Below are 209,667 nucleotides of genomic sequence, written 5' to 3' on the forward strand. Positions count from 1 at the left end.
AGAGGGTACAGGGAAGGAAGGTGGGACAGGATATAGAGCCTGGCAGGGAGAGGGGGGTCAGTGTTCAGAGCCTGGCAGGGAAAGGGGCTTGGTTCAGACCCTGGTAGGCAATGGGACTGAGTGCAGAGCCTTGCAGGGCAGGGAGGGAAGGGGGCTGGGTGTAGAACTTGGCAGGGGAGGGCGTGAGGGAGGGGGACACTGGGTGCAGATCCTGGCAGGGCATGGCACTTGAATATTAAGCCCCCGTCTTATATGAAAGTCAACTATTTTCCTCCTTTTGGTGGGAAAAATGGGGGTCTCGACTTATATTCGGATCAACTTATATTCAAGTATATACGGTAGATATGCTAGTAGAGCATAGCTCTTAAATGAGCTCACTTTGGTGTAGTGAACACAGTTGTGCTCACAAGGACAGCAGTGGGAACCTAAAGACAGTACCAGGTGATCTTATATAGTCTATTGCCCAGAAATATTAAAGAAAAGGCAATTTAATCATGAATGTATAATGAATGTGACTATCGGGCAGACTGGATTGACCATTCAGGTCTTTATCTGCTGTCATTTACTATGTAATTATGTTCCTTCACATTTTGTATCCACATACAATTAAGGAGTGGTATGTGATAAGCTTTGGCAATTGTCAGAGGTATATTTTACGCATATTCATAAGAGATCTCCTGGAAATCTGGCCCGTTTGCATCCTTCAAAGATTGAATTTGGACAAACCTGATGTAGCATCTGTCAACAGCCTATGAATGTGATAAAACAGAGCAACTAGTTTATTGGGTCAACAGTATGCCAGGGTTTTTTGAAACAACAAACCACTGTGACAAAGTTGAAATTCAGAATCTTAATATTGATGATACAAGTCAATGATTATTTCTGTTAACAAAACAATGGACTTACAATGCACCTTAGTGTAAAGCTTAGAACACTGCAGAGGTATCATTATCTTTACAGAGAATCCAAGCTTGTCTAATAATAGATCAGACCTGATAATTGACATTACAAAATAGAAGAAAGTATTACAACTTCTTACAAAATTGAATTAAACAGAAAAGCCCTGAAAAGGTTAAAGGAACAGCCATTTTTTTAAATTAATGTTAATAACCCAGAAGTCCTTATTTGTTTTATACCTATGAAGGTCAAACAAAACCTTACAGAAACAAAATGCTTCAAAGGTCATATATTTGTACAACATTATTAAATCCAATTGATGCAAATCAATGTTCCTTTATAAATTAACCTGCCTAATTTATATTTGTTTCCTTTAATTATGCTTCTGGAGATGGACAGTACTAAGGAGGGAAATTATCAATGTGAATTACTGTTAAATTAGGTTATTTTAACACAAGGATTATATTAGCACAGGATCTCATTACATAAAATGGAAACCTGTGCTAAAATCACCAGACTTAACAGCGTCCCATGTAGATAACATCACCCCCTTTAAATACGCAACCTCTATTGCTGAAACAGGCCAGCCATAAATACTGTATATTTATCTTATTACCCAACCCTGATCTGAATTTCTGCAGTAAGAAAAAAACAGTTGGAATTTCATCTGAAACATCTTGCATTTCAGGCAAAGACAGTGGTGACATTTTGTGTACATTTGAATGCTAGATTTGACTTTTATATAAATCTGAGAGATTTTGAAGCAGGATTGGATTGTACTGTACCATCCATTATGCTGGATTTTACCACATATTTTATAGGTCATCACTGACACCTTTCAAACGAACTTTGGCCACCTGTGTTCTGAGAATAATTTTTTCAACTCCATGTAGTTTGTATCAAGCAAGCTCCATGAGTAGTTTTTATTATTGGTTAGATTTTACAAATTATTATATTAGAGAAGACTTCAATCTGAAAATTCTAAAACAACAAAGCAACCAACAAAAGGTTTAGGACTATTCAAAGTAACAAACTCTTAACAATTTTGCTCTGGTCATAAATATACAGAGAGAAAATGGACATATCCAAGGTACGTAGATAAGACAGTATATAAGGCACATGGCAGTCTTTGAAAATACAGACGCTTTTGTCAACTTAAATTAATGGTTTTTTTCCCTTGCTCAGTCCTCAAAACTGTACAGTTAACACAAATGTTGTGTTGTGGTTAGATCTTCCAAGTTCTTCTTGAGTCAATAATCTTAATACCAGAACACCAAGTTTTCCTTCCATCATCAGGACAGGTACTAAATGAAGTTAGTCTGTTGAACAGAGCCTCTATTGAAATACACTTGGAATTCAACTAGGAATAATTTCTTATTTTTAAAAGAAATCATTGAGAAGGGGGTCATCAGAAAAGATTTGTGAGAGTTGTTTGTGAGGGACTTCTGGATTCATGAACATCAAGGCCTCCAGTCACTGATGTCAAAACAGATGTCACAGTTGGCATAGTAGGGTTAGTCAAGTCTGTTAAGGTCGTAGGAGTACTGGAGGGGCTCATGGAGGCATTGGAAATTTCTGATGCCGGACCTGAAGGAGTTCCTGCTTGAAGTGCTGCATCGGATGCCTTGTCAACTCCCGAATTTTCCTGACGTAAAAGATTCCGTCTGAATTTGGCTCTTGCATTTTGAAACCAGACCTGAAATAATTTTAAAAAGAACATGGTAGTTAGGGTGGCATCATTTTCCTCTATTAAATTTTAAAACAAGTCAAATAATATTAATCCAAGATATATATATATGTATATATATATATATATACAGTCAGGTCAATATTCAAAGCGTTTGTGGCCTGTTACTGGTTAGTGCCAAACTGTGAATCAGTTATTTGGGGGGGGCATTCCAGAGGCAGAGTCAGTGACTTCCCAGTTAAGTACCAATTTTCAGCACTTAAGGTCAGGTTAACTACATAAATGGATCTGCATAAAAGATTATTCTATCTTTATGTGGTAATCCAAAGTTAGTTAAATGGTGAATATCAGACTTAGTAGCCACTCTGCATTTAACGTATCAAAATGTCAATCAAAGATATCAATGTATTTGACAATTAGTCATCCACTTATATCCCAGATCAACTTAGGCAATATATATATATATACCATCAGAGGTTTGCTTCTCAGAATAAAGATTCTAATGAGAGCTAAGTCGTCATCAGTCCTTTCATTTTTCACAGTTTTGGGGTTTTTTTTTTTTTTAACTTCATTAGTTCAATGTTCGTAGACTTTGTGGGGAACTTCCTCCAAGTTCCCCTTTGTGATGTTTCATAAGATAAGTAGTATTAAATAATTTGAATATATATATAACACTGAATTAAAGAAGTCTAAGAACATTGAACTAATAAAGTTTTTAAAAAACAGTGAAAAATGAAAGGACTGATGATGATTTAGTTCTCATGAGAATCTTTAGTGAGAAGAAAGCCTCTGATGGTCCATATATACAGTATATATATATGTATATAAAAAAAAAAAAAAAAAAAAATTTGCCTAAGTTGATCTGGAATATATGTGGGTATTTGAATATCAGATTTAATCAGTTACGTATTAGCTAGTTCCACCAAACTGGATATTCAATTCCAAAGCCAAGACAAGGCTCGGAATTGAATATCCAGGAATATCGCTGGCAGCGTCATCTGCTGATTATCCACCCCAGTATGTATAAGCATTTAGTTGGGGGCTCATAGCCCACAGTGAAATCAGAAAATCATCATTGTAAAAGTCCAAATGTTTACATTAAGATCAGGAGATTAATTATTAAGGGATTCTTTTACTAAGCTGTGCTAAAAAAAAAATAAAAAAAAAAGGGCTTCGTGTGCCCTTACTTGGGCCTTTCCTGCATACTAAGTCCATTTCTAGTGCAGCCATTAACAGGGGCTCTTTTCAATATGATTCACTAATGGCCATGTGTTAATGTTAGCTTTAGCAGGCAGCCATTTTAAAAAATTAACGCAGGAGCACTTACCGCCTCCTAATTAGGTGGCATTAAGGGCTTTTGTGTTATGGATGCTCTAACCCAGGGGTGTCAAAGTCCCTCCTCGAGGGCCGCAATCCAGTCGGGTTTTCAGGATTTCCCCAATGAATATGCATGAGTTCTATTTGCATGCACTGCTTTCAATGCATATTCATTGGGGAAATCCTGAAAACCCGACTGGAGTGCGGCCCTCGAGGAGGGACTTTGACACCCCTGCTCTAACCAGTTAGAACAGTGATAATGTGCACACACTAGCTGATTAGTGCATCCATATCCATCCTCTGCTTCTGATATGCCCCCAAAGAAGACAGTGAGAATGGACAATGAACAATCCACCAGAACCAGGAGGATAAAATCAAGCCTTCTTTATTTCAATCCAGGACATACAGTTTCGGTGGACACAAACACCTGCATCAGGGGTCATCAAACTGAAGCAAATATGGGACATACACACACACAAAAATTATCACGCAGTTAGGCCTGGATTCTCAAAACGGCACCTAAGTGTTTTAATTGGCTATTAACAGTATGGTAATTGCGCTATTAAAAAACAATGAAAAACTAATTAAGAAAAAAAAGTAGGTACCATGAGGTACATACAAAGAAAGGCACCTGAATTGCATCTAAGCAGGTGCTTACTGGGTAGGATTGACATGTGGCGTTGCTAAGTATGATTCTACGTCAAAGACAGGTGCCGGAAATGTAGGCCTGTAAAACCCTGGTCTACATTTACAGTGCCTCTCTTCGACGCACACCACAATTCTCAAAATGATGCAATACTTTGACGTATGACCAGCACCATTTTATCAGGCACTGGCTTATTCCAGCGCCATATCGACAATCCGGGGCCTTAGTGCTCACAGATGGCACAATTAACGTGGAACATGTTAATGCAACAAAAGTGGCCTAATGTAGGATGTGCTAAGTGTGTATTGGCACTTGACCACAACTTAGCAAAAGGGTCCTGAGATCATAAGCATCAGAATAGGGGAGGCCACAGGGGCCATGGCATCCCCCCAAATTGGCGAAGACTCATTATGGCTTTACTCCCCCATCTACCTCCTCCCGGCCACTGTAATATTGAACAAACTCTTTGACTATGTCCAGGGAGAGGTAATTTATACTGGGTTTAGCACCCTCAATCATTTTGAAAAGTTGGCTCACTCTGGATCCGAGTTGTGGTGAGGAAGCAGGAATCCCACTGTTTCTGTTGCAGTTGAAGCCGGATGAGAGGAAAGAGACTGGGTGAAGGCTGGAAGGCAGAGTATTTGAGAGAGAGGAAGACTGGATGATGGCTGAAGCCATATTTTGTGACTATTTGACAAAACATGTGGCAAAATAGGACTGTGCATGTATAGGCCCTCCAAAATGTTACAAAATATAAAATGTGGGCCCTGGCAGAAAAAGGTTGGACAAAGCTGACTCAAGGTTGGACAAAGCTGACTACATTATCATCTGGACCGGGGGTGTCAAAGTCCCTCCTCGAGGGCCGCAATCCAGTTGGGCTTTTTAGGATTTCCCCAATGAATATGCATGAGATCTATTTGCATGCACTGCTTTCAATGTATGCTAATGGATCTCATGCATATTCATTGGGGAAATCCTGAAAACCTGACTGGATTGCGGCCTCAAGGAGGGACTTTGACACCCCTGATCTAGGCCCTAATCCTCTCCTGCCTCCTTACCAGCACACACACATACACGGTATCGCTTTATATTCCTTTTGAAGGTTGTTTTTTTTCCAATGACAAATCCTTTGGCACTGATTTTTTTAGGCAGCATATTTGTATATTTATATTGCACTCCAATTACAGTTGTCAAGTGCTTGCAAAGAAATCTAATATAAAAAAAAGTATCTCCCAATGCAAGGACCTTAGATTTCAATTCAAGAAGCTTTGGCTTCTTAATTATGTAGCTTTTGCTACATCTGAAAATATTTGGATCTTTTGCCCACAGCACATCATCTCTTTTTTTTCTTAAAGTAACTTGGGGAAAATATCGCAGCCTATTTTATGAAGACATATAGGTATCAATGAGTCTTTATAAATTACCCCACAAAAACTGCAGAAATCATGGCTAAAATGAAGTTGCAGGTGTTTTCATCTGCTCTACAGTGAATGGAAATGTTCACACATAATTCCAAAGGTAAATTATCACTTCACTCACGCTCTGTCCAAAACCCACTTCCAAACATACCAACACCTGAGCCAAAATAAAAGTATGGGGGGCTGATGCTATAAACGGCGCCTAAATTGCCAGCCATATCATCGAGCTCCAACGTCAGCTCTGGTGCTCTCCATTTTTGCTGGTAGGGATCGGGACAGTAGAGCTGATCGCAGATGAGGCCTGTTCCAAGGATGAGCCAGAGATGGGGTGCAGCAGAGGCCCTTCAGCCATAGCAGCACTTGGCCAGAGATCCCGGCGAATCGGCGCGTTGGGAGCAGCTGACCGTTAAAGATCTGATGTTTCAGCTGCTATCTGCCGTTGAATAAAGACATGGACTGAACTAAATTTTTACTTATTGACAATCTTATTTCATTTTTTTAATTCATTTTGAGTTTATTAATTTTTGCTGATTCATGTCGAATACTTGCTTAATTATTTTACCTGTTATTTATCATATCTTTCCTTCCTAAATAGCTCTAGCTTTCCTATCTTCAATGGAGTTCCTTTCATAAATTATTTGCATTGTAAACCGTCTGTGATATGCTAGAACGGTTTAACAAGTCTTCATAAAACATAAACATAAATTCACTGGCACCTAAAAAAAATGGTGCCGGCTGCGTGTCAATCGCACTTAGGTGCCATTTACTGAATCGCAGCTAGCGGCACCTACATACAAACTTAGGCTCCTGAAATGTAGGTGAGGGTTTTAAAGGCCTACATTACAGGCACCTAAGTTCTTGTAGAATTGTGCACAGTGGCTTTTCCTGTAATTATTGTATTTCACCAAATTTACCTATTGTTTTTGTTTTAAGTCCTTAATTTGTCTTGTTGATATGTCCTTGTAAGTCTCCCCCCTTGTTTTTAACATTGTAAAATGCTTAGAATTCACGACAAGCGTTTCAACGAATTTTAATAAAACTTGAAACTAGAAACACACACTTAGGCATTAGACACTGCTAACTACCATGCGCTAGGCGCCTATCTTTTATAGAATCAGATAGGCACCTATCGCCCAAGTAATTAATTTGGCATTTTTTTTAGCAATTATTGAGCTTATTAAGGGTATTTTGCCAATTAAGTTACTAGGCGCCCTTTAGAACAGTGTTCTTCAACTACCGGTCCATGGACCAATGACGGTCCACAGAAATTTCCTGCCGGTCCACAGGGCCAGCACGTGCATCGGGCCCAAAACAGTGTTCTTCAACCGCCGGTCCACGGTGCAATCGATGCGGCGTTATCTTCGAGCCAGCTCCCTCTTCCTAACTGATTCAGTGCACAAAGCCACGGGCAGTGGCTCCCACGGGCATCCTGTGCCTGAACCGGAAGCCTTCTCTCTGACGTTGCAACGTCAGAGGGAAGGCTTCCAGATGAGGCTCAGGATGTGCAAGGTGCAATTAGTACTATTATGGGGGCGGGGTCTGGGGCGGAGATTGGATAGAGATGGGCGGGGTCTGGCCCACGACTTAGCCCAGTGTTCTTCAACCGCCGGTCCACGGACTGATGCCGGTACACAAAATAATTATTTTATTTCTGCCGGTCCATAGGTGGAAAAAGGTTGAAAAACACTGCTTTAGAACATCTGGCCCGGTGTGTATTCTTGTAATTGTACATACTTCTACACACAAGGAAATTTGATAAGCTTTACACTGCCATGAGTGAATTCCTTCAAAAAGGGCGCCAATAAATCCTAATAAATAAACAAATAAGTGGCATTTTACTTGCATATACTGTCATACTGTATATGTGCAAAAATACCTTTATAAAATGATCTAATCTAACCTAACCTAAGATTTATAAGAACATAACATAAGAACACAAAAATTGCCGCTGCTGGGTCAAAGACCAGTGCCCTATTTGAGTCTAGCCTTACCTGCCTACGTTCTGGTTCAGCAGGAACTTATCTAACCTTGTCTTGAATCCCTGAATCCCCCCTATAACAGCCTCCAGAAGAGCGTTCCAGATTTCTACCACTCTCTGGGTAAAGAAGAACTTCCTTACGTTTGTACGGAATCTATTCGCTTTTAACTTTAATGAGTGCCCTCTCATTCTCTCCACCTTGGAGAGGGTGAACAATCTCTCTCTCTCTACTAAGTAAATTCCCTTCAATATCTTGAATGTTTCAATCATGTCCCCTCTCAGTCTCCTCTTTTCAAGGAAGAAGAGGCCCAGATTCTCTAGTCTCTCATTGTACAGCAACGCCTCCAGTCCCTTAACCATTTTTGTCGCTCTTCTCTGGACCTTTTCGAATAGTACTATGTCCTTTTTCATGTACGGCGACCAGTGTTGGATGCAGTATTCCAGGTGTGCTATGCCTAAAAAGGTTCAAGGTGGCTTACAGGGCAATTTAAAAAGGTACAGGACGATGGAGGTGAGCTAGTACTGATGGGAGCGGGTGCTAAGCGGTAGAGTTCGTCTTACAGTGTAGGTCTCATATGGCAATGATTAACAAATAAAAAAACGGAGGAAGAAGGGTTGTATAACAAATACATAACTTCAGCACTCAAGTTAATTTTTCAAAATAGATTCCATACTAATTGTTAGATGAAAAAAATAAGTAAAGATAAAGGATTTGCTGAACTCAAGAGCAGTAAAGCCATGATTCATGAACCAAGTACTGAATCTCCTCTTTAAGAAGAATATATCCTAAATCCAATAAACAATCATTAGCGTAGTAGGGGGCAGGGGATAGACCAACCTGAGCATCATCCTGGTGGGGGCATCGGCACCCATCCTCCTTTACACTCCCCCCGCTCCTTCCCACTTCCGCTGAATATGCGCCTTCACTCCCCCTCCCTCTCCCCGTACCTCTAGCTCTTCCCCGGCACAAGCAGCAACTCCAACCTGCTGCTTGCGTCAGCTCTCCCTCCAACGTCCCGCGGCAGCAAGTTTGGTGATGCTGCTCACGCCGGAAAAGTTAAAGAGCTGCGGGGAAGGGAAGGGGCGTATGCATGGCAGGGGGAGCAGGGAAGGCAGGGGGGAGAAGACAGTAGGGGATGGACACCATCGCCCCGGGCGCCTCTCATCCTCGCTACGCCACTGTAAACAGTCATTATTTGCTCTATGAAGGTCCTTCAAAAAGTTTCCGCACTCTCATATTTTCGCAGGAAATGGTTGGGGGCGGGAGAAGTGGTAAGAGGGCACGTCATAAAATGTCATGTGACGGAATGGGAGGTCAAGATGGCGGCGATGTGAGGAGCTGTGAGAGACGCGTTAAGATCTCTCCACGTTTAGCTTTAGCTTTTGCCTGAATTATTTACCTCATTTTCTTTATGCCTCCGAAGAGAAAAGGGGTGGTCAGGGGACCTTCCTCGCCGGCCCTGGCGTCTACCCCCCGGCAGCTAATGATGGAAAGCTTCTTTTCGGCTCCTCCGGCACCAGCAATATCCGTAGTGGAGAGCCCGGCGTTGGGCGGCGAAGAGAGGGAGTCGCTTGCCCTTTCGGGCATAGAAACATCGCTGTCTCCTCCGGTTTCCCACACTCCTCCGTGTCCAGCAACTGCCGGAACGATGTGGCGAGAGACACCCGATCCCGGAAGTGGAAGCGCGGGGTCTCCCGACGAGGGCACAGCGTCTGGAGACAGTTTGCTGATGGAAGCCAACAAGAGAGAGGGGGATTTGTCCTCTCCGACGGAGGTCTCTCTTCAAAGCATCTGGTCTTTGCTTCAGCGGATGGAGTCAAAAATGGAAAAATCATCTGAAAAGGTAACAAAAATAGTGGAAAAATTGGACTCGCTGACTGAAACTGTGGAAATAATGAAAAGGGATTCTAGTGCTCAAACTAAGCAGATGCAGGAGGATATATTGCATTTACAACAATTCAAGGTGGCTTCAATTAAAGATAGTTTCCTTATAAATAAGAAATTGGAGCAATTTGAAAATTTCAACAGGCGTTTGAACCTCCGTATTTTAAATTTTCCTCAAATTCCGGGTTTATTGCCTTTGGACTTATTAAAAAGATACCTGATTGAAAATTTAAAGATTTCGTCAAATTGTATTCCCCCTATAAATAAAATCTACTATTTACCAAATAAGAAGATACCCGGAAGACAAGAAGGAGAAAACGAGATTGAGAAAGAGATAAGGAGGGAAAATAATGAAATAGAATTTGCTAATGTGACTGCTCTTCTTGAACAAACAATTACTACTGATACTGTTAGAGCTACGCTCTTAGTATCATTCGTTTTTGAGCAAGATGTGAACATGATTATGAAACTATTCTTTAAAAATTCACAGAAATTATTTGGGGAGCAAAAAGTTTGGATATATCCTGATGTCGCAAAGACTACACAAGAACGGAGGAAAGAATTTCTTTCTATGCGTCAAGATACTATAAAATTGGGAGCAACTTTCTTGTTAGCATACCCCTGTAAATGCTTAGTTAGGTATTTGGGAGTTAAATATACATTTTTTTCTCCTAATCACCTGAAGGAATTCTTGGAGGTAAAGAAAATCATCAAGGACTGAGGGAAAATAGAAATTAATAGCTGGTGTTTAGAACATAAAGCCTAATCGTTTAATTAAGTTCCTCGTTAAATTTCTCTCAAAAAGTTCCAATTGACCATCCCACTATTATGGTGGTCTAAGAAAGGAAAAATTATTTTTATAAGTATGAATCTGTAATACTTCTGTATTGTTTTTTCTTTCCTGTATTTAATGTAACAAGATGTATTCTTGTAAAATTTTGTTGAATAATAGAAATATTAAAAAAATTAAAAAAAATGTCATGCGACTAGTCAGTCAGACAAGCCAGCTCACCTTGCAGGTAGTGATATAATTTGCTTTTGAGATATTTAATATACAGTGTTTAAAAAAATAAAAGTGCAGAAACTTTTTGAAGGTCCCTTGTATTTATTACAATTTATTAAACTAAATATCTTAACAGAAAGCTTAACAGAAAAACCAAATTAAAAAAACAATTATTCATACTAATTGATCCTAACTAACAATATGCACATTAAGAGATGTGGGATGCTGTTAAGATGTGTTATTTAACTACTAACTTGAGCTATTTCAGCACAGGCCCATTTATATAACGTGGCCTAGTTACTAATAACTGGGGTTAACAGTAGCCCACTTTGATAACTCTCCCCTAAGCTCTGGACAATTAACCCAGATAATACTGTACAAACAAGCAGATCTCTGTAGACTTTGAAACTGAAAATCACACTACAGTATTTGGTGATCCTTCTCAAGAAGAGAATTCCAGAGGATATGAACTATTATTGACTAAAGAATGATCTCTAGTGCAAGCCAGCCCAGCCTGCAGTTTATCTCAAATTACCAGTAGCCCATTAGCTGTGAACCTCAAGATACTAGTAGGAACATAAGGGTCAAGGTTCTGACAAAGATCCTCAAGATCCATCTCCTTTAGTGCTTCAGAAGCCAAGATAATAATTTTAAATTTAACCCTGGCTTTCACTGAGTGACAGAGGACTTTTTCCATTTGTGAAATACTTTTATAAGATTTTAAACGTGCCAAAGATCTCACAGTGGTATTTTACATTAGCTGTAGAGTAGCCTTTTAAATGTTTTCTTTGTCAAAACAATAAGAAGAATACAGGTGGCTAAGTAAGGATGAGCGATGTCTCTCCCAATATTGCTGTCCTTGCTTGATTTTAACTGCCAAGTACCTTTGCGGCCATTAGCCGTTACAAAAAGAGCTGACTCTGTAGTGTCAAATCACATCTCAATAAATGGAGATGATCTCACTGCATTACAATTACAGAGAACAGTTTAGACCAGGGATCTCAAAGTCCCTCCTTGAGGGCCGCATCCAGTCGGGTTTTCAGAATTTCCCCAATGAATATGCATTGAAAGCAGTGCATGCACATAGATCTCATGCATATTCATTGGGGAAATCCTGAAAACCCTACTGGATTGCGGCCCTCAAGTAGGGACTTTGAGACCCCTGGTTTAGATGATAAGTTATCAAGATGCAGTAAAAGGCAACCTTTTTTTCCTGCAAGGCTAGCACCACCTCCAAAATGGTGCCCCTAGTGGTAGTCTTGCATTACCACTACTAAAGGTCATATTTCCATCTATGGAATATGACCTCTAGCAAAAGTAGCAAGAGATTATTACTAGGGGTGTCATTTCAGAGGCAGCACCATTTAGGCAGGAGTGAAAGAGGATGGCTCCTGCCCATCACCCACTGCACCATGAGGTAAGGGCTCTAAAATGCTGATAGGAAATAGAATTTGATATCAAATTGCTAAAATATTTTTCCCAAGCAGCAGCTTGAAAAGACAATAATCTGTGAAAATATCTTTTATATAAACAATTTTTTAACAGAAGAAAAAGCAAACAAACCCCCTCCTTTACAAAGCCACGCTAGCATTTTTAGCGCCGGCCGCAGTGGTAACAGGAATTCTATGGACATTGGAGCTGTTACCGCTAAAAACACTAGGAGGGGAAAGTACGCTCGGAGGGGGAAAGTACGTTTTTTTGGGGGGGGGGTTTAATGTTCAATAACGTTTTATTGTGTTTTTCAATCATAAAAAACCATAAACATAAGATGCATAATAGGTTAACAAATTGTAAAAATAGTATATTATGAGCTTAATAAAACAATAATTGTAACAAATAGTAGTCTCAATTGCCTCAAATGTAACTTAAAATACAAAAACTAAGTAAAACAATCAGGACAAAAACATAAAGGGTCTAGGATAAGTACAAAAACTACGAAACCAACATAAAAGGAGAATTTGTCCATGTATTCTTGTATACAAATAGAATAAGAGGTATTGGAAAAACTGGCAGCAAAAAGGTCTATGGCAAACAGGGCATTTACGTGATGAATCTGGCTGGATAGCCTATAACACACTTTGCGAAAGACATAGGGCTCCTTTTACAAAGGTGCGCTAGCGTTTTTAGTGCGCGCTATCCAAAAAACTACCGCCTGCTCAAGACGAGGCAGTAGCGGCTAGCACGTGCGGCATTTTAGCGCGCGCTATTCCGCGCTTTAAGGCCCTAACGCGCCTTTGTAAAAGGAGCCCATAATCTATCGCCAAATTGTTATTATCAATGGCTGCAACTTAAACATTCAATTGAGGCTTTCTTGCGTAATAATACTATTGTGGATAAGATACCGGATATTATTGACATAAGTACTGCCATATCTAATAAGAAAAAAGAAGCATCACAATGGTACAAAATACTCCGGAACAAATGAACTTGCAGACCTTGTGAAGTGGAACGTAAATGGAACAATGAGCTAAATCATGATATCACAGAAGATAGTTGGCAAAACATATGGTCTCGCACCTCTAAATCAGTGGTTCCCAACCCTGCCCTGGAGGACCACCAGGCCAATTGGGTTTTCAGGATCGCCCTAATGAATATGCATGGAGCAGATTTGTATATCTGTCACTTCCATTATATGCAAATCTTTCTCATGCATATTCATTAGGGTTAGCCTGAAAACCCGATTGGCCTGGTGGTCCTCCAGGACAGGGTTGGGAACCACTGCTCTAAGTTATATCAGTCAGCCTCTTTCCTTCAAACATCCTTCTTTTTTTACTTCACAGAGCTTACTGGAAAGTAAGTTTTTGTTGTGAGCGTCTGGAATCTGCAAACTCAAAACGGTCCATAAGATAGCCCGGTAAAAGACCAAGTGCCACGTTATAACGTAAACATCCAAATTTAAATAACAATCTTGCCTCTACTAGAAGCCAATGAAGCTTCTGGTAAGGAGGTGGCACATGGTCTGTCAAGTAAATAAGGCAGTTTACAATAAAAATATTTTAAAAATCTAAATAAAATAGAAAAAAAACTCCATCATAAAAAGAAAAGCCCCAAAAGACACCATCATAACCATACAAAACCCCCATACACACAAACACTATGTGCTCCTTTTACGAAGGTGCGCTAGCGTTTTTGGCACATGTACCGGATTAGCGCACGCTAGCCGAAAACTACCGCCTGCTCAAGAGGAGGCGGTAGCAGCTAGCGCGCGCTATTCCACGCATTAAGGCCCTAACGCGCCTTCGTAAAAGGAGCCCTATAACTCACATCCAAAATCCTGTTGAAATAAATAGGCTTTAAGGGACTTTTAAAATCTAGATAAAGAGTTTTCAATTTTTAATGAAAAAGGAAATTTCATTCTATATACTGTTCTCCCAGGAGAGCTCAGAATGGTTTACATTAATTTATTCAGGTGCGCAAGCATTTTTCCCTGTCTGTCCTGGCGGGCTCACAATCTATCTAATGTACCTGGGGCAATGGGGGGATTAGGTGACTTGCCCAGGTTCACAAGGAGCAGTGTGGATTTGAACCCATAAACTCAAGGTGCTGAGAATGTAGCTTTAACCACTGTACCACACTCTCCCCCTTCCATAAAACTGGTCCCACATAAAAAAGCTGTCTTTCTTGTACATTCTAGTCTTGCATCATGTAAATTTGGAACTTCCAAACAATGCGCTTGACTGGAATGCAAAGATCTAGATGGCCAATATGGCTTCAAAACTTTTAAAACAATTAAAATAAACTTGAACTGAACCCAATAATATTTTGGCAACCAATGTTCATCTATTAAAAGTATCTTGTTTACACCTTCCAGTAATAAAGTTTATTGCCACATTCTGTAGAGCTTGTAATTTTTTCAAATTTCTTTTAGTTGTACCTATCAATAATGAATTTGCATGATCAGTTTTGTCATAAATAGTGAATGAACTTGAATAGATTAAAAAAGAAGCTCTGTCCACTGACCCCTTTATTGCTTGTAACATCTATAACACCCTAAAACCCTGTTTAGTGATATTGGTCACGTTATGGTTTGTGCATAGTAATAAGCTATTTTACATGCATTTGGATGTTACATCTCATTCCTATGTAACCCGCACCAACCTAAATATCACCGTAATAAAACGTCAAGCTGAGGGCTAAAGCCCTAATAGCTTGATAACTTCTTCCTTTAAAGTTTAATTCTGCAGTGCTCTCTGAAAGGGTGCTAAATGCTTCCTGGTAGTATATTTAGGAGGTAGCTGTCTAGATCAGGGGTGCCGAAATGGTCGATTGCAATCGACCAGTAGATCGCAAAGGCAATGTGAGTCAATCTCGTTGCCTTTGCGATCTTGTTCTTCCTGCCTCCCCGAGCCAGGCCAGACACGTACAATCGCCAGACCCACAAGTCTTCACCTCCGAAGTCAATTCTGACATCAGAGAGGAAGTTCTGGGCCAGCCAATCGCTGTCTGGCTGGCCTGGAACTTTCTCTCTGACGGCAGAATTGACATTGGGGGGTGGGAAGGCTTGTGGGCCTGGTGCTCATACGTGCCAGGCCTGGCTCGGGCAAGCAGGGAGAAATCGGAGAATTCAGGATGGTGATTTGGGAGGGCAGGGAGAGAGAACGAAATGGGGACGTGGAGAAATCAGCGCGATGGCTTGGGGGGGCAGGGGGAGAGAGAAAGACAAACAGTCAGGCAGTGGGAGAGAGAAAGCAAGACAGGCAGGCAGGGGGAGAGCGAAAGAAAGACAGAAATAAAGAGGGGGGGAGAGAGACAGGCAGGGGGAGAGAGAAAGAAAGGGGAGGGGGCAGAAAGAAAGAAATATTGGATGCACAGTTAGAAGGAAGTGCAACCAGAGACTCATGAAATCACCAGACAAAAAGGTAGGAAAAATTATTTTAATTTTCAATTTAGTGATCAAAATGTGTCTGTTTTGAGAATTTATATCTGCTGTCTATATTTTGCACTATGGCCCCCTTTAACTAAACTGCGATAGTAGTTTTTAGGGCAGGGAGCCTATGAGTGTTGGGAGCTGCGAGAGACATTCAGCACAGCTCCCTGCGCTAAAAACCTCTATCGAGGTTTAGTAAAAGGGGAGAGGGTATATTAGTCTATTTTTGTATAGTTGTTATTGAGGTGACATTGCATATTTTAAAGCCATCTGCCTTGACCTCTGAAAAAACCCAAATACAAATGCGTACAGTATGCTTTGTGTTTTTTAAAATTTTATTGTTGGTAGATCATGTTGACATGGTCATTTTACAAGTAGCTCGCAAGCCAAAAAAGTGTGGACACCCCTAGTCTAGATGCAACATGCAGGGGTAATTTTGTATCTGCATTCTTTGCAGCTAATTTGAAAAAATTAACAATACTGTGGGCCAATAATATACATGTTTACATTTGAAAATTAAGTATACATGCATATTTTTCTCCCCATCCCAATCTCCCCTCCCAGTATATCCATTGTTTGTGGCTATATTTAACTTCGATACATCGGGTAATGTTCTAACCCAGGGATTTAGGTGCCAGTGATCAGACAAGAGCCCTTTGAAAACTGGTCTCTTAAGGACTGTGCAAACAAAAACTGTGTCTACATATGTGACACTTATTCTGTATATATAATATTTGTTTATATAAAAATGACTGAGGAAATGAAATGAACAACAAAGTTCAGCCACTTTCTTTCCACATGCTCAGTTCTGTTTTCCAAATGTGTTAAACATGCAATCCTGGCTGTGAAATATCTTCAAAATTATGTCTTCCTCATTCCCACCAGAAAGTCTCTGTGTTTTGACTATACAGTCATTTTATAAGTATACATACTGAAAAAGAATAATTATCATACAGTGAAAAAAAATTGTCTAACCCTTGCTTACAACAGAACTGGAACACAGAACATTGTCTATGCCAGGGGTAGGGAACTCTGGTCCTCGAGAGCCGTATTCCAGTCGGGTTTTCAGGATTTCACCAATGAATATGCATGAGATCTATTTGCATGCACTGCTTTCAATGCATATTCATTGGGGAAATCCTGAAAACCCGACTGGAATATGGCTCTCGAGGACCGGAGTTCCCTACCCCTGGTCTATGCATACATACTTCCAAAGCCAATAGACAAAGACTAGAACATCCATATCTTGACTAACAAAATTAAGTTGTAAAAGTCTTGTTTGTTATATTTTATGCATGTTATTATTGTAATGCCGCCTAGATATAGGCGGTTGATACTTTTTTTTAAATAAATAAATAATAAATATATTATTTTTACATTAATGAAATAATAGGCCTAGAGAAAAATAACATGTGGGGAGTGTGTGGTACAGTGGTTAGAGCTACGTCAGTACCCTGAGGTTCACGTGGGTTCAAATCCCATACTGCTCCTTGTGACCCTGAGCAAGTCACTCAATCCCCCATTGCCCCAGGCACATTAGGTAGAGTGTGAGCCCCATTGGAGCAAACATTGGGGTCCTTTTCCTAAGGCACGCTAGCCATTTTAGCGCGCGCTAAATGCTAATGCATCCATAAAATATAATGGACGCATTAGCGTTCAGCGCACTAATATTTAGCATGCACTAAAATGTCTAGCGTCTGGGCTAGCTAACTCATACTTGATTGATAAAGAAAAATGCTTGAGCCTGAATGTAAACCACGTGGCTATAAGTGGTATATAAATACTATCTAATATAATAAAAGGCTACTCGCGCATGCGCACTCCCATCTGCGTGTTCCATTTTCCGTGCGCTGTAGGGCACTGCAGGTAGTAGTGCGCATGAGTCAGAATCCCCCCCCAAGGCGGATGTCGGCCGCGGCGGCTGTCGGCGGCAGATGTCGACCATGGCCGCGGCTGTCAGCGGCGGCTGTCGGCCACAGCGGCTGCAGGTCGCGACGGACAAGAGCTACAGTAAATGTGAGGGTTCCGCCAAAAGAATTAAGTGCCAACTTCTAAGACCTCAAACCCGAGACTCACAGGATAAAACTAAAAAAAAGGGAGACACAATCCCACCACGTGTTAGCTTGAATAGAAACCTCCAACACCTGCCCCCAAAATGCCAAACAACTTAGCCAGAGATTAATTCTACAAAAAGTATTATGTTTAGAAGAATGATAAGTGAAGTCCTTAAGATCTGGATGTAACACATGCTACAGAATGACCAATCCCTACTGATTCAAAAAACTATGCAACTTAACCCGATCAGCCTGTCCATTACTTACCGCCTGTGCACATGCACACACACAGAGAAGTGGTGGGAGAGAAATGGTGCTGCATAGGAGGGGGAGAGACAAATAGATAGAAGGAAAAAAGAAAGCCACAGGGGCAGGGAGAGACACAGAAAGACAGACAGACAAAGGGGGCCAGGGAGAGAGACAGACAGCAGGAGGGGGAGAGAGACAGAAATAAAGACACACAGACATATATTCTAGCACCCGTTAATGTAATGGGCTAAAATACTAGTAAATAAATAAAAGATGTAGATTTTCAACGAGAAATCAGTTATTTTATATACAGTGGTGCCTCACACAACGAACTTAATTCGTTCCAGGAGCAAGTTTGTTATGCGAAAAGTTCGTTATGTGAAACGCGTTTTCCCATAACAATACATGTTAAAAAAAATAATTCGTTCTGTAGCATAAAATATGCTAAGGTGACATAAAAAAAGATAAATTTTTGGTTACTATTTTTATTTAGATACATCTAAAAACATAATTGTTTTTTAAAACAACACACATTTTTTAAATTTAAAGACAGACTAAGTAGAGTCTAATTTTACAGTGAGAGAGGGCAGAGTCTCAGCGGCAAAAACTGGGACTTAACTGTTCATTTTTTTTTTTTTTCTACCGTGTTTCCCCGATGATAAGGCAGGGCCATCAAATAAGACAGCCCCCCCTTTTTAGAAAAAAATGTAAAATAAGGCACCCCCCCGCAAATAAGCCACCCACCGATACCTGCGCTTACCCGAATCGGGTGGTACGGTGGGTGACTCCGTGTGGTCCCTGGCACCCCCGACACGATCGGGGCAAGAGGGAGCTCAAGCCCTCTTGCCCCCCCGACTCCCCGACACGATCGGGGCAAGAGGGAGCTCAAGCCCTCTTGCCCCCCCGACTCCCCGACACGATCGGGGCAAAAGGGAGCTCAAGCCCTCTTGCCCCCCCCACTCCCCGACACGATCGGGGCAAAAGGGAGCCCAAGCCCTCTTGCCCCGCCGATTCCCCAACTCCCCGACAATATCGGGCCAGGAGGGAGCCCAAGTCCTCCTGGCCACGGCGACCCCCTAACCCCACCCTGCACTACATTACGGGCAGGAGGGATCCCAGGCCCTCCTGCCCTCGACGCAAACCCCCCCTCCCCCCAACGACCGCCCCCCCCAAGAACCTCCGACCGCCCCCCCAGCCGACCCGCGACCCCCCTGGCCGACCCCCACGACACCCCCAACCCCCTTCCCCGTATCTTTCTGTAGTTCGCCAGACAGACGGGAGCCAAACCCGCCTGTCCGGCAGGCAGCCAACGACGGAATGAGGCCGGATTGGCCCATCCGTCCCAAAGCTCCGCCTACTGGTGGGGCCTAAGGCGCCTGGGCCAATCAGAATAGGCCCGGGAGCCTTAGGTCCCTCCTGGGGGCAGGGCCTGAGGCACATGGGCCCAACCCGACCATGTGCCTCAGGCCCTGCCCCCAGGAGGGACCTAAGGCTCCCGGGCCTATTCTGATTGGCCCAGGCGCCTTAGGCCCCACCAGTAGGCGGAGCTTTGGGACGGATGGGCCAATCCGGCCTCATTCCGTCGTTGGCTGCCTGCCGGACAGGCGGGTTTGGCTCCCGTCTGTCCGGCCAACTACAGAAAGGTACGGGGAAGGGGGTTGGGGGTGTCGTGGGGGTCGGCCAGGGGGGTCGCGGGTCGGCTGGGGGGGCGGTCGGAGGTTCTTGGGGGGGGGGCGGTCGTTGGGGGGAGGGGGGGTTTGCGTCGAGGGCAGGAGGGCCTGGGATCCCTCCTGCCCGTAATGTAGTGCAGGGTGGGGTTAGGGGGTCGCCGTGGCCAGGAGGACTTGGGCTCCCTCCTGGCCCGATATTGTCGGGGAGTTGGGGAATCGGCGGGGCAAGAGGGCTTGGGCTCCTTTTTGCCCCGATCGTGTCGGGGAGTCGGGGGGGCAAGAGGGAGCCAGGCGGAGAGAGGGCAGTTAAGCGCAGTGCCTGCGCGGAAGGATGCAGCTCGGGCGACTTCGTTGTGTGAAACGAAGTTCGTTGTAGGGAGCAAGACATAAAGTTCGTTGTGCGCAGCGTTCGCTGTGCGAGGCGTTCGTTATGCGAGGCACCACTGTACTAAATGCAAGCCTATTGTTTCATTAATGAAATATGAGGCTACCATATAAAGACAGTATTTAACACAATGGTGTCAGTAAACAATAACTACAGTTACCCTGTCTAAAATATCTGATAATATTTTGAAGTTTGAAGCACTCAGTAAGAATCATGGATTTAAACTCAGCAGGGAGAAGACAACATTACTGTAGTTAGATCACTCTGTAAAATACGCTCCTGAGAGATTAACGTTGCCATATGGGAGGGTTTTTTTTCCTTCCAGTGGAGCTGATCTCCAAAGTGTTGGACTTTTTGTGGGATACGATGCTATCTCTTGAGCCACAGTTAACAATATCATCAGTACTGTCTTTCTAAAATTCCTTTCACTTCATAAGATTCAGTCTTCATTTACAAAGGATCATTTTTCTCTCTTAGCTCAGGCACTCATTTTATCCCATTTCGGACCATAAAACGCACTTTTTCTACCCCCAAAAAGGAGGTGGAAAAGGGGATGCGTCTTATGGACCGAATACACCGCACACACATCCCTACCTGCTACCCTTTTTAAGTGGTGGTGGTCCAGCGCGGTCTCCTGCTGGATGATTGCCTTTCTCTCTGCAGAGCGACGCACAACACAGGAGCGCGCCCTTTACACTTCCTGCCTGGTCCCACGCTGCTCTGTGATTGGCTGCAGTCAATGTCATCTGCAAATTTAATCAACTCACTCGTTCCAATTTCTAGATCATTTATAAATAAGTTAAATAGCACCGGTACCAGAACAGACCCCTGCAGCACTCTACTGTTTACTCTCCTCCATTGAGAAAAATGACCATTTAATCCTTCCCTGTGTTTTTGTCTAATAATCAGTTCCTATTCCACAACAAAACATTGCCCTTATCCATGACTCTAATTTTCTAAGGAGCTTCTCATGAGGAACTTTATCAAAAGCTTTCTGAAAATCTAGATACACTACTTCAACTGGCTCACCTTTATCCACATGTTTATTCACACCTTCAAAGAAGTCAAACAAATTGGTGTGGCAAGATTTCCCTCAGCTGAACACATGATGACTTTGTCTCATTAAATCATGTTTGTCTACATGTTTCCACCATTTTGCCTGGCACTGAAGTGAGGCTTACCGGTCTAATAACTTTCCCCAAAAAATGTTATATTCTGTTGTACCTTATCGTAATAGTAGTAGTATGTATAACGTACATTATTTGGCCAATCAGGGACTTCCCTAGACTCCTCCTATGGAAGTCCCTGATTGGCTGAGGTGTCCCGGCCACTCCAAAGGGAGGAGCCTGAGGTGCCTCAGCCAATCAGTACCTTAGGCCTCTCCCCGTGCATCAGATGATGCGCTGGGGCAGGGCCTAATGCCGCTATTGGGGCAGCGGCTGGCTGGAGAGCAGGAGCAGGAGGACTTTCCTTCTGCTCCCGAAGATTTTGAGCGGCATAGTAGCAGGAGGAGGGTCCGGGCACCCCTCCTGCTCCCAACAATTGTAAAGGTACCAAGGGGGTGGGCCAGGCCTGGGCCCGACCGCCTGGGCTGACCAGGGGTGGGCTAGGAGCAGGAGAGACTGAGCACCCCTCCTGCTCCCAACGCTGGTGTCGGGTTGAGCTGTACCGTGTCGGGGGTGGGTCGTGCCATGTCGGGGGGTGGGCCGTGCTGGGAGGGGGGCAAGGGCCATGCCGCTCGAGGGGGGGGGGGGAGTGCTGTGCTGCTTTTTTATTTCTTTCTTTTTCTTTTTAACGCTGATGGCAGGAGGGAGTTGGCATCCCTCCTGCTTTTTTCTCTTGGGGGGAGGCACGTTTGTTTGTGGGGGGCACATTTTTTTGACAGGCCTGCCTGTCTTTTATTAATTTTTTTTATGGGCGGATATTTTGCATGTGTAACATCACGCAAAATATCTGTGCCATGGAAAAAAATGAATTAAAGAAATAAGCAGGCCTGTCAAAAAGCCCGAAGACCTGACGGTAACTCAGTTACTGACAAGTCTGCAGCAGTCGGGTTTGTCAGTAGTAAAACCCGACTCAAAATAGCCAAGCAATTGCTAGTGAATCAATCGCTTGGCTATTTTGCAGGGGGTTTTACTAATTTGCATGGGACGATCGGGATCGGATCGCTACAGGCGTTAGTGAATACTGCAGGAGGGAAATCTGGTCGTAAAGGGCTCGTAAACTGATCGGTACACGATCGGTTTGCTTAGTGAATCTAGCCCTATGTGCATTAGGCAGAGGAGTGGGGTTTGGGCAGACTAGAGTGGAACCAAAAACTAAACATGTATTGCCCACCTCAGAAGGGAAATGCATGTCTATAATTACAGAGATCAACATTAGCACCCAGTAACTCCTGTAGGGGGGCGGTCCACCCCGGGGGCCGGCACCCCTCCTCCTCTCCGCTCTGCCTCTTCCCACTCCTCCCCTCGCCACGCGCATGCCCCACTTCCCTTCCCCTGTATCTCCTGTGTTCACTATCGCAAGCAACAACTTTAACATGCTCTTTGTGACTGTGTAATCTCTCCTGCTGACATCACTTCCGGGTGCTGCACACAGGAAGTGACATCAGTGGGACAGACAACAGGGTCGTGAGGAGCACATTGAAGCTTTTGGTGCTTGCAGCAGTGAACTAGAGGTATGGGGGAAGGGAAGGGGGCAGGGAGGAACGGGGAAGGAGCAGGGGAACCAGAGATGAGGGCAGAGGAGGGGCGCTACCGCCCCGGGTGCCTCTCACCCTCACTATGCCACTGGCTCCGGTGTACATATAGGTTTGGTTAAGAGCTTGTTTAGACAGTGCTTGACAAGAGCAATTAAGGGAAGTCTCTCCTTTATACTTCTACAGGGGCAGTAGTGAAGTGAGGGAGTTTGGTGCCCGGGGCGGTTGCGCCTCGCATCGCTGTGCCCTGTGCCTCCCCACCCTTTTCCATTGTTTAAGCAACCCCCCACTCTTTCCACTACTGGAATGCCCCCACTCCTCGGCGTACCTTTTAAAACGTTCACTTGCATGAGCAGCATATGTCACCTGCTGCTCGCATCAGCCATGGCACCCTTTTGACGACATCCTGGTCCCATGACCAGGAAGTAACATCAGAAGACAGTCGAGCCTGGCGCAAGCAGCAAGTGGAAGATGCTGCTTGCTCTGAGGAACTTTAAGAAGGTACGCAGGGGGCGGAGAGGAGGAGAGTTGCCAGCGGCAGCACCTGCCCCCCATGAACACAGCACCCTGGGCGCCCCCCTCCCCTTACTCTGCACTGTATAGGGGAATTCTATATAAGGCATCAAACTTTAGGCACTAATCCATGCTGAATTTTCAGTGTGGAAAATTTGTCAAAAGAATGCAAGGAGCTGAAATGGGGCAGAAATGAAAGACCCACATGAAAATACACATGCATCCAATTATAGAATGGTGCCTAAGTGTTTCCGTGAATCTGTGAAGGGGCATAATCATGGAATGATCAAGGGTGGTGTAACGGCCAAACCTAGTGTGGCAGTCTATTCTGGTTTGTCAGGAGAGGTTAGCACATATACAGTCAAGACACAATTGCACATACATAGAAACATAGAAACATAGAAATTGACGGCAGAAAAGGGCCATAGCCCATCGAGTCTGCCCATACCAATGACCCACTCCCTGATTCTTACTCCCCTATAGATCCCACATGAATATCCCATTTTCTCTTAAAATCTGACACACTGTTGGCCTCAATCAACTGCTGAGGCAGCTCATTCCAATGATCGACCACCCTTTCGGTGAAGAAGTACTTCCTAGCATCACCTTGAAATTTCCCTCCCCTGATTTTCAGCGAGTGTCCTCTGGTTACCGAGGGCCCTGTAAGACTGAAGATATCATCTTTCACCTCTATACGCCCCGTGATATACTTAAAGGTCTCAATCATGCCCCGCTCTCTCTTCGCTCCTCCAGTGAGTACATCTGCAGTTTTTTTAACCTTTCTTCATACGTGAGATTATTATTGGTTATCGTTTGCCTCACACTTTAGTTCACACAAGTTTGGCTTACCTCAGCCAAGCTGAATGCACTATCAGTCAAGGCATGTATTGGGGAGCACTTCCTTCTCCTGGGTTCTTTTGTAACTCACACCTTGGGAAGGTCTCCCCTCCTGGGTCCTCTTCCCTTAGAGGTCTCTGTTTCGGGACCTCTTCCTCTCTCTCTGGGACCCCCCAATTTACAGATGTCAAATTCCCACAATCCAGTTGGGTTTTTATGATTCCCCAATGAATATGAATGAGGTCTATTTGCATGCACTGCTTTCATTATATGCTAATAGATCTCATGCATATTCATTGGGGAAATCATGAAAACCCGACTGGATTGCGGCCCTCGAGGACCAACTTTGACACCTATGGTTAAAGTCTGAGCAGAAATACTCCTCCCTAAGTCCCCACCCCCTCTATCTCAGCACTGCTGCAATCTCAGGACATTCTGTGACATGTAGTTATATTTTAACTGTCTAATGCCCCCTACTGCCCAGAAGCCTAACTGCAGTCTTAGAGAGTGAAAACCCCTGAATCTGTTACAGGTGGGTCAGCCACGCTCCCTTACAATGTGTTTAGTATTGCAGAATAGTGCAGATCCATGCCCAACTTGTGTACCAGGATTTACACCTGGTTTCAATTGGTGTAACTCCTTGCACCCAAAGTTGAGCATGGATCCTGGTGCCATATGCTATTCTATAATGGGCGGCAATCCCAGAAAGCCTGTTATGTAATCCCACTGCATATAGCTCGTACACACATGTGCATTCCTGGCAGTGGAACTGGTGGATGGATTTACACGCATGGGTCAATTCTTTAAGAAGGTGCTTCCATTTAGGCACCCATATCATGTGGGTCATGAGCATATTCTATAACAGGGGTCTCAAAGTCCCTCCATGAAGGACGCAATCCAGTCGGGTTTTCAGGATTTCCCCAATGAATATGCATGAGATCTATATGCATGCACTGTTTTCAATGCATATTCATTGGGGAAATCCTGAAAACCCAACTGGATTGCGGCCCTCAAGGAGGGACTTTGAGATCCCTGTTCTATAAGGACACTAACACAATCAAGTGCTTTTATAAAAAATTAGCATAAAAATGCATCATGACAGGTATGCGGCAGGTACAAATGGGCTGCCTATGTGCACCAATCAATGCAAGCAACCTACAGTATTCTATAAGCCACATACTTTAATGGGAGACACACCCATGTCCTACTCATGCTATGCCCACATGTGCACCTCCCATCCACTTATACACTATGAGGTTCATTTTCAAAAAAAGATAAACATCCAAAAGATGTCTTACTAGTCAAAATATTCATGTGTATATTTTTGAAACTGACTTTCTAGACATCTTTCTGGCCGTTTTGGCCTCCACTGTGTCTAAATCTTAAGGGAGCGTGTTTTAGGCATGCTTACTATTTCAGATGTTTTACAGCAATAATCAAATATTTTACAAAATATCCAGGGCACAGCCTAAATGTTTGGGGCTAAACCTGTTTTTAAAACAAATAAGGGCCAAAAAGGTACCCAAACTGACCAAATAACCACTGAAGGGATGACAATATGGCTCTCACATACTCCCCCAGTGGTCACTGACCCCCTATCCCCCAAAAAGATTTCTGCTTGAAACAGTACATATCTGTCTCTATGACAGCTGCAGATGCTATGGCCAGTCCAAATAAGAGTTGCAAGCGGGTCTCTGGAGTAGCCTGGTGGACAGTGCAATGGACTGCAGAGAAGTAGACACAGGCCCATTATGCCACCATAACTAGTACACTTGTGGCGGAAAGTGTGAGCCCATCAAAAATCCACATAAGGGCTATTGGGGTGGTACAAAGATAGGTACAGTAGGTTTTAGGGGGGAGTTTTGGACGGGTTATGGTGAGATGCGTACCTTGTATTCTTAATGTGAAGTTCACAGCAATACCTCCTAGGGTGCCCCATTGCTCTACTGGCATTGTCTATGTGGACAGTCATTAGAAATGCTGGCCCCCTCCTATATGCAAATGGCTTGTTTTGGACTTTTTTCAATAATGGCAAAAAATGCATATGTCTAGCTGGGCCATTCATGCCCCCTCCCTCCTTCCTTCCATCCTTTGTCCGAAGTTTGTGCTCCCTCCCACGTCCCAAATGCACCCGTCTCCCTCCCTCCTGTGTGCTCAATGTGCCCCTCTCTCTCCCTTCCTCCATTTTGTGCCCTAGGTATGTGCCTCTCTCCAGCGCTTGTTTACCTTCTACTGGCCGGCTCCCTCCTCCTTCTAGCCACACTAATTTCTCTGCACAAAGCCATGGGCAGCGGCTCCTACACGCATCCCACAGCTGAGCCACAAGCCTTTCCAGTGACATTGGAGGAAGCTCTTACGGCTCAGCCGTGGGATACACATAGGAGCCACTGCCCATGGCTTTGTGCATAGAAATGAGTGCGGTTAGAAGGAGGAGAGAGCCGGACGGAGAGAGGCACGTACTTGGGGCACAGAATGGAGGGAGGAAGAGAGAAGGACATGTTGGGACATGGGAGGGAGGGAGAGGGGTGTGTTGGAACACCGAAGGTAGAAAAGGACCCCCGTTTGTAAGTATGAGTCGACGTAAGTTGGATGTTCGTAAAATGGGGACTGCCTGTAATTATAAAATTCTAATCTAATCTTCATCCTTGTATACTGCGTCTTCCCTAAAACTACAGCTTGATGCAGTTCACAAATGAGAAAGAGCAGCATATAACAAAACAACTAGAAAATCACACCTCAAAAGATTTCTGAACAAATGGTCTTCAAATATTTGCAAAATGAGTGATAAGAATTAGCCTTACGAATGGAAAGAGGCAACATAATGGAATGGAAGTTGCAACATAAGAAAATGAGCATTCAATGGAAATCTATAGATGGACACCCTTAAAAGAGGGAAACATCAACATATACAGTATATGTAGCTAGATCTATATGTTAAACTTCCTGACAAAAGCTGAGCCAAAGAGGTAATACACTCTGAAGAGAAACCATAAAATATTTTGAAAACTAGCATTTAAAATGTATTGCAGCCTACAGTGGCGTACCTAGGGTATGTGACACCCGGGGCCCATTGTTTTTTGATACCCCTGCCATCATTTTTGACACCCCCTCCCCCCCTCCACCAATGTAAAAAAAATATTTTTAGTAATGTTCCCCCAGGTGCAAGCCATGAGGGGGGTGTCCGGGAACTTCACTTCTCACGGCCCGGTGCCAAGGCTCTGAGTAGTCCCCTTGGCCCAGCATGTTCCCAGCCTTCTCTCCTGTCCGATGGCCCTTTACTTTCCATGAAGCTGAAAAAACTGCCAGCCTCAGCAGTAATTCAGCTACGTCGCCCGTGGCTCCCCTTCCTGCTTTCCATGTCTGCCTCTGCCGCAATCCACCCGGGTGGAAACAGGAAATTGCATCATTGGCAGATGCGGAAAGTAGGAAGGGGAGCTGTGGGTGACATAGCTGAATCACCGCCGAGGCCGGCGGTTTTTTCAGCTTCATGGAAGGAAAAGGGCCATCAGACCAGACAGGCGAGAAGGCTGGGAATATGCTGAGCCAAGGGGACTACCCAGAGCCTTGAGATCGAGCCGTGAGAAGGGAAGTTCCTGGACCATGACTCCAAGGCCGGGAACATCTCCATTATGGCTTGCACCCGGGACGGACCGCCCCCGTCCCCCCGCCCTCCCCTTGGTGCGCCACTGCCGGCCTGAAGTGACAGCCAATGAAGGCTTTTGAAAAGAAAAGTAACCTGTGCATACTTAGAATTGTGAAAGATTAAGCGAGCAGCCATATTTTGAATGAACTGCAAACATTTGAAAGTACCTATACCCACGCCACAATATACTGAATTGCCCTCTAAGCCAATACATTTGAATATTCAAAAGTATGTGCATACATATATATATATTCTCTGCAAAGCTATCTGAACATGTTAGTAGGTATAATTGAGAAATAAGTATGTCTCCTGGGCTATGAGGTGGTGCTGGAAATTTCTCAGCCCAACCAAAAAGAGAATAATGTGGATATGGTTCAATCAATGATCTGAAACAATGTCAAAACAAAGAATTTTGTTTCTGCAAATTGACACTTAACAAAATAAGATAACACTCTTTTCAGCTACATTGGCAAAATAACGCTCAGAATTTAGGAAGTTGGTTGGTTGGGGTGATAACTTTTCAGCACTCCCTTGTACTTTTCCATTTGAACGTGCATGAACATTCACTTTGAAAATCCATCAAAATCTGCACCATAACACACATACGTGTAATATTCACTAATACAAGCAGTCATAAAACCTTTCTTGTGTTTAAAACCGTTTGGGGTAAATTCTTTAAACGGCTCTGAAAAATCAACACTGGAAAAGAGAATAGTGCTCCATGTTAAAAAAGTAACGATCTGAATATCATTTATAGAATAGCATTTCGAGCCAATTCCCGTACCCAAAATTGTGTGCCTGTATTTATGACAGCAAAAACCTGGTGTAAATGTACCTGCAAATTCCAATTACATAACATAAAATTGTATTTATAGCTCACAATACCTTAAAGTTCAATGCAGCTAACAACAATGCAGCGAATTAAGTATCATTATTCAATCAAATATTTAACATATAAAAAAAAATTTCAATAATTTCCTAAAATGAGAATAAGAACTTGCACTAAAGGTTCCAAATCACTTTTGCAAATTGCAGCTTGAAAAGAAAACTATCGGTGAAGATATGTTTTATAAAGGCTACCTTTAATAGAGGGAAACTAAACACAGTTGGCTTCCGCAAAGAACGTCTTGAATTAGCGAACTGAAATTAGTCAACTAGATACCCTGGCGTTAGGCCATGCAACACCTTATAGCAAATACATCCAAATTTGAAGACTACCCTGGTTTCCACAAGGAGCCAGTATAGTTTACAGTATTAAGATGTGACATTGTCAGATTTTTTTAAAATGTAAAATGAAGCATACAGCCATGTTTTGAACAATATGGAGTATGCACAAATGCTTTCACTGCCTGCAAAATAAACTATATTACAGTAATCCAAAATACTCATAATTAATGATTGAACTAACAACTGAAATGAAGCAACATTATAATATGATCTAATTGATCAAGCTTCCAAAGGGTAAAAAAAAAAAAAAAAAAATCAATCTTATCTCAGTCTAGACACATATTGTTAACTTTCTGTCTCAATGCACTACTATAATTTTAATTGTTTGATCTATAGGATATATGATAACATTCAATTTTAAATTATCTTCAATGTGCTTAGTGGGAGTGGCAAAAAAGAATTTGGTTTTCTCTGGATTAAGTTTCATCTTACATTTTCATCCATTATTCGGAGAGAGCGAGACCAGAAGGCTTTGAGCATGCGCAAATGCTCAAAGCCTAGTCCAGCCCAGCGCAGGAAGGAGGATCTCTCTCGCACCGCACCGCCCAGCCCAGCCCAGCCCAACTCAACGAGGGAGGATCTTCGGGCACTGGCACTGGCACATCCTGTGCTTTGGTGCTGGTGCCGGTGCCCAATCAGGTAAAAGATGTTTTGCGGTGCTGGGGAGGGATGTAGGATCGCGGGGGAGGGGGGGTGACGCGAGTGGGGGGGAGGATGCCGGGTCGCAGGGGGGATGCCGGATCGGATTGAAAAAAAAAAGTTGTTAAACGCGCTCACACGTATAACGCGCACGGTTATGCACGGTTTGTAAAAATCGTGTATAACGCGCGCGTTATATGCGTGAAAATACGGTAGATTAGAGAATGGCACGGGGACAAATTTTTCCCCATCCCCGCTGGAACTCATTTCCCTGTCCAGTCCCCGCGAGTTCTTTTCTTGTTCCTGCCCCATTCCTGTCAGCTCCATCCTCATCTGTACAAGCCTCAAACACTTTAAAATCATACGTGTTCAAGGTTTGTGCCGTTAAGGCAGAGCTTATAGGAATGGGGCAAGGACAGGGACAGTGACAAAACTCACAGGGACGGGACGAGGAAATTGAATTCCTGCGGGGATGGGGACAAGTTTGTCCCCGTGCCATTCTCTAATCTACCGTATTTTCACGCATATAACGCGCGCGTTATACACGATTTTTACAAACCGTGCATAACCGGCATCCCCCCTGCGACCCGGCATCCTCCCCCCCACTCGCGTCACCCCCCCTCCCCCGCGATCCTACAAGTTTGTCCCCGTGTCATTCTCTAACCTAGATAAACTTTGAATAGTAATACTGCCAATTAACTGCAATGGCTTATGAACTTATTAAAATCCGCATACATCTTCGATCCATGTCCAAATTTTGGTGTACATTTTCAGCACCATATATAGAATCCAGGGGTTTGTGACTTGTAAGTGTGGATTCAGTGTGGGTATCTAAAGAATTTTTTATGTGCACTTGTATGCCTGTATACTTATGATTTAATGTGTAAACAGTTGATTTACATAATAACCTAGTAAATGATAGCAAATAAAGATCTTCCTGACAATCACATTCATTATCAAGACAATGTCGAAATCAACAATACAGTACATTATTACATTTTACTTGCCAAGTTCCACTATAAGATGTTTTCTCTGGCTCCTAATCCATCCTTGCCATCTTCAAGGCTGACTGCAAATAAGGTTGCCCCTCCCTGCACTGGTCCAACTTCCCAGCTACCGAGGTGCCATCAAAACCTACTCCAGCCCATCCTGATCCATCTTCCACATATGGGACACAGACTGTAGAAGGCCTCCCGGCATCAACTTCATTTCCCCACTGCTGGAGTTGCCGTCACAGCTAACTCCAGCCCAGTGGTCTCAAACACGCGGCCCTCCTGATTCATCTTGCTATATACACAGACCATAGAAGTCTGTTCAGCATTGGCTTCACTTCCCCACGACTGGAGCTGCCATTTAAGCACCATTCCTGTGCATCAAACAAAATTATAACTGTTAATCTGTCAAGTTTTGTTTTGATTCTATCCTCTTTCTATTTAGGGATCCTTTGTGTCTATCCCATGTATTTTTGAATTCCGTCATTGTTTTTGTCTTCACAAACTCTACAGAGAGGACATTTCAGGCATCTATCACCCTGTTCGTGAAAAAGTATTTCCTGATGGTATTCCTAAGTCTACCACCCCACAACTTCATATTATGTCCTCTGGTTTTACCACTTCTCCTTCTCTGAAAAATATTTGTTTGCAGATTAATACCATTCAAGTATTTAAACATCTGTATCATATCTCCTCTATCCCTTCTTTCCTCTAGGATATACATATTACTTTTAAAGTTCTGCCGCACATACGGTGCACATGCAAAGAAATGAATAGTTGAAACAAACAACTTGGAAAAATTCATTTAAAATAAGCATGAACTCAAATTTTGTTTCAGTAGTACACACCCTTAATGATCCAGGTTTCCAAGTTTATTATGAGATCTGCTATCCCGCTTATCAAAGCAAAGATGTCTAAGAGGCTTACATTCTAAATTTAGGGAGGATATGAGTAAAACAGACATGACAGTGACGATGCAAGGGAGAACTATATAGTAATAAAAGAAAAGAGGAGGAATTTCCTCTTTCCCTTCATAGGAATAAGGGCAATAGTCCCACCAACCCCAGGGACCACTATTCATATATAGAGACCCATATAATCAGGACTACTCAAATCAAGTCACTTCACAACCAATCAAGATGACCTTTATTCTATGCAATCACTGTGGTGCTTTAATTCCAAGACACACTATTTGGAGGCTTAAGGCTTGCCCCATCTGTCTTCAACTTGCTAGTATTAAGGAGGAGCTCTGCAAACTTAAACAGGAATTGAATACAATTAAAGCAGCTTCCATCACTCCACAAAATCATACCAACTTACCACCTCTACCTCAAAGAATAAAACAGCCCAGGAATAAATGGGTCACAGTAGGCTCAGGAAGACTGCGACATGTAACAGAAACATCCACCTTCACAAATATTACCTCTACAGAATTCCTTCGCTCCACTAGTGCACTGCGATACTCAAGAAAACAGAAGGGAGGTGGGACTGGAACCAATGAAGGTAACTCAAGAGAACAAGCACACCCTAAGCACAAATAAAAAGGCCAAAAACAGAAAACTATTACTTTTGGGGGATTCCATCATCAGAGGCATTAACCTTGGAACACAAGGCGAGAAGACCAAAATAGTGAAATGTCTTCCAGGATCCTCAGCTACCAGGAGTTCCAGGCAAATACAGACTATAATTAAGGAAGAAACTAAGGATTTTAACACTGATGTTGTTATCCATCTGGGAACAAATGACCTGGCCAACAACTCCACACTTGCAGCACAGAAAGCTTTTCGAGAACTTGATGAGGGCTTGAAACCTTTTGTAAAGACTTTAGCTTTTTCTGAAATACTGCCTGCATATGTAAAGGGAGAGCAGAGAGTGAAAAACACAGAGGACTTTAATAGATGGCTCAAAGCCTGGTGGCATCAAGAAGGCTTCAGGTACATAGGAGGATGGGGAAATACATGGAAGGACAAGAAGCTATATTGCACTGATGGGCTACATATTATTACAGCTGGAAAAAGAAACCTTGCAGAGAAATTTAGACAATTTGTTTCTAGGCATTTAAACTAGAAGGTAGGGGTGGTGTATTTATGAAGGACAATTATAGAGACCACCCCCGGCAAAAGAAAAGATGTGATAGTAGTAAAGATTGCAACATAAACAATATCAGCAACTCATTTCTTAGTATTGCAACAGAAAGTGAAATGAAACAAAAATCCATACGAAAAAGGAGATTACTGCTGAAAAATAGCTGGAAAGCGATTATCACAAATGCTCGCAGTCTAAGCAACAAAGTTCATGGTCTGCAAGCCCTGATGTTAGAGCCAGATCTAGATATTGTCGCTATCACAGAGACATGGTTCAGTGAATCACATGGATGGGATGCAAACATACTGGGATATAATCTTTTTAAGAAGGACAGAGATGGTCAAAAAAGTGGAGGAGTAGGTCTCTATGTAAAGATCAATATCCAAGCGACTAAAATGCAAGGTACCTGGGGAGAGGAAGAAGCGATATGGATCACTCTGAAAAGAAAAGATGGAACTTCTATCTACGTGGGTGTAGTCTACAGACCTCCGACTCAATCGCAGCAAATTGATAAGGATCTGATTGTGGATATCCAAAAGTTTAGAAGGAAAGAGGAGGTTCTGCTGTTGGGAGATTTCAACCTGCCGGATGCGGACTGGAATGTTCCATCTGCGGAATCGGAAAGAAGTAGGGAGATTGTGGATGACTTTCAAGAGGCTCTGCTCAGACAAATGGTGACGGAACCCACAAGGGAAAAAGCGATATTGGATCTGGTCCTCACAAATGGAGAGAGTATCTCTAATGTTCAAGTGGGTGCTCACCTGGAGAGGAGCCGCACGATACTTAAAGTCCTAGATTTCAAATGTACGGACTTTAATGCAATGGGAGAATACCTGAAAAAAGAGCTGTTAGGATGGGAGGACATAAGAGAAGTGAAAAGACAGTGGTCTAAGCTGAAAGGAGTGATAAAAATGGCTACGGACCTTTATGTGAAGAAAATCAATAAAAACAAGGGAAAAAGGAAGTCGATATGGTTCTCCAAACTAGTGGCGGAGAAAATAAAGGTGAAAGAGTTGGCGTTCGTGAAATATAAAAAAAACCAAGAAGAGTGCAGAAAGGACTACAGGGTGAAACTGAAAGAAGCCAAGAGAGAGATACGTCTGGCGAAAGCACAAGCAGAAGAACAAATGGTTAAAAATGTAAAAAAGGGAGACAAACATTTTTTCAGATATATTAGTGAAAGGAGGAAGATGAAAAATGGAATTGCTAAACTAAAAGATGCTGGGAACCAATATGTGGAGAGTGATGAGGAAAAAGCAAATGTGCTAAACAAATACTTCTGTTCTGTGTTCACAGAAGAAAATCATGGAGAAGGACCGAGATTGTTTGGCAAAGTTACATGAGAAAATGGAGTAGATTCTGCGCCGTTCACGGAGGAGAGTGTTTATGAGCAACTTGAAAAACTGAAGGTGGACAAAGCGATAGGACCAGACAGGATCCATCCCAGGATACTAAGGGAGCTCAGAGAGGTTCTGGCGAGTCCTATTAAAGACTTGTTCAACAAATCTCTGGAGACGGGAGTAATTCCTGGGGATTGGAGGAGAGCGGATGTGGTCCCTATTCATAAAAGTGGTCACAGGGATGAAGCAGGAAACTACATGCCAGTAAGCCTCACTTCAGTTGTTGGAAAAATAATGGAAGTGTTGCTGAAAGAAAGGATAGTGTACTTCCTTGAATCTAATGGGTTACAGGATCCGAGGCAACATGGCTTTACAAAAGGTAAATCGTGCCAAAGAAACCTGATTGAATTTTTTGATTGGGTGACCAGAGAGCTGGATCGAGGACATATGCAAGATGTAATTTACTTAGATTTCAGCAAAGCCTTTGATACAGTTCCTCATAGGAGGCTATTGAACAAACTTGAAGGGCTGAAGTTAGGACCCAAAGTGGTGAACTGGGTTAGAAACTGGCTGTCGGACAGATGCCAAAGGGTGGTGGTTAATGGAAGTCGCTAGGAGGAAGGAAAGGTGAGTAGTGGAGTCCCTCAGGGTTCGGTGCTGGGGCCAGTCCTGTTCAATATGTTAGTGAGTGACATTGCTGAAGGGTTAGAAGGAAAAGTGTGCATTTTTGCAGATGATAGCAAGATTTGTAACAGAGTAGACACCGAAGAGGGAGTGGAAAATATGAAAAAGGATCTGCAAAAGTTAGAGGAATGGTCTACTGCCTGGCATCTAAAATTCAATGCAAATAAATGCAGAGTAATACATTTGGGGATTAATAATCAGAAGGGATGCTGGGATTAATAATAATGCTGGGATGAGAGAAGCTGATATGCACGGATGGGGAGAGGGACCTTGGGGTGATAGTGTCCGAAGATCTAAAGGCGAAAAAACATTATGACAAGGCAGTGGCTTCTGCCAGAAAGATGCTGGGCTGTATAAACAGAGGCATAGCCAGAAGGAAGAAGGTGTTGATGCCCCTGTACAGGTCATTGGTAAGGCCCCACTTGGAGTATTGTGTTCAGTTTTGGAGACCGTATTTGGCGAAGGACGTAAGAAGACTTGAAGCGGTCCAGAGGAGGGCGACGAAAATGATAGGAGGTTAGCACCAGAAGACGTATGAGGAGAGACTGGAAGCCCTGAATATGTATACCCTAGAGGAAAAGAGAGACAGGGGAGATATGATTCAGACGTTCAAATACTTGAAGGGTATTAACGTAGAACAAAATCTTTTCCAGAGAAAGGAAAATGGTAAAACCAGAGGACATAATTTGAGGTTGAGGGGTGGTAGATTCAAAGGCAATGTTAGGAAATTCTACTTTACGGAGAGGATGGTGGATGCCTGGAGTGAGCTCCCGAGAGAGGTGGTGGAGAGTAAAACTGTGACTGAGTTCAAAGAAGCATGGGATGAACACAGAGGGTCTAGAATCAGAAAATAATATTAAAAATTGACTAAGGCCAGTACTGGGCAGACTTGCATGGTCTGTGTCTGTATATGGCCATTTGGTGGAGGAAGGGCTGGGGAGGGATTCAATGGCTGGGAGAGTGTAGATGGGCTGGAGTAGGTTTTAACGGAGATTTCGGCAGTTGGAACCCAAGCACAGTACCGGGTAGAGCTTTGGATTCTTGCCCAGAAATAGCTAAGAAGAAAAAAAAAATTTTTTAAAATTTAAATTGAATCAGGTTGGGCAGGCTGGATGGACCATTCGGGTCTTTATCTGCCGTCATCTACTATGTTACTAAAGAAAGGGAGATAGATCAGCCTTAGGCATCTGCAAAAAGCCATGCCCTAAATCCTGATTTGAAATTTGTCAAGGATGTCTGAAGATGGACAGAGGATCGGAGCTGATTCCATAATTCTGGACCCTGGACTGAAAAGATAGAACCACAGGTGATGTTGAGGATTATTTCCTGAAAAGAGGGAATGATGAGATGATTTTAGTGTAATGATCTAAGGTCTGACAAGGAGAATCGAAGGAGCAGATTTTGAATACAAGACGTAGGATTTTATAAACAATATGGTAAGTAACAGGGAGCCAGTGAGATGATTTAAGTAGGAAGGTTACATGATCATATTTTTGATGCCCAGTGATATGTTTAATGGCAGTACTTTGAATAACTTGGAGTCATTTGCAATCTTTGACCTTTATTACCCTGTAGAGTGTTGATAACTAGGGAATGGATGAATACATTAAGAGCTGTAGGTCGTAGTAGAGAACGGATGGAGCAAATGAGGCATAGTTTTCAGATTGATCACTGAAAGGCAGAGGAGATCTGGGCTGTAAAGGATAAGGATGAGTCAAGCGTGACACCTAAAACTTTGGTGGAGGTGACCAAGGGAAAAGGTGTGGATGATAGCTTGATAGGGGAAACTGGTGGAGTAATTTGATATCTAGAAAAAAACAGAGCCTTGGATTTATGTTAGTAGTTAACCAGTCTGATTGCACAGTCTGTAATTGGAGAGTCTGTAATTAATGGAATTGATATCTGTATGACTAGTGGAATCTATGGTGAATAAGATCTAGATACTCTCTGCTCATACATATGGCGTGAATTCCATAGATTGGAATAAGGTAGAGGTACCAAGTAAATATTGAATATTGTGGGAGCCAAGATAGAACCTTGGGGAACACCAGAAACAGGGGTGAACAGCGAAAAAGATCTATGATGTCTATTAAGAACATAAGAATTGCCGCTGCTGGGTCAAGTTTCAAGTTTATTAGATGACTTGATAAATCGCTTAATCAAATATTCTAAGCGATGTACACTTTAAATTTAACAATTAGTAAATATAAAAAACAAAAACAAACAATACAGTACATACAATTATTAAATAATGGGTAAGAACTCATGATTATTAACATTGATAAACGGGAAAGAAGGGATGAACTACAATTCATAAAGTAAAGAAGAAACATTGATGGGAAACACAAAAGGAATAATTAACACAGGTTTCATATTGAAAACATAATACTAGAACTAAAATTATAATATAAAAGCATCTTTAAAAAGGAAGGTTTTAAGTTCAGTTTTAAATTTTCCAAGTTCTTTTTCCTCTCGTAAGAAAATAGGAAGAGCGTTCCATGTCTGTGGTGCAGTACAAGAAAAAATAAATTGTCTCCTTGTATTGATAATTTTTAACGAAGGGACAGATAACAGATTTTGTTCGCTTGAACGTAATATTCTTTTCGTAGAATAGGGAACAAGAAATCGATATAAAAATGCTGGGGTCTTGTTGATCAGAGTCTTGAAGATAATTAAACATAATTTATAAGTAATTCTGTAATTGACAGGGAGCCAATGAGCCTCTTTGAGGAGTGGTGTTACATGATCATATTTTTTTGCATTGGTTATTAATTTTATGGCTGTATTTTGTATGATTTGTAATCTTTTAATTTCATATAGTGCAATTCCTTTAAATAAGGAATTGCAATAATCAATTTTAGACATCACCAAGGAGTGAATAAGTATTGTAATTGATTTAGGACAAAGAAATTTTGAAATGGACCGAATTTTGCGTAACCTATAAAAGGTGATTTTTACAATGTTACTAATGTGGTCATGGTAGGAGAGTTTAGTATCAAAAATTACTCCCAAAATTTTTGCATTTTTTACTAACTGTAGGGGTACATTAAGGATAGAAATAGGAGCAACAAGAGGAAAACTCGCGCGACAGCCTCCAGATCAAAGACCAGTGCTCTAAATGAGTCCAGCCTCACCTGGGTACATTCCAGTTTAGCAGGAACTTGTCCAACTTTGTCTTGAATCCCTGGATGGTGTTTTCCCCTATAACAGACTCCGGAAGAGCGTTCCAGTTTTCCACTTCTCTCTGGGTGAAGAAGAACTTCCTTCTATTTGTATGGAATCTATCCCCTTTTAACTTTAGACAGTGCCCTCTCGTTCTCCCTACCTTGGAGAGGGTGAACAACCTGTCTTTATCTATTCCCTTCAGTATCTTGAATGTTTCAATCATGTCCCCTCTCAGTCTCCTCTTTTCAAGGGAGAAGAGGCCCAGTTTCTCCAATCTCTCACTGTACGGCAACTCCTCCAGCCCCTTAACCATTTTAGTCGCTCTTCTCTGGCCCTTTCAAGTAGTACCATGTCCTTCTTCATGTACGGTGACCAGTGCTGGATGCAATACTCCAGATGAGGGCGCACCATGGCCTGGTCAGCGGCATGATAACTTTCTCCGATCTGTTTGCGATCACCTTCTTTATCATTCCTAGCACTGACAGTATATGTATAATTTGTAAGGTATGAAATAAACCATGTTAGGGCTGAATCTTTGATTCCCATGGATTGCAATTTGGATGATCAACTAGATCGAAAGCTACTGAGAGATAGATGCAGAGAAGAAGAACTGATATAGCTTGATCAACGTAATTGTGAACATAGGTGGTGATACCCAGAAGAGCTGTTTTCAAACTGTGATAGGTTTGATTTGGGTTGAGAATTAGTATTTTCTATATAGGCCTGAAGTTGGGTGTGTACAAGTGTTTTGGATATCTTTGAGACAAACTGCTATTGATCTAAAGTTGGAGCAGGTGGAAAGAGCGGCAGTAGTGTCTTCTATTTTAGGGTGAACAATAGTACGGTAATACTGTTCCTGATATAGTGGTCCAAAAATATATTTTTTTTAAATCTTGCATGATATGCCTGTTCGCCACCTTGGAAGTTTAATCAAACTAGAAAAGTTATTTATTAAAGATTTACAGCTATTAAACTATCATTCAGTAAGTTAAACTTTCAACTTCAGCTGTATTGTATTTCATATAAAATTAAATTTTAAAAAATTGCATTGGGCTCTCTGTTAATCTTTTTCAATAAAACAACACAATGACACAGCTAGAAATAGAGAGGCACCTCTGAGCCTGAACTGATTTCTGTCATGAAAACACATTTTCTCTATTAGGATGAAAAATATTTATCTAGAAAGAAGTATCTGTCTAAAACATTTACAAGCTATGATTGACACATGCAGGCCACAGGGAATAAAGAAAAGCACATGAATGTCTTATAGACCATTACTGAGATGGCTTGGGGAAATCCACTGCTTATTCCTAAAATAAGCAGCATAAAATCTGTTTTACTACTTGGGATCTAGCTAGGTACGTGGGACCTGGGTTGGCCACTGTTGGAAACAGGATGCTGGACTTGGTGGACCATCAGTCTGTCCCAGTATGGCAATTCTTATATTATTATGTTCTATACCACCCATATTCTTAACTGTTGACTTTTTTCTATTATTTATTATATATCCATTCTAACATGTTTTCCATCTTCAAGTATTTAGTAATAATTTAAGAGGCGATACAAAAATCTGAGAGGCAGTTTCCTTACCAACTAGGTTTTTTTCATGGAAAGCATTCCAGAAGCCCAAATCTTATATTGATATTAAGAAATTAGTTCTCTCTGTTTTTACAGAGGAAACATTAAGGCCCTTTAATAAAACTGTTAGATTTTGCACTTAATGTGCTTTAATGCAGGAAATTAACTTGTGCCAAGTGCAAAACTAACATGATACCTACTACGTAGTGGGGGATGTGCTTAGCAGTTAATCTGCAAATAGAGGATTAAAATTTATTTACCGTATTTTTCGCTCCATAAGACGCACTTTTTTTCCCCCAAAAAAGTAGGTGGAAAAAAGGGTGCATCCTATGGAGCGAATAACCAAACCCCCCCCCCCCCCCACACACACACACATTACCTTATGTAGACCGCCGCCCGGCCCCTCACCCGCTGCCGCTGCTGCTACTGGTCACTCGCTGCTGCCGCAAGTAGAGGAAAGGAAAGGCCAGGCACATGCAGCGATTGCACGCCACCAGCCCAGTAGCCTTACCTCCAATGTCAGAATTGGCATCGGGATTAAGGCTTCTGGGCCAGTGGCATGCAATCGCTGCATCCGCATAGCTTTTCCCAGCAGTTCGTTCTGAGCCACAGCAAGGCCATGGCTTACAGTGCCGCACTGATGAGTTCAACCTGCTGCTAAGCCAGGAATCCGTCCCCCCTCCCCCACTGCTGCTGCTTCATCAGCTTGTCCTCACAGCGGCAGCAGCGGGAAATAATTAAATCCAGTGGGCAGGCAGGCAAGCTTGGGGGGGCGTAAGAGAACAGAGGCTGGAAGGCAGTGAGGGGAACATAGGAGGGAGGGAGGAAGGGACAATTGTTGGGCCTGAGGAAAGGGCGGAGGGGACAAAGGCTGGAAGGCAATGAGGGGAACATAGGAGGGAGGGAAGGAGGGAGGAAGGGACAATTGTTGGGCCTGAGGAAGGAAAGAAAAAAATGGATATCACCAGACAATGGGGGGAGGAAGAAGACAAAGGCTGGAAGGCATTGAGGGGGACATAGGAAGGAGGGAGAGAGGAAGGGACAATTGTTGGGCCTGAGGACGGGGGGGGGGAGAGAACAAAGGCTGGAAGGCAGTGAGGGGAACATAGGAGGGAGGGAAGGAGGGAGGAAGGAACAATTGTTGGGCCTGAGGAAGGAAAGAAAGAAATCACCAGACAACAAAGGTAGGAAAAATGATTTTATTTTCAATTTAGTGATCAAAATGTGTCAGTTTTAAGAATTTATATCTGCAGTCTATATTTTGCACTATATTTGTCTATTTTTCTATAGTTGTTACTGAGGTGACATTGCATATTTTAAAAAGTCATCTGCCTTGACATCTGTGCCCTGTTCCTGCCTGCCCTGGGCCCTGACCCAGCCTACCACTAGACCACCAGAGGGGGGACAGGGTACAGAGCCTGGCAGGGAGGGGGATCAGGGTGCAGAGCCTGGCAAGGAGTGTAGGGTTGGGTGCAGAGCCTGGCAGGGAGAATTTGGTTCAGAATGGGTTTTTTTTTTTTGTTTCCGCATCTAAATCTAGGGTGCATCTTATGGTCAGGTGCATCTTATGGCGCGAAAAATATGGTATTTTATTTTATTTATTTATTAGCTGATCACCCAGCATTGCCCGAATATTTATTTATCCCAATCTTCTGGTATCGATAGACTTGTATTCAGTGATTACACCTGGTAAAACGGGAAATATTTAATTGTTTATTTCATGGATATCTTCATTTTTAGCAGCAAGAAAGGCCCTGTCTATGGGGCTGAACTTAGATTTGGGAGTGTCAGTATTCATCTCAGCGAGCCTGAAAACTATGGGTTAGACACTAATATCTGTCGTTTCCAATAATTTTTACATGTCACCCCTTCCCACCCCCACAGTATTTTTTCCCAGATAGTAAATCATATGTAAACTAAGTTTGGTTGAAATCACTCCATGCGTTTCAGAGTTATGCTGGAACATACATACACACACAGATACATCCGATTATATATATATATGGATTTAAAATATTTCTAATCCGCTTAATAAACTAAGCAGCTCACAATATGACATTCATAATATCATTAAATAAAACTCCATTTATCAGATTTTACAAAGCCACACTTAAAACTCTAGCCCTGCTACAAAGAATCAGAATTCTACACTAACTTTTCTTCTAGATCAATGGTTCCCAACCCTGTCCTGATGGACCCCTAGCCAGTCAGGTTTTCAAGATATCACTAATGAATATGCATGAGAGAGATTTGCATATAATGGAAGTAGCAGGTATGCAAATCTCTCTCATGCATATTCATTAGGGATATCTTGAAAATTCAACTGGCTGGGGGTCCCGCAGGATAGGGTTGTACACAACTTTCAGTCGGCATAGGCAGCGGAATGCTGTTTTGTTTGGGGGGGCCCAGAGGCTCCACTCTAGGCCCAAGCAGAGTCCTGCAACACAACCTATCACCAGCTCCCGACTCCCCCACCCAACTCCTCCTGGCACTGTACTTTTAAATCTTTGGGCAACTTCCATGCAGCGTCAAACAGGCCTACCCCCGGAAGTAGAATGAAGGGTTCCACGGCAGGCCTCCTCATTGGCGCTGTGTAGTGGCTGCCCGAAAATTTAAAAGTACAGCACTGGGAGGAGGTGGGTGGGGGAATAGAGGCATAACCACCTAGCAACTGCCAATTTTGGGGAAGTTCGTGGCTTCAGTGGACTTCACTATTCCGAAGTTGGCACAGAAGCACCTAGCACCTCCTATTTAGGAAGCAGTAAGGGTCCGAGATACCAAGTAGTCAATTGAGGCTAAATTCAGTAAATACTGCTCAAAAGTCAGCGCTGAAAAAAATGGTGCTTAAAGCTAATTATATAACAAGCACTCAAAGATGAGTGCCGATTATAGAATAGCATTGAATGTTGATTTTGGTTCCCAAGACCCAGATCCTAGGATCCAATTTGGGTGCACATCCTCAGTATTCAATAGCATTGTGTGCAAAGTTTAGGAATACCCCATACCCATCCATGCACCTCCCATGGCCATGCTCCCTTTTTGTTTGTGCAATATGGGATTTACAAAGACTAGAGGACACTCGATGAAGTTACAGAGTAATACTTTTAAAACCAATAGGAGGAAATATTTTTTTTCACTCAGACAATAGTTAAGCTCTGGAATGTGTTGCCAGAGGATGTGGTAAAAGCGGTTAATGTAGCTGGTTTTAAAAATGGTTTAGACAAGTTCCTGGAGGAAAAGTCCATAAACTGTTGTAGAGACAGAAACGGGGAAAGCCACTGCTTGTCCTGGATCGGTGGCATGGAATGCTGCTACTATTTGGGGCTTTGCCATGTACATGTGACTTGGATTGGCCTCCGTGAAGATGGGATACTGGGCTAGATGGACCACTGGTCTGACCCAGTAAGGCTATTCTTATGTTCTTATTATTATAGACTTGCATGTAGCAAGAAATGCACCCAAATTCAACTTGGTGCCAGTTACTATCAATTAGCACACTATTATTGGCACTAATTTGCTCATTAGCCAATCTAGTTCGGGACACATTTTGGATCAGTGCCCAATCATGGGCACTATATATAGAATCAAGGAGTTAGTATGCAGTAAGTACAGCATGTTCAATGCCAAACACTTTCCATGTCCATTCTCCACCCAGTTCTGCCCTTCCAAATAAATGGCCTTAATGCGATGTGCAAACTGTAAATACATTGTGTTGGCTGTTAATGTGTGCCAAACTTCCCATTAAGAGCCTTATGTTCTGTAGTAAAAGGGTCCTATAGAATAAGATGGCAGCAGTGATGTAGTAATGGGGGCGAGGGGGGAGGGTCCACCCCAGGCGCCATTTATTTAAAAATGTATATACTGCATAAAAACTATGCGGCTTACAAAATGACGGTTCATAGACAACCCCGCGAAAGACAAAGGCGCGCGCCGACAACTGAGCGCAAGACGGAGGGGCGCGCCGAAGAAAATTACAGTTTTTAGGGGCTCCGATGGGGGGTTTTGTTGGGGAGCCCCCCCCCCAGTTTACTTAATAGAGATCGCGCCGGCGTTGTGGGGGGTTTGGGGGGTTGTAACCCTCCACATTTTACTGGAAACTTAACCTTTTCTCTAAAAACAGGGAAAAAGTTAAGTTTTCAGTAAAATGTGGGGGGTTACAACGCCCCAAACCCCCCCCAACACCCCCACAACGCGGCGCAATCTCTATTAAATAAAGTGGGGGGGTTCCCCCACACACACACCCTCGTCGGAGCCCTAAAAACAGTAATTTTCTGCGGCGCGCACCTCCGCGCTGCGCTCAATTGTCTGCGCGCACCTTTGTCCCGGCGCGCTTTTGACCTGACACCCAAAATGACATGCACACATATTTAAAATACTAAACATGTTTCGACAAGACGAGCACAATAAAACATTACATTACATTAGTGCTTTCTATTCCGCCAATATCATTATTAAAACCTTCTTTTAAATTCATCCTACAAGATGGAAAGACAAAATCCCATAAATACATCTACAGGACAGGAGAACATTAGCAGCAAATAGCATTAGCACATGAAGGCATTGACAAATAATTGCGTTTTCAACATTTTCTTAAAGTTCAGTCTAAAACCAAAAAAACTCTGTGGAGTGACGATGTTCCCAAATGGACTTTATTTGAAAGTATCAAAGTTCCAAAGGTACACTAAAATCATCCACATAAAATAATTCCATCCACATAAAAGTAAATCATCCACATAAGAGCCTTAAAGGACCTAGTCCGCTAGGGATACAGGACCCAACACAGTCTGCGTTTTGACAAAAAGTCTTCTTCAGGGGTTCCTGGGGGTCCTATAAAGGTGAGTACGTGGGAAACAATTGTGTGGTGAACCGGAAGTGAGACACTGCTTATAGGACCCCCAGGGATCCCTGAAGAAGACTTTTTGTCGAAACGCGGACCGTGTTGGGTCCTGTATCCCTAGCGGACTAGGTCCTTTAAGGCTCTTATGTGGATGATTTACTTTTATATGGATGGAATTATTTTATGTGGATGATTTTAGTGTACCTTTGGAACTTTGATACTTTCAAATAAAGTCCATTTGGGAACATCGTCACTCCACAGAGATTTTTTGGTTTTCTCTGGATTTTCTTCTTTGTGGATATTTTGGGGTCAATTCCTTTTGTTTTTTGTTTAAAGTTCAGTATCCCATCACAAAATCGCAGAATACCAGGCAGCGCATTTCAGAGCGTGGCACCTGCTACAGAGAGCAATCTTAACATGAGAGACTAACATCTTACCCTCCAAACTCAACTTCATACTGTTTTCCAATCTCAAACATGTTGGTGGAGGCGCCAGCTACCCTCTTCCTCTCCACCCACCCCCTTCCCAATCCTCCCCTTGCCACATGCGTGCCCCTCTTCCCTTCCCCCGTAACTCTAGTTCAAGCTGTTGCTCACGGCAGTCAACCTCCATGCGACCCCATCGGCTCTCCCGCTGACATCACTTCTGGGTGCCGCACATAGAAAGTGATGTCAGAGAGAGAACCGACGGGGTCGCGAGGAGTGGTTGACCGCCACAAGCAACAACTTCAACTAGAGGGAACGGGGGTGCACACAGCAGAGGGGATCAGGGAAGGAGCAGGGGACACACACACAAGGGTGGAGGAGGTGCACCAAAGCCTCAGACGCCTCTTACCCTCGCTACGCCACTAGGTGGTAGATACCTACCTTTGCACCCATTTTCTCTGCTTAGTGTCCCTTCCTATTCTAACTCTGTAGACCCTTTGCTTTTATTCCCAGTTCTCAAGAACCATCAACAGAATGGATTTTCAGAATACTCCTAATGAGGTTTATGTACCATGGAAGTACTAGGTATGCAAATCTCTCTCATGCATATTCATTAGGGATATCCTGAAAACATGACCTGTTGATTGTCCTTGAGGACTGGGAGTGAAGACCAAGGCATCAAGACCAAGGCATCAAGTAGGCTGCTTCAGTCTACTTGATGATTTGTATTACCGTATATACTCGAATATAAACCAATCCGATTATAAACCGAGGTAACCTTTTACACCCCCCCAAATGGAGGAAAAAGATTCACTCAAATATAATCCGGGGGGGTTATATTCAGTTGCCCTGCCTTGCACCCATACCACCTTCCTTCCTTCCTTCCCTTCCTCCTTCCCTTCCTGCCCAGCTCTGCACCCAGCCTCCAATGACCATTGCAGGCCTCCCTTAAGCCCTGGTGGTCCAGTGGTGAGCTTACACAGAAGCGATCCTTCCCACGTCCTGCCCCACTTCACTGCTAGACCACAAGGGTTCGGAAATGAAAACCTGGACCCATGGCCCAGCCCCCAGGCTTGCCCCGTTCTGCCCTGTTCCACCCCAGCCCCGCCCCCAGCCCCACCCCTTCAACCTGGTCGCTTGTCAGAAGGGCATCTGCGCATGCCCTGGTCTAACATGATGATGTCACACGCATGCGCGTGATGTCACCACATTGCATCCGGGCATGTGCAGATGCCACCCCGACGCTAGCTATAAGCTATAAGTGCTGGGTTTTGAAAAGCTGTCCGGACCCCCAAACATGTCCTCGAAAAGAAGGACATGTCCAGGGAAATTCAGACGTTTGGTAACCCTATTCAAAAGGTATCTTGGAGAGGGGTCTGGGAGGCAGAAGGGAAGCGGGATGATTTACAGTTGGCCAGGACAGGACGCGGGAGGAAGCACTCCTGTCCAGGCTCAACATTGGACCACCAGGGCTTAAGGCAGGCCTGCGGAAGGCCTGCAAAAGGCCCGGAAGGCAGGGTGCTTGACAGCTGGCCGGTACAGGACACAGGAAGTATCCCCTGTGGGAGGCCTGCAATGTGTCTGGGTAGGAGGAGGGGGAGCGCACAGACTTGAGGACCCGAATATTAACCGAGACCTCCATTTTGGGTCATTTTTGGGCACCAAAATCTCGGTTTATATTCGAGCAGCTTTGCTTTCCCACAACTATCCCACAACTAAAGATCTTCCATGCTTATCCTACTATTTCTTGAATTCCAGGACTGATTGTATCTCTCCCTCCGGGACATTCTTTCATGCGTCTCCCATTTTGCTGCTCATTTGTCTAAACCTCTTCCAGAGCCATATGGCAATTATTCCTTGTTCTAGACCTTTATTCTATTGCTTGGCTATGCTTGTCAGGAAACAGACAACACAGGGGCATTTCTGAATGTCATGACATAAATCCATACAAATGATCTGTCTGCTTAAAGAGTGTGTTGGTTTCATACAAAACCTACCTGACAATATAGGAGGGCATTTTATTATTTGACTTACAAATATACTCTAAGTCAGTACATACCCAGCCAGTCAGTTTTTCTGGATATCTACAATAAATATACATATGAGATTTGTATATACAATGTTCCCCGCGAATTCGCGGTTCACGGACCCAGTCTTTCACAATCTTCTCCGACTACCTCTTCCTGTAGTAAAGTCAGGCTACACCAATCAGGAGCTGCGTGTCAAAGCAGCTCCTGATTGGTGTAGCCCGACTTTACTACAGGAAGAGGCGGTTGGAGCAAACCGCGAGTGATTTCCTTCACCCGCCAGCACTCCAGCTGCCCTCTCCTGCCTCTCCAGCTGCCCTCTCCTGCCTTCCCTGCCTAAAAACTGCATTCATGGTTTTTCAAAATTTGCAGGGGGTCCTGGATTTCGGGGGAGTACTGTATTTCCTCCACTGTATACAAACGTCGCTCGTGCATATTCATTGTGGATGTTTTGAAAGCCAGATCGACTGTACCTGGATCAAGAAATCCTGTGCTAAGGAAATAGGATTTCAAGAGATACTCTCTTTATCTGGAATTTCACCGCCACAGTGTTTTGGTGAAAACCTAAACCTTCTTGTTTATGAATAGCTACGAAATGAATTTCATTGTCTTACCTGTAGGACTCTTTTGGTCAGGCCAGTCTTCTGAGCTAACTGTTTCAAGTCCTTGGCATCAGGATTGTGGTTAATAGCAAAATAAGACTTCATTGTCCGCAACTGATGGTGTTTGAATGAAGTTCTCATGCGCTTTGTTTTTTGACTACTGCTGTACTGCTGTTCCCTGTCCAAGTGGTCACCATCATTTTCATTGCAACTTAACGCTAAAGGGAAAAAGAGAAGAAATTACGATAGAATGTTTGAACCTCACTACACTTCATCACTGAGAATTACCTTAGCTGATCTCTGGTCACCATATAAAGAAATTTATCACCCTGGAATCCAAGAGAAATCTGTTAAGTTTGCTTATCATGCTGAAGACGACGATGGTGTACAATAATGAGACTTTGAGTGGCTATTCTTGTGCTTATGTTCATTCTGGAAACTTCTAGGGTCTTCCTATTACTGGTCTTTTTTTAAGATATTCATTTATCCCCCCCCCCCTTTTACAAAACCGTAGCGCAGTTTTTAGCGCCAGCCATGGTGGTAACAGCTCCGATGCTTATAGGAATTCTATGAGCGTGGGAGCTGTTACCACCGCTGCCAGTGCTAAAAACTGCGCTACGATTTTGTAAAAGGGGAAGTTAGTTTGATGTTAGTAAAGGCTCTTGATGTTGTTCTAACAATTTAACCCCTCCCCCCCCTTTTACAAAACTGTAGCGCGGTTTTTAGCACCTGCCATGGCAGTAATAGCTTCAACGCTCATAGAATTTCTATGAGCATCAGCGCTGTTACCGCCACAGCCAGAAAAAATAATGCCTTGATTGATACTTGTGGAATAACAGATTGATGTTTCAGAAAGTTACTAATGTCTATTTCATAAAATTCCTGAATAATTTTATTTTTCTTAATATTGTGGAAACCCTGTATTAGAGAGATTTCTCTTTTAAATGAGTTATGTTAATGACTTTGGAGCCCTTTTACTAAATTGTAGTAAAAATTTGCAGGTATTAGAGCTTAACACAGGACTTAACATATCCTGTGGGTGTTTCCTATCTATTCTACGTTGTGTTAGCATTCCTATTAAGAGTGCCCTGCCAGTCTTGTCGGGCAGGGTCATAACATTAGCTGAACCAAGGAACAGAAGGAAAGGTGGGGGGGATTGAGGAGGGTGAAGGGATAGGGAAGATAGGAAGATAGAAGAGGTGCTGGATTGGTTGAAACAGTTGTTAGGAAAGGGAAGATAGTTGGATGAAGTATAGGGATTGGTTAAAAGGGACAGAGGTTGGAACACTGAGGGAAAAACTTTTGGCGGTATAATTCATTTTGGATTTGGTGTGGCAGAGGGTGGATGTGAGGGAGGAGGGGTGGAAGGAGTGTTTCCCTCCCTCCCTCTCTCCCTGTTGGTGTTGTTGGGGTTGGTTAATGGTTTTCAGCTAGAGCAAGGAGAGGGGTGATGGGGGGGCCCAAAAAACATGGGGGATATTATTTGATGTGGCTGGAATTGGAATTAAATACATGTGATGGGGAAATAAATGAATTACTCATGGGCGTCAATGCCATGAGTTGGGGTGTGTGTGATCTGGCAATACTGTGGGTCATGCTATGGGGTGAAGTGGCAAGGAGTTGCTTGAGGGGATGAGCTAGTTTCGTCACCGAATGGCTCATAGGGGGAGGGGCGGGGAAAGAGGGGGGTTTGTGGTCCAGCCGCATTTACTGTGGTGGAATGTTACGGATAAAAGAATTAATTGTTGAAATGTTTAAAGTTCGGGGTTATAAATAAAGCTGCGGCCAAACATTTATTCCAGTTAACCAGTGTCTGTGGTTTATTAGAACAAATGTATTGAGGTTGACTGAAGGTGACGAAGTGTGAATGCTAATGTTATGTATTGTACCTGCTCTTAGTCCTATTTAGGAGGCAGTAAGTGGTCTTATGTTAACTACACATTAGCCAGTAAGCACACAATAAGTCCAGTGCATTAATTTCCAAATGCCTGCTATGCCCACTCTCCACCCTGACACAAAAAAGCACTAAAAGAGTCATTTCCTTGCAGTAACTGCTAAATTTCTACAAAGCCCCTTAATACAAGCAGTTACTATGGGTGTGGTAAACTGCAAGTTAACCCCTTAATTCTACAAACTTAGATGCACCTATTATAATTGTTAAGTGGACACTAATTGTCTTTAACTACCAATAATGAACCTTAAGTAGCATTGATTGGTGCTGATTGCATGTAACTCCATTTAGGCAAAGTTCTATAGGGGTATGGATAAAGGTCATGCATTTGATTCACCACCTTTCTCTGGTACAATCAAACTCAGTGCCTAAGTTCTATAGCACATAACTGCAAAGGGGATGTTAATATGGAAGGGGCATGTGCTCTTTATCCAGTTACACATGGAACTGACAGTAGTAAGGTGCGAGCATTTACACCAGCCTTTGACATGTAATAAAGGCTACCACCTAAAGATAGGCACTCAAATACCAATTTACCCTAGTATTCTACAATGCCTTCGGGCCTGGATTCTGTAAATGGCGTCGTTATCAGCAGCCGTCGATCTTGTGTCAACCACACAACAGCGCCATTTAAAGAATCACAGCTATGTGGAAAATAGGTGCCAGAAATGAAGGCCGGGGTTTTAAAGGCCTAAATTTCCAGTCCTTATATTCCATGAGAATCGCACCACATAGGTGCTTAACGACACCTAATGCCATTTCTGGCATTAACCACACCTACAATGGCATTGGGCATTGTAAAGCACCTATGTGGACAGGATATCGGTGGCCTTTTAGGAGGTGACTTTAAGCACCTCCGTTTTTTTAAACTGGCTTTTAATCGGTACAACCAATTAGTGTGTTGATTAAGCCAATTAAGCTAGGCAATGGTAGGGTACCTACCACCACCTACCTTAAGGCACACTATTGAGAATTTGAGCCTCGGTGCCCAACTTTTTTATATAGAATATTTCCTCAGCACTCAATTTTTTAACACCTACCTTTTGGCGCCCTTTCTTAAATCTACCCCTAAGTGCTTAACACAGTTTAGTAAAAGGGTCTATTTATTTTCCAATGGAGACAAACTACTGTGTTTATCCTTAAGAGAGCTGATGCAACATTCACAAGTTTGCTACACATGAACACAGAGCCATGATCCTAGTAACTAGGCCCCACTGCATAAAATGGGTCATGTTAAAATAGCCCATTAACGGAATCTATGTGCACTAACCCAATGGTAGACATTAATTACTTTTCCTCTACTCTGTGTCTACGAACTAGTGGGGAAGCTTACCGAATTCGACCCTTGATGCCATCAGGGAACGGAAGCTTGGTAAGGCTACACCACACTAATCCAAGTCTCATATAGTTTATGACCCTCTGTGCATGTTGTATTTTTCCCAGTGAAAAACTGGTAAACACTTTTTTGTTTGTAGCTATAATAATAATAATAATAACAGTTTATATACCGCAGGACCGTGAAGTTCTATGCGGTTTACAATGATTAAAAATGTTACAAATTGAGTAGAACTAACAAGTTAAAAACTAGTGACTAATAGCTCTAGAGATCATTTATTGTGGGAGAGATTGTACAAGTCAGCTGCCTAAGTACTTCTGGAACAGATATGTTTTTAGGTGTCTCCTAAATTCCCCATAAGTATTAGCAAGCATAACTAATTGTTCCAGATCTTTACCCTATAATACTGCTTGATATGAGAAAAGTTGTTGATGATGACTTTTACATTTACATCCTCTAACTGGTGGAGAAACAAAATTCAAGTGTGAGCTTCTTTTATGTCTATTGGTTGAGAAAGAGAAAGGGTCAGTTATATATTTAGGGGCTAAACCGAATATTACCTAAAAGCAAAAACATCCAAACTTAAACTTCACACGTGCCTCCATCGGCAACCAATGCAGGAGTCGGTAGGAAGGAGTTACATGATCGAACTTCTTCAACCCAAAAATCAGCCTGATCGCCGCTATATGCCATGCAGGGTAGTCTTGATATTCTACCCTGGCAGACTTCTATGGGCTACCTATGTCCCAGAAGTATCAAAGAAAGACAATTTAATCATGAATTATTAAAGCATGCGACTATTGGGCAGACTGAATGGATCGTTCAAGTCTTTATCTGCTATCATTTCCTATGTTACTATTTAATGATTAGTTGTTACTTTTCCTTTAATTCTTAAAGTTCATTTTTCAAGGAGGGGGGGTTTAAGTATAACATATTATAAAAAGTAATTTTATTACTTGTTATGATTATGAAGGGGTGGGAAGGGAGGGAGATAAGATTTTATGACTGGTATTATTGCTGACTATTAAGTGATATTCTCAATGTACAAATGTGTTTATGTATTATCACACTTATTGTACGTATAAAAATGAATAAAGATTTACAAAAATAATAATAATTTTTTTTATTTCATGTCAGTCTGTTAAACCTAACACTGGAAAAATATGTCACATTCATGTACTAGCTGATGGATGGGCTAGAAATGGAAAAAAAAAAAAAATCCAACAAATAAATAACTGACTGGGCATAAATTTTTTTCAACATTTGGTTTACTTTGGAAGAGTTTTGTAGCCATATTAGCTGCATGCTATCTGAGAGGGATAAAACTTTATTCACACTGAGCACTAAGCAGCATGCTTGAGGACTATGCTGGCGTTATTTATAACATTGGCAGCAAACCCAGCTATTTCTTTAAATAATGCTATATCACTTATTATCTTGTGGCTAGATTGTAAATACTTATGGCAGTAAAGTTTGCAACCCAGCACAAGGCAGGTTAATCCTAATATGACAGAAACAGTGCTGTGATTTCGTAAATGAGCCCCAATTGGCTTGTGTTGTGTTGTATGGCAGTGACTTTGCTGACGTCATGAAGTATAACAAAAAGCAAATTTCTCAGGGCAGGCCTAACCATTAGGCAAGACTAGACAATGGTGTAAGGCAACAGCTTCTGGAGGAGCAACCAAGATCAGTTGCAGTCAAAGCAAAGTAAGAAACATCTTGACAGCAAACCCAAAGAACAACACTGTGTATTTTTACCTGCAGTTATAGGGGTATATTTAAAAGTACAGCACTCAATTCGGTAAATAGAAACAAAATTTGGATGCCTAAAAAAATGTAGACAGCAAAACAACAAAAAGATTGTGGAACCGAAGATCGGATGTACCAGTTTGTAGTTTAATAAGCATCCAAATAGCATAAGAAAAATAATCTTAAAAACAATTCACGAAGGGTGGATACACAAGCGACCCACATGATAAAAAATCAATTAATGTATAAAATACAAATGACCCAACACGGACTGTGTTTCGGCAAAGTTAAAATGGCTTCCTCAGGGGTCTTATGGGGGTCCTAAAAGATGGAAAGAGAAAAGATTTAATCTAATCTAATATTTATGAGCCGCTCTATACCTAACTAGGTTCAAGGCAACAAATTTAGAAAAAATATATTTATTTATTTAAAATAACCAAGAATAAGTGGTGGTGCACATGTAATAAAAATGAATGTGTGAATGATGAATTAGTGTGTGAGGTGGAATAAAATGATGAAAAGCCAATGATGGTAAAGCAGGACAAATGGTAATTAATCCCAAAAAATATGTGTGGTAATGGAAACTCTAAAAGAGGTGAAACATGATGTCAACATTGTTGAAAATCCTCAGTGGAAAATCTTCATTGAAAATAATCCACTTGTGCAGCCTTATATTGGTCACACTGTCAGAAGAGAAAGATCATTGGAGAAGGACATTATGTTTAGGAAGATCAAAGAAACCAGGCAAAGAGAGAGACCTGCAATCAGATGGCCGGACATGTTGAAAACAACCGTGGGGAGGAACTTCTTGGACTAGCACAAAACAGATCTCTTTTTAGATCTGTAATTCATCAAGTTGCTAAGACTCTAGCACGAGTCGATGGCACCTAACTAAATCATTGCTATTTTTTAGGGGGGTGTCAGGGGTGGAGAGTGGGCATTTCTGCACTAACCAGTTAGTGCATCTACATTACCACACAAAAGGACTTTATTTGTGCCGGTATGTACCAGTACAGTGTACCAGTACTCTTTTTACTTGCTCCCCCCTCCCCCCAACAGCACCTATGGCCTGACATCTTCCCTCTTCCATCCTCAACTCCCTTTCCCAAATCTAATCTTCCATTTGGTTTTCCAAAAGTCAGCAGTGGCAGCGATTCCTAAAAACTGCCCTGCTGCCGGCCCAGCCTCTTCTCTCTATCATGTCCTACCTCGGAGGAGGAGGGGTGCCAGACTGTAGCTGGGGGTGGAGGAGTGGGAAGGAGAGAGAGCGTCTGTGTGTATGTGAGTGAGCAAGAACAGGAAGCAGAAGGAAGAGACTGAACTCTGTGGGAAACGGCTAGACAGAAGGGAGGGAGGGCGACTTAAAGCTGAAGATTCATCTACTGCATCCAGTATTCTTACACCAGCCCTGATGTCCCCTCAAAATAAAATTATAACAGGTAGCACCTTCTCATGATCTCTCTCTCTCTCTCTCTCTGAAATGGTAACAGATGTCACAGTGTCTGTAGCTAGCCCAAAATAATTGCAACCCATATTTTCTCAGAGAAGAAAAGAGTTAGGCATTTGGTTTAATGACATATAAAAAGTCCGTATGATCTTCTTGTGAATCAAAACTGATCCAATGACCTGTCTATTTTCTGAGACCAATAAGGAAAATCAAAACATATGCCACCGATATTCAGCTGCCGCCTGTGGTGAACTCAGTGTTCAATGCTAGGCCATATCCGGTCACTGACACTGAATATTCAGGGTTTTTTTTAAGTTGGCAAGTACATGCCCAATTAACTCGATATTCAGAGCTAATGCCATTTATTGATACATAAAGATGGATTGGTATTTATGATGTCTTATTTAAGCACTAATATTGGCCAGTTAGCTCTGAATATTGGGAGTAGAGAATGACACATTTGTCCCTGTCCCCGCAGGAACTCAATTTCTCCGCCCCATCCCCGTGAGTTTTGTTGCCATCCCTGTCGCTGCCCCATTCCCGTAAGCTCTGATTTAACCGCACAAACCTCGAACACTTATGATTTTAAAGTGTTTGAGGCTTGTGCAGATGAGAACGGAGCGTGCAGGAATGGGGCAGGGACAGGAAAAGAACTCTCTGGAATGGGCCAGAAAAATGAGTTCCCGCGTCATTCTCTAATTGGGAGCTAACCAGACTCCACCCTTGAAATGTCCCTGGAACATCACCAACATAGCTGGCTTGCGCTTTGGCACTACAGTCATTTTCAGCTAAGATAACTGATTAAGTGCTGCTGAAAATGACGGGAGAGCCGTTGATAATAAGCAAGTTAACTGGTCAGAGGCCATTCCTGGCTGATTAACTCGCTTTGAATATCGGCTGGAAGGATTTCAAAAGACTTCCTCCAGTAGAATTTTGGAAAACATCAAGAACAATCCAACAAAAAAGCTAACAGCCCACAAGCGACAATTACATATTTGCAAATCCTACACCTCATTTTTGAAAGCAGATGAGTAAGTAGTTTGTTAGGCCACACCAAAAAATAAAAACTGTTCAAATACAGTAAAGCCAAAAAATAGAAGCAACCATAACTAGATCAATGAATGTGTTAACATGCAAACTTTTGGAGACACTCAGGCCCAGATTCTGAAAAGTGCCGTCCTGATTTTAGGCAGCTGTAGGCGTCCTACAGCTGTCTAATCAACCAATCGAGATGCACGTTTTTTAAAAATAATGTTCCCCAGGCAGGCCGCCTATATTGAAGGTGCCTCCGGGAGCCTAGGGAGGCCCACAAGACGCCTAAGCTCGCCTAAGTAGAGGAAGAGACGCTTAAATGCTGGCCTACATTGTAAGTAGGCGCGGCCGCTATACTTATCACAGCAAGGGATCTCTCTGCCGTGATAAGTATAGCGGCCGCGGCCGCCTGTCCGATTGCCGGCAGAAGGGTGCCCAACCCTTCCTGCCGGAAGATGCCCACCCCCCCGACACTACCGATCAATGGCAGGAGGGTGCCCAATCCCTCCTGCTGGAAGATGCCCACCCAACACTACTGATCACCGGCAGGAGGGTGCCCAATCCTTCCAGCTGGAAGACGCCCCCCCTCCGGACGCCCACCCCCTCGCTAACAGCCCTCCGCCCGCACTAACAGCTACCAATGACCACCCCTAACTTCCCCCCCAACTAACCTCCCCCCCAAACTAAACTTTAATTGTTGGCCGGCCGGACGAGTCTTGGTACCATCCAGCCGGCAGGCCCGCCTCGTCGAAATGAGGCAGGCCCGCCCCTTCCCGGCCCATCCCGCGAAGCCTAAGGCCTGATTGGCCCAGGCTCTAGAAGCCTGGACCAATCAGGCCTTAAGCATAGCGGGTCTGCCCATCCCCACTAAGTCTAAGGTAGTGTCGGGGGGGGAGGGCGTCCGGAGGGCGGCGTTCTGGCAGGAGGGGTTGGGCGCCCTCCTGCCGGCAATCGGACAGGTGGCCACTATACTTATCGCATCAGGGAGATTCCTTGCCACGATAAGTGTAGGGGCTGCGTCTATTCTAACCCAATTCTGTAACCGGCGTCTGTAACATGGACGCCGGTTACAGAATCGGGGTTAGAGTAGGCCCAATTCTGTATTGGTCGCCCCTCCTGGGCCATCCTATACAGAATCTGGGCCTCAGTTCTCTTTAAGGCAACCTTATTTTTTCTTAGTTTCATTCTGAAATATCGATAAAATTCATCAAACAACCATTTTGGATCCAATTAAACTGGAATATCATGAAAGAGAATAGAAAGTGTGAACAATGGTTCTTAGGGTACAAAATTCAAACTGGTATTGAAGTTGCTCTGGTTGTATTCATAAAGTGAAAAACAACCCAGAAGGCATTTAGCTAATCAACCCTCCCCCCCCCTCCCCTTTTACAAAACCACAAAAGCGGTTTTTAGTGCTGGCCGGTTTGCTGAACGCTCCACACTACTCCCGATGCTCATAGAGTTTCTATGAGCGTCAGGAGCAGCGCAGAGCATTCAGCGCATCGGCCTGTGCTAAAAAAAATGCTATCGCAGTTTTGTAAAAGGGGGGGGGAAATGTCTGCCTATGGTGTCCCACTAATGTTTTAAGAAATGTATGTGAGCTCCACTGACTTGTGATCCGAGACTGAGAAAATATGAAATACAAATGAATATGTCATGTCCTAGGAGTTCAAACCTGCCAGTGATATGGGACTTCTGTGTGGGTCTCATAAGGCAACCACAAAAAGCATCTTCGGTCTATCGCAAAGTTAAATTTAAGAGAATAAATGCATGTGCTGTGCTGCAACAATTGTGAGAACATGATTTTGGAGTAAAAATTGATGATGACTTAGGAAAGGTCTTTTGGGGGGAATGTATGCAGGCCCGTCTTGTCAGCTTTTATAATTCAGTCTTTATTTTATGTTGCCCATCGAGCATTCCAGACTGTCTCACCAAAGATCTAGTCTATGTTGGACCTGCAAATCCAATGTGGGTACCTTTTATCATGTGTTGTTTGGGTGCATTGCTATCAAACTATTTGGGGATGTAGTTTGGCAACGTATACAAGATGTGTTAGGAATTCATACTGGGCTGATTTATGAAATTGTTATTCTGCGTTCAGCAGTCCTATCCCTCATAGTTTGTAAGTACACGGCCAAACTATTTGTCAGTCTAATGCAGGGGTAGGGAACTCCGGTCCTCGAGTATTCCAGTCGGGTTTTCAGGATTTCCCCAATGAATATGCATTGAAAGCAGTGCATGCAAATAGATCTCATGCATATTCATTGGGGAAATCCTGAAAACCCAACTGGAATACGGCTCTCGAGGACCGGAGTGCCCTACCCCTGGTCTAATGGGTTTAGCAATTCAACATGTTTTATCAGAATGGAAAGATAGCACAGCCTTTTCTTTTTCAGCATGGTGGAATGAAATTTGCCTAATACGTAAATATAAGGAAGAAGTTGCTATTAGGTGATGTAAGATACACTATTTTAAGAGGGTCTGGGCTCTTTTGGATAACTATTGTAAATTACATACTATCTGACTTCCTTTTATCTCTTTATCTTTCACTCCTAATTTGTCGGCTGGTATATTTTTGCTGGGGGGAATGTTAAGTTGTTGTTGGGTGACTTTTGTAATGACTTGTACTGTAATTTTAAAATTAATAAATACATTTAACAACAAAAAAAAAAAACTATGCTCATTCTCCATTCACCACCATATTTACTTGTTATGTGATAAATAAGTTAATTGGTTCCAATATTGTCAGGAAGAACTACATGGAAATGGTGCTCAAAGTTCAGCACTGATAAAACTTGACAATGAAGAGTGGTAATTTATAACAGGTATTCTGGGATAAACTTTGGGTGTGAGAAGTTATACCAACTGAAACTGAGTATAAATTTAAGTGTGCAGGTTGGATGTGGATCCCCTAAATTTTATAACACTGCATTTTTAGGGCATGCTCTCCCCTACCTCCATGGTCATACTCCTTATTCTATAAATTATATATGTTTTCATGTGGATCTGCCATTTCTGTCCCATTTCTGCAACTTGCATCCATTAGAACACTTTTTTATGCTGAAATTTTGGCACAGTAGTGCCTAAAACTTATCTGTAATAACCCGCCTAAAGCCTAAATGGCTTACAGGGAAACAGAGAACAGTTAAGCTCTGGAACGCGTAGCCAGAGGTTGTGGAATGAGTGGATAGCGTAGCTGGTTTTAAGAAAGGTTTGGACAAGTTCCTGGAGGAAATGTCCATAGGCTGTTATTGAAAAAGGAATGGGGGAAACCACTGCTTACCCTGCATCAGTAGTATGGAATATTGCTACTCCTTTGGTTTTGGCCAGGCACTAGTGACTTGGATTGGCCACCATGAGAATGGGCTACTGGGCTTGATGGACCATTGGGTCTGACACAGTAAGGCTCTTCTTATGTTCTTATGGGTTACAGAATAACATCCAGTGCCAATTTAGTCAGTTAGGCCAAGATTCTATAAATGACGCCTAAAATTAGGCACTTAGATGACACCTAGTCGATCTAGGCACCTAACTTCATTTGCTTAATTGGCACTGTCAATTGAAAGCACCATAGAAAAAACAAAACCATTTAAAAAAAATTAATTACCTGGTAGGCATGGCTAGAGGTGGATTCTGAGCGGATTTTGGGTGTGGTTTGACTTAAGCATTGATAGGCGCCTAACTTATATGCACTCATTTTAGGCCAAGAAAGCCCTGGCCTAAATGGGAGTATGCCTAAGGTATTAAAGCCTACCACTAGGCACAATTCTATAAACAGCATCTAGTAGATGACTGACAATCATGCTCAACGGCACCTAGGAGTTAGACGCTGTTTATAGAATCAGAACCTTAGGGCTCCTTTTACTAAGCTGCGCTAGTGGTTTTACCCCGCGCGCTAGGCGCTAACACCTCCATTGAGCTGGCGTTAGTTTTTACGCTTAGCGCAGGGGGCATCCGCTAATCTGAAGAGCACTAAAAACGCTACCGCAGCTTAGTAAAAGGAGCCCTAAGAGTTTGGTAAGTGCAACACATTCAGTGCCAAACATATCCCTTGCCTATTTTCTACCTAGGCTCCACCCAGTTCCACTACCTTCCAAAAAAATGGCCTTAATTCATGACTTGTATCCAACACCCTTCAGAATGACCCTTAACATGATATATTTACAGCTAATGCATGGTAATTGTTCACATATTAGTGCATGTAAGTGTGTGTAAGAATGAATACCACAAATATTAAATTGGAAAAAAGAAGAATATTAATGAATTTATGTTAATCTTTATGGAAATGAATTTTGGTTCATTTTTATTTTTGTAATTCTTTTATGCATCGCTCTTGGTTTTGGAAATTATCTGCTCTTTAAAAACTGTTTTGGTAGCACAAATGTTTGCTTTGCTTCTATAGGACAGATAACAAAAATAATAACTGATGCTGTAAAAGCAGACTTTTATGCCCAGAAGTAATTTAGCACTATAGGGCAAAACTATTTTATTTAAAAAAAAGTGGGCCAGTAATAATTGCCTTTAACAGTTATGATGAACAACCTTACAATAATTTGGAAAGATATTTTTAAACAGCTGCAATCTACTATGGGTTCACCTCATCCTGGATGTTTCATAATTCTAAAAATATGTGAAATAAAATTCAAAAGGTGAAAAGCAAAACTTGCTAATAGGAGGGGGTGCTGAAATGTTCTCAGCCCAACCAAGAAGAGAATGACATGGATATGGTTCAATCAATGATCTGAAACACTGTCAAAAACACAGAATTTTGTTTCTGCAAATTGGCACTTAACCAAATAAGTAGCAAAATAACACCTAGAATTTAGGAAGTTGGTTGATTGGGCTGAGAACCTTTCAGCACCCCCTTATATCTCTTCTTTAATCTATGTCAGTTTTCCTCACTGCTACAAATGCATAAATCCATAACTTCATTTCCATATGTAAATACATAAAATTGTTAGAAAGCCAAGCAGAGAATGAGCATGAGCTATTAGGCATTGGACCTTATTCACCAATTAAAATATTTGCTAATTAAAAGCAGATTGAATGGTAACAGGTGGACTCAGATCTTAAACACTGGTTTCCAGCTAGGTATGTTTCCTTTTTGGATAGGTTAAAAATTAACATGAATCACTACTGTTTCATAGTTTAGCAAGTCTACTTTTGATAGGACATGCATTACCGATGTTAAAAATTTATGTATGGATTTAAATGCCTTTTAAAGTGTAGGCGGTGTTTTTCTTTCTTTCTTTTTTTTTTTTTTTTAACAAACCCTGATACCCGATATAAAAGCTGGTAGGTGGATCGCAAGACTGAACAACGCACATGGAGTTCCTTTTATATTTCCTTGTCACACATCTCCATTGCTACATTTTGTTCTGCTATGTATTTGTGTCTATGTCTTTGCTGTCTGATATTGCCTTTATAAATAGGGTCAGTCCTTAAGCGTCGGCAACTGAAAGATTGAAGTATGAAAAAGTTTATCAATGATACAGCGTTATCGCTGTCAATCACAGAAACATAAAATTTCAATAAAGTAATATCTAAAAGAACAAAGTCCAACACAGCACATTGAAACTCATGTTCCATGCTTTTTCTGTGATGAGTTTCTAAGACACTATCCAATGCATAGAGATCCTAATTAGCAGTAATGAATTTTGGAAGACCAAACAGAAAAGGGGAAGAAAGTGTCTTCATGAAATTAGTTTTAAAAAAATAACAAGCAGGGACAGTTTTACTCCTCCATGAAGGGCAAAGGATAGACAATAATTATATTTAATTATTTCATGTCAGATCTTCTGTTTTCAGAAATCAAAATGTTCTGCAATATGTGAAAACCCTACATTGAGCTTCTTAGCTAGCTTTCTTATTACTTATCATCATCTTTCATTGAATTAGTCAAAGAGGAATTAAAAAAAAAAAAAGTAGGTGGTATAAGAAGCAGATAGGGGTTTAGTTTTCTGTTCCTTTTTCAGAATTTGGGACAAGAAATGTGAACGAGCTGGAAAACAAGTGTTCACCTAGAGCTACCATCCTCAAATTTCCTCTAGGGGGAGATAGCGGACTAAAATTCTCTTCTAACCTCTGTTGTCAGATCAGAGTGCTGAAAAGGGACAGCTTTTTACCAAGCAAAAGCGAGCAAATGGGATAATGCATTTTCAAATAACCCTAGTTAAATACAATTTCTGTAATGCAGTGAAAGCTATACCAGGCGTACTTTTTTTTTTATTCTGTAAATAAATTGAATTCCTGGGCAATTATTGATTTGATCATATTAAGCAATGCTTCATTTCCTAAAGCTGCTGGTGTTAGTAGGATCTTGCTGTTAGTTTGTTAATGCAAGAATCATTCGGATCTAGAGGTTTTCCTTTCCTCTTAATTAAGTCAATTCAATAGAGCTAAAGAGCTTGTAAAAAAAATCATGAATAATTTACTCGGGATCGGCGATTAACCCATCGGGTTTTAAACCCCATCGTTGTCAGTGAACCTGTAATAAAAATTAACTTAGCTTAGTTTTAATAACTAGAATATTGCAGCTTCCATTGTCTAAGTAATAGACTTTCAAGGGGAGAAAAAAAGCCAGTAATTAACCCAACAGATAAAAGTAGCCTTGAATCCCTGGTGCAAGTAGATTTTGAAGCATTGGTTTTTATTTTGGCTTCCCCAGCTTCTCTCTCTCTCTCTCACACACACACACACACACAAATACACCTCACCTCTTTCCCTTTTGTATTTTCCACTTATTTTTCTTACTATCTTTATGTGCAGTTCTCATTCTTTATTTTTTATTTTAGTATTTTTGAATATACATGCCTACCAACCTCTCTAGACTGATCATATGTTCTCATCCTTTCTTTTAAATGCCCCACCCCCTTAATATACATGTATGCTAGGGTTTGTCTTTTTTTCTTGTATAACTGTTCAAATCAACAAAAATATGTATGAAAAGGAAACTGGCTGCAAAATTTCAGAGAATAAGGGATATACAAAGGTGCGTTAGACATTTCAGCGCATTAGCATGTAGCGTGTGGTTAGCGTGCACTAGTAAATGTTCTAATTACAAAAATCTGTATTCATTATTTTGATATAAGCTTAAGATTTTGTTTATTCAGATCATGTTTGTACTATCTTGATATAACCAATTTATTTTATTAAGTAGTTTTTAAAACATGTATTTTTGATGTTGTGCATGAGTAGCCAAAGAAAGAAGGGGATATTCCATGGGTGAGAGGTATTAGAATAATGCCTATAACAACCAGTTTTGGGAATGGAATGGAACATATCAGAGAATTCTGAAAACATTATATAGGTAATTTTGTGATTAATATGAAGTGATTCTTTCTAGAAAATCTGCTAACAGAGAAATAAGTCTAAATAGCCACTTTTTTCATGCTAATTAAGTAGTTTAAAAATTAGATTGTTTAATGTGTTTGTTAAAGTTGGCAGATTCTGTTTTAAGATTAACGATTTTCTTCTGAATATTAATTTTAGAAGTCTGCCTATTTTTGTTTCATATGGGTAGAACCCGGTATAACGTAGAAACTGTTATTTTAAGGAAACTTGGTCATCAAAGATAACATCCTATCGCCAACAAATAAATTATCTCAAAAGGATCAGCATTTTCTTTTTCTTGAAGCAGCTTTTTTTTTTCCTGTTTTTCACGATCTAGTTACTAAGAGATAGAAGCATTAAACTATTTTTCCAATTTTTCTGTCCATTTAAAGGGGAAAAAATAGTAGTGCCTCTGGTTCCACAAGAATTCAAAGGGGATGCAAGACTAAGGGAAAGCAAAGTCCAATAATCACGTCTTCTGTTCTATAGTGCCTAACTGAAGCTTAGGTATGACTCAATGCGAAGAATTCATAGACCAACGTAATGAAAACCTAAAATTCAAACTAGATTCCAGGGTTGTTGAACTAGTAAGGGTAATAATAAGGGTAATGCATTTGCTATATTACCTATATACAGGTACATACTAGTAACCCAGATCTTAGTGCCAGCACATTCCCTAAAGTCTAGAAATAATTTTTGGATCACATCTTAAATTTCATCCTAAAGTCAATAGTCGAGATCATCGAATACCTGGCATTCTAAGCTAGAACCTTTAAAAAAAATGTTTTTTTTTAAATGCAGCCAAAACAATAAGAACGATTTGTAGCTTACTCATCAATGACATTAAGTCTAGCAACAGAGCAGCTTTATATCACATATATCAGGAAATTTCAATTTCTGACAATAGGATGCAAATAATTAATTTTAAAATGTGGATGAAATATATAGAACATTTCTAAATTTATATATTTTGTAGGTTTATCGGTACTGCATTAAATGTGTTTATTTTCATGTTGGGGGGGGGGCAGAAAATATTTCCAACATAGGACCTGACTTTTCTGATATCTTTTTTTAGATACATTTAACTGTTTTGATATTCATGAAAGACTAAACCTAAATGAATAAAATACTCCAGGCTGTGGGAGGTTTTGGCCAAAATCATAGAGGAACTATTTTTATTCAGAACGCTTTTCAGGTGCTCCCATGTTCACTAAGCTTTCAGACATTGATTCACTGAGCTACAAAACCATCAAACTCCAATCCAACAAAGTGAAAGAAGAAATTATGGTCACAGAGGCACTCTAAAGAGAGAGAGCGGTGGGGCGGGGGGGGGATGGGAATCTTTTTGAAGTTCCGGCTTCCTTCTGAGCTATTTTCCACTTGTCAGGATCCATCCACATCTAAACTCCATCAACCTAAATTTACCAGTCCACTACAAACTAAGACTTGTTGAAGTACAAAAAAAAAACCCAACCAGTTCCATTTGTTCTACGAATCAAAAATATCATTGATTTCTCAATATTTCGTTAGGTTCTCTCCAATAATGCACAAGTTCTACAAATCCTAGCTAGGATAACAGCAAGTGAACATTTAAAATTCTCATCCTATGTGCTAAATGTTGTCCATAAGAAGTTGTTTTATCTTATTTTAATTTGCTTATAGATATCTTGAAATACATGTTGAAAACAAATAATAAAATGGTACAAATAATTAATATTCTTAACGTCCACAGACCTACTTTCAATTTTGTGAAAAACTTGATGATATAAGAGGGAAGAAAGGAGTAAGCAACTGGAACTGGAGAATGGTTCTCCAGATTGTTTCCTTTAAGTAGGTAAAATCGTGTTATTTCTTTCTTGACTGGAAAGAAAATGGACGGACTTTAAACACAGAGCCATTTTAGATGAAAACAAATCAAGGACTAATTCTATTTGATATGTATAAGTCCCACACTGCCGAAGAGTAGAACTAGTAGGTCCAATCTGGAAGGGATCTACTTTTAACCAATTATAACAAGAGTTACTGCAACCTGAATCTTACTGAAAGTTTTATGATCGTTCCACAAAAAATATATATATATATATCTCAAATTCTTAATTCATATTGCGTTTTACATATTCCAAATCAGTACTATATGCGAAATCTTCCTGTATGCCTTTTATTGACAGTCTGTTGTGTGCTTGTATTGCTCATACCCTCCCCTATATTTTGTAATTGTATTTCAAAAATATTTATTAGCTGATAATTTTAACAGTTTCATCAGACCTGACTATTCTAAAACAGGGTGCTATTAAAAATAAAAGCTTAATTTTCATCTTTCGGTGTACTCTCATACAGATTCGTATGATTTGGGGAGCAAAATATCCACAAGGTTTTAAAGTTTGCAAGCATGAAATCAGAACAGAAGCAAATTAACTCTTTGCTCTATTAACCCTTTCAGGACCATAAGGATCGTAGGCCAATTTTTGTGGTTTTGACGACATTTTTATGGTAAAAAGGGCTTGCAGATGCCAAAAAATTGATTTTTTTGGTGAAATATCATTATTTTTTTTTAAAAAAAATCAAACTTCTGGCTTATGGACAGTGTGGCAAGTGAATCTTCTCGTCAATCTGGCAACGACGCTAATGAATGAATGTCGGAACCAGTTTGTTTACATAAAGGCAGTATCATATGGAATCCGTACATATCAAATTTAGAACTGTAGACTATCCCAATCAAAATTTATAGGATTTTAAAGTTATGGGACAAATATGTCCCTTGGTCCTGAAATGGCTACACCCTCTTTCAGACGGCTAAGTTCTGATGCTTAGCAAAACCTGTGGTATATGGCAGGAGATTTTCCTACCTGCACCTTAAGTCTTGATTAAATTGAAATATTAACTGCTAGAAAAGTATGATTTCTCTTTACTAAGCAGGCAAAAAATTCAAATTGAACTGATTTATGTATATTTCCCAAATCACAATTACGGTATCATGCATTAAACTGCATTATACGATGGCAGATGTTTTAAGTAGAAACAGTTTACCATAAACATGATTCTGACAAATTTCTGCTCACTACGGGTAGCGAGTTACGATCTAATATGACTAAAGTCATTTTAAACTCTTGGGGAAAAAAACATACCTTAAAGCCACTACTACTGCTACTAGCATTTATTATTTCTATAGCGCTACCACAGAGTTTTACTAGGTAGGTACTATTAGTCCACGTGTTTTACTTTTGGAACGCGACTGACAATTTCACCTAAACCTCAAGACAAAATACCTTAGGACATGACTGTAAACACTTGCTTTTACAGACTGTAATAACGGTTCAATAAGGCAGTCAAATTAAATAGTCACTAACCCCACCCCCCGCAGGAAAACACAGACACACACACAAGGGGGGGGGGGGTTAATCCTAAACGACCAGTGGTAGACACCTTTTTTTATGCCACCTAAGTGTCTGGTTAAAGAACTGAAAGCCCTGTAAAAATCGTTCAGATTTTTGTCTTTGGATACAAATTTGTCCAACAGAAACTTGGCTGTTGACTTGAATTCACAGCTCACTGAACTCCCGTTTTCTCTCCTAAACTGGTGAGGCTTAGGAAGGGAGGGTGGGAGGAAGGAGACTACTTCAAAACATGCCATTGCCACCTAAAGAGAAAAGTACTAGTTTACAAGCATCTGTAATTACCAGTTTGACAGCACTTGAACTAAATAATTATGCGCTGCTAAACTATGATTATCAGTCTAGCTTTAATAAATGGCAAACTATTGCGTGTAATCAGGGAGGGAACCCTGCATTACAAACACAAGATGGATCGTTTTTACAGAGAATTTGGCTTGGCCTACCTGCATTGTACGCTGCCAGGTCGGCCCCAGGCCCAGGGCTTTTTCTTTTCCTGGGTCTTCCTTTCTGAACAGTCCCCACACCGTTATAATAAGGCAGTCCCAAAGAATTAGAGCCAGCTCCGAGTCCCGAGCCCTTCCCGGAAGCTACATCCGAATGATTGAAATGAACTTGATATTCTCCCTGAAGTAAAGTCTCAAAGTGGAGGCGACAGTACACTAAGTTGTCCTTCATCCCGAAGTGGTCGCCTGTGGTCAGCATTTTGTTGCAAGTGGTGCAAGTGAAACAGTTTAAATGATAGACCAGATCCCTAGCTCTCATGACCATTTCTGACGCCGAGATTCCTAGGTGACATCTGGCACATCTTTGTACTGAAAATCTCCTGAAAATAAATAATTAATTCATTAATAAACAAAATACCTACAAGTAAACACCAAAGCAGTGCTGGTATACATAGCATATAGTATGCATTGCATGCAATGTGTTTAGACTGAAATATTTCTATTTTCACATAGTCTGAAGACATCCTCTGTCACCGAAGCTTGTATGACATATTATAAATATACCGTTTGTAAACTCAAGTTTGTTATGTAGCTGTTCACTAGTTTATACACTGAAGAAAAGTTTGGCTAGATGTTGTTCCAAAAATTTCAAAACGTACTAGAGGTGAATTTAGTATTATGTAGGAGGAATCAACTATTCTTTCCAAGAATTAAGGGCCTTGAATGTGCAGAACCATGTTGTACCCTTAATTAACACCCCCCCCTCACCCCACCCCACCCCACCCCACCCCCCCACCCCCGCACTGATAGAGATTCACCTCATGTCTGCATCATTCTCAACTAGGCTTCAGAACCACCAACTTCATCTCCTTTCACTTTTTTTTTTTTTAACCTCCTTTATCCTTCCCTTGGCTTCTGGTAAATGCAATTAAGATTTACACATGAATTCAGCAGGAGCTTTTTGTGATGCTTCTCCCTTGGAAGATTAAACCAACGTTTTTTTAAATTTTCAGTTAACTTCAGGCTTGCTGAAGGTTTCTCTACACTTAACCTTTAGTCTTCTGTTTATTCAGCATATTTTATTTGCCAGGTTGTTTTAACGCCTTCTAAATTAGTTACCTTTTATATATCAAAGAGCAGAAGCATGTTTCCTAGAAGGATGAGATAATCTGCACCAAGCATCGTGGTTAAAGCCCATACATCAATGGTCCAGGCCTAGTCAGATGTTTTTTAACACCTAGTCTTGGTAGCTATGCCGATTATTGTAAAATGTGGTTTTAAGATCTGGAGGAAACCTGGGTATTGGCTTGCTCATTAGAAGAGGGCAGAGGCTGAAACAGGCTGCCAGTTGAGATGGGGTACGCCAGAACTTTTACAAGCATGGGACAGAGAATGGAGGACAGTGGTTAGAATACATTGAAAGGGCAGGAAAGAGGCAGGTGAACATATCTAGCTCAAACGATAATCAGAGAGGAAGAATTTCACCTAGGAGACTGGATAGGCCAGTTGTTTTTTATATGCCACAATTTACTCTGTTGCCTTGTAAAATAAATAGATAAATTTCAGGGATTGGTAGCCAGCCAGCACACAGTAGGTAAGTCCTGGTTTAATACTCTTAGCTGTGCCTTTTAACAAGTCATCAATCTCTTTCTATGTAGACTTGCCAACTGGCTCTAAATTTCAGGACAGATTGCTCCAGTCCTAGTTTTATTCCCACTACATTCAGGGATTTGTGGGTCTATTTCGTTTCCAAAGAAAAACAAGACTCCAAGTCCCAGCATCCAGCGGGTCTACTCTAGGATTAGATCCATCTGTCCTAAAAAATCTTGAGCCAGTTGGCAACCATAGTTATATTCAGGCTAAGGGCCACATCATTCTCTTCTTGGTTGGGCTGAGAATTTTTCAGCAGCCCCTAGTAAGACTCAAAGCATTTGGGCAGGGACATTTGAAAATGGGTGAATGAGTCTAGAGTTGCCATATGGCTCCAGAACTAAGAGGATGGATTAAGATATCCAGGTTTTACTTCCAATGGAAGTAAGGAGGACAGATAGAGACATCTGGGTTTTACTTCCATAGAAAGCAATGGCAGTGAAACCCAGATGTCTCAATCCATCTTCCTTTTTCTGGAGCCATATGGTAACCCTATGAATGACTATCTGCAAACTACAATTATTTTACTCACATTTATCAATGGTATCAAATATAAATCCATACCAAATAATTTTGAAACTCTGATTAGTATTTTTTTTTTTAAACTAGCAGATGCAGATCACTTAAATGTTAGAATCTGTTAAATATCTATATTTTTAAATCCCGGAAAACAAAGGATAAAAAGTATAAAATTGGAGTTCAGTGAGCACAGTTTCAAATTGTAATTTCTAAAATCTTGGTCTATGGCTTCTAACATTATAAACACAGCGCTGTACTATATAATCCACCTGGTTATCTATAACTTGTCAGCTTGACCTTTTATCACATACCGCAAAACTGCCATTAACCCCTTTTGATCAGCACAAAACCCGGAGGTCTGCAGGTCACTTATATTCTTTGATCATCATAATGGAGCAGATTTTTTTCCCATTCCCATTGTCAAGGGAAAAGTCTTAGAAACTCTGAGTTATATTGTTAAAGTGTTATCCAGCCTAACCTCTGAGAGCCACCTGTGTCTTTTCAGGTCCTTCAGTCCTCATGTTTATTGCATATATTCTGACAGAAAGATCCAAACAGAACTAATGTTTCATTATTTTTTTTTTTTGTATTAAATGCTTGAATGTGATTTTGAGGCCCTAATCAAATAATTCCTTGTCTATTAATCTTAATATTATTTTGACTTTTGATAAGCCACATCAAAAATACACATGTAAGGTATTTTAGCTGGATGGTGACATTATATTCCACCCCCCCCCCCAACAAAAAAAAAGAAGAAGAAGATTTAGACAAATTCAAAAAGGACAAGCTAAAGTTCTGTAGGAGAAAAATCCTAAAGCTTTCTCCCTAACAATGGCTTTCCTCCCATTTTGGAAAATAAGTCAATAAGGCCTTTAGTAAATGGAGCAGAAGAGCGGTATAAAGCAATGAGCAACAAATTAAGTAAGCAAAGCTAACCACAAATGCAAGTTAGTTTACACATTTTTAAACTTCCTTGTGTCTCGTGTTATCGACGAGACGGTTCGGATAAACTGATAAGACAAAAGGCTGCGCTTATACCTGTAGTAGTCTTCTTTGCAGTAAATGCTGCCATCTTTGCTGAAGCAGGTGAGCTCCGACTCCAGGTTCAATTTGCATTCACAGCACTTCAGACAGCGCATGTGCCATTGTTTATCCACAGCGAGGAGGTAATACCGGTCTGAGATCTTCCCTCCGCAGCCAGCGCACAGGGCAGCCCGGTCACTGCTGATTGAAGGCATGGTCTGGCCAGAAAAAAAAGCACAAAAACACTATTAGCTCTCCGTGCCAGAGAAAACTAAAGGTGTGCGCTTAAAAATCCGGGGGATGCGCCTTAGACTTTACAGCACCAAAATTCAGAAAAGGGTTAAAACGTGAATGACAGCTTAGAAGACTTCAAATAACCAGTATGGTATATTTACTTTTGGGTTGTTGTTCTTTTTACACTTTTAAAATTGGCTTTCTTCTTATGCCTCATTCTACTGTTTAAAAATAATGTGCTGAAACCGATTTCCTGTTGTATAAAAAAAAAAAAAATAAAAGAGGCAAGCACCGACCCTCAAAGGTCTAGAGACACAACTCTCAACTTTCCCACAGAGAAGCAAGAGGTAAATCCTTAGCAGATTCTGGGACAGTTTGCAAAATCAAGGACGTTCTCTGGAAAAAAAAAATGTGAGCAAGGGAGGAGGGGGTATATAAGCCCCTTTTCATCGTCTTTAGCACAAATCATAATACTTTCTTCTGTTTTAATTTGGAATTTTTAGATAAGAGAACGAAACTTCAGATCAAAAACTTTATTTGGTTTTTTTTATTATACTGATCTAATATCAAGAATATTCCTGAAAATCAGGAACAAAAAGTGTTGGGAGAAGGGGTACTTTTCGGACTCCTTGTTTCCAGGACAATAAAATGAAACTATAAGACATACAAAAAACCCCAAAATGAAAGCAAAATTTGCCAGGTTCCTCTGATTAGCTTGCCCTATCCAATAAAACCCCAAATATCCTTTCCCCCCCCCCTTGAATGCTAGAACTACGAAGTAATCTCAGGGTCTGGATGTTAAAATATTCAGGCCATTCGCACTAAGCAACATGTTCAACGCACATTTGAAGACAAGAAACATTTAAACCTGATTTGTTGAATCTAATTCAAAAGAAAGCGGGATTTTTTTTTAAACTGTGCTGCTGCAGTACATCTAACAATGATGAAATATATTTTCGTTTCTCTGTTAATTTTTTTAAATTATGGATAAATTGCTCAGAGTGACATATGTTAGAGGAAAATATACAACTGTTATAATCAGATTGTTACAGACCAAAAAAGACTCCCTCCTCCACTAAACAACACGCATACACACACACACACACACACACACACACGTCCTATTTTCTTGGTGTAGTGCAGGTCAACAAACAGAGACATTAAAATCGAAATAGGTGGAAAATATGGGGAAAGAAATGAGCATGCTGTAAAAAATTAAAACTAGTTCGGTACCGACCTGGAACAAACTTAAAAGTGCTGTATAATGTAACACGTTAGTGTCAAATCTCAGGCCAAATAAACAGCACTTGAATGGGAGAATTTACAAATAACTTTCACTGTCCTTCATTACTGAGGCTAAAGAAATCCCTATGAACCAGCCCAAAAAATGAAAATATGCTAAGTCTAATGACAAGGCCACTAAAATAAATAATTTATATTTCAATCTAATTATGGCATTGAGTTGAGACGCTACACCTGCAAGTACAACCTAACGACTGTGTTGTACAAAGCATCCAGCTCATTCCTGACTGGTTGATGAATCCTATACAGTATAACTTTTTTTTTTTAAACACCTCATGTAAAAGGCTTTTTTTGCAATGTTTTGTCCATAGATAAAACCTTTGAAAGAAATACAGCAGACTAAAATCTTCCTAAATTACACAGAATATAAAAACCAATAACATGTCAAAGATAGCAGCCAATTTACCTAAGAAGTTTCATATCTAAAATTGAAATAATTTCAAGAATTTTAAACATTAATAGCCCGTGTTTGTTCATTTATGAAGGCAACCATACATGGCTGCAATTAACAACGAATGCATATTTCTCTATTCAAATAAAAACTTTTTTTAAAGGAAATTAGTTCTTAAAATGTTGTTGTTGGGTTTTTTTCTAAACACAGTTCATTTTAAAATATGTAATTATACGGCAAATTTTGAATTATACTTCCATTGCCTAAGGATGTAGCATAACACCAAATCTTAGGTTATGCTTGTAAGACCCAATTCCCCCTAAGGGAAATTGTCACTTAATGGGTTTTATTGGAACTGCATTAAATAGTTTTGCCAGCTAACATGCATTTACATTAAAATTGACTTTTCACACCTTTTTATAAACATTGAATTAAATGTTTTCTTTCCATATACAATTGAGTTAAAATGCAATGATATTCAAAAATATGTCCAAATGCAAAAGCAGAAAACCTAAGACATTTTCTGAATATCTATAAAATTTCCCCCCTTATTTTGAAATAAAAGAGAGATTTCACTATGGAAGTATTCAATCTGAAAAACAACCACAGTATACCCTGATTTTGTAGACACTATGAAGATTTTAAAGGTCGTGAAATGTCATTTTTCAGGTTACAGGTGATTCCAATTGCCTCAAACAGATTGGTCTCATTGTGGTATAAGCAGAGCCCTTCTTGAAGGTGGAAAAAGCTTGGTGAAGCTTCCTCTGATCTGTGATTTGCACACTTTTAGCCAACAAGTTCCACTGCTTGAGCCTAGCCATCAAAAGCTGGGCATTGGACTTCACGAGATAAGATCTCCGATCAAGTCCTGGAAGTCTTTTCGGTTTTGGGTTTCTCTCATCAACTGCAACACTGATCTTGTAAATTGGATCTAAGTCACCCTCACTCTCTGACTCTCTCTTTTGAAGATAATGTATTATGGGAGTGCTTCTCACTGTATTCTTGCATACATAATACTATCCAAAAGTAGCCTGCAATGAATTTTGTTCAGAAAAATGGCAAATTGGGACTCAGTTTTACTAAATGCGATTTTTAAAATATTTTGAGGGGGGGGAGGGTTCCGGTTGTTTAGAGAAGAAATTGAAGTCTAAAGCTGGCAGTCAATGCACTTACAGAGTTTTATTGTTCAAAGAAAACTATACCTATATCGGTACACTTGAAGTGTTATTCTGCTTTATTACCCTGTAGAAAACTAAGGCATCTCATTTCACCTAACAATTCTATTTCCATTTCAAAATAACAGACACACATCCCGCTTACAGTTCCCTAGAAGGCCTCGTTATGTGAACTCTTTAATTACCTATCAGCGTTTCCTTATTTTCGGTAGCATGTCTTCCTGCACTTCTGTACCCGATCTCTCCCTTTCCTATTTGTTTTACACAAATCTATTCTTCAAACCCCCTATTATCCCCCCCCCTCCCCATCCTTCACCATACTCCATCTGCCTACCGTTTCCGTTTCACCCCGGTCTATGGCGGAGCTGATGGCGGGGGCTTCGCTTTTGGATCTGCGGTCCATCTCGTCTATGACTCCGTGCATCTCTGCTCCCGACAGGCTGTGGAAAAGCATCGCGGAAGCGCGGAAATTATAGACGTCTGATTCTTTGGAAATGGCTTTGGAGTTGGCCCCCAGAACTTCCATAAGTCGGAGTCCTAATCCATTCATTTAGCGTCGTTCTCCTCTCCTCCCTCTGATCTTCGTTTTCCTCTTTCTTTTCTTACCACCAGTTTTCCAGATGAAAATTTTCTCCAAACCTAAATGCCCGATTCGCCTCCCACTCTGCCTTATTGCTTCTGATGGCTTTCACACAGTGGCGAGAAGCATCTTGTCAAAGTTTTTGAGTATGTCTGCCCTCCCCCCCATCCCCACCCCCACAAAAAGTCTCCAACGTTTTCTTTTGAGTAATGTAGTGAACAACTTCGAGCAGTATTTTTTTTTTTTTTTCAAAAAGCTGAATTTTAAAAAATCGTAAAGACAGTTAAAATTGACTCCCACCCTTTAAAAAAAAAACAACAAAAAAAAAAAACAGCATAAGTTAAGCACGTTCAAATCTTCTGCTAGAGCATAAAAAAAGAAATCCATCAAATTGGGAAAACTTGGCAAAATATCTGACTCAAGACCAAAACGAATAGCTAAGAAAACAGAGGCCAGTGTATTCGAGGTTAGAGAAGAGGTTCAAACCGCTATCTGAAGTGGTCACAGTCTAGGATCAGCTTTCTGCAAACAGACATCTCAGAGGTACATTTGTTTTGTGGGGGAGGTTGGTGTATTTTTTTTTCCCAGGAACCTTGGTCAAATTTGTAAAGAGAGGTGAAAGGTTGGGATAGATACAAAAACAGAAAAATGTAAAAAAGACATGCATAAAGAAAAATGCAAAAAAAAATAAAAATAAATTAAAAACAACAACAAAAACGAGGGGCTTAAGATCTTGAAGCAAAGAACGCTGCTCTTAAAGGTGGCGATGTTTTCCTTTTTTTTTTTTTTTTTCGTCCCGCCTGTAAAGCAGAACTGCGTGTGAGTAATTGGGAAGGAGGAGTCCGCTCTGCATTGACTTGGTGTAATCCCTTAAAGTGAGAGCTTCCTCGCTTTATTTCTGCTCCGCAGTCTCAGGCCCTTCCGGCCTCCGTGCCTTTTCTACAGGGCCTCTGACGTCACCACCTGCCTCTTCTCCATTGGCCGCCGCCGATCCCTGGGATTCTTATTGTAGCGGCGCGAGTTGAAAAGGAGGAGTGGTGGATTGTAGTTTTCCTCTTGCAATCCTTCTTTCGGTTTCTTCTCCACCTCCCGAAAGCTGCACTTCCAAAGACATTTTGGTCGCTTTATTTACTTTTACCTCCGTTAATATTATTAAAATAATCTCGTAGTAGACGACCATTTCGTTGGGGAATCACTTAGTCCCAGCTGAATCAAAAACTACGATGTAGACTAGAGAAAGGAAAAGAAAGGGAGGGACAGGAGGAAAGTCGTAAGATATGATTTTGGCAACAATACCACGATTGTTCCGTCAGTTCGCAGTAGACTGTAAACCCTGAATGTAATACATAGAAGCAAACTGTTCCTGGTAGGGATAGTCCAAAAACTATACCCCAAAGAGGAGTAATCTGATACTATATGTTTTATTTGACTGTTACAAAAACCGGTGTGTTTTCTGCTCTTTTCTCTTTTTTTACGAAGAAAAAACGATGACTTCCTTTTAATCGTGACTTATTTGGTGACTACATTCTTATGGTACAGTTTATTTTACCTAGAGCTTTTCCCCTCCCCCACCAACCCCTAGCCACAAGATTTTAACTAGCATTACACCACTACTCTCCAGGAAAAAAAATACTTTCATTGCAATAGTTCTCACAGCGGGTTTAGAAACCCGAACTGCTTTGACATATAAGGTTCATAAATGCACATGAATCCAGACTGCCGCTGGAGAAATGGAGCAAAAAAAAAAAAGGCGATCTGAGATTTGGTCTTCACATTTGAAGGCTTTTGTTCTCGAGGTTTATTTTAAATGTCTCCTTGAAAACTACCATTCCCAACCTCTAACCTCACTACATTTTCAAGAGAAGTACAGAATATTTTCAGCTTAATATCAGCGTGTACTGCAGATTTGCAAAGCTTTCAGAAACCAGTACAAAGAGGGCTATCTCGATCCTATGGGACATATTCAGATGCTCTGCCTGAGCTATAAACCTTTTGAGACTGCAATTGCATATGATTGTCTTTGCTATGGAATAACGAAAACTGATATTTTAACTTTTGTTAAAGGGCCAGCTAAATATTTAAGGCGCATGAAATGATGTACACATGAAATTAACTAGAATCCAAAGCCTTGATAGTAAGTTGGTGAATTCTTTCGAAAATCTGCAGATCCAAAGAGGGGAAAAAAAATGTTGCAAATATGACCTAAATTATCGAGGTCTGCTTCTGTGCTGTCCATCTATGCATATGTACAAAAGAAATACCTGGGAAAGAAGCTCTGAAATTATCTGTAGTGGATAAGGACCTCAGGTGGCTTACAGAGGTGTGGACTAAGAGTTGGTACAAAAACCAGCCAATAACACAGTTCCTCTTCTAAACCTCTTATTTAATCATTCTTCATTCAGCACCAACCTCTGTCCTTCAGGCTCTAATTAAGATACAGCAGGAAAAGATTTGGTTTGCTTAATTGCTCCTAAAGGTTTTCGGATGGCATTTTGATACACCCACTTTGATAACGCCCGATAACATAAAAATTAAATTAACAACAAAAACGCTGGAATGCTGCACTGCAAATGGGCATGCAGAGGGCGCAGGAAAACTTGAAATGGTTTCTTTAGCAAACGGGGGTATTGGCGATGCAAATAACCTCTGGTACATATCTTGGCACAGGGGAGACATAAATACTGTTCATAATATGTAGTGACAACCGAGAGAAAAAAAAAATATTAATCATTCTAGTGTAATTCCAACTCATCCCTTTCTCCAATATAAACTCTAGGTTTATTTGAAGAGGGGGGACAAAAACGTTCATTGAAGCTCATATACAATTCTCAACTGTGGAAGAGGGTGACAGGTGAACAAATCGTAGATCTTGAGTTTCTCTACCCTGCCTCTCTCTGGCAACGTCATCATCCCCTATACCATCTGCTACCTACCGAGCAAACAGAGCAGAGACATAATGAGGTACCAGCTTCCACCCGGCTACCGTGACTAACCCCTAACAAAAGAACTCAACGCCTTCTACAACAAAAGAGACACAAGTCTGAGCTGTGTTTGCTAATTGCTGGGTTTCAGGTTGTCTGTTACACATTTTCGGGGAGCTGGGGAAACTTCCGGGAAGGTTTCTAGCTATTGGGAGAGAGGTGAGAATAAACCTTATACGGGATTCTAAAGGTAAGGAAGAGGGAGAATCCAAAAATTAAAAGGAGTTATCTATGGCTAATTTCAGTGCTGTGAGATCCCTCTGCATAATCACAGTGGGGTGAGGGGGTGGAGAGTAAAGTGATTGATCTCTCATATTTTTCCATGCCTCATGGCGTTATTAGATTGCAATATATATGAAGAACATACAATAAACTATGAATTAAAATGTAATTGTAGCTCCAGGCGCCTTTTCATTTTCTACACTGGTGTTATGTCTTCATACATGGTGACTGACACGGGATAATTAATCATTTTACACGCTTTGAAATATGGGCACACGTCAAAGCAGGCCTAAGTAACAATGCACTGGCAAACCAGCAACAGATTAGAGTTAAATTTATTAAATCAAATGTAAAAAAAAACAAACAAACCCCAACAACCTCCCAAAAAACATAGCTGATGCATTCAAAATGGGGTCTGGCGTGATGGCAATGTTAAGAATAGCAACTTAGATGTTTACATTAACTACGACATGATTTGTTTTATTTATTGTGTTTTTTCTTCACTTTTATAGGCAATGATGTGGCTTTGATGCATGGTGCAGTTTGATGCTTGACAGCAAGAGCGGAACTGCAGCTATCCGAGTCTCTGGAGAAAGGGCAATAAGGCGCCTCAGATTTAAGAGCTTTCCGGCTCTTACTTGAAACGATTCTGTGGAATTATCGGGCTATCCATCTCTAACACTTTATGCCCAAACAAGTGAAACATTTCATTCTCCTGCATCCTGGTCATTTAGATTCACTGGGGGGAGGAGGGAGGGGGGTGGAGAGAGGTGGAGGCAAATTCAATTAAAAAGCCACTAAGGTAACACAATATCACTATAACAAACAAAAATATGCTTAGGTGAAAAGAACAAATTCTGAAATATGTTTAATTATAAATTGTTCGCTTGTCCTCTTTCCCAGATCATCATACTTCCATATAACAAAAGTGTGATGAAAATATACATCTATGTTAATGTGTTCATCTTCATCACTGGGTGGGGGGGGGGCTTTTGTGTGAAATACAGACGTTGTTAACAGTGCTGGCACCCTAGTTTAATTGGGTATTTTCCTTATTTTCTAATGATTTTTCTCACATTTGTATCATTTGTTTTACCTATGAATTGAAGATACATATTGGCACTGTCGTATGCTATAAATTGGAATAAACAAATAGGGGGGTGCTGAAAATTGCTGTAATTCCACTTTGTTGTAAAAGAATACGGACAGAAATATTACATGTAGCGTAATAAGACACAGGTGGGTATCTAATGATTGCCTCTGTAGGGTTAATGAATGCAGAACGCTACATGTATGTATGGAAAAAGTAGCTGACAGTTAAGACTATGGGCTCCTTTTACAAAGGTGCGCTAGCGTTTTTAGCGCACACACACACACGATTAGCGCGCGCTTAAAATTACCTGCTTAAAAGGAGGCGGTAATGGCTAGTGCGTGCGGCATTTTAGCGTGCGCTAAGCACGCACTAAAACCGCTAGCGCACCTGTGTAAAAGGAGCCCTATATTTCTCTCTGTTTCACACACGCGATTTAATCTTATAGCCCAATATTATTGAGGAGTAATATACTTGTGACCTGAAACAAATGAAAGTCTCATGTATTCATTTTTAAGAAGATGGCAAAAAGAAAAAAATATTATTCCTATTTGAAAGAAAAACTGTCTACTGAGCAACAATATCATATTATATTACCTTATAAAACTGATTGAATTTAATTTGCTTGACAACACAAATATGACTGAATTTGCTAAAGTGCCACCAGTAGATTCTGCAGTCACCCACAAATTCGATCCGATTACTGTACAGAGAAACAAACGTGATACCCCCCTATTTACGTCAAGTCACGTTGTCATTACCGTTAGATAGGGATATGAAGTTTTATTTATCCATCCGCCTATCTATCTTGCCAACTAGCAAGGTTAATATCAACAATGCTTTCAAAGAAGACAGCCACAGAATGCACACCATAGTGTTATTTTCTTAGTTTTTCTACGTTAGAGTAATTCTGTAAACGCCTAATGGATACAGAGAAGAATGGGCCGGAGGAGGGGGTGTTCTAACCACCTGATTCTCTCTAGGGTCCTGTTAAATCGCTGAACTTAAAAGGAGACAAGAAGTGTAAGGTATAGGTTGGAACATGATATGTTAGATATGTAAAGGTTGGAAGCCTTTCAGTAACTGATATTAATATTGTATTACATGTTAGCAGAAAAGATAGATGTTGGATAGAAAGCTGAGCTCCTATACAACATCGTCAATTTTTTTTTTAATCTGTGGTTAGGATTTCAGATGTATCAAGTCCCGTCTGAATACAGTGAAGGGGAGTTGGCATATTCTACGTGTTTTAAGGTGTTTGGCACACACAGCTTTCCAAAGTGAGGCCAATTGAATAAATTTAGAAAAAATAGAACCAGTTGTGTACTTTACAGAAATCACCATTACTAGAAGGTGTAATATTTTTTTTTTTCTATTTTTATTGTGCAAGTATCATGTTTTGAATTGCAGGACTGTCTGGTGTGAATACTGACATTTCTAAACAGCTAACAATATACATTTACAGAGTTCCCCTGCAAATGTTATGACTATAATGTAACAATTATTTATTTTTTAATCTAGACCAGAATATTAGTGATTTCATTCATGGGTAGGTTTTTAACCTGGTTGCTTTGCAATATTTTATAATATGAAACCAAATAACCCTAATAAAATAAGCTTGCTTTAAAATATAGATTTACTCATCATATATGTATTTATAAACACTATTTTGACTCACTGAAAACTCATATCTAAATAGATGGAGAGGGGATTTGAGATGCTAAAGGTCTCTCCCCTCTTACCTGGTTCACCATTAGCAGTCCTTACTGACAACAGGGACCCTACCAAGTCCCAGTTTCGGCAGGGGAACATACACTGGAAAACATTTTACAAGGTCAAAATCGACCAATCCTAGCAATTTTGGATTGTTGTGATTGGATACAAAGCAGATTTGATAAACATTACCCGATAAGGTTTGCTGTACTGAGATCCTATAAAGATCATAGCGTTTGTTACTAATTCAGTGCATGCACACACCCCAACACACACAGATCCAAATATGAGGGAGGGCGTGCTGAAAAGTTCTCAGCCCAACCAACCAAATTCCTAAATTCTGAGCTTTATTTTGCTGCTGTAGCTGACCCGCCACTTAATTAATCTGCTCGTTAAGTGCCAATTTGCAGAAACGAAATTCTGTTTTCATTGTGTCAGATCATTGACTGAACCAATAGCCACGTCATTCTCTTCTTGGTTGAGCTGAGAACTTTTCAGCACCCAACTCTATTTTGGAGAAACGTCTTTCTAAATGACTGGATATTTCAACCTATCACCCAGATGCACTATCCTGGAAAAAAAAACTTCAGGAAGAACTGGAATTCCTAACAGTAAATATTGGCCTCAGTTAACATAAGTGAGCCTCCTTTATTGGACATGAGGGAGAATATTTTGTATTTTATAGCTATATTTATGAGGTTATCTGTAGAGGGGAATACCAGAAATCTGTCTACAGTTGGCATTTTTAGAAATGGAAGTGTTGCTGAAAACCCTAATACAACGCATCCGCAGTTACCTTCCAGACAGAACATTCACAAGGCATTTCAAAGTGGGTTAAAAATAAACCAAACCCCTTCTCTTTTTCCTTCCTTTTCTGAACCTGCACTTTTTATTATACTGTATATAAGTAAGTGTTCATGCAAGTGAAACTGTTATGTTCAAACTGAAAAAAAAATAGGGGGGACCGCTGAAAAGTTCTCAGCCCAACCAAGAAGAGAATGACGTGGAGTCATGAAACTTCCAAGCTATTTCCACACTTTTCTTGACACTTTTCGTTTCATTTCAAATCACTGAAACGAAATGTGTCACGCAAAGTGTGGAATATCTTGTAAGTTTCATGACTCCACATCATTCTCTTCTTGGTTGGGCTGAGAACTTTTCAGCGACCCCCCTCCTATTTAACATAAGGCCTTGAATAAGTTTGGCTATGTTTCACACTTGGTAAGTTCAAAATTAATGTTTGCATTTGTCAAATGCTTATATTTGCAAATGGGATTTCTGGGAAATTGGGTTTTTCAAAGCGGCATAGATTTTACATATACAAGACTACTAAACACTCTGACAAACCCTCAGCATCGTTCAGTAAGTATCTAATACCAATGGAATTCTTTTAGGACCCAAATTCAATTTCAGATAATAGATTTCCAAATCAGAAATGCAAACACGTGCTTAGAATAAGCTACCGGATGCTGGTTTGATTTGCCTACGAATATGATATCCGGCCACTGAATATTTATTATTCCTATGAGCTAGTGTAATTACAGCTATCTATTTTGCATTTATTTTTCTTTGAAAACACTACATTATTCACTTTTTTTCTGTGCTTATTAAACATTGCCACCTGCACCCAATAAAATAAAGGTTCTCCATAGGGCCTACCCCCCTGCTAAAGAAACCCAGTGCTATGCTATCTCTAAATGAAGGCTTCCATGAACACTTGTCAGAAGCAGATATAGTAATTGCAAGAAAAAATAAATAAATACACAGATTTTCAGGCGTTATTTACAGATTTCAGTTTTTGTAAACGTTTTCCTTTAAAGGAAAAAAATAGAACCTACCTTCCACCAAACATTTCACCAGCTCTGTTCAGTAACTCAAGTAGCAATTAGCAGGTCCTTTAATTAATTAACTATTCCCGGTACATCAGGGAGATCTCTATGGCACTAATGCCATTCTTTCATAAGTGAATACCAGTTCAGTCAATATTTTGGCACTGAAACCTTTTATGCAAACTGTTTGAACAGCTATACCTTTCACAACCAAAGATCGAGACCACAACCGAACGCTGCTGCAGGTAGGGAAGGAGATGGGAAGTCCCCCCAATGGGACAAGCTGACATCCAAAAAGTCCCTCTCAGATAAGACAGTATTAGCATAATTTAGTTAGGAATTAGGAACAGAGCTGCCTTCAAAATGTCTTAAAAAAGCACTCGGAGTAAGGATTTGCTGCCAGGCCTGTTAGAAAACAAAGTACTATGTATTTTATTAAAAAGTAGCCGGCGCATAGACCGTGTAATGTTTATCTTGAACTTTGTCAAAAAGCTCTCGGCCTAGAGCAGATTAATTAAGTGGCAGGTCAAACAGTAGGAGGTGAAAGGGAAATTTCAACCAATCAGAAATTCTGCCACAATTCTCTGCTTGAACTTTCATTTCATCCTACATAATTGTGTTTGAGCTTTTTATAATTACAAACTTTTAACACGTGTAAAGGATACAAATGTTATCTTACATATGTCTTTATCATGCACAAATCTATGTCGCTATTAGAGCTTTTAAGCAAGGTGCTTATGAAGGAATGAGGCGCATGTGGATATAATCTTACAGGGCCAAACAGTAAGTGAAATAAAACTAAGGCCGGTTCAACCTTTAGACAGGATTCGGTAGCCTTAGGCAGCAACTTCTTGAGGGACAACCAAGCAGCTGCTGTCAAAGCATAAACAATAGGTCCTGAAAGCCTTACAAATTCAAAGAGCAGTCAGCACATACTTTAACTTTAAACTAGCATTTTATAGGATGATTGTATGATGATGTGATTGCTGGATTTAATTGTCAAAATCTTAGGGGGGGGAGAGGGGGTTGAGGCCTGCAGGTTAAGGGCCTGAAAGTTGAGTGGGGGGATATAAGGCTAAACTTACCAACTTACCAAGTAGCACCTTAGCACCTGCTCTGAATAAACCAACAAATAGCAGTGATGTGTTTTTAAAATTAATATTATCTGTTTAAAACCTTGGTAATTAATGAAATTGATTAGCACAGACAAGAAGGTTGTGTTGACGTCTTTAAGAAAGATCTATAACGGAAGATGTTCATATCAAGATCAGTTCAGTTGGAAGATTGCATTATCGCAATTCCAATATGTTGTTGCAAGAACATTAAAAGTACTTGGAGGAATATGTCCGTGCTTTGTTATTAAGAGAGCTAAGCTATATTATCTAAGAAGGCCATTGCCGTTTTCACTGCCTTCGTAAGGGTATTAATTACACCTTCGTTAAACAATGGCACCGGGTTAATATGTATAATAATTAAAGTAGTTTTGTGGATTTTTTTTTTTAATATATCTTTATTGATTTTTCAAGCTACAATTGTGCAATAAATGAATCACAAATATGGGTCTTACAAACCAAGCACAACAAATGTATAACACTAATGCTCTATTATTTTTATTCCCTCCCTCCCACCCAATACAAACATATTAAAATCTTCATGAAACTATTCATAAATTCCTATATTAATACCGTTTCCATTCCCATCCCCCCATCCCCCAAGGATGTGTACGTTTACATATCCACAAAATGAAAAATTATTCCTCTTTACAATATTTAGCCAATGGCTCCCAAACATCCATAAAATTCTTAAATCGTCCTTGTTGTATGGCCAAACATCGTTCCATTTTATAAGTTAAACATAGGGTTTCCCACCAAAATGAATAGCTTAACCTAGCCCAGTTTTTCCAGTTTCTCAAAATAAGCTGCATAAGGGCAAATAAATGGATTTATTAATAGGCACAAATATGTAATAATGCATTTTTAAAACACTTTTTTTAATCTCTCCTGGCAAATGCACGTTAAGGAAACTTCGGGCTGTTTCTCAGACGCCGCTTCTTTCCCATTAGTGTTTGACTCTCCGGGAGAATAACGAATCCTGTGCAAACGCTTAGTTTTCTACACCAGGAATAAGGCTCCTTAAGGCTGCCTTCTCATCTCTCTTTGTCCTCTTTCTAGGCTGAGCATGCACATGGCTTTAGAGAATCCCTCGCATTGTCCGATATATATCCCATGCTATGTAACAACAATGCTACAACAAAATCACATCTTATTGCATAAAACATCTGTGTCTTTGGTTGGAAACGCAGGACCTTCAAGCATATGTGATATACTCTCGGAGCACGTCGAAAGCTCTTTGAATTAGGCAGATTGTATCTCTGGATAGCTCAAAATCAATTGAATAACAATGAAATTCCAAATTGCTATTAGTAAAATATGCTAATGAATTAGCGTTTCCAGATCTGAGTGTACTAGTATTTGTTTAACTTCCTGGGCTTATTAGCTTGACACATATCCGTTTAATTATCTACTGTATAAATAACAGTTGTCTGTTCATCGAGACGAAGGTTTCTTAACTCTCCATAGTGAATATTCTGTGCATTCTAAAATAAATGGGAAAATAATACTCAGATAAAGTTTGCATTTCAATATTTCTACTCGGCCAAGTCCCTACAAAAATCTTCACAAATTAAGCTGCCTTTTATATATGCACAGCATCTGCTGGGTTCAGACACCTTCCTTTCTGCGCAGCATCGTTTTCATATGATAATACATGTAATATGATATAGAATGACAGAATGCATGACAGTTGCCCATAATACATGGAAAGTCAGTCAAAGGCAGAAGCGACATTTGGATAATTAGCATCCATTGGGCAGTCAATCATGCGAACAGGGGGAAAAAAAAAAAAACTGCACAAAACCCACAGTGGAGTTAGGAAACAAAAGGAACCCCAGCCAGTCTCAGGATTAACTGGTCTAAAGCGATCTAAATGCTTTTGTATCTTAAGAAGTAAGGGTTCCTAAAGCTGCCCTGCTCCCCTTTAGATACCCAGGGAACTAATTGTGGCTTGATCAAGGTTAAAATTCTCTTGGGGTTTTATTTCTTCCCGTCACTTTTCCTTTTATCAAGGACGCTAAAGAGAGAGGGAGAGAGTTCCCTCCAAATAATTAAAATTTCCAACTCTTTCAAAGTTCAGGACCGGCCTCTTCCACCCCTCGAAAGTCAAATTCGTACCGCCCTCCTTTCACCTGACGCCAACGATTTAATACTGAATTTATGGCTTTTGGGTAGGATATTGGTTGGTGTCGATATTGTCTTAACGTGTATGTTTAATAATCGACATATAACATGACAGGCAGTTCTGGATAAGGGGACAGGTTCTGGAAAAGGCTAAACCCCCGAGAAAGCGACAGAAAGGATTCTTTGCTTTCCGGAAGTGGCTGAACCATCATCTCTGAAAGCAACAAAACATGTGGGGGAGGGGGAGGGGTCCCCAGGGGTCCCCTCACAGTTCACTGTAATAATCCATTTATCACACAGGCACCGAGCTACGCTTTTAACTTGGGAGGAATCCGGCTACACCGTGAGCCCGACGCCAGAAGTCAGCTAAAAAAAGAATTTATGGCGACTCTGCCCTCCGTAGAGAAATCACTAGTCACTTAAAGAGCGTTAATTAATAATCACGGCGCCGGGCTTTGGAGCCGGCCCGTCCCCGGAACACTTGTCTAGGTCGCGATCCGACTTACAGACGAGGAGGGGCTGGAATACGATCCGAACGCTATAGTGAGGCAGCCGGACGTCCGCCGGCTAAAGGGAGGCACCTGAGCAATGGCCGGTCATGCTACGGGGGCAGAAGGAGGGGGGGGGGCTTGGGATTTTCTTACCTTGCCTCGGCTTTTGCTCGAAGTATCGGGAGATGCCGCAGTGTCCTTCCGCGGTGCAAATGGGCGGAGTGACTGCGCGAGGCAGGGTGTGTGCAGTGTGACTCCACTCTCGTGTGTGGACCCGCTTCATGAGTGTTTGATGGAGTGTGTGCATGATATGGGGTGGGGGGGGGGGTAAGGTATTCTAGGAGCGAGTGTGTTACACGACGGGCCGCTGAAAAGTTCTCAGCCCCCAACCAACAAAGTTGGGGCCGTCTCCATGAGGGCGACGCAGGTGTAGTGATTTATTTTTTTTTCACTTGTTTTCGTTCCGTCAGAAGAATAGAGAACGGAAAAAAAAAAAAAAAGTGGGAAATCGCTGGCCTAAGGGTTCCTTATACAAAGCTACTTTTCATCACGCGCTCACCCCCCCCCCCTCCCTCCCCACGCTGGCCAAAAAACTACCACCTGCGCTAGCGGATAGCGGTTTGCGCACGCTATTACGTGCATTAAACTGTTAGCGCGGCTTCGTAAAAGGAGCCCTAAGTATAGCCCACTATGGAGACTGCCCCAACTTGTTGGTTGGGCTGAGAACTTTTCAGCCGCCCTCCTCTATAAAGCTGTATTTTCTTCTTGAGATATCCATGTAAATGTGTGGTTAGATATTTATCATTGAAGTATATTTTTACAGAGCCATCTCAATTGATTAGTTTTCTCTCAGTGAAACGTCTTGAAAAAGGAATAACAGCATCCATGGAAAGTTAGCTCCCTGCACTTTAGTAAGACATGGATTTTCTTTTAATTAATTTGAATTATACCTATTCTACTCTTTAATATTGGATCCAATAACATTGAGGACTAGTGTGAGATTAGCTAGATTATTATTATTTTATTTATCTATTTTTATTTTTTAATTAAATGGAATTATGATCGTGGTATATCTTAACTTTTGAATCTTAGTTTAGTATATTGTTTGATCTCACTTTACTGTACAAGATGTATATGCTTGGTAATATTGTAAAATTCTATAAATAAATAAATAAATAAAAAAAACAACAACTGTACATCGCTTAGTTAATTGAATAAGCAATTTATCAAATATTAATAAAAACTTGAAAACTTGACGCTTGTATTTTAGGACTAAGTGAGTTCATGATATGTCTTCATGTGTGTGTGTTTGTGTCATTCTAACGGGGTGGCATGAAAAGTCTGGTATAAAAAAAAAAAAACAAGTTAAACAATATAGTCTCCATGGAGGGCTATACACTTAGGGCTCCTTTTACAAAGGTGCGTTAGCGCTTTTAGCGTGCACTAGCCGCTACCGCCTCTTTTTAAGCAGGCGGTAATGTTTCAGCTAGCGCACGCTAAAAACGCTAGCGCACCTTAGTAAAAAGAGCCCTTAGTCCGGCCAGTTTCCATTTTTCTCATAAGCTATTTTTCCTACAGTATGAAAATCTAAGTGGAGACTACATTATTTAACTTGCTTTTTTCACTAAACTTCTCAAACTACCCTCCTAAGTGAGAATATACATGATGGAGTATCTGAAACACTGTACATTTTAGAGAGAGAGTATATAATATCACACACGTGTTGTAAATGTGTATGTGTAGTATTTTAGTTGACATTGTATGTCTGTGTGACATAGTATAGGGGTGGGGGGGTGGACTGTCCTGGATGCCATCTTCACATGGGCATCTGCGCCTCTGCCTTTCCTCCTCTGCCCTCCTACATACCTCTTTAAATGTTCGCCAATGTGGGCAGCATCTTTCACTTCCTGCTCGTGCCACCCTTGGCTCCCTTCTGACATCACTTCCTGGACACACGGGACCAGGACATGACATCAGAAGGGAGCCAAAGCAAGTGTGAGCAGCAGGTAGAAGATGCTGCTTGTGCCAGCAAATATTTCAAGAGGTTTGCGGGGGCGGTGGGTGCTCAAGTGGCGGGGGGGGAGAGTGGGGGATGCATGGTGCAGCAATGCCAGGCACCAATGCCCTGGGTGCCAACCTTCCTCACTACTCCACTGTGTGTGATATGATTATATGTAGGGAAGTGGCAGTGTGTACAGTATACTCTGTGTGAATGAATATAGAGCATTGGTAGGTATGGGAGTGTGCAAGAATGTTGTCCATTAATCCATTTGTTGTATGTGCATATCCTCTATAATAAAACCCTAAATGCGCATGCGTACTTACAATGCCATGATCCCTGACTTCGTGTTGTGTGACTCCGTGGCCGTGTTCGATTTGCGTTGCATGCGGCGTGCATGCAGCTTGTGGCGTGCGTCGGCTTGCGGCATGTGCGACGGTTTGAACGGTGCCAAGAGCAATGGCAAGAGGGTGTCCGGCCTGAACGAAGCGGACAGGGTGTGGGTGCTGCGAGGCATCCGGCTGCTACTGCTGCACAGGAAAGTGGAGGGGGAGAGAGAAAGGGGGCTGCTTTGGGAGGAGGGGTGTGCTGGGGGGCAGGCAGCAATTTTGGTTTGCTTGGGGGGGAGGGAGACAGAAGGGGGTCACGGAAAGACAGGCAGGCATGGTGCAACAGAGAGAGATAGGCAGGCAGGGGGCCAGGGAGAGACACAGACAGAAAGAATGGCAAACAGACAGGGGGCCAGACAGACAGATAGACAGCGGCCAAGAGAGAGAGACAAAGAAAAAAAGGCAGACAGCGGCCAAGGAGAGAGAGAGACAGAAAGAAAGACAGACAGACAGAAAGCAGCCAAGGAAAGGGAGAGACAGAAAGAAAGATAGACAGATAGAAAATGGCCAAGGAGAGAGAGAGAGAGAGAAAGAAAGAAAGACACATCTATTCTAGCACCCGTTAATGTAATGGGCTTAAAGACTAGTATATATATATATACACTTCTCACTCCGTATTCGCAGGGGTTAGGGGCGGAGTGGACCCATGAATACGGAAAAACTGTGAATTGCTTTTTCATAAGTTATTCATGGTTTTCTATTTAAAAAAACTCTTGGGAAAATGATGAAACCATGAATAACTTCCAACACATCTTCCTTGTGCACACCGGGAGGGAACCTCCGCAGAGCCGGGGTCAGACTTCCCCAGCATTCAGACTTCCCCAACGACCAGCCATGCTGAAAAGACCAGGGCTCTGGAGTAGAGGTCTGCATGGGAATGGGGATCGCGGGAATCCCCCCTAACCCACGGGACTCCTACGGGGACCCTCCTCTGGCCCATGGGACTCCCACGGGGACCCCCCTCTAGCCAACGGGACTCCCACGGGGATGGAAGGCTTTGGAAGCAGGGTTCATCCATATAATATAATGGACACGTCAGCCTTAGTAAAAGAGGGGGTTTATAAGTTAATTACCTGAACATAAAAAAAAAAAAAAAGGGTTCCACCAAAGAGATTCCACAAGGAAAACAGCAGTGCAAACACAAAAGAAACTGTGGAATTGATGATCCTGTCAGAAGTAATTGCTGCTTTTTATGGGGATGGGTGGGGACAGAGAGGATCCTAACGGGGACGGGTGTGGATGGGTGGGATTTCTGTCCCCGTGCAACTCTCTACTCTGGAGCAGGACCAAGCTCCATGTTTGTGTGCCAGGCTCGGCCTCACCCACCCATCCTTTCAGGCGGCAGCTCAAGCTCTGGCTCAGCTCCCCCCCCCCTCTCATTTTTTGACAAACCAAGATGGATGAGGCAGCAGCACTGAGCTCCAGGTCCGCTCCGCCCATTCGCACCATGCCTGGCTTATAGGAGAGCAGCAGCAGCAGCCACCACAGCGTCCAGCTCTTCCCGTGAGAACTGGATAAGGGGAAGGTTCCCTGCGCGTTCCCTGTCCCCCGGTTCAGCTCTCAGTCCCCGTTCGCTTGGTATTCCAGCCCTTTCCCTTGCGCTCTTTCTCTGCCTCGCGCTCCCCCTGCACTCATGGATGATGTAATTTGTGGGAGGAGTCAGCATGAGAAAAATCACAAATAAATGAAACCGTGCGTGCAGAAACCATGAATACAGGGGGAGAAGTGTAGTTTACTATTGTATGTGTTTGAGAGGGTGCACAACTTAGTGCATGATAACTCAGAATAGGTTGCCAAATAAACATTCGTGTTTGTTTATTTTTATTTTTTTTTAAACATAGTATTTTACAAAACACTCTCTGGCTGTAAAGGTGAGCCCAAAAACCAGTGGCGTACCTAGGGTATGTGGCACCTGGGGCCCATAATTTTTTGACACCCCCCCCCCCAAGTAAAAAAATAAATTTTGTAATAACCATGAAACTGAATAAATGGTCATAATAGAAACAGGCAGTGAAAATTTTCTTTTATTGAACCTCATATATGTAACCATTATTCCAAACATACCAAACATAACATAAATTATGTCTGAATTGTCATGACATCAGAAGTACATATGGATAAGTTGCAGGTGATGCTTGGGACAGTTCTGATTGTGTTAGTTCGGTTTTATGTGTTTTTTGAATAGAAGGGTTTTTATTTCTTTTTTGAAGGTTTTGTAGTTTGTGGTCGAGGTCAATAGATTGTAGAGTGGGATTTGGGCAAGTTTTGGAGGCATCACCATATGCTATAAGGGGGTTATGGTGAGCTGTGTTTCTGGGACTTTTATGTGATATTCACTGCAGTGCCCCTTAGGGTGCCCCACTGCTCTGTTAGGATGCCTGTGTGGCCAGTGTACTATAAATGCCAACTCCCCCCCCCCCCCACCACCACCACCACCACCTACATCCTAATGGCTTGTTCTGTATGGGGGGGTGCTGAAAATGGTTCAAAAAGAAAGACGCACAGAGCACAAATACATCCATTTTTGGAAAAAAAAAAACACAACAAAAACCCAAGATAAATGCCTTGCCGTTTTGAAAATGGGCACGTTTGGTACTGGTTTCTTGTGCATCCTCCGCAAAACGTCTAACTCAGATTTAGATGCCATATTGAAAATGCCCCCTATGTGTTAATGGTGCCGCACTCTTCTAAACTGACCTGCTAAGTAATGTTCATGTGTAAGGATATGTATAAGTCTTAACATTTATAAGGTTATCTACACGTATTCTGGTTGCTACATGCAAGGGGCAGCAGAACACCTTTTTCTTGCTGGGGGCAAAAAAGCCAACTTCTGTCCTCCCCTTCCTACCTTCTTAGTTGCTCATGTTTGTAGGAAGCAAAGCTGATCTGGCCAGGATGCCCCCCCCTCCCCCTCCCCCCACACCTATTTTGTTCCTTATGCCCACATTTGTTTAAAGAACTATGAAAGGGAATGAGCATAGATTGGCTTGTGTGTGCATGTATATTGATTGTGTGGATCAGGGGTCCCCCAAAGTCCCTCCTTGAGGGCCGCAATCCAGTTGGGTTTTCAGGATTTCCCCAATGAATATGCATGAGATCTATGTGCATGCACTGCTTTCGAAGCATATTCATTGGGGAAATCCTAAAAACCCGACTGGATTCGGCCCTCGAGGAGGGACTTTGGGGACTCCTGGTGTGGATGATCTGTATGAGAAATTATATGTTGTATCAGCCTATGCATCATCAGTCTATGCTCTGTGTAAGTGCATCTCAGGGAGAATGTGTGTTGATCAGTCTGTGTACTGTGTATGAGGCAGTACAATATTTGGGTCCGCGTAACGTGTTTGTGTCTGTGAGAAAGTGCGTATGATACAGGTCCCTGGTGACAGATCTTTTACTGCTGGTGTAGACCAATGATTCTGTCAAGTCTCCAGCCTGCCAATTTCCCCTGTCTCCACTGCCACATTCCCCATCCCTCTCATGCAAACATTGCAGTCCTACATCCACACAGACACATCTCCTCCCCAAGGTCTGCTCTTCTAGTGCCTGACACCAGATCTGGCAAAAGGATTCTTCTGTAAGCCTAGGGAGACTTCGCTTGCTCCTTGTCATCAACCTCGCTTCTCTGGGGTTCTTTCCCTTCATGCCTGTATTTAAATAGAAATCCTCAGACTCTAATAGGAACTGTGCAATGTCTCAGCTGGAAAACACACTGATACAAACTAAAAACAGATGGGGATATTAGTCACCCATATCACAGTATCTCATGATGTAAAACATTTATTTCTGAAAATCTGTTGAGGAAATACCTATTTCTATAATACAGAGTTAAGGTATCTCTGTAATGACTGATGACATCTGTTAATACTTTTTTTTAAATTGTCTTCCCTAGGGCTTCTTAGCCCTCTCCTGGAGGTACATCTTGCCAGGACTACCATAATACAGTACTTCTCATCCCACGCCTACCTAATCAGGTTTTCAGGATACCCATACAAATTTGCATACAGTGGAAGTATTACATATATTATCTCATGCATACTTGTTGTAGATATCCAGAAAGCTTGACTGGATGGGTGTGTCTTGAGGATTGGTTTGAGAGTCCTTGCTGTAATGAATATGCATACGAAAGATTTGCAAATATAATGGTCTACAACAGGGATCTCAAAGTCTCTCCTTGAGGGCCGCAATCCAGTCGGGTTTTCAGGATTTCCCCAATGAATATGCATTGAAAGCAGTGCATGCACATAGATCTCATGCATATTCATTGGGGAAATCCTGAAAACCCGACTGGATTGCAGCCCTCAAGGAGGGACTTTGAGAGACTACGGGAACTCCCCACAGCCATTTCCTAATGGCTATCTGCATGGGGCAGGAGCGTAGGAAGATCGTTCCTACCCTAAAAACCAGCTAGACCACCAGGTAAGGCCGGGATGCCAGGGGAAGGCGGAAGGGAGGCGGGGGTGGGTCAGAGCAGTATATTTGCTGTTTTTTGCCATTCGCGGTCCGGCTCTGCCCCTATCCCCCGCGAATAACGAGGGAGAAGTGTAAAGCACTCTAGTATCAGCAGTTGATGCCTATAAATGCAGAGGTTATCATGTATACAAGGGCTTATTTTCTGGGGAGAAAGTACTTATGTACTTTCCTTCAAATTCTATTTATGGCATCTAAAGTGTGCTTACTTCAGTGCAATGTACGCACACAACTTAATTGATTAACTGAGTTATTTGATGCCAATGAATGGCAATTAACACTTCATAATTGACACCAATTAGGACTAATTAAAAGTTACATGCACAACTCAGAAAGTACGATTCTATAAAAAGTATGCACCAGTTGCAGTGCATGAATTTGAGAAGAGGGGCATGACCAAGGCTGGATCGGGTGCGTTCCTGAAAGTTATGCATAGTGTTATAGAATATGCCCAATGTGCGCATAGCTTAGGTGCTGGCATTTAGGCCTGGTTTTAGCTGGCCTAAATGCCTGCGCCTAAGTTATGCGTCATACACAGGCGCCAAGACATAAATTCACTATGCAAACCAATCACGTACTGATCAGTTTGCGACCCCCGACCCGATTCACGAACCTTCAGGCCACACCCGATGCAATCCACGCATGCAGATGAGGGAAATGGCATGCAAATCTATCAAGGCGGTGATTCACCAACATTTTTCAGGCACACCGACTGGGCTGGACGATCCGAAACCAAGCGACTGGTGAGGACCAGTCACTCACTCCTTTCCTGCTTTCCCCCGCGCTGAAATACCAGCCCTGCAGCCTTGAAACTCCCTGCAGCTGACCATGGATATGAGAAACTCCACTGTGGGGGGAAAAAAATGCCACCTCGATTCTCCTGCTCTCTGCCGCCCTTCCCGCTTTAAAACCACGGGCTCACACTGTGGAAAAGGGCAGCAGAGAACAGGAGAGTCAGGGCGGGTTTCCTGTTCAGTTCCGTAGTCTGGCAGTTCCCCCTCCCCCCCCCCCCCTCTGCTTCTAGGCTGCAGCGAGTACCAATTGGCCGTCCCCACAGCTCGCAGCCCGGCACCCCTGGATCTTCGGGAGTTCGGCTGGCTAATTTTCTTTTTTTGCCCTGCCTGCTCTTCCGTCCTGCAGTTGTGACATGGCGCCATGGGTGGAAGATTGCTGGCTGCTTTCACTGCTCAGCTGCCTGTTTAAAAAAGGAAAAAAAACCCACTCTGCCGAGCCCGGAGGTCTGAGTGCATGCGCAGACCATCTACAGATGCATGTGCTAGGATTGCTCTATAGCAGGGATCTCAAAGTCCCTCCTTGAGGGCCGCAATCCAGTCGGGTTTTCAGGATTTCCCCAATGAATATGCATGAGATCTATGCGCATGCACTGCTTTCAATGCCTATTCATTGGGGAAATCCTGAAAACCCGACTAGATTGCGGCCCTCAAGGAGGGACTTTGAGATCCCTGCTGTAGAGCAATCCAGGCAGGCAGATGGTGGCGTCCCTCCGATCGCCCCCATCTGCACATTCTACTTTGAAGAATTCATCGAACCTGCCTGGATCGGGCCCAAATCGGGTCCGATCGGGCAGGTTCGTGAATCTAGCCCTAAGTGCAGTTCTTTAAAAGGTACAAGCCTGATAAGCACTGTTCTAGTTGATGCTGATTTTTTTAGGCACCATATATGGAATTTATCCCTTTCCCTACAGCCAGTAAACCCCTCCCCCCTAAAAAAAAACAACTTAGCTATATCATGTAGTTAATATTTTTGAGCTGACAAGTCCATGAAGCAGTTTGTGTGCACTATGTCACTATGTCACTGCACCAGTAGGTAAAGATCTACTATAAATAGTTTTGCATTTCATTAAAACATATTTAACATTTTAATGATCATAAGCTAATTTATACACATCAAAGGTGCTGTTTAAGCACACAGAAGCCCTTATGCTACAGTGCATTAGATTAAGCAGTTAGGGTAAAATTCTATTATGTCACCTAAAAATCAGTCAAAAATATGAGAGAGAAAAAAATCAATACAAAAAGAAGGGCAAAAATCAAACTCAGAACCCCTCACATTCAATAGCAGCAATAATATAAATATAATAGATGTTGAAAAGCAAAAAAGTATAATTATCTAAATGCACTTATAAACAATACTCAAAACTTTATTCATTTCAAAAGAATCACAATATGAAAATAATCACAATATCAAAAATATCACTATCTAATTAGGCTTAATATAAAATCAATGTATAAATATGTAAAAAAACAAGCCCCACAAACAAAGGACGTAAGCTTCGTGATCATGAAAGGCAAAAAAAGGGAGCCCAAGAGAAAAAATCCTCCCCCAAAAGCATAGAACAGCAAAAGCTGAATCAGAGATAAACACACCAACACTCTACCAATCCTAGAAACAATCTTACAAACAATTCAAAAAGAATATTCAGAAACAGTGAAGTGAATAAAGGCAGATACTCAAAAATATTTATTTATATTATTGCTGCTATTGAATGTGAGGGGTTCTGAGTTTGATTTGACCTAAAAATCTGTGCTTAGTGCTATGCTATAAACTGCATCCGGACCTGGAATACCCCCTTGCCAGTCAGGTTTTCAGGATATCCACAATGAATATGCATAAAAGAAATCTGTATATAATGGAGACAATGTATGCAAATCAAGTTTATGCATGCTCATTGCGGATATCCTGAAATCAATTTTATAATTTTGTAATAAAAAGTCCGAGAGCCTGTCTCGACGGACGGCTCTAACGCGGAGCTGGGAGGCCTGCGGGGCCGTCCGTCGGGTAAGCTTTAGAAAAAAGGGGGGGGGGGGTTAGGTAAGGAAGAAAGGGTATGGGTAGAGGCTTTCCCGACGAGGGATAAGTTTTATTGGTTAGTGTCGCGGCCGTTGGTGGGGGCGGGGGGTGGAGGGTTGTTTAAGGAGGGTCTCGGAGGACCTTAACGGTTTCCGGTCCTCCGAGACAACTTTCCCGCCCTCCCGCCCGTTAGTTCCTGGGGTGAGAGTTTGCTTTGGTTGGCGGTATCCCGAGCTACTGGCGGCTGGTCTCATCATGGAGATGAGCGGTGGGCCGGTTGGGAGCCGTGCCTGGTTGGTCTGATGATCTTGGACAATGGGGCATGTGGGGACATGCCACCCCTCGGACCCTTGCTTAGATGGCAGGGTCGGGGGCCATTTACATCTGTGTCAGTAGCTCAGGATCTGGGTCGCAATGGTGATACCATTGTGAAGGTTAATAGAAAATGGTTATTTAAAGTTGTTTTGTAATGTTATTTATATTTAAATGTTATTTAAATATGTTAATTTACAATAAACAGGGCTGCGGCCAGGTTTTCTCCACGCAAGTTTACGTGTCTTCTTTGGGGGATGTGTTTAAGGGTTTGATGGGCAGAATGATGTTAACATTCAGAAAGCGGGCCTTTCCAGCTTCCGCTGTTATAGTTCATATGTTATTTCCTATTTAGTATCATATTGTTTTTATTTACTGTATAAATTGTTAATTTTATATTATTTTATGTTATTTACTATTTTAATATCATGTTTACTCATACATTGTAATTCGCTTAGAAATAATTTTAATTAAGCGATTAATCAAATATTAATAAAACTTAAACTTAAACTTAAATCCTGACTGGCAGGGAGGGTACTCCAGGACCGAGTTGAGAAACACTGGTTTATAGAATAAGCATAGCACCCATCCATAGAATTGAAATTTAGGCTTGGCCATATGCTAACCTGGCATAAATGCCTGAGCCTAAATTGTGCATGGATCAGGCTTATTCTATAACAGCGTGCTTAACTGTTAAGAATGCCCTTGACCCACCCATGCTCCTCCTCTAGCTATGCCTCTTTTTCAGATCTGCATTGCACCCTATTTATATGTAATCCAACACTCAGCAACAAAGTAATCACCAAGGATAATGTGATACAAAGTAACAAAAAAGAAACAATCCCTGATTTTCAAACAATTATAAACAATGTGTCATCTTCAGGAGTGCTAAGAAAAAAAAGTTTTTAATGAGAGACCAGACTTAGAGCAGCAGCCCCAGCAGTAAACGTTTGTCCTTTTTTCAATCACAGCACTGTTTGAATAACTTTTATCATAGCAAAACATAGTAACATAGTAACATAGTAGATGACGGCAGATAAAGACCCGAATGGTCCATCCAGTCTGCCCAACCTGATTCAATTTAAAAAATTTTTTTTTTTTTTTCTTCTTAGCTATTTCTGGGCGAGAATCCAAAGCTTTTCCCGGTACTGTGCTTGGGTTCCAACTGCCGAAATCTCTGTTAAGACTTACTCCAGCCCATCTACACCCTCCCAGCCATTGAAGCCCTCCCCTGCCCATCCTCCTCCAAACGGCCATGCACAGACACAGACCGTACAAGTCTGCCCAGTAACTGGCCTAGTTCAATCTTTAATATTATTTTCTGATTCTAAATCTTCTGTGTTCATCCCATGTTTCTTTGAACTCAGTCACCGTTTTCCTCTCCACCACCTCTCTCGGGAGCGCATTCCAGGCATCCACCACCCTCTCCGTAAAGTAGAATTTCCTAACATTGCTCTTGAATCTACCACCCCTCAACCTCATATTTTGTCCTCTATTTTTACCATTTTCCTTTCTCTGGAAAAGATTTTGTTCTACGTTAATATCCTTCAAGTATTTGAACATTTGAATCATATCTCCCCTGTCCCTCCTTTCCTCTAGGGTATACATATTCAGGGCTTCCAGTCTCTCCTCATATGTCTTCTGGCGCAAGCCTCATCGTTTTCATCGCCCTCCTCTGGACCGCTTCAAGTCTTCTTACATTGTTTGCCAGATACGGTCTCCAAAACTGAACACAATACTCCAAGTGGGGCCTCAACACCTTCTTCCTTCTACTGGCTGCGCCTCTATACAGCCCAGCATCCTTCTGGCAGCAGCCACCACCTTGTCACACTGTTTTTTCATCTTTAGATCTTGGGACACTATCATGAACAATGAGGGAACTACCCGGCCAGGATCAGCTCCCTTACTTGTGCAAAAACGCTCACCATTACACCTCCTTGTTCAAACCTTGAGGCTGCACCGTTTGACTTTTAAAAATCCACTCTTGTCCCTTTTTCCATAACATGGCTGGGAGGTTATCTCCCCGGGGGAGCTTGGGTGCTTCCAACACAAGGAACTTAAGATCCATGACATCATGCGACTGATCAAGCCAAAGCTGTATTAGGGGAGCCATTAGATCCGCCCGACAGATATTGCTCAGGTGTTCAATGATTCTCATTGTGAAGCTAATGTACAAAAACTGACAAGGGCATATAATCAGATATACCACCCCAACAGTGTCACAAGAGGTGCGAGATTTCAACCGATATTCTATCCCCGATTGGGGATGAGTAAAAGATTTGGTAACAATAACATGCGCGCACACCGAGCAGTGTCCATGGGCAAAGTGGCCTGCCGCAGCTTGCTCCATCTCCGTCATTGGGTTCAGAAAATATGAACTAGTGACTAGGTCTGTAATGTTTCACCCCCCATGAGAAAGAAAAATGTAGTGGCTGCTGGAAATTCTGGTGGCACTGTAAAACTTGCCAAAAAATTGTCTAAATGCTTTTAATTTTAAATGCATCATGCAAATATGGCAACACCCACACAACAGGATTTGATTCTTGCCTCCTGCTTTGCTGCTCATTTTGCATATAGGCTCTCATAATCACCCCCACTGGGTAGCCCCTCACTGCAAATCTTGCATGCATGTCTCTGACTTGCTCCTTGTATTCAGCTAATGAAGAGCACAATCTGCGCAAGCGCAGGAACTGGCCCACAGGTAAGTTTTGTCTCAGGTGTCTGGGATAGTGGCTGGTGAAATGTAGCAAGTTATTGCGATCTGTTTCTTTGCAATATATTGTGGTGTGACATGCAGACTGTTCCATGGTAATGTAAATATCCAAAAATGAAATAGATCTTACTTGAATATTTGCCGAGAACTGTAAATGCTGGTCACAGGAACTGAGCCAATCCACAAACATCATGAACCTCTCTCCCGAATGAGTCCATACCACAAAAGAAAGAGACTTGGGAGTATTGGTCAACAAATTGATGAAGCTGCCTGCTCAATGCGCAGCGGCGGTGAAAAGGGCGAACAGAATGCTTGGAATGATTAAGAAGGGGATCACAAACAGATCGGAGAAGGTTATCATGCCGCTGTACCGGGCCATGGTGCGACCCCCACCTGGAATACTGCATCCAGCACTGGTCGTCGTACTTGAAGGACACGGTACTACTCGAAAGGGTCCAGAGAAGAGTGACTAAAATGGTTAAGGGGTTGGAGGAGTTGCCGTACAACGAGAGATTAGATAAACTGGGCCTCTTCTTCCTTGAAAAGAGGAGACTAAGAGGGGACATGATAGAAACGTTCATGATAACGAAGGGAATAGACTTAGTAATTAAGGACAGGTTGTTCACTCTCTCCAAGGCAGGGAGAACGAGAGGACACTCTCTAAAGTTAAAAGGGGATAGATTCCGTACGAACGTAAGGAAGTTCTTCTTCACCCAGAGAGTGGTGGAAAACTGGAATGCTCTTCCGGAGGCTGTTATAGGGGAAAACACCCTGAAGAGATTCAAGATAAAGTTAGACAAGTTCCTGCTAGACCAGAACGTGCGCAGGTAAGGCTAGACTCTGTTAGGGCTCTGGTCCTTGACCTAAGGGCCACCACGGGAGCGGACTGCTGGGCATGACGGACCACTGCTCTGACCCAGCAGCGGCAATTCTTATGCTCTATGAACCGCTTCCATTGGTGCACACGTTCAAAGTGCAGGGATGGATACAAAAACTCCTCCTCCAAAAGCCGTGACATAGAGGCAAGCGACTGTGGGGACCATTGTGGCACCCGTAGCCTGTGCCACACACCTGCAAACAGAATTTCTGGTCAAACGTGAAGTAGGTGCATTCTAAAGCTGATCAAGAACTCCACACGTGCTCCAGGAAGAGCGTTGAAGAGGCTGATGAATAATTTCAATGGCCCAATCCTGAGGAACATTGGTGGACAGTGCTGCAATATCCAAGGTAGCGAAGATCGCACCTGAATGTGGCTCTGCCTGTGACAGCAGGTTCAACATGCAGGTGTCTTTAATGTGCAAGCATGTTTTAGAAACCTCAGATTTTAAATGGAAATCCACAAAGTCTGACAATGGCTCCAGAACCGAGCTAATGCCCGATACTATCGGGCGTCCTGGTAGATTTCCTAAGCTTATGTGCACTTTAAGGACAAAATTAATTACTGGAATAGTCGGATGATCTTGCTTCGAAAGCCAATACTTGCGGTCTGTGATCACTTCAGATTCCAATGCATGAAATAAAACATGCTGAACCAGCTCAACGAGGCCAACAGTGGGGTCCCCATCCGAAGGCCGATAATACGTGGTGTCCGCATCATCTGTAAAAATCAATATTGGGTTTTCTGAAGCAGCTTGTGTCAAAACCCGCACAAGTGTTGCTCAGCTCCCGCAAAGACAAGTTCTTTTCAATCTTTGACAAAGCATTTTTTTTCAATAGCTGAAGTTTTGCAATGATAAAAGTCATTCAAACAGTGTTGTGATTGAAAAAAGGAAAGAAGTATACTGCTGGGGCTGCTGCTCTAAGCCTGGTCGCTCATACTTTTTTTTCTGAGCACTACTGAAGATGACACATTGTTTATAATTGTATGAAAATCAGGGATTGTTTCTTTTTTTGCACATTAAAGATGAGAACTAGGCAGTAGAGGATGACACGGTGACAAAATTCATCACCGTTCCCGTCCCCGCGGATAACTGCGGGAAATAATCCCATGTCATTTTCTAGTGTCTCTTTCAACCTCGGTCCTTCTACACCAGCATTCTTCAATGCAAAGCTTAAGGGTCAGTGGTTGTGGCCATTCAAACTCTGATTCTTATGTGAGCCAAGGATAATGAAGCCATTGTGACATCACTGATGTGATTGGCTCTTAGGCACTGGTGGAATGAGGCATTATGACATCACAATATCTGCTCTGGATACCAGAGACTGTCATTCTGTAGTGTCTATCTCAACCTCAGTCCTTCTACACCAGCATTCTTCAAAGCAAAGCTTGCGAATCAGTGGTTGTGGCCATTCATACTCTGATTCTTCCCTCTCTCCTTAAAGAATGACATGAAGATGGTTTCCCGCGGTTATCCGCGGGGACGTGAATGGTGATGAATTTTGTCACCGTGTCATTCTCTACTAGACAGACTAAGGGCAAGATTCACTAACCTGCCAGATCGGGCCCGATCCGGGCAGGTCTGACTAATTCAGTAAACTTTAACATGCAGATGAGGGCGGTCGGAGGAACGCCCCCATCTGCAGGCACGGATCGTAATATAGCGATCCCCGCGCATGCGCAGACCATCTGTAGATGGTCTGAGCATGCGCGGGACCTCTGTGCCATCGGAGTTGGGGTTTTTTTTTCCTTCTTCTTTTTCTTAGCACAGCCAGGGCACAAGAAAGCCTACAAAAATGCTATTGCCCGACCTCAGGGCTGGCGATAAATTTTTTTTTTTTTTTGCAATCAAAGAACTTTTGAGAGCCCATGGTTTTAACCTGCTTAAGCCCGCGAGTTAAAACCACGGGCTTGCAGTGCGGAGAAGGGTGGGAGAGTTGGGGCAGGCAGGCATGTTCGGGGTTGCAGGAGGCATTCGAGGCAGCAAGAGATCAGGGCTGACAGGGCAGAGTGCAGGGCTGCAGAAGGCAGGGCAGTCACAAAGGTCCTGAGCAGTCGCTTTTTGCGAGCACAGTCAGATAGGAAAAAAAAAGTTTAGTGAATCGCGTCCCTGCCTACATTTGCATGGCCTTGCCCTCATTTGCATGCGTGGATCGGAGGATGGTCAGAAGACAGGTAAATGAATTGGGCTGGGGTTGCAAACCGATCGGTACACGATTGGTTTGCTTTGTGAATCTTGCCCTATGAGTGGAAATGGGTGTGTACTCCACACTGTTGTGCACAGTCATTTGTGCAGTTAGCACACATGCCTCTGTCATCTCTTCAAGCACCCATGCATTGGGAATACAATTAGAACTAGCTTGGTTAACACTTTCTGACATGGAACTGCAGGGTCACTGCAACTTTCACACATTTTTTTACCTGGTTTTTATAGAACAGTATTTTCTTTTTTTTTCAATGTTCACATCTCACTTTATTTTTCATCTTTCTCTATTCACCTTGTCTTCTTTTTCATTATTAATAATTCACATAAAAAATTAGAGCAAATGAAGCTGCTTATTTTCCTTTTAGATTATTTTGTTGCGTTGCTACGTTGACAAGTTGCAAAACGTTCTTAAAAGCTTTGCCTCCTTAGCCAATAACATTATTAATTACTTTTTCAAAATGGAATGCTGCTGTTCTGATCATCAGCCGGGCTCTCAGATACTATCACCTCACTAACTAATCAAAGGCAGCTGCGAAATGATCTGAGCTAAAGTTCTGTCTCTATTAAATAAAAATCTGGTGGATTCTAATATTATTCCTGGGCTAACTTTAATAACTGCTCATACTTCCACCAGCTTTAGCATCTCTTTCTCAACAGATACTAGCCACACTCAGCAAAATAGGCATTGTAGGAACCGACCTGAACTGGTTCAAAGACTTCCTACAAAAGAAACAATATCTTGTCTACAAAGAAAAAGCATTTTCAAAAAACTGACAAGTGCTCTGTGGCATACTACAAGGATCTCCATTATTACCGATCCTCTATAACCTCTTCATGAACTCACTAGGCCTTATCAAATTTGACAACAATGAATGTATTCTCGAACACAGATGACATTCTTCTACTCATCCCAATTAATCGTGGCTCTAGTGATACAACGCTGTTAATATCAAACGGAATAGCGCCGCATCCAAGAAATGTGAACTAAATGCAGACAAAACCAAAGTTCTATGGTTTTATAATGCTCCAACCTCAGGATCCACATTGGGATATCAAGACATCCAAGGTCCTCAGAGTCATACTCGACTACACCCTATCATTCAAATCTCAAGTATATGAGAAGAGTAAGACATATCAGACCCTTCTTTCAAGAATGCCACTTTACCATACTAATGCAAATACTTATTCTATCCCAGCTGGATTACTGCAACTCCCTCTATGTGGGCCTAAATTCTACTCTCCTGAATAAATTACAGATGATTCAAAACACGGCTATCAGACTAATATTCAAACTAAAAAAAAAATTTGACTCCGTCTCACCTTTCTATACGTACTTACATTGGCTACCTGTCAAAACTCATATCACCAATCAGGAGCTGCATGTCAAAGCAGCTCCTGATTGGTGAGGCCCGACTTTAGTACAGGAAGAGGCGGTCAGAGCATACAGCGAGTGATTTCCTTCACTCACCGGCGCTCCGGCTGCCCTCTCCTGCCTCTCTAGCTGTCCTCTCCTAGTCGGCGGTTCACGGTCAGAAAATACCGTGAATGACCGGGACCGTGAACCATCAACCACGAATTCGCAGGGGAGCACTGTATGTGTGGCCATAAGTATAAGGGCACACTGCAGAAGACAGATGTTGGGGTAAAAATGAGATTAGCATCAAAGCCAAATATAGGCAGGAACACAGCCAAGAAAACATTCATACAATATTTTAAGGAAGCTAGTTAGCCTGTTGCATCAGAGTGAAAATTGTTCATTTCGTTCCACTCAGGTTTTCTCATTACCTGCACCCTTTCTTTGTAATTGTATAAGCAACAAAGACTGGTGTCTTTCCATGGCTGGTTCTGTGTGCTTAATGATAGAATATACTGTACACTCTTTAGCTAATTTTAAAAGCTAGAATTTAAAATCAATTGCCAAAAATCCAAAACTTCAACGGTGGGATAAAATGCTTAATTTTTATATATCCTGGTAATGTTTTATAAAGGTAAAAATAAAAAAAAACATTAAAAAAGAATATGATGTAGTACATGCAGTGAGAAAGTAACATAGACAAAGGAGGAAAGGAAAGAAAAAGCTGTAGAGAATTGTCTTAAAGATTTTATAGGAGTCATTTTATAAAGTCATTTTCACATAAATGACCTCCTATAAATTACCAACTGGAGTAAAATTATGTGCTTTGACATGATGTTGTGTACTCTGCCAGTAGGCATGTGCAGATGTGAAGTTTGGTTGTAGCATAGGCAGTGTTTGCAAATACATGCATAGATTTAAATAACAGGAGAGGAGAATGGCTTAGTGGTTAGATCTGCTTCCTCAGCACCATAAGGTTGCGAGTTCAATCCCAGCCTGCTACTTTGACCCTGGGCAGGTCAATTATCTCACCATTGTCCCAGGTTCCATTGTTAGATTGTGATTCTGCCACTAATAGGGAAAATATTCAAGCGTACCTACTTACTAATCAATGTATTATAAAAATTAAAAAAAACACATTTTGGGTGAATCTCTTTATGAAAAAGCAGTTGATAAAAATCTAAATAAATAGGAAAGACAAGAAGCAAACCACATTAAGAAAAGTGCATAAGAACATAAGAATAGTGATATTCAGAAATTTTAAAAGGTGCTGAAAACAACTCTATTTGTTGAGGCTTTTTTTAAATGAAAGATATCTTGTGCTACTTTTTTAGAGTGCTTTTTAAAGTACATGTGATCTAATTATTGTTGTAATGTCTAAAAATTATGGATGTGCTATATGGGCCGCTTAGGTGTAAGCAGGGTCCAAGTTTTTAAAGAAATAAATAGCCTTATTGGGTCAAACCAATGGTCCATCAAGCCCAGTAGTCTGTCTTCATGGTGACCAATCCAGGTTACTAGTACCTGGCAAAACCCCAAATAGTAGCAACATTCCATGCTACCAATTCAGGGCTATCAGTGGCTTCTCCTATTTCTGTCTCAATAACAGACCATTGACTTTTCCTCCAGGAAATTGTTTAAACCAGGGGCGTCCAATGTCGGTCCTCGAGGGCCGCAATCCAGTCGGGTTTTCAGGATTTCCCCAATGAATATGTATGAGATCTATTAGCATACAATGAAAGCAGTGCATGCAAATAGATCTCATGCATATTCATTGGGGAAATCCTGAAAACCCGACTGGATTGCGGCCCTCGAGGACCGACATTGGACACCCCTGGTTTAAACTTTTCTTAAAACCAGCTACATTAATCACTCATGCCACAGCTTCTGGCAACACATTCCAGAGCATAACTATTCTCTGAGGGAAAAAAAATTTCATCTTATTGGTTTTAAAGGCATTTCCCTGTAACTTCATTGAGTGTCCCCTAGTCTTAGTATTTTTGACAAGAGTCAAAAGATCCATTTGTACCCGTTCTATACCACTCAGAATTCTGTAGACTTCAATCATATTTCCCCTCAGCCATCTCTTTTCCAAGCTGAAAAGCCCAAACCTTTCTTCATATGAGAGGAGTTCCATCCCCCTTATCATCTTGGTTGCTCTTCTTTGAACCTTTTCTAATTCTGCTATATTGTTTTTGAGATAAGGTGACCAGAACTGAATGCAGTACTCAAGGTAAGGTCACACCATGGAATCATTATAACATTCTTAGTCTTGTTAACCATTCCTTTATTAATAATTCCTAGAATTTTGTTTGCTCTTTTTTTGCCGCTACCACACATTGGGCAGAGGTTTTCATTCTTTTGTCTACAATGACACCCAGATCTCTTTCTTGTGTGCAGACCCCCAAGGTGGACCCTGGCATCTTTCCAATGTGCATCAATTTGCATTTGTCCACATTAAATTTCATCTGCCATTTGGGTGCCCAGTCTTTTTTGAAAGCAAAGTACAGCATTTCAAAATCTTTATATTTATGGCTACTTAGTGCAGCAGATGTGCAATGGTGGTGGATTTGTTTTGCCTCCATGAGTAGTTTTAAGCTTGCACAATTATAGGCATGATTGATATACTTCACTGAGCATATCAGAATAAGATAAGAACATTTTATATGCATCTAATCTGGGCATTCCTCCTGCCGGTGATCTTCAGGTTGGGGGGTGGGGGGGTTTCCAGCAGGAGGGTTTGGGCATCCCTCCTGCCGGTGCTCTTCAGGAAGTGGAGACAGGAGGAATTGGGCACTTCTCCTGCTGTGGACATTCAGGGGAGGGGGGGTTGGGGGTTCTGGCAGGGTTCCCTGCCGCAGCCACTAAACTGATTGCAGCAGGGAGATTCCCTTGCCACGATCGGCTTAGCGACCGCATCTATTTGAAATGTAGACCTTGCTGGCCTACTTTTCAGGTGCCTATCACAGCCCTAGGGAGATACCTAAGCTTGCCTAAGGTCACATCCAGGTGAAACCAAACCCACGCAGCCCTACGCATCTCCCTAGGCTCACGAAAATGCCTACAATGTAGGCTGCCTGCCTTGGGATGTTGTTTTTTTTAATGTGCATTCCGATTGGCTGGTTAGACAGCAGTAGGATGACAACTGCCGCCTACAATGAGGACTAAATAAAAAAGGTCTCAAATGAAATATTACCCACAATAACTTAATCAAAAAAAGGGGGTAATAATCAACCAAGTAATATCAAATGTCAATTTAAATATAACTGCAAAAAATTGCCACTTAAATATAATAATAATAAAGGAGGAGAAGGACATCATAGTGACATAAGGATTAGATCATAGAATCTCTTATGACCCAAGCCATTCCAGAACCCTATCCTGACAACCAGGTTCTAATCATCTGTCCGAATCCTCCAACCACCTACAGGTGAAGTCAATGTGCAAATACTGTGAACCCAAAGTGCTCTACTTTTTATTTAAAAACCCCAATCAGGTCAGTCATAAAAATGAAATTATTAAACCACTGGCACCACTTATCTTAATGTTCTTCTCAGACTCCAGCGTTGACTAGTTTTGATAATCTCCCTTACAGTCGGGACGCCATTTATAGAATTTCCCCCTTAGTGTCTACAGATTCTGAGGAAAATGTTTATTCTTCATAGTCTTAGTCCTTTAAATGATTCAAACATTTTCTTTTTTGACTGGGGCATTTGGACAAGGAAGAAACATTTTACTATCTTCGCTGAAAACTCACACAGTGTCCTTCTCAAAAACTTTTTCCTGGTTACAAGAATTCCTTGTCTTTGTGAAAAGAGCAGCAAGAGAACCCTCTGTGACTTTTTCTAATATCAAAATGACCTTATTATGAAACAAACATTTAATTTTTGTTTACAGCAACAAAAGCATGATGTACAGTTTAATTATTGTAGTTTTTTTTATTTATTACTAATACAATCCTCTCAACTGTGATTTATTTGTTAACCAAAGAGCCATAATCCGTCACTTATTCATCTTAATTTCAAACGAAATTAAAGAAGTCACTGTTATATTACACCTAATTGCATTTGCAATGAAAAGAACGGAGATGTTAATCAAAATAAATTGAAGAGAAACAATAAAATCATTAAATCTTTGTAGCAGTAAGTGTAACTAATCAGTTTTGACTTGAAGCAACCCAACACAAATAATGAATCTGCCACTGAAGACGGCCTCATTAAATTCAACCCAGTCCATCAGGGTTCTCCAGACAGCCAACAGCCTCTCAAAGTGTACAGTTTCTCTCCTACTCCCTTGTCTATTGCTCGAGTTCTCATGGGGAAAGCTAGGGGTAGAGGGAAGAGAAGAGTCCAAAGGCAAATAAATAGCCCACGCTTCCTGGAAGCAGTCACAGACATTAGGGAGCGGCTTTCTTTCTCTTAATTAATATTATTATTTTTTTTTTATTGTGCTTTTTATTGTGTAGCCCCCCCAAAACTACCGCCTGCTCAAGAGGAGGCGGTAGTGGCTAGCACACGTGGCATTTTAGCGCACGCTATTCCGCGCGTTAAGGCCCTAACGCGCGTTGGTTAAAGGAGCCCTTACTGTAAATCAATATATGCACTATCCAAGCAAGTTTAGAAAATTAAAATTTCCATTTTCTTTCTTTAAACTTTGGGGGAGGGGGGAGCCCTCAAATTCATCTTCAATAGTTAACTGTATGACCTCTTCTGTGTGTTTACAGTTTTGTGGAGATTCCCTTACCAGAGACTGTGATGTGGGTCATAGTTTAGTGCTAACACCTGGGTCAGAGGTCATCTGTGCTGTTACACTGTATGTAACAAATTAAAATAAAGTTCTCAGCATCATAGATATTCTGTAAGAACAGAAGATATAAATAGCCACCCTTGACAGTGTCAGATATGAGTATCAGTGTTAATATTTATATATTTTGTTCTCGCAGGACCCAGGAAGCAAATACAATAGCAACATATATCCATGGTATTAAGCTCTCCTTGTTTCAACATTAAGGGCTTCTTTTACTAAGATGCGCTTGCGGTTTTAACTCGCGCTTAGTGCGCACTACAATGACGCTAAGGCCTGCATAGAGCTTGCATTAGTATTTTTCGTTTAGCGAGTGGTTGGCACGCGCTAATCTTCAGCGCGTGCTAAAAACCTTAGTAACAGGAGCCCTAAGTATTTTGGAAATAATTCTATAAGTGCTCATCTCCATTTAGGCACTCTAATGCTATGGGGTGAGAGACTGTTCTATAATGGCATCCGAGTGCCCAGATGCCATTATAGAACACTAGCATTACTCAGTATTAAAGTACCTAAAATCAAGATGCCCACGTTTATACCTATCATTGACCTAGTGCACTGGTCGCAAACTCAAACCCTTTGCAGGGCCACATTTTGGATTTGTAGGTACTTTAAGGGCCGCAGAAAAATTAGTTAATGTCTTATTAAAGAAATGACAGTTTTGCATGAGGTAAGACTTTATAGTTTATAAATCTTTCCTTTTGTCTAAATCTTAATAATAATATTGTAACTTGTAGTTAAAGAGACAAATGATCAAGAAACTGTTTTATTTTACTTTTGTGATTATAATAAACATACCGAGGGCCTCAAAATAGTACCTGGCGGGCGAGTTTGAGACCACTGACCTAGTGTAACTGGAGGTGCTCAGATTTGGTGAGGGCACGCACAACTTACATTATTCTGTAAGATGCGCACTTAAGTTTATTAAGAAAACACTTTCACAAGAAAAATGCACAATGTCTGATGGACAGAAACAGCACAGCTTAGGCTTAATTACAAAATGCAATTGAAAAACAGGAGGACCCTCCCACTGCCACAAGAGGTGGTTGAAGGTGGTTAGGCGTTAACCTCATCGGCAAAAAACCTCCATGTCACTGCAAAGGATAAAAGCCTTGTGCGGTGCTATTTTGTGCTAAAAGATAGAAGAAATGACTCTCAACTTATCTTCTGGTTGATCGGTACAATTACTGTAGATGGGGCTCTGTGGGGCATATTAGGAATAGTATAAAAATCTAAGGGCCCCTTTTATCAAGCTGCACTAGAGGTTTTTAGTGCAAGCCGGCACAGTGAATGCTCTGACGCTCATAGAATTCCTATGAACACTGGAGCACTTGCTTCGCCGGCCCACGCTATAAACCTCTAGTGCAGCTTGATAAAAAGAGACCCTAAAATTACAACTTCCAGTGGAGCCACCTTCAAAGATGGCAGCAAGATATAAGGCCCTGATATCTCCCCTTATACATTCTACCCTTCCTTTCCCCCCCCCCCCCCCCCACCTCACGCCCACAGTAATAGCAATTCAAGCTGCAAAAGCAAGTAGGTCAAGAATTTAAGAACATAAGAGCTTCTATACTGGGACAGAATGTAGGACCATCAAGCCCAGTATCCTGTTTTCAACAGTGGCCAACCCGAATCACAAGTACCTGGCATGATGCCAAAAGAATAAAATATATTATATGATGCTTATCCTAGGAATAAGTAGTGGATTTCCCTTCATCCATCTTAATGGTTTATGGCCTTCTCATTTAGGAAGTTATTCAAACCAGTGGCGTACCTAGGGGGGGCGGGGGGGGGGGGCGGGCCGCCCCGGGTACCAGCCCTAAGGGGGTGTTCCCGGCCTTGCCGTTCAGTCCCCCGCCACCCCCGAAGGACCGCTCGCCCCACTGACCTTCCTGCACCACCTGTGAAGCAGCCCGCAGCAGGATCGCGAAGTCAGCGTCAGCATCCCTGCGCTGCTTCCTGCGCCGCGATCCCGCCCCTCCTCTGACGTCAGAGGAGGGGCGGGACCGTGGCGCAGGAAGCAGCGCAGGGATCGCTGACGCTGACTTCGCGATCCTGCTGCGGCTGCTTCATAGGTGGTGCGGGGAGGCCAGGGGGGCAAGCGGTCCTTCGGGGTGGGTCGGGGCATCAGGCCTTCAGGGTGGGGCGGGCGGGCAGGCAAGCAGGCTTTCAAGGGGGAGGGGGTGACAGGCAGGCAGGCCTTCAAGGGGGGACAGGCCTTCGGGGGGGGGGGTGCAGACCTTCAAGGGGTGCAGGCCTTCAAGGGGGGCAGGCAGGCCTTCAGGGGGGTGCAGGCCTTCGGGGGGGGGGTGTAGGCCTTTGGGGGGGTGCAGACCTTCAAGGGGGTGCAGGCCTTCAAGGGGGGGAACAGGCCTTCAAGGGGGGAAAGGCAGGCAGGCCTTCAAGGGGGGGACAGGCCTACAAGGGGGGGGACAGGCCTACAAGGGGGGGACAGGCCTACAAGGGGGGGGACAGGCCTTCAAAGGGGGAGACAGGCCTTCAAGGGGGGGAAAGGCAGGCAGGCAGGCCTTAAAGGGGGGACAGGCCTACAAGGGGGGGACAGGCCTACAAGGGGGTGGGACAGGCCTTCAAGGGGGGGACAGGCCTTCGGGGGGGTGCAGACCTTCAAGGGAGTGCAGGCCTTCGGGGGGGGGGGGGGTGCAGTCCTTCAAGGGGGTGCAGGCCTTCAAGGGGGGGAAAGGCAGACAGGCAGGCCTTCAAGGGGGGGACAGGCCTATAAAGGGGGGAGAAGCTACAAGGGGGTGGTACAAGCCTTCAAGTGGGGGACAGGCCTTCGGGGGGGGGGTGCAGACCTTCAAGGGAGTGCAGGCCTTCGAGGGGGGTGGTGCAGGCCTTCAAGGGGGGACAGGCCTTCAAGGGGGGTGCAGGCCTTCAAGGTGGGACAGGCAGACCTTTAAGGGGGGACAGGCCTTTGGGGGGGGACCATGATTTAGAAGTACACGGAGGGAAGGGGGTGTTCAAAGAGACATGCATATGCCAAACTTTGGGGGGGGGAAGAAATAATGGGTCTGAAAATAGAGGAGAGGGAGAGAGATGATGGACCATGGTATTTAGGGAGGGAAGGAACAGAAAGGGAGAGAAATTGGACACAAGGGATGGTGTGGAGGAGGGATAGAGATACTGGATAGGAGGGTAATTAGGAAAAGAAACGGAGAGATGGTGGACTCTGGGATGGTGGGGAAGGAGGGAGAGATGCCGGATGAAAGGGTATTTAAGAAAAGGTGGATCTGTGGAGGGAGATGAAAAAAAGGAAAGATACCAGACTTCCTGGGAAGGGAAGGGAAATGGAAAGGGAGGACAGAGTTGGCAGATGGATGGTTAGCATGCAGAAAGAAGGAGACCCTGGCAAGCAAGTTATCAGAAGAAAACCAGAGCCTTGGACCAACAAGATTTGAAATATAACCAGACAACAAAAGGTAGAAAAATTAATTTTATTTTCTGTTTTGTGATTATAACATGTCAGATTTGAAATGTGTATCCTGCCAGAGCTGGTGTCGGACTGCAAACGTGAGCTAGGATTTAACAGAAAGAGGAAAAGTCCTTTTTGTTTCTTTATTTTATTTACACCACAGCGCCAGTGTGGTTAGGAGAAGCCAAAGGGGGTGAAAAAACTATAAAACCCACCAGGAGTTTTGAAAAAAATCACCCAACTGGGCAGGAAAATCGAATTGAAAAACCAATTCAATAGGGCTGAATCGAATCAAAATTTTTTTTTCCTGTATCTGGCAGCATTAGTTTGCGCTACTGTCTTAGACTTTAGGACTTGGGATTGGGGAGAGATGGCATCCTCAGTACTTTATAATGCAAGTGAAACGAGGATTTGGTCAGACTTTTGAAGGGTCTGCAGAAAAAAAATATTGTATAGGCCGGGGACATGAGACAGCAGGAAATGGGAACTTTTCTTCCTTCTATTTTTGTGAATGGAAAGGCTGAGGATGTCAGAGAGGTCAGTTAAAATATGTGCTTTATAAGAAAATATAATAATGTGTTTTATAAAGTTTATAGCATAGCTGGCCTACCCAGTGAGGTGTTCCTAGTGGTGATGGTGGCAGCGTGTCAATGTGTTGAGAGGAAGAGGTGGTCTGGGAAATTCTGCTGAGCAAACTCCGGGCCCATTTCCACCCCCCAGTTAGTCCACTCCACTCAACTGATTCACACACTGAGTGGGTCTTTGGGTGTTGTTTTGGGATCTCTTCCAGTGGTTTATCTCCTTCTGGTCCAAGGAAGGAAACTTTGTTATCCTTAGCATTGACCTACAGAATATGTTTGTAACAGCGCTGCTTGTGTGGCATTAGGCTATGTAGTGATCGAAAGAAAAAAACAGACCTTTGCACATTTTTGCACTATATGGTGGGTGTATGAGGAGATTCACATTTCCTGCACAGCTAAGTCCATGTGAAGTTACCTTGTGCTGTATTTGACATCTAGCAAGGTCTCTGTTTGAAAGGAAAGATCTAAACTTAAAAATGAAGTGGCCAGAAGTTATGGTAAAAGCAGATAGTGTAGCTGGTTTTAAGAAAGATTTGGACAAATTCCTGGAGGAAAAGTCCATAATCTGTTATTAAGACATGGGGGAAGTGTCTGCTTGCCCTGGATCGGTAGCATGGAATGTTGCTACTCTTTGGGTTTTGACCAGGTATTAGTGTCCTGGATTGGCTACCATGAGAATGGGCTACTGGGCATGATGGACCATTGGTCTGACCCAGTTAGGCTATTCTTATGTTATGTTCTCATCTGTAGGGGCCTTTGTTTTCACTTCTTATTTTAATGTATTTTTTTTCTGGGAACTTATCAGTGTTTTTTATAATGGGAACAAAAATGGAAGAGAATTAATGTGTGTGGAATGGGGGGTAACTAATTTCTTCAGCTAAATAATTCAATCCACTTCAAACAGACATAGGAGAACTTGTGCACCATTCACACACCCTCCAACCAAAAACGTCAAAAGAAAAAAACTGTTCGACAACCTCCTAGCCATTCGAGCTGCAACACTCGACCCCCAACTCTACAACCAATTGATATCAACCACAGACTGCAAAACCTTCAAAAAGAAATAAAAACCCTTCTATTCAAAAAACACATAAAACCGAACTAACACAATCAGAACTGTCCCAAGCATCACCTGCAACTACTCCATATGTACTTCTAATGTCATGACAATTTAGACATAATTTATGTTATGTTATGTTTGGAATAATGGTTACATATATGAGGTTCAATAAAAGAAAATTTTCACTGCCTGTTTCTATTCTGACCATTTATTCCATTTCATGGTTATTGCAAAAAAAAAAAAAAAAAATTTTTTTACATGGGGGGGGGGGGGGGGTGTCAAAAAATGATGGGCCCCGGGTGCCACATACCCTAGGTACGCCACTGATTCAAACCTTTTTTAAATTCTGCTAAGCTAACTGCTTTTACCACATTCTCTGGCAACGAATTCCAGAATTTAATTACACACTGAGTGAAGAAATATTTTCTCCTTTTGTTTTAAATCTACTGCTTAGTAGTTTCGTTGCTTGCCCCCTAGTCCTAGTATTTTTGGAAAGAGTAAACAGGAGACTCACATCTACCTTCTCCATTCCACTCAGTATTTTATAAACTTCTATTATGTCTCCCCTGAGCCATCTCTTCTCTAGGTTGAAACACAGAAACATGACGGCAGATAAAGTCCAAATGGTTCATCCAGTCTGCCCTAACCACTTTAGCCTTTCCTCACAGGGCAGAGCCCAGATCACAGTGAGAATGAAGAAAGGCAAGCAAGATGATGGGCAAACTAAATAGAGGCCCCTGGGATGCAGAATGTAATCCAGTTCAGTGCAACAGATAGGAAGAGCATGCAGAGGTAATCACGCTCAAGAACACCTGAGATCCAAAATGGAAAGGCCCCAATGGTGAATGAAGTGGTGCGAGTGTGTAATGTTGGCTGGCAAGAGTGATGTGGTGGTAGTTAGAGGAGAAATACACCAATATCACTGCAAACATAACAAGCTGTGTAGGGTCATGAAATGGTTAACTGTTGTTTAAAATATTGTTCTGGCCTACATAGCTGAAAACAGTATACAATCTATTGACCTCATCTGCCCAAAATGTATGTCCCTACCTTACCACATGGTAAGCTAAATAGATAAGAGTTTGAGCCATGATGTATCCTGCTCTTCTGTACATTTAACTGTAAGAGTTAGATAAGTGTCCTACTAGTGACCTGCTAGTGTGAGCTTAGAACCAATGAGTGTTAAGAAAAGTAACACGTGAAAAGCTTTTTCTAGAATTCAGTTGTATAGCCAGAAAAATGAATAAATATCTCTGTAACTTCCTGGTTTCGGCACTTCTGAGCCAGCTTGGAGCTCAGGGGTCCAGAATGCATTCTGTAATAAATCTCTTGTACTATCTTCACGCCTCGATTGCTGTGAGATTAAACAGTGCTAGAGGCATTCAGGAGTTTAGAGATATAAAAAGGGAACATACAGCTAAAGCGGACCACAGAAACCTGATAAGAGAGCACCTACTCTGAAGGATATACTCTATGGGTTGTGGCCCAAGTGAGAGATAGAATGAGAAATGTACAGCAAGGCTGGAGGGCTTGCACAAAGGGCCTGTAAAGATCGCTGATCTAAAGGGTGCTTAGTAAGGGAACTCTGCAGTGACCTTTGAACAGTGTGGCAGGGAACAACTAAGAAACCTGCTAAGAAAAGTATCACACAGAAACAGCCATGGCCTTCATCTACAGGGTATCCAGCAATTGAAGGCTAATATCTCAAGACTTAGAACTCAACCAATCTCTCAATAACCAATTCCAAGTATATGCTTCTTACTTTTACTCCTGTATCATATCATTTCAGACCTTCTAGTTATACTTTTTTTATTTATTATTATTTGCTTTCTTTTGGACCTCAGAACCACCCTCCTCCATCCGTTACTTTCGAATCTCAAAACGGGGAGCTTCACAGGTGTAATATCCTCACTGGCCCATATTAATTATTCAAAAGCAAACTTAGCACTGTCTTAACACTTTTTCTTATTGTGTTTTCTACATTTCAATTTGTACTTAGCTTTTTTATTAGTGCAGCGGTAGGACCCGACATGTTTCGCATCCGCTTCGTCAGGGATCCTTACTGTGTATAAAACAGATACATTTATCAGTGCTATTGTACAACGTAAATGTCCTACTCAGAGATCACACACTACCTCCCTACTTACCAAGCCGCTAACATCCACCCCGCTCAAATTTTAAATCGCAAAGATGGCGGCGGCGTCTTCAATGGCTTTATTTAAAGGGCTTGTGGTAAAAGACCAGCCCCCTTATCTTCTCTCCTCAACCTATCAGCTAATGTTCCCGATTTAAAGGGGAACCAACCCCTACCTACACCGGGCCTTATCAAAATAGCATTTGCCATTCTATATCCATGTTCAACCCTTCAGGATACACTGTATTAAGACGGTGAATCCACCGTTGTTCTTTCACATTCAGAGCTGACTCACTATTGCCACCCACCCACCCTCCCTTCACTCACGCTGTCAATCACTCTCCACCTCAGTTCAGATACTTCGTGATTTTTATATAACATATGTTGGACCATCGGAGCTTCAGTTTTTCTATTTAATATACGAGACTTGTGCTCGTTTAACCGAACTTTAACTGGCCTGGTGGTTCTCCCTACGTATAATAATTCGCAGGGACATATTATTACATAAACCACCCCCCTACTATTACAGTCAGTGATGGATCTAGATTCAATCTTTATATGTTTGCCCGGGGCTTCCCACCAATCCCCCTCAATGGTATTCTTACACCATTGGCATTTACCACAGGCTTGGTGATATCCAACTTCAGTTATCTCATATTCTTGATATTTTTTAAAATTTAGTATCTGTCCAATGGTTCTACCCCGCTGAAAAGTAATCATGGGGAATTCCTGCAAACATTTATGAAGCCTCAATATATGCCAATGCTTCCTCATGATTTCAATGAGCAACTTTGTTGCCCCTGAAAAAGGCAATACACATATGAGGCGATCCTGTTCATCTTTACTTTCCTGTTCTTTGATCAGCAAATCCCTATTGGCATAACGAGATCTCAGGTACGCGTTCCTAAGAGCTCCCCCCGGGTACCCCCTTCCCAAAAACCTATCCTCAAGCAATGCAGCCTGACGTTTGAATTCTGTAAGTTCGGAGCAATTCCTCCGGATCCTAAAGTACTGGCTAATAGGCAAATTCAGTTTTAATTTTTCTGGATGGTGGCTAGAGAAATGAAGAAGGGTATTGCGGGCCATTGGTTTCCGATAAACTGTAGTGGTAAACCCCTCTGATGTACGTACTATAGAAAGGTCCAAAAATTCAATGTTATGATGATGATGAGAATAAGTGAACCTAATCTGAGGATCTCTCGAGTTCAAATATTCTATAAACTTCATTAATCCCTTCTCAGTTCCCTTCCACAGTAAAAAAATGTCATCCAAAAATCTAGTCCAAAAATGGACATTTTCAAAATAACTGGATGAATAGACAAACTGATCTTCATAATTCGCCCTGAAGAGGGTCACCACAGAAGGTGCCAGGGTGGCCCCCATGGCCACCCCCTGGATCTCGTTGAAAAACTGACCTTGGAATTCAAAATAATTAGAATTTATGACCCACCGAGCCAACTGTAAAAGGAAGTCCGTGGAGATCCTTCTTGGGACCCCTCGTTTTTCCAATGTATCTTTAATGATGTCGAGAGCCTGAGATTGGGGAATTTGGGTGTACAAGGAGACAACGTCCAACATTACCACCCACATATCCTCATGCAAGGGTTCCAATTCCTGTAGTTTTCGCAGGAAACGAGATGTATCTTTCAAAACTGATTTGACTTTTCTGGCTTCCGTGCAGAGATAATAACCCAAAAAATAGGACAAGGGATCCAGCAGTGATTCACGGGTATTCACTATCGGCCGACCATCTACAGGGAGCACAATAATCGGCGTCAGGTCATAACCACGGAAGACAAAGGCGCGCGCGGACAACTGAGCGCAGTGCGGAAGCATGCGCCGAAGAAAATAACTGTTTTTAGGGGCTCCGACGGGGGGGGTGTGTGGGGGAATCCCCCCACTTTACTTTATACAGATTGCACCGAGTTGTGGGGGCATTGTGGGGGGTTTGGGGGGTTGTAACCCCCCACATTTTACTGAAAACGTCACTTTTTCCCTAAAACCAGGGAAAAAGTTAAGTTTACAGTATAATGAGGGGGGTTACAACCCCCAAACCACTCACAACGCCGCCGCGATCTGTATTAAGTAAAATGGGGGGGGCTCCCCAACAAAAACCCCCGTCGGAGCCCCTAAAAACTGTCATTTTCTTTGGCGCGCGCCTTTGTCTTCCGCGGTTTTGTCTATGAGCCCAATAATCTGCTTTGGAGAGCCAATCCATCATGATTACCGTATATCCAATGAAGTGACAAAGTAGCTAACAATGTGTGAGCAGTGTTGGAATGCAAATCAGTTATGATCCAGACAAGTTCCTGAAGGATATGGCAATTGAGGGATATAGATAGAGGTAGAGATTGGTTCATAAAAGGGTATGGATAGAAGAATAACGAGGATTGTAAGGTTTTAGCCAAAGGATCACTTACAGGTCACAGACCTGATGGGCCGCCGCGGGAGCGGACCGCTGGGCGCAATGGACCCCTGGTCTGACCCAGCGGAGGCAACTTCTTATGTTCTTATGACACTTCATTCAAAGCCGCTGCGGTCCAACAATGGTGGCTTCCTGACTGCAACGGGCAACTGACAGCTTGTGTAAGAAGATAATGTGGTAAAGCAACTGAATGGTTTTTCAAAAGGCTCCCTGATGTAGCAACCATGGGATCGCGAAACGCTTGACAGTGCCAGAGCAGCTGCATGCTGTAAGATGCAATATGGAACATTAAGAAGTTTGGGACACTGCCTTGTTTTGCGGTAGAAACTATGAAGTTAAGTGAAACTTATTTTTTTATTCTTTTTGCTGTTGTTTTTCTATGTGGTTTAGACCTAAGTAAAGTTTTTGAGAGTTTTTTTTTGGAAAAAAAAAACCTATTAAAAGAGCATAAAATACAATGGAAAGATAAGAGGCTATAAGTAGAGGAGGTTTTTATGCATATGATTAAAATGTCCTGAGATTTTTGGTAAGGCTTCCATAAGCTTCTGAGGCTTTTGTTTGTGAGCGACATTGCTAAAGGGTTAGAAGGAAAGGTTTGCCTTTTTGCGTATGATACCAAGATTTCTAACAGAGTAGACACCAAGGAGGGAGTGGAAAAGATGAAAAAGGAGCTGTAAAAGTTAGAGAAATGGTCTACTATCTGGCAACTAAAATTCAATGCAAAGAAATGCAGAGTAATGCATCTGGGGATTAGAAATCAAAAGGAGCCATATATGCTGGGAGGTGAGAGGCTAATATGCATGGATGGGGAGAGGAACCTAGGGGATGATAGTGTCTGAAAATCTAAAGGCATAGAAACAGTATGACAAGGAGGTGAAAGATGCTAGGCTGTATAGAGTGAGGCATAACCAGTAGAAAAAAGAAGAAAAGAACATAAGAATTGCCACTGCTGGGTCAGACCAGTGGTCCATCGTGCCCAGCAGTCCACTTCCACGGCAGCCCTTAGGTCAAAGACCAGTGCCTTAATTGAGTCTAGCCTTACCTGCGTACGTTCTGATTCAGCAGGAACTTGTCTAACTTGGTCTTTCCCCCTATAACAGCCTCCAGAAGAGCGTTCCAGATTTCTACCACTCTCTGGGTGAAGGTGTTGATGTCCCTGTACAGGTCATTGATGAGGCCCCACTTGGATTATTGTGTTCTATTATGGAGATCATATCTACAAAGGGCCTATGAAGATTTGAAGTGGTCCAGAGGAAGGCGACAAAAATGGTAGGAGGTTTGCACCAAAAGATATATGAGGAGAGACTTGAAGCCCTGAATATGTATACCCTAGAACAGGGGTGCCCACACTTTTTGGGCTTGCGAGCTACTTTTTAAATGACCAAGTCAAAATGATCTACCAACAATAAAATAAAATAAAAAAAAACACAAAGCACAGTGTACGCATAGAAAATGTTAATTATCATTCCTATTCCAGGGTTTTTCAAAGAGGTCAAAGCAGATGACTCTATGCACTATCACCTTAGTAACAACCATACAAAAATAGACAAATATACCCCCCTTCCTTTTTACTAAACCACGATAGCAGTTTTTAGCGCAGGGAGCTGCCCTGAATGCCCAGCGCTGTTCTCGACACTCATAGGCTCCCTGCGCTAAAAACCTCTATTGCGGTTTAGTAAAAGGGGACCTTAGTGTAAAATAAAGACAGCAGATATAAATTCAGACACATTTTGATCACTAAATTTAAAATAAAATCATTTTTCCTACCTTGTCTGGTGATTTCATGAGTCTCTGGTTGCACTTTCTTCTTCTGACTGTGCATCCAATCTTTCTTCCCTTCTTTTAGCCTGTATGCTTCCTCTCCTCCAGACCTCATTCCTTTCCCCAACTTTTCCTTCCTCTTCCCTGCCCTTTCTTTCTCTCTGCCTCCCTTTCTTTTTATTCTGTTTCTCTTCTTTCCTTCTGTCTCCCTGCCTGCCCTTTTTCTTTCTTTCTCCCTGCCCTCCCCCAAGCCACTGCCACTGCCACTGCCATTGCCATCGGGGACCAGGACCCAAACGCCACCAATAACAGGCCCCAAGCTCTCCCTGCTTCGGCCAACCAGCATTCCTCTCCCCGACGTCAATTCTGCCGTCGGGAAGAGGAAGGCTGATCAGCCCAAGATCGTGATCAACCTATTGGGGGAAATGCTGCCGGGTCCTGTCTTCGCGGAAACAGAAAGTAGGCAGGACCCGGCAGGAAGAAGAACAAATGCTTCACTAACCTCTCTCCTGCATTAGCCGGTAGCGAACGCTTGCTTCAGGGCTCTCAACATGTGCGTGCCAGCTTCCCTTCTCCCCCCCCCGGACATAACTTCCGGTTAGAGCCCAGAGCATAAGTTCGCTACGGGCTGAAATCAACAAGCCAGCTTTTTTGGGGGGTTTTTAATGTTCAGCAGCGGCAGATGACAGCTGGGCGGACCGCCCAGCTAAAAGGCCCTAGGGAGAACACAGGAGAGGAAGGCTGATCGGCCTGTAGATCAGGACAGCAACACGAGTCTATCACGGAGCCCGGGATGGGCTCCGCGATCGACTCACATTGCCTTCCTGAGCTACTGGTCGATCGCGATCGACGCATTGGGCACCCCTGCCCTAGAGGAAAGGAGATATGATTCAGATGTTCAAATACTTGAAAGGTATTAACGTAGAACAAAATCTTTTCCAGAGAAAGGAAAATAGTAAAACCAGAGGACATAATTTGAAGTTGATGGGTAATAGACTGAAGAGTAATGTTAGGAAATTCTTCTTTACGGAGAGGGTGGTTGATGCCTGCAATGCGCTTCCAAGGGAGGTGGTGGAGAGGAAAACGGTGACAGAGTTCAAAAACATGTGGTATGAACATAGAGGATCTCTGATCAGAAAATAATGGTATATATAGGGGAACTGGGGCCAGTGCTGGGCAGACTTGTACGGTCTGTGTCACATGTATGACTATTCAGTTGGGGATGGGCTGCAGAGGGTTTGATGGCCGGTATGGTTTGGATGGGCTGGAGTGAGCTTTGATGGACACTTCAGTCTAGGGAACCTGGGTACAGTGCCGGGTGGAGCTCTGGGTTTCTGGCCAGGAAATATCTGAGGAAAAAGACAATTTAGATTAAATCAGTAATTTGGGGAGAGGTTACAGTTGGACAGACTGGATGGACCATTCAGGACTTTATCTGCCATCATTTACTATGTTCCTACTCCTTTTTTAGTCCATTGTTTGAGAATAAATAAATCAATGCGGTGGCTTTCATTTAAGTAGTGGTTTAGTATTTTTGTATAAGTGATTGTAAAAGAGGAAAGATAAGATGGAGAACTTAAGTGGAGCACTTTGTAATACATAAAACCTTGAACCAGCCTCTATATTGAACAAGCAACCAGTGGAGGTGAATAAAGAGAGAAGCAACATGATCCTGTCACTTTGCTTCATATAAGAATCAAAACACATTTAAATGCATTGGAACATTAAAAATTGCAGAGAGCGTGGGTGGGAGAATTATACTCCTTGGCCTGCAATAGTAGGCATTGGGGTGGTGATCTTGAGAAGAAAGGGGATTCCCTTCCAAACCGTCAAAGCTATACAAGACCCAGATGGTAGATTTTTTATACATTGGGAACCGAAAAAAAACACGTCAAAATATTTTTTGTCGTATCTTTCACAGAACTTGGCTGATTGTTATGAAATTTAGTGTGTTTTATCCTGAATGAAATTGATGTAAAATGTTATAAATATTTCCCACTGCACCACAACACTACCTTGTGAAAATGAATTGTTGCTATGGGATACGCACCGAAGCAGATGATAGTTTGTAAACAGTCTCTGGATCAAAATGATTTTCACTGCAGAAGACCAAATTCTGATAAAGAACTTGGTACTGCTAAAAGATTACAGCAGTTGACGATTATTGAAAGAGTGGCCTTGATGTGCTGCTACGCAAGATCCGAGCAATGGGTACTGTGAATTGTAAGCCAAGCAGTGAATGGCCACACTCGATTCGCACACAAGAGCATATTGACATTGTACACAATCTTGTACTGAGCTAGGAGGACTTGCCACAAACACACCAAACAAATTGCCAAATAGCAAGAGAAGTAGGAATAAGCCAGATGACTGTGGTTAGGATAATTCATGATGATATCAAATTAAAATGTCTTAAAAAGCGTCATGCCCAAGAGTTAACTATTCACAACTTAACCACACATTTGAAATGGTGCATGCAGATTTTGACGAAGTACCTGGAGCACAGCATCGGCTTCATCTAAATGGTATGTGGTCTTCATCATAAGGCATATGGGGACAGACATAAAGATCTCAATCTATTCTTTGGAGGAAAGGCAGGAGAGGGGAGATATGATAGAGATGTTTAAATACCTACATAATGTAAATGCGCATGAGTCGAGTCTCTTTAATTTGAAAGGAAACTCTGCAATGAGAGGGCATAGTATGAAGTTAAGAGGTGATAGGCTCCAGAGTAATCTAAGGAAATACTTTTTTACAGAAAGGGTGGTAGATGCATGGAACATTCTCCCAGAAGAGGTGGGAGAGATAAAGACTGTGTCTGAATTCAAAAGGGCTGGGATAGGCATGTGGGATCTCTCGGAGAGAGAAAGAGATAAATGGTTACTGCGGATGGGCAGACTAGATGGGCCATTTGGCCTTTATCTGCCATCATGTTTCTATGTTTCTATCTGTTTTACAGATGAGAAGATATTTGCACTAGCTCCACCGATTAACACACAGAATTATCACCTGTATGTGCCTTCAACAACATTGAAACATGAGGTTAATACCAAATGCCTACTACAGACCCCGAACCGACTGCCAATTAATCGTGGTCTCAGTCGCAATCTTGAAACTCAGATTCACAGATCTGTTCTTCATCGATCCTGGGGTTAAGATCAATGGTTCATACTACTGAAATGTCCTCGACACAGAAGCTGCTGCCAGTGATCTGTCACATGTTGGAAGACTATTCTATCTTCCAACAGGACAATGCCCCAGCACATTGGGCAAAGGACACCATAGAACTGATACATCAGGAGACCTTGGTCCAGACCTCTGGCCTATGAATTCACCAGACCTAAATATAAGAACATAAGAATAGCCTTACTGGGTCAGACCAATGGTCCATCAAGCCCAGTAGCCCGTTCTCACGGTGGCCAATCCAGGTCATTAGTACTTGGCCAAAACCCAAGGAGTAGCAATATTCCATGCTACATATACACAGGCAAGCAGTGGCTTCCCATGTGTCTTTCTCAATAACAGACTATGGACTTTTCATCCAGGAACTTGTCCAAACCTTTCTTTTTTTAAATATATTTATTCATTTTAAAGCCAAAAATAAGTGGAACATAATATACAGACATTTTATACTTTAACAGCACTTACATTCTATCAAATTATATTTTATGACAAATACATATATCCTCCCCCCTTCCTAAATATCCAACAATTGCACTCAGATTAAAAGTATCTCCCCATCCCCCTCCCCACCCACCCACCCTGGACGTATATAATCAAAGGGCAAAATCAACAATCACTCCTTACAGAATTTTGCCAATGGCTCCCAAACATCCATAAATTTCCTATAATGTCCCTATTGAATGGCCATCATATGTTCCATTTTAAAAGTGTGGCATAGAGATTCCCACCAGAAAGTATAATTTAACTAAACCTTTCTTAAAACCAGCTACGGTATCCGCTCTTACCACATCCTCTGGCAACGCGTTCCAGAGCTTAAGTATTCTCTGAGTGAAAAAAAATTTCTTCCATTTGGTTTTAAAAGTATTTTCCTGTAACTTCATCAAGTGTCCCCTAGTCTTTGTAATTTTTGACGGAGTGAAAAATTGATCCACTTGTACCCGTACTACTCCACTCAGGATTTTGTAGACTTTAATCATATCTCCCCTCAGCCGTCTCTTTTCCAAGCTGAAGAGCCCTAACCGTTTTATTCTTTCCTCATAAGAGAAGAGTTCCATTCCCTTTACCATCTTGCTCACTCTTCTTTGAACCTTTTCTAGTGCCACTATATCTTTCTTGAGATAAGGAGAGCAGAATTGAATTCAATACTCCAGATGAGGTTGCACCATGGAGCGATACAGGGGCATTATAACATTCTTAGTCTTGTTAACCATCCTTTTTTAAATAATTCCTAACATCCTATTTGCTTTATAGGCCGCCGCCACACATTGGGTGGAAGATTTCATCGTATTGTCTACGATGACACCCAGATCTTTTTCTTGGACGCTAATCCCCAAAGTGGACCCTAGCATACGGTAACTGTGATTCTGGTTATTCTTCCCATTGTGCATCACTTTGCATTTGTCCACATTAAATTTCATCTGCCACTTGCACGCCCAGTATTCCAATTTCCTAAGGTCCACCTGCAATTTTTCACAATCCACATGCATTTTAACAATTTTGAACAGTTTAGTGTCATCTGCAAATTTAATCACCTCATTCAATTTCCAGATCATTTATAAATAAGTTAAATAGCACCGGTCCCAGTACAGACCCCTGCGGCACTCCACTGTTTACTCTCCTCCATTGAGAAAAATGAATATTTAACCCTATCCTCTGTTTTCTATCCGATAACCAATTCCTAATCCACAACTGAACTTTGCCACCTATCCCATGACACTTTAATTTAGATCTGGGGGCTGCTACAGGAACACGCCTACCAGATAGTGATATCTGATGTCAAAGGCTTTAAATAGTGCTTCATCTCTGTTTAGGCTGAGCTGAAGCAGAGCATTTTTGACAAGTCCATAGATCAGTGGCGGCCAAGGTTGAGGGTGTGCCTTCGTGCAAAGAGAGCACACTTTGACTTTACATTTTTCTGCAAGGTACACCATAAAACATTTTGATGTGTTTTTATTCAGTTCACAACTCATTTTCACAAGGTAGTGTTGTGTTGCGGAGGGACATATTTACATTTTACTCCAACTTCATTCAGGACATGCACTAAATTTCATAAGAATTGGCTGAGTTCTGTGGAACATTTTGGTGTGGGTTTTTCGGTTCACAGTGTAGTACTAGGCCATTTTTAAGGCCAGAAATTAATCTTGCAAATTGTAGTAAATTTAGTCCCATATAAAGATTACCATGTGGTTATTATTGGGGGGTTTATGTTACAGCTAATGCATAACTGAATTGCAATTCAAGCAAACCATACTGGAGAGTACCTGAATAAAGGGGGGGGGGGGAAATATGAAATTTATGGGCCATGAAGGTGGTAGCATCAATCTGGAAGAAAAGAGTTTGATATTGTTTGTAATTGCTGTTGTATTAGGTATTTTGATAATTTTGTCTAGATAAAAAGGAATGTAATATATTTTTATAGTAGTAGTTGTTACAAAGTGGATATTCTCAGAATTTTATATGGTATTACGCGTGCCCCACTGGAACAAAAAATCTAAAATTACAATTTAGCATATTCCAGAGACATTTCTCTAAATACAGTTTATATGTAAAATATAAATTATTACAAAAGGAAAAAAAAGATGTGTATGTAAGTAGGAAAACAAAACAAGAAGAAACAACATTGTGTTCACCAGTGAACAGCATGAACTAAGTAAAAGACCAGAGGGTGAGGAGAGAAAAACTCCCCAGAAAAAAAAAAAATGGAAATGAGGCTAATAAAGAAGTGGGCTCTGGAGACTTGCCAGATTATGCAAAATAAATTCAGCTGCTTGCTGAGTTTTCAGGTCTCTACTTATGTGATCCAGGAAGAATTGCTGGGGCCATGTAAAAACAGCCACTGCTGTTATGCTGACAACTGGCTACAGAGCAGCACTGGGAGCAACTTCAGAGCAGGAGTGTCAAACTCCAGTCCCTGAGGGCCACCAACTGGCCTGCTTTTTTCAGGACACTTGCAATGAAAATATGAATGAATTTGCATGCACAAAGTTCTAGGTCCTGCTTCATTTACATATTCTGGATATTGTATAAATCCAGGCCCATGTGACTTAGTTACAGAAATCTGCTCTAACAATAATATGTGAAATGTATGAGGGGAATGGATCTTGACATAGTAGCTTTTCATTACTGTAATGCTAATAGCTGTCTTTCGTTTGAGTACTTGGCTTGCTTTGGTTATGAGCAAGTAAAATATGCATGAAATGTGAAGGCAGCATGTATTGTATTCATCATAATTGGTGAGAGTTCCTTGCCAATATGAACCAGACAGACCCACTGTCTGTGATGCCATCTGTACTACGGTAGCCAGCATGGATGAACACCATAGAATGGGGGAGTTAGTTGGGAGTGATTTACTAATAGAATAAAAGTAAGCATGTTGGTTTTAGACAGGGCATTTATCACTGCTTGTTCTGTAAAGGTTCATTGAGTTGTCCAATGCACTGAAAGCACAGACTTCTGTTTAAGTTGTCCATTGACTAGGCTCTGTCCCATGATCATCTCTGATGTGGAACAATATCTGCATAAGAAGAAAATAGAATCCCACATGAATCCAACAAACAGCAAACCCCATATAGGTCCAACAAACAGCAGATCTGACCTTCCCACCCCCCACCCCCCTGTTTGGAGTGTTTTCTTGAATTAGAAGGTTACTTGTGCCACCCTGTTCCATTGTGCTGCTTGAAATATATCTGCACTCCAAGACTTAGCTAGACAGAACGCAAATTTTAATTTTAATGCCATTGCTAAACTGTTTAATGATGGTTTAGCCTGTATGGCGAATGCTACATCGATCTTCAAAAAAGGTTCGAGGGGAGATCCGGGAAACTACAGACCGGTGAGTCTGACCTCGGTACCGGGAAAAATGGTAGTGGCGCTGATAAAGGACCGCATCATTGAACACCTTGACGGACACGGTCTGATGAGGACCAGCCAGCACGGTTTCAGCAAAGGCAGATCTTGTTTGACAAACTTGCTGCACTTCTTCGAGGGAGTAAACAGGCAGATAGACAAAGGCGACCCGGTCAACATTGTATATCTGGATTTTCAGAAGGCGTTTGACAAGGTTCCACATGAACGACTACTTCGGAAAATTGCAAGACATGGAATCGAGGGTGAAATACTCATGTGGATTAAAAATTGGCTGGAGCATAGGAAACAGAGAGTGGGGGTAAATGGACAATACCAGACTAGAAGAGCATCACCAGTGGGATGCTGCAGGGCTCGGTTCTTGGACTCATGTTCTTCAACATCTTTATAAACAATCTGTTACGACGAGTGAGGTGATTAAATTTGTGGACAATACAAAGTTATTCAGAGTAGTGAAGACACAGGGGGATTGCAAAGATCTGAAACGTGACATAATCAAGCTCGAGAAATGGCCATCAACATGGCAAATGAGGTTCAACATGGATAAGTGTAAAGTGATGCATGTCGGTAACAAAAATCTCATGCACGAATACAGGATGTCCAGTGCGGTACTTGGAGAGACCTCCCAGGAAAGAGACTTGGGAGTTCTGATCGACAAGTCGATGAAGCCGTCCATGCAATGTGCGGAGTTAGCGAAAAGGGCGAACAGAATGCTAGGAATGAAAAAGAAGGGGATCACGAACAGATCAGAGAAGCTTATCATGCCACTGTACCGGGCCATAGTGCGCCCTCACGTGGAGTACTGCATCCAGCACTGGTCGCCGTACATGAAGAAGGTCACGTATTACTTGAAAAGGTTCAGAGAAGAGCGACTAAAATGGTTAAGGGGCTGGAGGAGTTGCTGTACAGTGAGAGATTGAAGAAACTGGGTCTCTTCTCTATTGAAAAAAGGAGACTGAGAGGGGATATGATCAAAACTTTCAAGGTACTGAAGGGAATAGACTTAGTAGATAAAGACAGGTTGTTCACCCTCTCCAAGATAGGGAGAACGAGAGGGCACTCTCTAAAGTTGAAAGGGGATAGATTCCGTACAAACGTAAGGAAGTCCTTCTTCACCCAGAGAGTGGTAGAAAACTGGAACGTTCTTCCAGAGTCTGTTATAGGGGAAAACACTCTCCAGGGATTCAAGACAAAGTTGGACAAGCTCCTACTAAACTGGAACGTACGCAGGTGAGACTGGACTCATTTAGAGCACTGGTTTTGGTCTAAGGGCCGCTGCGTGAGTGGACTGCTGGGCATGATGGACCACTGGTCTGACCCAGCAACGGCAATTCTTATGTTCTTATGCATTTTAGTGGCAGATTATCAAAACGGATTATCTCTGTCAATTGCGAGCTTTCTAGCAATCTCCAACAGTGATGTGCAAATGGGCTCTTCAGCATTGAAATGAGTCCTCTGGTGGATTCTTTAAAAATGCAGAGCCATTTTCTAAAAGCGGCATTGGCTTTTGGCGACAAAAGTAAGCAACTGGTCCAGGGGTGCTGGTCAGTGCCAGAAACTGCTAGCAAGTCTGTGTTGTGATTCAGCAGGAGGGATGCCCATTCTCTCTCCTGCTGCATCACAACACCCCTCCTCTACAGCGGCAGTGAGTACCCCCTGGAATGGCAGTGACACCCCCCTGCAGCAGGAGAGATGCCCACTCTCCATGCTGCTAAGAAACACCTGCTGCCACTCAGCCACGCATACTCCCCGCAGCAGCAGATATGTCCATGCTCCCTGCTGCCACAAAACACCTGCTGCTGCTCAGCCACATGCACCCTCCGCAGCGGGAGAGATGCCCACTCTCCCCTTTGCCAATATATGTCTGCTGCCATTCAGTTGTGCGACCCCCCTGCAGCAGGAGAAATGCCCACTCTCCCTGCTTCAAAGTGACTTCCCCTGCCATAAAACACTTCCCCCCCCATCTTCGACACTCCCTCCTCTGATGTCCCCTCCCCCTTACCCAAATTTTCTTGGTGTTTTTACTGGGGTAAATACTATACTGGTTAATGCATTGGTAATAATCCATATTTTTGCGGAAGCTGCTGTGGAAATAAAAGGAGACTTCTTTTGACTTTTTTCCCCCTGACAAAGCTTGTAATAAGTGAAACGGCAGAGCTCCCGTCTGGTGAAGATAAGTACCTTTTTGATATTAAGTCTCTTTACATATTTATAGCAGTATTAAGAGTATATTTTTGAACCAGTGATGATATTCATACCCCAATAAAGACAACAAGAAAATGTGGGTGTTTGAGGTTCAGTACTCTTAAGAATGTATTTTTGATAAATCTACTTTATATCTTGACTCAGGATTAGGGTTCTGTCATTTTTGTTGAGCAAGATTTGTGTTTCTTTATTTTTGGATTTTTTTAGATCATTGCTTGAACCATGTCAGCGAAAAGTGTGACATTTTAAAGTGTGGAACTCCGAGCCATCATGAAGTTCCTAATCCTGCAGAAGAAAATTCCAAAGGAAATTCATGAAAGTATGATGCAAACATTGAGTGACAAATGCCCATCATACTCCACAGCGAAGAAGTGGTGTGCAAACTTTCAGCATGAAGATTTCGAGAGCGAAGTTGCAGCAAGGTCTGAGAGGTCTCAAACAGTGTCAACTCCTGAAAATGATTTTGGCAGAGTGGCGAATTTCAGCTAAAACAATTGCTGAAACATTACAGATATCCAGGGAGCGTGTTGGGTGCATAATGCATGAGCAGCTGGTTGTGCAAAAGCTGTCAGCCAAGTGGGTGCCCAAATGTTTGAATGCTGACCAGAAATGACATCAAGTGGACACTTCCAAATTGATTTTGCAGCATTTTCAGCAAGCTTTTGGAACAAGTTACTGATGATGTAATATGGTTATACCACTATGATCCTGAGATAAATCAACAATTCATGCAATGGCAGCACTCAAGTTCTCTAAAGTCAAGGAAATTCAAGACCCATAAGTCAGCAGAAAAGGTTATGGCCACAGTGTTTTGGGATCAGAAAGGTGTTGTAATGACTGACTATCTTCCAAGGGGCCAAACAGTTAATGCAGAATACTACTGTCACTTGCTTAGCTGATTTAAAGGAGACATAGAAAGAAAAAAGGAGAGGGAAGCTGCGGTAAGGCTGGCAAAACGATGGAGGTTTTGACGCAGTTAGGTTTTTAGTGCATAGACCATCTACCCTACTCACCAGATCATGCTCCATCTGACTATTTTCCTGTTTCCAATTCTTAAAAAGAGTTTGAAGGGGCAACAATTTTTGAGCGATTCAGAGGTGACTGCAGCAGCGGAGCAATATTTCAGTGACCAGACATCAGAGCATTTTTGGAAGGGTTACAGAAACTTCCGGCATGATGTGCCAAATGTGTTGAACTTAGGGGTGAATATGTGAAACTTGTAAGTTTCATGGTTCCACGTCATTCTCTTTTTGAAACGGCTGAGATCTTTTCAGCAGCCCCTCGTACTGTCCTGGCTGGTAGAAAATTGTCCTTGTAAAGTGTTAATCAAATTCTAGTCTACTTTCCTATTGAGAAGTTGGCCTTGAAAGATCATGTAATAACTCTTGATTCAATCTTCTAATTTTATTCAAACTTTTTCAACAGAGAGCAGAAGACTTAGTGGAAGCTTGCCATCATAGGTGGTTATTGGGGGGCATTTTCCCCCAGTGGTAAACTCCACTGTCTCGGTACTTTCATGGAAATTGCCTGCTTCACATATTCCAATCACAGAGGGATGCTGACTGGCAGAGGAAGAAGATTTTGGGCCTGAAAACAAACTGGGTGGGTCCAAAATTTCTTCATTACCACCTCCTCCTCCCTAGCACCCCTCCCCCAACTGAATACCTGAGTTGGCAGGGATCTACAAGCCCCATTAACTGAAGACCTCCTTCTCATTGAACAGAATCTCTAAAGCAGGGGTCTCAAAGTCCCTCCTTGAGGGCCACAATCCAGTCAGGTTTTCAGGATTTCCCCAATGAATATGCATGAGATCTATGTGCATGCACTGCTTTCAATGCATATTCATTGGGGAAATCCTGAAAACCCGACTGGATTGCTGCGCTCAAGGAGGGACTTTGAGACCCCTGTTCTAAAGGGATTTGATATACTGCCTTTCTGTAGCTACAATCAAAGTGGTTTACATATTATATAGAGGTACTTATTTTGTATCAGGAGCAATGAAGGGTGAAATGACTTGCCCAGAGTCACAAGGAGCTACAATGGGAACCAAACCCAGTTCCCCAGGTTCTCAGGCTGCTACACTAACTACCAGACCACTCCTCCACTCCACTTAAAACATGGGTTGATGGAAGCAGTGTCCCTGTGCTGCTGATGGTGCCACTGCCACTGGCAGCCTTGACACATGCTTAGTTTTGTGCATGTGCGGAAACTGCGCATGCATGAGGGGTGGGGTTCAGCAGTAAAGCACAATTCAACTTCTGCCAGCAGTCCATATTAAGAGTCCTTTCAGGCTGGCAGAAATGCAGATCCCAGTCAGCCACTCTAAGGAGGCACAAATTTTGGGAGGATCCCAGCCCACCCACAGCTATGCAACTGTTTTCAGTAGTAGGTTAAGGTGAGATACATTTAGATACAGTATACATGTCACTGGATTGCTATGTTGAAAACTGAATACTGGACTAGATTGACCATTAGTCTGACCCAGTATAACTATTCTTATGTTCATATGGTGACGGGACTAAATCGCACGAGACAACGGCGCGCCGACAACTGAGCGCAAGGTTGACGGCGCGCCAAAGAAAAGCACTATTTTAAAGGGCTCCAATGGGGGGTGTGGGGGGGAACCCCCCCACTTTACTTAACAGACATTGCGCTGCCATTGTGGGGGGTTTGGGGGGTTGTAACCCCCCACCATTATACTTAAAACTGAACTTTTTCCCTAAAAAACAGGCAAAAAGTTCGGTTTCAAGTATAATGAGGGGGGTTACAACCCCCAACCCCCCCCCAACGCCAGCGCAATGTCTGTTAAGTAAAATAGGGGGGTTCCCCACCAACACCCCCCTTTGGAACCCTTTAAAATAGTGCTTTTCTTCGGCGCGCCGTCAACCTTGCGCTCAGTTGTCTGCGCTCAGTTGTCGGCGCGCCGTTGTCTCGCGCGATTTTGTCTATGAACCTGTTCATATGTACCTGGAGGGCTTACAATCTCAGGCGCTGATGCCACATGTTAAAAGCAGTGGTCTTAACTAATTTTTTAAGTTGGGGCCACTTTAGATCCAAATGAACTAAAGAAGATATGCCAAATATTTTCCCATGTGAGGCCACAACACTGCTGACCAGTGTGTGTCAATGGCATCCATCCCATCAATCCACATTCAAACTTTTCTTTGGGGGTATCCTCAGGAAGCTAGGCATTTCCAAATGTACTCTCTTCTTCTATTGATAAATGCCTTGTTCTTCGAGTATGTGAGCCTTCTCCCATCCCCCATCTATTTCCCCCCTTTCTGTTGTGAGCTTGGGTTGAAATGCAGAGAGTGGAGAAAAATACAGAATGATAATTGGGGCCACCCTAGAGGTCTCCAGGGGCCGCCAAGCACCCTGGGCCTTGCATTGAAGAACAGTATGTTAAAGCACTGTTTACAAGCTTATAAGACACAAAAGAATAATTTTTGGATATTGGAGTTTTTCCAAGCTGTGACTGGGACTGCTCTAACCCATGACACATTGTGCAAGTGGAATTATGTGAGTGATGAATCTCTGAAGTATTTTTTCTCCACTATAACTTTCTTTTGATGTGTGGCTCCTGTTTAACTTTGGATGAGACTGGGACTACATACTCCTGATAATTTTGCTATTTTGTTAGATTTTCTGGAATATTAAGCTCAATTTTCTCCATATTGATGTTTGTGAGCATGAAGGTAATGCAAAGGTTTTGCTCGTCGATGCAGTAAACTAAAGGCATGAAAATTACTGCTGTCAGAAAAAACAGTACCATGGTGGTAGTATGCAGTGATTTGGTACTGAAGAGCAAAAATAAAAAAGAACTGTCTGCTTTGATATCTATGCCCGCAAAATTAGTATATAAAATATAAACTAAACTTCCTGTCAGTGCATCAGTGGTGATTAGCGTACACATGAAGATTTTTTTTTTTTTTAATAGTCTGCTGCTGCATGAGGGATAACCTCCACCTTCCCCCCCCCAATAATTCCTTGATCCACCACCACAGAAAGAACCACCATGCCCCAATCCCCCCCTTCCCTTCCCCCTGACATTACTCAAAAATACTTGTGTGTTTATCTCAGACTTGTACACACGGCTGATAAGCTTGTTAGTTGGGTTATGTTATTATTTTTTTGTATACTGTTTTTTGTTGTTATGCCATGGACCGCCTGTATTTACATCCTGTAAAGACATATTATGATCATGTCATATCCTATAACAAAATGTTTGTATATCCTATAACAAAATGCTAATAAAACTGATTGAACTTAAAAAAAAATTCCCTCAATGTCCAATGAATACCTCGTCCTTGTTAAAATCCTCCATAGTTCTATACATAGAGCAAAAGAAGAAGGATAAGGGCCTTAAATACATTTAAATAATACATATAGGCACTAATATTTGGCCTCAGTTCATATACTGGCTGATATTCAAAATGATTTAAGCAGGCAGGAGAGGCTCCTATCTGCTTAAATCACTTGTCCTTGGATAACCATGAATATTCAGAGGCACTTAACTGGTTGGTGCCACTAAGGGCTCCTTTTACTAAGGTACATTAGGGCCTTAACGCACGGAATAGCGCACGCTAAATTGCCGTGCGCGCTAGACCTTAACGCCAGCATTGAGCTGGCATTATTCTAGAAGCATACCGCGTGGTTTAGCGCGCGCTCATTTTGTGCGTGTGCTAAAAACGCCAGCGCACCTTAGTAAAAGGAGCCCTAAATATTCACAATTAGCACTTGAGCCGAATGGCTACCTTGTGGGCAATCTAGGAGCAGTGCTGGCATTTATGCAATTAAATGCCCTTAGCTGCGTAGGATAACCGCTTAAATTGGGCAGCATAAATAGCAGTTCCTTCTATAAGCAACATAGTAACATAGTAGATGACGGCAGATAAAGACCCGAATGGTCCATCCAGTCTGCCCAACCTGATTCAATTTAAATTTTTAAATTTTTTCTTCTTAGCTATTTCTGGGCAAGAATCCAAAGCTTTACCCTGTACTGTGCTTGGGTTCCAACTGCCGAAATCTCTGTTAAGACTTACTCCAGCCCATCTACACCCTCCCAGCCATTGAAGCCCTCCCCAGCCCATTCTCCACCAAACGGCCATATACAGACACAGACCGTGCAAGTCTGCCCAGTAAGAACATAAGAACATAAGAACTGCCATCTCTGGATCAGACCCATGGTCCATCGAGTCCGGCGATCTGCACACGCGGAAGCCCTATCAGGTATATACCTGATGTAGTTTTAGTCACCCATAACCCTCTATGCCTCTCGTAAGGAGATGTGCATCTAATTTGCCTTTGAATCCTAGCACAGTGGATTCCTTAATAACCTCCTTTGGGAGAGCATTCCAGGCGTCCACCACTCGCTGGGTGAAGCAGAACTTCCTGACATTTGTCCTGGACTTGTCCCCCCTTAGCTTCAAACCATGTCCTCTTGTCCGTGACACGTTGGACAATGTAAATAATTTATTTTCCTGCTCTATTTTATCGATGCCTTTCAGTATTTTGAACGTCTCGATCATGTCCCCTCGCAGCCTCCTCTTCTCAAGGGAGAAGAGTCCCAGTTTCTTGAGTCGTTCCTCATATTCCAAGTTCTCCATACCTCTTATTAGCTTCGTTGCTCGTCTCTGCACCCTCTCCAGTAGTTTTATATCTTTCTTTAGGTTGGGAGACCAATGTTGGACACAGTATTCCAAGTGTGGTCTGACCATTGCTCTATAAAGCGGCATTATGACTTTCTTCGATCTACTCGTGATTCCTTTCTTTATCATGCCTAACATTCTGTTTGCTTTCTTTGCCGCTGCCGCGCATTGTGCCGATGGCTTCAGGGTCCTATCTATCAGTACACCCAGGTCCTTTTCTTGTTCGCTCTTACCCAGAGTTGCGCCTGACATTCTATACTCGTGCTCCTTATTCTTATTACCTAAATGCATTACTTTGCATTTCTCCACGTTGAACTTCATCTGCCATTGCTCTGCCCATTTCTCTAACTGATACAAGTCGCTCTGGACTTCCTCGATATCCTTCTGCGATCTGATTGCCCGGCATAGCTTTGTGTCGTCTGCAAACTTAATGATCTCACTGGATATTCCGTCTTCCAGGTCATAGGATCGGCCCAAGTACCGAGCCCTGGGGCACACCACTAGTCACTTCCTCCCAGTCTGAGTACTTCCCATTTATGCCCACTCTCTGCTTTCTGTTTTCCAGCCATTTGCCTATCCACCTTTGTATATCTCCCTCAATTCCATGGCTTTGTAGTTTCCTGAGAAGTCTTTCATGTGGAACTTTGTCGAACGCTTTCTGGCCTTAGTTCAATATTTAATCTTATTTTCTGATTCTAGATCCTTTGTGTTCATCCCACGCTTCTTTGAACTCAGTCACAGTTTTACTCTCCACCACCTCTCTCGGGAGCGCATTCCAGGCATCCACCACCCTCTCCGTAAAGTAGAATTTCCTAACATTGCCTTTGAATCTACCACCCCTCAACCTCAAATTATGTCCTCTGGTTTTACCATTTTCCTTTCTCTGAAAAAGATTTTGTTCTATGTTAATACCCTTCAAGTATTTGAATGTCTGAATCATATCTCCCCTGTCTCTCCTTTCCTCTAGGGTATACATATTCAGGGCTTCCAGTCTCTCCTCATACGTCTTCTGGTGCAAGCCTCCTATCGTTTTCGTCGCCCTCCTCTGGACCATCTCAAGTCTTCTTACGTCCTTCGCCAGATACGGTCTCCAAAACTGAACACAATACTCCAAGTGGGGCCTTACCAATGACCTGTACAGGGGCATCAACACCTTCTTCCTTCTACTGACTACGCCTCTCTTTATACAGCCCAGCATCCTTCTGGCAGCAGCCACTGCCTTGTCACACTGTTTTTTCACCTTTAGATCTTCGGACACTATCACCCCCAGGTCCCTCTCCCCGTCCGTGCATATCAGCTTCTCTCCTCCCAGCATATACGGTTCCTTCCTATTATTAATCCCCAAATGCATTACTCTGCATTCATATATGGTTCAGCTTATGCGGCTCAGGGCTCAGTAGCGCAATTATCCACATAAGCTTTAGTGGCCTACGTATACATATAACTGGATATTCAATGCCAATGCCCGGATGAGACCCAGCATTGACATTCTGGGAATGCAGCCGACAGCAGACATAAAACTGCTGTCCACCACGGACTGAATATCAGATGGATAGATTATAAATTTGGCTCAGATGTGGGAATACCAGATAAAACTTGAGCCATCTGAACAAATTGTGCAAATTATACGTGTAAATGATAATGCTAAAAACAAGTATCTATTTTTAGTAGACACTACTTTCCTTTATAGAATTCTAGTGTAACAGGTCATATGTGCATATTTTTTAGGTTTAATTACTTGCATTAGCCATGGAGTTGTTGTAAATGCTCACACCTAGACTGCCGAACACATGCGATTTACAGTATTCTATCATTTATGCATCTAATTGTATTACCCACCCCTGCGCCACAAAAATATAAGAGCTGCCATACTGGGACAGATCGAAGGACCATCGAGCCCAGTATTCTGTTTCCAATAGTGGCCAATCCAGGTCACAAGAACCTAGCAAGATCTGAAGAGTAAAACAGATTTTATGCTGCTTTTCCTAGAAATAAGCAGTAGATTTTTCCAAGTCCATCTCAAGAATGGCTTATGGACTTTTCTATTAGAAAATTATCCAAACTTTTTTTAAGCCCTGCTAAGCTAATTGCTTTTATCAAATTACATGTTGAGTGAAGAAATATTTTTTCCAGTTTGTTTTAAATCTATTTCTTAGTAGCTTTATTGGGGAAAGAGAGGGTGACTTGTATATTGCCTTGTTGTAGTTCTACAACCACACTCAAAGTGGTTTATATACAAGTACTTCAAGCATTTTCCCTATCTGTCCCGGTGGGCTAAGGTACCAGGGGCAGTGGATGATTAAGTGACTTGCCCAGGGTCATAGGAGCAGTGTAAGGTTTGAACCCACAACCTCAGGGCGCTGAGGCTGTAACTCTAACCACTATTCCACATGCTCCCCCTAGTCCTAGTATTTTTAGAAAGAGTAAACCAGCAACTCACATCTAGCTTTTTCATTCCACTCAGTATTTAGTAGACATCTATCATATATCCCCTGAGCCATCTCTTTACAGAGCTGAAGAGCCCTAGTCGCTTTAGCCTTTCCTCATAGTTAAGTCGTCCCATCCCCTTTCTCATTTTTGTCACCCTTCTCTGTACCTTTTCTAATTCTGCTATATCTTTTTTGTGATGTGCTGACCAGAATTGCCCACAGTATTTGATGTGTGGTTGCACCATGGAGCAATACAAAGTCATTATAGCATTCTCATTTTTGTTTTTCATTCCTTTCCTGATAATTCCTAACATTCTATTTGCCTTCTTAGCCACTGTTGCACACTGAGCATAGAGCTTCAATGTATCATGAATGATGACACCTAGATCCTTTTCTTGGGCAGTGATTCCTGATGTTGAATCTTGCATCATGTAGCCATACTTCAGGCTCCTCTTTCCCACATGTATCAACTTGCACTTGCTTATATTGAACATCATCTGCCATTTTGATGTCCAGTCTCCTAGTCTTGCAAGATTCTCTTGCAATATTTCACAGTCCTCTTGCAATTTAACTGCTTTGAACTTAGTTTCATCAGCAAATTTAATTACCTCACTAGTTATTCCCATCTCTCGATCATTTATAAATGTATTAAAAAGATGCAGTCCTGGCACAGACCCCTAGGGAAACCCAACATCTACCCCTTAAGAATATTGACCTTGCCAATGCAGAAGTGCCCTATGTACTGCTCTTCAGTGAGGTCAAAGAAATGTGTCCTGGATCCATATATCCTGTGGCAAGGAGCTCCTGATTGGTAAGGCCCGACTTTAGTGCAGAAAGAGGCGGTCGGAGTATACAGCGAGTGATTTCCTTCACTCGCCAGCGCAACAGCTGCTCTCCCCTGCCATCTCTCCCACGAAAAACCGCATTCGCGGTTTTTCAAGATTCGCGGGGGTTCCTGGAATGGAACCCCCGTGAATATCGGGAGAGTACTGTATTGTGTATGTTGACCTGTAAGCTGTCCTGGGCTCTTTGGAGAGGACGGAATAGAAAACAAATTAAATAAATAGTACCTGAATGGGAGACACCCCATCCCCCTCTCTCTCTCTAGAGTATATATCTATAATAATAAAATGCTAAGCGCGCTTGGGCACTCTCACTGCGTGCTTCCCTGATCCCTGTTCTGTCATGCTGTGCCGGCAAGAGTGCGCATGCGCTCTTACTACGTCACCAGGACTCCAGGACGGGTGGAGTGGCGGCTGCCGGGAGGAGGGCTTTGAGGCAAGGTGGCTGTCGGTGGAGGGCAGACGCCGGGCCAGGACGGAGAGCAGCTGCTTCGCCGGAACCTCCTCGCACAATCCCTCAGCCTGCTCTTTCAGCTATTCGGTGCTTCGGTTCACAGTGCATCTTAAAGATACACTAGATGGCGTTTGTCCTCCACATTCATTCAGGAATGTCTTATCCCCCCGAGCACTAGATGGCGTTTGTCCAAGAGCAGGAAAGGAAAAGAAGTGAAGAGAAGAGAAAGCTCTGGGGGCAAACCAGTTGCTGGCACTGCCGAATCTGATACAGGTGAGGTGGATTTCTCTTCCAGGTCCCTGTGACTTCCCTTTTAAGTGGCTTATTTACTCTGCTGTTTGTGCTCCAGCTCTTCTCAGGTTTCTCAACTTTGCTCCGCTCCCCCCATCAGACAAGAAAAAAAAAAAAAAGCCATTTAGTTGGCTCTCAAACTGTGCAAGCGCTGAAGAAAGCTGGCAAAGAAGTGACCCTGGAAGGTAGGACTGAGAGAGAGAGAAAAAAAAGGTAACAGGTAGCAGGATACAGATGTTTCAGGCTTGGTAAATAAGGGAAGCAGTGAAGGGGTGGTGGTGGACCCAGGGGAGGTAAAAGGAAGGGAGAATGGACAGGGGGAGCAGGCAAGGGATGGTGGTGGACAGCCGAGGAAAAAGAAAGACAGAAATACAGAAACAGGCTAAGGAGAGAGAGAGAGAGAAATAAAGACAGACACACACACATATATTCTAGCACCCGTTAATGTAACAGGCTATAAGACTAGTATGTATATATTATTGCTGAGCATAGGAATACTATGAAACATCTAGATTAGACACTTCCAATTATTCCCAAGATGTTTTATTGAAAATTGACTGGTTAAACTCTCAAGGTATTTCACAAAGGTATACAGGCAACAGCAGTTGTAATGAGGAAATAACTGTGGGAGAAAGATTTGTCCCTGAGGCAGAGCTCTAAGGCTCAAAACATGAAATCACGTCAGTGATGGTTGGATACAAAGTCAAAATCCAATATATTTTAATGTTAGATAAGTGGAACTATTTTTGCTTGAATGTTGGACTGTATTTTCTGTTTGGAAAGCCAGAATATGTATGTCCAAAACATGAATCCATGATGTATATGGCAAGGGGGCATGAAGGGTGGGTGGATTTTGGGCAGATGAAAAGATGCAATTGAATTTCTAGTTTCAGAAAGGGAATGCACATTTACGAGTGTGTTCACTGGCATCAATATCAGGAGTTTTACCTACTCCCAAGGATGTCTAAGTTAAAGAAATTTGCTTGTTTTGTGTAGCATTTCACTAGAGGGAAGGAGCATGATTGTCCCTCCCTCCCTGCAAAAAGTGCAGTCTTTCAGATTTACTTTCCATGATGGTTTGCTTGTTATCCTTTAATTTTAGACACCCAGTTCTAGTTACCCAATTAATTGTCTAAGGAAATTATATGTTCACTTACTATTTCACACACTGATCCTGAATTAGTTTATTGGTCCTACCATGTATGTTATTGTGTCTGAAGAAACGCAGAACTGCTTGATTTATACCAGTGGTCTCAAACTCAAACCCTTTGCAGGGCCACATTTTGGATTTGTAGATACTTGGAGAGCATCAGAAAAAAATAGTTAATATCTTCTTAAAGAAATGACAATTTTGCATGAGGTAAAACTCTTTATAGTTTATAAATCTTTCCTTTTGGCTAAGTCTTCATAATAATATTGTAATTTATAGCTAAAGAAACATATGATCAAGAAACTTTTATTTTACTTTTGTGATTATGATAAACATACCGAGGGCCTCAAAATAGTACCTGGCGGGCCGCATGTGGCCCCCGGACCGCAAGTTTGAGACCACTGATTTGTACCCTTTTTATTGCATATAAAGAGTGGTTTCAATAAAATAAGGGTATCGTGGTAAGAACCTGTAATGCTCATTATTATACCTAGGGTTCACAGACTTTTTCCCCACAATTTGACAGATAATAAAACATTATTTCTGTATTTCATATTTATTATTTTTAAACTGTCATACAATTTTTGGCTGTTTTTCTTTCTCCAGGCAGTTTCAGTCACAATGGTCTGGGACTGATGTGCATGTTTCTTTGTCTTTCCCAACATCCTTAGTGTCAAGAGACTTCATTCCTCATCTTTACTTTTGAGACAGCTGAAGCTCACATTCTAGAACACAAAAGGAGAGAATTAGATGCAAGACTGGAAAAAAAAAAGCAACACTTTTGAGGTGTGCATAATGGTCATATTTGAAGAGGACTGTTTTGTCAGCAATGATGAAACTTTCCAGTGGGGTGGTAGGCAGTGTTCCCGCTAAGCTGCGCTGGGGTGTGCTGGCGCACAAAATATTACCTCGCAGCGCACAAGTTTCTCGTCACAGCGCACACAGTATAGAGCACAGTTCTTCAACCGCCGGTCCGCAAACAAAATCTTGCCGGTCCGCGAAGGATTCGGTCCCCGCCGCAACGAAAGGCCGGCGTCAGCTGACTTGCAACTTCCTGTTGCAGTCGCTGTGCCGGGACTCCTGCCTTCGCCGGGACTCCTGCCTTCCACCGCGTTTGCCTCCTGCCTTGTCTCCGCACCTCCAGACCAGCAGCGGCAGCTCTGTATGCTTTTAACTTCGGCACAGAGCTGCCCCTAATCAATAGTTTAGCGCGGTTTCATAAGGCAGCCTCGGGGCCTTTGCTAGGCCGGCCCACATCGCATCATCGAAGCGGGCCGGCTATCAAAGGCCCCGAGGCTGCCTCATGAAACCGCGCTAAACTATTGATTAGGGGCAGCTCTGTGCCGAAGTTAAAAGCATACAGAGCTGCCGCTGCTGGTCTGAACTCTTGGGCCGCTGAAGGAGGGCAAAAAGCAGCTGTCCTGGAGGTTTCCCTTCCTCTCGCCTTTACAGGTTCCTTTTTTCCACCTTTTTTTTTTTCCTTCAAACGGCAACGGGCCCCAGCATCGACATCAATCAAGTAAGTTCCACTGTCAATCAAGCGGTTCTGCTCGGCCAAAGCTTCCCCTGTGACATGAGCCACCCTCAGGGGAAAGAAAGTGACCCACAAAGGTGAGGGGAAGGGGGGCAGATGATGGAAGTTGGGGGGGGGGGGAGAGAGAGAGAGAGAGAGAAGGGGCAGAGGATGGAATGGAGGAGATGAGAGAGAGAGAGAAGGGGACAGATGATGGAAGTGAGAAGAAGGGAGAGAGAGCAGAAGGCAGATGGATGTCAGTTGAGAAGGGAGAGCAGATGCTGAATGGAAGTGGGGAAAGAACACATACTGGATGGAAGGAGGAGATAAATAAAGGGGGAAGAAAATAGTAAGATAATGGAGGGGTGAGGGAAAGGGGTGACAAGCTGTGTGTAGACACAGTGAAAAGAGGGAAACGGGACTAAATAGTAAGAAAGAATTTAATTTAGATGGAGGCAGAAAATAGAGAAGGAAGACCAGAGAAGAAAAGGGAAGAGAGAGCAGAGAATGATCAGATCTGAGTGGAGGAAATGAGAAGAGAGATATGCTAAAAACCACAGGGGGGAGGGAAGGATAGAGATGCCAGACCATGAGGGGAACAGAAGGAAGATGATGGATGCTAGACCAAATTGGGGGGTGGGGGGGGGCAGGAGGAGAGATGGCAGGGAAAGACAGACAGTGAATGGAAGGGGCAGATGCTGGACTGAAGAGACAGAGAAGGTTATCATGCTGCTGTACCGGGCCATGGTATGCCCTCACCTGGAGTACTGCGTCCAGCACTGGTACTTTAAGAAGGACACGGTACTACTCGAAAGGATCCAGAGAAGAGCAACTAAAATGGTTAAGGGGCTGGAGGAGTTGCCGTACAGCGAAAGATTAGAGAAACTGGGCCTCTTCTCCCTTGAGCAGAGGAGATTGAGAGGGGACATGATAGAAACATTCAAGATACTGAAGGGAATAGACTTAGTAGCTAAGGCAGGGAGAACGAGAGGGCACTCTCTAAAGTTGAAAGGGGATAGATTCCATACAAACGTAAGGAAGTTCTGTGGTAGAAAGCAACATATTTATTTGGCTCATAACTTGCTGGCGCCCGATATTTTTAGCTCACAGTGAAAAAAGTTTGCTCACAACACCCGCCCGCTTAGAGGGAACACTGTGGATGTGTCAATTTGAGAAATATCCCATAAACAATGAATCCTTGTAATACTTTATGCCCAGTGATCAAAGCTCCAAGAATATATAATAATTTATTATGAAACGGGCCTCAAAGCTCCAGAGGGGATCCAAATGTTCAAGAGGAAATACCTTGACCAGGAGTCCCAGATATTCTCATCAGCCCAGACCAGAGAAAGAAATGGGAAGAAAAGACTCATACAAAAAAAAAAAAACCCTCACAACACTGAGAGAGAAAAAATTCCCATTTCAAAAAAATGGTACTCAATATACAATCTTAAGATCAGTAGGCAAAAAATATATATAAAAAAAAAAAATCAAGAGCAAAAAAAAAATCAAACTCCAAAAGAAGGGTAAACCCCACTTATCTGAGTATCTCTTCATGGGCAAATTTCTTCTGTGGAAATATCCACATATCAGGTGATGTTTGCAATCCACAGTAGTAAATTTCAAAACACAATCCACTTACTACTTACACCAGACATCTGTAGCCAAGGTTATCTAATATTTCTTTTTGACAAGGGATCTTGTTTTACAAGTCACTGTGTCAGGAGAAAATCAGAAATCCAATAGATGCAGACGAATCTTAGTTGAAGTGTTTCCTCATGAACATTTGGGTCTCCTCTGAAGCTTTGAGGCCTGTTTGATAATAAATTGTTATATATTTTTGGAGCTTTAATTACTGGGCAAGTCACTTAATCCTCCATAGCCCCAGGTACGTTAGATAGATTGTGAGCCCACCGGGACAGATAGGGAAAATGATTGTACCTGATTGTAAAACCGCTTAGATAACCTTGATAGGCAGTATATAAAATCCTAATAAAACTTGAAACTTGAAACTTAAAAGGATTCATTGCTTATTGGCTTTATTGGTTAAATTGAATCTATGCCTATTTAGTTGATTTCTGGTGCATCAATATTAGAGATGTCATAATTTTTTTAAATTAGTGATTTTAATAAGTTCAAAAAAGATCAGTACACTATCTCAGTGATATAACAAAGATGGGACAGTTCTGATTTAATATATGGGATGTCAGATTGACCTTTTAAGTATACTAACTCATCGGGTCTGTCAATTCTTCATTCATCCCTATTTACTAGAGTCTTCATCTTGATCTTATTATCTTGTTTCATTTGCAAAATTACTTATAAATAATTTAAATACTTTAAATAACTTAGCTTTTGAAGTAGTATTATTTTATTATTCAATTATATTTCTCCAGCACTTCAGTAATTCTCCCCTTTGCCAACGCGTTTTGCAATTCTTTATGCCGGTGGCATAGTGGACAGCGATGTAGTCTCATTAAGTACCCCCAGCCTTGATAAAGAAATGCGAAACGCGTTGGCAAAGGGGAGAATTACTAAAGTGCTGGAGAAATATAATTGAATAATGAAATAATACTACTTCAAAAGCTAAGTTATTTAAAGTATTTAAATTATTTATAAGTAATTTTGCAAATGAAACAAGATAATAAGATCAAGATGAAGACTCTAGTAAATAGGGATGAATGAAGAATTGACAGACCCGATGAGTTAGTATACTTAAAAGGTCAATCTGACATCCCATATATTAAATCAGAACTGTCCTATCTTTGTTATATCACTGAGATAGTGTGTTGATAAATTTAAAAAAGCACTAGTGAAAGAAATGGTACAATTTCATGTGGAAAATCAACAACTAGTTTTAAATGTTGTATAAAGCACAGTTACTTATCGTAACGTGTTATTCCAGGGACAGCAGGCAGATATTCTCACATTAAAGAAATGTCATCCATGGAGTACTGGTACGGACAGCTTTAAGAATGCATCGCCACTTTAAATTTTATAGAAAGTTTGCGATCGCCCACACCGCACATGTGCGAGTGCCTTCCCACCCGACATAGGCTCACGGTACCTCAGTTCCGTAAGCAAGCTACGAAGCCAACCAGGGGAGGTGGGTGGGTTGTGAGAATATCTGCCTGCTGTCCCTGGATAACACCTGTTACGGTAAGTAACTGTGCTTTATCCCAGGACAAGCAGGCAGCATATTCTTATATGTGGGACTCCCTAGCTTACTAGAATGGGATGGAGGGAGTGTTGGCCATTAAGAAAATAAATTTTGCAAACCTGCTTGGCCAAAGTGACCATCCTGTCTGGAAAAAGATTCCAGACAGTAGTGATATGTGAATGTATGAACGGAGGACCAAGTAGCAGTTTTACAGATCTCATCAATAAGAGTGGAATGAAGAAAAGCAACTGAAGCTGTCATAGCTCAGACTTTGTGCGCTTTGACATAACTCTCCAGTTGCAGCCCAGCCTGAGCATAACAGAAGGTTATACAAGCTGCAACCGCGAAGAAATAGTTCTTTTAGATATCAGTTGGCCCAATTTGTTAGGATCAAAAGAGATGAACAATTGAGGAGATGTTCTATGCAACTGAGTCCTTAGCAAGTAGTAAGCCAAGGCTCATTTGCAGTCCAATGTGTGAAGAGCCACTTCTCCAGGATGAAAGTGAGGGTTTGGAAAAGCACCAGTTGCACAATAGACTGATTAAAATGAAATTTTGGAAGAAACTTTGGATGTGTACGAAGTACTACTTTGTCATGGTGGAACACTATAAAAGGTGGGTCCACTAGCAACGCTTGAAGCTTACTCACTCAATGAGCAGATGTAAGGGAGATGAGAAAAACCACTTTCCAAGTAAGATATTTAAGATGAGCCGAAGACATTGGTTCAAAAGGAGGCTTCATAAGTTTAGCAAGAACTACATTAAGATCCCAAACCACTGGAGGTGGATTGAGAGGTGGCATGACATTGAAAATCCCTTCATAAATCTATGAGAGGATGAACAGTGAGATATTTACCCTCAGCTGGTCTGTGGAAAACATTGATAACACTGAGATGAATTCTAATAGCACTGAGATGAATTCTAATAGAAGTGGATTTAAGGCCTGAGTTGGATAAATGTAGAAGGTAATCTGGTACTGAAGGTATAGAGGTGGAAGCAGCATCATGATGATGAAGAGTACACCAAGTGGAAAACCGTGTCCATTTCTGTTGATAGCACTTCTGTGTAGACAGTTTTCTTGATGTTTCTAAGATAAGGATGACAGGATCGGAAAGATGACTGTCAGCCATTGTTATCCCAAAAGGTAACGAGCTGTGAGATGCAAAGACTGAAGATTGGGATGGAGAAGAGATCCTTGACTCTGCATGAGAAAAATTGCAGGGGTACTGGATTCTTGACAGTAAGCTGAAGTAGAAGGGAGAACCAGGGCAGATGTGAAAAGGCAGGAGGAACTACAATCAATAAATACATGGATGAGGAGATGGTGTGAGGATGAAGGGTTCCACTTCGTGAGGAACTGGACAACATTCTGGGGTAAGAGAAAGCTCTACAGGAGAGATGGACTGCATCTGAGTACGACGGGAACAAGGCTTCTAACAAACAACGTCAGGAGAGGAATAGAACAGGCTTTAAACTAAGAAGAAGGGGAAAGCCGACAGTCGACCAAGCGTCGACGATTCAGAAGAAGGTATCCCGTGAAGATACCAAGGGGAAAAAAGGCTGGGAAGAAACAATGGACAAATTACAGGAGTCGACTAACCCAGAAGAGGAGGTTAGAAGGATTGTAACAAAAGATAAGAAACTTAAGACCGAAGCACAGGGAAAGGAAACGAAGACAAGAAAATACCAGGATCTAAATTGCATATATACTAATGCAAGGAGCCTAAGAAACAAAATGGGGGAATTAGAAACCATGGCCAATGCAGAGGACATAGACATCATTGGAGTCTCTGAAACGTGGTGGAATGAAGAAAACAAATGGGATACAGCACTGCTGGGGTACAAGCTCTATTGCCAGGACAGGTCAGGACAGAAAGGAGGTGGAATAGCCCTATACATAAAACAAAGCATACAATCGACAAAAATGGACACAGCAGAGATGACCAACAAGCTGGAATACCGGGAAGGAAAGGGCCTGAAATAAAGATGGGCCTATACTATCGTCCACCCGGGCAAACCGGAGATAGCGATGAAGAAATGGAAGCCGAGATGAAGCGAGAATGTAAAAGCAGTAACATTGTTATTATGGGAGACATCAACTACCCCGGAATAGACTGGAGTCTTGGAAGCTCAAAATGCGCTAGGGAAACAGAATTCCTGGAGGCTATACAAGATTGTTTCATGGAGCAGCTTGTTAGAGAACCAATGAGAGGAAATGCCACTCTGGATCTAATCCTAAATGGATTAAGGAGACCTGCAAAGGAAGTAGAGGTAGTGGGACCATTGGGAAACAGCAATCATAACATGATCAAGTTCAAGGCTGAGGTAGGAATACCGAAAGGAAAGAGAACCATAGCAACAACTTTAAACTTCAGGAAAGGAAACTACGAAACAATGAGGGAAATGGAAAGGAAGAAACTTAGGAACACTTCCAAAAACTGGCAAACAGTAGAACATGCCTGGTCTTTTCTCAAGAACATGGTGAGCGAGGCACAAAATCTATATATCCCCAGATTCAGAAAGGGGTGCAAAAAGAGTTGAACAAAAGACCCGGCGTGGATAACTAAAATAGTGAAGGAAGCGATAGGCAATAAGAAAAATTCATTCAGGAAATGGAAAAAGGACAAAACTGAGGGGAACTGGAAAGAGCACAGGAAGTATCAAAAAGAATGTCACTGTGTGGTTCGAAAAGCCAAAAGAGAGTATGAAGAGAGGCTAGCCAGGGAAGCACGAAATTTCAAACCGTTCTTTAGATATGTTAAAGGGAAGCAACCAGCTAGGGAGGAGGTGGGACCGCTGGATGATAGAGACAGGAAGGGAGTGGTGAAGGAGGAGAAAGAAGTGGCAGAAAGACTTAACATGTTCTTTTCGTCTGTATTTACAAATGAAGACACATCCAACATACTGGAACCTGAGCAATTCTTCAATGGAAATCAAGCAGAAAAATTAACATCCATGGAAGTGAGCCTTGAAGATGTACGCAGGCAGATAGAAAAACTAAAAACTGACAAATCCCCAGGTCCGGACAGAATCCATCCAAGAGTTTTGAAGAAATTAAAGGAGGAGATAGCGGAACTACTGCAGCAAATTTGCAATCTATCCCTGAAAACAGGCATGATCTCGGAGGACTAGAAGATAGCCAACGTTATGCCCATCTTTAAAAAGGGATCAAGAGGTGACCCGTGAAACTACAGTCTGACCTTGGTTCTGGGGAAAATGGCGGAAGCACCGATAAAAGAAAACATCGATGAACATTTTGAAAGAAACAAACTTCTGATAACCAGCCAACATGGTTTCTGCAAGGGGAGATTGTGCCTAACGAACTTATTGCACTTCTTCGAAGGAATTAACAAACTGATGAACAAAGGAGACTCCATAGACATCATATATCTAGATTTGCAAAAAGCCTTTGACAAAGTGCCCCATGAACGCCTACTCCGGAAACTGAAGAACCATGGGGTAGAAGGAGACATACATAGATGGATCAGAAACTGGTTGGCAGGTAGGAAACAGAGGGTAGGAGTGAAGGGCCACTACTCAGACTGGAGGAGGGTCACGAGTGAGATCCCACAGGGATCAGTGCTCGGGCCACTGCTATTTAATATATTCATAAATGATCTAGAAACAGGGACGAAGTATGAGATAATAAAATTTGCGGACGACACCAAACTATTTAGTGGAGCTCGGACTAAAGAGGACTGTGAAGAATTGCAAAGGGACTTGAACAAACTAGGGGAATGGGCGATGAGATGGCAGATGAAGTTCAACGTTGAGAAATGTAAAGTATTACATGTGGGAAACAGAAACCAAAGGTACAACTATACAATGGGAGGGATGTTATTGAATGAGATTACCCAAGAAAGGGACTTGGGGGTAATGGTGGACATGACAATGAAGCCGATGGCACAGTGCACAGCGGCCGCTAAGAAGGCAAACAGAATGCTAAGCATAATCAAGAAGGGTATTACAACCAGAAAAAAGAAGTTATCCTGCCGTTGTATCGGGTGATGGTGCGTCCGCATCTGGAGTACTGCATCCAATATTGGTCGCCGTACCTTAAGAAGGATATGGCGATACTCGAGAGGGTTCAGAGGAGAGCGACACGCCTGATAAAAGGTTTGGAAAACCTTTCATACGCTGAGAGATTGGGAAAACTGGGACTCTTTTCCCTGGAGAAGAGGAGACTTAGAGGGGATATGATAGAGACTTACAAGATAATGAAGGGCATAGAGAGAGTAGTGAGGGACAGATTCTTCAAACTTTTGAAAAATAAAAGAACAAGAGGGCATTCGGAAAAGTTGAAAGGGGACAGATTCAAAACGAATGCTAAGAAGTTCTTCTTTACCCAACGTGTGGTGGACACCTGGAATGCGCTTCCAGAGGGCGTAATAGGGCAGAGTACAGTACTGGGGTTCAAGAAAGGATTGGACAATTTCCTGCTGGAAAAGGGGATAGAGGAGTATAGATAGAGGATTACTGAACAGGTCCTGGACCTGTTGGGCTGCCACGTGAGCGGACTGCTGGGCACGATGGATCTCAGGTCTGACCCAGCAGAGGCATTGCTTATGTTCTTATGTTCTTAGTATTGGCCACCAATGAGAATCATTGTGGCTGAGTCTCATTTGAGCTTGACTAGCATCTTGAGGATGACAGGAATTGGTGGAAATGCATATAAGAACTTGTGCGTCCAATCCAGGAGGAAAGCATCTGCTTCCAGAAGGTGGGGGAGTACTGTCTGGAGCAAAATTGAGGCAGTTTGTGATTGAGAGGAGATGCAAACAGGTCTATCTGAGAAATCTCCCAGAGCGAGAATATCCGATGCAAGACTGTTAAGTTGAGCGTCCATTCATGTGGCTGGAGAAACCTGCTGAGCTTGTCTGTGAGAGAATTCTTTTCTCCTTGAATGTAAATCGCTTTGAGAAATATATTGCAAGTAATTGCCCAGTGCCAAATCTGTTGAGCTTCTTGACAAAGAAGGAGAGAACCTGTTCCTCTTTGCTTGTTTATATAATACATTGCCACCTGATTGTTCATACAAACTAGGAAGACATGATCGGCTACAATGTGTTGAAAAGTCTTGAAAACATTGTGTATAACCCTGAGCTCCAAGAGATTGATATGAAGAGTCTGCTCTTGAGCAGACCAGTGACTTTGTGTGTGAAGACCGTCTAGATGAGCTTCCCAACCATAGTTTGATGAGTGTGTGGTCAGGAGTTTTTGATGTAGAGGGGTGTGAAACAACAACCCTTTGAAAGATTGTAAGAGTTCATCCACCACTGCAGAGATTAACAAAATGAAGATGTGACTGCAATCTGCTGAGAGAGTGGATCAAGGACTTGAGACCATTGAGGTGTCTTGAGATGAAATCTCGCAAAGAGAGTAATGTGAACTGTGGAGGCCATGTGGCCCAGAAGCACCATCATCTGTCTGGCTGAGATTGATGGAAGGTGATAAATCTGAGTGCAAAGCTGAATCAAATTTTCCTGTTTTTGCTGAGGAAGTAATGCTCTGAGATGAATGGTGTCGAGGAGAGCTCCAATGAATTGCAGAGTTTGAGAGGGTTGAAGTTGAGATTTGGAAAAATTGACTTCGAACCCCAACTGTTGAAGCAAGAGAATTGTCGATCATGTTGCTGCCAGCACCCTTTGAGGAGTGGCATCCTTGATGAGCCAATCGTCAAGATAAGGAAAAACTTGAAGACCTTGAGCCCGCAGAGCTGTAGAAACTACTACCAGACACTTGGTGAACACTCTGGGTGAGGATGCGAGGCCGAATGGCAGAACCTTATATTGAAAGTGTTGCTGGGCTACCTGAAATCTGAGGAATTTCCTGTGGGCAGGATGAATTGAAATGTGCGTATAAGCTTCTTTTAGATCCAGAGAACATAGCCTCAAAGGAGAGGCAAGCCGCAAGAGGGAAAGTCGCTGTTTGGTCAGCATCAAGGGACTCGATGGAATAGTGACCTGCGACACCGTTTGGGCAGCTGACAGCTTCTTAGCTAGCTTACCTGATGGGGCAAGATCACCCGATACTGATGCTGTCTTCAACATCGATGGTTGTGAGGTCTTGTCGATGTCCATGACAGTACTGAACAATTTTTTTGTTGTTGAAGCTTATGGCTTTTAATGGAGCGCTTCTGCAAAGTAGAACACCAAGCATAGGACTTAACCCTGTGTTCATGGCCAAGGCACTGCAAGCACCAACTATGCGGGTCGGTGATAGAAATCAGCCTTTGGCACCTGCAGCACTTTTTGAAGCCCGTTAATGGCCTAGACATGAACGGGAAGACCGTGTCAGCCAAATTAAACTCAATGGCTGAAGAAAAAACACGAACATCTCGAAGGGCAAAGCCCATAAGGAAAAAAGGTGAGAAAAAATTCTCTCTCCCCTTTTTTCATTTATTTATTAATTTATTTTAAAACAATAGAAAGAAATATAAAAAAAACTGTCTAACAGTTCATGAAGCAGGAAGGCAAGGAGCAAACATGAACGAAGTTCAAAAAAAACATGACAGGTTTGTTCCATGAAAAACAAAGGACTGAGGTACTGCGAGCATATGTCGGGCAGGAAGGCACTTGCGCATACGTGGTGCGGGCAATCGCAAACTTTCTAAAAAATTTAAAGTGGCAATGCATTCTTAAAACTGTCCGTACTGGAGCTCCATGGATGATGTCACCCACATGTGAAAATATGCTGCTTGCTTGTCCGTGGATAATATGCTATTTACTTACCTGGAATATCTAGGAAAATATGCAAAATATACAAATTACTGAATATGTTTATGTGCTCTGATAATAGTTTTTATGCATTTGCATGTATATTAATGCCTTTTCTGCCTTAATTATCAATTTATCTTACTTATTTACCCATATTGACACTAACACATTCGTTTAATTTCCTCAAACACAGGTTTTCGACATAGCATTGTCATAGTGATAATCTAATATTGAAAATGTCCAAAAGAAAAACAAAACTGTAAGTTTGAATTTATTTACATCATTTGGTGAAATCAAGCTGAGAACTATCTGTAGCTGACCTACCAACTGTCAGGGATCTCATTAGATATGAGACATCAGTGATCAAGACAGACAAAATTATAGCACTGATGACCTGGTCAATGACTTAACTGGATTACTTGCACGGTAGTACAAAGCAAATCCAAATTCAGTGGTCCTGTTATGGATTAAAGCAAAGTTGAAATCCATGAGGGAACAAGCTAGCAAATTTTCTATGGGCAGAGCAAAACTTGAGGAGAAAGACAGATTTAAGGAGAAAGACAGATTTAAGGAGAAGCCTGACACACTGACAAACATACTTTCATACCTGCAAGTATGAAATAAAGAGTTATACTGATGTGGGATGCAATTCTGCATGTGTCAGTGGAATGCATATTCTTTGTGATTGCAGCAGAGGGAAGATTCCTGTTATTGAGTTAGCCTTTATAAAAGGTCAAAGAGAGAAAGTTGGGAATGTTGGACCTTATCAGACAGGGCCAGTCTTAGCATTTGCAGGGCCCTGTACAGACCAGTTCAGTGGGGGCCCCATCCCTTCCCACTCAACCCTGCCCCATTTAGTCCCTCTGACAATAATTTTTTAAAATTTATTTTTAAAATTTAAAATTATTTTTATTTATGATTTTTCAAATAAAAACAAACCAAGAAAAACTTGTGCAGAAAAACTGATTCAAATAGCACAATGCTGTCATAGGAAACCCAATATCAAGCCTACCCCCCCAAAAAATCAGCTATCTGGCTCTACCTTGATACAATATAAAACCATCTATGATGCACATATCCAAAAGCTAACATTCTACTTAATAAACTCAAAATAAAACACTTTTTATACCTTTGTTGTCTGGACATGTTTTTCCATCATCTTGGTTCCAGTTTCTCTTTTCTGCTTTCTTGTCTGTCTTCTGCTAATTCTCTTTCCAGTGTCTGCTGTCCATTTTTCTTTTCTCTCTTGTTCCATTCTCTCACTATACCTGTCTCTAAAATATTGATTTTCTCTTTCAGCTCTTTCCTCCCTTTTTTTTTTTTTATTTCAATCCAAATTTCACCCCCTCTCCCCTTCTTTTTAATTTTCAGCTATCAACTTTCCTTCTCTTCTCAGTTCCTAGCTCTCATTTGGACTGAGAGAGATTGCTACTGCTGTCTGGATTGATGTAGGACTCATCACTCATTTGGATACTGTTTTGCAGATTGATCCCAAGATAAAATTGGATGTACAGTTTCAGGAAGAACTGCAGCAGAAGGACATCAGTTGTTTTTTCTTTGATGGTCGTTGTGATGATACCAGGGTTAGGTTAAAGGTAAAGATAATGACAAATTGTATCTAAGTATGGTGTAAAAGAAACATTACACAAGAGCCAGGAAGCAAATATCTGTGGCATTTTGTTCCTGCAAAAGCAACTAAAGAGAAAACTCATGCAGAAATAATTGCTGATAATCTGATTGCATGGATGACAGAAGGGGAGTAGACAAATTTGGTTGCATGGATGAGAGAAGGGGAGTAGATAAAACTCTTTAAGCTATTGGAGCTGATTCCTGTAATATAAACACTGGTTGGGAGAAGTGATGCATTATGTTGAAGAGAAGCTACAAAAGAAGCCGGTGAGGATTGGCTGTAACCTGCACACAGGTGTACTACCAATCAGGCCTCTGGTGACTGCTTTAAATAGCAAGATATTAAGCAATAACAGATGGTCAGGTCCCATTGGACAAATGTTGGATTCTGCTACTGAACTGGAAATAAATCTTGATTTCATTAAGATCACTGTTGGCCCTGATCTTACTCAGCTCAGCGATGAAGTGATCAAAGACTTAAGCACAGATCAAAGCTATGGCTATAGAAATGTAAATACTGTACCATTAGAACAGATGTCTTGCCAAAGGATCTGGCTCTGTCACATAGCAGATGGTTCACAACAGCTCTAAGCTTCATGATAATATGGATTTCCAAGCCTAATCTGAAATGAAAGAATCAGAAAAAGTTAAGAATGATTGTAGAGTTCTGTGTATGTCTTGTGCGTTTTGTCGTTGCTAAATGTATTATTCCCCCCAAATTGTAATTTTATTTTTGTACATCACTTAGAATTTTAAATAAGCGATTAGTCAAATTTGAAATAAACTTGAAACTTGGGGTTTAAGTGGTACACTGGTTCAATAAATAGCAATTGAATACAAGGTCCTAGGCATCTCATCTTCCAGCTTCAAATGCAGAAAGAACAGTGTGAAGAGGTAAGGAAGATAGTTTTGCCTATCACGGAGAAGGTGACAGCAAGTCTGTTCTGCAAGCTATGTTGTGAAGTGAAGAAGAACTTGGAGAGAAGAGATGCAGTGGAGAAGATATTGAAGATCAGAAGTGAAGGAGATAAGACACAGCTCGGAGACAGCAGGGTAAGACCCAGGAAAACACCATCCTTCAAAACTAAGGCAACTACACTCACCAAATCACTTGACTGGAGCTCCACAGTATGAGTCTCCTTCTACCTATACCATGACAACAGCAGAGATCAAGACATTTTTGAGCAAGCCCATGGTGGTTGCAGACTGTCCATACACACCTAGTACATAGAAAGGTGTATAAAAATGACAATTGAGGCTGCTGGTCATGTGTACACTAAGGAAAGGAGGGAACATTATATTAGAGATCAGATGGTCAAAAGGAAGCTCATGAGCCATAACAGAAGCAAACAAGATATGGCTTCTTTGCTGGATTTTGTTAAATAACATTAAATTAACTGCATAAATGACATTTTAAAGACAAAGATGTAGTTCAGACTATTTGTACATTCAAATAAATATTACATAAATTCTACATATTTCAACTGCGAATTGATGTAGGTAAGACTCACTTTAAGCTTTTTCTGAAGGTAGATTTGGTCACTAGTAGTTTGTAAAGTTTAAAAAAATAAAATTCTGCCCCTAAAAATTGACACACCCTAGTGAGGTAGCCATGGGGTCCTTTTACTAAGGCATGCTAGCCGTTTTAGCACATGCTAAACGCTAACGTGTCCATTATATTCTAATATTTAGCGTGCGCTAAAACGGCTAGCATGCCTTAGTATAAGGACCCCCATGTTAGTCTAATAAAGTGGACGCTTGTCCTCAAGTGTTCATGCTTCAAAAAATTGGTTAGTCTACAAGAGACCATCAACTACTTTATCATCATTTTACTGATGGGGTTTTTTTTTCCTATTCTCTGTACATTTTCATTTCATTGTACTGGAGAACTGGAGCAGGGCGGCTGTGGTCCCTCTCCACAAAGGTGGAAGTAAGGAAGAAGTAGGGAACTACAGGCTAGTAAGTCTGACTTCTGTGGCAAGTAAATTAATAGAAATGCTTTTAAAACAGAGAATAGTGATATTTCTGGAATCCTGTGGATTACAGGACCCAAGGCAACATGGATTCATTAGAGGCAGGTTTTAGACAAATCTGATAGATAGATAGAGGGTTCATAGTCAGTGGCGTGCAAGACGCCAGCGCGCCGACAATCCGGCGCCGACAATTTGGCGCAAGACAGAAGCGCGTGGGGGAAAAAGTAATTTTTAAAGAGCTCCCCCACTTTATTGGTTAGTGTTCGCGCTGCTGTTGGAGGGGGGTTTTGGGGGTTGGAAACCTTCATTATAGAGAAAACGAAACTTTTTCTGATTTTTTCAGGAAAAGTTCTGTTTTCTCTATAATGTGGGGGGTTTCACCCCCACTCCCGCAATGGCAGTAAAGTGGGGGGGTTGCCACCCCAAACCCCCAGTCGGAGCTCTTTAAAAATTATTTTTTCCCCCGCGCTCTTCTGTCTTGCGCCGAATTGTCGGCGCACTGGCATCTGGCATGCGATTATCCCGTCACCTTGATAGAGAGATTGCATTAGAAGTGGTATATTTAGATGTTAGCAAAACCTTTGACAGTGTTCCACATAGGCGCCTAATAAATAAACTAAGTGCTCTCAGGATGAGTCAGGAACTGGTTGAGTGGAAAGTGACAGAGGGTAATGGTCAATGGTGAACTCTTTGAGGAAAGGGATGTTACCAGTAATGTGCCTCAAGGTTCGGTTCTTGGGCCTGTTCTTGTTAACATTTTTGTAAGTGATTTGCTTCTTTGTGGATGATACCAAAATCTGCACTAGAGTAAACACTCCTGATGGTGTACATAATGTGAGGAAGGATCTAGCAAAGCTTGAAGAATGTTTTGAAATATTGTGGCTAAGATTTTATGGTAAGAAATGCAAGGCCATGCATTTGGGTTGAAAAAAACTGAGAGAACAGTACAGTTTAGGGGGGTGAAGAACTTTTGTGTATGAAAGAGGAGCAGGACTTGGGTGTTGTAGTATGTGATGATCTAAAGGTGGTCATACAAGTTGAAAAGGCGACGACGAAAGCAATAAGGATGCTAGGGTGCATGTGATATATGGCCAGTAGGAAAAAGCAGGTATTGATGCCCCTATATTATTTAAACTTTTTTATTCACCAACATGAATGATATACACCAGTGGCGTACCTAGGGTATGTGGCACCCGGGGCCCATCATTTTTTGACACCCCCCCCCCTCATGTAAAATTTTTTTTTTTTTTTTTGCAATAACCATGAAATGGAATAAATGGTCAGAATAGAAACAGGCAGTGAAAATTTTCTTTTTTTTTTTTTTTCCAAAGTATTTTTATTGAGAATGGCAAAAGGTCCAGACAAGCAACCATGGTCTGTACAGAAACTTATACATTATCAAAAAGAACACAGAATGAGAGTAACAGCAACAACAAGCATGAACAAGCCTCTCCCAAGAGAAAATTGCCAATGAGAGGCATAGCAATACACAACAAAAGGCCAAAACTTGGGGCAAGCAAACAAATCCCACCCCAGAACCCACAAGAATAATAAGCCGGACTAGACCCTCAGCCATATTTTATAATGAAAAAAAACCCCACAAGCAACAACACCCAGACCGCTCACCAGACACACCAATCCGCACAACAAGCACCCAAGAAACACCCAGCCACCACCCAGACAAAACTACCAGACACACCTACCCCACCAAGCCCAGACCCAACCCCCCCTCCCCAGAGAGTGCAAGCGCAAAGTGGACCGTGAAAAGGGCAGCTGCAGAAGTGGAAAGCCCCAGATAAGTAGGTTAGCTAAAGAAAGCCCACAGATAGAAGAAATCAGGATAACAGAAGTTCCAACAAATGCTCCCACAGAAAATTTTCTTTTATTGAACCTCATTTATGTAACCATTATTCCAAACATAACATAACATAAATTATGTCTGAATTGTCATGACATCAGAAGTACATATGGAGTAGTTGCAGGTGATGCTTGGAACAGTTCTGATTATGTAAGTTTGGTTTTATGTGTTTTTTTAATAGAAGGGTTTTTATTTCTTTTTTTAAGGTTTTGTAGTTTGTGGTCGAGGTCAATAGGTTGTAGAGTTGGGGGTCAAGTGTTGCAGCTCGAATGGCTAGGAGGTTGTCGAACAGTTTTTTTCTTTTGACGTTTTTGGTTGGAGGGTGTGTGAATGGTGCGTGAGTTCTCCTATGTCTGTTTGAAGTGGATTGAATTATTTAGCTGAAGAAATTAGTTACCCCCCCCCATTCCACACACATTAATTCTCTTCCATTTTTGTTCCCATTATAAAAAAACACTGATAAGTTCCCAGGAAAAAAATACATTAAAATAAGAAGTGAAAACAAAGGCCCCTACAGATGAGAACATAACATAAGAATAGCCTAACTGGGTCACACCAATGGTCCATCATGCCCAGTAGCCCATTCTCATGGTAGCCAATAGTGCTGCCCGATTCAGAGAAAAATATTTCATTCGATCCGATTCACCCTGTTGAATCGATTTTTCGATTAGATTCACTGTTAATGACACCGCTTTTTAAGTTTAAACAAAGTATAACAATAAATTTCACAACAACAATAAATTTCACAAAGTACTTAAAAAAAAAAAAATCACATTTTTCCATTAAAGCAGTTCTGGAGACATTTGCTTGAACAGTCTTTTTTCCCAGTCCATAAGCAAGCAATATGAAAAAGATTTCCTTAATTATCTACTCAAACATTTTTGCTATTTACTTTCATTGTACCTATACTATTATTCAGTAGAAAAAATGGACTTAACTGTGCAGGAAATGAATCTCCTCATACACCCACCATATAGTGCAAAAATGTGCAAAGGTCTGTTTTTTTCTTTCGATCACTACATAGCCTAATGCCACACAAGCAGCGCTGTTACAAACATATTCTGAAGGTCAATGCTAAGGTTGACAAAGTTTCCTTCCTTGGACCAGAAGGAGATACTGACAAACCACTGGAAGAGATTCTAAAACAACTACCCAGAAATAACACCCAAAGACCCACTCAGTGTGTGAACCAGTTGAGTGGAGTGGACTAACTGGGGGTGGAAATGGGCCCAGAGTTTGCTCAGCAGAATTTCCCAGACTACCTCTTCCTCTCAACACACTGACATGCTACCACCACCACCAACACTAGGAACACCTCACCGAGTATGCCAGCAATGCTTATAAACTTTATAAAACACATTATTATATTTTCTTATAAAGCATATATTTTAACTGAACTCAGCCTTGCCATTCACAAAAATAGAAAAGTTCCCATTTCAAGCTGTCTCATGTACACTTTTCAAATCTAACATATTGTAATCACAAAACAGAAAATAAAATTATTTTTTCTACCTTTTGTTCTCTGATCAATATTCAAATCTTGTTGGTCCCAGGCTCTTGTTGTCTTGCTTGCCAGGGTCTCCTTTCTCCGTGCTAACCATCCGTCTGCCATCTCTGTTCTCCCCTTCCGTTTCCCTTCCCTCTCCCGGAGATCTGGCATCTTTCCTTTTTTTTGTCTCCATCCACAGATTCACCTTTTCTCAACTCCCCACCACCCCAGGATCCACCATCTCTCCCTTTCTGTTCCCAACTATCCTCCTATCCAGTATCTCTATCCCCCCTCCACACCATCCCCTGTTTCCAAGTTCTCTCCCTTTCTGTTCCTTCCCTCCTTAAATCCCATTATGCACCATCTCTCTCCCACTCCTCTGTTTTTAGACCCATTATTTCTAACCCCCAAAGTCTGGCATATGCATGTATCTTTGAACCCCCCCTTCCCTCTCTCCCTCTGTGTACTTTTACACCAGGACCCCCCTCCCCCGAAGGTCTGTCCCCCCTCCGAAGGGCTACACCCCACCCCTGAAGACCTGCACCCCCCGAAGGACTTTACCTCCCACCCGAAGGTCTGTCCCCCTCTGAAGGCCTAAACCCCACCCCTGAAGGACTGCACCCCCCCCCCGAAGGCCTGCACTCCCTTGAAGGTCTGCACCCCCCCGAAGGCCTGTCCCCCCCTTGAAGGCCTGTCCCACGCCCTTGTAGGCCTGTCCCCCCTTTAAGGCCTGCCTGCCTGCCTTTCCCCCCCTTGAAGGCCTGTCTCCCCCTTGAAGGCCTGCACCCCCCTTGAAGGCCTGCACCCCCCCTTGAAGGCCTGCACCCCCCCTTGAAGGCCTGTCCCCCCCCTTGTAGGCCTGTCCCCCCCCCCTTGTAGGCCTGTCCCCCCCCTTGAAGGCCTGCCTGCCTTTCCCCCCTTGAAGGCCTGCACCCCCCTTGAAGGCCTGCACCCCCCCTTGAAGGCCTGCACCCCCCCTTGAAGGCCTGTCCCCCCCCCTTGTAGGCCTGTCCCCCCCCTTGTAGGCCTGTCCCCCCCCCCTTGTAGGCCTGTCCCCCCCTTGAAGGCCTGCCTGCCTTTCCCCCCTTGAAGGCCTGCACCCCCTTGAAGGTCTGCACCCCCCCAAAGGCCTACACCCCCCCCGAAGGTCTGCACCCCCCTGAAGGCCTGCCTGCCCCCCTTGAAGGCCTGCACCCCTTGAATGTCTGCACCCCCCCCCCGAAGGCCTGTCCCCCCTTGAAGGCCTGCCTGCCTGCCTGTCACCCCCTCCCCCTTGAAAGCCTGCTTGCCTGCCCGCCCGCCCCACCCTGAAGGCCTGATGCCCCGACCCACCCCGAAGGACCGCTCGCCCCCCTGGCCTCCCCGCACCACCTATGAACAGCCGCAGCAGGATCGCGAAGTCAGCGTCGGGTACCAGCCCTAAGGGGGTGTTCCCGGCCTTGCCGTTCAGTCCCCCGCCACCCCCGAAGGACCGCTCGCCCCCCTGGCCTCCCCGCACCACCTATGAACAGCCGCAGCAGGATCGCGAAGTCAGCGTCAGCGATCCCTGCTGCTTCCTGCGCCACGGTCCCGCCCCTCCTCTGACGTCAGAGGAGGGGCGGGATCGCGTCGTAGGAAGCAGCGCAGGGATGCTGACGCTGACTTCGCGATCCTGCTGCGGCTGTTCATAGGTGGTGCGGGGAGGCCAGGGGGGCGAGCGGTCCTTCGGGGGTGGCGGGGGACTGAACGGCAAGGCCGGGAACACCCCCTTAGGGCTGGTACCCGGGGCGGCCCGCCCCCCCCGCCCCCCCCTAGGTACGCCACTGATATACACAGAACCGAGAGAACACAATCATTTTCACAGTACAATGCCTCAATACGGTATATCATGGTAGCACCCAACTAGAAATCCCAGATAATAGTGAGAGTCCAGGCCTGTACTCTGATAGCCTGGAGCCCTCCAAAACCAAACTAGAAACAACCCCCCAACCGCTCCAACCCAACACCCCCCACCCCCAAACCCCCTCCCTCAACCCACTGGCAATACGGGGACAACTGGCTTCCGCAAGCGATTGACCACCTGACTCTTTATCATAGGGGGCAAAGTATCCAAATAAGAAGCCCAAACGGACAGAAAAAGCTTGCTCCGAGATCCAGAAAACCGAGCGGACATGGACTCCCAGACCATTAAAAGATGCAATTTATTGCGCCAATACCAGATGGTGGGCGGGGAGTCCTGAAGCCAATGAGCAAGAATACATTTCTTTCCCACAATATAACCCTTACGAATGAGCAGGCTATCACCTGCAGAAAGTCCGCCCAAATAGCCCTCCGCCAAAAAAATAGTCCCTTCCACCGATGAGGGGAGCCGATAACCCACCAAAGATTCCAAATAACATCGGACCTCCATCCAAAAGGCAGAAATAGATGCACACAACCACACCCCATGAGCCAAAGAATTAGCAACCTGGTGACATTTCAGACAAATAGCCGTAGGAGCACATCCGAAATAAAAAGCCCGCTGCTGAGAGACATATCCCCGATGTAAAACCCGAAAGTGACATTCCTGGAGCTCGGCGCTCTGCACCACCTGAGGTATCCGGCGCACCAGAGGAGCCAAGGACGCCACCCGCGGGCGACATCCCAGGTCCCGGGCCCAAGATGTCAAAAGCCGCTGATAATCCCGCCGTGGCTGCAAAGCCACCAATCTACGATGAAATTGAGAGATAGAAAGCCAATCCCACTGAGCATCGAAGAAAAAGTCGCGTAAAGTGATAGCAAAAGACTGGGTCAATGAGTCCCTGGGCAAGGAGGCTGCATAATGCGAGAGCTGCATATAAGCAAACTGATCCGTCGCACCCAAAGACCAGGACGCCTGGAGAGTCAAAAAAGGAACAGCGCTACCATCTGTCTGTAGAAACTGCTCCAAAGTTCGGAGCCCCTTCCTCGCCCACCGTTTGAAAACAACATTTTCCTGTCCCGGACTGAATGCCGCATTGCCCACTATGGGCAGCAGAACACAACTAAAAGGCGAGTGACCCCACAACTGAGAAACACATCTCCAAGCCCGACGAAGCGGCTCCACCAAGCAACTACGGGCCCCAGGCCCCAACCGCAACTTCCCATCCCATTGGATAAGATAAGGCAGAGCCCACGGAAAAAAATAGTCAACCTCCAGCTCCCGATCGGTATGCTGAGAGCTAAGAAAAAGCCAATCCCGGACATGCCGAAGCAAGCAGGCCAAATTATACAGACGAATCGAGGGAAGACCCAATCCTCCCTGTGCCCAGGACCCCTGAAGAAAAGAGCGATGCATTTTACCTTTCTTACCCCCCCAGCAAAATGAAATCACCAGTCTCTGAAGACCCAGGATATCTTTTTTCAAAAGAAAGAAAGGAAGCGTTTGCAAGACAAATAACCATTTCGGGAAGATAATCATGCGAAAAAGATGAACACGGCCCATCAAGGACAGAGGAAGATTCAACCAGCGCCGTAAAAGCCCCTTAGTTTCCTGCAACAAACGATCAACATTCAAACGGTAGAGCGCGAAGACATCCATAGACAACAAAATACCAAGGTACCTAAAAGAGGGTCCCGCCCAGCGCAAAGGAAACTCCGGCCCCCACTCCACCCGCAAAGAGTCCGGAGACGCCATAGCCTCCGACTTCTGCTTATTTAAACGGAAACCAGAAAAATCCCCATACTCACGAAAACACTCCAAAAGAGCGGGGAGGTTGGCCCGAGGATCCGTCAAATAGACCAAGAGGTCATCGGCAAAAGCCGCCAGTTTAAAGTGATGAGCCCCCACGACCATTCCCATGATGTCCGGGTTACCCTGCACATCCCGAATGAGAGGATCCAGGGTCAGGACAAATAACAAAGGTGAAAGGGGGCATCCCTGGCGAGTACCCCTACAAATTGGAAAGGGATCAGAAAGGGTATCATTGGCCCACACCCGGGCCACTGGGTTTGCATAAAGAGTCCGCACCGCCTGAATGAACCATGGGCCTAGACCGTACACTCGCAGGACCTCAAACATAAAGCCCCAATCCACCTGGTCAAAGGCCTTCTCGGCGTCAAAGCTGATTATCAAAGAAGGCACCTGATCCTGTGCAGTCCGCTCCAACGCCGCCAAAATACGGCGTACATTTTTAGCAATCGCGCGGCCCTTCACAAAGCCCACTTGCTGATCAGAAATAAGACTCGGGAGTACCAAGGCAAGACGGGTGGCCAAAACTTTAGCAAAAAGCTTAGCCTCAAAATTCAACAAAGAGATCGGTCTGTACGACTCGGGTCTATTCGAATCCTTCCCAGGTTTCAACAGAACAATAATCTGAGCTACATTCAAGTGGCGAGGAAGCTCCCCCAATCCGACCGCCTCGTTAAACACCGAAGCCAACAAAGGCGCCACCTCAGCTCGCAAGATCTTATAAAACTCACTACGTAGCCCATCCGGGCCAGGAGACTTACCCAAAGCGCTAGCCTGGATCTCCCGCTCAATCTCCCCTGCAGTAAACTCCGCCTCCAACTGCACCCGAGAGGAAGCGGAAATAGTCGGGAGATCCCGACCAGCCAAATATACCCCCCCATCTAGCAGAGGGTCAGAGGGAGCAGCATACAGGTTCTCAAAGAAATCCCGCAACTCCCTGTTGATGTCTCCATCAGTATGCACTATCTTCGAGATCCGCGTCTGCAGAGCAGCAATACGCGAACTACCCCGCTGCTGTCGAGCCAGCTTTGCAAGAAATTTACTACTCTTATTCGCAAAACGATAAAGATGATACCTATAATGCTCCATAGACCGACGAGCGTGTTGGTGTAACAGAGAATTAAGCGCACACTGAGCCTCCAGCAATCTAGCCCTATCCGGGAGTGCCTGGGTAATGCCGTAGCGTCGACGGAGAGAAGAAACCAGTCTCTCCAGCCGAAGCAGCTCTCGCTTGCGCACTTTACGCTGAAAACTAGCATATGAAATAATCTCACCCCGAAGGACCGCCTTTGCCGTCTCCCAAGCCAACGAAGGAGTACCAAAATGAGCTGCATTTGTGTCCTGAAAAGAGCGCCACCGGGCTACCAGATGTTCATGAAATTTACTATCACGATAAAGGTGGCAAGGAAAGCGCCAACCACGAGGGGTCCCCGGCGTTCGAGATAACTGCCATACCAATGCCACCCAAGCATGGTCCGATACCTCTATAGGCCCCAGCGTAGACTCCACAATCTCTGCAAACAAAGAGCGGGAGCAGAGAATATAGTCTATACGAGATAAGGAAGCATGGGCCCGAGAAACGTGAGTAAAATCCTTCTCCAAGGGATGCAAGACCCTCCAGGCGTCCACCAAGTCAAGGGAAGCACAAAGAATCGCAATTCCAGTAGCAGATTTCCGAGATTCCCTCCCCACCCCAGACGATCTATCCCAAAGAGGATCCGCCACCTCATTGAAATCACCCCCCACCAACAGGGGAACATCTCCATAGACCGACAAAAGGTCTGCTAAATGATGAAAAAAACCCACGCCCGGGCTATTGGGAGCATAAAGGTTGCAGAGAATATAAGGTTTAGAGTTCAAATTAACCGAGGCTATCACATACCTACCCTCCGGGTCCCTAATGACAGTCCGTACCACCAAATGAAGATGTTTACCCACCAAAATAGCCACTCCAGCCTTCTTACCCAACGCAGGGGAATCCAGGACATCCCCCACCCACCAGGTTCGCAGTTTGGCATGCTCCGCAGCAGTCAAATGCGTCTCCTGCAAAAAGGCCACGTCCGCCCGGCTCCTCCGCAGCTGTCGAAGCACCTTCTGTCGCTTTATTGGGGAATGAATGCCCCCCACGTTCCAAGATAATAACTTAAGGGACATAAAAATGAAACAAAAATACCCAACAAGGAATCAAAAAATTCAAAAGCCAAGGAAGAGGCGTCCCAGCAAGCCCCCCTCCTAAGGCCACAGCCATGCGGAAGCCAGTGCCAGCAGTCACCCCGAAACAAGAACAACAACCCTCCCCACCCCACCCTCCCCTCCCCCCCAAAACCAACCCACCCCCACCCACCACCCACCCCAACCCAACCCCCAAACCCAACCAGCCCAGTCCTACCCCACTAGACTCCTCCCATCCCATCCACCCCAACCCTTCCGGTCCCCACAGGAACCCAATCACTACAGACGCCCCCTCCACAGAAACCCCCCCAAAATAGCAAAAGGAACTAGACAAACCCCAAAGAGCGACCTTGCAGAATTAGAACCCATCTCCCAATCTCAAGACATCCGCATATAAGGCCTCACTGGCCCAGGAAGGGCCCCCGACCCAAAGGAACCCAATCCCAGACCCCATCCACCCCCATATATCCCTTGAGGATGGTTACCCCAAACCCCAAATCACATATTCAACAGGAACCACACAACCCCCACTCTAACTCCCCTCCCCCCCTCCTCACCCATCGCATCATACACACCTCCAACCGCTCGTCCCCAAGCACGCACCACACCCCAGGCAACAAGCTCAACAACACCCGCTCCAGAGGGTGAATCAAGGCCACCGTCCATCCAAAACAGCCTAGGCCGCCTAGGAGTAGAGAGAGGCCCTGGGCACCCTCAATAATCAAGAAAGCCCCACAAAACCAAGGGCACTGAGACAACTTATAGCAAAAAGCACAGAGGCTGAGCAGCACCCCCGTCAAGGACAGAAGTCCAACCAAGGTCCCAGCAAAATCCAAGAAAGAGTCCCAAGGTGTAGGCGAGCCAGAAGAATGAGGAGCTTCGAAGACAGAAATCCAGCAAAAGTCCAGGGACTCCGCAACATCTGGAAGCACAAGATCCGAGCAGTGCCTCCCTCAAAGACAGAGCCGCACCGGGCCATCCAAGGACCTAACAGAAATCCAAGGAGGAGACCAGAGTTGCACCCAAGCCAGAAGAAAGCGTGTCTCTGAAGACCGGCATCCATCAAGCCGGACCAGCAGTAGAGGAGATCACACCAGCGGCACTAGTAGAAGGCAGGTCCACATTCCACGCATCCAACATGTTTTGCGCCTCCGCTACGGTAGAACAAAACTGAGTAGTGCCATTGTGATGAACCCGCAACCTCGCAGGGTAGAGGAGGGCGAAGCGAACATGGCGGGCCGCCAATGTAGAACACACCGAAGCAAACGCCCGCCGTTGCTGAGCCACTTTTGTAGAATAGTCCTGAAAACAGAGCACCCTGCCGTTTTGATAGGTGAGAGCGCGCTCGCCCCGAGCCGCCTGAAGAATAGACTGTTTGTGAGCATAGTTCAAGATCTTTGCTATTACCACCCGTGGCCGGGTCTGATGAGCTGAGCTGAGACCCAGGTGATGCGCCCTCTCGATACGAAGCGGGCCGAGATCCGCAGGAAAGGTAACGGAGGCAGCTAACCAGGCTTCCAGCGTGCCTCTCAAGTCCCGCTCCGCCACAGCTTCTGGAAAGCCGATAAAACGCAAATTGGACCGGCGTGATCTATTTTCCAGGTCCTCAGTGCGATCCTCGAGAGCAGAGATAAGGCGCTGATGTGTTGTCTGGGCATCCTCCACGTGTTGCAGTCTATCCTCCACATCGCTCACCCGCTGCCGGAACGCCGCCGTCTCCTGGCCCATAGCATCCAGCGAAGCCTGGACCACAGCCAGCTTGTGATCCAATGGCAGGAGCTTCTGTTCCAACACGAGCTCCATCGCCGCCGTAACTCCGGCCGTGATTTCAGCTATCCAAGCCGGCCCCCCCGTAGCTGCTCCAGGACTCGGCGGCGCCGCCATCTTGATTTCCCCTTGCTTGCCGCGGTCCTTTTCTCTGCGGGCCGACTTCAGCGACATACCACCACAAAAGCGGCCCGAAACTCGCTCACAGAGTCCGGAGGGGGGGAGATATCGGAGGGTCCGGTCCAAAGGCTCAATAGCCGGAGAATGCCCAAAAAAAAGGGGAGGGGAAGCTGCGTAGGGTCGCGGGAGAGAGAGACACAGACTAGCGTCCGTCCCGCTGCACAGCGTCACGGATCCAAGACTGCTCTATGGAAAGACGCTTATATTCTGTGATCCTAGCTCTCTGGGACCAAGCACGGTCTCTCTCAGAAGTACACTGGAAAATCCTTAACAGCGAGTCCAACCCCAGTGTATCACCCGTCTCCACGTGGCTCCTGTTATTTTTCTTTTTAGTAAAGCTGGATGTAGTTGCAAACCTCCCCTCTCCTAATTACCCCGCGGTTCATGGACGGAAATGCTTCCTTACAGTCAGCTGCAGATAGGATCCCGTAGCTGTTCCAGGACACGGCAGCGCCGCCATCTTGACCTCCCCCTGCTTGCCGCGGTCCGTTTCTTTGCGGGCCGATTTCTGCTACATGCCACGGCGAAATCGGCCCGAAACTCGCCCACCGTGTCCGGAGGAGGGGAGGTATCGGAGGGTCCGGTCCGGCGCCTCAAAATCCGGAGAGTGCCCGAAGAGGGAGGGGAATCTGCGGAGGGCCGCGGGAGAGACACAGACTAGCGTCTGTCCCGCTGCATGGCGTCACGTGATCCTTGATGCCCCTATATAAAACTCTGGTGAGACCTACTACTTCTATTATTTATTATTATTACAGTGCTACCAGATGCACACAACACTGTACAACAAACATGCAAGAGACGGACCCTGCTCAAAGAGCTTATAGTCTAAATATGACAGACATACAGGACAAAAGTGATTTATACATGAAACTCAGGTGGGAAAACACAAAGGACTTAGAGGTAGGGTAGGTAGGGTAGAGACCTCATTTAGAATATTGTGTACAATTCTGGAGACCGTACTTTCAAAAAAATATAATCAGGATTGAGTCGGTACAAAGTAAGGCTATTAAAAGGGCCAGTAGTCTTCATCAAAAGACATATGGGGACAGAGATCTCAATATGTATACTTTGGAGGAAAGGCAAGAGAGGGGAGATATGATAAAGATGTTTAAATCTCAAAAATCAATCTACAAAACTATTACTCGCCAAAGAAGGGCTATACACCCCCGATAAACATTTCATATACAAAGTGGAGAAAAAGCCTCAAAATTTTATTACCCTTTTGATAATTACATTTCTGTGGTGGTGGAGTTTTTTTTGCCAATGAGATTAAATGAAGCAGATTTGAACTTTAAGTCATTATTGAGAGTTGACTGCTAACATTTATGAAAATTTTGAGGCTTTTTCTCCACTTTGTATATGAAATGTTTATCGGGGGTTTAGCCCATCTCTGGCGAGTAATATTTTTGTAGATTGATTTTTGAGGTTATTCTACTACTCTATAATTTTTCTTGAAAGATGTTTAAATACCTACGTGGCATAACTGCACATGAGGCAAATCTCTTTCGTTTCAAAGGAAGCTCCGAAATGAGAGGGCATAGGATGAAGTTAATAATAATAATAATTTTTATTTTTGTATACCTCCATACCTGAAAGTTTTAGGCAGTTTACAACAATCAAATGCAAATACATACAATGCAATATAAACAGTACAAATGCAAACATCAGACTTGAAGTTCTGAAGGACCTACATGATAAAAGTTGAACTATGTTGAGAAGTAAGAACGATTTAAGGATAGTAATGAACTAAGAAACAATATTAGTATCCTGGCTTGTTAAATAGATAGGTTTTTATCTGTTTTTTAAAGTCTAGATAGGAGGAAGCGTCTAAAGCAATTTTAGCAAACCAAGTATTCATTTTGGCCGACTGAAAAGAAAAAGTTCTCTCTAGGAACCTTTTATATTGACAGAGTTTTATTGAAGGATATGTGAACAAGTGTGCTCTTCGGGAGCTCTTATTGAAGTGACTCAAAGTAAAATGAGGAATGAGGTAACCTGGAAGCATACCAAATACTGCTTTGTAGCAGATACAAGAAAACTTAAACAGTACTCTGGACTCGAACAGCAGCCAATGAAGCTTTTGGTAAAAAGGGGAGATATGCTCCCATTTTTTTAGACCGAAAATAAGGCGGATAGTCGTATTCTGGAGGACTCTCAATTTATTTGTGGGTTTTTTTAAAAAGCACCCAGGTATAAGATGTTGTAGTAGTCTAAAATACTTAGAATAGAGGACTGGACTGACAGACGGAATGAAGCTTCGTCAAAGTATTTCTTGATGGTACAGAGCTTCCAGAGCACTGAAATACCTTTCTTAAATATTAAATCAGAGTGTTTTTCCAATGTAATATGTTTGTCCAAAGTTACTCCCACAATTTTTAAGGACTGTTCGATATTATAATTCAACCCGTTTACATGTATCTTTGAGTCTTTAATTTTATCATTGGGAGTTACTAAGAGAAATTTTGTCTTTTCTGGGTTTAATTTCAATTTAAAGGCAGCCATCCATAGTTCGATCTGCTTTAAGATTGTTGATAGTAAGTTTGTGAACTCTGATGACAAACAAGATAGCGGGATGACAATGGTAATGTCATCTGCGTAAATATAGAATTTGAGTTTTAAGCTCACCTTAAGAGGTGACAGACTCAGGAATACTCTAAGAAAATACTTTATTACAAAATGGGTGATAGGTGCGTGGAATAGTCTCCCGGTAGAGGTGGTGGAGACAAAGTCTGTGTCTGAGTTCATGAAAGTGTGGGACAGGCATGTAGGATCTCTTAGGGATAGGAGGAGATAGTGGATGGCCATTTGGCCTTTATCTGCCTTCATGTTTCTATACATTAGATAGTGACCCCACCGGGACAGACAGGGAAAAATGCTTGATTACCTGAATAAATTACCGTATTTGCCGGCGTATAAGACGACTGGGCGTATAAGACGACCCCCCAACTTTTAGTTAAAAAATAGAGTTTTGTGTTATACTCGCCGTATAAGACTACCCCTTCTTCCGCACACCTTCTCTACCGCCCCGGGTGCAGCACAGCCGGCCAGGTTCCCTTACTTTTGTGGCATTTCCCTGACCGACCGACAACAGCCCCGGTCCGACAAACCTCCCTGCCCTTAACCGCAAATCTAAATTACCTTCTTACAGCTGCTGTAAGAAGGTATTTAGATTCGCGGCTACAGGGCAGGGAGGATTGTCGGACCCGGGCTGTTATCGGTCGGTCGGGGAAGTGCCACAAAAGTAAGGGAACCTGGCCGGCTGTGCTGCAACCGGGGCGGGGGCGGTCGCCCCTCTCTCTTGGTACCGCGAGGCTACTCTCCTTCTCCTTACCTGCCATGCCTGCAGCACAGAGCCGAACGGAAGTCTTCCCGACGTCAGCGCTGACGTCAGAGGGAGGGAGGGCTTTGTTTAAGCTTTGTTTAAGCCCTCCCTCCCCTCCGACGTCAGCGCTGACGTCGGGAAGACTTCCGTTCGGCTCTGTGCTGCAAGCAGAGAAGGTAGGGAGAAGAAGAGCCGCGTACATCCAGAAGACTGAGCATCCAGCCCCGCAGGAGCCCCGCGACCCTCGGAGGCGTCCCCATGGGATCCCCGCGACCCTAGGGGCGTCCCCGTGCAGCTCTGTAATGTAAAGTAAGTACATGTAAAACAGTACCCGGCGTATAAGACGACCCCCGACTTTGGGGAGGATTTTAAGGTACTGAAAAGTCGTCTTATACGCCGGCAAATACGGTAATATAAACTATTCTGAGTTTCCTTGGGAGAACAGTATAGAAAATTGAATAAATAAATTTAGATATGAATGTGGAGAGGGGAACTGAGAGTAGCTATTTGTCTAGCATTTCCAATGGGATTTCCAGTCTGACATCTCCAGTGATTTTAGAAAAATTGCACATAAAAAAAGAATGTCCTGCTCTCTCAAATGTGCTGCAACTTGTTCCAATCACTACTCCCAACAGTATCAACCAGTAGCATAGTCAAGATGTGTATTTCTGGCTGGGCTCATCCATTTCCTCTCTGCCCCCACCTACCTTGGCTGCTAAAGATTCCCAAGTTTTGCCAACTAAAAATATCATCTACACTACAGAGTCCCACCTCAAGTTGTCTGAACAGAAGGGAAGCCAGCACACTTTCAGCCACTTATGCTAACACTGGTGCCTCCACTGTGCATGCAGACATTTTCAGCTGCAGGGGCTTGGAAAACCCTCCCAGCAACACCAACAAGGATCTGTGTAGGCCTGAACATAAAGTGGTATCAAACATCCCACTCCACTCCCCCTTGACAGCATTAATCACCCCTAACCCTTGGTACCTACTAGGGATTGCTCTGGTGGCTAGTGGTAGAGGCAGGAACAATCCAAGATACTGGGTGTTGGGGTTCAAAATGGTACTGGTTGACCCATAACAGTAGTCATACAAAGTGTTGTAGCACGGGAAGTTTCCAGTCAGGGTGGCGGCACCCAGAATTGCCAAGCCATGCTGCACAACACCAAATGTCCTCGTGTTGTGCATCTCCCAGTGCACATTTCCTCATGGCCATCTCCCCGAACATCTACAAATCTTTGCTGACTGCGGGCAGCATCTTTTACCTGCTGCTTAAGCCAGCCTCATCCTTCCCTCTGATGTCACTTCCTGATCCCTGAAAACAGGAAGTGACATCAGAGGGAGAGATGAGGCTAGCAAAAGCAGTGGGTAAGATATTCTGCTCTCAGTTGGCAAAGATTTGAAGAGGTACAAGGAGAAGGAAGTGCAGAGATGCCAGCATCCCCACAAAGGCAACACCCAGTGTGGTCTACACCTCCTTACTATACCAGTGGCCACACAGCACTACTGCTAGGAGTCAAGCCAAATAAGGATATCCACAATAAATATTCATGAGACAAGTCTGATCCCATTGAAACCCATCATAGGCAAATGTATGTAATGCATATGTGACTTGCTGAGCAAAAATGTACCAAAAGTGGGGCTGCAAATAAGAGATAAAGGCTATAAAAGTTTGGAAGGCAACTTTCATTTTTGAAAATTTTGTATACTATAGGGTCAATAGAATGAGACTATACAATATTTTTCACAACGTTGATGTTTCTCATGTTGTACAGCCTAAAAATAATGGGCTATGTGATTTCTAGGGTTAACTACTTTTTTTTAATTAATAAATGTTTCTCATTTTTCAAAAGACACAATTAATTCCTGAAGTTGGAATTTGGCAGGATTATGTAGTTGATATCCCTCTATCTTGTGGTATAAATAAGTCACATACTCCACTTTTGGTACCTTTTCACTCAGGAAATCACATATTCATTCAGGATATCCTGAAAATAGAACAGGCTGTGGAGTCACCCTGAAAGGGTTGAGAAGTCCTGATTTATTGTATTGCATTATGTAATTTATTTAAGTTTTCATTTCCTATTTAAAGCATAGGTCAACATCAATAGAAGACATCTATCATTAATATCAGAATGAAACAACAACAAAAAATACACATATAGGCTCAGATTCTCAAAAGGGCACCGGAATTAGCCGGCGCCTGAAAACCAGCTCCAGTCGCATGTCACTCAAATTACACCATTTTAAGAATCACGCCATGTGTCAAAGATAGGCGCCGGAAATATAGGCCAGGGTTTTACAGCGCCAGTAAGCATCCCTGTAGATGTGATTCAGGCATCTTTTTTTGTAGGCGCCTCGCGGTGCCTACTTTTTTTCTTAATTAGTTTTTAATGGTGCGGTCAATTACTGCACTATTACCGTATTTTCACATAGATAACGCGCACCCGTGTAAAACGCACACACGGGTATAGCGCGCGAAAAACACAACTTTATGTACAGAAATTTTTATATACCGCGCACACACGTATACCGCGCATGCCGCCCCGACTCCCCCGTCGCCGCCCGACTCTCCTTTCGCCCGCCCCGACTCTCCTCTGGCCACCCCGACTCTCCTTTCGCCCGCCCCGACTCTCCTCTGGTCCCGACTGCTCGTTTCCAGCCCTGCCCCGATTCTCCTCTGGTCCCACCTGCTCGTTTCCAGCCCTTCCCCGAATCTCCTCTGGTCCCGCCTGCCGATTCCAGCCCTGCCCCGAATCTCCTCTGGTCCCGCCTGCTCGTTTCCAGCCCTGCCCCGAGTCTCCTCTGGTCCCGACTGCTCGTTTCCAGCCCTGCTCCGAGTCTCCTCTGGTCCCGCCTGCTCGTTTCCAGCCCTGCCCCGAGTCTCCTCTGGTCCCGCCTTCTTGTTTCCAGCCCTGCCCCGAGTCTCCTCTGGTCCCGCCTGCTCGTTTCCAGCCCTGCCCCGAGTCTCCTCTGGTCCCTCCTGCTCGTTTCCAGCCCTGCCCCAAGTCTCCTCTGGTCCCGACTGCTCGTTTCCAGCCCTGCCCTGAGTCTCCTCTGGTCCCGCCTGCTCGTTTCACCGCCCTGTCCTGCTTGCCGCTCTGTAAGCATGCGCAGACCATCTACAGACAAAGAAGATGGTATGAGCATGCTTGCTGCTCAGTTTTCTGCGCCGGGTTGCCGGGGCGCGCTTTTGATCTGTCACCAAGGCAGGCCTTTGTCACGGTGTGCTTTTGACCATGTGGCTTTGTCCCCCCTCTATCTGGCCTTGTAATTTGCCCAGTAAATACCATTTTGCCTTTACAACAGCATCTCAGCCTTTGGGTAAGCCTATAAAAGATTAATGCTTCATATAGAGCCCACATTTCAGTAATTTGATCTCTTCAGATTGGTATTCTGCATTTATCTACCCGGTAGTAGAGTTTATCAATTAAATTTAAATTTACCGCCATAATGGAAGGAATGAGATGAAAGTCATATACAGCGGACTTTAAGCTTAAAGTAGTTGTGAAAGCTGAGGAAATAGGCAACCGGGCCGCAGCGAGAGAGTTCGATGTTGGAGAAACATCAGTGCGTGAATGGAGAAAAGATAAGAAGGAACTGGAGAAATGCAATCCGCGCAAACGGGCACGTCGTGGGGCCAAACCAAAATGGCCTCAGCTGGAGGATGACTTGAAGCAGTGGATTCTGGAGAGAAGGGAGCAAAATGAATCAGTCTCTACTGTTGCGATTCAGATGAAGGCAAAACTACTTGCCAATGGAAGAGGAATACCCGACTTCAAAGCTGGCTTCACATGGATCTCAAAATTTATAAAAAGGAACGGACTATCAGTTAGAATGAGAACAACTGTTGGCCAGCGACTTCCGGATGACTGGCAGCAAAAATTGATTGATTTCCGTGACTTTGTCGCCAAAGAAATATCTGAACTTGGCATCACTGCAAAGGACGTCATCAACATGGATGAAATTCCAATGGCATTCGACATTCCACCGACAAGAACCGTAGCCCCCACAGGTACTAAATCTGTTGCCATCACCACAACTGGGCATGAAAGAACGTGTTTTACAGTAGTTCTTGGTTGCTCAGCTAGCGGGGTTAAGTTAAAGCCCATGCTCATTTTCAAAAGGGTCACTATGCCCCATGAAAAGCTGCCCACCAGTGTGGTTGTGCACTGCAACAGGAAGGGATGGATGGACTGCGACTTAATGAGATTGTGGATAGATAAATGCTTTAGGGCAAGACAGGGTGGATTCTTTGCAAAAAAATCCTTGTTAATTTTTGATGCCATGGCTGCCCACAAAGAAAAAAATGTTCAGGCCTACATTAATTCTACTCGTGCCCACATCGCTGTGATACCTGGAGGCCTGACATGTAAGCTGCAGCCACTTGACATCGCAGTGAATCATCCATTCAAGACTTTTGTTAGAAAGGAGTGGGAGCACTGGATGCAGAGCGGCACGCACGAGTACACACCCGCAGGGCGGCTGAAGCAGGCAACTTTCACAGAAGTCTGCAAGTGGGTGGCTTCAGCATGGGACAAAATAACCCCAAATACTATTGTAAACAGATTTAAAAAAGCGGGCATTGTTTATAAAACCAATGACACTACGGCTACTACCAGTGCAGCAGAAGGAGGCAACAACACGGATATCAGCGATGATGACGACGACGATGACGATATCACTTCAGAAATAAACGAGGATCGTCTGCAGGCCGTGCTCACTTTATTTAATGATGATGATGACAATTCAGATTTTGATGGATTCAAGGATTCAGATGACTGTGATGATGATGACTGAATAAACCTGTAAACTTTGTTTATTTACCGTACAACTTTACCGTAACTATGGTAACTGTATTTAGATTATTTTGTCCTCGATACTTCATTTGATCTACCGGTTAATGTTATAGTTTATAAGAATGAACATGTGATTTCTGTTCTTGTTGCTGAATTCATACTCACTAACTCTAGATTAAAAGTTATACGGTTGTTTATAAGAATGAACAGTTTTTTTCTTTTGACGTTTTTGGGTGGAGGGTGTGTGAATGGTGTGTGAGTTCTCCTATGTCCATTTTTGTTCCCATTATAAAAAAACACTGATAAGTTCCCAGAAAAAGATACATTAAAATAAGAAGTGAAAACAAAGGCCCCTACAGATGAGAACATAAGAATAGCCTAACTGGGTCAGTCCAATGGTCCATCATGCCCTGTAGCCCATTCTCATGGTAGCCAATCCAGGTCACTAAATACCTGGTCAAAACCCAAAGAATAACAACATTCCATGCTACCGATCCATGTCTTAATAACAGACTATGGACTTTTCCTCCAGGAATTTGTCCAAACCTTTTTAAAACCAGCAACGCTATCTGCTTTTACCATAACTTAAATCATTCCTTCCAAACAGAGACCTTGCTAGATGTCAAATACTGAAAGAACAAGGTACCGTAACTTCACAAGGACTTAGCTGTGCAGGAATACCTATACCATATACCTAGTGCAAAAATGTGCAAAGGTCTGTTTTTTTCTTTCCATCACTACATAGTCTACGGTAATGCCACACAAGCAGCGCTGTTACAAATATATTCTGAAGGTCAATGCTAAGGTTAACAAAGTTTCCTTCCTTGGACCACAAGGAGATACTGACAAACCACTGAAAGAGATCCCAGGAACAACACCCAAAGACCCACTCAGTGTGTGAACCAGTTGAGTGGAGTGGACTAGGGTAACTGGGGGGTGGAAATGGACCCGGAGTTTTCTCAGCAGAATTTCCCAGACCACCTCTTCCTCTCAACACATTGACACGCTAGTGGGTTTATTTTATAGCTTTTTCACCCCCTTCGGTCTGCCTGTCCCCCTTGAAGTCCTGTCCCCCCTTGAAGTCCTGTCCCCCTTGAAGTCCTGTCCCCCCTTGAAGTCCTGTCCCCCCTTGAAGGTCTGCCTGTCCCCCTTGAAGTCCTGTCCCCCCTTGAAGGTCTGCCTGTCCTCCTTGAAGTCCTGTCCCCCCTTGAAGGTCTGCCTGTCCCCCCTTGAAGGTCAGCTTGTCCCCCTTGAAGTCCTGTCCCCCCTTGAAGTCCTGTCCCCCCTTGAAGGTCTGCCTGTCCCCCTTGAAGTCCTGTCCACCCTTGAAGGTCTGCCTGTCCCCCTTGAAGTCCTGTCCCCCCTTGAAGTCCTGTCCCCCCTTGAAGGTCTGCCTGTCCCCCTTGAAGTCCTGTCCCCCCTTGAAGGTCTGCCTGTCCTCCTTGAAGTCCTGTCCCCCCTTGAAGGTCTGCCTGTCCCCCTTGAAGTCCTGTCCCCCCTTGAAGTCCTGTCCCCCCTTGAAGGTCAGCTTGTCCCCCTTGAAGTCCTGTCCCCCCTTGAAGTCCTGTCTCCCCTTGAAGGTCTGCCTGTCCCCCTTGAAGTCCTTTCCCCCCTTGAAGTCCTGTCCCCCCTTGAAGGTCTGCCTGTCCCCCTTGAAGTCCTGTCCCCCCTTGAAGTCCTGTCCCCCCTTGAAGGTCTGCCTGTCCTCCTTGAAGTCCTGTCCCCCCTTGAAGGTCTGCCTGTCCCCCTTGAAGTCCTGTCCCCCCTTGAAGGTCTGCCTGTCCCCCTTGAAGTTCTGTCCCCCCTTGAAGTCCTGTCCCCCTTGAAGGTCTGCCTGTCCCCCCTTGAAGTCCTGTCCCCCCTTGAAGTCCTGTCCCCCCTTGAAGGTCTGCCTGTCCCCCTTGAAGTCCTGTCCCCCCTTGAAGGTCTGCCTGTCCCGCTTGAAGTCCTGTCCCCCCTTGAAGGTCAGCTTGTCCCCCTTGAAGTCCTGTCCCCCCTTGAAGTCCTGTCTCCCCTTGAAGGTCTGCCTGTCCCTCTTGAAGTCCTGTCCCCCCTTGAAGTCCTGTCCCCATCCTGAAAGCCTGATGCCCCCCCCCCGACGCCCGATTCATCACCCGGAAGGAGCGCTCGCACTCCCACCCCGAAGGACCGCTCGCACCCCCACAGCCTCCCCCCTCCCCCATGGAGAAGCTGTCTACCTTGATTCCGGATGCCAGCGAGCCCAGCTGTTTCCTCTGCTGGTGGTCCCGCCCCTTCTCTGAGCCCTGCTGCGCTGCTTCCTCATCCGGTGGTCCCGCCCTTTCTCTGATGTCAGAGAAAGGGCGGGACCACCTGAAGAGGAAGCAGCGCAGCACAGGGCTCTGAGAAGGGGCAGGACCGCCGGCAGAGGAAGCAGCTGGGCTGGCATCTGGAAACAAGGTAGACAGCTTCTCCATGGGGGAGGGGGAAGGCTGTGGGGGTGCGAGCGGTCCTTCGGGGTGGGAGTGCGAGCGCTCCTTCCGGGTGATGAATCGGGTGTCGGGGGGGGGAAAACTATGTAAAAAAAATTTTGTACAACGCGCTCAAGCGTATAATGCGCAAGGGTATGCGCGGTACGTAAAAACCACGTATAACGTGCGCGTTATATGCGAGAAAATACGGTAATGGCCAATTAAAACACTTAACTTAGGCCCATTTTGAGAATCTGGGCTATAATGAATTCCGTAAAAACTAAAATATATGGACCTAAGAAAATCTCAAAATCAATGTAATCAAATAATATAATGAAATTTTCTAAAGTAAATTGATAAGAGTTCCTGAATCATAACTAAAGATCTGCAAGAAATTCAAACTGAAATCAGCTAAAAGTCTCAGAGCAAAACCAGGCATTGGCAGTTTTCCATATTTAGGTCCCCTTTGCCAATTGGCCTTTACCACATACACTGGCCAAGCATGCTGTCACTACTTGTCTCAAAACTGCTTAAAAATAGAGACTCTTTGGCACATGTTTAGGGCAGGCAAAGGAGTTGACATTTCTGGAATGCTGCCCACCTACAAGTTGTTGAAAAAGTCTCTTGTGCTGTTATTTGAGAGGCAGAACTCACCAAATGCACCCTGTTAACACTCCAGTAAAAACATCTTTTCAACTCTCTTAATAAAAACACTTTAGAAAGTCACAGAACTTTATCAATTGGTGACAGATAAATCAGGCACTAAGATAACAGAGAGTTAAGGCAAGAAACCGGGATACATTTACACTGGCATTCTGAAATATATGATACATAATAGAAAACAGATTATGCCATAGCACATTTTGGATGGCTGAGTGATTCTCCAAGGCATAGCCTAACATATAGGCCCAATATAGCAAAGAAGGTGGTTTTGGCTCCACTATAGCTTATTCTGTTTTTCATTTTCATTTCAGCCTAATGCATTGAAAATAAGATGTTAGAATGAAAACACAAAATAAAATATCAACTTTAGAGAGCATATAAAATTAGGAATACAAGTAGATCCAATATTAGGGAACATCTTAAAGATTGGTATTTTAAGTAATGAAGAAAAAGGAAATAAGAAGATAACATCCCACAGTATACTGTATATTAGCTATCTCAACATCATCATCCTGTTGCCTGTGCTAACCCTACCCCCATTAAGGAGGATAAAGGCCATAAGGGGGGGAGAGGGGAGACTTTCCTCTGGAATCTTCAAGAATGAAAGAATCTTCAGGGGTGCCCACACTTTTTGGCTTGGGAGCTACTTTTAAAATGACCAAGTCAAAATGATCTACCAACAATAAAATTTTTTAAAAAAACCACAAAGCACACTATACGCTGAGAAAATGTTAATTATCATTCCTATTCCGGGGTTTTTTCAAAGAGGTCAAGGCAGATGACTCTATGCACTGTTACCTCAGTAACAACCATACAAAAATAGACAAATATATCCCCCTCCCTTTTTACTACACCACAATAGAAGTTTTTAGCGCAGGGAGCTGCACTGAATGCCCAGCGCTGCTCTTGATGCTCATAGGCTCCCTGCGCTAAAAACCGCTATTGCGGTTTAGTAAAAGGGGGCCATAGTGCAAAATATAGACAGCAGATATAAATTCAGACACATTTTGATCACTAAATTTAAAATAAAATCATTTTTCCTACCTTGTTTGTCTGGTGATTTCATGAGTCTCTGGTTGCACTTTCTTCTTCTGACTGTGCATCCAATCTTTCTTCCATTCTTTCAGCCTGTATGCTTCCTCTCCTCCAGACCTTATTCCCTCCCCCAACTTTTTCTTCCTCTCTCCTTTCCCTTTCTTTATCCCTGTCTCCCTTTCTTTTTTTCTCTCTTCATGTCCCCTTTCTTTTTTTCTGTTTCCCTTCTTTCCTTCTGTCTCCCTGCCTGCCCCCTTTCTTTCTTTCTCCCTGCCCTCTCCCAAACCACTGCCGCTAGGCAGGGATAGGGCATAGGGCAGGCAGGCCTAGTGACAGGCAGGCCCCATACCCCTCTCGTACCCTAAACCATCCCACATACCCCCCAGTACCTTAAATCATCCCCCTACATACCCCCCCAGTACCTTTTTTAATCATACCCCCTGTACTTTTTTAAATCCCTCTTTCCTTCCCTCCCTTAGGCGGCTAACCTGGTATTTTAAACATCTCCCCACCCTCAGTACCTTTTAAAATCCCTCCCTCCCTCCCTAGATGGCTATCCTGGTATTTTAAAAACATCCCCTCACCCCAGGTACCTTGCTGCAATCCTGGCGGTCCAGCGCTGCATCGGCAGCCTTCCCTGCTGGACATCCGCCCAAGTCCCCATCTGCCACGGCAGTAATAGGCAGGTGTGAGCCCCGAGCATGCCTGCCTGGTCTCATGCCGCCCGAATGTTGTCAGCTCGGCAGGCTCCCCCATCTGCGCCGGAAGTGAAATCCAGACGCGAGCCCCGAGCGCGTCTGCCTGGTCCCGCGCCGCCGCTCAAATGGTGCCGTCAACTCCTGCGAGTCTCGTGAGAACCAACAGCACCATTTGGGCAGAGGCATAGGACCAGGCAGGCGCAAGCCCCGAGCGCGGACCAGGGTAAGGAAGAGCAGGAGGACCCAGGGCCCCCCTCCCCTTGGTACACCACCGACCTTCACACCGCCCTGCCAGCACTCTAATTGGCTGGTGTTCTTCAAGAGGCGGGCCAGTCAGGTGGGGAAAAAAGAGAAGGGAAGAAGAGAACCCGCTCTGCAATCGATTGGGGTCGCCTGAGTGAGCAACCTGTCGATCGCGATCAACGTATTGGGCACCCCTGGTCTAGTGGTTAGAGCACTAGGCTGATAACCTGGGAAGCCCAATTCAAACATCCAGTTACCTAATCCTCCGTTGACCCTGGTAGCAAAAAAGACTGTAAACCCTCCAGAGAAAAAGAAATACTGTATATGAGCGTAACTCACCTTGAACTATTACTGTAGCTAAATTGAAACCTTCAGGATCTCACAAAAGTATTTCTTATATACTCTATTGGTGTCAGATGGATTTTGGGGAAATTAAGACCCTAAGGAGCAAATTCTCAAAACAGCACCATGAGTTAGATCAGGGGTGTCCAACCTGCGGCCCGAGGGCCTCATGCGGCCCCGTGAAGTATTTTGTGCAGCCCCGGTCGAGGGCGATGCAGTGTTTTCCTCTGCTGCCCCCGGGTGTTTACTGTCTTTCTGGCTTCCTCCTCTGTCTTGCTGCAGTGTTTGCGCGGCCCCAGAAAAATTTTTTTCAGCCAATGCGGCCCAGGGAAGCCAAAAGGTTGGACACCCCTGAGTTAGATGGTAGTAGGTGCCCAACTGCTGCGTAACTTGACTGTTTTAATTGCTTCAATTAGCACGGTAATTGACTGTGCTCATTAAAAACCAATTCAAACGTCATTTAAAAAAATGTGCCTATAGCCACTGTAGGCGTGGTTAGTGCCGGATGTGGCCGTAGGTGCTCTTAGGCGCCTCTGTAGACACGATTTTCATAGAAGGTAGGCACCAGAAATATAGACCTTTAAAACTCTGGCCTACATTTCTGATGCCTACCTTTCACATAGCCATGATTCTTCATAAGGCGCCGATATGTGATTGACAAAATAAATAAATAATAGTCATAGGAACATAAGAATCATCATACTGGGTCAGACCAAAGGTCCATCAAGCCCAGTACATGTTTCCAACAGTGGCCAACCCAGGTCCCAAGTATCTAGCTAAATCCGAAGTAGTAAAACAAATTTTATGCTGCTTATCCTAGGAATAAGCAGTGGATTTCCCCAAGCCATCTCAGTAATAGCCTATTTTTTTATTTTTTTATTTATTCAATTTTCTATACCGTTCTACCAGGGGAGCTCAGAACAGTTTACATGCATTTATTCAGGTACTCAAGCAGTTTTCCCTCTCTGTCCTGGTGGGCTCACAATCTATCTATCGTACCTGGGGCAATGGGGGAATTAAGTGACTTGCCCAGGGTCACTTGTCTATGGCCTTCTCTTTTAGGAAATTATCCAAGTCTTTTTTAAACCCTGCAAAGCTGATTTCATCATATTCTCCAGAAACAAATTCCAAAGGCTGCATCACAGAATACATATATTCAAAAATGCAAAAATATTTTCTTTAATAGAGAACCCTACATCGTCACAAAAGGCTACTACTGTGTTATAAGATGTACCACTTTTCAAGGTATTACCCCCCTGTATCTGTCTGTCCAGTGGCATATAGTTCAGGTTCCCATGAAAAATTTGTCTCTTTTCTGACTTTTCCCCAGGTCATGACCAATTATCTACAGAGTATTCTGAAGCTTCACAATACAAATGCTCTCTTACACTCTTGACATCCAGTAAACCATTGCTTAAGCATGAAAGTCAAAAGGAGGCTATCACAGACCAAATACTCTCCAATGTGATTTCCCAGGTTAATTAAAGGAGATCTTGTGTTCAAAATAGTGCATTTGACAGGGCAGATGGAATCAATCTTTCTTCCACAAGTGAGCACATTTACTCAGGAGGTCTCTCCTCTGCTATGGCAGAATCATTACTCCCCATTGAAACTTCCCCTTGCAGACAATCTCTGGCTTCAGCTCTTGATTGCACAGGAGCCACCAGTAGAGCTGCCCGATTCATGATTTGAATCGATTCACTGATTCAGTTTGGCTGAATTGATTTGTAAAAAAAATGGACTCACCAATTTGTTGAACTCCAGGCTAGAGAGATGTATAGGAAAGGGGTCGACTGGATTTTTTCTTCATAATTCAGGCAGCCGCACTTGTTTCTTCAAAATGCAGTAGACAGCAGTTCCTACACACTGCCCGCAGCTGACCCAGAAAACTTCCCTCTGATGTCCCATCTGGACTTTCCCGGCATCCTCTCCCTCTACCTTTCAGTGGGTCTGGCTCTCTCCCTGCCTGCCATTCACAGCACCCGGTGATCTTTCAAAGTTCGGTTTCCCCAGCAATTATTCATCCAGGCTTGCTACAGCCACCTCGGGGAGCCTTCCCTTTATGCATCATCTCATGTGGCAACAGGAAGTTGCAGCAGAGGGAAGGCCCCCGGGATGGCTGGAAGAAGCCAGATGAATCAGAAAACCCAACTTTATAAGACCATTGGGTGCTATGAAGAGCAGGAAGGCCCGCTGAAGGAGAGAGGAGGCTGGAAAAGACCAGATGGTACTGAGCCGAAGAGGGGCAGAATCACCAGAATTAGGCAGGAACAGAGTGAGCAATTGAGATTGTGGTTGAGAAAAATAGGACATGCAAAGGGGGAGAAAAGTAGCGCTGGGAAAGAGAGACTAGATCAGACAAGGCAAAAGAGAGTAATCAGAGAATGGGAAAAGAGCTAGAGGTGATGTGCACATGGATAGAGAGCAGTGGAGGGGGAAAAGAGAGGGAAGAGATAATACACATGGATGGTAGAGAAGGGAAAAGAGTTGAAGGAGATGGTGCACATGGATGAAAGGTAGGGGAAAAGAAGAGTGGGAAGAGATGGTACACATGGGTGGAGAACGGGGAAGGCAAGAGAGTGGGAGGAGATGGTACACATAGAGGATAAAGGAAGGGAAAAAAGCAGGAGCAGATGGTGCACATGGATGGGTAAAAGGGCAGGAGGAGATGATGCATATAGATGGAGGGCAGGGAAGAACAGAGAGTAGGAAGAGATGGTACACATGTTTGGAGGGGGAGGCGAAAGAGCTGAAGGAGATTGTGCACTTGAATTAAGGGGCAGGGAAGAGAGTGGGAGGAGATGGTACGCATGGCGATGTCGAAGAGGACTACAGGGAAGAGGAAGGGGTGTGGGTGATGCAGTACTTGTGGGGGAGGGGGAGAGAAAGAGGAGGGAAAGATGTCATACAGGGCTGGAAATAGTTCTTACACAGTCCAGTCTGAGGCACCATAATCAGGACCCACCACCTCATCAGGAAACATTACATGCTACCTGGAACCCTTGATGTACTCTATCTGGGTCCTACCAGACTCCCTACTGGCTCCAAATCTCTTTAGATCCCCATGATATCCCTACTTGCAGAATGTCTGATCAGAACCTTCTCTTCACTTGTAAGCATAGCTATCCCAAGAGACTCGCTCTATGTTCTCAGTCTAACCAGCCTTGCAAAAGACTGCATTCTTGCTTCTTCTGCAGCAGAATCTCTAAGTCCCTTTTGCAGATTTCAAGCATTAACTTTTATAGTTCTCTCTATAATTTAACATGGAGAATGTCAACTTTACTCAAGCATATAAACCCAGCCCCATTACATTTTCTGATCTGATAACTTAGGAGCAGTGAACATACAAAACATAGAGCGTTATGGACCCCTGTTCGGTTACAAAAATTGGATAGCTCTATGTCTAATAAATGTTGGCACTGTCATCTAGAAGCAGGGACTTTAGATCATTTATTATTCTATGCACATTTATTATTATTCTATTGCCCATTTCTGGAAATCAATTTGGGACCAAATTAATTGTTTATTAGATAACCCAGTGGCATTATCATATGATACTGTGCTATTTGGTATGGCAATAAGAGCAAAAAGTCAGATTTCTACAAACAATAATAAATTATTACTCATAATGACTGGTGTTGCCATTCAACAAATTACGTATAATTGGAAAGATTGGAGTAGATTAAATTATAATTTCTGGTGGAATTCTTTATGTCATGTTTATAAAATGGAGAGATTTATTGCAATACAGCAGGGATGTTTCAGGAAATTTCAAGATGTGTGGGAGCCATTAACAAAATATTGCATTTGACAGATGAAATTGTTTCCTTTAAATTTACAAGTTCAATTGTGAGGGGGGGGAGGGGAAGTTATTTTACTATTACATATTCTATAAGATATTTGATTATATGGTAGGAAAAGGTGGGAAGGGGGGGGTGATAAGAGTTTATGTTTTGTACCAATGATTATTAAGTGATGTATTTATTGTTAATTTGTTTGAACATATGTCACACTTATTGTAAGTTTGAAAATGAATAAAGAATTAAAAAAAAAAAAAAGGAGCAGTGAACATAAGAATTGCCGCTGCTGGGTCAGACCAGTGGTCCATCCTGCCCTGTAGTCCGCTCACGCGGTGGCCCTCAGGTCAAAGACCAGTGCTCTAAATGAGTCCAGCCTCACCTGCCTATATTCCAGTTTTGCAAGAACTTGTCCAACTTTGTTTTGAAACCCTGAAGTATGTTTTCCCCTATAACAGAAGAACGTTCCAGTTTTCCACCACTCTCTGGGTGAAGAAGAATTTCCTTATGTTTGTACGGAATCTATCCCCTTTCTACTTTAGAGAGTGCCCTCTCGTTCTTCCTACCTTGGAAAGAGTGAACAGTCTGTCTTTATCTACTAAGTCTATTCCCTTCAGTATTTTGAACGTTTCGATCAAGTCCCCTCTCAGTCTCCTCTTTTCAAGGGAGAAGAGGCCCAGTTTCTTCAATCTCTCACTGTACAGCAACTCCTCCAGCCCCTTAACCATTTTAATCGCTCTTCTCTGGACCCTTTCGAGTAGTACCGTGTCCTTCAAACAAGAGGACATTTTGGGATGTTGCTGTACAGCAAAGAAGGAAAAACCAAGAGAACACATGGAATATATCTCACCACATCCTTTCAAGGTATACTCCTATTTTTTTTTTTTTTCTTTTTAAGGAAAAACACATTATAGCCTTGTATAACAATGCTGTTATCTCCCTTAGCTCACAGCTGTCCTGTCAACAGCCACTGTGAATGAACTATCAACAGCATTTCAAGTAGTCAGGAAGTTTTGCCTTTGTGAGCGGCAATCATAGCATTACATGTCAAAAATAGAAATACATGGGCCATGAGACTGTAGGAGTCATACCACTAACTATATTCCATTGGCAATGAACATAAAGGTAATGTATGTGATATTAATGAATTTGTATAAGAATGTTATGTCTGGCAGGCACCACCACCTTAGGTAGAAAATAAAATTGTTCTAAATGGCTTCTTCACTGAATGGAAATGAAGCCACTGGATCCTGTTTCTTAGTTCACAGCATCTCTCTATAAGCATGGGCTTTTTCAGTTCAGGCCTGGAATCTCAGAGGTTTGATTTAAAGCTGACAGTGTTATTCTAGCAATCTGTTGCTAGTCATTCTTCTGCTGATGACAGATTGACAACATAAACACAAGCGTATTATATGTCTTGTAAATTGTGTACAATGTATTGCACAAGAGTTCCCATTGTCATTGCTGCCATTCTGTTCATAAAATACTAACTCATTGGAAGTACTGTCGCCGCAGTGAGTGCGGAAATCTGATTCCCGGGGTGAAAGAATTAACAGCAGTGAAGAGCCAAATGTGACTCAGGATTAGGAGTTAGACAACAGCAGCCACGGTGAGAATCAGGAAGCACTCACAGGAGCTCAAGCTCTACAAATATTTTATAAACCAAACTCAGATCCTGCATTTCATTTTTTAAAGAAATGGTTTGAAAAGTGAAACCAGAACAAGTGAATAAGGACCAGGACAATAAATAAATGTGAATGAGAAATGGTTGAAACTAAAAGGAAGCAATCATCTAGTTCAGGCTGATGGTGTTCTCAGACCAATTTAAATTGGGCAGATGTACATTATTATAATTACAATAAAGTTTAATAGGTATTAATAGGTACTGAACTGCAAGGTAATGGCGGAATAGAAATCCCTAATGTTATGTAATGTAATTAATTGGAAACTCAACTTGTTCCCTGATAGGTTTGTTACATTTATTCTAATATCATATAAAAATCCAGAATGCAGCAGATCATGTGATTTTCAATCTAAAGAAGTCAGATCACATTATTCCATATTATAGAGAGCTTCATTTGCTCCCATTTGAGGCCCGAGTATTGTTTAAATTTGGCACCGTCTGTTACAAAGCTCTCCACAGTCAGGCACCAGGGTATCTAGTTGATCAATTTACTCTTTTCAACACAGATTGTCCACTACGAGTTACATCATTATTTGTGCTTCCTTCTGTACGAGGTTGTGTTTATAAGTTTTTACGACCACTGCTCGCCTACCAGGCAGCCAGCTGGGATACTGAGCTTCGTAATTTGTTTTCGCTTTCATTGTCATATATGCACTTTAGAAAACTACTATTTTCATTTTTATAACTGTTTATTGATTTTGTAAAAACAGCTTATACAGAGTGCAACAATTGACATAACAACAACAACAAAAAATCATCGAACAGCACTTATATACTATGCTTAAATCATGAAACAACCCTCCCTTTCAACCCATCCCCCTCCCTCCCGTCCTGGATGTGTATGAAGAGTAGTAGAAATAATTTGAATCCAGTAGATATCTGAACATGCAATATAACCTAAGCTTTAAAAGTGTTTGACAAACAAATCTAATGGACCCCAAATCTCTTTAAACTTCCAGCTCAATGCTGGCGTTAAGGTCTAGCGCGCACAGCAATTCAGCGCATTCTATTCCGCACGTTAATGCCCTAACATAGCTTAGTAAAAGGAGCCCAAAATGTCTCCCACCAAAATGGAAAATTTAAATGATCCCAATTTTTCCAGTTCCTTGTAATCAGTTTGAAAGCAACTCCAGACATTATAAGAAGGAGTCTATCCTTATGATCATCCAGTGGACTTTTAGGCATCAGCAAAGTACCGAATAGAATTGCTCCATAAGATAGTGGTATAGGAATCCCTAGAATAACATTTATTTTGCTCCATATAGATCTCCAAAAAGCAAGTATCAGAGGACAATGAAACAGAAGATGATCTAATGTTCCCGCTTCAAGTTGACAAATCCAGCATTTATTGGAGCGTGTATTATCCAGTTTTTGTAGTCTCACAGGGGTCCAGAATATTCTGTATAGTAAGAAGTATGAAGTTTGTCTCATAGCAGCTGAGGCCGTATATCGCACTCTACAATTCCATAGTCGGGGCCACTGGGTTGCAGAAATGCTTTGTTGTATTTCCAGACTCTAAATATCACGTAGACTTGTTTTGGGATTTATATTCATATATTAATTTGTACCATTTAGAAGCCTGATGACCTTGAAAGTCCACTTGAAAACACAAGAAGGGAAAACTTTGTTGGCTTGTTAGAGTGCACCATTCAGGAATTCCTTTTTGGATAGCTTGCTTTAATTGCAACCATTTGCAACCTTGAACCTTTGATAAGCCAAATGACTGCAGTAATTGGAGTAAGGATGCCATTTTATCTTGAGAAATTACATCGTCTAGCGTTCGAATTTATGACCAAGCAGGCTCCGTGCCTGACTGTGGTCCCTGTAATTTTCCCAGTGTCCACCAGGGGAGCCCAAGAGTGCCACAAGCCAGAACAACCTCAGGCAGGTTAGGGCATGGCTCCACTCCTGAAAAGCCTGCAGACTTCGCTAGGCTGTTAGAGAGGTTAGGGAAGAGGAAGAAACCTCTTTCCCCTGAAGAGGTTTCCGGCTCAAGCCAGGATAATTTCTAAGACATGGAAGTGGAAGAAGCTGGGTCCACACCAGAGTTTGCAGCCCTAGTCCAGGGAGAGCCGATGGAGTTGCAGGAGGAGCAAGTTGCAGAGGAACGATTTGCAAGTACTGAATTAATGGATGTGAGTTTGGCTACCATACAGTACTAAAGAATGTGCTGTATTTTTGATTTGCTGAATTTTGAGGACATCTGGCAGTGGTGTAGCAAAGAGGGGGCGAGGGGGTGCTCTGCTCCAGGTGCCATCTTGCTTGGGGCATCAACACCCCACCCCCCTTCCCACTCATCCCCCTGCTGCACGTGCATTCCTTACCTTTTTAACTTCAGCACCTGGCATCCTATATGTGAAGTTCACAGCAGTGCCCTTAAGGTGCTTCACTGCCCTAGTGGGATGTCTCTGTGGCCAGGCCATTAAGATGGACTTTTTGTATTTGAGAATGGATAAAACAGTTAGATGTCCTTAGAAGCTAAGACATCCAAATAGGTGATTTAAAAAAAAAAAAATTGGACATATAATGGTTTAAAAAATAGACATTTCCCCATCCAAATTTTTGGATGTCATGTGTGATACGTCCAAAGTCATACTTGGACACACTATTGAAGATGCCCCTCTGTGTCCTAACATTGTTTGATAAGACTAACCTGGGACATAAGCTGAACGCTTAGGAGTTAACCAGACCAGGCTAGTGAGGACTGCATTATTGTTTTGTTTGCTCATGATTGCTGATACTTTTGGATTCTTTTTCCACATTTTGTTTTGCCAAGTTTGGATGATTGATAAATTTGACTTCTTTACTTGGACTACTTACCTGTGTGGTGCCATTCTGACTTTTATCCACAAGGTAAGCTCTCCACCACAGGTACTTCCTCCCTCTTGGGGAAGCACGCCAGGGCTAGCTAGTAGTTGTGTCCCGGTCCCTGTCTAGCCCTAAGGGACGGCCACGCTACAAATTGGTGTTGTTTTTGACAGACACCGGTTACAGAATCCAGCTTTTAGGCAAAGGACTGGCTCCTCGTTCGCCTAAAAGCCTTTGTTTTGGACGTTTGGGACTTATGCTTTTTTTAGGTTGATTATATGTTGTTAGTGTAGATGTAGTGGTGGTCTGGGTGTTTAAACAGCTGAATGTAGAGGCAGGCCATTATAAAAAAAAACCTCCTTTTGGACTTTTTTAAATTTTTTATAATGGACATTTTCTCTGCTTCTACTTTCAATGTTTAAGGCCTTAGGCCAAAAGTTTACTTAAATGTTTTTTTTATTATGCCCCTCGGAGTGTTTATTCTCTTTCACCCTATTATCGACAATTGCATTGGCAACCGGTAGAAGCACGAGTACTATTCAGATTTTCATGCATTTGTTTTATGTTGATTTGGGGATTAGCCCCAACTTATCTTTTATCTCACTTTACGTTGTATAACCCAATAAGGACAACTAGGAGTAGCAATTTATTTGCTTATCCCAAAATCATTGGCTGCAGATACAAGACCTATTTGGATAGGACTCTCGTATTTCAAGCAAGTAAGCAGCAGTCTTGGTTGGGCAATTGCATTAGTGGAGCATCAGAATTGTTTGATAAATTTATTTATTAAAATGTGGATATTATTGTCATTATAATCTGATATTGAGTATATTTAAGAAAATTGTTATATTTTATCTATTTGTAATTCACTGATTGTCCAGTCTTCTTCCTTGTAAACCGCCAAGAAGTCATTTGATTATGGCAGTATAGAAAAATAAAGTTATGTTATGTTAACACTGATATAAAACATTCCACTGCACACACAAAGAGGGCTTTCTGTGAATCACCTCTTGTTTCCATAAACCAGAATCTTCCTGAACTCCAAGCTCTACTCCGTCTCCATTCCAGCAACCTTTCCTAGATGACAGATAGAAGCGAGAACTGTTTGAGCTATTTTCTACATAATACTTTCATGAGGTTATCCCACTTTTAATCGAATACCATAAAGGAAAAGTTATTCCCCTTCCCTGTTTGGTTTTACCTTTCTATGTCTTTCTTTTCTTTAATTTATTGTAGTTCCACCCGCATTGCTTCTGTATTGGTCTGTTTTTGTCCACGTTTTATTGTAATCTGAATGTAGTTGGTTTTCCCCATTTTAAAATTCTACATTGCTTTGAATCATGATATTGCGATTTATCAAGTTTTTAATTAAACTTGAAACTACTTATCACTTCTATATCACTTGAACGCTCTTACATTAACTGATAAACTGTACAATAGGTTATAAGAGTTATTGCCTTCTAAGATGTTATACAAGGCAAACTACATTAGAACTATAGCATGTTCTCCAAATGCTGCTGACCTATGTTCAATTTATACAACAAATGTCAAAATTGACTGTTCTTCAGAGAACAATTTGAAGAGACTCTCTCATTTCAACTCATGAATACAAGTTTTTCGTCCGCATCACACAGTCACCTTTCTCTGGCATTTGAAGTTGTTCATCTCTCCTCTGGGTTCCTTGAAACAGACCCTCGAAACATGGCCCATGTCGGGACCTGTTAATATACTCTAAAGCTAAGTGGAGCATTTTTCTTTATTGCCATTGAGAACAAAGATAGTATGTAAAGAGCACTTTGCCTTCAGCTTATCTTTCTTGCACTAAAGTCATACACAGTGATAGGACGGTGGGTTCGACTATAGGAGCTTCGGCTCTTGGTCGGATTACACAATTTTGAGTGTATGTGAAGATTATATTGGTTCTATTAACATTTATATTTAAAAGTTACACTTTGACTTACATATTGAGAAGTCTTGGCTTTAGCAATTTCCTTGTTCTTCAGAGAAACCAGATACACACTTATAATACTATATGGGGTGCATATGATGTTTGGATCAATTCTCAAGTGAGCAATCCTATCGACTCTTGAACTATAGTTCTTTATATTTTTATATTTTAGAATCTCCTGCACACATCCTCTCACCGGGGTGGGAGGGGGGAGGTGGAGGGAAGGAGGTGGTGGATTATTGAAGGAATAAAGATAATTCAATATTTTTATTAGAACATAAGATACGTAATGAATTAATGTATTGTTCTATGTTCTATTGTTCTATGTTAATGTATTGTTCTATGTTTGACTATATAAGAATGATGTATTTTTAAAATTTATTTGAATTATTTAATAAAGCATTTTGGAAAAAAAAAGAACTATAGCATGTCTCTGAAAATAGTAATTCCCATTTTTTTCAACATAACGTCTCAAGTTAAATTATCCAATACTTACATTGTTCAATTATGTCCAAGCTGTTAACTCCTGTTGGTTAACTGTGCAACAAATTTTAACTTTTTTTCTGGGGTAAGAATTTGATCTCCTGTGTATAAAAATAGCCTCCGTTTTCTCCTATCCTGTGTAGTTTTTGAGCAAATCACATTTATAGCATGAGAAGTCATAATGTAACACATTGCGCCAATTTAAGAGTTCCTATAAATATTTTCTAGAATCATTTTGCTGTTGAAGTGCGTATATAAACGAAATTAGGAGCATCTTTAATTAATGTCCAACAAAAAGTCAGCCAGCCAGCATTGATGAATTCCATCTGCCCTGATATCATTTCTCAAATGTAGCAATGTCCTGTTGAAACCTTTCCCCGTGCTCATCGCTAACACTACGAAGATTATCCGGGAAAAAATCCAAATGAGAGTGGAGAAAATGAATTTTTAGCGACATGTTGCATTTGAGATCAAAGACTGCTTTAAGCATCATCTTCACCATTTGGACATAGTCTGGTGCCTTCCTATTCCCCAGAAAATTCTCGATTACATTCTCACATCCTTGCAAGACTTCAAAGTGCCTGTCTCTCAACAATTCTCTTATTTGTGGCCCCTCAAAAATGCCTTCCTTTAACTTCTGAGCACTTATAAAAGAAAATTTATCATGTAAATAGCGAAATCCTTCACGTTCCTTGTTCATAGCCTTAACAAAGTTCATAAGTCCTAGCTTTATGTGTGAAGAGGTGACAGTAGCACTTGTTTCAGATTGACAAGAGGATGGTGAATTACATTTTTTCTTCCAGTAGGATCCAAATTATTACAAAGTGGCCAGTTTTTAATGATGTAATGGGATCCTCTTTCTCGGCTATCCCACTCACAGATAAAACAGCAGTACAGTAAAACCTTGGATTGCAAGTAACTTGGTTTGCAAGTATTTTGCAAGACAAGCAAAGCATTTTATTAAATTTTAACTTGATATACAAGCAATGTTTTGCAATACAAGTACATACAGTATACACACATCACAACTGAGCTGATGGTTCTCCCTCTGACACTGCAAGAGTGTAGTGACTGTTCTAAACGAGCAAAGTCTTGCAATACGAGTACATACAGTATACAAGCGTCACATCATCACAACTGAGCCAATGGTTCTTCTCTCTCTGACGCTGCAGGAGTATAGTAACTGTTCTAAATGAGCAAAGTCATGCAATGCAAGTACATATAGTATTTTGTATTAATGATTTGGATGGTGGAACAAATCGTCTGAATTTCCATTATTTCCTATGGGGAAATTCACTTTGATATGCGAGTGCTTTGAATTACAAGCATGCTTCTGGCACGAATTATGCTCGCAAACCAAGGTTTTACTGTACTTTGTGTAATCCAACTGCAAATCAAGTAGCAATGCAATGACCTTCGGATCAGCATAAATCCGCCACATGTACTCGCTGTACTTAATATGATCTAAGAGGAGCAACAAATTTTCATAAGTTTCCTTCATGTGGACAACATGACCAATAGGAATAGATGGATATACCCTATGTTTCCATTAAGCAAAAGCACAGCCTTCAGACTTAGCTTTGACGCATCATTGAATAAGCACCATTCATTAGGGTCATGACTTTGACCAAACGCTTACAATAATCCATCTATGTCATGACAAAATGTCAATGAGTCTGTCATAGAGAAATGTTCCACGAAGGCCTTGTGACAATTTCAGAACATGGAAATGTTGGTCTCAGGTGCCAAGAGATTCCACTGACAAAGGCTGGAGCCTGAGTTCTGCTTGTTCCTTAGATAAAGGGCTCCTTTTACTAAGGTGCGCTAATGGTTTTAGCGCATGCTTGTGCGTGCTACATTGCCGTGCACGCTACACGCTAATGCCTCCATACAGCTTGCATTAGTATTTTTCATGTAGCACGGGGTTAGCATTATTTTTCATGTAGTGCGGGCTTTCTTACTGCATTTGCAACGTTTTTTGATAATCCAGCACTACACTTTTCTGGGCACTTGTTTGTTCCTTTTAATGCTGTCTGTCATAAAACCTTATCTACCACGGACCCCTGAAGAAGGCGTGTTGTCCGAAACATGGACCGTGTCGGGTCCTCTATTTGGTAATAAGGTTTTATATACCATTAAAGTTTGAAATAAACAGTGCCTGCATCTTGTACATAGTCTGCAGTTGTTTTTTGGTTTTTCACTTTACACTTATCCACGTTGAACCTCATCTGCCATGTCGATGCCCATTCCTCGAGCTTGATTATGTCATGTTGCAGATCTTCGCAATTCCCCTGCGTCTTTACTACTCTGAATAACTTCATATCATCCGCAAATTTAATCACCTCGCTTGTCGTACCTATGTCCAGATCATTTGTAAAGATGTTAAAGAGCACGGGTCCAAGCACCGAGCCCTGCGGCACCCCACTGGTGACGCTCTTCCAGTCCGAGTATTGTCCATTTAACCCCTCTCTCTGTTTCCTATGTTCCAGCCAGTTTTTAATCCACGTGAGTATTTCACCCTCAATTCCATGGCTTGCAATTTTCTGAAGTAGTCGTTCACGCGGAACCTTGTCGAACGCCTTCTGAAAATCCAGATATACAATGTCGACCGGATCGCCCTTGTCTATCTGTCTGTTTACTCCCTCAAAGAAGTGCAGCAAGTTCGTCAAACACGATTTGCCTTTGCTAAAACCGTGCTGACTGGTCCTCATCAGCCCGTGTCCATCAAGGTGATCAATGATGCTGTCCTTTATCAGTGACTCTACCATCTTTCCCGGTACCGAGGTCAGACTCACTGGTCTGTAGTTCCTCGGATCTCCCCTCGAACCTTTCTTGAAGATCGGTGTAACATTCGCCACCTTCCAGTCTTCCGGAATCTTTCCCGATTTGATCGACAGATTGGCTATTAGTTGAAGCAGTTCAGCTATGGTCCCTTTCAGTTCCTTGATGACCCTCGGATGGATGCCATCCGGTCCCGGGGATTTATCGCTCTTAAGCCTATCAATCTGCCTACATACCTCCTCTAGACTGACCATCAATCCTGTCAGCCAAAATAGAGTTCATAGGCTTTCCTTATGAGTGGAGTCATATTTCTCTTTTGAGGCTTAACTGTATACTCCCCACAGACATAACAGAAGACGTCAGGGTAGTTCTCATGCTTTCTTGACATTATACTAACAAAACAACAAAAACGTTTCAAAAGCAACTTCTTGGTAAATAAGAAGCAAAACCCTATACAAAATCAACAATTTAATCTCAACTGTGCTAATGAAGCATGAAAATTGCTGATGATGCAATAGGCCTACAGAGAACTGCATGTTCCAGCTCTAGCCTCCTCACCCATAATAATTTAATTATATAGCACATTATTACATCATTAAAATTAATACTTTAGCTTAAAAATCTAATTTGAGGCAAACTGTTGTAATATTTCAGAGATTGTTATAACATTTACTCCAAGCATTAGAAAGTATAGCAAAAATGTTATTTTTTTGCATTATAATGCTCTTTTGCCAAAAACTCAGAGAGTTATACTGAAAAATTATGAATTATATACGGTCAATTATGAATTCGGCAACCCCCAAATCACTATAGAGCACCCACTACAATTTATGCCCCAAAACTTCTGTTGCAAACCAGCTGCTGAGAAAGAGCCAAAACCTACTCTCTGTCCCAGAAAAGCGCCCTAGACAAGCCCCTTCTGAGAAATAATTGAAAGATTTTTTTTTTGTGTGGTTTGTGTGTGCACATTGGGCTTTTACTGCAGGATGCCCGAGCGTGTCCTGCGGAAAGCCCTTTGAATCTGTGGTAAGTAGATATGTGACTTAAATGATACCAAAAGTAATTATGCACTTTAAAAATACAGAATAAAAAGATTAAAATGTATTAGCTTCACAGGCAAGAACTATGTACTTCCCATATTCAGCATTTCACATTCATTTAAATCTTATGTTTATAGTCACTAAAATTCATTTATTTTTACTCCACAATGAAAAAAATATTATCTCCTCTATCCATTGTTTCCAAGACATTTGTCTATATCTGATAAATCATACTTTAGGCTTTTTCATGAGGGGGGTTTCTAATTAACATGATGTGTTTTCTAGATTTATTTATTATGATTAACTGAAAGACATGATTAGTGCAAAGCTATTTAAAACCGATAGAGCCACTACCGAATACTGACATGACATTATAGCATCTGCTGCAATATAACACCATGTGTAATGTCATTAGCCTCAGAATTTTGCATACCACATTTCAACAAGGCTGTAGCAGCTTACATTTAATGGTCTGTCAGTATTTACATCATCACCTCCCATTCTCCAGAGTTACGGTATATCTCAATTTCTCTCCCACTAAATGTCAGAACTGAAAAGATAAGTTATTGACCATTATATTCCTAGGAAGGGAGCAACAGAGTGGGGTCTCATTAATATAAGCTGCTATCCATTGCACAACTTTCTGTGTATAGTATCATGGCCAATAATCAGCTGATTTGTGAAGACGTATACTTTTCGGGAGTCTTGTATTCAAATAGTAACCCTTGAAAGAACTGAAACATGAAATTGCTGATTTGATGTTAGTGATCTGTAACCTATCGCTAAAATCATCTGTAGTACGTGAAGATTGGAGGGTTGCTAATGTTTTGCTGATTTTTAAAAAGGGTTCCAGGGATGATCCGGGAAATTACTGGCTGGTGAGTCAGACTTCAGTGTCAGGAAATATAGTTGAAACCATTCTACAAAAATAAAATTATGGATAATGTAGATAAACATGGTTGAATTGGACAGAGTAAGCATGGGTTTAGCCAAAGGAGGTCTTGCCTCACCAATTTGCTGCATTTCTTTGAAGGTGTAAACAGGTGGATAAAGAAGAGTCGGGTAATGTAGTGTATCTAGATTTTCAGAAAGCTTTCGACAAAGTTCCTCATGAGAGCCTCCTGAAAAAAATTAAAGAGTTATGGATAGGAGGCAAAGTTTTGTTCTGGAATAGGACTTGATTATTAGACAAAAACACAGAGGGTAGTGTTAAATGGCCATTTTTCTCAATGAAGAAGGGTATATAGTGGAGTGCAACAGGGATATGTACTGGTACAGGTGCTATTTTACATATTTATAAATGACCTGGAAACTGGATTGACAAGTGAGGTAAATAAATTTGCAGATAACAAACAACTATTCAAAGTTGTCAAAAGACTTAAGAATTGTAAAAATAATTGCAAGATGACCTTAGGAAATTGGGAGGCTGGGCACCCAAATGGCAGATGAAATTTAATGTGGACAAATGCACAGTGATGCATATTAGGAAGAATAATCCAAATTATAGTTACCAGTTGCTAGGGTCCACCTAAGGAGTCAGTGCCCAAGAAAATGATCTAGGTGTCATCATAGACAATACGCTGATACCTTCCTTCCAATGTGCAGTAGCGGCCAAAAAAGCAAAGATGCTAGGAATTATTAGAACAGTCATGGTAAATAAGACTAAAATTATTATAATGCCTCTATATCACTTCATGGTGCAACCTCATCTTGAGGGTTGTGTTCAATTCTGGTTGCCATATCTCAAGAAAGATATAGCAAAATTAGAAAAGGTTCAAAGAAGAGTAACCAAGATGATAAAGGGGATGGAACTCCTCTCATATGAGGAAAGACTAAAGAGATTAGGGCTCATCAATTTGGAAAAGAGATAGCTTAGGGGAGATTTGATTAAACTCTACATAATCCCGAGTGGTATAGAATGGGTATAATAGAATTGATTTTTTATTCCATCTAAAATTACAGACTAGGGGACATCTGATGAAGTTACAGGGAAATATTTTTAAATCTATAGGAAGAAACATTTTTACACTGAGAAAATAGTTAAGCTCTGGAACACATTGCCAGAGGATGTGATAACAGCAATTAACGTAGATGGATATAAAAAGATTTAGACAATTTCCTGGAGGAAAAGACCATAGTCAGCTATTGAGAAAGACAAAGGGGAAGCCAATGCTTGCCTTGGGATTGGTAGCATGGAATGTTGCTACTATTTGGGTTTTTGCGAGGTACTTGTGACCTGGATTGGCCGCTGTGGAAACAGGATACTGGGCTAAATGGTCTGATTCAGCATGGTAATTATTATGTTCTTAAGAAATACACATGATATAAGAACATATTGGGTTTGATCAAGGGTTAATCTAACCCAGTATTCTAATTCCAGCTGTAGCCAATGCAGGTCAAAAGTTGCAGAATCCCAAAAAGAAGTAAGATTTCATGCTACTTACTCCCAGGGATAAACAATGCTTTCCCCAGGTTTGTCTTAATAAGAGTGTGTGGACTTTTCTTCCAGGAATTTGTCCAAATCTTTTTTTAAGACAAGCTATGCTGTTTTATAACATCCTGTGATGAGTTTTAGAGAAGTCTGCACACTTTCAAAGAATGGATGTACAGCACATACTAAGGGAAAAGAATTCCAGGAAGACCAAGACAGATGTGGCATCAAAATGTTGAAAATGAACTCACTGAATTGGGCATCAGTTGACTAGAAATAGTTCATGAAACATAAGCCCAACAAGTGTAGAAAATGCATCTGCCTGCTGACTGGCTCAAGAAGAAAATAATAATAATCTTCTTTCTTGTAGAATCTTGACTAGTAATCCTGAATGCTAGGGTTATGCATCTGAACCCACAAGTTGCTTGCAGAATGCTGTCAATCATCTTTGAACTCTGACTCCATTCCAGGAAGCTTCTCCTGCCCCCTCAGTTTTTTTCTGCAAGAAAGTTGCTCATAAGCATTTCTGTTCTGCTCTGCAGTTTTATTAATTGAGAGTATTTGTCATAGTGTTTAGTTGGGGGCTTAGTGCCCAGAGGTTTCCACTTGTTGGGACCTCTGCCTTGGAGAAGATGCAGACTCGTGCTGCAGAAATCTGCTGCTAGCAGGATCATCTCTCAGGGGACACCTAAGTAGCCAGCCTCCTTTTGTAGTACGGGGCCATCTCATGAATAGTTGCTCACATCCCTCATTTATCAGGAGCTAGAACGCAGGCTGTTTGGCTCTGTCCAGCTTGGCTCGGCTTAATAGTTCAGGACTACTAGACACATTGCACTAGATTTGTTAAGGTTAGAATGGTGGACCTTCTTGTAACTGGTGTTAATGCCCTTTCCATCAACTGTGGAATGCATGATCAACCTCATTTTAATCTCTGTCTTAATTACTCCTTTTCTAATGTCATCCTACTTCTTTTAATGCACATGGTCACTGGTGTCAGGATGAAATAGGGACATGAAATCAATTGAATCTGTCTGTACTCACAAAGGGACAAATTGTACAAATGCCACCTAAAAGTTAGGCATTGTATAGATGTCCAGCACTACAACACTCAACATAATTCTAATATGTATAGACGCACAATAGAGAATCACGCTCAACAAATTTAAGTGCGTCTATATTGTTAGACGTCCTTTATAGAATCGAGTGGTGTTTTATGCATGCTTTGAAGAATTGCCTTTTAGGAGTTGCATAGACATTCTGACGGCATCAACGATGTTATTGCATTTTACCATTATGATGTCATTAGAATGGTAATTTTATGCTGGGTTTTGGTTTTTTTTTTGCAATTGTTTATTTATGACAAAAAAAACAGCACAGCAATCAGTATGTGGGGGCTCTCCCTCACAGAAAGGGCGGAGGTGGCCTTATTGGGGTTTCCCACGGAAGGGGCAGATGATACCCAGGATAGACTGGTATGGTTGGCTTTCACAGCAGCTAGGCTGACTGTGGCTCGCCAGTGGCGCACTATCGCTACGCCTACTTTGACTCAAGTGCGAGAGAAATTGGGGTGGGTATGTGAGAGATACCGGCTCTCGGTCCTGCTGACTAGAAAATGGCAGCAATATGCTATTTTTTTATATTAAAAATGTATGCAGTAAAATGTCATGCAGGAGGCAGCCCAATTTTACAGAAGGAGACTCCAGGCTCTTCCTCCCCAAGGAGCATCACTATTGTATTTTTATTTATTTATCTTTTAATTATTTATATACCTCTTATATCCTAAGTGGTTTTTACATTCAACTACTTTATCATATTTCCCTATCTGTCCTGGTGAGCTCAAACTCTTATATACTGTACCTGGTGCAATGAGGGGGATTAAGGATCACAAGAAGCAGTGAGGGATTTGAACCTACAACCTCAGGGTGCTGAGGCTATAGCTCTAACCACTGTGCCCCACACTCCCAACCAGAGAAGAGCATACTTACAGTACAGAAGGGTCTGGGAGAGACTTACTCAGAGATACAAGAGGCATGCCTCTTTCCCTCCCTCCAGCTCTTACCCTGAGCCATTCCTCAATATTTCCCTGTAACTTCATTGAGTATCCCCTAGTCTGTAATTTTTTGATGGAGTGAAAAATCAATACACTTGTACCCGTTCTACTCCACTCAGGATTTTGTAGGCTTCAATCATATCTGCCCTCAGCCGACTCTTTTCCAAGCTGAAGATCCCTAACCTTTTTAGTCTTTCTTCATACATGAGGAGTTCCATCCCCTTTATCATCTTGGTCGCTCTTTTTTGAACCTTTTCTAGCACCACTATATCTTTCTTGAGATAAGGAGACCAGAATTGAACACAATACTCTAGATGAGGTCGCACCATGGAGCGATACAGGGACATTATAACATTCTTAGTCTTGTTAACCATCCCTTTTTTAATAATTCCTAGCATCCTGTTTGCTTTTTTAGGCTGCAATTGTCTACGATGACACCCAGAGCCTAAGCACAGCAGAAGGAAATAGACTGCTAACCAAGTAGAGATTGTTCTCTTGGTTACAGGAGCTCCCAGTCTGTTAGGATCAAATGAGAGAAATAGTTGAGCAGAGGTTCTGTGAGGCTTTGTCCAATCCAGGTAATAAGTCAAAGCACATTTACAGTACAATGTGTAGAGAGCAGCTTCACCAGGATGGGAATGTGGTCGTAGGAAGAAAACAGACAGAACTATACAGTAGACTGGTTGAGATGAAAATCTGAAATTACTTTTAGTAGGAATTTGGGATGAGTACGAAGGACAACTCTGTCATGGTAGAATGTTGATTAGGTGATCTGAACCTAGTGCTTGGCGCTCACTGACTCGGTGTGCTTAAATGATGCAGATTAAGAAGACCACTTTCCATGTTAGATACTTGAGTGATGAAGATGCCAGTGGCTGAAATGGTGGCTTCAGTAAAGTTAAAGTACAACATTGAGATTCCAAGACCACTAAGGAAGGTTTGATTGGGGGGTTTGAATGTAACAGACCTTTCATAAATCTGGAGATCAATGGGTATGAAAAGAGAGGTTTGTTGCTGTGAGGTATGTGAAAAGCACTAATTGCACTGAGGTGGCCCCTCACCAAAGTTGTCTTTAGTCCAGAGAAAGAGATGTAAGAGATAGTCCAACACAGATGACAGAGAACACGTATCTGGAAGCAAAGTGTGCTGGTTACACCATAGAGTGAAACGGGTCCACTTGAAATGGTAACAGCACAGTGTTGACTGTTTCCTGGCCGCCTCTATGATAGCTGATTCTGGAGCAGAAAGATCAAATTGATTTACTCAGTGGAAGAGAGGTATAAGGCTGTGAGAGCTAGTGAATGTAGACTGGGGTGGAGGAGGGACCCCTCGTTCTGAGTTAGAAGAGTTGGGAAAACCTGTAAAAATATGGGTTCCCTGACACTGAGTTGAAGGAGACGTGGGCACCAGGGTTGTCTTGGCCATCTTGGAGTGATGAGAATCATAGTAGCTGGTTCCTGTTTGAGTTTGAAGAGAAGTTTTCCTATCAAAGATATTGGAGGAAATGCATAGAGAAATTTGTTAGTCCAGTCCAGAAGGAATGCGTTGGATTCTAGATGATGTGGTGAGTGAAGTCTGGAATAAAACTGTGGACATTTATGATTGAAGGGAGATGCAAACAGATCTATCTGAGGGGGTCCACATGTTGAAAAGATTTGACATAGTATGATTGAGCTGAGTGACCACTCATGAGGCTGAAGGAATCTGCTCAGCTTATCCACTAGTGTGTTCTGTTTGCCTACAAGGTACACACAGCTTTGAGAAAAATTTTGCATGGAATGGCACAATTCCAGATTTGAGTTGCTTCTTGGCAAAGGAGAAGAGAACCCGTGCCCCTTTGCTTGTTGATCTAATAATTGGTGACTTGATTGTCCGTACATACGAGGACCACTTGATTAAGAAGGCGCTCCAGAAAAGTGCACAGAGCTTTGCAAATCGCTCACTCTAGAAGAATGATATTAAAAAAACCTTCTCTTAAACAGTCCAAATGCCTTGAGTACGAAGGCTGTCTGTCTAGGTAAGTTCCCCATCCAGCCATGGATGCATCTGTCATTAATATCTTTTGATGTGAAGGAACATGAAATAGCAGACCTCTGGAGAGGTTGGCTGGGGTGAGCCACCACTGCAGAGATTGATGGAGAAGAGAGGTGACTCTGATTTGATGGGAGAACAGATTTATGGCCCGAGACCAAGGTAAGAAAAATGATTTATTATCATGTTAGTAATTAAAACATGTTGGTTCTGAGAATTTACTTCTGCTGTCTATATTTGCCACTGTATGAGTACAGAAGGAAATGTGAAGGGAGGGAGGATGTTTAGATGATCAAAAATTTTAATTGCAATTAATCGATGTGCAGCCTTAATTTTAAGTTTTAAAACTTAAGGCAAACTGAAACCAAGTACAGAAAACAAAACAAAACAAAAAACCTAGAACACCTTATATATAGGACTAGAAATTCAAGACATACTTTGAACATGGCGCATGCTACCGTGCAACCCAATAAAGGGCAGTGCACTACAGGTGTCTTCCATATGCAGAGATCAAAATGCCAATTGGATGATAATAAAATTACTTGTACACTGGCTGCCGATGGAGGCATGTGTGAAATTCAAGTTTGGTTGTTTTTGCTTCAAGGTACTTTACGGCTTAGCCCCTAAATATATAACAGACCTTTTCTCTTTCACAACCAACAGACATAGGAGAAGTTCACATCCGAACTTTGTTTCTCCACCGGTTAGAGGTTGTAAATTTAAAAGTCATCACCAACATCTTTTCTCACATCAAGCAGCATTATCGGGTAAAGACCTGGAACAACTGCTCGTGCCTACTACTTATAGGGAATTCGGGAAACGCCTAAAAACACATCTGTTCTTGAAGTACTTAGGTAACTGACCTATACAATCTTAGTCCTCAACAAATGATCTTCAAACTGTTATTCACTAACTCTGAACTTTGTTTATTCCACTCAATCTGTAATACCTTTTAATCATTGTAAACCACATAGAATTTCACGGTCCTGCGGTATATAAACTGTTATTATTATTATTTGTATTGCATTTAGTTCTCTACTGCTACTTTTTGAGATGCTATAGCTGGCAAGAATCTACTTTTACAAGTTAGGGACTAGATTCACTCCAGCTGAAACACTTCAAAGAAGGGATATGTGGGTAGTTTAGCAAAGGCAAGTAGGAAAGATAAGCATACACTTTAATCTATAAGAAAGTTTTATGGGAGGCAAGCATTGAGTAATAATAGCAGTTTGACTTCTATGCTTTACTGCATGCATTAGGTTCAGATAGTATAAAAAACAATTAATTGATTTTTTTGAATGTACATGCATGCTTCAGATATTGAACTGAAAGAAAGACTAATGGGTTATTTTACAAAGTTGTGCTGCTGAGCAGTGCATGCTAAATGCTAAGCCACCTATTCTATTCCTATAGGTGGCTCGGCACTTAGGATGTGCTTCTTGGCAGCTTCGTAAAGAATTGGACAAATCAGGAATAAAGGGGAGAATGGACTTAGAGATCCTTTTACAAAGCTGCAGTAGTGATTCCTGGTGTGGCAAATATGACTCAGCCCTTTCAATTACTATGGGCTTTGCCACCCCAGGACTCGCTACTAGAGAATGACACGGGGCCAAATTTTTCCCCGTCGGAACTCATTTTCCCGTCCCATCGATTTCTTTTCCGGTCCCTGCCCCATTCCTGCAAGCTCTGTCCTCATCTGCACAAGCTTCAAACATTTTAAAATCATAAGTGTTCAAGGCTCGTGTGGTTAAGGCAGAGCTTATAGGAATGGGGCAGGAACAGGGACAGTGACAAAATTTGCAGTGCCAGGAAGGGGAAATGAGTTCCTGTGGGTATGGGGACAAATTTGTCCTCGTGTCATTCTCTACTCACTACTACAGCTTTGTACAAAGGACCGCTAGTGAAGAAGGATCAGAATAAACCAGATCTCCAGAATAAATATTTTTAGTCAGGGTTTACACTAGAAAATGATGGGCCAAAAGCAAATTCATAATGGATTGGAGAAGTGGTCTAGTGATTAGGGCTTCAGCTTCAGCAACCTGAGCCTGCAGATTCAATCCCAGTGCTGCTCCTTGTAACCCTGGGCAAATCACTTAACACTCCATTGCTCCAAGTATGTTAATCAGATTGTGAACCCCCTGGGGTAGATAGGAAGAAATACTTGAGTACCTAAATGTAAACCACTTAGGCCAGTTTTATCACAAACTGTGCCGTGGCACAGCGAGGAGACAACAGCGAGGAGAAGCACTGGTGCCAGCTGACTGCCTACTAGGATGTGCCTCTCATGGCTTTGCTCAGATGGGGGAATTGTTGTCTGAATAGAAACATCTAAAAGTAGGAAGACTGTGGACAAAACTAAAAGGAGCCATTGTAATGAAAGTAAGTAAAAGTAAGAGGAAAAGAAGGCCGCTTTGTTTCTCAAAAGTAGTAGCTGAAAAGGTAAGGAAAAAGAGGTTAGCTTTCATAAACTACAAAAGATCACAGAAAGAGGAAGACATGCTAAAATATCTGGAAAAGTTAAGAGAGGCTGGTCAAGTAGTCAGGAAAGCAAAGATGCATATGGAAGAACAATTAGCCAACATGGTAAACCAGGGTGGGGGATTAAATTATTTTTTAAGGTGATAGGAAGAAGTGTAAAAGTGGCATTGTGAGACTCAAAGGTGAAGGGGAGAAATATGTAGAAGCTGACAAAGATAAGGCTGAATTGCTTAACAAATATTTCTTTTCTGTGTTCACCGAGAGAAAGACCACAGAAGACAATTGCAAGTAGGCCATATGGTGGACATCAAAGGGTACTGAAGAAATTTAGGGAAGTTCTTATGGCTCTGTTGGCTGAACTTTTCAATGTTTCTCTAGAATTTTGAGTGGTACCAGAGGACTGGAGAAGGGTGGATGTGGTCTCTCTCCACAAAAGAGGAAGGAAAAAGTAGGGAATTACAGGTCTATAAAATACTGAGTGAAGTGGAAAGGGTATATGTGAATTGCTTATTAACTCTTTCCAAAAAATACTAGGACTAGGGGGCATGCGATGAAGCTACTAAGTAATAGATTTAAAACAAACTGGAGAAAATATTTCTTCACACAATGTGAAATTAAATTCTGGAATTCGTTGCTTGAGAATGTGGTGAAATCAGTTAGCTTAGCAGGGTTTAAAAAAATGTTTGGATAATTTCCTAAAAGAGAAGTCCGTAGGTCATTATTAAGATGGCTTGGGGATGGGCTTATTTCTAGGATAAGCAGCATAAAATCTATTTTACTACTTTTGATCTAGGTACTGTAGGTACTTGGGTCCTACGTTGGTCACTGTTGGAAACAGAATATTGAGCTTGATGAATCTTCGGTCTATCCTAGTATGACACTTATGTTCTTTTCTTCCAAAGTGAGATCTTTAAGTCTGTCCCTATACATTTTATGACAAAGACCAGTGGCCATTTTAGTAGCTGGTCTCTGGATGAAATCCTCTTCTTTATATCTTTTTGAAGGTGCAGTCTCCAGAACTATACACACCAGATCTCTCACCAGAGACATACAGAGGCATTATTACCTTTTTTTTCCTGCTGGCTATTCCTCTCTGGCCACCTTAAGAACATCTTATACAGTCACACCCAAGTCCCACTCCTCATTCATGGGAAATACTTCATTGCTAAACTGTACTTCTACCTCAGGTTTTTGTAGCCCAAATGCATAATCCTGCATTTCTTTGCATTAAATTGCCATTTTGAGCCAATCAGGGCTGTATCCCAAGATGTTTTGGGAGAGGGAAGCCCAATCATTTGCAGCACGTGGCCCTGGAGGTAGGAGAGAGTGAGCTTCCCTTCTGCCATTTGCTCTTCCAAAGGTATTGGAGGAGGGTCTGGGGATGGGGGGCAGAGATATCAGGGGAGGCACGGGATATCAGGGGGAAGTCGGGGTGTGAGTGGGGATGTGGGGGATATCAGGGGGATGTCGGGATGTCAGGGGGAATGTGGGGGATGTTGGGATGTCAGGGCTCTGCAGCTCAGCTGATCCTTGCAGGGGGAATTCCCATCAGCTGAGCTGCCAGGAATCCCCAAAACCAGTTCAGCTGATGGGGATTCTGCCGCAATCAGAGAAGGTAGTTGGTGGATACGTTTACATAACTTGCTTTTGTATGTTTTTATTTTTGAAAATGGGCAAAAAAAGGTAGACATCCTAAAGACCATAACTTATACCTAGCTCATTTAAAAAATAAATAAATAAATAAAAGATAGACATTTGGCAACTTTGAAAATGGACATTTTTCCTACTAGGTTTGTGGACATCTTGCACAAAATGTCCAACCTCAGACTTATGACTTATAACTTATGACTTATAACTTATGACTTATAACTTATGACTTATAACGTCATATGAATGAAGCAGTGAAGTAAAGTTACGTTATGTATATGATTACAAGGTGTTTTGCCCGTATCACACTATTCTTTTCCTTGGCATTTTGAATAGTTTACATCACCCTTTGGGTCCCTTGAGAAAGAATTTCGAAACATTGTCCATGTCAGGACCTGTTGACACAGTTGAAAGCTAAGTGGGAACTTTTTTCTCTCTTTTGCCATTGAAAATAAGTTCAAGTGTTTTAACAGTATGTTAATTTTAAGCTCTTTTTCAAAATAAGTCATACACAGTGGGGCGGTGGATTTGGCTATAGGAGTTAACGCTCTTGGTCAAATTTCACAATTCTGAGTGTATGTGAACACTTAACTCACTTTATAAGCTAGATTTATATTTTGCTTATTTGTATACTGAGAAGTCTTGTCCAGTTATACAGTACACTTCCCCCTCCCCATTCGCGGTTTCCCTACTCGCAATTTCACATAATCGCGTTTTCTTGGGGGGGGGGGAGGAGGGAACCCCCCCCATATTTTTGTCTTCCCCCCGGCATCCTGGCCTTACCTGGTGGTCTAGCTGGTTTTTGGGGCAGGAGTGATCTTCCTATGCTCCTGCCCCATGCAGATAGCCATTAAGAAATGGCTGTGGGGAGTTCCTGTAGTCTCTCGAGAGACTACGGGAACTCCCCACAGCCATTTCTTAATGGCTATCTGCATGGGGCAGGAGCGTAGGAAGATTGCTCCTGCCCCAAAAACCAGCTAGACCACCAGGTAAGGCCGGGATGCCAGGGGAAGGTGGAAGGGAGGCGGGGTTGGGTCAGAGACGGATATTCTCGGTTTTTCCCCATTTGCGGTCCGGCTCTGCCCCTATCCCCCGTGAATAACGAGGGAGAAGTGTATATAGGGCTCCTTTTACTAAGCTGCGGTAGCATTTTTAACACGCGCTGAAGATTAGCGCGCGCTAAACCCCGCGCTACGCAGAAAAACTAATGCCAGCTCTATGAAGGCATTAGCAGCTAGGGCATGTGGCATTGTAGCGCATGCTAAAACCACAAGCACAGCTCAGTAAAAGGAGCCCATAGTGTGGAATCCAGGACAAGTTTGAAGTTATCTTGTAATGATTTGTGGTGTTCGTTGGATGAAATGTTCCTACATTAAATTATAGTCAACAGGTTGCTTATAGTAGAGTTCTTGCATTGTAATTTGGGTTTCTGGAGGTTGATTTGCAGCATTTGTTGTATATAGTTTAAAGTTTTGTTAGATTGATCCTCTCTTTTACGGAACTGCAATAGCAGTTTCTTATGCGGGGAGCCGCGCTGAATGGCCTGCGCTGCACCTGACGCTCATAGGAACTCAATGAGGGGATGAGTGGCTCCCTGCGCTAGAAACTGCTATCACAGTTTCGTAAAAGGAGGCCTAAGTCCTTATATACAGTATAGTTTCTTGGAAGAACCATATTGTCAGGTATTTCCAGAATTGGATTTTTGCTAGGTCCCTTCTCATGTTATGCCACCATCAGGGGTGTTTCACCCTATTGCAGATTTTGTATCATCCGCAAAAATACAAACCTTACAAGATAGCACTTTGGCAATATCATTTTAAAAAAATGTTAAAAAGAGCCAAATCAAGATCTTTGCGGCACACCACTTATAACATCCCACTCCTCAGAGTGAGCTCCACTTCCAATCAACCAGTTCATACCACAGTCAGTCACATTAAGGCCCATTCTGAAGACACTCAGTTTACTTATAAGTCATCTAGGAGGAACTGTGTCAAAGGCTTTGCTAAAATCTAAGTATACCACATCTAACACTTTCCCTCGATCCAACTTTTTGGTCAACTAGTTAAGGAAATTATCAGATTTGTCTAACAAGGCCTATCTCTGTCAAACCCATGCTGCCTCGTGACCTGCAATCCATTGAATTCCAGAAATGTATTGGAGTATATTCCAGGTAGTGAAACCATGTGGCCAAGGACAGAATGAGGCTCAGTTGTATAAAGAGCACAATCAGCAGAAAGAAGGATATAATCAATGTTCCCTTTAAGCTGTGTGGAAGTCCTGCACCTATATTCTGCCAATGGGAGTTGTGTTTTAATATCACATTTTCATTTCAATAGTAAGGGACAAGCAAGTTCTGCAGGACTTCAGAGGGCCAGTCTATTCATAGTGATTTAAAACAATACTGAAGCACCACTCAACACTGGCAACAATGCAGTTGAAGGACTCCCACCACAGTATGGAGGAAACATTGGTGATAATGAGGCCCTACTTGGAGCACTGTGTTTGATTTTGGAGGGTGTATCTTTTTAAGGATGTAAAAAGACTGGAAGCCATTCAGAAGCAAGCAGCCAGATGGTATAGAGTCTATGCCACCAGACATATGAAAAAAGACTTGAAGATTTACCCTCCCTTTTACAAAACTGTAACGTCGGAGTTGTTATCGCCACGGCTGACGCTAAAAACTGTACTACGGTTTTGTAAAAGGGGGGTTAATTAGGTATGCTTGGAGGAGAGGAGGGGCAGGGTGACATATAATATAGATATTTAATTAATGAATTAAAAAATAACTATTTTCTAAAATTGGGAAGGCTATAGAACTTGACACAAAGTTGCAATAAAGGAAACAAAGCAACATCATGAAATACTTTTTGTTTTGCAGAAAGGGTGGAGGATGCTTAGAATGCCCTTCTACATGAGGTGGTGGGGACAAAACAATGACAGAATTCAAAGAGATGGAATAAACGTAGACACATGAAGGCAGAGAAAGGCCAAATGACCCATCTAGTCTGCCCATCCACAGAATACACTAACTCCTCCTCTCGCTAAGAGATCCCACATGCCTGTCCCACGCTTTCTTGAACTCAGAGTCTTTGTCTCCACCACCTCTACCAGAAGACTATTCCATGCATTTACCACCCTTTCTGTAAAAAAGTATTTCCTTAGATTACTCCTGAGCCTAGCACCTTTTAACTTCTCCCAGTGCCCTCTCATTCAAGAACCCCCTTTCAAATGAAAGAGATTTTTTGCCTCTTGCATATTTATGCCACGTAGGTATCTAAAAGTCTCTATCATATCTCCCCTCTTCCACCTTTCCTCCAAAGTTTACATATTGAGATCTTTAAGTCTGTCCCCATACGTCTGATGATGATGAAGACTACTAACCATTTTAGAGGATCTCTATATGGCAAGGGAATGAAATAAAAGTAATTCCACTCAAAGCAAAAATACAAATTGGTTTTATACTTTACACACAAAAAAAGAGAGAGAAGGGAACCTGCATGAAGCAACAGTTATAATCCCAAGGACAAAAGGAGAGGAAGGGGCCTGCACACAGCAACAGATATAACCCTGCCCCCTTTCTAGGCAGACCGAATAAAGCACTAGGTCGTATGTCCCCATCCCTCCTCTCTTCCAGCTACATTTATTTATGTCTGCAAGTCTCTTCTCATGTCTTGTATTGGTCTTTATTTGCTGTAATTTACTATGTTACTATGAACTCATTACTACTAGCCAAGAAGAAGTATTCAAGACAGTGTCACATTTAAATGCAGATAAGGCAACTAGTGCTGGAGAAGTATATTCAAGAATACTGAAGGAGTACTAACTGTATCCCTCACAACTCAAGTTGATCAAAATTGTTAAAAAAAAAGCTACAGACTTGTTCAACATTTGTAGAGGGTGTAACAAGAAATACTACAAGGCAAAATGGTGTACCACCTTTAGACACTGGGCAACAAAGTTTCACAAAAGAAAAATCTAATTGCATTAAATTCTTTGATGAGGTAACCAACTTAGTATGTCAAGGGTAAACATGTCCGACAACAAGAGAGAGACATCTAAGATGGTGGATGTCCGTTAGCTGAGCTCGGATTGCTCTGTTTTTGCTTATACATTTTTGTACTTCTAATAATCAGAAACGCCACTTAATTACCTTTTTTCGACATGCCGCATACCAAGAGAAAGGGGAATGTGAGAGCATCGCAGCAGTCAACTCTCACGTCTTCCCCTGTTCAGCAGATGATCCAGCAGTTTTTTGAGCAGCAAAGCTCAGCCGATACCCGGCTTTCCCCGCGGAGGCAGATTTCCGTGGTGGACTCGAGTGAAGGAGCATTCGAGTCCCTGGAGTTTCAAACATCATTATCGCCGCCTGCAGTCTCTGCGTCCCCTTGTCCAGCTGAGGCACACAGCATCGATTCCGTCTTCGAGGGACAGGTGGAGGAAACCCCAGAGCAGGCAGAGGGAGGAGCTAGAACCACTGCTGGAAAGCAGGGCTGCAAGATCGCTGAGGAAGTATAAAGCCCAGCAGTTACACTGGAGATGCTTTTGGAAGCTATAAAGAAGATAGATGTGAAGGTGGAGAAGACTTCTTCAGATATGGAGGTACTGGTGCAAAAAGTTAATGCTTTTGCTCTAAAAGTTGAAAAAGTAAAGCAGGAATGCATGGACAAGATACAAGTTGAATAGGCCTCTTTGAAAAACTCAATCTTAGCTATAATTAAAGAACAAACTTTTATTTCTCAAAAAAATTGAAATGATAGAGAATTACAATCGACAATTAAATCTAACCCCCTCTTTTATTAAGGTGCGCTAACCAATTAGCACACGCTAATCGAATTATCTAATCTAATCTAATCTAATCTAAACCTTAAGTTTATATACCGCATCATCTCCATGAGAATGGAGCTCGACACGGTTTACAAGAACTTAAAATAGTGGGTAGAGAAGAAGAAAAAGGATTACATGAACTTATGTGTAGAAGGGGGGAGAGAAAGGGGGGAAGGATAGAGCTACAATTTGCTGAAAAGCCAGGTTTTCAGTTGTTTGCGGAATAACTGAAGGGAGCTCAGGTTCCGCAGCGGGGTGGTGAGGTCGTTCCAAAGACCTGTGATTTTGAAGAGAAGGGATTTTCCCAGTTTGCCTGAATAGTGGATGCCGCGTGGAGAGGGGAAGGCTAGTTTAAGCCTTTAAACGCATCCATAGACTAACATGCACATGTTAGAATTTAGCGTGCGCTATTCAGTTAGCGCACCTTAGTAAAAGAGGGCCTAAGAGTATTAAACTGCCCAAAGATACCGGCTATGTCACCAATAGAGACCTTTAAAACATTTCTTATAGAATGTTTGAATTTTCCTCAAGACCAGATCCTGCCCATAAATAAAGCTTACTATTTACCTGTATCAAAAAGAAATCTTTTTTTTTTTTTTAACATTTTTATTATTTTATTTAGTTACAATAGTGTAATCCATTTAATTGAAAATAACAAAATATTACAAAGAATACACTATCTCAAACAATATTATAGAATCATAGCTATACCCAACCCCCTTCCATCAATTATTAATATTGACAATATTAAACATCTTTAATATGAAGAATTAATATCCATATTTTCAATACCTTTCCCTATCCTATCCCCCATCCCATCCCAGATGTGTAATGAAAAAACTCAGAAGGCATTATATTATCTTTTAATGTGAAACAGCAAATAAAGCCAATGGACTCCATATTTTGTTAAATAAAACACTAAACCCACATTCTGCGTCCAACAGCAGCAGAAGGCTATTAAACTCTATTCAGGGAGCACGACTCAGGCAACTGGTATTGGAGCCAACAAGGGATCGGGCAATACTGGACCTGATACTTACCAATGGAGAAAGTGTCACAGAGGTCTTGGTGGGCGACAGATTGGCCTCCAGTGACCACAACATGGTATGGTTCAATCTCAGGAAAGGTTTCACAAAATCTAACACATTAACCAAGGTCCTCAGCTTCAAGGACGCCAACTTCGAGGGCATGGGGGATTTCATCCATCAGGCGCTGCATAACCGAGCAGAAACAGATAAGGTTAACAAAGCAATGGGACCAGACAACCTACACCCCAGGGTACTCAGGGAATTAAGTGGCGTCTTGGCGGAACCGCTATCCGCGCTCTTCAATCTCTCCCTTAGTACAGGTAAAGTCCCATGGGACTGGAAAACGGCTAACGTCATTCCACTCCACAAAAAAGGATGCAGGACGGAGGCTGCTAACTACAGACCAGTGAGTCTCACATCAATAGTGAGCAAGCTAATGGAAACTCTAATCAAACGCCAATTGGATACGATCTTAGACGAGGAGAATCTACGAGATACGCGTCAACATGGATTTACTAAGGGGAGGTCCTGCCAATCTAACCTAATCAGCTTCTGTGACTGGGTGACAGGGAAGCTGGATGTTGGGGAGTCCCTAGACATCGTATACTTGGATTTCAGCAAAGCATTCGATAGCGTGCCACACCGCAGGTTGTTGAACAAGATGAGCTCTATAGGATTAGGAGACACATTGACAGCATGGGTTAGGGACTGGCTTGGAGGTAGGCTTCAGAGGGTGATGGTGAACGGCACCCCCTCCGAAAAGACGGAGGTGATCAGTGGAGTGCCGCAGGGCTCGGTCTTGGGCCCGATCCTATTCAACATCTTCATAAGGGACTTGGCTGAGGGACTTCAAGGTAAAATAACGCTATTCGCCGATGACGCCAAACTATGCAGTGTAGTAGGCAGGAACACGTCAGACCAAAGCACAGGGCCAGACGGAAACTCAATGCCTGACAGTATGTTGCATGACCTACTCCTACTGGAGCACTGGTCCAGGACCTGGCAACTCAGTTTCAATACCGAAAAATGTAAAGTCATGCACCTGGGCAGCCAAAATCCATGCAAGACGTACACCTTTAATGGTAAAATCCTACAAAGGACTGTAGC

The 209,667-nt window shown here is 42.6% G+C and overlaps 1 protein-coding gene and 1 long non-coding RNA gene across 8 annotated transcripts; one reads left to right on the forward strand and one right to left on the reverse strand.

Moving 5' to 3' along the window:
* Positions 1-809: 809 nt before the first annotated feature.
* Positions 810-84,740, reverse strand: LHX2 (LIM homeobox 2). 7 transcript variants are annotated; one of them, XR_004540839.1, is made up of 6 exons: positions 84,620-84,740; positions 69,238-69,440; positions 66,031-66,410; positions 47,361-47,566; positions 9,344-9,779; positions 2,479-2,593 (listed from the first exon to the last, which is right to left on the reverse strand). XR_004540839.1 is itself a non-coding variant. In XM_033960662.1 (5 exons), the coding sequence occupies exons 1-5, from the start codon at positions 72,872-72,874 to the stop codon at positions 2,306-2,308; spliced, it is 1,293 nt and encodes a 430-aa protein (XP_033816553.1). In that variant the 5' UTR covers positions 72,875-73,051; the 3' UTR covers positions 810-2,305. The 7 variants fall into 7 exon arrangements, 1 of the variants encoding a protein (XP_033816553.1); XR_004540842.1 differs by lacking the exon at positions 84,620-84,740 and adding an exon at positions 84,482-84,580; XR_004540840.1 differs by lacking the exon at positions 84,620-84,740 and adding an exon at positions 80,941-81,170.
* LOC117367757 lies at positions 80,874-151,299 on the forward strand. Its single transcript, XR_004540844.1, has 4 exons — positions 80,874-80,984; positions 138,526-138,640; positions 149,437-149,502; positions 150,728-151,299. It is a non-coding gene; the product is annotated as an uncharacterized LOC117367757 (long non-coding RNA).
* The last annotated feature ends 58,368 nt before the right edge of the window (positions 151,300-209,667 follow it).

This window comes from Geotrypetes seraphini, chromosome 10 (genome assembly GCF_902459505.1).
Source record: "Geotrypetes seraphini chromosome 10, aGeoSer1.1, whole genome shotgun sequence".
Lineage (NCBI taxonomy): Eukaryota > Metazoa > Chordata > Amphibia > Gymnophiona > Dermophiidae > Geotrypetes > Geotrypetes seraphini.

What these genes read in the sequence shown, in the direction of transcription:
- LHX2 (XM_033960662.1), bottom strand. Translation starts at nt 72,874, where the DNA reads ATGAATGGATTAGGACTCCGACTTATGGAAGTTCTGGGGGCCAACTCC. An exon ending in ACCGGGGTGAAACGGAAACG is followed by an intron (nt 69,441 to 72,658) that starts GTAGGCAGATGG and finishes TTTTCTGGCCAG; the next exon opens with ACCATGCCTTCAATCAGCAG. An exon ending in CCTGGCAGCGTACAATGCAG is followed by an intron (nt 47,567 to 66,030) that starts GTAGGCCAAGCC and finishes TTTTCCCTTTAG; the next exon opens with CGTTAAGTTGCAATGAAAAT.